At 43.2% G+C, this 221,649-nt stretch overlaps 2 protein-coding genes and 2 long non-coding RNA genes across 13 annotated transcripts; 2 read left to right on the top strand and 2 right to left on the bottom strand.

Moving 5' to 3' along the window:
• The first annotated feature begins 20,949 nt into the window (after positions 1–20,949).
• PAK3 (p21 (RAC1) activated kinase 3) lies at positions 20,950–101,962 on the top strand. Of its 8 annotated transcripts, XM_081897420.1 has the most exons (20): positions 20,950–21,023; positions 21,136–21,210; positions 26,051–26,108; positions 28,783–28,914; positions 67,670–67,863; positions 73,734–73,834; positions 78,552–78,596; positions 79,718–79,871; positions 81,741–81,778; positions 83,377–83,511; positions 84,300–84,462; positions 86,746–86,868; positions 87,323–87,386; positions 88,711–88,759; positions 91,390–91,502; positions 92,238–92,355; positions 93,693–93,792; positions 95,766–95,962; positions 96,657–96,794; positions 98,799–101,962. In XM_081897420.1, exons 5-20 carry the CDS (start codon positions 67,692–67,694, stop codon positions 98,886–98,888), a joined length of 1,800 nt encoding a protein of 599 aa, XP_081753546.1. In that variant the 5' UTR covers positions 20,950–21,023; positions 21,136–21,210; positions 26,051–26,108; positions 28,783–28,914; positions 67,670–67,691; the 3' UTR covers positions 98,889–101,962. The 8 variants fall into 8 exon arrangements, with proteins under 8 accessions (XP_081753546.1, XP_081753545.1, XP_081753544.1 ...); XM_081897419.1 differs by lacking the exons at positions 26,051–26,108; positions 28,783–28,914; XM_081897418.1 differs by lacking the exon at positions 28,783–28,914 and having other exon boundaries at positions 20,971–21,210.
• A 3,469-nt stretch (positions 101,963–105,431) lies between these two features.
• LOC309362061 lies at positions 105,432–112,429 on the top strand. The gene is made up of 2 exons (XR_014164755.1): positions 105,432–107,339; positions 107,370–112,429. It is a non-coding gene; the product is annotated as an uncharacterized lncRNA (long non-coding RNA).
• Positions 112,430–119,876: 7,447 nt separating this feature from the next.
• Positions 119,877–172,180, bottom strand: CAPN6 (calpain 6). 3 transcript variants are annotated; one of them, XM_081897346.1, is made up of 12 exons: positions 172,010–172,180; positions 148,788–148,919; positions 147,235–147,443; positions 145,962–146,154; positions 142,011–142,204; positions 140,909–140,986; positions 138,437–138,632; positions 136,986–137,108; positions 136,155–136,357; positions 130,083–130,204; positions 124,765–124,901; positions 119,877–122,300 (listed from the first exon to the last, which is right to left on the bottom strand). In XM_081897346.1, exons 1-12 carry the CDS (start codon positions 172,175–172,177, stop codon positions 122,118–122,120), a joined length of 1,938 nt encoding a protein of 645 aa, XP_081753472.1. In that variant the 5' UTR covers positions 172,178–172,180; the 3' UTR covers positions 119,877–122,117. The 3 variants fall into 3 exon arrangements, with proteins under 3 accessions (XP_081753472.1, XP_081753471.1, XP_081753470.1); XM_081897345.1 differs by lacking the exons at positions 119,877–122,300; positions 124,765–124,901; positions 130,083–130,204; positions 172,010–172,180 and adding an exon at positions 157,853–158,016 and having other exon boundaries at positions 134,380–136,357; XM_081897344.1 differs by lacking the exons at positions 119,877–122,300; positions 124,765–124,901; positions 130,083–130,204 and having other exon boundaries at positions 134,381–136,357.
• Positions 172,181–178,444: 6,264 nt separating this feature from the next.
• LOC309362055 lies at positions 178,445–191,116 on the bottom strand. The gene is made up of 3 exons (XR_014164750.1): positions 190,449–191,116; positions 186,028–186,168; positions 178,445–178,498 (listed from the first exon to the last, which is right to left on the bottom strand). It is a non-coding gene; the product is annotated as an uncharacterized lncRNA (long non-coding RNA).
• Between the last annotated feature and the right edge of the window lie 30,533 nt (positions 191,117–221,649).

The following is a 221,649-nucleotide window of genomic DNA, read 5'->3' as shown; positions in this document are numbered from 1 at the left end:
GAGGGTCTGTGGGAAAGATGTCTTCAGTGGGCCCCTTCTGACTGGTGTCCCCACTACCCATTTATTTGCCTCACCCTTCTGACCCCAATCCACAAAACCTCCCAGAGGGAAAATGTGAGGCATGTGGAAGACGTGGACCCATCTCATTTTTCTTGTCTAGCTGCAGTTTGCAGAGTGACATTGAGATAGGGCTGTCGTATGCCTAGATTTTCCTGGACATTACTGGGATTTCAAAGGCAGAATTGACATCTGGGGGGAATTTCTGAAAGGTAGCACTTTATTCTGGATCTTAGGCAAGTCAATTTTGGTGGTTTCCTTAAAAAAAAAAAAAAAGCTCCACAATTTTGGGATCTTCTGTGATGTCCTGTTTTTTGTTAAACAAATATGGCAACCCTTATTGAGAACCAGTGCAGTTACTGAGTCTTTACTGAGCCTTATCTTTTGTAATAGTAATCTATCTGCTTCCATGTGGTGACTGGTACTAGGAGAAACTTCCACTGTGTGGTATCTCACCATGGTGTAGTGGAAAGGGCTAATAACCCACCCCGAAATACTTTTGCAACCACCATATGACTGCATTTTGGTTAACATATATGGAGAGAGAGAGAGAGAGAGAGAGCGGGAGAGAGCGAGCAACATTGGGAGAGCCTGTTAATGATCTTCTGATTAACATGTCGTTTGAACCTCACTGCAGTGACAAATGTGTCAAAAGGACCAAAATGATCAAGGGGATGGAGCAATTCCCCTGTTAAAAAAAGCTGCATTGTTTGAGAGTCATTGTGATGATTAAATGAGGGGAGAACCACATAAGCCGCCTTGAACCCTTGGCGGTTGGGAAGGTGGCATATAAACGAAACAAACAAATAATGTTCTTATGTGTGCCTGGGCCCTAAAGGTAAAGGGACCCCTGACCATTAGGTCCAGTCATGGACGACTCTGGGGTTGCGGCGCTCTTCTCGCTTTATTGGCCGAGGGAGCTGGCGTACAGCTTCCGGGTCATGTGGCCAGCAGGTCATGTGGCGAACCAGAGCAGCGCACGGAAATGCCGTTTACATTCCCGCTGGAGCGGTACCTATTTATCTACTTGCACTTTAACGTGCTTTCGAACTGCTAGGTGGGCAAAAGCAGGGACCGAGCAACAGGAGCACACCCTGTCGCGGGGATTCGAACTGCCGACCTTCTGATCGGCAAGCCCTAGGATCTGTGATTTAACCCACAGCGCCACCCGCGTCCCGTGCCTGGGCCCTGCTGAGCTGTAAAACACATAGGACCGGTTCACATAATTCCCAAACATGTCTCTGGTATGTATTTGGTGTAAGACCTAATGCCTCTTTTTCAACATGCATGTTCTTTCAATGTACACGGCAGTTCAAGCAAACCCCTTATTTGCACAATTTCTTGTGTTGTTATTTGGCTGAATGCATCTCTCACCATTTCCCTCTTTATCAGAAAAAAATACACATCATTGTTATTGGGTTTATCTGTTTGGGAAATAATAATTAAGGAGTCAATGACTGCTTTTCTTTTTCGATTGTTGGTTTTATGGCACTGGGTAACATTTTGCCTTGTGCTTGTCTTATGACCAGTTGTGTGGGTGAGTGTTTTATGTATGTTCCTTGCTATAACTATAACAAACTGTGAAGGACAAAAAAATTAAAGTATAATGGCTAAAAAGAGAACATCTCTCTCTGTCTCTCTCTTTACTTAATTGCCATGACATTTTACAAAATCCTAAAACTTAAAAATGATGGATAAAAGTCAAGATGCTGAAATAGAGAGCATTCGGAATGCCATGATGCCACTTCCAGTTACTAGCCATTACTTGATGAGAGGTGACCAGGGGAGAAATGCTGAGAAGGATAACAGGAATCTGCCCTTGGATTGAACACAGGACAGATCCAGAATGTTTAGTGCTACCCGAGGGCAGAATTGCATCTGCTGTGTTCAAAAGATCCCTGTGCCAAACTGGGTACTCCAGGGAACAGGAAGGTTCACTGCTAAGTTGCGTGAGTGCTTGGCAAAGACCATCCATGAACTGAAAAGGTAACAGCAAAAAAATAAAGAAATAAAAATGCAAACTAATGAATTACTGTTTCCAAGTGAGCAGTGATAGCAAGTGATACTACAAAAAGACACCTGCCTGCCTGCTGTCATGTTTAAGAGATACAGTAATTATGGAAGTAGGAAGCAAGGGATTAGTTTTGGATTTGGCCATTTTTCTTTTGGGGGATTTTTATCAGGGTGGAGGAAAAGGTTATCCCTCGGAAGGGCAAAAAGAGTGATGCTAAACAAGCAGCCACAAATGCATTGTCAAACGAGAAGAGCAATGTATGTCACCAGAGACAGAGATTTGCATAAAATCTGCAGATGCTAAATATACGCATACATTTGGAAATAATTGGTATAATTTATACAGAAGTGGTATACGTCTCACCAAGACTGAGTTTCCACTCGGTCTGCTGTCCAGATACTAACTTTGTAGAGGCAGTGTCAACTTCTCTCTTTAATTGGGTTGCCTTATTTCAAAAAGTAAAACCTTCCCGACAGAATAGTGATTTTAGCTTTTGGAGCTGTTTCTGCTGCTTTTTTCATCACATTGCCATACATCCGGGTTTTCCCTGACATTTTGCCAATTCAGCAAAATTACCCATCACCATTTTTGCATCTGAAAACCAGGACATGTCAGGAATTTTCCTGACATATGGCAAGCCTACCTTTAAACAGTGACTTCCTTGCACTGTTTTGTACGCAAAAACATTCCAATTTTGTTTTTGTTGTTTCCTTCAATAAGATGGGCTCCAGCAAAATAAATTGATGGAAAAGTGCATTTTGCAGCAACATGCACCAGGAAATATCACTGCAACAATGCCAGGGAGGGGCGCAAGGATACATACTATTGAGAAGTGAAAACAGGAGTCAAGGTTTGTAAATGGCATTAATGAGATTGCCATCCTCAGCCATGCCTGTAACCACTGAGGGAATATAGGGGAGAAATCTGGGTGGTGGGAATCATGTTCCGTTGTAACCTTCTAAAATAGTTGTTGCTAAGGAGGCCATTATGAAATAATGAGATAAAGGTTTATCTCAGTTTGTACATTGTTTCCCTGTAAGAGAGTCCAGGAGTGACTTTGTACTAATGGCATCATCCCATAAATGGGGAGCTTCTGCAAAGGACTGCTTTCTTATCACTATCCTCTGAACTTCCTTGCAGAAAAGGCCCTCAGATGATGGGCCCCGACAGTTTCATATGGGAAGATGGTCCTTTAAAGTATAGGGATTCTAAGCTTTATAAGGTTTCAAAGGTCAACACATTGAATTAGGCCCAGAAGCAAATTGGTAGTCGGGTTGGAACTGGAGTTAAATGTTCATGCCACATTCTTCAGAGACTCTCCCATGTACAATGCATTTCAGTAGTCGAAGCTGGTTACCCAGCATAGACAACTGGAGCCTGGCTATCACCATCTAGATAGGGTTGTAGCTTAGCCATCAGCCCAAGCTGGTAGAAGGCACTCTATGCCACTGAAACCACCTTTGCCACCAATGATAGTGTGAGATACAAGAGTACCCCCATGCTGTGTACCTGTTCCTTCAAGGGGAGTGTAACCCCAACCAAAGTTGGATGTATTCCACTCGCCCAGGCAGCGGAACGACCCACTAACGGTATCTGTCTTATCTGGATTGAGCTTCAGTTTGCTGACTCTTACTGAGTCCATTACCAAGGCCAGGCACTGATCCAGCTTATCCACTGCCACAGTTGACTGAGCTGTAAAGGATAAGTAGAGCTGTGTGTCGTCAGCATATTGATGACAATGCACTTCAAAACTCTTGATGACCCCACTCAGCAGTTTCATGTAGATGTTAAACAACATGGAGATGAAACCAACCCTTGTGGAACTTCACATTGGAGGTTCTATGGAACACAGCAGCATCCCCCAAGCACAACTTCCTGCAGATGACAATCCAAGTTGCAGCGGAAACATCACAAAACAATGCACCCTACTCTCACAGTTTCCCCAGAATAATGCTATGATCAATGGTATCAAAAGCTGCCAAAGATTAAGAAGACTCAATGAGCACACACTTTCTTGTCCTTTTCCTGACATTGGACACCATACAGAGTGACCAAGGTGGTTTCAGTGCCAAAATCTGGCCTGAACCATGACTGAAACTGATCTATAAAATCAGTCTCATCTAAGAGTGCTTGAAGTTGGTCAGTAACCACCCACTTAAGAACCTTATAGGCTGGCCTTGCCTGTAATGCACATATTGATTTTCAGAACTGGAACAGGCCCTACCATTAGATGCAATGAGGCAAGTGCCTCAGGTGGCAGATGCTTGGGGTGGGGGGAGGCAACATTCTCCTGGACTCGCCTGCTACTCTCTGGTGCTGTAGAAGAAGCTATCCCATTGCCAGTGTTGAAGTAACATCCAACTACCAGTCTAATCAGCATCTGTATATGGAATGGGGGAAGATGTTCTAACTTGTTCTTTGCCTCAGGCAGCAAAATGTTTTGGGCCAGCCCTGCTTCCTTTGTACCAATCAAGTGAAGCTATAGTTGGATCAGGAGAGGGATGGGAATAGATATCCAAATGTGAAGGTATAGCCATGTGGATGGAAAACATCTGCATGCAGATGCCATACATCCCATAGCATTAGTTTTATACTGTGGTGTACATTCAGATCTTGCACCCAAATGCACATCCACAGACACCTTCTGCCACAAGTCATGGTACATAACAAGGTGCAACTAGAGCGTAATCAGGGTGCATGTCTTGCCAGGCAGTGCTAATAGGCAATGAACTGGCAAGGGCCAATGGCTTAGTTGTCAGGCAACTGGGATGTGTAAAGTGGGGAAACAGTCATCAGCATGCATGAAAACATATGGAAGGCTGAGCTTTTTCTTGGAGATTTCAGTGCCCCCCCCCAACAAAAGAGAAAGTTTCACAGTGAAAATAAAAACTACCATAGAACAGCTACAAGCAGCATCAAGGGGAATAGCCACGTCACACTGCAGAATTAGCAGAATAGAGCCAAAGTAAACATTTTACCTCCAGCAAATGTGGGACAATCCCTAGCAGCCCTTCACAGGTGACCAGCTGCATGGTTTTGTGAGATGTCTGTTTCCCAGAGGTCTTAATGCCTAGAGTTGCTCCTCCGTTTTCAACATTTAGCTTCCATAAGCGTTTAGCTTCCATCTCCATCCACATACCATGTGGCTTGCTTGATCCATCAGGTCAGGAGGTTTTGCTTTGTAGGCAGCAGATTTGTAATTAGTCATTTCTACCTGTGTGGGGAGGGCAATATCCTGGTTCTTCACCCCTCTGCATAGAGGGGGCACCAGGGGTAATTTAGGAATGACTCTGCAGATCAGGGGTGAGGAATGGAATCCAGGACCTCTTCCACTCCTGTGGCCAACTCTGACTGCTGTGTGGAGCCTCTATGCAATGTCATAGTGATGTCAGGTGATCTGTTTTCCTTTGAAATCAAACTGCTGCAGTCAAAGGTAGCAAGCTTTGCATGCACTGTCATTCAGCTGCTTGTGCCCTTCCACATGCTGCCATGATCACTGGTGCTTGTGAATTGCAGGGCTTTATGATCAGCTGATTGTCCACGCTTGCAAAGTCCTGAGCTTCCTCAGCTCTACTAAGGAGTTCCCAATGGATAGTTATCAGCACTGCCAATGAGCCTTGTTTGCAAAGGAAAATGTTTAAGTTCCTGGTTGTTCCTTTGGAGCCACATCCTCAGGGCCAGCCCTACTATGACACAAAGGGAGGCAGCTGCTTCAGGTGGCAAATTCTGTTGCTAGAGAGGTGTGCCATGTGGTCTGCCCTGCAGCCCCTAAGCTAGCTTGCTGCTCTAGCATAGCAGGTGCATGCTCTTCCCACAGGATATAGCTGCTAATATTCCAATTACTTGATGACCAGGGTATATTTGTTTATCAGCAAAATGACAGCTATGTGCTGCTGCCTCTGTTCCCCCCACTCCCACCCCCTTCACGCCCAAACAGAATTTGGTGGTTAATTCTGTGTATACACCATATATAAAAAGCTTGCCCAAATCCTGGGAACTGTAGTTTACCACTCACTGAACTATAACCCCCAGCACCCTTAATAGGCCACAGTTCCCTTTTTGGGGGGGTGGGTGCTTTAAATGCATGGTGTAACAGCCTAAGTTTGCTTCACTGTGTTTGGCTGCAGGCAGAAGGCCAGTGAGATGCAGCAGGAGGGCTACTCTGCCTATGCCTGACTAATCCCTTGAACAAAAGAAATATTATATTTCTTAGAATCATAGGGTTGTAGAGCTGGAAGGGACCACAAGGGTCATCTAGTCCAACCCCCTGCAATCCAGGAATCTTTCACCCAACATGGGACTTGAACCCACAACATTGAGAATAAGAGTCTCATGCTCTAGTGACTGAGCTATCTCATTTCCTTACCTAATATTTTGTGCTAGATTCAAGCAGAAGCTTCTTTTGCCAGGACCTAGTTATGCTGCAGGTAGGCATGAATAATATCTAATCTTCAAGACAGTCACTAAGCAATATTTTGAAAGGATCTGTTGATACACGGCTTCCAGGGAATGTGAGCTGAAGAAACTGGCACTGAGATGCTGCTTGAAACGGCCGTGGCATTATAAATCAGGAATGTCCAGCTGGGATTTTATGGAACTTTATGACCTCATTCATTACCCATGTTAAATGAACAAAAAACAAAAACAAAACAGGATCCTTGCTCCTTAAGGATTCATCTGCAAGGGAATTAAAATCATGGAAGATTTGGCCTCTAGAGTCCTAATTAAGGGGGCATGAAACTTTCATATTTTGCTTAGGAAGAACAAAGTGGAACAGAGTTTATAGTCATGGTGGGGTCAATTTAAAGAATGACAGCTTGTTTTTAAGAATAGTTTTTTTTAAAAAAATAATAATAATCAGTGACTAATGGTGCCAACCCCCCCCCATGTGGCAGTGTTCCAAACTTGCCCCTGTTCTCTCACACCCCATCCACAAAGCTTTTTATGTTTTGAGTTGCATGCTTTGAGTTGCATGCTCAAAGGGATGCAACTCATTTTTGGAACGAACAGCCTTCTGCTCACCCATCCTGAGTCCATCACTACCTTCCCCATGCAGTGAGGCAGGGGACATCTTTTTAGCCCAAAGGCCCCAGGCCCTCTTGGGCAACCTTCCAGAGGTACAAGTGGTTGGCAGGGCCAGATGCAAAAGTAATGAAAGCAATGGATGTGACCATTTACATTTGTGTCTTGGGTTACATTCCAGCTGCTCAAAGTCAGAGCTTTGTGCACAAAACCATACGTCTTTCCAGTCTTCTTCCAGAGGCATTTTCACAGTTCAAGGACATGTTCCAGCCAGGCAAAAGCACTGAAGGAGGGGGTGGCCTGGCAGAGCCAAAAGGCTGCTCTGGAAAAAACAAGCAAAAAGTGCCCCATCAGCTGTGTGACTGGCTCTTCAAATATTTAAGTATCATGTCACCACTTAACTGTCTCTTCACCAGGTTACCCAACTCTTTCAATACTCTCCAAAAGGTCTCCAGGCCATTCTGCTGTGTTTCTAATGTGCCCACAATATCTATGTTCTTATATAATAAGTCACACACACTGCATATTCGCCGTTTTGGCCAGGAGGCTTTGAGCACTGGCATATAAACATGCTTATGCGTTGTTTTCCTAATGCTTCTGCCACCTGTGTTTTGTCCACTGGCTCCTTGGCCAAGCACCATACCTTGTGATCAATTATTTAAAAAGTATGAGGTAGTGTTGGGTTTTATCAATGGCCTGATCAGTTGTTATAATTATTTTCATAGATTTTGCTACATGCAACATTTGAAAACCTAACAGGGGTTAGGAATCTTTTTCAGCCTGAGGGTCTCATTCCGTCTTGGGCAGTAATGGGCAGGACCAAAGGCAAAAGTGGGCATAACAACGAACGTATTTTCCCCCCTTTTGTACTGTAGACTAGTTTCTACACACACACACCCCTCTCTCTGTCATACCCTCCAACATTGCTCTGATGAAAATAGGGATGTCCAATTCAATACTACGACTACTACGACTACTACTACTAATACCTCGCCCATCTGACTGGGTTCCCCAGCCACTCTGGGTGGCTTCCAACATATATAAAACATAATAAAACATCAAGCATTAAAAACCTCCCCATACAGGGCTGCCTTCAGAAGTCTTCTTAAAGTTGTATAGTTACTTATCTCCTTGGCTTGGGGGTTGCATATCTCCATATCCTCCATCATTTATCCAATGAAAATAGGGGCGTTATAAGGAAAAACAGGACTTTCAAGGGTCAAAGCAGAAACTGGGACTGTCCCTGGAAAATAAGGACACTTGGAGGATCTGCAGCCAGGCAAGCAAGATGCATCTTCAGAGTTCAAGGACACATTCCAGCCAGGCAAAATCAATCAAGGTAGGTTCAAAACAGGGCCAGCAGGAGTGGGTGAGGCCTAGGGAGGTAGTTTGAGGAGACTCCCAAGGGCCAGATAGAGAACTTGGAGGGTGCATTTGTCCCAAATGCACTGAGGTTCCCCACCTTTTGCACTGCAATAACAGAGCAGCTCCTTTCCAAGGCAAGTGTTTCCAGTTTTGCAGGAGAGTGATGCTGGCATGGAGAGGCAGTTATGCCATATGGCATGGAATCTGAGGGCTTCTAATGTTCCCAGGAGGCATGGGGAAAGGACCATGTTGGAACAAACCACTACCACATACACTGAAGATGAAAAGGGGCCCTTTGGCAAACCCATTGACTTGATATTGTGGATTAGTTTTTGGGAGCACCCATTTCCAAAACATGTTATGATGCCGCAGGCTGTGTGCACAGAACCGCGTAGCCTGAACATGAGAAGAGTCCTGCTGGATCAGACCAATAGCCCATCTAGTCCAGGAACCTCTTCTCAAGTTGTCTCCCAGATGCCTTTGCGAAACTTGCAAGAGCACTCTCCCCTTCTGTAGTCTCCTGCAACTGGTATTTAGAAGCTGGGCTGCCTCTATGTACTGGAGCCTAGGGAGTTGCAGGTGCAGGGAAACCAAACGGGTAATATGCATCAGGTGACTTGAAACATAGTGGGTGAGAAACAATTTCACAGCTTCTTAACTTGCTTTTGTGTAAAATGTCCCAGTCAACAGAGGTCTATCAGCTCCCTGAGGCAGGGATCTCTGCGCTTTTTTCGATTGTGTCACTCTGTTAACCAGAGGGTACATTTAGTGCCATAGCATAAATCATAAACTCATAAATACAAGGGCTCAGTTACTGTCTGGGGTGTACGTTGTGCTTGAGGCACTGACGGGCAAGGTTAGTCAGTGAGCTGGCAGCCTTAAAGCATTTCCCTTCCAGCTGGGAGTCTGGCTGCAAGGTGCTTGGCAGTTGATACCTGTCAAAGCAGTCCAATCATTTTTATCCCTTTGCAATGAAAACATACTTTGTACAGCTTGGGAAAGCCTCTGAGAATCTTCAGGGGACCATGAGTTTGCAGGAACGGGGCAAGCTCTGGAAGGCATCAATATTGCTGTGTGACACAATTAAAGATGTGAACAAAATGTACAAGCAAACCTCTCCAGCAAAGGGACTGGGTGGCCAGCACTTCAGAATATTACATCAAGTTGAGAAATCACTTAGCAGCTTCTTCTCCCAAAGCTACCAATGGAGGAGGAAACATGGGGGTAGGGGATTCTGGCAGTCCGTTCCATTTTCCAAGGAAGCTGCTTATCCTTTCCCCAAGATTTAGGATGTAGCTTTTTCTTGGGACTGATTTGAACTCAACTTGACATGTGATTTTTATTCCTTTTAACACAGAGAGTCCCATGGGCGTAGCCAGAATTTATTTTAGTGGGGCAGGCTTTATGGGGGGTGGGGGCAGAACCAAGTTATCTGTGATGCAGTTGGTCAGTTAATTAAGTACTCTTATTTATTTACTTGACTTAGGGAGGGGGACCTGCACCTCCCTGGGTACACCCATGGAGAATTTTGTAGAGCTCCTTGTTTTCCACTGCTGGAGCCTGTTACTCAAGCAAGTTCAAATATTTACTGCTGCCTTTGACACTCCAGTAAATAGGACCATAGAGAGAGGAACAGTGGTCACTGAATGGTTAAAACAATCTATTACAGTATTTCATATCAATACCTTTTATAATATATATGTCAACACAAAAATGTGTAAAGCTGGACCCTACCTATTTATAAATTAGTTCAATGTCACAATATGGTCTCTTTGTCCTTTTTTGCTACTCTGAATCAGTGTTGTTCAACTTTGGGTGCTCAGATATTGTTGGACTACAACTACCCTCATCCCTAGCTATCTTCTAAGGCAATGACTAAGGATGATGGAAGTTGTAGTATAACTATATATGGGGGGACAAGGTTGAAGAAACCTGTCCTAGAACATGCCGATGGTTGATCATATGGTAATCAGCCTGCTCCGGCAACTAGAAAACTAGCTAGATCCTGTAGGTTTGATTTGTCAGCGAAAATGACTAATGCATCCTTTCCTACGCAGTCTCTTTTGTTCCCTACTCACTGCTTTACACTTCTGTCTAGAGCAACTATGTATATAAGGAGTTCCAACACTGTGATCTGTGGACCACCAGTGGTCGGTGAGCTTAATTCTGGTGGTCCACAACATGTGACATTAAATATTCATATTGATTTTTAATTGAATATTTATTGCTTATTTCATTTATTTCATTTCATTGTATTACAATTTGAATTCTAGGTATGCAAATTGCAAAACAAGAGCATATATATATATATATATATATGCAGGTTTTGGTGTCCTCGGGTGTCTTCCCGTGTAAAAGTTGGGGTGTCTAGGCGACGTTTCGACGAGGTCTCACTCGTCATCTTCACGAGACCTCGTCGAAACGTCGCCTAGACACCCCAACTTTTACACGGGAAGACACCCGAGGACACCAAAACCTGCATTCCTGTACCCGTGAAAATCTACGAAAGCATATATATATATATATATATATATATATATATATATATATATATAATAAAATAAATAAAAGAAGCAATTTAAATGCAATTTAAAACCATACAGCACAGCATCTAGCACAGTGCATTACAATTCCTACAACAGACAGAAAAATCATTAAGTGGCCCACCAAGCCCATTGGCAATTTTCAAGTGGTCCATGTGGAACCACTGGACTAGGTGGTTCTTGTTCACTGGTGCAGGTAGGGAATTTTAGTCCCTGGGTTTAATGGTCTCATGCTTCCGTTTTATATGGTCATTTTGTGAAGCTCAAAAGTGACACCTGCCTTTTTCTCTCCCACTCTGCCATTCCATGCTTTCCAGCTGCTTGCATATTCCTGATAATTTAGAGCAACTGGCAGAGGGGCTGCTCTGCAGTTCTGCATGATCTACCTAAGCCAGTGATGCTCAGTTAAATTGTCAGTAGGACCAAATCAAACTTACCACCATTTGCCACATCTATCTGAAGTCCTTCTTGGCTGCTAGAACCCTGCTGCCATTTTGTATGGTATTTTGAGCAAGCATAGGCTCAGGGGCTGGAGTTCCTCAGGTTGAGAACCATAGCCAGAAGAAAGGAATGGCTTCCCATCACTCTTCATCTCTCACTAGCTTTCTGATGTTGGCCTCCATGTAAAACTAGTTTTAAATAGCAGCAGTCTGCCCTCTGACAAGTGAATATGAATAGAGTGTCTTTGAACACATACAGAGAGTCTTCAAATTGCCCCTGCCTATCTGGGATTTGAGATAAGGGCTTCTGGGTTAGGGATGTTGCTGAAAGAGCAGACATGAATACTGGCATTGCTTATGCATCGTGGGTTCAGTGATGGGAGGGGAAGATCTGTAAGGTTGTGGGAGGGGAAGATCTGTAAGGTTGTGTGGGTTCAAGCAGAGAAGAGGTACTGTAGCATGCAGGTCAGAGAAGATTTGGATACCCGAATGCCCTTCTGGATTACACTCTCACCTTTAATTCAGATGAAGGACTTTCTTACAATGGGAGCCATCTGCCTATCAACCATTCACAGGGAGAACCTACACCTGCCAGTAACCCACTCAAATGTCGCAACTTGGCAAAGAGAGCCATTTGGATGTTGTTAGCAAAGTGAGATGAGGTTACAGTAACCAAGACAGATGTGATTCTCTGGGTGACCCCCTTGGCCTAAAGCTGCCCATTCATTAGCCAGATTAGAGTGGCAAATTGGCAGAAACAGAGATACTGCTCCACTCCAAGCTTAGCTGAGGTCCTGCCAACCCAGCTTTGGCATAATAAGAACTCAAGGAGAGCCCAGCTCAGGCAGGCTAAGGGATGGGGAAATCTTTTTTAGACTGAGAGCCTTCTGAGCAACCTTCCAGGGGCCAACTTGTGGTACATGCTTGGTTGCAGATCTCTGTGTGTGAGATGTCCATTATTGTCCCTTCTGTTTGCAAATGTGCCCATGGACCCAGAATGATGGCAGCCCTTCTTCTGTTTTTTTTTTAAATGTTGCATTTGTTTTATTTTATTTATGTTTGCTAAAGAAGCAAAGTCCCGAGGACTAGCTTTTTGAAAAGAGGCGACAACCTCATCTCTTCCTGTCTCAAATGAAAATTGAACTACGGTATGTCCGCCTTCCACAACTGTGCTGGGGCTGGGTGGGTGGGGAAAACACCTACAGTAACTTATTATTGGTTAGTGATAAAGTATTAAATTAGTTAACTGGCATTCAGGAGACACTTAAAGTATAATAGCAGTATATTCAGATGTCCATTAAACACAGTCTGAATGGGCTGGTGCTTACCGTAATTGAAATGTGTTAATATTCATATTTACATGTCATTACTTTGAAATAGGGACGCGGGTGGCACTGTGGGTTAAACCACAGAGCCTAGGGCTTGCCGATCAGAAGGTCGGCGGTTCAAATCCCCGCGACTGGTGAGCTCCCGTTGCTCGGTCCCTGCTCCTGCCAACCTATCAGTTCAAAAGCATGCCAGTGCAAGTAGATAAATAGGTACCGCTCTGGTGGGAAGGTAAACGGCATCTCCGTGTGCTGCTCTGGTTCGCCAGAAGTGGCTTAGTCATGCAGGCCCCATGACCCGGAAGCTGTACGCCGGCTCCCTCGGCCAATAAAGCGAGATGAGCACCACAACCCCAGAGTCGGTCACAACTGGACCTAACAGTCAGGGGTCCCTTTACCTTTTTCCTTTTACTTTGAAATATAGTTGAGCTGCCAAAACAAGGGCCAGATGACCATAGTCTGAAATGGGGAGGGGCAGGCAAGCATGTATGGCAAATTGCAATGCTATGCTCACTTAAATTCACCTGGCATTGAATTTAATGGGACCTCCTTCTGAGTAAACATATATGGGATTGCCGGGGGGTTCAGGCACAAGTCTTTCCCAGTCCTAACTGAAAACCCCCAGGGATAAAACATGCAATGCCTGTTTCTGCATGCAATGCCTATGCTGCCCTTCAACCAATGAGCCACAGCCCTTCCCCATATTGCTCTAGAATATATATCCTGTTCTGGTCCTGTGGAGAAACCTCTGGGGTTTGGTAGAGGAAGGCAAGTTCCTACTGGGCAACCTGCTCCAGCAACATAGGATCATAAGAAGACCCGTACTGGATCAGGCCAAAGGCCCATCTTGTCCAACATCCATTTCTCACAGTGGCCAGTCAGTGCAAGCGGGACCTGAGTGCAACAGCACTCTTCCCACTCATTAGTCTCAGCAACTGGTATTCAGAATTATACTTCATCAAGCAGTGGAGGCAGAAAATAACATACACCTGGGACCACACTAAAGCCATTTATACACTGACATCCAGAATCTCTGTGGTCCTAGCATTCTATTGTATCTGCAGGGCCAGAGATTCATGTGTGGAGCCCATTGACCTGGGTAGTGTGAGGTTCTTGGAGGCAGGTATGCTGCCCCTGTGTTTGGGGATAAGCTCAGCGGTCTCTGGCATCCCAGTCCTCTAGATGTCCGACATACTGGACTCACTAGTTCAGTAGTTTCTGTTGGCACCACAAGCCCCATAGTCTCCGAGTCTGTGTCCAGGTCACTACTAAGCACCAGGGTTATGACAATATGTTGTCAGTTCAAAATATTATTCTGAGTTGGGGGCGGGGGCTAATCAGTATGATGCCTGAGTCCCTTCTAATTTTTGGAGTTTTAAATCCAGCAAGGGTTACCGTAAAATCTAAAGGAGGATTCCATTGTTGAATTAGCCAGGCAAGGGGCTTAGTTGCCACCTAAGTATGGTTGTTAGTATAATAAAGGAGGTTGCTCTGTGCCAGAGAGCAAATACCTCACCAGGCTTGTAGTGAGAAAGACAAAAGCAAGAGGGAGTGAAGTTGTGTGAGAACTGAGCTAAAAGCAGGCAGAGGCCTGAGAGTGAGAGACATGCTTGATTTCTGCTGGAATCCTCTGCTGTGACTTTGGGGAAAGCAATACCATCTGGGGAGTTAACGCTGTGAGCCCCTCCATCTTATGTGTGCAAATACAGTGGACGCTCGGGTTGCGAACATGATCCGTGTGGGATGCATGTTCGCAACCCGCAGCGTCTGCAACCGCAGCGACACGTCTGTGCATGCGTAGGTTGCGATTAGGTGCTTCTGTGTATGCACAAAGCATGATTTAGTGCTTCTGTGCATGCGCGGCCACAGAAACCCAGAAGTAACCCATTCCAGTACTTCCGGGTTTTGGCAGTCCGCAACCCCAAAAAAAAACGCAACCTGAAGCGTCTGCAACCCAAGGTATGACTGTAAACCATATGTCTCAAAGACATCACATTGTCCTTCATTCCAAGGAAACTGAACCTTGGGCTAGCACCTGGAACCTCTGGAATTTCACGCCACTTAGACATTGGGGTGACACGTAACAGTATTTCTCAGCAGCTGCAGGATGCACGCAGCATCAAGCCTTAGAGTTCATCTGCATGCACTGAAGTGCATATGCATTAGAGTGCAGTTGCGTCCACGCCATTCCAGAGCTCATGGAGAAGGAGGTGGACCGGGAAGAACAACAAATCAAGCAACTCCAAATACCAAAATTTTAGCAAGGTTCCTCACCCTATGCAGAAATAGGGCCAGTAGTTTTCCAGGGCCAGGGTGATTTTCCAGGAACATTAAATATGATAAGTAGGGACATAAAAAACATATGTTTCTATTAACTAATTAATCGTGTACTATTCATTTTGGTCCTGCTTTCTGACAATTTCCTTAATGTGTCTTATATTTTCCTTTTTCTTTTTAAAAAAGTCCAAGGTCTAATCAGCATAACTGAAAAATACACAACCCAGTCCTGCTAACTACATTCAAACAACAAATGGTTACGAGAACTGGAAAACCCCATCAAAGCCTTTAGAGGTTTTTCTTTTCCCTCACCATCATTCCCTGCTTTCACCAATCTCTGGTCTGAGACAAATACCACTGAAGAGGTTGGTTTTTACTAACCATAAAAAATTATTTTATTTTATTTTATTACCGGTGGTGGTAGTGATGGTGGCAGGGGAGGACCATACACAGGTAGCTTGGATCAGTACTGAGGAATCCCTGTCTTGTGCTTGGAATTTCCAAAAGAGTCAGAGGATCTCCCTCAGATGAGCATCCCTAATACACACGCAAAGCTGTCAGGCTGCCCAACACGGGTTTCCATAGTTATCTGTTGTTAGGTGTTTCCTGATCTACCCAGCACTAAGCAGAGGCTGCGTGCATCGTCCGCGAGCAAGCAAGCAAGCAAGCGTTTCCTATTCAGACAATACGAATGATCTCTTCTGATGAAAGATCTCGTCCATTTGGGGGGAAATTGAGAGGGGATGACAGCGGCTTCGTTATTTGGTTACCAGGAGGAGCTGCTGACACTCCCCAGGTTGTCAGGACAACCAGCCCTGATCCAAACCTGCTCTGAAAGGTCTGAACCTCCGGCAGCTAACCAGCCCTTAGCTCTCAGCAGATGCTCGAGCCATGCTGGCCAATCAGAGTGTGGCTGGGAAACCATGACATCATAGTCGAAGTGGTCCAAAAACTTTAATTTTGAGTTTCCCTTGCGCTTCTTGCTCTCTTTTTGCTGCTCTCCCTCTTGAAACGTCCCAGCCGTGACAAATAGCAAGGGCAAAAATAGCCTTGTGGTGTTGCTGTTGTGAGCGAATTAAATAGCTGATGGGCCAGAATTGCGTGGAAGTAAAGTGTACTGTCTCGGATTTAAGTGGGGTGGTGGTGGTGAGAGAAAAAGTGGGGAGGCGTTTTGTGTAAAGAAATTCAGATGTTGCTAAAACCAGATCATTGCAACAGGAGCTTATGAAGTTGCCTTACAGCAGGGTAGACCACTGTTCCATCTCTAGCTCAGTACAAACTGGTCTAACAGGGAAATATAGCTCTCCAGAGTCTTAGGTGGAAGTCTTACCCATCAGTTGTGATCTGAAGGGGTTCTAGAATTTAACACGCAACCTTCTGTGTGCAAAGCATATATTCTACTACTGAGCAATGGTACCTTCACTACGCAGTTTATGCACCACATGTTTTTAAAAACCAATGAATAAAATATTGCAATAATATTTAAAAGGCAAGATGCAATTCCATAACATTATGTTAGTAGAATTCGTATTCTGTTATTCCACTGTGTTTTTAAAATAAGATTTTCTATATTTGATCTTTTTTTGATATTTTGAACTTTTTCCATATTATGAGCATTATATTTAACTAGTCTATTGACCCCAGCACTGTCGGTCCTGATGGCAACAAATCTCCTCGGGTGTCAGGGAGAGAACTGCTTACTTAGTTATCTATTTGGATGATCTTTTTAAAACCCTTATCTTCAACCACCTCCCCCTCCCACCCCCACCCTAAAAAAATTAAAGGCTCACAGAGCAGGTTGCAAAGTTCAGTAATGAAATAGGTCCTGCCCTCAGGCTCACAATCTATTTATTTTTTACAGTTTATTACAATAATATCCCACCTTTGGGGTGTATGGGATGCTAGGGGAGGAGTAGCACTTCTGGTGGGGGGCATGACATGCTCCTGTCCACCTTTGGTCTCCACCGTGTACCCAGCTCACACCTGTGTCTCCTAGTATTGGTCTCTACAGCCACAGCAGCCACTGTAACTTCCAACAGTTTAACCTCACCTCCAAAGGCACACTCCTCCATTGTCCCCTGAGACAGATGAATGCCAACCAATGCTATTATATTTTCTCTTGTATTAATTGGTTCACAGCTTTGGGGGTCTTGGCCAAAAGGTGGTATAGAAATAAACAGATTATGATGATGAAAAATGCTGCTGAGATCCTTTGCCTCAGGTTTACTATCTTGGGTACTCTGCCCTTGACTTCTGATCTCTCTCTCTCTCTCTCTCTCTCTCTCTCTCTCTCTCTCTCTCTCTCTGTGTGTGTGTGTGTGTGTGTCAGAGGCACCATTTGCAGTTCTGCCTCAGGCAGCAAAATGTCTTGAGCCAGCCCTGCAAAAAGAACAGTGGAGAGAAAAATGCTGACTCAAGAGGAAAGTGTTTCAAACAACTGACTGCTGTAGAAAGCATGGGGCACAGAGAGGGTGTATCTCCCCTCACTCCCACACCCTTTTTGTTGTGAAGAATTAAATAATAAGTAAATCCTTATCTCCTGTTTTAAACATGAACAGGCCAGGCCAATCTAGTACCCTCCAGATGTCTCAGACTCCCAGCTCCCATCAGCCCTAGACAGCATGGCTGTGGTTCCATAAACTCCACCTTCATATGGTTCTGCTGACTGGGACTGATGTGAATTGAAATCCAAAGTACTGATAAAAGAGCAAAGTTTCTAATCCTCATTGTTGCAGGGCAAACTTTCAATGCACAGTGCAACTTTCATCTATCTCTTTGAAATTATCTTCTTAGTTATTTTGAGAATGGCAAGCACTTTCCCTGATGTTCACATTTTGATGAAAGCTGATGTTCACACAATGACAGAGAACAACTTACTGGTGTTCTTGAAAGGGCTTGTTTGGCTGTTGGGCTCTGAGTGATGCCTTCCCCCTGAATTCTCACCATCTCTCCATCTGACTGCTTTCTGTTTCTCTCACAAGACTCATTCTCATTGTGAGCTAGTCTGCTCATAACAGCATTCACACCCAGCATTTGCACCCAGACCCAATATCTTGCCATTGGCTTGGCTGCTCTGATGTCATAATCTTTAACCCAGCTGATATCACAAAGTCCCACTTCCTTCTTGGGGCTCACAGCTAACTGCTCAGGGGGTAATGGGGAGACTGTTTATCAGAGAATGTTGCTATTCATGAGCAGCCTGTGTAAAATTAAACAACAGAAGGGATCTCTTAATGCCATGAGCTGTCAAACGATGCCTTCTGGGAACTAATGAACAGCTATTTTGGAATATTTTGATTGACAGGCAGATTCCTCCTTAGGCTTCCAGTTTTCCACCTCCAACATCTCATTTCTTTTTTGTGTACTCCTGCATGTGGTTGACTCTAGATCAAGCTGTGATGGCTGACTATTTCCCCAACTCAAACTTTGAATCCTCCTCTAAGTGAAACTGGGCAACCAAAATTTAAAAACCTTTCATTTACTTCTTATTAGATTTACATCCTCCAAGCGGCTCAAGGTAGTTTCTCTCCCTCCCCACCATATCCACATGAAAATGCTGTGAAGTAGGTTAAGCTGAGAGGCAGTGACTGGCCCAAGGTCACCTAGTGAGGGTTATGGCTTAGTGGGGATTTGAACCCTAGTGTCCCAGGTTCCAGTCCATCATTCTAACCACTATACCACTCTCTTTTGTCCACTAGGCTGGTAGTTAGGTTTAATGTGAGATGCTGAGGAGCTCTTTCCACCAAAGCCAGTGAGGGATTGCCTCACCATGCAGGAGACCCAAACACAGGGCTACCCCAAGACACGTTAGCACCTGCGTGAACTGGTGTCTCTTTCCCACAAAGGATGGAAGGGGTGAGTGAAGATCTGACATCAGGAACAAGAATAAAGCTCTCTGTTGGGATCTGCTGCCCCTGTTGAACCTGCCACCCAAGGCAGTTGCCTCAACTTGCCTCATGGGCTGTCTGGCCCTGCCCAGACAGAAAGTTGGATAGGAACCAGAGCACCTCATACAATGTTGTCATTCCATACTCGGCTACAGTGAGCTACAGTCAGCCATGAAATCTCCATGGAGGAGCTGTAGTATGTACAGTCATACCTCGAGTTGAATGTTCTTCAGGTTGAGTGCATTCGAGTTGCGCTCCATGGCAAGCTGGAAGTAACGGAGCATGTTACTTCCGGGTTTTGCCGCTCGCACATTCGCAGATGCTCAAAACGACATCATGCGCGGAAGCAGCAAAATGCGACCTGCGCCCACGCCCACGCGCCGTCGTGTCTTATGTTCCGTTCAGGATGTGAACGGGGCTCCAGAACGGATCCCGTTTTCATCCCGAGGTACCACTGTACATTGTTGTGGAAGTGCCCAATTCTTTCCCCTGTAGAGCATCTGTATGTGATTTAATCTATTTCCAGTGATAATCCCAAGGAAACACACTTGGAAATCTCAGAGCACCATTTCTTGCAGTGACATCAGAATGATCATATTTTATTGGACGGGGGACAGGACTCAAAGCCAACAAACAGTACAATGCTTAGTTGGATTTCTTTTGTGCTTTCTGCCAGATCATGCAATTAATGAAAAATGAATATGATGACAAGATTTTGGATGTTCTAAAGTAAAAGTGTGTAATTTTTCTTAGTATGGGAGAAACCATCCTTTTTGGCTGGGATGGGTCCTCAACTTGGCTGAAGGTAATAGTGTAGCTACCTGTAACTTCATCACATGTAAACATGTTACCCCTGACACATTGCTCATAGACATAGCATACAAATCAGGAAACTATGCATGTGAGGGCCTTGTTAGTGATGGTAACTTGGTTGCAGGAATCCCTCCCTTTGGCATTTGCCTTCCTTTCTTTACCTTCTGGTGGATGCTAACCCAGCTTTACCATTCAGCCAAGTGAGGTGGCTTCCTCAAGCAGCACATGAGATTAACACATGTAATTTGTCTCTTTAACGACCCCAATATGTCAGCCTTTAACTGTTTCTTAGAGTTATCTATTCTCTTGCTTTGAGCAAAGCTAGGCAGCCAAGAAATACTGGCTCCTTCCCCCCTAATAATAATAATAAAAAGCAACCAGCAGTTTTGCTATCTTACCATAGTTTTTTAAAAGTTAGCTTTTAAGAAACCCATTTGTGTTGTCAGGGTTGCAAGCCAAGAACATGTGTGAGCAGCAGTCCTGAAGTGCAATTAATTTGTGTGTGTGTGTAAAAAAAAATTATCAAAAAAATCTGCTCCTCTATTTCAGTCTATTTCTATTAGGGCTTCTTTGGAAATCTTTGGATTAAGAATATTTTGTTGTTATCTGCTTTCCAACAGGCCTTTAAGCCTTTTTTTTTTAAAAAAATAATAATAATAATAATCAAGTTCTCATACACAAAGATGCTAGGCTAGTTTTTAAATGAGTGCTGTTCTTTATTTTGAACCATGCCATATTATTAACTTTGGTTTGTGAGACATGCCTGGCTAGACTAGAGTGTGTTTAATGTTGCCACTTGTTTAAATTGTGTGTTTTAAAATTATTTTATGACCCTGAGTGTGAGTTGCTCTAAGAGGGCAGTTTTTGTTGTTGTTGTTGCTGCTGCTAGTCTGGATCCTGAAATAATCAGGACCCACCTGATAATAATAATAATATAATACCCTTTCCATTCATATAGTCATAAGGAATGTGCTTGGGTAAGCACAACTTTTTAAAAGTTTGCCTAGGCTTTAATCTAAAGCCAGCAGAGGGGAAAGGTCAAAGGCCACTGGCGCGGGGGCTGGATTCAAGTTTCTGAATGAGGCCGCCCGCCTCAGATTCCCACAGCTGCTTGTCTCTGAAACATAAGATTTGTCTTCCCCTGCCCTGCCAGTGCTATTAGTAGTATTATTATCTGCTCCCTCTCAGCCAATCAGGGCGGCAGGAGCCTGGTGACGACATGTGCTAGGGAACAGCACTGAGGCAGTGAAGCATCCAAGCTACTAATGTTAGGATTGGAGGTCAGAAGCTGCTCTATGGGGAGAAAGGGAAGCCTTTTAATGGACTAAGCCAGGAGTGTGCCTTCCTTTCCCTCCTCACCCACTCCCCATTCTTTCTTTTTTTCCTGCAAAGGGTATTGCTTTCGATGACAATACCAGACCCTAAGAGGCCGACAGTCTGGATACAGCATGACAGGGCAGACTGCAGGTAATGCTTCCCCCAACCTCATTTCCCCCTTTGCTGCTGTTACACTGGGAACAGGGCTGGCCTGTGGACCTTACGTTTGCAATTGACACCTGAGCCACGCATTCTTCTGCTTTTGCAATCAAGGAGCTTCTCTGTCTCCGCTGCAGGAGAAAGAGGATCCCAGAAAATGCATGCTTTGTTTTTCGTTTTATAGTGGTGCGTAAACCTTGCTTCGGTGGAGGGGTCTTGTTCCTTGTCTTCAAAGCATCTTGCATCTCCCTGCCCCCTTCCTCTCTGATTTGTAAATGTTTTTTTAAAAAAAATATATATAACAGCAGTGTCAGAAAATCTGGAGACTGACATCTTATAGCAGTTTAACTCTTGAGGGGATGGAGCTAAAATGGGAAGGGGGGCTTGCATTTTGCAAATGCAGAAATCTGTTCTTGCTGCTGACTGAAGTGTCAACACGGATGTCAGCGGCAGGAGCTGCCTTGATGGGCTTCCCATCGAAAGGGAACAATACAGGCTCTGGTTGTTATTCAGATGCACGAGAGAGACGTGGCCTTATTGTAGTACCGTCTGTGTGTGTGTGTGTGTTTTCCTGGTCAATGCATTCAAGCCATTTCTGTATTTTCTTTTGTTTTGAAAGGGGGCTTTGGGGGCTAATACAATGTAAGGATGTTCTCCCATAAGGCATTAGTCTGTGATCTTGAAATGCTGGTGTTTCTTTTGCTAGGCTTCCTCCCTTTGTCCCAGACCTGTATGTATGGCTACGTTATCCAAGTAAGGAACTGTCACCATGCACTATCCTACTCCCTACTGCTCTCTTTGCTCCTTCTGTTTCATGGCAGGTTTTAGGATCTGTTTGTATTTGGGCACCAGAATGGAAGACGATGAGTGCATCTTTGTTAAGCAGCAATAAGAAAATGATGGTGAAAATGATTTTAAAAAGCAGAGGTGCAAAAATGGGATTGTCTCTAGTATTGTTAAGCATGTGTGACTCAGTGGGCCTCAGCAGCTGAATGCTGATCTTGTTATCCATTTAAAATGGCCCCTATCTCCCCTCTCTCTACTTAAAAAAAAAAGGGTTCATGGTCAAGAGGTTTATTTTCAGTGTCTCTAACTGGGATGGGACTCTTTGGGCACTGGCATTTTGTCTTCATGTATGGTTTTCAACACCTTTCATGTGCCTGGGGATGCCTCTTCCTTTTGTCAAGATGTGTATCACTTCTTTTTTTTAATACTGAGGAAATAATTTTGGGGTTTGGTATGTTTTACACTGCATTTCTTGTTGATCATATTTTTTGGGGTTTGGAGCTTGTCAAAATTCTGCACCCCTAGGCAGGGCTGCCAAGGTCGAGTGAGGTTTCGGTTCAGCAGGTCAAAGACCAGACATAGATCTGATTGTTTGAATCTTTCACTGGGGTGGGGAAGTGGGGGGGGGGATGCGGGGATGGTGTCAACATGGCTGGCTGTTACAGTGGTGGCAGCAGGGGGGGGGTAGGCAGAGGGAGAAACTCTGAGGGGTGGGTGAAGCAGCTATCTGCTGTAGGGGAAGATAATAGAAAATGCTGGGCCCTGGTGGGGAATGAAATCAAGTGGTCCCCCATGACTCCTCCTTGATTCATAAATTAACATTCTGCAGTTTATTTCTAGATTTTCCAGAGGCACAGCTGGTGGGAGAGGGGAGGGGAGGGCTGGGAGAAAGGAGAGGGATCATGGGTGGCAGATTGATGCTAAGGAGGAAGATGGGTTTGCTATGCCAGTGAGGAAGATGGGCAGGGGGAGGCAGGAGAGCTGCCTGAGTGGGAAATGGGAAGCTTGAGAGAGGAGGGAAAAGAGGAAGGAAGTCAGTTGGTGATGTTCATAGAGGAAGGAACAAGGTGGAAGGGTGGTGTGCAGTGAGAGGTTGAGTGAAATAGCGGTATAAGAAAGCATCCTGGTGCATCAGGCCAAAGGTGCCCCATCTTGCTCAGTATCCTGTTCCTACAATGACCAATCAGATGGCTATGTGAAGCCTATAAGCAGGGCCTAAGCACAACAGTTCTTTCTCCAGTTGTGATTCACAGGCACTAGTATGAAGGCACAGCATAACTATCAGGGCTAGTAGCCACTGACAGCTGTCTCCTCCATGAATTTCCCAATCCTCCTTTAAGGCCACCCATGTTGGCGGCCACTATTACATTTACCATAGTTTAACCATGTAGTGCAATGAGGCACTGAAAGAAAAACAAAGGAAAGAGCAGTGTGTTGGAACCTGGGGAAGGTTGATCTGTGTATACATAAGGTTCTGAAGGAGCTCCGCAGAAGTGGAGAGGACCGTAGTAGACCTTCTATAGCTACGGAGCTCAGCATGTACGTTGCAAGGTGTGAATCGTTGATTGTCAGGTCTGGTTCTAGTTCTAGCTTGGTTGCAAGGTAGGCTGTCCGTTCTAAGAGCACACCAACTTTGCTGGGGCTGGCAATTTTATTTATTAAATTTCTGTTCTGCCCTTCATTGGAAGACCACAGGGTGGTTTACAACATAAAAACACAAAAATGCATGTCGTAATAACAAACAAAAATAATGACCCCGACACACACTGCTATTATTATTATTATTATTTATGAAAGGATATGAAAGGCAGGAACTATGTAATTGCAAGAACTCTGCAATTCGGATTGTCTACTTCGGCCATTGCAGACCTCAGGTAGTCCAACCATTTGCTGCCATCTCTAGAAAGTGAATATTTGGATAGTTTGAGGCCTGTGAATGGAATATGACTGACAAATGCCCAATAACAAGGATGGACAGTTCCTCTTAAGTTTGGGTGGACAGTTCCCTTTGCATAGTTGCAGCAATAATGGTGGGGTATCATCAGACAGTGCCTGTTTCAGGTGACTGACAAATTCTGTTGCACCTTCTTTGGGTGAATTTCTTCATAACGGAGGCTACAGGGAAACCTTTTCTCTTGGTATTAAGCCATCCCAGCTCTGCATTAATTACTAACTTTAGAATCAAGCTGCATCAGAAAGAAGGCATGTCCATTATTTCAATGGGTCTCTAAGTAGGAATAGTATTGGACACAACCCAGAGTTGCCACATCACTTGCAGCTTAAAGCAGAACAGCAGTAATTGAGTGCTGCTATTTATCCATGTCTGAAGTTACAATTTGCTGTTGGGTTTTTGGTTTTCAGTGGTAGTGGTATTTTATATATATTTTAAAGGGACCACCTGCTTCAACATGAACCTGCTGATCCACACCATACATTCAAAGCATATTTATACCACTTTAACAGTCATGGCGACCCCCAAGAATCCTGGGATCTCCAGCTTCCTCCTCACAGAGCCTCAGTTCCTATAAGTCTTTGGGTAAAACCGTGTGCTTTACAAATTCTTGCTTTGTGGTCCCAATCCAGCTGAAGAAAGGCAGGTGGTGACCAGAGACAGGGCACTTTCTGGTTTGACCTCGCATCTCTGGAGTTCTTTTCCTAGAGAAGTTCATGGTCTGGTGAAGTTTCTGTTTTGCCGGGGCTTTTAAATGTTGCTTTTGTTTTTATGCTATGTATTTTTTGCTGCTAGAGATCCTTAAAGATATTGTTCATTCCACAATTAAGTGAACTTAATTGATTTGCGCTTCCTGGGCTACTGCTTAAGTCCAGAACTTAAATATGCATATTAGTCTACAGTTGTATGAACGTTTGCTCTTCACACATTAATTACTTACTGAGTAATTAATTACTGAGTTGGCTATTTTGCTTTCCAAAAAAACAAAAAAAAGGATATCAGTCAAAACTACATACCAGAATCTGCTCTGTTAGGAGAAATTTGCACTGAAGTGATGCTGAATTTTCATGAGGTCTTAAAGAAAAACACTCCACTAACTGATATAGAAATGTAAAGAACTGAACAAGGGCCACATTCACACCATCCATTAAAAAAGCTATATTACCACAAAGAATCCTGGGAACTATAGTTTTTGTTAAGAGTGCTAAGAGTTCTTAAGAAACCTCTTTTCCACCCCTAGAGCTACAATTTCCAGAGTTCCCCATGAAGAAGAATTACCGTATTTTTTGCTCTATAAGACTCACTTTTTCCCTCCTAAAAAGTAAGGGGAAATGTGTGTGCGTCTTATGGAGTGAATGCAGGCTGCACAGCTATCACAGAAGCCAGAACAGCAAGAGGAATTGCTGCTTTCACTGCGCAGCGATCCCTCTTGCTGTTCTGGCTTCTGAGATTCAGAATATTTTTTCCTTGTTTTCCTCCTCCAAAAACTAGGTGCGTCTTGTGGTCTGGTGCGTCTTATGGAGCGAAAAATACGGTAATTGTGAAATCAGTCTGAGAAGGAAACCACTGGGAAGAAAACAGGGGTCTTATAACAACTCTCAGCACCCTTAGCAAATTACAGCTTCCAGCTCCTCTTTGGGAGGAAGCCATGAGTATTTAAAGTGGCATCATAGTGCTTTAAGAGTGTCAATGTGGCCAACACTGGAAGAATGAGAAACAGGGAAACTGAGGCTGGGTACACAATCCCATTTACTCTGGCTCCAGTGCACTCCCACAACTGGTGTTGGAAGCCCAAAATGCATAGCATTAGTCACAATCCTTGGAAGCCAATTCCTAGATGCTGAGATCCCTTTGCTCCTCCCCCAATGAAATATTTGAGGGGGACAAGCCCTCAAATGATGCCGATGTGCCCTGTCATGTGATTGATTATGCAGGGCGGGGCTTACCTGCCCCCTCCCATACTCACTGTCACAATCCATCTGTATTCTGTAGCTTCATGAGAAATACTGCCGTTTCATGCGCTTTCCCTCAAACCAGCTTCCATCCAGTTTGAAAATGTAATCACTCATTAAGCTGAGGTTTGTATATGCACAGGTGATGGCTTCACTGAATAACAGCTGTGTGAGGACTGCAGGCACGGGAAACAAATCAGGTGAATAATGTGTCCGGCAACATAAAGTGTGACTTGAAACATAGCAGGAGGTAACAACCACCTTAATGTGTTCATGCCTTGAAAGAGACATGTTTGCCCATCCTTACTGCTTAGCCATTTACCTGCCTGGTTCTGTTTACTGTATCCAGTCCCCCTGGGTCTGAAGCTCTGGCTCAGAGCCTTGTCTGCAACTGACTTTACTTCGGTTGCTCCAACCTCCTTTGCTACTTCCAACAGAAACAGATTCCAATGCTCACCCTCAGTCTATCGGGGCAAGTGATGAGGGGATGGAGATTTTCCCAGCGCTTTATTTCTCTGAAGAAAATTTTCCTTTTCATAAGTTCATTACTTGCAATGAATATACCATGCACCGTTCTTTAGGTTGTCAACCTGCATTTGTGTGTCAACAGTTTTCAGTGCCTCTGTTCCCTCCCGCCCTTAAATGTAATTACAGTCGTGCCTTGGTTCTCAAACGTAATCCGTTTCAGAAGCCCGTTCAACTTCCACAACGTTCTGAAACCAAGGCGCAGCTTCTGATTGGCTGCAGGAAGCTTCTGCAGCCAATCGGAAGCCATGGAAGCCGCGTCATATGTTTGGCCTCCAAAAATAGTTTGGCAAACCGGAACACTCTCTTCTGGGTTTGTGGCGTTCAGGAGCCAAAACATTTGAGAACTAAGCTGTTTGAAAACCAAGGCACAACTATAATGTTAAGTGACGTACATGGCATTGCCATTGCATTTTTTGCAATAACGTTTTCTACACAATACAACATTTTAACCACATTAAATGTGCTTTAATTTTTCTCTCAAATATTTCTGGTGAAAATTAACGCAGGCTGCTTTTTCTTAAAGCTTTGTTTAGTACAGTCTCCCCCAACCAGGTGCTCTCCAGATACTTTGGACTACAATTCCCACTAGCTGGCTGGGTCTGATGAGAGTTGTAGTCCAACACATGGGCTTTGGCAAATATAGGTTTATTGGGGTGGTGTTGTTTTTAATAAGTAAGATAAATATGCTAAAATAGATCACTCTAGGGGTTAGAACATTTTCTGATGCAAATCACCCAGTGCAATTTTTTCTGATAGGAAGGTTTTTAAAGGAGTTTTTCCAATTCAATTCCCCCCCCCCCCCAGAAAATCTGCATCACTGGTCAATGCAGTACTTCTTTCTTGATCCTGCTGAGGCTCTCGTCATCTTCTGTTTCCCTGCTTGGCTGCAACAAAGGAATCCTGGGAGCTCTTTGTGAAAGCTAGGAATCTCAAGCAAGTGAAGTATTATAGTCAAATGGGATTCAGTGTGCACAGCATTGCTTGTCCTGGTTGGCTGCAGAGAATATCCAGGGACAATCTTAGAAGAGGAATTTTGTGTCACCTCCTTGATCCTTCTAACTGCAGATGGCCAAGATTGAACTGGGAATAGAAGCATATACCATACCACTGAGCCAAGGACCCTCTCCAACACCTGGGCTGGGAGAACTTTGGATTTCAGCAGTGTGGGTGGCGCTGTGGTCTAAATCACTGAGCCTAGGGCTTGCCGATTGGAAGGTCGGCAGTTTGAATCCTCATGATGGGGTTCAGTCCCAGTCCTGCTAACCTAGCAGTTTGAAAGCACATCAAAGTGCAAGTAGATAAATAGGTACCACTCTGGCGGGAAGGTAAACGGCGTTTCCGTGCGCTGCTCTGGTTCGCCAGAAGCGGCTTACACGACCCAGAAGCTGTCTGCGGACAAAACGCCGGCTCCCTCGGCCAGTAAAGTGAGATGAGTGCCGCAACCCCAGAGTCGTCCGCGACTGGACTTAATGGTCAGGGGTCCCTTTATCCTTAAAAAGTCCATAACCATCATAGGCTTTCCCTGGTGCCTGTGCCTGGAGGGATACATTACCCCTTGAGGGCTTTTATGACATCAGCAGAACCTAACAATATTTTTCATGCATAATTCAACTGACCGCCCATGCCCAAGAGGTTTAGGGGCTAGCAAATGAGGCTGCCTTATACCATCTAGCCTAGTGTTGTCTATAATGGCTGGCAGCAGTTCACCAGGTTCTGAAGCAGAGGTCTTCTGCATTGCCTGCTATCAGTTTTTTAACTGGTGATGGCAGAGATCTTCTGCATGCAAAACACATGATCTACCAATGATCCATGGGTGTAGCCATGGGGCAGGAGGCATCTGCCCCCCAATCAAGTAAATAAATAAAAATACTTAACTAACAGCAGAAGTAACCAGAATATTTGAAATTGAAATGCTTGGTGAGGTCACCTGGATAATGTTGTGTCACATTCTAGCAATGCAACTGGCAACCCAACTGAGCAATACCTTACCTCAAGGCTCTGCTCATCTCTCTTGCTCAGCCATGCACCACTTGTGCCATAGAGTAGACTTTCAGTAGTACCTTGTGGAGAGTAAAGACTTGGCTAAGGCCAGTGATGACAGGGGAGTCTCTCAATGGCCTATTCTTACCGAGTGTGCACAGAAAAACTGCATTGGGGGAAAAGGAAAAATTTGAGATGGATGTGCTAAAACAATTTCCAGCAAATCCATAAACATTTTATTTAATTTAGATTTCTTTTTTAAAAAAATAAGATGAAAAAGGCATGTTCCTTGTAGTTTTGCAAAATATACTTATTAACTGCATGAAAGGTACTCCTTAGTGTTAACTTTTTCATTTAACTTCCTAGTTTTCAAATGACTGAAGATTTTGACAGATTTTTCTGAGTACTTGGGGTCAAAAGAGAGTAATTTAAAACAGCAGTTGTTGAGACACTTCATTCAGAATCTGCTAGACAGAGCCAGACAGCGGATGATGACAGGTGGGTGTCCTGCCCCCCCCCAACATAAATCCTGGTTACGCCCATGCACTGAGCTGTGCCTCTTCCCTTGGAGATGCTACTCTCTTGTTCTACTTGCATGAGAGTCAGCTGTCTGGCGTGTGTGGTGCCTCAAAGCTCCCTCATTGTGACCATTGAAGTACAGGGGAGACGTGAACAGATTGGACTTCCTTGGCTGCAGCTTTTCCTAGTCACAAATACCTTTGTTGTGTCTGGGTTCTGACATTGATGCTGCCCCCAGCCCAGATCCTGCACTGTTGTTTTTTCTCTCTCTCCCCATTTCTATTTCCCGCTGTGCTCTGCAGTGATCTTCCTTATTTGCCATCTGTTTTCTTGCCGCAGCAAAAGGCACCCTGATGTGTATACTCACTGGTCAGGCTTCCAGGAATTTCATAGAAATGAAACACTGGGGTTCTATTCTGGGTGTCATATTATGTTTGCATGTCTGACACTTGATCTCTGAAGCCTATTGAATTTTGGTGTACCTTTGGCGTTCATAAATGTTGTGAGAAGGTGGGGAAAGTAGAATCGGGTCAGCTTTAAAAAGGGATCAGGTGCCTTCAGCCAACTATTAAAGCAGAGCCTATTCACATCTGTAGTCTCAGTTCGCATTTTGCATGGTCCCCTGTCACAGACACACATGCAGCTGGCAAGGGTGTTGGCTGTGTTTCCGCACTTTTAATGGGCATGTGAACATCAGGAACAGCGAGAACAAATCTGATGCCACTCTCCCCTTTCACGTCTTTGAGTGCATGTGTGAAAATGGCTAATGTATTTATTGTTATTTATTATTGCATTTATATCCCACCATTTTCCTCCATGGAGCTCAAGCTGGTGTACATGGTTCTTCCCTCTTCCTCATTTAACCACAACCCTGTGAGGTAGGTTGGCCTGAGAGATGGTGACTGGCCCAAGGTCACCCAGTGAGCTTCATTCATGGTTGAGTGGGGATTCGAACCCTGGTTTCTTGGATCCTGGTCTGACACTCTAGCCAGTGGAATGAAGTTGAGGAATGGAAACCTGAAGGTCTCACTTGTGTTATTACTATTGCTTTTGTCTGAGCCTGTCCTCTACTTCTTCTCCTCCTTTTTGTGCCTGTCTTCCTTATCCAACTTCTTCTACTCAATGAGTAGGCATGGGAAATGCACAGAATTGCAGGTGGCAAGGAAATTATGCAGGGCATAGAATCACAAGTACAGGTGTTAGAATCAGCTCTGTTGTTGTCTTTTTAAAAAATGAATAGCCTGGGCAGCTTGGGTTTATAAACAGTGCATGATTCATACCTCTTTTGACCAAAACATCAAATTAGCATGACTTGTTGAGAGAGGAGGTTTTCCCACTTCCATTTCTTCCCATGCCTCTGGTTGATTCTCCCCTGCATGCCAGCCTTTTTGAATTCTAGATTAAGTAGATGAGTTTCAAGAATTAATTATGGGAATGAAGTTTGCACCATTTGCTGCAGCTTTCACTTCCTTCTGTTCATTCACATCTCCTCACCTTCACATTAATGATGTCCACATATGCATTTATGAAACTATGGTCTGGTTTGCACATAGCACTAAGCCAAACCATAGTTTAATGGGAAGGAGCAAGTGTGCAGATATCCAGAGTGAATATTGTGGCTACTCTGCTCGTCCTTTGGTCCTGCTTCTCTCATGCTGCCATTGGTTTGGCTAACACAACACGGGAATGCAAGCTCATATTTTGTCTCCCCCAAACAAACCCCAAGCAGCAAACCAATATTAAATCTTGGTTATTGCAACTCATGGTTTATTCGGAGCAAGACATATCAGGAAATAGGGTTTGGATTAAGTCAAATAAATAAGACAAATTATGGCTTAGTTCTGGGCAGCATGGCAGTATCAGATTCAGGGAGGAGTGATTTGTATGTACTCCGGTTTGTTCTCCCTAAGCCATAGTTTGGCTTAGTGTTCAACGTAAACTGGGCCAGCGAAAAAAAGCAATCACAAAGTTTCATTGGTGCACATATGCACTGCTGCACATGTGACAAAACACATGAAAGAATCTTGGTCCAACCACATGTACAACATCATACTTGGGGTTTGTGTGTGTGTGTGCTCTGCCAATGCATCTGTGTGCATTGGTGATGGAGAGGTGGTAAATGTCTTGACTGAATGGAAAGCTGTGCCAAACTGTGCATGCAGAGTGTTTTGTACAAAATTTGGATTTATTTTTATTTTTAAAGGAACAATGAACAATTCTGGATATGTCAATCTCAGTTTAGAAACAGGACTGGGTAATTTGGAAGTCTAGTCTCCAGGGAGGCCTTCAGGTGAGAATTTTGGAAACATTACTGATGGCTGCCTTTTCTACCCCACTTGTAATTTGTACAATTGTCAGAACTGGATGGCTGTTCTGTTCTGTGCTAGATTGGTGGATATTTCTCAGCTACAAAGGTATTTCAATTTGCCCCCAAGCAAGGATTGGGGGGGAGGCATGTGACATGCCCACCACTAGTTTTGCAGATTTGTTTGGAATTTTCCACAGCTACCCTTAAGTGAAAACAAAGACATCAGTGCCAATCACAAATATCCTATGTAACATATAGTTTGGCCTTTATTTATACAGTTATCAGATCAGTTTAGATTTATTTCTTACAACCACCGGTTGTTACAATACGAAGCAAGGAAGATGAGCATTTAATAACAAATGAGATGAGAAATAACATTAACTTAATTAAGCATAAATCAATAAAAAAACAATTAAAAGACTGGCAGTCAACCCAGCAAATGAAATAATAATAAGTCCAGCCTAACTGTACCAGCTTCCTGTTTTGTTTTTATTAACTATGACAAATCAAATAAAAATGATGGAAACAGCCAGGATTCTCCAGTTGTCTTTTATATTTGTCTTAATAAATATATAAAAACAAGCTTGTGCCTTAGCTAGTGCCATTAGGAAGGCAACAACTCTTCTCTTTAGCTTGATATCCTTTTCATTTTATCCTTTCACACACAGATAGGGCTGGCCCTGCCATTAGGCACAGTAGAAGAGATGCTTTATATGGAATATTTTTAGGGGTGGGGAGTAGACAGAGCAGGGTCCTACATGGCTTCCGCAGAACTCCCTAAGCTGATCTGCTGCCCCCAAGCGTAGTGGAGGATGCTCTCCCATTGCCAACACTGAGGTAAGATCGAGCTGCCAGTGTGTTAGCTTTTGTTTGCAGAATGCAGAGGGACGCCACCTTATCTTTTGCCTCAGGTAGCAAAGTATCTTGGACCCATCCCACACACAAAGAACATGGTACCATTGATGGTTTTCCTCTAATACCTTCTGTTAACAATTAAGCAGATAGTGGGGAAGATCCCAACTTTGTCTAATCAACAGCAGAGCTTTATGGCGTCTGTGCTAATCTGCCTACAAGAAGTGTAGAAGACATTAATGGAAACCTCACAATAATGATTTCATTAAGCAAGCAAAACTTTTTGATTTTAAGTAAGCAAACCTGTGGACGTGGGTGTGCCTTCACCCAGTCATCCCCCTGCCTGCCCCTTATTACTTACATCCAGTCTAGAGAGTGGCCCTGCCTGTCACCTTCCGCCTCCTTAGCTCAGTGTGTCTCTTTTAGAACTCAGCAGGGAGGAAGATGGGGACAAAACTTAAATTAAATGGCTGTGCCTGACATTTGCTCTGACTCCACCTACTGTTAGTTTCTCTGCCTCTTGCCCTATAAGCCACAATTGGCAATAGCCAGCAGTGGCTTGAGGGATATCTTTCTAGATATTCTTATATCAACTAAAGGGTCCTGTTTTAAACTTCAAATAATGCACCAAGGTGTATCATTTTGGCTCTTAGAATTTTGTTCTGGATACAGTGTAAGGTGATTAGAACTTTGGAAGTCTCAGGTCCCTGCAGGTATTTGGAGCTGAAGGGAGGGCCTGTTTTCTCCCAGCAGGGAGCCAACATGATGCTTTTGAGATGTTGTAGGTCTTCATCTCCCACCATCCTATCCCTGACCATTCCTGTCTGTGGAATGCTCTCCCCAGGGAGACAAGCATGGTGCCTTCTTTTATATGTCTTTAAGTGCCAACAAAGTCTTGTCTCAGGCTTTTGGCCCATAATTTGAAGTGTGGCACTGTAGGATCTGTTAGTCCTGCCTTTTACTTGCACAACTATGTTTTTCAGGGGGTGTTTGGTGGTTTTTTTTTACTTGGTTGTTATTCATTGCTTTTTAGCCTAAGTTCTTTTGGGATGCTCAGGGCAAAAAAATGGACTAATCAATGTAATTAATCTTTCAGAGGTTATAAGAAACAAAGATCATTATGCCCTAGATAAAACAAAATGACTGCCTTGGTTTCTTCCATCTGTCTGTCTGGTCGTTTTAACTGTATCTAGTTTTGAAATTGTTTTGTGGGTCTTTGGACCACAATAAAGTTTTGATTTGATGTAATTAATAATATTAGTAATAGGCCATGATGGACCACCAACTGCTACCTTCTGTAGATGTTTCTCCACCATCTGAAGAACTATAAAGAAGGTCCAGCAAAAAACTTTATACTAGTGATGGGGAACCTCCAACTCATGGGCCTCATTAGGCTCACATGGCCTCCTCATTTTACTCGCAAGGCCATTTTGCCCAAGCCCCCCTACCTTAAAACTGACATCATATATATTGTCAGGTGTGGGGCAGGTAAAAATGCAGCTCCCATGGGGTTTGCTTTTGCAATCACTATCATGGTTGTTGGGGCATGCAAAGTGCCTCTGCTTGTGTGGTTTGATTTCAAACCACGTGAGCAAAATTAAATATGACACCATTGTGCCATCAGTTGATTGGCAGGTAGGTGGTTGGCTGGATCTGGCAGCCCACTCCTACCTTAGAAACTCAGAGTAACTTGACTGGTTTACTGTAGGTCACATGCTTGGATATTTAGTCTTGGGACTGGCTTGCTTGCATATTAAAGGTAAAGGTAAAGGTACCCCTGCCCGTACGGGCCAGTCTTGACAGACTCTGGGGTTGTGCGCCCATCTCACTCAAGAGGCCGGGGGCCAGCGCTGTCCAAAGACACTTCCAGGTCACGTGGCCAGCGTGGCATCGCTGCTCTGGCGAGCCAGAGCCGCACACGGAAACACCGTTTACCTTCCCGCTGGTAAGCGGTCCCTATTTATCTACTTGCACCCGAGGGTGCTTTCGAACTGCTAGGTTGGCAGGTGCTGGGACCGAGCAACGGGAGCGCACCCCGCCGCGGGGATTCGAACCGCCGACCTTTCGATCGGCAAGCCCTAGGTGCTGAGGCTTTTACCCACAGCGCCACCCGCGTCCCGCTTGCATATTACGTGTTGCTTAATGACTGTCAACAGCAATGATGGGTCAGTGCATCCCCTAAATTCAGAGGCAGTACACTTGTGATCATCTTATGCTAGGGCCAAGCAATGGGAAGTGGCTGTCTCCATTTTGCTGTGATGTGACTACCACAAAAACAGCTAGGTAGTGCCACTTCTGGGAATAGTGTGCTGGAGTAGATGGTCCCTTGGTTTGATTCAGTGCAGTCAGTTGTTATGTTGGCAATGGTTTCAGACAACTTCTTGCGTCAGAAACAAGCTATTTACAAGCTAAGTAAATAAACCAACAGCAACAATTGTGCATGCTTTCGCACACATACACCCAGCATAGATCAGATTGTTCCCAAATTGTACTCCTGATAGCCCAGAGAGAAAGCCAACAGAACTATGGGCCTCACCGATAATCAGCGTAATGAATTGTGGCCACATCTATAAGATTTAACCAGTATGTTAGCCTGAGGCATACCTAATGCCTGTTCATTAAAGGATCAGATGAGCATGCAGGCAGCATTCCAGTTGTTAAAATATTCATGTGCCAGTAGGTGTGTCTGTTCCTAAGACAGGCAAACCTGAACGTAATGCATGACAGTCATATAGTTCTTGACTGGTCAACTTTAAACCAATTTTCTACCCCCTTGGTTACCTGCTTTTCTTACTGTTCACAGCAGTTCCCCTGCGAATTACCCCAGTACTCACAGGTTGCTGTTTTTCTTCAAGTAGAGCTGTTGCATAACTGGACTGTGAGTTTGCTTGCTGCGGGCCACTGGTCCTGCCTCACTGATATGCCTATGGAAGAGTCTATCATTGCCCCGATAAGCTGCTTCTTACCCAGATGTATAGCCAGCATCTTAGCACACTGTAGAACAGGGGTGAGGAACCTGTGTGCCTCCTGATGTTGTTGTATTCCAATTCCTGTCCACCTGTGTCAATACCGCCATTAGTTAGAAATGGTGCAACTTGTAATTCAGCAACACCGGGAGGCAGGAGTAGTGCAAAACAGGAAGTGCTGCTTTGCCCTGCCGCTTTGCACCTACCTGCTCCTGCTTGCTCTGCTGCCGCCACGTGCTCTGCTGCATCTGCCACTGACGGAGAAGCAATACCAACAATAGCCCCAATTTTGGGCTTGCCCAAAATTTGCACTGAGTGTGGTGTCGCTTCTGTGCCAATGGTGGAGGTGGCAGGGCAGGCAGGGCACCCATAGGCGTACCTGATGGGGAACTTCTGCCACCTGAAGCAGGGATCTCACCCTGCCTAATAGCTGAGCTGGCTCTGTCTGGAGGAACACGAGTTCTATTTTATTTCAGTAAACATGTTCCTCAACTTAGTGGCGTCCCCTTATTTTGGACTACACCTTCCACCATCCCCAGTCAACATGGCCTATATTCAGGAATGATGCATGTTATAGCGCAGCAGCATCTGGAGGGCCAGAGGTTCCCCAAGATCCTGCCCACACCCCGTGCATTCAATGTTCACTCACTTAAAATGGCTGCTGGGTTCTTCCCTTCCCCTCTTTGTGCACCAAACTTTCTTCTGATTCCTGGACCAGATAATTCATCTCTCTCTCCTCCACCTCAAATTAGTTACATCTGTACAGCACTCCCCAGCTTCCACTTAGGGAAGTGGAAGTTTTCACATGCCGTCACTGGAGACACCAGTTTTCCATCAACAATGAAAGCTAAATGCTGCACACAGCAGTGGGAGAGCCGAAAAGCATAGAGACACTTGTCTAATTTACAAACTTGTAGCACCAAACAAAAGAGCGATCAATGATTGAATACAGTCCACCATTTATTAATAGAGAGATCACAAGCTGGAATTCACCGTAAACAAAATCAAACATTGCTGATAATGTGCATAGATTTATTCTGTGCTGTTTCAAAGGATTAAAATGTGGATGTTAACAGCAATGTTTGATTTTCTTATTAATGACTTCTGTGATATCTCTGTTAATAAGTCATTGACTGTGTTCAATAATTGATTTAACCAGTAGATGGACACCAGCAATTTGAGAAGGTCTGGGAGCTGACACACATTGCTTTCCCCATGGCTACTGCACACACACTAGTCCACTCTCAGATAGAAATGCTGAAGTACTCTTCCATGAAAGCTGCTCTGACTTTCATCTTCATTCAGAAATAATGTGGTCAGGCTGCCCCTCCTGACCACTAGCCCACTTCCTGATCTGCTGTCACTCTTCCTAGTGATCAGGTGCTCCAGAGGGCTGTTACAAGGACATCTGTTCCAGGGATGGGGAACTTGTGACCATCCAAACGTCGTTGGACCCCAGTGGTCAGGGATGGTGGTTAGACCACTGCAATGCATTGTATGTGGGGCAGCCTTTGAAGACCATTCAGTAACTACAGCTAGTGCTGAACACAGCAGCTCACTCATCAACTCGGAGAAGAAGGCATGAATATATAGCATGGGTCCCCATCTGACTGAGCTGTCGGCTAGCTTGTCTCTGAGGCCGATTCAAAATGCCAGTTTTGCTCTTAAGCATTGTATAGTTTGCGACCCCTATAGGTAATGGATTGCCTTTCCCCGTATTAAATTGTCTGCTCCATAAGATTGTCATACATGCCTCCTCTAAGGAAGGTTAGAGCCGGGGTCAGCAAACTTTTTCAGCTGTGGGCCGGTCCACTGTCCCTCAGACCATGTGGTGAGCCAGACTGGTTTTTTGGGGGGGGGGATGAACAAATTCCTATGCCCCACAAATAACCCAGAGGTGCATTTTAAATAAAAGCACCAATGTTCTACTCAGGTAAAAACATTCTGAATCCCGGACAGCCCGTGGGCCGTATTGAGAAGGTGATTGGGCCACATCTGGCCCCCGGACCTTAGGTTGCCTACCCCTGGGTTAGAGAGTGGTGTCCACCATTTATGCAGGAGCTCCACATCTATGGAATGCTATGCTGCACTTAGCATCCAATTTGTCTTTATTTCAGTGCCAGGCAATACATTTTTGTTTTCCCATGTATTCCCACGGGCTGACTGGGTGTTTTTACCTTGATTATGTTTTTAATATGGTTGTGTATTTATTTTTACTAGTCTCACTGTATTTCCTTCTTGAAATTGCTTTAGGACTTTCTGTTGTGAGAGGCAATTCATAAATTTAATAAACTTAACCAAGTAACTAAATCTAGTCTAGCAACATCTGGAGTGCTGCAAGTTCCCCATCCCTGATTGGCTGGGACTTGGACACCAGTGTCACCTGGAATGGCAAGTAATGGGCTTGATAAAGGCTATGAACTACTTGATATGGGGAATGTCCTGGGTATGGATAGCTGTGAATATCTTTATTTTCAAACTTGATGCCAAAACCAGGCCAAAACCTTTGGTGCTCTGGGCTCAGTAGCGAAGTGAATTCAGCTTGCACAGTATTCTCTGCATGCCTTTGTGGGAACTCTTCAGTTCCTTTTAAAAAGTACTGCCGAGATTACAGGTGTGACTAGACAGGGACGAAGCCAGTGCGTGGAGCTGTTGCTGCCAGCACAGAAGGGCAGGGGACATATAGGCAGGCATGACACACAGCCACACTTTCACATGATCAGCCAAGCAGTCAATCACATACTCAACAGGTGGGTGTGGGGTGGGCAGGTTCATCCAGTTAGGAAAGCACACACAGCCTCCTGGTCCAGACATTTTGCTTAGGTTAGTGCCGTCACTGGCCTTTGCTCCTCCCAAGTCTGTGCTTCCCCTCCACCAAACAGAACCTCACAAGTTCAAGTGGGTCTCCTGGGACATTGCATTTGTGTGCACAAAAGATAAATTTACCTTATTTAAGTATATTTCATAATTTAACAACCAGTGGATATCCCATAGGCATTTCGTTGCCCAATGCGAGAACAGGATTCTTGAGTAGATGGGCCATTAGCCTGTTCCAGAAGGCTCTTCTTATGTTCTTATATTTAAGTCTGGGTGGATAAGAACAGCTGTGGAACAGTAAGTGCTCTACTCATTAGGCTACTTCTACCCAGAAGTTGCTTTACAAAACTTCACTGGCTGCTAATGCCCAATCAGCAACAGTTGTTGGGTTCACATTTTTCACCACCACCACCAGAAGTATTGGGTTTCTGAACTTGCTTTAATATGCTAGCTAGGGAGAAGCAGGTGCTGTCATGAAACCATTCTGCCTGGCCAGCTGCCCTTACTAAACCTCTGTAACATGAAAATCTGGCTTGCTGTCTGTCATATTTGTGTGTGTGTGTGTGTGTGTGTGAGAGAGAGAGAGAGAGAGAGAGAGAGAGAGAGAGAGAGAGAGAGAGAGAGAGAGAGAGATTTGGACAGGACCAACCTTGTTACAGTACAGGTTGGGTTCTTGATTTGTATCAGTGGCAGTTCTGCAATTGATCAAAGGTTTCACAAATAGATCTATCCTAGATCAAGGCTTTGATGACAGGTTACGGGTGCAATCCTGTTTGCTATGGATGGATAAATCTGTCAGCTTTAGTTTCTTTTAATTCTTCACATTTTCCCAGTCCTCTGATAACTTCATAACATTTTTGGAAGTTGAATCTTGATTCAGTACTGGTGACTGGGTAGTATCTTCCATCGCAGCTGAGGCAACAGATCAGATTGGGGGGACCCAGAGAGGGACCATGTGGCAACCAAGGGCAATGGCTCAGGTAGGGAAGGGCTCTTGCAATTGTTGCCCCTGAGCATCTGCTCCTTGAGCTGATTGTCTCACCTTACCTAACAGTAGGGCTTTCCCTATCCCTGCCTTGATTCCTTGTCTAATAGAACATTCTGAATCGGGGGGGGGGGGGTCAGAGCTAGCCCACCCATGAGGCAATGTGAAGGTGGCCACCTCAGGCAGCAAGATCCACAGGGGCAGCAGACCCCAATGCAGAACTTTACCCACCTACTCCACCGCCTGTTCCTAATGTGTGGTGGATCCTCTTATCCCTTCTTCCCCGGTGGGGAGGGGGTGTCATTTTGTGGTTTGTCTCAGGTGCCAAAATGTCTTGGGCTGTCCCTGGGGAAAACAAATGTACAAATGAGTAATGCTAGCAAGGAGGCACAGTACATCCTTGAAGATATGCAGCAAAGGAGACTTGGTTACGGTGACCTGATCAGGTGTTCAAGCTGTCTGTTGCTATGGTAATGAGGCTGAACTAGAGTGAGAAAGAGACAGCAATTTTCTCAGTTTGGAACCACGTCTCTTTTCTGCTCATACTTGAGAGCTTGGAGAGCATTATGTCCCAGACATGGTAACACACCCACCAAAAAAGAAAAAGAAAAAAGATAATGGTGTGGAAAGAGAATGCTGATTTTCTAAGCGTTCATCTCCCCACCCCCACCCTATTAGCATTTATTTGCTGGAACAATAGAGGACTGTATGATGTGAAGATATACTGCATTTACTAAAATGTAACGCACACCTTTTTTGGCCAAATTACGTTGCGAAAATTAGGGTGTGCATTAGATTTGATGGCGCATTTACATTTGCCAGCAAATACTTTTTTTGGTTCCGAGGTTTTGAGGTGTGCATTAGATTTGATGGCGCATTAGATTCACGTAAATACAGTATTTTACAGTGCAATCTTATGGAGGATAGGGCTTTCAATGCCTAAAAGCAACAATGGCTGTGTTTCACCTCCACTGTCAGAGACAAAGGTGTTGTTGTTGGCATCCATCTGTTCTCTGGAGACAATGAAGGAGTACGCCTTTGGGGGGTGAGGTCAAGCTATTGGAAGGTTGCAGCACCTGCTGTGAGACCGATGCTGGAGAGACATGTTTTGTTGCAGCTGGGGCAGATGAAGGCGTCCAGTTGTGCTGCTGCAGATGCACAGGGCATTTCTTTTGCCTGTGCTCCTCCCAGTGGTCATTCCTCTGGTCACTGCCATGGATGCACAGCTCAGCTGCCCATCTCCAGGCAATGCAGTCTGACAAGGTTGATGTTTACACTGCTAGCCTTTAGGTCACATTTGCAGACAGCAATTCAGACATTCAGCATGTGAGTATCAGTTGCTTGAAACCTCAGATGGGGAGAGTGTTATTGCACTCAAAATCTGCTTGAAGGCTTGCCATCAGGGCACCTGGTTGGACACTGGAAGAAAAGGGTGCAAGACTAGATGGGCCACTGGGCTGATCCAGCAGCCAGACTCTTCTTATGACTGCTAAATGGAAGCTCCATACTCAGAAGAAGTCTGACACTGAATAGGGATGGACAGATTGGTCTGTTTCTGGTCCTGCCAATTTCACATGCATTCTTAAATTCATTACCATCCCATTTCCAAATTAATCTGATATTTCAATTTTATTCTAAAGCTGCATTGGTGTGGTGGTTGTTTGCGCTAATTAATCCAATCTAATTAATGCACTAGATCCAGACAAAAGGAGTCAGGCTTATTCTTATTTAAATCAGCATGAAAAGCCTGTAATCACTAGTTTTGATTTCAATGGGACCTAAGCATGAATAGATTGGCCTGGATATAACCAAATAAAGCACTGTGCCCAGGTACCTAAAAGCAATGGGTTGTTTTTTCTTCTTATTAAAAAACACACACCTTATTTAAACATAATTTAGCCATCTCTTTCTGACAGAATTCAGGAAACAACTTAGTCAAATAACAAGTTTTAATCACCAGAATTAGGCAGGCAGTTCTCAGTTATTAACATGCAGGGTGAAGAAAGCCTCCTACAGGCAGTCAGTATTGGACAAATACTGTTGTATTATTTGCCCTGAACAAGGTCTGATGATGTTTAGCAAAGAATGGTTTATTGCAGCTGAGGTTTTCACCTCATTTCAAAATAGAAGAGCCATGCCAAACTTAACAGCTGTATTGGGACACTGCAATAAACTGTGGCTTATGGGAGAATCTTCCCCAACATGGTGCCCCCCAGGTATTGCTGGATGCGACTCCCATCATGCCTGACTATTGGCCATGCTGGCTGTGGCTGATGGGAGCTGCAGTCCAAATTATCTTGAGGAACCATGTTGGGGAAGGCTAGTTTATAATGATGGGAATGATCCTAGCCTTCTCTTAGCACTGCATGTTTTACTCTCCGCTCTCCTCTTCCACCCCTGCTGCTGGAAGGCGATCAGAAGCTTTTATTTGCCATTTCAATTAGAGTTTAGTGCTATCTCCAAACCCATGGTTTGAAGTTGGATTGCTTCAAACAAACCAATATTTAACACTGGCCACAATTTTTCAGGTTTAGGTGGGATAGAAATCTGTGCTTGGTCAAAGACCCATGTGAAAACTTTTTTTTAATAACAATTTTTATTAAATTTTCTAAATTACATTTCAAAATATTCATTTCAACAACCTTGAATCAATGACTTCCCGTCTTCTCCTTCTGTGGTTCATTTTGCATACCATATATCCCTACATATTTCCCCTGAACTAAACCATTCAGTAATCCTTTGACATGTCAATCAAAACTTATTTACACTGTTGAATTTATCTTAATGCTACCAACGTTTTTAAATAAACACAATTTTCACTTATATATTCAGTAAACATTTCCCAGTCTTCTTTAAACGTGCATTCTTCTTGTTCTCTTATTCTGTAAGTTAAGTCTGCAAGCTCCACATATTCCATCAGTTTAAATTGCCATTCCTCTTTGGTTGGGACCTTGCTCGTTTTCATTTTTGGGCTAACAAAACATGGGCTGCGGTAGTAGCATACGTAAATAGTTGGGTTTTCTTACACCTGGGAAGAAGTTTCCTTTGAATTATCCCCAACAAGAAGGACTCTGGGGTTTTTTTGGAAATGTACTTTCAAACATTTTTTTCCAATTCATTATATATCATATCCCAATACTCTTTTACCCTTTTACAAGTCCACCACATATTATAAAACCTCTTTACATCTCTAGCACTTTGGATGTGAAAACTTTCAAATTCTTCCTTGATTCCACAGAAAATACATAGTAGTTGGTCATGAAGTCCATACATGCGCTGTACTCATTCTCCAGTAACTTCTCCTGCATTGTACTGTATGTGAAAGCAAGATCTCTTAGGATATCCTCCTTTAAAATAAAACCAATCTCTTTATTTATTTTACTACATTTTTATTGTATCCTTTCCCCCAAGGAGCTCAGGGTGGCATATGCTGTTGTCCTCCTTCTACCCCTCTTATCCTCCCAGCAAGCTTTTGAGGTTGGTTTTAGAGACATCTGTCCTACTTTTCTAAAAATGAACAAATAAACAAAATAAGCATTAAGCAGCTCGTAGCAAGGAATTTCAAACAAACAGAAATACAAAGTGAATGAGGAACACTCACATTCCGCTTAAAATTGCACGTTACAAAAACAATAGGGACTAAAGCACCCACCGTCCAAAAGAACCAGGTAAGGGGTAGGGGAGCAAAGATCTATCTCACAGAAAGGCAAGAATGCATCAAATCAATCAGGCTCATGGCCGTTCCAGAAGAACCAAGTATTTATGCCTCTCTGAGAGGTGAGGGTGACATTTTGTAAGATTGGTGCCATAGCCAAAAATACTTTGCTGCAAGTGGATATCCTTTGAATTTCACATGGTGGAGGCATATGGAGAAAGGTTTCATAGATTGAATGGAATGCACAAGAGGGTCGTACAAAGGAAAGGAGCCTATCTCCCCCGCCCCATCTCCTTGTACCTTCTTCTGACCTGTACAAGCTGTTCCACCAGGGCTCCAGCTGCAAAGAATGAGAAATGAATGTTTCAGAAATAAATGGATTTTCAACCAGAACGCTTCCATCTGTATTACCTTTTAATGTTGTGTAACTAAAAGAAATGGGATTGTTGGTTTTCTTTTAATTTATTTTTAGAAAAAGTAAAGAAGGCACAGTCACAGTGGAAAATTGAAATTTTAGAGTCAAGATGCCCTTAAAAACGCAGGAACAAATCATATAATAAGAAATGCTACATATAAAGTATGGGGGGAAATACAAAAGATGTTTGGAACAGAAAACCCCAAGATGGAACTTTCCACTAGAAGCAATCGCAAAAACAACAAAATCAAAGAGAACTGGATAACATATAACACAATATTAAGGGAGGAGGAGGGTCAACTAATATTGATGTTATGAGAAAATATAAGATCACTTTTCTAGTTGGCTAGATTACTTCCAGGTGAATTAAGTGTTCAGACAGGATAAGCAGACAGGTTTTGAAAAGGAGCCTTCAAGATTTGAAAGAGAACTAAAGGTAAAGGTAAAGGTACCCCTGCCCGTACGGGCCAGTCTTGCCAGACTCTGGGGTTGTGCGCCCATCTCACTTAAGAGGCCAGGGGCCAGCGCTGTCCGGAGACACTTCCGGGTCACGTGGCCAGCGTGACATCGCTGCTCTGGCGAGCCAGAGCCGCACACGGAAACGCCGTTTACCTTCCCGCTGGTAAGCGGTCCCTATTTATCTACTTGCACCCGGAGGTGCTTTTGAACTGCTAGGTTGGCAGGCGCTGGGACCAAGCAGCGGGAGCGCACCCCGCCGCAGGGATTCGAACCACCGACCTTTCGATCGATCGGCAAGTCCTAGGCGCTGAGGCTTTAACCCACAGCGCCACCTGCGTCCCTTGAAAGAGAACTACTGAATAGTAAAACCAAGGTAATTGCAAAAATGTATAGACTTCTTTTAGACTATGAAGTAATGGATGAGGAGGTTAAGGCTTCACTGATAAAGTGGGCCCAAGATATGGGCCATCCAATTATGTTAAAAAATTGGGAAAACTTATGGAATGTAAATTTTAAATTTACAGCCAGCTATAATGTAAGAGAGAACATGATGAAAATGGCTCATAGGTGGAACCTCACTCCTTCCAGATTATCAAGAATGTATAAAAATCTGGCGAATGCTTGTTGGAGATGTGGAGGAAATAATGGTGACATGATCCACATGTGGTGGACGTGTGAAAAGATTAAGAATTTTTTTGGGGGGGGAATATACGATGAATTAAAAAAGATGATGGGGGTAACTTTTACTAAAAAACCAGAGGCATTTCTATTAAGTATTTTAGATAAAGAGATCCCAAAAAATCTAAGAGAGGTATTCTTGTGTGCAACCACAGTGGCTCGAATACTTGTGGCCAAGGGATGGAAAGATAACGAGGCTCCAAAAATTGAGACGGCTCAATTGACTAGCAATTGACTAGCAAACTCGGAGGAAACTCAAAGCAAAAATTTGTGGAAAAATGGGATGGTTATAGAAGATATGTTCAAAAATGCAATAATAGTTTTGATTCCATGCTAGCATTCGAGTGATAAAGGAACTAAAAGAAGGTGGACAACAATTAAGGATGTGTTATGTTTTCAGAATGTATTGGAAAATTTATATAGAAAGGTTTATTGTATTGTGTACATTCGATTGTAAGATAAAATTTATGCAAAGGGACTTGCCAGGAAGTCAAAGTTGAAGAAAAGATTTTGTAAGATAAAAGGGGAAAAAATATTTACTTTCATTATTATCATTTGTGTGTGTGTGTGTGTGTCTGTACATATGTGTGTTTTTGTATGGAATGTTTGAGAGAAAATAAGACGGTAAATAACAAATAACAAACTAAATATTGATGTATGTAATTTTTATTTCTCAATTATATTTAGTGGTAGTATGGTTGTATTGTTTTTTGTAACATAAAATCATTCAATAAAATTTTTTTTAAAAAAAATAAAAATGCAAAACCATTCTTAGGTTACCCTGGTGCTACTTATGGGTATAGGGAGAGAAAGAGTAGCATTAGAAATTATGGTAACCCGTGGTACCTTTCTGCATGCCCTTAGGAAAGACCTAACTATTCTGAGTTGCATTGCTGTTGGAATCATGCAGATTGCAGTGGTCTTTTCTCCACCACTCCTGCATAGGGCTACCAGGTCACACAATCAATACCTCCATAAATGCCAACCAAATTGGCTGCTCATTGGTGCTGCCCTGAAGGCTATCATGCTGAGGTCACCAGATCTATGAGTTGGCCCATTTTGAATAAGTGCAAGATGCTGTTGGCTTGATCATATGAGAATGACCCACCAAAAATCTTAGACCCATTGGGATGAACTGAAACTGTGCAAGGGTATGGTTGCTCATCTCACTGGGGCTTGCACAAGTGCATTAAGCTTAGGCATATATTTGCATATGTGTTGCCTCCTGTGAAAACAAAGAACAAAAGAGGACATGGATTTGCATAAAATGTTCACATGCTAATTTGCATGTACAGATTCAAATCTAGAAAGAATTGCTTTAATTTAAAAAGAAATACAATGCATCTCACCATACTGGGAAAGATTGGGACCACCTGTGTGCCAATCAAGTCTCTTTTCCAGGTGCTAACTGTGGATAGGCAACTTAAGAATTTAAGAGCTTAAAGCTCCATGGTACAACATCTGCTTTGCTGAAGGGCTCAGGTTCAGTCCCGGGCATCTCCCGGTAGGGCTGGGAATGTCCTTTTCTGAAATCCTAGAGAACCACTGACAGTCAGTGTAAGACAATTTGATTGATTGATTGATTGATTGATTGATTGAATGAATGAATGCAAGACAGTACCGAACTTGATGAACCAAAGGTCTGCTTCAGCATGAGGCAGCGTCCTTTGTTCTTAAGTATCCTGACCAACCAAATAACAGCCTATGGAAAGCCCCCGCTGTTCTCCTTTCTTAGGGTTCTTTTATCTTTAAACTGGACTTGGATCAGATATCTCTCCAGATAGAGGACTCCTTCCAATAGAGGATGGTCCCCAAACAGCCCTTCAAATGGAGGACTCACCTCCTTAAAGTAAGATGCATGGCCAACTTGATCATGTTGTCAGTTTGGCCTGTGTCTAATTCTACCACTCTTAAGGGCACCCTATATCTGCTACCCAAGGGTGCTTTGTGGTAGGGCTGAAGGCAATGGAAGCATCTTGATCTTTAATGGTGATGTACCCAGATCTAGTGGCGGAGCTTCATGCTCCGGCACTGGGGGGCGGAGAGCAGACGGGGGCGGGGCCCTGCCCCGGGATGTGCGCCAGCCCCACCCCCACCTGCTCCCCACCCCCCGGTGCCGGAGCATGAAGCTCCGCTACTGGATCTGGGTATGTCACCATTAAATATCAAGAAGCTTCCATTGCCTTTAGCGCAGGCGAGGGGGCAGGCGCAATGGCACCCCACCGGGATCGCACTGCCGTGGGCAGTGCACTCCCCCCCACACCTCTTTCTTCCAGTGCCCAGATCATAGCCTGGGGCCTTGAAGCTTGAACTGCCATGGGCCCCCTTTGCAACCAGGAATGAGGTCTGGGTGACCACTGCTATCTTCTGCAAGTGGGTTGTTCCACAACAGATCATCACACCTTTACAACATCTGTTCTACCGACTCTCCTAGTTTGGGATTGTTGAAATATACACAAGAAAAAAATAACCAATTTCAGTTGTGTGACTCAAATTGGGTCAACTCTGAAAAAATTAAGCAATGTGGATGAAAGCTGCTTCTGGGGCCCCTTCAGGATTAGGGCCCCTGAAACTTAAGCTTTATTAGTTTCATAGTAGATCAGCCCCTGGCCTGACCTCATGTTTTGGTATGGAAATATTCCAAAGCTTCAACTCATTAGGTTTTGTAGTTTTGTTGTGCTTGGAAAGAGGCTGTGTGCAGCCTAATATTGGATGAAACCTGTTTCTTTCTGCAGTTTGCTTGACAAGTGTTTTACATCTGTCCTCCAGCATAACTAAATGTACACTATTTCAACCTGTTCTGCAAAAACCAATAATGTTTCTACAACTCTAACTGCCATAGAAGAAATCTTCTTCTGTCTTCCCTTCCTTGACAAGGTTATTTTTATCTTGATGCAGTCATCCTCTACTTCATTTTTGTTCTTTTTGTCTCCCTTCATCCTGAATTTTGATCAATGCTTTATGAGCCAGGCTAGGACTGTGTGTGTGTATTTTGCATGTTGTTGTTTTTTAAAGATCATGCATCTCCTGCAGGGGATTTGAAGGGCAAGAGACATACTCAGGGGTCGTGTTGCTAAAGTCTTTGCAAAGAGAGATTCATGGGATCCTGGAGATGAAATTACATCTTTGCAAGACTCTGTCAGGTTAAACCTTTGTTGGAAGCACACAGGTAGCAGATTATCCATTCACTGAATTGCAAAGGCTCTCACTTGAATAGTATGGTAAAAATGGGGCTGAAAAAGAAGGCAAGGCCAATGCATAGTCAATAGGCCATTTACAATGGTACGGTCCTGAAATTTTGTTTCATCTCTAATGGTAACCTCCACAGGGTTAGGAGACCACATTTTCAAATGTTTTGCAAATGCTGTCTCGTAAAGCAAATAGGATTTATGTCTCCTAACCTGCATCTTTTATTTTTCTGCAAGGACCTACCATATTTTTCCATGTACAGTGGTACCTCGGGTTAAGTACTTAATTCGTTCCGGAGGTCTGTTCTTAACCTGAAACTGTTCTTAACCTGAGGTACCACTCTAGCTAATGGGGCCTCCTGCTGCTGCCACGCTGCCGCTGCACAATTTCTGTTCCCATCCTGAAGCAAAGTTCTTAACCCGAGGTAATATTTCTGGGTTAGCGGAGTCTGTAACCTGAAGTGTATGTAACCTGAAGCGTATGTAACCTGAGGTACCACTGTATAAGACGCCCCCATGTATAAGACAACCCCTATTTTTTAAACCCAAAATTAAGGAATTAAGTTGTTTAGCTTTTTGGAGGGTGGAGGAGGTCACTTCCACCAATTGCTCACCTGCCTGCCCACCACTGCCGATCACTTGCCACAGCCACTGTCGATTGCACACCTTGCTGCAGCCGCCAGTTGTCTGCCTGTACACCGCCATCAACAGCCCACCCACCCACTTGCCACAGCTGCCAATCGCCTGCCCGCTTCTTCACAGCCGCCAGTCACCTGCCCAATTGCTGCAGCCACAGCCAATCGCCTTGCTGCAGCCACCAATCAACCGCCCAGTCACCACTGCAAATCTCCTGCTTGCTGCTGCCATTAATCACACGTCCCCCCTCTGCATTCACTTTCCGGGTATAAAATGGCACCCAATTTTTGCCTAATTTTTTTAGCAAAAAGCATCGCCTTATACACGGAAAAATGTGGTATTTCTTTCTATACCCCTTCTCATGTAACATCATGGCATCTCATTCAGAGCTGATATAAGCGACACTAGTTGAAGAGGTTTGGGTCACAGTGAAACCCAAAGCAATTGCTTCTAAACTACATCAAGAAAATGCAACTGATGTAATTTCATAGCCTCTGGCCAAAGCCCCTTTCCAGCTATTAGGCTGGATGGAGGTAATAGGAAACTACCTTGCTTTCCTTTGTGTTGGCAAAATAATGTGTTGATCGACCAGATGGCTTTGTGCACCAGTGGTCAGGTGGCAATTTTGTTTGCCTGCAACTGGGTTCGTGCAGGAAAGGTTCAGTCAAAGCACAATGTTGTTGCACGCTGCCGCAATCTCTGAGTGGTGGGAGATTCCATGGGTTCCCGGTGCTTATCCAGGGTTCGTGTTTCCTTTTGGGAATGAGGCACAGCAGAGACTTGTGGTGTGGCCTACGATGGAGGGGTTCACAGCATCAACACCCCAAAAGGGTCTTGCTTCTCCCATAGACACAGCCTTGGATTCAAGCAAAAATGAGCCATGGCCCACTCTTTGCTTTTCCAACCTGCAGCTTTTTCCTCTAGGTCAGTAGTTCCCAATTAGCTAACTGCCAAGGACCCATTATTTTTCAAAAGCCAAGCCACGGACCTCCTACTTTTGAAAATTTGGATAACTCTGTGGTAGTTACCTCTGCAAAGCAGTTTTAGGTATATTGAAAAACAGACCAAGACGGAGCTAGTTTTCAACATCATGATACAGTGATACTTCTGGTTAAGAACTTAATTTGTTCCGGAGGTCTCTTCTTAACCTGAAACTGTTCTTAACCTCAGGTACCACTTTAGCTTATGGGGCCTCCCGCCACCGCGTGATTTCTGTTCTCACCCTGAAGCAAAGTTCTTAACCCGAGGTATTATTTCTGGGTTAGCGGAGTCTGTAACCTGAAGCGTCTGTAACCTGAAGCATCTGTAGCCCGAGGTACCACTGTAAATCAGTAGCTAGACATAACGATATTCCGATATATCATGATATCTGAAATTGGAGATCAGGCATAGGGATGAGGGAAGCAGCAGTCATGGAGATTGGATGCGGGGGGGGGGGGAGGAGGAAGCGGAGTGACCTCCATCAAAAGGTTTGAGTGGCAGGGGATGGGGGTGGAGGGTGCTGCCATCATTAAGCCGCCATCATTGGGGCAGCCAGTGGTGGCAGCCAGCAAATATGCACGTCCACTGTGGCTGCAGCTTTCCTGAGAAAAGCTGCTCCTCCTCAGTGCCAGGGGAGGGTAGTGCCACGGTGCCTTGAAGGGAGGGCGATCAGTTGCCCTGTTGTCTGTCAGCGTGAGGGGGAGGCAGTGCCTTGCAATTAGCTGCCCTGTTTTCCATCACCATGAGGGAAGGCTGCAGCATTATCGGCTGCCCTGGTCTCCCTCAGCATGAGCGAAGGCAGATCAGATCAGCAGTGCTATTGGCTGAGATCATCGTGCCATATCGGCAAGTGCCTTGAAATTGGCTGCTGTGCTCTCCCTCGCAACAGGAGCGATATATTGCTGCATATTGGCGAGTCAAAATTGTTACTGTGGTGTCATTTCAAAACCGATTTTGAAAAATCACACAGCGCTAAAAAAAGACAATAAAATTTGTGATATTGCCATGCAAAAATGACAAAAAATTAGTTGGGCGGGAGGCAAGGGATGGGGCCACGGACCCCCTGGGTGAGTTCCACAGACCCCCAGGGGTCCCTGGACCCTTAAATGGGAACCACCGTTCTAAGCCATATCGCAGCAAACTCTCCAACTTCAACTTTGTCATTCTAAGAGCTGGAGGAGGGAGGAGGGGCCCCACCCATTTGCATGCCCAGGCGGAGACCCCCGCCCGCCGTGCGACAGTTGAAAGCAATGAATCACACATGACAGCTTGTTATGAGATTTAAAACGGCCACAACTTTATTAACAGTTTCAGATGTAGGAAACCTTGGCTTAGGCCTTGGGCGTGTATCCCTCTCAACCACCCAGCCGGGGGAATGAGGCACAGCAGGGTTAATCGGATCAGAGGGGGCACAATAAAACACATGTTTACACAGCCCCCCCTCCGTGCAACTTAGGAAGTTAACTGACAACCTTTCAGCGTATGGCTAGTGATTCCCTTCATGCAACCCCCTTTAACGGGGAACCCTGAAATTGTCGTCACAGAAGGGGTGAGTCATCACATCACACCCCCTATAAGAATGAAAGAATGGGTGCAATCCACCCATTAATTTGATAATGAATGTCTGCATATAAATAATCTATCGTCTATCTATCTATCATCTATCTATCATCTATCTATCTATCTATCTATCATCTATCATCTATATCTATCATCTATCTATCTATCTATCTATCATCTATCTATCTATCTATCATCATCATCATCATCATATTTATTTATTTATTTATTTATTTATTACATTTATATACCATCTGTTTCTCCGAGGAGCACAAGGTGGTATATGTTGTTCTCCCCCTCTTTGTTTTATACTCACAATGTTCCTGTGAGGTAGGTTAGGCTGAGAGAGGCAGTGACTGGCCCATGGTCACCCAGTGAGCCTCATGAGTGGGTGGGGATTCAAACCGTGGCCTCCCGGCTCACAGCCCAGCACTCTAATCACACTGGCTCTCTATCTATAATATCAACTATAGCCAAGAAATTGAGAGGACTGCTCAGGCTCTATTATGCCTCATGTGGATCCATAATTGGCCTCTACAGTCACTTATGGACTCATTGTTAAGACTGTGTTTATGGAAGACAATCTTACTTGGCTACGAGTGATCGCCAAAGAAGAAGAATATGCCTCCTTCACACACACACACACACACACACTTTTTCTCCTCTTCTTGGAGTTGACTCTGCTCCACATTGTTAGGAAGCCATGCCGAATAGGGTCTATCAATCACTGCACTGTCAAAGAATTCCCAGTTATGTATTTTGCAAAAAATGACAAAACTGAGTAGCAATGCACTGCCGCCACTCCACATGGACACTTAATTATTAATACTTGGACATTAATAATTGTATTTCTTTCCCCCTAGAAAGTGCCTCACTTTCTCCTATAAAACAAAACAATTTATTGACAGACAACGTATAGCACAACAGAGTGTTTAAGTTTCAGTGTAGGTGTGGCAGCCTGGCAGCCAGAGGCGATGCAGTGCAACCGATTAAATGGGTTTTATTATTTTGATATCAGAATGTTTGAGCTGAAATAAAATATTGCTAAAGAACTCTCCGCCCCATGCACTGGGGACTGAGCTCATACTTGCTCGAGCTACTGAGTTCTAAGCGTTAACAAATCTATTTTCTAGACATTTTGAGGGCTGGGAGGCAGACGGCTGGCCTAGATTTCCCCAAACACATTATGCCAGGGAGAACAGGCACAGGAATAGGAGTGTAACTTATAGCCAGCTACAGACTTTCCAAAAGGATGGAAGGTGAGCCCACTGGAAGCTATTAGATATTAGAATCCCTTCTAAAGTGTCAATTTCAGTTCTCTTAGGTTTGTCATTCTCCCCTTCCTAAATTCAGTTCTACATGTTTCCAGCACAATCTGTAACAACAACAACAACAACAACATCAACAACCCTAATGAAAAATTGTCAGCATTTTAGTGTGAATTTATGCTCATTATTGAGGGGGGGGGGTGAGTCTGGACTAAGATACATGTTTTTTTGCCAACAAGCCTCCCTAGTTCAATGTGGTTTTTGTGTTACTCCCACTAATACAGGTACATGTCACCTTTTTAAAAAAACACACACATTGTGGCAGACACACCCATTGAAGATTGGGACCGGGTTATGTGACCAATAGTCTGGGTATGTTAATAGATAAACTTCCCTTGCATCCAGGGGAGGTCTATAATTAGACAGCAGCAAGGTATTATATTTCTGTGAAGGCTGCCCAGTGTCCACTCACTCCCCACCCAGAGGTTCAAAGTACAAGGGAGCAATTGTAGGACAAATCTGTATGTGTATTTAATAGCATCCTATGGGGGTTTAATGCTTAATGGTTTCACACATGAGGCACAAAACTTAGGTCAAAGCACAAACTCTTTACAGAGAAACTTTTTAAACGGCACTCTTCATCCAAGTAGACTTTCCCCACCTGTAATGGTTTGGAAGCTCCTGCCAGTGCAGAATGCTGCAGACACATTGCTGATGGGAGCTTCTTATTGAGAACATGCAACACCAGAGTTTAAAAAGCTGCACTGGCTACCCACCTGCTGCCAAGCTAGGTTCAAAGTTACTGTATTGATTTACAAAGGCCTGAACAACTTGCGTCTGAATCCTTATATACCAGCTCAATCACTGTAATCATCTGCAAGAGCGACTTTGGTCATTCACTGAGTTGGTGAGGCTCGTTTGATAACAATGAGAAGCCAAGTCCTCAGTGCCATTGGCCCAGTCCTGTGGAATACTCTGCCAACAGAGATTCAGCAGGCACCTTCTGTGCAAACTTTTGAATGCCTGCTGAAAACTTTTCTATTCCATCAGGCCTATGCAGGCAATAAAAATGCATCCCCCACAATGGTCTGTTAAAGTTTGTTTTTAATTTCTTTTTTGTGTTTTCCTTGTTTTTAACATCTTATTATTTTATTGTTTGCTTTTATGTTTTGTATTGCTGTGATATATATTTATGATACAGAGAGACATAAGCATTAAGTAAGTAAGTAAGTAAAATATCTGTGTTCTTAATCATCAACCCTGCCAAGCTAACCCAACTCAGATGGTCAAAACCTTGTCTGTCCACAGGCAATCCCTACCTCTAACTGAGACTCAATTCACTATCTGTCCCCACTGACAGATATTCCCTTTCTGAGTCTACTCAGATAGCCAGAGGCCCCAGCTGCCCACCCAGAGAGAAAGTCCCTATCAAACCTTTAAACTGCATCTCATCTTAATTCCACTCTTTCCTTTCTGATTGGCTGCTGGACTCAACAGCTCTCACTTGGTGCTGGGTCACCAGGAGGCAGACCCACAGCGTGTGTGTCATGCAGATTGCCCTGGTGCATGCATTTATGTACATATAACTTGGCTGGAGAACCACATCACAAAATTCAGGGCATGGGAATTTTGCATATTCTTTCAAAAAGTGTGAATCTAGTAAGTGTTGTTTGGGCCAAAGAATGAAGATGAGTTATGTTTATAAAATTATGTATGGCTTTGAGAAAGTAGGTAGAGAAAGGTTTTTCTCCCTCTCTCATAAAGAAATAACTCTTGGGCATCCAATAAGGTGAATGTTGGAAGATTCAGGACAGAAAAAAAGGAGTTCTTCATGCAGCACGTAGTTAAAATGTGGAACTTGCTCCCACAGAAAGCAGTGATAGAAACCAACCTGGATGACTTTAAAAGAGGGTTATGCAAATTCATGGAAGAGAGGGCTGTCAGTGGCTTACCCTCTTGATCTTCATAAAGCATCATGTAAGAACTTAAGAAATGTCTTGCTGAATAAGGTCAGTGGTGCACCCAGTCCAGCATTCTGTTCTCACAGTGGCTGAACGCTTGCCTATCGGAAACCTGCAAGCAGGATTTGAGCCCTAAAGCACTTTCCCCTCATGTGGTTTCCTGAAACTGATATTAGGAAGGATTGCTGCATCTAACTGTGAAGGCAGAGCAAAGCCACCATGGCTATTAGCCACCATTATCCCTCTGCTCCATGAATTTGTCTAATCTTCTTTTAAATTCTTCTAGGTTGGTGGTCATCCTGTGGGAGCGAGTTCCATAGTTCTGCATGCCCCCCCCCACACCTTAACTGCCAGTGCAGTTGGCTTTGGTATGTAGAATGGAGGAGAGGTTGCCATCTTGCCCTTTGCCTCAGGGGATAAACTGTACAGTGGTACCTCAGGTTAAGTACTTAATTCGTTCCAGAGGTCCATACTTAACCTGAAACTGTTCTTAACCTGAAGCACCACTTTAGCTAATGGGGCCTCCTGCTGCTGCTGCGCCGCCGGAGCACGATTTCTATTCTCATCCTGAAGCAAAGTTCTTAACCTGAGGTACTATTTCTGGGTTAGTGGAGTCTGTAACCTGAAGCGTATGTAACCCGAGGTACCACTGTAATGGGTTGGCCTTGGATAGTGGACTTGTTTTATGCAACATTTATATTCTGAGAGCATTATGTGAAAATTAAGAAGAAACTGCTGCAGCGTTTTTGTTTTATTATTCACTATATTTATACGACAGTGTAGTTCTCCGGTTGACTCGCAAGCCTAGAACGACAGAGTGCAGTTCAAATAACAATCTCATAACTTAACAATATTCTAAAGAACAGCTTGCAGCCTAAAGATTTCAGCAGAGACAATAAAGCCAGATGACTAAAAACATATATCACAGCAATTCAAACAGTGAAACCATAGGTTTGTTAAAGGATCAGGAGAATGATAGTGTTGCGAGTTGGGGAGAGTAGGCATGATGCCTCAGCCTCTTATAACCATCTATGGAGTCCTTGATCCAGCAAGGGCTAAAACCTCATGTAGAATCCAGTTGTTCAGAAAGCCAGCCCAGCTTCTTGGTGATGCCTCGGCCTCTTATAATGGGCCTAAGCTTGGTTGTTAGTATAAGAAAGGGAGTGGGAGGCCCCATTAGCTAAAGCGGTACCTCAGATTAAGAACAGTTTCAGGTTAAGAACGGACCTCCAGAACGAATTAAGTTCTTAACCCGAGGTACCACTGTACTTTCTTCTGGCAGGCCGGGGTAAATAAACTACATACAAAACTGAACTTTTTTTGGAGGAGCCACCCAGAAGATAAGAAGATGCAGCAAGGTCCAAACAATTGCCATATCCTGATGTACTTACAAACCATGAATTTGTGGTATTCTGAGTCAATTTGACCCATGAGACGCTGTAATTATTTGATGATTGCATGTTTTGTTATGTGGTGGCTCTTATGTGTCTGGACTGCACAGTGCATGTAATGCTCTGAACATTTATGTCCATGATTAAATGTCCTGTGGCTCACTTGAGGGTGACCTGTGCTTTTCAGACAAATAAACATAACCCAAATGGAGCCACTGCACATCACTTGCACACACAGAAGCAAACTTGATGAGCAACTTTTATTGTCCAAAGTAAAGCGATAGTTCCAAAGCTCTGTGCCTGAGTGCAATGCAAGATTAATTCAAAGAGAACCTAGTATATTTCAAGCATTTAAAGGCAAACTTACTCAATTCACAGTTTCTGAAACAACATGTAAGCAGAAAAAACAACCACCCTTTCACACTTCTCACAAATTCTCAGCGTAGTTCTCCAGCTAAGTAATGTGTTCAATAATGCACACACTGGGGCAAAGTGGGCATAAAAATGCATATAACCGTGAACATATTAGGGGGGAAATACTTTTTTAAATGGGCATACAAAGATGTGTGAGGGAAACCAAAATGGGACTGTTTACTAATTCCAAATAACCTGCTGATAGCAATTCATGTAAAAGTAAAGAAAGACTTAGGAAGCTTTTTGCAAACACAATAGCTTTTAAATTAGTGGAGGACCAAGTACCTGTTTTCATCTGAGGAATGTAAGCAGCTTTAAGCCTATTCACGTTACTTTGACCTGTTATGTGATTTGTTTGCCGGGAAGTTAGATGATGTTGCATCAAAGCAAGTGTTAGCCCAAATCTTCTATCACTTTTTCCCGTCACTGTTCTTTTCCCCCCTTATTTTAAAAAAGGCTGATCCTTTTGGGAAGCTGGTTTGCTCTGCAAGAACTCATGGGTAAAGGTAAAGGGACCCCTGACCATTAGGTCCAGTTGTGACCGACTCTGGGGTTGCGGTTTATTGGCTGAGGGAGCCGGCGTACAGCTTCCGGTCATGTAGCTAGCATGACGAAGCTGCTTCTGGCGAACCAGAGCAGCACACGGAAACGCTGTTTACCTTCCCGCCGGAGTGGCACCTATTTATCTACTTGCACTTTGACATGCTTTCGAACAGCTAGGTTGACAGGAGCAGGGACCGAGCAACAGGAGCTCACCCCGTTGCGGGAATTCAAACTGCCGACCTTCTGATCGGCAAGCCCTAGGCTTAACCCACAGCACCATCTGTGTCGCTGCAATAACTCATAAGCTACCATAATTGCTCAACTCAGATTTGTCAGTACAGTGGTACATTGGGTTAAGAACTCAATTCTTTCTGGAGGTCCATTCTTAACCTGAAACTGTTCTTAATCTGAAGCACCACTTTAGCTAATGGGCTTCGCGCCGCCGGAGCACAATTTCTGTTCTCATCCTGAAGCAAAGTTCTTAACCCGAGGTACTATTTATGGGTTAGCGGAGTCTGTAACCTGAAGCGTCTGTAACCCGAGGTACCACTGTATGTGATTGAATCCCACATGGAAACAGTGACAGTCTGGAAGCACTCCTACACACATGTAAGACCCATACTGCTAATGTCATGGGTGGCAACTAACACCACCTTCTAGTGAACATGTATATGGCATGAACGTTTTCAGGGAATAGGTTTTCTGCACCTACAGCCATTTGCACAAAGGATTTCTCCCTGCAGACATTTATGCTCTACACAGAGTCTAGTTGGCACATGAGACATCAGCAGTTTGGCTACTTGATGCAGCCTTTCTTCCTGCTCAGGCAATCACTCTATACACGGGTATAGCTTCTTAATTGGATTTGAATGTATATTTGTTGCACACACACTGGGGATCAATGGGCAGTGTAGTTCCCTGACACACTTAAAGTCTTTAATTCGTTCAGACATGATCATCCATATTATATTACATTTTGTTGTTATTATTTCATCATTTTAAACAAAAAAGATGTCTCAAACCAAGTTGCACATTCATAAAGCACAAGTAGTTTAACAATAATGAAAGAACAAGAATATATACTGTATATATAGAAATAACAAAATACCTAGAAGTGCCTAAAGTGTTACATGTGCAACTCCAAAGGCTGACAATATAAAGAACATCAAAACATCCCACTTGTGTAAACTTTACAGAGAGAAATATCCAAAGCAAAAGACTTTGATTCATCTGAGTTGCATAAGCTGCCATCGCAGAATGAGGTTCTTCGTAAACTAGGACTACAAATCCCAACATGCAGAGGAGCATTGTGGTAATTGTGCAGTTGTCTGTCTTTCTGCTGGTAGCATTTAAAGCATCACAGGGCAGAAAGAATTAAAGGACTCTTTTCTTACAAACATAAAGTCTAACTTTAGTTTACTGCTGAATCAGAACAAATGGTGTTCCACAGAAAACTCAATTGGCATTTGTTACAATTTGGCGATAATCAGTAGGTTCCTCCAAGGTAAATAAAGATCCTCTTGGACCCATAACTCGAAATCAGAGGGCAAGCAGAAGAAAACATGGGGCAAGTGGAAGTGTGGATGAACCCAAAGAGGGAACCAGTGATAAGCCTTGTCAAGTTATTGACAAGCCTATGTATGTGGAGCTAACCTCCCTCCATCTTCTCTCTCTCTCTCTCTCTCTCTCTCTCTCTCTCTCTCTCTCTCTCTCTCTCTCTCTCTCTTGCCTGCCCTATTGTGAATTGCAGATTGTAATCTCCTTGGGGACAGGGACCTTTCTTTTTGTCATTACTTGGTCAACCTTTATTTATTTGGTTTATTTGGTCTGAAGCACTTTCATCCCACTCTTAGCCAAAAGATGGTCTTACAAATGTCAAGTAAGTTTATTGATGGGTCTTTGTAACTAGCAAGTGGGACCTTCAACAAAACGTTGCAGCATGAAGTGCTCTCGTTTTCAGGGTGCCAGTCTGCCAGCCAGCTATGCTGTCTTCCTGGGTGTCTCTTGCCACCAATAGCCAATTCTGTGGCCACTGAGCATGCTCAGTCTGCATTAAGCTGTTTTTCTCTCCCCACACATGTTTAGGATTCTTTCCCAGGGAGTATTTTTGTATTTTTGCAAGTCTTTGGGTACCCTTTGTCCCGTTCGCATCTCAATCTTTTGTGTGGGTAGCGCTGTTTTGACTGTCTAAGGACTGGAACACAGATAACTACATTCACTGTCTGTATAGATGATTAACAATTATTTCTTCTTCTAGTTTATTTCCTTTGGCATGAAAATGGTATGCAGGCAGAAGCACAACAGTTTGCCTGCTAGCATGTGTTACTGCAATAAGGGGCAATAGCCCCAGATTCTTAACAAGCCAACAGATTTAATTGTTAATATTGACGTCAAAACTGTTGAAATCAAGGAAACTCGAGGTTGTGCTGACTTTCTTAATTTACCACAACAAAGCAGGCTTGCCTTTTTAGTTTGGCAACTCCTGCTTCTCAGCCTCTAACAGCATCCTGAGACACAGATATGGAGCACCTGGAACTCTTCTTGGTGAAAGATTGAAAATGGTGGTACAAACAGATTTCTGCATGCTAGCTTGATGTTCTAAAGCACAGGAGAGGGGCCACTGTAAAAATGAGTAATTGCATAAAATAAATAGAGCTGCCTGAAGACTTGGGAAAGGTCCCTTGTAGCTGCTGATGTGTTGCATCTCTGCCTTAAATACAGTATTCTTTGAAACCCAAAACAAGTTTTTTTTTTTTAAAAGCAATAGGTGGGGAAAGCAGAATCATCTAGCTATGCACCTCCACTGCATCTGCATACTGGTTCCTGGGGGTTGCAGGTGAGGAGAGTGCTGTAGTACTCAGGTTCTGCTTGTGGGTTTCCCACAGGCATCTGGTTGGCCATTGTGAGAACAGGATGGGCCTTTGTCCTGATCCAGCAGGCCTCTACTTACCATATTTTTTGCTCCATAAGACGCACCCAACCATAAGACGCACCTAGTTTTAGAGGAGGAGAACAAGAAAAAAAATATTCTCTCCCTCTCTGCTCAGCGCCTCTCCAGCAAAGCGGGAGGAGAAATGAAAGGGGCTCCGTTTCTCCTCCTGCTTCGCTGAAGGGGCGCTGCGCAGAGAGCAAAAGCTGTGCAGCGCCTCTCCAGCGAAGCGAAGCCAGGAGAGCAAGAGGGATCGGTGCGCACCGATCCCTCTTGCTGTCCTAGCTTCAGCGAAAGCAGCGCAGCCTGCATTTGCTCCATAAGATGCACACACATTTCCCCTTACTTTTTAGGAGGGGAAAAGTGCATCTTATAGAGCGAAAAATACGGTACATTCTTAAGACTTAACACAGAGAGACAGGAGCCAAACTGATAACATAAGAAGGCTCTTGCTAGGTCAGAGCAATTGTTCAGGGTCATTTCTCAAGGAGAAAGAAGTCGGGGGGGGGGAGTGAATTGGTGGAAAGACTTTTCTTAGGAAAGCAGGGATAATGCAGTAAATGTGAGTGAAGTTTGAAGTATTGAATGGCATAGAGTGGTATATTCTGTGGGAGATTCTTCCACTCCTTTCTACACTGGAGCAATTCCTACCAAAGTCCGACTGATCCAGTATTCTTATTCCAACAGAAACCCTTCGAGATATACATGGAGAACAACTTTCCCTTTCACCAGTATTCATAATATGCTGTCTCTTACCATGGAAGCTCTCTTACGTGATCACAGCTTATTTGCCCCCAACTTTCTTGGTCCTTTTCTCCCTTCACCTCTGCAAAATTTGTAAGAAGTTTCTAACACAATATTTCACATGTCTGTTCAGAAGTAAGCCCCTCTGAATTCTACGAAACTAACTGCTAGGTAAGTGGGTACAGGATTGAAGCCTAAATGTTAAGCATTTTAGATTGTCTTGTTTTGGTTTCAAAGGAAGAATGGCACTTTGTATTGGTTCTGACACGGAGCTTGAAGCATCTTTGCAAAATAAAATAAGAGCGCTCCTTTCAAGACCTTGGGAAACAATGACATCATAGGCAAATTGGGCCAGAAACCATTAATAGAGGTCTTTGTAGACTAAAATCCCCTGGGAGGGCTAGTTTAGCAAACTGACTTTGTTTACAAATGGAAACAGTAACCCATACAGTTGACTTGCTCGCTCACTGGGAGCTACTGAAATGTTCCATAGGCAATCAGTCAGATAGTTTATTGCATTGATGAAAGGTCGTCCCCATTTCCTCAAGTGGCAAAGATTTCTATAAAGACTAAAGTGATTTTAAAAGGACCAAAATTATATATAATCATATCCAAAAGAAGAAGAGCTATATATCCCTTTTCATCTAAGACTTCCAGTAACTTTAGCAAATTGAACTGTTCTGTATGGGTTCATCCATACTTTTGCTTGTGCCATGCCTAGGAAGCACAGGTCTGGCAGGGTTTCCACTTGACCCGCACATTCTCAGCATGGGTCCGAGTGGTTTCCCCCTTGCCCCACCATATTTTTCGCTCTATAAGACACACTTTTCCCCCCTCCCAAAATTAAGGGGAAATGTGTGTGCGTCCCATGGAGCAAATGCAGGCTCCTTGGCTTCAGCGAAAGCAATGCGAAGCCTCTGAAACGCAGTGGGAGCGCTCCCGCCGCGCTCTGGAGGTTTCGCGTTGCTTTCGCTGAAGCCTGGAGAGCGAGAGGGGTCAGTGCGCACCGACCCCTCTCGCTCTCTAAGCTTCAGGGATAGCCGCCTGAAGCCTCCAGAGCGCAGCGGGAGTGCCCGCTGCGCTCCGGAGGCTTTGTGTTGCTTTCGCTGAAGCCAAGACACTCCTGATTTCAGCAAAAGGAACCCGAGGCCTCCTGAGCACAGTGGGAACTTCTGCTGCGCTCCGGAGGCTTCAGGCGGCTATCCCTGAAGCCTGGCAAGCAAGGGGGGTCGGTGCACACCGATCCCTCTTGCTCTCCTGGCTTTGCTTTGCTGGAGAGGTGTTGCTCAGGTTTCCCTCTCTGCGCAGTGCCCCTTCAGTGAAGCGGGAGGAGAAATGGAAGGGGCTCCGTTTCTCCTGCCACTTCGCTGAAGGGGCGCTGCACAGAGAGGGAGACAATTTTTTCCCCTTGTTCTCCCCCTCTAAAACAAGGTGCGTCCTATGGTCAGGTGCGTCCTATAGAGCGAAAAATACGGTACATATATGCATTTCATCAGGATATCTTAGATTAATTTCTCTTTCTAAATTTCTGGGCTTCTTCAAAACTGGTATTTCAATCAGGATATTTAGGGTGAATATATCTCACTTTTTAAAGTGGGCAGCGTATCAGACAATGTGCCAGATCCTTTGCCTCATGTTGTCTACAAATGCTGAGTTGCTCACTATGTGGCCCACGGGATCTCTTTTCTTTTCACAGCATGTAAAAAGCACATTGTGAGGGTTTGATGATCTCTTAATACCAATGATCTCAGAGGGTGAATGCTCTCTTTGGCGGATTGAAATGGTTTTATAGGTGGTCTAAAGATACAAGGACACTAATGAGATTACCCTGGCCATTACCACATAGCTCAGCTAATGTTCTTTGGGGAAAGTATGAATATTTTTGTGGGTCACAAAGCTATATATTGTATGCCAGGTCTGAAGACATCTCATTTGAAAACTGCAATTGTTACAAGGCTATTATAATGGGGGGGGGGTGTTAGGGGAGGGGTAGTACCTCTGCTGGGGGAAATGTCATGCTCTTCCTGGGGTAGTTTGTTCACCTTTGGTCCCCAGCTTGCACTCAGCTCTCATCTGTGGCTCCTAGAAGCTGTTGGCATGTGACAGCAGCTATATCCAGGAACAGCTTTGACTGGCCAGCTAAACCTATCAAACCCTTGGTTAGATGTTTTGGACTACAACTTCCACCAGTCCCAACCAGCATGACCAGCGGTCAGGTATTTTGAGACCTGTAGACCAGAAATATCTGGAGTCACCATGTTGGGAAAGGCTAGAATATGCACCATATTATACATGGTTTGCACACTGAAAATGCATTGCAAAATCTGGAGATGTGCAAAAGCCAGCTGTTCTGTTCCTATTTGTGAGATGTGGAGCACCAGGCTTATTTTTTATTTATTTTATTTCATAAAATTTATACATTGCTTGATTTAAAAATAAACCTCAAAGCTGTTTACAAAAAAAGATAATTTTATTTCTGATAAGTTAATTGTTTTATCAACAATAATTTGAGATTATCAGAAAGTTAAAATAACAATAAACTGAAAACAAATTAAACCTTGCATTGACTTTCTAAATATTGGTGTGGAATGGATTTTAAAAAACTCTTCCTCTTCACTACTCTTAGCCCCTTCCAGAAATGGCACCACTACCTCATAAAACAAAGAGAAACCAAAGATGTTCTGTGAAGAGAAACTTGTAGGTGGATGCAGCAGAGAAATCTTAGACAGGATTGCTGTCTTCCTCTATTGAATGTTGGCATCAAGCGGTTGACTATGTATTCTTAGTGAGCCACTGAGTTTATTGATCTGTTAATTGCTCTGGTTCAGGAGTAGGGACCCTCAGAACCAGGTGCCAAATGTGTCCCTTAAGACCTCTCCATCTGGTCCTTGACATTCCTCGCCCCCAAAGCCAGGCCACCCCCACCAGCCTTTCTCCTCACCCTCCATGAGTAATTTTACCTGGCAGCACTGTATACTTGATCTGTAATAATGCTTCTTGTTTCACCTGGATGGAGAGGTGCATGTAGAAACATCTGAATTTTCCATGGCTGGTATGTGGCCTACTGTATAATGGTAAGACTTGCATCTGTTGCTCTACTTACTTTTGCCCCTGACCATGCCAACCATTGGCATGCGGCCCCAGAGGCCTTGACCGCAAGGGAATGTGGCCCTTGTTGAGAAAGCCTCCCTCCCTCTCCTGGTAGGCCATTAGATTTTATTTACTAAACTTTTGAGAGTGGGAGAGAAGTTATTATAAGGTAGGAGTGAGGAAACTTTGGCCCTTTAGGCTGTTGAACTACAACTCCCATCAGGCTGAGCAAGGATTGCTAATGGCTGGGGCTGGTGGGAACTGCAGTTCAGCAACGTAGGGAGGGGTCAAAAGTTTCCCACACCTCTTCCAAGGGTTAATATGACCTGCAAGCTTGGGGTGGGTTATGGTGGAGAGAATTTTCACATCAGTGAAGATTGTTTCTGCCTGAATGTGGTGTGTGGTTTGCTTTTTGGGGATCACAGGGTTATGCAATTATCTCTTTGCTTGCTTGTTCGTTGCACTTATATCTCCCCTTTCCTCCAAGGAGCACAAGGTGTACATGGTTCTCTTCCTCCCCATTTTATCCTCAACAACCTAGTTAGGCTGACCCAGTGAGCCTGATGGCCAAGTGAATCATTTCTATTCATAAAAATATTTATATCCCTCCATAGCATAAAAAATATCAAAGTGGTTTACAACAATATCTATGTACAATAAAAACAAGCAATTTAAAATAAAATAAAACCAGAGATCATCAACTAATTATCACAGAAATATGTTTCATTTAATTGCCTGCATAAGCACAGAAAAGTTTTAACCAGGCATTTAAAGGGTAAAACAAGAAGGCACTGGCTGAAATCTCTATTATTGGATAATTATCTCCAGAATGTCTAATTACTGAAACCTTTGGCATAATTAAAATCATACTGAGATCTGTGTTTAATGTGACTGCATAAGGGCAAAACTAGTTCTGGATGTGACTCTCCAAATCTCTCAACCTGGGCCTTCTGACTCTTCCCTGGGTGCACCCCGTCACTGGCACTGCTACACATGCAAAATCCTTACATGCTGCTGGTACATGTGATTGTCCAAATTGACCACCAAATATATTGGAGAAATATTTAACCCACTCAGAGGCAGGAATTGAGGCTTGCTGTGATGATATCACTTCATTCAAGCCCTGGGCCACCAGTTCCCAGAATTTGTCTTCTCTCTGTTCCATTACTGCTAGTCCCAATTCCTGCCACTTGATTTTCATATATATGGCTTGTATATTCAGTATATTTCTTGTTTCTGGACAGATTCTTATATTCTAACCTACATTTGGTGAAACTTTCCATGGATTCCTCTGCTGGATTTTTCTGAGAATCCCTAATTAGTCTTAGTCAGAACGTTCTTAACCACTTTGCATTGACCATCAAACCAGCCAAGGTGTGTTGATTGTGTGTAGTTATTAATTATAGAAGTTATCAAATAGAAGTTCTGTGAAAATAAAACAGCAACAAGATTTGGAGGTTTGTTCAAAAAAGGTTGACACATGCTCCTCAGATTATTACTATATAGTATCGCATGAATATTGCTGCTCAATCTGTGAGACCATTTGTCACACCATTTCTTTCTTTGTTGACTATTGCTGATTCGATTTTAGGTATGCATTCTATTAGAGGACCTAGGGTCACTGATATTGGAAAGCGGTTGCTTTCTATTCGTTCTGACACTTCAAAAGTGTTCACAAAAGTAAATAATGGAGACACTAGAATGTGATCAATATCACTTCAACCATATTTCATAGAATCATATAATTGTAGATTTAGAAAGAACCACTAGGGTTGGTTAATCCAAGCCCCAGCAAAGCAGGAATCTTTCCCCCCAACATGGGCTTGAACCCACAATCTTGAGATTAAGAACCTCATGCTCTATTGACTGAGCTATCCCTATTTGTTTCAATTAAGTATACAGTGGTACCTCTGGTTACGTACTTAATTTGTTCCGGGGGTCCGTTCTTAACCTGAAACTGTTCTTAACCTGAAGCACCACTTTAGCTAATGGGGCTTCTCATCCTGAAGCAAAGTTCTTAACCCGAGGTACTATTTCTGAGTTAGGGGAGTCTGTAACCTGAAGCGTATGTAACCTGAAGTGTATGTAACCCAAGGTACCACTGTACTGACTCTTAGAAATGGCTTCAGGACTCCCGTGAAGGATGTATAAAACATGTTGGAATACAAATTCCAACAATTTCAGGCTCTGTGCATTATATTTCTTGCCCAAAGTAAAAATGAAAGGTTAGAAATATATATTCAAAGTCAAAGCCTAAAGGTAGCAAGAGACCCTACGCAATTCCTCCGATTTGGGCATTAAAATCCCCACACAGTGTAAATGCTGGGGGGAATTTAGGATCGATCTGTTCCAGTAGGAATGTTAAATATTAACAAATCATGGTGGTCAGTGACAGATTATTAGTAGGGGGGAAGTAGGTGTTTCTACAGAAGAGTAAGGTTCTTACTTCAGTTTTGTTTTGATGTGGCAAAATATATTTTGAATCCCAAAACGTGCTCTCCAAACTCTCCCTGTCGATTCAAGTGACATAAACGAAGTCAAGCCCCCACTTCTTCAGCCGTTTTAAGATTTCTGAACAGCTGGCTGGCTGAAAGGTGGCAGCAAGGTGTTTGTGACAAAACTTGAGACCAAGTCTCTTCCAGGCATATTGTTATAGCAAGGATACCAGAGTCTGTTACTGATTAGCAGAAAATAATATAGGGTAGTATGTAGATAATATTTGGAGTATTGTAGGGAAGAAAATACAAGCTAAGCTTCTGTTCCAGGCCAAGGCCTCACCTGTGATGGAGGACGTTACCGTGACAAAAGGTGTTGATGACCTATCCCAGATAAATCACAGGGCCTGCGCTAAAGAGTTGCCATGTTTACTGTGGGTTTAGGATTGAAAAAAGCGGAAGGGGCAGGCTGTGCTCACAAGAAAAGTGTTCCTTTTAAAACTAGGCTTGGAATAGCAGATGGATGGGGAGGAGTTGTTTGGAGCAGGGGTTTCTGGGAAGAAGAAAGGGCTGCAGCTGTCAGAGCTGACTGGGAAGCAGGGACAAAGGGGTGGTGGTGCTTTAGGGTGGCTTTGTCTGCAGTGCTGGGCTGCTGTGAGGAAGAAGCTTGAGTTCACAGTGCTGTGAGGTCTGCACCCGTTTCATCTAAACTGAAGAGTAAATAATTTCTTAAAAGGCACTACCGCCTCTGTCATGTTGGGGTTCTCAGTGGAAACACGGCCCTGAGTGAGCACCTGTAACCCCTTGGGACCTCATGTGCTGCTCAGCAGAGATTGCAGGTGGAGCTCAGCCTTAGTTGAAACCCTCCCAACCTTTTGTGAGGAAAAATTCCGGGCACACCCCACCCCCTCCCTGCCACTGACCCCTTCCTTGCCCACCTTCTCACCCACTCCTCCCCTCCCCTCTCTTACCTTTGCTGTCTTCAGCCTCCTTATCTATCTTATTATTCCCAACCTGACAGGTTCCAGGAAAGAATGTTTCTAGATGTTTTCTAGTCAGTTGTGATATATTAAAAGGAGAGCTAAAGGTATCATAGTTTGCTTTTCTATACAGTGGTACCTCAGGTTAAGTACTTAATTCCTTCCGGAGGTCCGTTCTTAACCTGAAACTGTTCTTAACCTAATGGGGTTACCACTTTAACTAATGGGGCCTCCTGCTGCGCCGCCGGAGCACGATTTCTGTTCTCATCCTGAAGCAAAGTTCTTAATCTGAAGCACTATTTCTGGATTAGCAGAGTCTGTAACCTGAAGCGTATGTAACCTGAAGTGTATGTAACCTGAGGTGCCACTATAGTTGCCCCTAGGTCTGGGTGTACTCAAAACACTCTCTTGGAAGTTTCGTACAGAGACAGTGAAAGTCAAAGCACAGAAGACCATAGGGGCATTGATAAAGTTCTGTTACAACAAGGGAGGACAGCTGATTGGAACCTGCCCTAAAGGTAGAAAAGTGCTTGCTCAAATGCTCTATGGTTTTGAAATCTCAGTCTCTGATTAAAGTTTTGGAAACTGTGCAGAATAATTTTGTTCAGAAGCTTATGCTCTCTACCATCAGGAATATCAGCAGCTCTTCTTCATACAGAATCTGAGTGGCTAACAATTAAGGCAAGAGCAGACTGCACTTAGTTAAAGTATATTTTAACAGTTGCTGCTATGCATATTGAGCGTTGTGCTGTGCGGTGCTATATGGAATTTGGTGATAACCAACTCTGGAAAACAGTGTGTTGAGATGTTTTAGACTATTTATATAGAGATCCCAGAGATCGCTTTCTGAAATCTGTTCACACAAGCAAGCAGGTAAACCCTGGCAGAAACAGTGCAGTTTCTTTTGAGTTTCAATACAGTAATAACTTTGTCACATTCAGAGTGGCCTTCTGTGCACTGGCTGAAAAAAGAAGAAAGAAGGAGGGAAAGGGAAAAGAAAAAGAATCAGGAAAAAGAAGTTAGCTAAAATATCTATAAATTGCTGTGATGATTCGGAAGTTTAATTTGCAACCATACATCCAAAGTATGAGCCAACATCCATGTATGATCCATGTTTTTGTGGTAATATTGCTCTGGGTTCCTCATGACCTTTGGCAAGAATAATAAGCTCATATTGAATTGAACTGAGTGCTTCGCTTTGGCTGGAATGTGTCCTTGAAAGCTGATAATGATTCTTGTTTCCCTACTTGAGCCGCCAGAAGAAGAGAAAGCGCTTGCAGTTACTGCCTCATCTGCAGAGTTCTGCTGCTCAGAACGGTTGCAGTTGGGTTTGTCAGTGGTGTGGCGTCGGGTACCTGGCGTAGGATTAAAATCAGATTCCTCCAGGCTTCTTCCAACTTTTTTGTTTTTCCTGGCCCTACTCTGGGACTTATCCTTCTTGCTCTCACCACCAGAACCTCTTTCTTCCTGTCTTACCAGGAGGTTGTGAGGGCTGCTGAAGATGTCAAATAGTCTGGATGCTGAAGAGAAACCTCCAGCTCCTCCACTGAGAATGAACAGCAACAACCGCGATTCTTCAGCAGTGAACCACGGCTCCAAACCTCTCCCCATGGCTCCAGAAGAGAAGAACAAGAAAGCTCGGCTCCGTTCCATCTTTCCAGGAGGGGACAAAAGTAATGTATCAGCAATGCAAAGGGCTTCCAGCCCTCTCCTATTCTGTTGGTTTCATGTCTGCCTTTTTTGATTGTTCAGCTACATTGCTTCTTAATAAAAAGGGCAATTAAAATTGCCAGAGACTTATGGGTCTCTAATGCCATTGTTTGGAAAGAGGTGCTGTTTAATTTTTGCTGGAATTGTTTGGTGCATGCAAATTTAGAGTTAGAAGAAGGGGTCTGGGTTTCTTGGAACTGAGCACATAGGGAGCTGATGGCTCATAGTAACTATCTTTGCAGTGAAATCCTTCTTGCCATCAGAAAATAGGGTGTTGGCTATGGTGGGATATAGGAAAGCCCAGGCTAGATCACAGAATTGTAGATTTGGAAGAAACCAAGGGGTTACCTAGCTCAACCCGCTGCAATGCAAGGCGAGGGTTTTCTCAGTTGTTGTATTCAGCTATTGGAATCTGCTCTTCTCCGAAGTGCAACAGGCACAAACCTTAATTGTGTTTTGATGCCAGTCTTAATACCTATCTTTTTCATCAAGCATTTGTTGATTGATAGCTTTTAGTAATATCTTGGCTATGCTTTTCCTCCATGGTTTGTTGTATTGTACTGATGTTTTGAGTTACTGTTGTTTTAATTAATTTATTGGTTTAATTATTATTTATACCCACCTTTCCTCCATGGAGCTCAAGGAGGCCCTCATGGCTTCTCCCCTACCTTCTTCACCCCCACAACAACCCTGTGGGACAGGCGTGTTGGTTTTTTTATGCTTGTAATGTTTGCTCTTTAGGGGAAGTGCCTCTACTGCAGCGGTTCTCAACCTGTGGGTCCCCAGATGTTGTTGGACTACAACTCCCATCATCCCTGGACTCTAGCCTTGCTAGCTAGGGTTGATGGGAGTTGTAGTTCAACAACATCTGGGACCCACAGGTTGAGAAAGGCTGCTCTACAGGGTTTCCTATTGTCTGGAATCTTTTTAGCTGGAAATTCTGGCATTTGAACATGGAACCTTCTGTATGCAAAGTATATGTTTTTCTACTGAGTCTTTCTTCATGAGTTTGGCTCCCTCTACAGTCTCTCCTCATAAGTTTGGCTCCCTCTCCATAGTTTGATGAAGGAAGGACACTTGCAGGATGAGGCCTCTATTCCCTTCACAGGCCTACAGTTCTTAGATTTCCTGAGGAAGCTGGGTTGATTGTTAAACCATTTTGGGAATTGTAGCTCTGTAAGTGGTCTTCTAATGGCCTTCAGCAGTTTAACAAACTACAGTTCTCAGGATTCTTTGGGGAAGCAATGGCTGTTGAATGTGGGGTGATACTGCTTTAAAGTGTAGTACAGAGGGAGCCTCAATTGAGAAGAGGTGTGTGCTGGTTTCCCTTACTGAAGCATGAGCACTTAATTGATATTTAAAGGGAAGCAGTGACCAGTTCCCTTTCCTAGTATGCCCCGCGGACGACCTTAAGGTCCACAAATGACAACATTTTGGAGGTCCCAGGTTGCAAAGTGGTTAGATTGGTCTCAACAAGGGCCAGGGCCTTTTAAGTACTGGCCCAGACTTGGTAGAGTGCTCTGTCACAAGAGACTAGTGCCCTGCAGGACTTGACATCTTTCCGCAGGGCCTGCAAGACAGGGCTGTTCTGCCTGGCCTTTGGTTTGGACTCAGTCTGACCCTTATGTTTCCCTCCCCTAATGGTCTTGATTTATCAGCTACTTTTAAAATGAGACTGCATTTTAAATTGCATTTTAACCTGTATTTTAAATTGCCCCCCCCCATTATGTTTTTACTGTGATTTTATTGGTGTTAGTCGCACTGAGCCCGGGGAGGGCGGGGTATAAATAAAATTTATTATTGTTATTATTATTATTATATTTTGTAACAACATTTCACCACCCATTTATATAGATTTGACTGTTCTTTTAAACTTTACTCGATGACCCTTTAAACCTACCGTATTTTTCACTCCATAAGACGCACTTTTTCCCTCCTAAAAAGTAAGGGGAAATGTGTGTGCGTCTTATGGAGCAAATGCAGGCGGGAGGCTCTGTTCAGCACTCCCTTTAAAGAGCCGCGTGGAGTGTGTGTGTGGCTTTTGGGGGCTTTTCCCCAAGGAGGGAGAAGGGCAGCCCGTCACTGATGGGCTGCCCTTCTCCCTCCTCAGGAAAAACCCCCAAGAGCCGCACACACGCTCCACGCAGCTCTTTAAAGGGAGCATGGCTCTTGGGGGTTTTTCTGGGAGTGGGGGAAGGGACTGACAGGCTGCCCTCTGTCCTTTCCCCCAGCTCCCAGAAAAGCCAGCAAGAGCCACACGCTCTTTAAAGATCCAAGCCTAGTGTGTGTGCAGCTCTTGGGGGCTTTTCCCCGAGGAGGGAGAAGGGACTGATGGGCTGCCCTTCTCCCTCTTTAAAGGAAGCGCTGAGCACAGCCTCCCACCTGCGTACGCATCTGGGATGCATACAGGCTCTGCTCAGCGCTCCCTTTAAAGAGCCGCGTGGAGCGTGTGTGCGGCTCTTGGGGGCTTTTCCGCGAGGTGGGAGAAGGGACTGATGAGCTGCCCACTGTCCCTTCCCACACCTCCCAGAAAAGCCAGCAAGAGCCGCTGCCTGGCTCTGCTCAGCGCTCCCTTGTAAGGGCTCCCTTTTGTCCCTCATCTCTCTTCCTCTGCTGGCTTCAGCAAGAGCTGCACAGCTTGCTCTGATGGCTTCTCAGCGAAGCGGGAGGAGGGACGGAAGGGTTTAAAGCAAAAAAAGTGAGAGCCGCTTATATGCTCTGCACAGAATATTTTTTTTCTTGCTTTCCCCCTCTAAAAACTAGGTGCGTCTTATGGTTAGGTGTGTCTTATGGAGCGAAAAATACGGTACTTTCTGCCACAATGGTGAGAGTGTAATGAGAGGCCAAGACCGTTTTCTTATCTGCTGTTCAGAGTGATGCAAACTGAAAAGATAGGACAACTTGTTGCAGGCCATCTCTTAGCTGAAAATTAAAGTGTGAACACATTATAGATCTTAAAAAGGGCTTGGGATACTGGAGAGAAGCGTGGGGTCTGGAAGGAGTTGCTCTCGCATGCTGAGATGGTATATTGTTGCTGGCTTTAACAACTGCTGCAGGAAAACCATTTATCAATTAATATAAGTGTGAAGGTTGGAATCCTGGGCAGAAATTGTAGCCAGATAATTGTTTAGTAAGGGTTTAGCAATTAAATTAATAAGGATGAATGTAACATTTGGGATTAGTTCATGCACAGTGTTTTTGATTACATGTGAGCATTCCAGATTGCTCCTGGAGGCATTTGTATCTGCCGTACACGGATTCAAACCGTCAGGCCATTTATTCTTGGATATTGTCTGTTCTGACTGGCAGCAACACGCCAGGAACTTAGGTGGGTGGTATCACCCTCCCAGGTGAGAAGAGGGGTGACCTGGATGTCTCTGTGTATAAATGACTATCATACTTTGAAAAGCTGGTATCCTTGGATAAAACTCAGTTTTGTTGAGTAAATTCAACTAAGTAGTTTTCATTGGATTTTGAATAAATGTGCAATTAATTGTTACTGTTTTGAATGTTACTGGGTTATTATCTTCTTTAATGGGTTGTGCAAACTGCTATTATGAATATTGCTTTTTATAAGGTAGGGCTGGGGTCACTGGGGATGAGTTTATGGAATCAAAGTGAGGGGCTGAAAAGGTTTGGGAACTACTGTCCTTCATGAAGCATAACTAAGTCTGGATCCAGCCCTGAGGAAGCTGCCTTAAACAGAGTCCACTTAGCTCGGTCTTGTTGACAATGGCTATTGGTTGCAGCTCTTCAGATTTTCACAGGAATCTATTCCAACCCTACCTGGAGTTGTTAGGGATTGAATCTGGTACCTTTTGCACATGAATCCTTGGGTTCTGCCACTGAGTTGTTTCCCATCGTCCAGCAGTTTTTTAATGAACATCACAACTGTTAAGGAGAAAGAGCTGTAGCTCAGCTGTAGAGCTGCTTTATAGGATAAAGATCAATCCTTGGTATTTCCAGGTAAGGCTGGGAAGGATTGCTGTCTGAAATGTTGGAGAGTAGCTGCCATTCAGCATTAGCAGCCCAGGATTAGGTGGACCAATGGTCTGATTCTGTACAGGCAACTCCCCATTTACATACATTCATACGCACATCACTCCGAACCTGGCAGTGACCCAAAAATGTCACAAAAAGGGGTGGAATGGGGTGGGGGTAGGGAGGAACAGGGTGTTTACAGGCTTTCTCAATGATGTTTCAAATATATGTGATTTCACTAAAATGCACAGTGCCTTCAAAGGTAACCACTGCATAAATTGGGAGTTGTCTGCATAAGGCATGAGTGGTATCCAACTAAGTTCTACTTAGAATAGACCCATTGAAATTAATGGACCTGTTAGCCATGTTGGTTAATTTCATGGTTCTCTTCTGAGCAAGACTATCATTGGATACATTTCCATGCCTTTGTGTTTACTTTCTTTCTACCTGAAGGAATTAGATGCTGCAAGGCTGCCTAGGGAGGGCTTTTGAGGAGTGGGTACATCTCTACTTCTTTAAAGGTGGTGGGTGTATAAAGGGATATTAACCACTCTCTGCATCACCCTGATTGCACGAGGGCTTTGTCTGAAGTCCTTAACAATTGTGCCTCAGTGAAGTCTACATTTCATTCACTCTTTTATGCAACAAAAAGGCTGCAAAGGAATTAAAGAGATGTCTATCAATACAAGCTTTAGTCAACTGCTCAACTAAGCTATTGGTTAAATTTGCTTATTGGCAAAACCAATATTTCTTTGTATCATATTGCCTAACAACTTGATCCACTAAATGCAGAGATGGCGAACCTATGCACACCCCCACACACCAATGTTGTTGGACTCCAGTTCCCATCAGCCACTGTGAAACAGGAAGGTGGTGGAAGGTGAAGTTCAATGACACCTGGAAGGTCATGGGTTTCTAGTCCTGAACTGATGCACAGGACTATTTCCAGTTTGTCATGGATTGGCTGGACACAGAGGGAGGCACCAGGGGGGAAGCCGACAGGGAAACCCCCAAGGATAGAAAGCTCAGAGCCCAGAGGTTGGTGGTGGGATGATGATGATGATGAAGGGTCAGAGGGAGAAGTTTGAGAGGTGTTGGAAGTTGAAGAGGTAACAGGGTTTAGAGAGCAGGAAGAGCCTGTGGCAGAGAGAAGTCCAGAATCAGAAGCAAAGGTGGAAGCAGGAGCAGAGGGAGGCCAAGAGCCAGGGATGAGTTAGGCTGGTGAAGAAGCCAGGGTGTCTCCCCCTTCTTGTCTCCCAGGACCAGAGGAGGTATGAAGCAGGAAGATCAGAGAGAGGTGCACAGGTGCTTTGGAAGGACCTGGGGGAGGAGATTTAGGCAGCTGTGGAAAAGGTGGGGACCTTCAGCCTCCACAACTGCCTCATAGGGGCAAGTTTTACCAAGAAGAATTGCTGTGCTCATTAGACCTGGCACTCTTGAGCTGACCTTGTTTCTTCTAATAAAGAGTTAACTTTGCTTACTTCGTGTGATATATTCCTGATAATCGTCCCTGACAACCCCATGGAGGCTGTTCATACCTTTTGGGTTTAAATGATACATTATCAAGTAATGCACGTGCCCTTAGCTTACAGGAGCAGTGTTCTGTAAAGTTGCATTTTTGTGGACATTTACCAAAGCAAGCCCCCTAGGACTTAATTATGAACAAACATGAATAGGATTGCACTGTTATGGTGCTGTTTCATTATCCAGCCTGGATTTTGCAGTCAAGGGTCCTTCTGGATTAAATTCTATCCTCCTACTTTCCATATCTTGCTTTGAATAAGCCTGACTGTAAAATGCATAAAAAATAATTATGCAGGAAAATAAGTGCTTGTTAACATTTTACTTCTAGCCAATAAGAAGAAGGAGAAAGAACGTCCTGAAATCTCTCTCCCTTCAGACTTCGAGCACACGATCCATGTGGGGTTTGATGCAGTCACTGGGGAATTCACAGTAAGTCATCTTTTTGTCCTCTGTTTGCTTCATTGCAAACTTCCTTGGCTAAATTGGCTTTCTTTGCAGCCATTTGTTCTGTGCAGACCTCACTTGCGTACATAGTGAACATGTGTACGGGAGGTGGTGGAATCACACCTGCCAATCTTGCAAGGGTTGCTGATCACACTCACAGAGCTCACACACATCTTACTTTGGATGCAAATGAGCTCTAGTGATGGGAAACCTACAACCCTCCAAATGTTGCTGGGCTTCAACTCCCATGATCCATGACCATTGGTTATGCTTTGTTGGGCCTGTTGAGAATTGGGAGCCCCAGCAGCATCCAGAGGGCCACAGGTTCCCCACCCCTGCTCTATGTTGACATTATGCTAGATGCAGACAGAAATTGGGGGGCTGCCAAGCAGGACCCCCCTTCCCCTCCTGTGCACACTTGCTGTACACGCAAGTAATGTCTGCTTAGGCTATCCCCTTGCCCACACAGGAGGAAGGTAGCTAGATTTCCTTGCGTGACACTTGTGTACTTTTGAGTATTCTACTGGAAACAATTGTTGCTTAATTCTCCCCACTCCATGGGTTGCTTGTTATAGACTGCAAACTATGGAAACTCTGGGGAAAGAGCTGAAGATGCTCTATGGATATATTATGTAGGATAGTTTTATTTATTTAGAAGATTTATAAACCAGTTGATCAAGGAGCTCTCCAAGTGGGCTATAAATGCAGTTGTGCAAATAAAACACAGCTAAAACCCAGAAACCAATTTTCACAACACATATAGGTAACTAAGTTATATAACTGGGTTGGCTTGTAGAAACAAAGCTTTTCAGCAGGTGTACCTAATGAGGGCACCAGCCCAATGTCAATGGGCAAGGAGTTCCATAGCACTTTAGGAATAAATAACTACTCTTTTAAACACAGACCTGTGATCTCAACAGACAGCCTCTAGGTTTTATCCAACTCTCTTATGAGCTGGTGTAGAAACCACATATTTCATGCAGACTAGCACCCTGGTTAACATTTTGCCACCTAACTGTGGCATATGACATAGATTGCCAATTTAAAAATGCTGGCCAAACATGGTGCAGGTAGAGAAGAGTTTGTGGCATTTCTGGACATGAGCAGAAAGGCCTATAGACCTCTGTATGGCACTGAGCCAGGCTTACACCTATGCTTGTCCCTTTTATGCAGCACTGCGGCATGTTCTCCCGGTAATTGCCTTCCAGGTGTTCTGATAAACAAGATGTGAGCTTAAAAACTCATGGAGCTAGAAGAGGATTTGGTGCCATCACAATCCTCTCCTTAAAATGGCTCTCCAGAGTAGGATTATTTCCCCTTTCCCCACGTGCTTCCCTTACCTCTTAAGTATGCCTTCCCTTGCTGTCCGCTAATCAATCATTCTTCCCCACAGAAGGAAAGAATTCTGCTAACACTCAAAATAGCATTGTGGGATTGTTTAAATCATGGGCTGGGATAGTGGGCTGCAGTTGTACCCATTGATTCTCTGGCTTTTCTCCCTTCGCCTTAAGCACTTGAGAAGGACATGGGAGCCCAGAGATAGCTGGGATGGAGCTTCACTTCATTCTTGCACATTTCTTGAACATCCCAAGAAAGATACTTGATAAGGATTTAATGACGAGTGCTTGAGGAATTTGATTTCTGTGAATTCCGATGTGAGCTGACTTCATCCTCATCAAAAGGATTGATGTGTAGATTACAACTACTTATCCTTCTGGTTTTGAACTTTTCCAAAATCTGTGACATAGTTTTTCCATCAGAAAGCAAACCAACAAGCAAAACAAAACACGTTACAAACGTGAATTTTAGCATAAAATTTGTTCAGAGATACATACATTGATGCAAAATACATATTTTGTAATAATATACATTTTATGTTCAATATTTGTGTCTTTTAAAAAAAAAATCACAGATTAATGAATAAGCAGGGCGGAGATGGGTTATGAATAAACATGTGTGAAATTGATATGGAACAGAAATAGATTGATCCAGCCATCCCTAGATTTAATGCCTGATCTTTGTAGATGACCAACCCCCTCCTCCCATATAATAAATCCCCCCCATATAATTAATCTATCTTTCAAGAGATTTTAATAAACCACACTTCAGATGTGTTTCAAGAGTCACTGGATTTGGGAAATACCCATTTTATCCATGTTAAAATCAATCAATTTTAGTGATTGAAAATATTCTTTGTGAGTAGGTATTCTAGAAACATGAAGAGTTGCAATGCTTTCTTCAGCTACTTATCCTCATAACTGAGTGATTATTCTCTTCCTTCAGGCATTTATTTTCTTTCTCACTTGACTAGGAGAAATGAAACTATTAGTTTCTGATGCCCTAAAGCAACCTTCCCTAACTTGAGATGTTTTGGACCACAGCTCCCATCAGCCCCCGCCAATATGGCTGTGCTGGGTTGGGCCTGATGGGAGATGTAGTCTAAAACCTTGGAAGGCACCAGGTTGGGTAAGGCTGCACTAAGGGATATAGATCTCAGACCCTAACATATAAATCGTAAGTATGATATTGGGGAACGCATTTCCTTGTGGCTTGATTCCATGGTGTTATGGTTAACATTTAGATGAAGAAATCAAGTAGGGTAGATGGATCACATGGAAAGGAACAGAGTCAGCATTGCCAGCCCCCAGGGTGGTCTTCTACTTTTATGGATTGTTCCCATGTGCTTTTCCATCCCATGATTCTTCAGTCATTGTCCAGAGTGACAATGTGGGATCCAGCAACAAGAGTAGCTTTCATGATACAGCATTAATGCATTAAATTGTGTCTGTTTTAGTTCCCTGCTCTTTCTTGTAAGATTCCCTGAAATTAAGATTTATTTTAACAGAGAGAGAGAGAGAGAGAGAGGAAGAGGTTGAGGTTTTTGATACAAAATTGTTTATTGAGGGTAATAGCCCTCAGGAGTCATAGTTGCTGCACCTGACTGTTAACACCAAGTTATGGTGATCATCAAGCTAGTTCATCTTGGTGATCAGTTTGCACAGCAAGGGAACATAAGTATCCTTGGAATCACATGGGAATTTCTGTTTCCTGAAGAACCAGATCTTCTTAGCTCCATAACCACAGCTGGTTCAGTTAATTAGCTATGGGTCTGTGACATCTTGAGCTTTTCCTTATTTCCTTTATATGTTGGTAAGTATATTGTGACAAGGGTTCTGCCACATCACCAAGCCTCTTAACAAAAGTATTTCTACAGTGTTCACATTTTTTTCTCTATCTCTCAAAAGTTTGGAAGTGTCAGGGGATTGTTCAAAACCTGCACAAATGTTCCTTCTTCATTTTAGAGGATTGCAGTAGCTGCCGTGCCTGATCTGTTGGTTATGTGCCATGCGAAATGTGCAGCGTGCACAGTTTTACTCCAACACTTAATGCCAGCCAGTGTTCTGGATGGATTCCCTGTTACTCATTGCTGCATCCAAAATCACAGCTGGGGATACCTGCTGCATGGGCTTTGAAGTCTGGCTTTCAGTCATTAGCATCCAATGACATGATGCTGATTGTCACAAATGCATGTCCGAATTCCCATTTTGTTTCGCTTGGGGCCACCACAAGTAGCAGAAATTGGGACACAAAGCACTAAATTCAATGACTGAAAATGATTAGGCAAAAGAAGCATGCTTCTGAGGCCTATAGGTAGTTTGGTGGAAAAGTTGGTGCACTAATAAGGTGGGGAAATTTTGTTTTCCACTATTTTTGAATGAGAATTCTGCAAAGCATGCCTTTTAATGAGACAGATCTGCATTCCCCATCTAGAAGGAAAACTGGCTGCAACTCAAACTCATAAAAGGTTCCCATTTCAAAACAAAAGGAAATGATGGATTTAGGTTGTATAAAGTCAAGTGGCATGTATATATATATAAGTGGCATATATGTATGTTGCCAAGAGTTTTCTCTCTGGCATTATGTTTGGCATAATTTGGTTTGACCCTGTTTGCAAACTCCAAAAACAAAACAAAAAACAAAAATCCAGAATTGGTTGATTTTTCCATTTGCAGCATTTGCGTCCGTTCGTACCCTGGCTATTTTTTGAAAAACAGTTTTTAATAATTCCTAAAGTCAGATGAGTCCTAAACAACTTTAGGCTGAAATTCTAACCCTGCTTGCCTGGGAGTAAGCCCCACTGAATTCAGTAAGGCTTATTTCTGAGTAGACATGGTTAGGATTGCACTGTCAATGGGATGTAAACCCCACTGGACTTGCTGACCCTTACTTTTAAACAAGCTTGCATGGGATTGCATTGTAAATGTTACATGGAGACCTTTCAGAATTACCAAGGTGGGTTTAAGCATGAAAGAATTCTTAGAAGAAGGCTCTTTGTACCCACCACAACTGTTTTAATACTGAATATTTGATCCAGTCACTTGGCAGTATGATTTTTCCAGTGAGCAAGCAAACATGCCACAACCTGGTTAAAATGGGGAATTGCTGCTTCCAAACTTTGGACTTAATTGTGATTTATTTCCTCCTCCCCTTCTGTTTTTCATAGTCTGTCTTCCTGTAGCCTGTCAATGACTACTACTTGGTTTGCTACTTCCCTCGTTTTAGACTGGGTTACCCTCACACACACAACCTTGACCTTCCCTGCCCCATTCCGACCCATTGGATTTCACCTCTTTCCCACCGTCTGAGTTGTCCCACATTCTGTTTTAACTTTCTTTTCTTTCTTTATTTACGTCCATTGCAGCCAGATCTCTATGGCTCACAGATGTGCACAGGGAAGTTTCCAGAGGTGCGTCACAGGCCCAAAAGAAGCTTGCATCCAAGTGCTTCTTTGAGATGTCATAGCACTGCAGCGGCAGGTTCCGTGTGTGTGCAGTAGATTTCGTTGCTTGGCTTATTCCAACTTTTTCATCGTTAACCCCAAACTCCAAAGGCCCATGTCACATCTCATTTTTGCAGAGAACCTCGTAGGAGGAAGGGGGGGAAACCCCAGTTTTGTTAGAATGTTAGCTGTAAGCTGGGGTGGCAAAATGAAGGGATGCTTTGATGCACTTCAAGTGAGTTACTGCTTCAATGTTAATTGTGCTGCTAAGGGGTGGGGGAGACGGTCGCTCCTTGAATTTAGGAAATTATACTGGATGTTCCAAGACAACTTTCTCAGAAATCAAAATACCTCAATACAAACTTATAAGATTTTGTACTTTGGTGGATGCAGCCACTGCTTCTAATTCCTGCAGTATTATTATTATTTATAATAATAATAATAATTAATAACATTACACAATAGAGGGAAGGAGTGGGGAAAGAGGGTGCATTTTAAGTCCCAGCTACCTTATATAACTTCGCACCACCATTTTGATTCCAAATTGCAGCTCCTCCTTTGAAGTAGGGAAAATGTCCTTGAGTGGGCAGTTAAGGCGTCAGGAGGCAGCTTTGGTCTCGGTAGCGTCTGCTTTTATCGTCTGAGTAGAAAGCATTTATCTTGTTATGCATGAGCTATCCAGTGTAAATTTCCTAAAACACCCGGTGTTGTCCTCCAGTGTAGAGTAGTGTTTCGTTTTCTGTCCTGAAGCGCCAGGGAAATGAGATAAGCTTTGCCGCCATTGGTCCATGGATCAGCAAGAGTTGAATTAACGATGAGCTTCATGCACCTTTTTTTCCTGTCACAGTCATAACTTTTTGGTTTTTTTTTAAGTTGGATCCAGGTTTTAGCTCTTTGTTTTAATAGAGGATGAGAGAATGATTGCACCTGCTGTAAAGTGTCTAGCTTTTTAAACTCTTGGGCATCAATCAAAGGCTCCAAATGTAATATTACAGGTAGCGTGGGATTCTTGGTAAGGAACTGTGCTGGCAGAATATAAACGCTGATGAAAGCCCTGAATCGTCATCCTTTCCACTTGCTCTTCACAGGGGATTCCGGAGCAGTGGGCTAGGCTGCTGCAGACCTCCAATATAACAAAACTGGAACAGAAGAAGAACCCTCAAGCTGTTCTGGATGTCCTCAAATTCTATGATTCCAAAGAGACAGTAAACAACCAGAAATATATGAGCTTTACATCCGGAGGTAAGGAGCCAATGATGGCGGAGAAGACACCATCAGAACATAAAAAATAAAAAGTTTAAAAATAAAAAAAGACTAGATAAGGGAAGAATGACCCACAGGCCTTATATGGATATAAATCTCAGCTATGCTATTTTTCTTGTGTGAGACTCAGGCTCATGTGCTTCCTCCTTCCCATTCCTCTTGGACTTACCATTCAGTTTCCCATTAACCTCATTAGTGTTGTGCCTGAATTGTAAACCATGGTTAAACTTCAGTATGGTTTATTAAAACAAGCTAGCTTCATAAACTACAGTTTGTTTTCGGTTTGTTTCAGTAAACCATAGTTAGTTAAGACAAACCACAGTTTGTCTTAAGTTCAAAGACTATGCTAAATTATGTTCCCAGTTCTCTAGATGAGGTTCTAGATGGCATAGAATCTTCTAAGCACACCAGTCCAAATTCACTTAGAAGGTCTCTTCAGATCAGTTTGGGAAGGTTGGTATGGCACACACAGGAAAAGGACATAGGAGGGGGATAGTGTGTATGCCCTCGTGGTAGGTGAAGAGTGCCTCAGGGAAAGCATGGAAAGAGGGAGCACAATGAAACTGTACTTGAGATGACCATTGGTGATGGGGGGGGGGACTCAGAGACACACAACAGGACGAAACAGGAGAGAAATGGGGAGAAGAGCTGGAGGGGGGGGGAGCAAAGTGGGCTGCAAAAAGGGAGCAAGGTGTTAACAGCTTAGAGGGGCAGTGAACCAAGAGGGAAGACAGTGTAGAAAGACAGTACAGCACAGCACAGTACAGCACATGGCTCCACCTGGTTGCCTTGAAGGACTTTGGCCCAGGGAGCTGAGTGCGCCACTAGAGAAGTCTTAATACAGTTTTGAAGCCTAACTCCAAGACAGAACCCTAGGGTGTATCCCAGGGGTCACCAGTGTAGCACTTGTGGGTGCAGTGGTGCCTTTGAGGTCTTCTTTCGCTGCCCACAAAGCCTCTGAGCACACATACTGCCCCCTTGGTCCTGAGAAGGTGATAATGGTTGCATTTTTCTCCTCCAGAAAGTACATAGAGCTGAAGCAGGAAGTTGGCAACATGACACTCTTTTGCACTTCCTTTTCCAGCTCTCTGTGCTTTTGAAGGCTAGAATTTATTCTACAGGCAATTGCTTTCCCCCAGATCCTTTGGAAAAGTGAAGCCTGTGTTCTGCCTGCTTTTTCATGATCTGGGAGAGGGAAGTGACATGGGATGGTGATGTCCTTGAGTCTCAAAATATTGATGACTCCTGCTGTACACCCTTCTTCTTACTTCCTTTTGGAAGAACCCCGCTGAGGCTCACTGCTATGCCTAACCTCTAAGAACACTTAATAATAATTTTATTTGGGGGGATATAATTATATTGAGGCTTTTTCATAATACAACACAATAAAAAGCAAACTAATCTAAATGAAAATAAAAACAGAAAGAGAAAGAGAAAATGCGAAGCCCTCCCTCAAACATAGATCTTAACCCTTGCTCCACACAGAAAGGGGTGGGCCCACCCAGCTCTCACCTGAGAGCTTCCCTTTCTTCTCCCAGCCTTCCACCCTGGGAAATCTTCCCTTCCTAGCCTTTCACACAGGATCTTTCACCAACCATCTGTCACCTTCATGTGTATCCCCTCATTGACCCAGAGTAGACAACAGAAGAGATCTCAACAGGCTTTTGATTTCCTTTTCCTTTTTAAAACTAAACAGCAGCATGGGAGGTTGTGATTGGAAGCAAATGAGTAGTATAGGGGAGGGTTTGACCCTGTCCAACATTGCCACACATGTGTCATCTCCTAACTGCCCTGTAGCCATTTAGGCTCAATGAAGCTATTGAGAACTTTTGTTGTTGCACGTTTCAGATAAAAGTGCCCATGGATATATCGCAGCCCATCCTTCGGTGAGTATAAGAACCTGCTGTTGAATGTGAACTAATTCCATTTGGGGGGGGGAATAGTGTCTCTGCTGAGATTTTTGGCTTGATGTGATTTGCAGCTAGCTCTGAATACCAGTTTCTGGGAATCAAAAATATTAGGGGAGTGCCGTTGTGCTCATGTCCTGCTTACAGGTTTTCCATAGAGGCCTCTGGCTGGCCACTGCAAGAACAGGATGTTGGAATAGATGGTCCCCATTTGGACTAATCCAGCAGTCAGGATTTTCTTATGTCTTTTTGCTTATAGGAATGCTTGAAATAGCAGTGTGTATTTAATGAAAATTGAATCACAGCAAAACCCCCAAAAGTACAATTAAAGCAATCCCTATCAATACTGAGTTCTCAGTATGAATGTCTTATTTTCCATTCTGAATAGTTGAAGTAGAACTTTCCTTTCCTCTTCTTATTCTTTTTAATGCTGAGATACGTAATATTATGGACTCAATTACACAACAGAGGCCATGCAATGGGCAGTCGAGAAATAGTATGGAATTGCTGGTAGAAGAGTAGAGACCCTTTTCGGATTATCTGAGAAAACAGTATAGCCGAATGAAATCATAGGCAGGGCTTGAAATATAAGCAAAGGAATGAGAATGATAAAGGAATGCAATGTACAATATATCTTTTAGGAAAAAAGTATTGCATTTAAAGCAGTAAATAAAAGATTTAAACAGAAACATCATGGAAGTAAGGATGGGAAGTCAAGATGCTAAGGAATATTGTATTGAAACTGAATTAAATTTCTTAAATTGTATGAAAATCAATAAAAGACAATTTAAAAAGAGAAAAATAGTGTTCATTGCATGGTCTCTATGAGAACAAGTGGCTGGCCAAAATGACTTCCCTGTAATGAATTCTACAAGCATCTTATGAAATGAGAATTCCGTTTTCCCTTTGCATTGTTTTGCTTTTTTAAAATAAGTATGCCATCTTTGACTGTAAAGGGAAAATGACAGTGATGATGCCATAAAGAGCTCAAACTTCTTGAGCAGGCCTGTTTTTGCAGATGTGGCTCTACCAGGAGAATTTTAAAGCTCTGTCAGAATGCTCTAAATGAGATCATGAGCAGGCAGAAGGGGCTTCCCAGGTGGCGTGGAGTCACTGGGTAGCTTCCCGGCAGGTGAGTTGTTGTTGCTTACCAAGAGGGAGAGAGGTGAGGTGGTGGTGAAGTTGGTGTGGTACAAAGACACCAATGGAGCCAATACAGCACTCCACCCTGGTACGTAATAACAACCCACTTGGGAAACTAAGCGTTGCACTTCTTCCCCACCCAGCAAGCCACTTCTGCTCATGGGACAAATACATTCCAAAAAAGTCAGATCACTGCAAACTCCCTTTTGGGATAGCCATGTTTTTCCCTGCTCCACACCTAATGTCATGTGTGATTTCAGGTATAGGGCAGGTAGGCCTCACAGGCCAAGTGGGTTACCTGGTGGACCTAATTAGGCCTGCGGACCACAGACCCCCTGCGGCCCTTGTCCTACAGCCAGACCTCCTCATGTTCTGATAGTAATCCCGTAAACAGCTGAAGCCTCATTTTATGAATACATCTTTTGCACATACAGAGCACAAAGACTGCATCAGAACCTCCACTGGCTCCCCCAGTTTCCGAAGAGGAGGATGAGGAAGATGATGATGATGATGATGATGACAATGAGCCACCACCTGTTATTGCCCCACGACCAGAGCATACAAAATCAGTGAGCTGCTAACAGTTTTAGTTTGAATTGTTGTCTGTATGGTAGGACCAGGTCTGCGTATTTGCCCTTGTTCAGCAGGAATACATAGGGTTGGGGATGGCGAAGGGGCACAGAATCTGGTGGTGATGCAGAATGCGAGCTTTTGGGAATCTCTGCTTTCCATGAATGTCTAGCCCTTATGGCTGCAGAGACACACAAAGTGCGGTCTGGTGAAATTTTGTTAGCCGGGTAGCCCGAAACGGCTTTTTTTAAACAATCCCCAGAGAAGTCTCTCTGTGCAAATTTCCAGGTTTAACCCCTCTTGGCACAAAAATTAGATTGCCTCTGTGCTAGCTTTTTATCTGGTTTTGCTCAGAGCACACACTGCCTATGGCAAAGCCAGTAGCTATTACGAGCCATGGAGGAAAATTCATTTTGAAGGAACAACTTTGAGTTTAGTACCCCGTCTTAGGATTTTCATTTGTAGGAAACTATGGCAGTCAGGTAGCTCTGCTCTGAGATTTATCACTTAATCCCAAGCTTTTCTGCATTGTGTGAAAAGGCATAGCAGAGCTCTTGGTTCAGGGTGTAATGTGTAAATTGAACAGTGTAATGGAAGTCTTGAAATCCATTATCTGCCTGTCAGGAGCTTAAATTAAACCTTTAGAGAGAAAGCAATATAATATTTGTGAAAGCACAGGAGACAATTAAAGTGTTTCCTTGTATGTAGCTCATTGGCAATTCATTGTTGTTCAATTTCCCCAAGTTCACAATGGAATTAAGGTATTTCCCGCCATTGTTTCTTTCAGATTTACACACGTTCTGTCATTGAACCTGTTGCGGCTCCAGCCCCAGTGAAGGAACCTACAACCCCTCAGCCTGAGAATTCCAACTCAAACACCTTGTATAGAAATACAGATCGGCAGCGGAAAAAATCCAAGATGACTGATGAGGAGATCCTAGAGAAATTAAGTGAGTGTTTCGCCCTTGCTTGCACACTATTGATACTTGACCACAAATTTATCAAGGAGAAATCTATCAATGGATACCTAGTCATAATAACCAAGTGGACCCACCATGCAGTCTACCTCAAAGTACCAGCTAGTGGGAGGACATATATCTAGAGAGAGGACTATTGATATCCTGACCTCCTTGCTATTCTCCCAAAGATATCTAGATGGCTGCTGTCTAAGACAGGATGCTTGATTGGGTGGTTTTTGGGTCAAATCAAGCACAGCTGTTCTGTTCTTCTCATCCACCAGACTAGATAATCTGAATGAGTCTCCATTTGATTCCAAATGCTAATGGCCACTCTCATTGAAGCCAAGAGTTGCAAGCAAGCTATTTTTACATGAGATCTCTCATGAGACGACAACTCTTATGGATGATCATTATTAATGAGGCACAGCAACAATTGCCTGCCTGCCCCACATCTCCAAGCCTTTCCTTCCTTGATTGATTTTTGGTTGTTTCATGATTATCTGCTTTTTTTCTCTCCTCCTTAAGAATGTAATGTATGCCTGATTAAGGTGTCTGAGTAGTTGCCTTCCAGCCAACTTTGAGCTGCAGATTGAAAATCCAATGGAATTTCAAACAGTCTTCTGAAACATGATGTATTGCATTTGTCTGTACGTCTGAGAGCTAATTAGGAAAATAATTAAGAATTAATTAACAAAGCTTTATGTTTGGAACCCAGGTGGTGCATCCCACCCCCCTAATTTTCTTCCTTCTTTAATATCTTTGGGATTGACCTCCATCCACCTTCAGAAAGATGCCACACAGCTTTGTTTGATCTCTAAATGAGATTGACTCTTCTTTATTTCTTAGGAAAAAATAAATAGATACCAGTAGCACATACAGTGGTACCTCGAGTTACAAACGCCTCAGGTTACAAACGCTTCAGGTTACAAACTCCGCTAACCTGGAAGAGTTACCTCGAGTTGAGAACTTTGCTCCAGGATGAGAACGGAAATTGTTTGCCGGCAGCGCAACGGCAGCAAGAGGCCCCACTAGCGAAAGAGCGTCTCTAGTTAAGAACAGTTTCAGGTTAAGAATGGACCTCTGGAACGAATTAAGTTTGTAACTACAGGTACCACTGTATAAGGCTTTATTCCACCTTGCCATGCAGCATATTGTACCAATACCCTCTGGCTCTCCAAAGGGGATCTGAGCATTGAAGCAGTGGACTCCTGGAGGCAGAAGCTCAAGAGGCCTCTGCTTACCCACAACTCCTGGGAACACAGGAATCTGCCTTATGCGAAGTAAAACTATTATCCCGTCTAGCTCAGTATTGCTTACACTAACTGGCAGCAGCTTGGGCAGGAGTATTTTCTAGCCCTACCTGGAGATGCTGCCAAGGGTTAAACCTGGGACCTCATGGGTGCAAAGCAGCTGCTCTGCCACTGAGCTATGGTCCTTGTTGGGAAAAAGATAGGGTACTAGAAGCTGTCTTGCCCTTTGGGCTGTTGCACAGAACCAGAAGAGGACAGGTGTGTGCAAAGTCTATTCACTACTGACTATTCACATTAGTTGGGATGGGTGATATCAATAATAGCATGAAAGGATGGGTGGAATGGGGAAGTAGCGCTACCCAACTTTGTTACCCCCACCTGTATGAAGCTTTAGAGCTTACCAGTTATAATTATTAGCTGCCTGGCCTTTCCCCCTTGTGAATGCAGCAGAATATTCTGCCTGTTACATGCCCAGCTCTAGTAACGAATCACAGAGTATTTGGGTTTTGCATATTCTCTGTATCAGAGTATTGCATATTCTCTGTGGGAGTTTGGATCTCAGCATCTTTCTTCTCCCTTCACACTGAATTTTCCTTCAGCATGGCCTGTCATGTTGTAACTCCCATGGTTCCTTAAGTTGCCACCTGCTGTCCTTCCCTGTCTACTGCAATATTCAGGCAGCTTTTTATTTCTACTTTTGAAAGCACCTAAATATCATGGCCAAGGTCGTTTTCAGTGTTATGACATATGTCTTCTCCTGTCAATGGCTCATTTTTAAGTGGTTTTGAAAGCAATGCTTGGTACATTTTTGCATCTATCCATTTTCTCCCCTTGCAGTTTTAGAATGCAAAGAAGATGCAGTGCTATTAGGTCTAGCAAAGATTATTTGTATTTCGAATCACCTCCATTATAGAAAGCTGACCCCTGTCTCCTGCTTTGGGAGGGGGAATATATGCACCTTTTGTCTGTCTTGCTAGAAATCATATGTTCTCACATTTTTGCTCTTATTTTGTTCTTCTCACAGAATTTCATAGAAGTGTAGAGTTGGAAGGGACCCCGAGGGTCAACTTGTCCAGCCCCCAGAAGCGCAATTTGCATGAAGACACCAAACCCAAGTTGATTCATCTGATTCAACAGTTGAAAACGGGTTCAGAATCTCTCATTATCTTCCTGATCTGAAGGGTTTCCCTTTTCCAATTCCGTTGCTTGGAGATTACCTAACTTCTTTTCTCCTTGTACACAGATAGGCTCCTCTCCCCCCTTGAAATTAAAGTGGTCATAGATAATCTTCTTTCAGATTCTGCTAACTCCTTTTGAAAAATACTTCTATACTACACTTTCTCAATCTGGTGCCCTCTGAACTTTTTAAACATACAACTCTGACCAGCCCCAGTCAGTTAAAAATATAGGGAACTTTAGGCCCTCCTATGGAAATGTCTGGTGAATTCTGCCCACCCACCCCAGTCTCTCCCACAGGACTGAACACAACCTCAGTTGAAAATATAAGCTCACTTCACATAATATTATCCTTTTCTTTTTCTTCGCTCTCACTTAAAAGGTATTATCTTCCAGTGATGATGACCTTCCTTTGTTTTTTTCAGGAAGCATTGTAAGTGTTGGAGACCCGAAAAAGAAATATACAAGGTTTGAAAAAATTGGCCAGGGGTAAGTATTGCCAAGGGACAGGGGCTCAGTTTTGATTATAGTATTTCTGCCCATTTATTCATGTATGTTTGGTTATTCAAGTTATCACTGGCATATTTTCCATAAGGCAGGGACTACAATTTGGTTGCCTCGTCTTCACATCTGGCGCTACCAATGTGAGCAACCATCAGTAATTCCCTGATTCAGATCTCACCTCAACATCTTTGAGTATTCCACAGTATGGGAAAGATAAAATATTGCTGTTGTGTGCATCATGACAAATATATTTTATTGCAGAATAAAATTTTATTTATATGTGTTATTTTATCACACAGAAACTGGACTTGTTTGCAAATAACACTAACCCAAGGTTTGTTTAAGCCAAGGCTTGTTCAACAAACCACAGGTTAATACAAGTTAGCCCCCAGACAATCAAAGAAGGATTGGCTTCTTTCTTCCAAAGTAGGTCCCCTGCCCCCAGCCGTTCATTAAGTTTGGTGAGCATTTATAGTTTGAGCATTTGTGATGGGGTACAAGCAAACCATGGTTAAGGAAGGGTGCCATTTTTTAATGTAATTCCATGCTATAGTTGAAAGAAATCAAGGTTCATAAGTCAACATCAAACCATAGTTTCAGATTGTGGTTTGTTGACAGTAAACAACCCATATTGGGCCTCTGGGCAGGGTTCACATGTAATGCTAACTCATGGTTTGACAAACCATAGTTTAATAAATCAGCATTTAGCATTGTGTGAGAACCAAACTGTAGTTTCATATTCAATCTCAAAATACTTCTGACACCTGCCATACCTATTTCTGTAGCCTGAAGAATGACATCTGGATATAAGCAGGTAGAAGGTTATCTAAATAAAATGCTCAAATCAAAATCCTCTGCACTTGAACTTTGGTTCTGCACTGACAACCATGAGTAAACAGGTTTTTTAAAAAAATGTAAACAAATTGGATTAAACTTCCCTATTAGTCACAGAAAACACATTAGCATTAACACTGAAATGATGAATGGCATATCCAATGGAAACATTGCATTAAACCGAGGGATCCAGGCTGTGGGAGAAAAAAGTGAAATGCTCTTAAAATAATTTTGCTTGCTAATTAATATCCACAGTTCCAAACAACATTCTGGCATTGTAGAAAGACTGTTCAGTGCATGTCAGTGTTAAACATCTAATAACTCACCAGCTACTTAATTGACAGAATCTTTTCTAAAACTGGGCAACACACTTTGTAGCAGTGACCAGCAGGCATAAGTATGTGCTCATTTTTATTCATGTTCTTCCTGTTTGGCACCTCCACATATCTTGACGACACATTCTATTTTCTTGTAGAGCTTCAGGTACAGTTTATACAGCGATAGACGTTGCCACAGGGCAGGAGGTATGTGCAATGTTGGTGTCTGTTTCTTCTCTGCTTTTAAAATTCTGCCCAGTTTTCTCATACCACTTGTAATACACTTGTACACACTTTTGGGTTATTGCCTGCCTCTGATGCAGAACTGCATCACTTGTAAGTAAGAATGGGGGAGAAATTGGGTTCAGATCACAAACTTACCTAATTCACACTTTCTGAAACAGTATATGAACTGAAGTGTAGGCACCCTTTGAAATATTCACAGTCTGAATTTTGTAATGCTGAGCAATGTGAACTACAGGCAAGCAATGTGTACAAAAATGCATATATTAGTGGAAAATAACGTACATAAATGTGTTGTGTTAGGAAAAACTGCTTCCCAAAACCTGTGTATGGGGGGAAATGCAGCGGAGGTGGTATGGCTCTGAATACCACTTTTTGGGATCATGAGTATGGAGACCACAGCTGTTCTTGGGTCCTACCTGCAGGCATCCCATAGGCACCTGGTTGGCATCTGGTTAGCAACTGTGAAAACACGATGCTGGATGAGTTGGGCCTTTATCCTGATCCAGCTGGGACTTATCACCTGTTCTTAAGCTTGATGGATCTTAGTACTGATTATGGTGGCTGTGGCAGAAGACATAATGGATCTGGCAACCTCTGTGATGGCACACAGTCTGTTGGTTGTGACTATATGTATTTGCAGCAGTCGATGTGACTTGCCCTCAGTGCTCATTTGCTGTAGAAGCAGGTGCTAAAATCCAGCTGCTAAGCCTGTCATAGTTAATACAATACCCTCCTATCTTTTTAGGTGCTGGGTGGTTTCATAATGGAGATTCTATACATATTAGTTCCAGTGATGCTAATTATTCTTAACACTTGGACAGACTCTTTGATTTCCAAAGTTTGCTATAAATATTAATTAAAGAAGGATCGCGGTTAAATATCTGAGATTTGTATTTAGGTAACACGGAGGTTAGTTGACCTCAAGAGTTAAAGCTAAGGGAGGGGGAATCAAACTGAAGGTCAAAGGCCTAACCTTAAGCTATGCAATTATGAGTTGCTTGTGTCACGCTCGGTACCATTCTGCATGTCGACCGAAGTGTGACCCATACAAAGCACTGAATAGGGAGGCCTCTGAACTTCTTTGAGTTTGACTAATGTTGAGCTGTCAGCTTAATGTTTGCACCTTTTTTTCACAATTATGGTGAAGCCCAGTAGAAAGATCGGGGTTTTCAAGCTTGGAAAGAAAGAGAGGTTAAGGGGCAATCAAGATTCATTAAACTCATGCAAGTTTGGCTGTTGATATCAGCAAGATATACATTGCATTGACAATTATCAGTGCTGGAACACTAGATAAAGTTGAGCAAGATACCTCCAGATATATAGTGGACTCTCAATTGCCAGTGATTTCAAAAAGAGATGGAACCCCCAGGAGTGCAGCTGAGACACTGTTTTACCCAGCATTTCATGGATAGCATTGGGTGTGTTTGCTTTTTAAAAATTCCCTTTTTGACCCTATTGATTGTGACCACAATCAAATATTCACACCATACAGCAGAAAATTCTTCTCCACCTCCTGTACATTTTATCCATTGGGCTTTTATCCAAGGGCTTCATCCCTCCTATGGAAAGAGTCTTCCTCCCAGGGCAGGTCTCCTTCTGTCAGAGCAACCCATTTACTGTGCATACTGGTTTCTGAAGCAAAGTGTGTTAGCACTCAACATAGCTGTTTCCTACGAATGTTGTTGTCATCATAGAACTGATGCAACTTAGATATATTCAACAACATTTACTGTGCACTATTTATAATGAATTCTTGGTAGTGGGAAGCTTAAGTTTTAGATCCAGATAAGTTCACAGCTGAGGCGTGTGTGAATCCCTCCTCGTACTCACAGATTATCTCCATGCAAACTGTCCCCATACTTTTCTCCTCAGCTGAGCTTTAATACCAGCTTGGCTAAGAGAAAAAAAAACTTGGCACAGAATGTACAGGGAGGTCAGTGGTGGGCGCAGAGTGCGCTTGGCTCCCCTCACTCACATAACCTAAATATAGAGCACACACACACACACACACACACACACACCGTCCTCTGGGTTGTGACTTGAGGCAGGCCTAGAATTAAACCAGGTGTGGGAAAGCTTTGCCCATCCAGATGTTGCTGAACTACAACTCCTGTCAGCTCCAGCAAGCTTAGCCAATGGCCAGGGAGGGTGGGAGCTGCATTTTGGCAACATCTGGAGGGCCACAGGTTCCCCACAACTTCTTTAAACCAATAAGTCTGAGAGATGGTAATAGTGACCCATGAAATCCCTGATTTGATTCTCACCTTTACCATGAGCTTCCTAAGTAACTTTAGATTCCCCCACCATTTGCAGCAAGGCCAGCTAACCTTACAGGGTTGTTGCAAGAACTGCAACTAAATTATGCATGTCAGGCACTTTGGAGACCAGGAAGTGCTATGCAAATGCTAAGTATTATAGTTATTACCTAATTTGCCCTCTTAATTAACTTGGTGCTGTTCTCAGCGGTTACCTATCTAGTTGCCTCCAGTCTATTGCACTTATTTTGTGCATGGTTTTTTTATTGTTTGTTTTCTGAAGGGGAGGGTTCACTTAAAAAACAGAAATTAAGTTTCATGAAAATGTCATTTCAGGTGGCTATAAAGCAAATGAATCTCCAGCAGCAACCCAAAAAGGAATTAATAATCAATGAGATCCTGGTCATGAGGGAAAATAAGAATTCCAACATAGTTAACTACTTAGATAGGTAAGTACCTTCAAGTGACCGTCTGATAATGGTTGCCAGGAAGCTTTGGATAAAAATGTGATCAGTGGTGGAGGCTGCACTACTAGGGCAAGTGGGCCATTGACCCATCAAGTTCGGTCTGTCCTCAGCCAGCCCCAACCTATTGCTTTGCTTACAACCAGTCTAGGAGGTCACACTGGCTCTGCCTGTCATTGGCTCTTGGTCTACCTACTGTTTGTGCTCCCTGTCCTCTTCCCTATCGGTTCCAATGAGCACCAGCCCCCACTGGTTTTGAAGGTTTGCTGTAAGACACCTTGGGCACAGTTCCTTGTGGAAAGACAGCAAATGAGTAAATCAATCACTGGTGACCAAAGTATACTTGCTAGCTTCTTGGGTGTAACTGTTCATTTGTGGGAGCTGTTAGGCCACAAGTACCTCATTAGAAGCAGGTGCCAGCCTGAGCCTTTGCTGAACAGCTGCAAAGTGGAGAGGGAAGGCAGATTTCCAGGTGCTATTCTGCTGCAGTTTGGCCAGTATGCATCCAGAACCCCAGGGGAGAGGTGGGGACCATAAGAAAAATAAGTTAATAGCATGGGGAGGGTGAAGCATTCCCTCCTGTCTGGTACCCATCAATGCCTTCTGTTTCTTTGGTTTATTGGTGTAATGTTGTTTGTGGAGCACAGCATTCAGACCACATTGAACTGATATTTTTTTCCATATTCATCTACTAATGACTTCTTGAATTTGATGTCTCAGTTACCTTGTTGGTGATGAACTTTGGGTGGTAATGGAGTACTTGGCTGGTGGCTCTTTGACTGACGTTGTTACAGAAACCTGCATGGATGAAGGGCAGATAGCTGCTGTCTGTAGAGAGGTAAGTAATTTCATTCTGTGACAGCATGGTGGTCTTCAACCAACAGTTATGCTTATACAATCGCCTGTTTTGGATGCACATATCTTGGCTCATGAAGCTGAAATATATACTATCCAGTGCTTTTTGTGTGTGACAAAGTGTCACCAGTATGGAGTACCATTGCCTCTGGTTTTTTTGCTGCCCATCACAACCATTTTGTGCTTGGACCTATGGCACTTTTATCAAGATTTGAGTACCGACACTTCATTTATTTGTTTGTTACCAAAACAAAAAGCACTGGGGCTATCCTTATGCCTATGTGCATTGTCCCTCCCCTCTTCCATTCCCAAGGCACTGTGGTTAATTCCAGAAATCTTTAGCCATATCTTTCCATTACATCTGAGCCAGGAAACCATGGTTACAAGGTTTGGAACAAGTGAGAACTTTACATTTCCTTCAAACCACGGTTTAATGTCCTTGACTTGCTCTGAACCTTCTTAACCCTACTGTTGTGTGCAACCTTTGCTCTTCTCAGATTAAGCCTATTAAAACGAGTGGCTATAAGTTATTCATGTTCATGGTCCTACTCTTGAGCTGAGCAAATGTTGGACCAACAACCCTTTGTTTCCAGGTTTGACTATAGCTTAACTGAAGTCTTCTTACTGCAGCATACCAAGAGGAGAGAGGCAGTGGAGCGTGAAGGCACAAATACCAGGCATTTCCCAATCTTTTAAACTGAGATATTTACATACAAACCAGGCTGTTGCCACCTTTTGGCATGAGTATATCTGCTAGATAATGGTAGGAGGAGCTAGCCAGTTATACCCAAAGTAGCATTGCTCTAGGGTACTGTGGGGAGTTTAAAACCATGGTTTGTAATTTCCTGATGACCGAGGTGGAACAGAGCAGATGCCACTGCCAAAGTATATGCCCACAGTTGTTGGATACTTCCTGTGGGAAGGGAGAACGATTTGGCCATTGAAGAGTGGATCTCTATTCAGCGAAGGAAGTGGTGGCAGTGCTGGGAAGTGGGCTAAATGTACCAAGGTATGGTCTGAAGCTTCAAGAGGCCACCTGCTTGCTGAAGCTAAGCAGGTATGGGTCTTGACACCTGGGTGGGTGACCACCTGGAAGCCACATATATGCTACCTTGGAATGAAATAATGTGTGAGTGCCCGTGTAGCAAGTTGCTCTTTTCGTAGCATACTCTGTCATCTTACCATTCCTATAGAAATGAAAACAAAAAATGATTCGGCAATATACTTCACCTCCTCCATTTCCTAATAAGTCAGACCATAATCCTTGACTTGCACCATGCTCTTTTAAAAGTATCTTATTTATTATTTTCTAAATATCAGTGCCTGCAAGCTCTGGATTTCTTGCATTCAAACCAAGTGATCCATAGAGACATCAAGAGTGACAACATTCTTCTTGGGATGGATGGATCTGTCAAACTCAGTAGGTATTCTCTGTAAGGCTTTTGCCACTGTAGTTATTGTGGTGTGGTATTGTGGTGTGTTATCAGGGTAAAGTGGTGGTATATATCTCTCCCCTCCAATAAAAAAATAGTGCAAAAACAGGTGAGAAATGGTGCCAGTTTTGGTATCAAAGGGAGTTTCAGTTATGCTTAACTCCCCCTCTCTACATAATTATCCATGTATAACCACTTAGGTAGGTGATCATGTACTCAGTGACATGCACATTCCATCCTATGTATTTTTTGAAAATTAAAAAAGCAGCTAGAATTGCATGTACGTTTTAAGCACCTAGGATATGCAGTTCAGAATGCTTAATGTTGCATTTTCTCTTAAAATGTGCACTTTCGCATGCAGTTCCCAATAAAGTACACCACATCACAAAAATTTGGAGAGCATGTGAACCCATTGATAGCTACATTTTTGATACACAAGGCTGGGAACTGACAAATTAGGTTGCTTTGCTTTAAATGCACGTCTGATGGTTTTCTCCTCCATCCCTAACTGTCAGCACAGATATTTGACTGGCGCTTCTCTCATTGTGTTAGGGAGAAACTTCTCTCAAACATTCTAAGAGTCAGGGAGTTCTTCCTACCCCACTTATGTTGAGAAATATGTGTACGTGTGTGTATGTGTATGTGTATGGTGCTCCCAGTAACACTTTTTGCCTCTCAGTTTTTTTCTTCCTTTTCATAATTTTCAAATAATCTGTATTCTATGCTGCTGCTCTCTGAATCCTTATGAATTTGGATTTTGGTTTTTCTTTTTTGTTTTTGGCTCCCCCAAAATGGCCGCAGGCGGAAAAGCACTTAAGACTTATCTCAGTACATAACAGGGCAGAATCCTATTCAGAGTAGACCCACTGAAATTAATGTGCATGACTAAGTTAGGTTCATTCATTTCAATGACTCTACTTCAAGTAGGACTAAAACCCTATGTGTCTTGGATATGCTTAAGAATACAAGAAGATGGATCAGATTGTGGGGAAAAGGATGCTGGAGAAGAGGCTCCAAAGTGATATTTCCCATGTTGTGATGGTGACACTTTGCTAATTTGTACCCAGGTTATAATGCAATCTCCTGTAGTCACCCGAGATTGTAGTATCAGCAGTGGTACACAGCTATTACTTACCCATTTACTTTCCTAGTTTTATGTGGAGATGCATGCTGCATGATGAAGCATTTTTAAGGTCCCATCCATTTGAGTGGGGGAAATGCTTACCACTGCTTACCTATTCCATTGATATCAGTTTGAGTTCCATGTGTGAAAATGGGGGCACAGCTCAGTGGCAAAGCACATGCAAAAGGTCTCAGGTTCACTCCTCAGCTTCTCCAGGAAGGACTGGAGCAACTCCAGATCTCCTCCAACCACTACTGTGGGCCAATTTGAAAGGTGGGTGGGGCTGCCAAGTGGTCAATCACAGTGCTTTCAAACGGTGTAAGGTAAGCAAAGGAAGAAGGGTTTGCAGCAACCGCTGATCATAGAATCATAGAATTGTTGGGGGGGACTCTGGGGATCATTGAGCCCAACTCCCTGCAATGCAGGGATATGCAGCTGTCTCGTACGGCAATCGAACCTGCAACTTTGGCATTGTCAACACCATGCTCTAACCAACTGAGCTATCTAGGGGGACATGGTCCAAGGAGGAAGCCTGCCAAGCCTCATTTGACTTATGAGCTGGAGATTCTCATCTGCTGGTTTCGCTTGTTGAAATGGCACCTTGCTATCCTTGCTTGATTTTTGCTGCGTTTCTCCTTTATCCTTCTTTTTCCAGTATGGATGTTGTCTTTGTTTGACAATTATCATATCGTTTTCCTCTCTGTTCTCCAGTCTGTCAGTGTTCTTCAGCCTCTCTTCCTCTTTATGCCAACTTCCCCACTTGCTCTTTCGTCTGCTTCTTCTGCTGGTTTCATACCGTTTCTGTAAACCATCGTCTTTGCTTTTCCTTTGCTGCAGCTGACTTCGGCTTCTGTGCTCAGATCACTCCCGAGCAGAGTAAACGGAGCACAATGGTGGGAACCCCCTACTGGATGGCTCCTGAAGTGGTGACAAGAAAGGCATATGGGCCCAAAGTGGACATCTGGTCTTTAGGGATCATGGCCATAGAAATGGTGGAAGGAGAACCTCCATATCTCAATGAAAATCCTCTCAGGGTAAGATCAAAACTCCAGTATGCTTTTTGTTTTTTTAAAAAACCATCCTAAATTGTAGACTGCATTGGGACTCACATTAGCGTCACAGGCTGATTGCACACTGGAGGCATCCAAGGTCCCAGGTGGATGGCAACAAAGACAGGGAGCTATCTCAGTTGTATCGCCTCAATTGTAGATTGTTCTCAGGGAGGTTGGCAGCCTAATTCCATTCCATTTCTGGTTTTGGAAAGTTATTCTTTGGTTCCTTCAATTCCATTTTGCATGGTGGTTTTTTATTGTTGTTGAAATAATGCACAAAACCTCTGCACTTGAACTACAAAATTTCAATGCACTTTTTACATAAAATACACATTTCCCTATGCATTCGTCCACAAATACACATTTTTAAATTCCGTTTTATGTAAAATGCTAATTTGTGTGTGTGTGCATGTGCATTTTTTGTGTACTGAGACTGCATTCCAAAATCTGTAGAACTGTGTAATCATGCTTACACAGTAGCGCTCAGATCCACATTCAAGAATGGAAAGTTTTCTATTGCCCATATCTTTTTATTCATTGCATTTTCTTTTTGCAAAAGAAAAATGTTTCAAGTTTATTGAAAGATGGGATAAAAATCCTCAAATAAATACCTAAAGGAAGGAACAAGAAAAGCAGCCTCAAATAAATCAATGCAACTTACCGTTTTACCCTTTAGGCCTTGTATTTGATAGCTACAAATGGGACTCCAGAACTCCAGAATCCCGAGAGACTCTCTGCTGTTTTCCGAGACTTTCTGAACCGCTGCCTGGAGATGGATGTTGACAGGCGAGGGTCTGCGAAAGAGCTCTTGCAGGTAATGTGTTATGGGATGGAGAGAGCATTAAAGGGCACATTCTGTTTTCTTTTCTGTCCCCTACAGAAATGTCAAAATAGTTGGATTGTATGTGGGTTCCCACATCAGCTCTGTATTCACTGTGAAGGTGTTGTGCTGACTTGGAGGTACAGGGCCTTCCTGCATGATTTCTGCTCCTCCCACATGCCACACCCACGTTTCATGCATTATGAGAGCAGTGTGGAGATACTACCAAAATTATGGGATTTGTTCCTGCAAGATGTAGTGTGACAGTCACCAACTTGGATGGCTTTAAAGAAGGATTCAGTAAATTCAAGGGACATCAGGCTATCCATGGCTACCAACCACAATGGCTATGTTTTACCTCCACTGTCAGAGCCAGTATGCCTCAGTCTGAATACCAGTTGCCGGGAACCACAAGTGGAGAGAGTGCTGCTGCACTCAGGTTTTACTACTGGGCTTTGCATTGGCATCTGCCTGGTCACCATGAGAGCAGGATGTTAAACTAAATGGGCCTTTGGCCTGATCCAGCTCTTATGTTCTTAAGCAGTTGCCATGCCCTTGGGGAGGGGAGTGTAAGGTTTTAGGTTCTAGATGACACTGAGTGCTGGTTCACACATATCGTTTGGTTATTCTACACTCGTTTACTGGATCCTAGTTTGCAGGAGCCCCTTGCTCTCCATATCCTGTTGCTCCCCTATATTTGACAGGGTGAAAGAGCATAAAATACAGTTTTATCAGTGGCAATCACCCACACTATCTGGGCATAAACATCTGGGTGTTATGTGTATTCACCCTATTCAGAAATTACACTCATGCATGAACATCTAGTGGCTTTGGAAGTGGTTGTGGTTGGCATCTGTCTGTCTTGAGAGACAGTGGAGTGTGCCTCCAGGGGTGAATTCAAACCAGATAGTGACCTCTCCAGGACGCAAGCCTGGACAGTGTATATGGAGTTCCTGGGTTGCCCAAATAACAAGACCCCTTCTCGGTGTATTAGCTGGGCAGAGTGGCAAAATACTGTCATCTCTCCATTACAGATGTGGAAGTATATTAGCTTCAATATCTTAAACATGGTAGCTGGTTCTGTTGCATGCACTGGGTGATATGAAAGCTCTGCTTACGGTGTTAGATTTCTAGTGCCTCACTCACACATGCATTGAAGTGCCAGTTATCGCTTGTGTAGATGATGCCTGGTAGGATGGATTTTTTCCAGACAAGTGCAGACCACTGAAGTCCACAAGTGGTTGCAGGATAAAGTGCAACAGGAAGTATCACTTACATGAAAAACGAACACAGTGCCATCAGGATTCTAGCCAAAACTGACCAACTCAGAAACAAAAGGGAAGGGCTGTATCTCAATGATTAGAGCACCTGCATTGCATGCAGAAGGTCCCTGATTCAATCCCGGACATCTCCTGGTGGAGACTGCCTGCCTAAAACCCTGGAGAGCTGCTGCCAGGCAGAATAGACAATACTGAGCTTGATGGACCAATGCTCTGACCCAGGAACACAGGAAGTTGGTTTATACTAAGTGCCAGTATTCTGGGTGTGGATAATGTTTTAATTTTTTTTAATATGTGTGTGTGTGTATAATGAAATGGTTTTATATATGCTTTTATTGCCTATGCTTTTTACTGCTAAATCGCTTTGAGATATTTCATAGGAAGCAATACATAAACAGAAAGAAATAATTAAGTTTGCAGAAAAAAAAGAAAAACTTTTAGAAAAAACCCAAAGGGGACCACCCCCAACCACAACAACCATTCCAAACAGCCCAGTGGGGACTGAGCATGCTCAGTAATGATGGAATGTGGTGACTGTTGGAAAAGAAAATAGCATGGCAGAGGAGCAGAATGTCCTGCTTTCAGGGATTTGCTGACTAGAAACCTGAACAGGAGCACTCCTCCTAGGAGAGAGGATGCACTGCAACATTTTGCTTGTCTAGCCAGCCATCTGTCTGTCCGCCTGTCAGATAAATAACAGTTTTCTTCTTCCTTTCAGCACCCGTTTTTAAAACTGGCCAAACCGCTCTCCAGCCTGACTCCCTTGATCATCGCAGCCAAGGAGGCCATAAAGAACAGCAGTCGCTAGAGCGCTGAGCCGCGTGTGCCCAATTCCTCTATGGCAGGACTGGACAAATACTAAGTAGAGCCTCAGACTCTTCTGCCGGAGGATGGGCAGGCAGAAACCGACACTCTCACAGTCCACAGGGGCAGGGAGGGAGGCAGCAGCCTTCTGCCCCTTCCCCTGGAAAAGAAACCTATCACGTATCTTTTTCCCACTCTACAATTCCCCAATTTATTTCTGAATGGGAGCCTGATTGAGAGGGGCAGGACTGGAAGCCTCTGTGCTCTTTTGGCCGTTTCCAGAGCACCGATGGCACAGCCCAACCAGCACTCAACCAGGCAGAAGTGATAGGCCCAAACATCCTGCCCTCCCCGTTTTTGATTTTTGTTTTTTGTTTTTGTGGGGCAAGGGGGGCTGAATTTGTGGCCTCTTTCACCCTGGTTGTTGGGAGAGACCCAAACTGTTTGCAAACCACTGGTCTGTTTGCTTGTCATGAGATGAGGAGGATCATGAAGGAGCTTGCTTTATTTAACCAAAAGAAAAAGAAAGAATCATAGAACCATAGAAATATAAGGGGCCCTGAGGGTCAAGAAAGAAAGAAAGAAAAATTAATACTAAATCAAGAAGCAGGTCAGTCTCAGCATCCTCTCTGAGAGTTTATGCTTCGAAATACAGAATACAGATAGCGATTGCATTCCTGGACAGCCTGGTGAGGGTGTCATGAATATTGGTGCTTTTGTGTTGGTGAGTTTTCCCTTCCCAAAGCAAAACAGACAAATAGAATCATATAAACCACATTTATGTAACACTGCTGTTGTGAGTATGTGGCAGTGGGACCATTCCTGCCTGGTGTCCATTCGCTTCTCCATAATGCTGAGCAGCTCCTCTCCGAAGGACTGAAACAGAAGGCCACCTTTCTGCTTCTTATTCCATAGCTGCTCCATAGATTGGTGGAACTGGACTCGCTGTCCCCAGTTTAAGATAACACCCCAGTGCTAACCACACACACAAATTGGGAGAAATTCCCTTTGATTTCAGGACAGCAACAAGGCAGGCCATCACCTCCATCCATGATGGTGCTGCCTTGAAGGACAGAATCTCATACAATGTTAGTGTAATTGAATCTAGGAGGAAGATGGGGAATCTGTGGGCCTCCAGATGTTGTCGGACTACAACTTCCACCATCCATGACCAGCAGTCATGTTCATCACAATGGACATGAGGCTGCTGATAGCAAGTGTGGTGTAGTGGATAAGAGCGGAAGACTCGTAATCTGGTGAACCAGGTTCAATTCCCCGCTCCTCCACATGCAGCTGCTGGGTGACCTTGGGCCAGTCACACTTCTTTGAAGTCTCTCAGCCCCACTCACCTCACAGAGTGTTTGTTGTGGGGGAGGAAGGGAAAGGAGAATGTTAGCCGCTTTGAGACTCCTTCAGGTAGTGATAAAGCGGGATATCAAATCCAAACTCTTTTCCCTCTTCTCTTCTTTTGATGGGAGTGGGAGCTCAACTGCAGGTTCTCTGTCTCTAGTCTAAGGGAAATCCATGATGCTGTTAATGGAATTTGTCATTTCCCCTAGAAAACTGAAAGCCACCAGACTGCATATCTACCAATCCCATTGAATAGGCTTTGGAAAGGGGCTAATAATAATGAAGAATTCCACAAGACTGTTGTGTCTACTGTAAGGTTCGGCCTTCTTGAACATTACTGCCCATGCAGAATGGGAAATGTGACTGAAAATAAGTAGTTAAGAGAACAGGAACTGCAGCAGTATACAGCTTGGTGGGAAGATTTCTTTCTTCTCTCTTCCCACAAGCCTGTCGTGATCTGTGACCTGAATTGCAGAAGATTGAATCTTGAACATCTAGACTCCCTGCAGTCTAGCTTTGACTGTGAATATTTGTTAAATCAGCATATTAGCTTTTGTTTAAACAATTAGTTTTTCTGTTTCCTCCAACCTGAGTTGGGCAGATCTAGTTATCTTTTCTCAAAAAGAAAGAAAGAAAGAAAGAAAGGTTCGTTTGGAATCCTTATTTCTAGAGTTGCCAGATATTTTACTGCCTTTCCTCCCCACCCCTGCATTTCTGAGAGCAGCTCAATCTGCTGAAATTAGCAATGGATAATCATACTTGTCTCTGTGCTCTGAGAAGCTTCACCTCCTGATTCCTGTGCATCAAGCTGCTCTTAAAAGTACAGGAATTGCCCAGGCTGTGGATAGTCTTACTTGTTGCCAGAAGTGACTTGCTGGGAGGGGGGAGTGTGAAGCTGCTTTTCTAGCCTACTGGCAAGTGGGTCACTGTTGTTTTCCAGGAGAGGGAAGAGTGAGGCGGTGGAGAAGTCAGCATGGTTCAAGCACATTGGTGGAGCCAATGCTGACCTCCCCACCATCTCTCCCTCCTAGTGAGCAACAGTGACCCACCTGCTGGGAAGTTAGCAAGAGTGGCTGTGCAGCGAGCTACTTCCACTTGTTCCTTATTTTAAGAACAGTGCTGTGGGCAGTGCTAAGCCTGCTGTTGCTGGGAGTGTGTACAGACGGGAGATTGCTTGCAGTCCAGGGAAGAAGATAAAAGGAGGAGGAAGAGGGCAATAGGTTTAAATTTTTGATGCTTATGCTTTTCAGAGGCTGGGACAGTCATCATCTCTTGGAAGTGCCCCATTTGACATGCTGTATCCATCTTTGGGTGCATTTCATCCCATCTCAGCCATTCTCCATTCTAGTTCAGTGCCGCTCTCTGTGTTGTAACTGTTCTTAATGTTGCCCATTGGTGGCAGCAACAGTGGCTGCCACCTTCTGTCTTTGTTTCATGGGGACTGTGCTGAAGAAGTGCTGCATTTTTTATGATAACTCTCTTTCTGCTGATGCTAAGATGTTGCTCTATTGGGGATCGGGGTCCCTCTGGAAAACAATGTGGCAACTTTCTAGATTTTAATTTTATTTTAAATCTGCCTAGATATCTAGATATATTTTTTATTTTACTTGACTGTAGAAAGATGCATTGCTGCTTAAGGACACTCTGTAATTTGGGAAATGGGCCAAAGTGTCAATCACCCACTATTTTACTAATCTATCCAATAAAAACTGTTTTGCCAGCAAATTAGCACTGAGGTCTGATAACCTCATGAGCTCCGGTCTTTGTCAGGCTCCATCCCTCATCTTCAAGATTCCTCCCTGGTGGTGACATTACTCTCTAGATCAGGCTCTGCCAAACTGGTATCCTCCAGAACGTTAAAGGTTCGATATTCTCTGGCCTCCAGCACTAGGGCTGTTGCGATAGCTTAAGGGCAAGAATAATGGTTGCACAATATGAAACGAGCACAACATTTGTGCTAGTCGAAGCTTCTTGTGCAAAAGGTGGGATCAGGGCTACAGGAATATGTTGTGCAATCAGCCACAAGAACCATACTGGCTTCCTGCACCATCTCTATCACAACAGCCATTCCACTAGGGCAACCAGTGCACCACCAAGGGACTTTAACACAGCACTACATTGAATTCCCACCTGTGACTTCATCTCCTACCCACCCTAGCCTGTATAGTTCTGTTGGCTGAGGGATAGCGTGGATGGTAGTAGGAAGTATCAGGTTGATGAAGATTGGTCTAGATTATTCCCTGGTTCCTACCCACAACCTTCCAGAACCTTCCTTTGCCCCTGACCTGCCAGGTTCAACTGGGTCCATTGCCAGAGCCTCCAACAAAAGGGCAGCGTTACTTTTGAAATACCAAATCCATTGTTGATCCAGGAAGGGAAAGTTCAGTTCCCACAATCTGTAACCTATAGAGGACATTATAGTGGTCTGTAACTACTATAGAGGTCACACCACTGTGAGGGTTTAGAAGATACCATGCATTGTGGATGAAAAGGTGTGTGTGTGTGTGTGTGTGTGTGTGTGTGTGTGTATGCATCCACAAGCAAACTCTCCATGCTCATATTTGTGTACCAACATCTAAATCCTCCTAATATGAAATATTTTGATACCACTGGATTTAGAGCAGGAGTGGGGGGAGGGACTGGATCCTTATCTCCCCCACACCCCATGGGCCAAGTCTGACAGGTGGGTGGGGTCAACCCCTGCCAATCATCTGACATCACAACACCAGGCGGCTTGTTTTTCCATAGTGCTGTGCTGATCAGTTGTTTGACAATGCCTGTAAATCCCCTTTGAGCCCTGCCACCTCTTAAGCTAGCCCATACCTGACAAATAAGATATCTGGTGTAGGGCAGGTGAGCATCACCTGGACAAAACAGGGAGACTTTCTTGGCCTAATTTGGCCTGCAGGCCTTAGTACCAGGTTCCTGCCTTTCTCTTCTTTGCAGCTGGCCATGTGCTACGGCACCTGCAGACAAAGTGGGCCGGCTGCATCATGCAGCTGATGCTGGAAGTGCACAGTGCAGAACTGTGTGCTTACCATGCAATCTTTTCTGTGTCCATTAAGTGACACTATCCCATTGCCCCTCCACTATCCCATTGCCCCAAGCACACTATCCCATTGCCCCTCCTGAATAAAAATTCACCTCCCAGCCTCTGAACATGGAATGAGTGGTGGTGGTTGCCATCTGGTCTTCTTCATGCAGCAAAATGTCATGGGCCAGTGTTTAAGAAGCTAATATTGGGTCACACTTAGTGTTGAGTCACACTCAGTGTTAAGAAGAAAAGGAGAGTTCCTGCTGGATCAAGCCAGTGGTCCATCTCATCCAGTGTCCTGTTCCCACAATGGCCAACCAGGTGCCTGTGGGATACCTATAAGCACAGAAGCACTCCTCCTTTGGTTTCCAGGGAAGCATTACAGCTTCCAACCTTCGAGGCATAACATAGCCATCACATTGGGGCACACTGAATATTGATAGATTCAGTACAAGCAAAGAGGATGTACTTGACACAGCTCACACTTAAAACTACAGAATGTGCTTATTATATAATAACAAATTTAAGGGGTCTTAGTTAAATTCACACTAGAAATGAGTACAAGCCATGATGGCTGTGACCCAGTTTCACTGTTGCGGGAGGGCAGTGTACCAGTTGCTAAGAATCATAGGTGGGGAGAATACTGGAACACTTGGGTCCTGCTCGTGGGCTTCCCATAGACATATGGCTGGCCCCAGTGAGAATGGGGTCTGATACAGTAGGCCTCTTTTTATGTTCTCATGTGGTGACCTGGCCACCTAGAGTTCCCACAAAGGCCTACAAGCAATGATAGATCAATTCCCCCAACCTCCGGGTTTGATTTGGAATGGGGTCATTGCAAATAAATTAGGCCCTATTTGACTTGGGCCTATATTAAGTTCCATTTCAATATAAGGTCTCATTGTGTCCCATGTTAGCCATAGATCCTTGCAGGTAGGGCACTCCCGTGAGCTTTTGCAGTAACATTGCAACAAACCATTGAAAAAATAGTTCCCATTGATCTTGATTACTCCTACTAGGATGTCAGAATCCACACAAAATGTAGATCCCATAAATTTTTCCATCTGAGACAATGCCAAGGCAATACTGAGGGTTGTTGTCCTCAATATTTCCGCCACTTTGTAAGTTTGGAAGGGGAAGGGAAGTGCCGAAATTACATCAGGAAGGAATGGCACTAGGCCAAACCTTTCATTAAAAGGTAAAGGTAAAGGGACTCCTGAATGTTAGGTCCAGTCGCGGACTCTGGGGTTGCAGCGCTCATCTCGCTTTATTGGCCGAGGGAGCCGGCGTACAGCTTCCGGGTCATGTGGCCAGCATGACTAAGCTGCTTCTGGCGAACCAGAGCAGCACACGGAAACACCATTTACCTTTCCGCTGGAGTGGTACCTATTTATCTAGTTGCACTTTGACGTGCTTTCGAACTGCTAGGTTGGCAGGAGCAGGGACCGAGCAACGGGAGCTCACACCGTCGCGGGGATTTGAACCGCCGACCTTCTGATTGGCAAGACCTAGGCTCTGTGGTTTAACCCACAGCACCACCTGTGTCCCTTAAACCTATCATTAGGCCAAGCCTAAATGTCCAAATGTGTCTGGCTTAGCTCATAGTGGGCTCAGGCTTTCCAAACCAGGAGATTTGGAAGATGGCAGCTCATTTAAAATTGACATCAGTTGCATGTTCAGTGACATGGCACAGTTCAGGCTTCCTTAACATCCAGTAATTCAAGCTTCAGGAGTAATATGACATACACACCCCTTTTTCCAAAGTGCATTTCACCCCTTCTTATCCATATTGAAAAGAAAATGCTTTGCATACATTTGCATATGTTTCATTTTCCCGTCCATTTATTTTACATTCTCCTTCATGCACCTAAATGTGGATGATAACAAAACTGTCCAATCAAACAATATTACCTGCACATGCAAAATAGCATTAGCACAGACTTTGCAGATGTAGGTCTGTTTCAATTCATAGGCCTAAAATTTCATTTTACTTTTTAAGAGATATTCATTTGGCTACCCCAACTGTCCAGATCAAGCTCTCTTCTTTCCCTAATCCAGCAGGCTGCATTCAGAACAGGCATGGCTACAAGTATGTAGTCCCATTTTAAAAAACAAAAGAAAAATACACTGGGATCCAGCTGTTCCTGGGGGGGAAAAGGCACAAGTTCATTCATTGACTCCTCATCATGCATTCCGTGATCCTAGCACTCCACAGCACTCCAAACCCTGCATTGGGTTGGCCCTAAGTGATACATCACAATTCTTGTTAGCATCTATTTTAAAAAATTAAGTCCTGTGGACACAAGCCACAGGGAAGGGTCATGGATGAGTAGTAGAGCATCTGCTATACCCACAGAAGGTCCCAGGTTCAATCCTTGACATTTCCCATGTTGAGCTGGGGAAGACTATTGCTTGAAGCCCTGGAGAGCTGCTTCCAGTCATTGCTGAGGTAGCTGGACCAATGGCCTGACTCTGCATAAGGCAGTTTCTTGTGTACCTGTGAAATGTACTTCTGAAAGCCCCGCATAAGCAAATGTGATCTGTTCAATATCCCTTTTGCAAAGGAAGTTGCCTAGGAGACCTTTAGGGTGGATTGTGCCCTTAGACTTTAGCCCCTCCTCATAGGGAACCGTGGTCTGACCTCCACATAAATTCCCTTTGTCACAGCATGCGGCACTGAACCTTTGAGTGATTTATTCATTTACATAAGGTGGCTGTGGTGTCTTCATTTTTTTTGCTATCAATTTTCTACCATTTTCTAATGGCGACAACATAGCCGTGTGCAGGTGACACACGTAGACTCTGGACTTCAAAAATTATGATTATTATCTGATTAATTTAAAATATTTTCAGGTCACTTTTTCTGGACTGATGTCCATCCAAAACTGCTTAACGTCAAAACAAAAGGTGAAAAGCAGTGCATAGTATAAAACAGTACACAGCTTTAAAACTTTGAATGCTACAAATCAACACTTAAACCATAAAGAATTGGGGCGGGGGAAAGTAATCAAATCAGACCATCACCCAGCTGACAAACATCAGGCCTGGAAGACCTGCTGAAACAGATAAGACTCCATAGCCTTTAAAAAAACAAAAAACCACTCACAGCATAGAGGTTTGGTCTCAGTCCAGTGGGAGGGTGTTCCACAGATGTGGGAATGATAGAGAAGGACTTCTCCCTTGTCACCTTAAAGTACCATCCTCTCCCATCCCACCTCACCCCCATCGTTCAGATGATAGCATGTATTACTCAAAATATGGTAGGCCAGCACCACTGTGTTTGGGGCCCTCTAGTTCATTGGGACCACGAGATATCCTTCTTGTATGGCATTAATTCCAGAGGATCAGCAGGTGTGAATAAAAACCAGGGATGGTATTCAGCTAAGTTTCACATGACTCAATTAATTTCAGTGGGTTTATTCTAAGTAAACTTTGGGTAACTATCACCTCAGGTCAGTCTCTTAGCCACCATCTCTCAGGGTGATTAAAGCATACCTTAGAGGAAGCTCATTCTATATGGGCAAAGCTGTCCTCACTTGTAAATCCTGAGGAAATTTCAATCCTAACTTGATAACACAGAGCCTGTGAAAACTCTGTCATGATGGCTGGACTACACAAACAGCAAGTTTGTGGACTGTGCAGCTATAGTTTGCTGATGGTGGTCTGCATCATGACTGAATATTCTCCCCTATAGTAAGGACTCTCTGCATCAGGGGTAATCGGGCACTCTAGCTCCGTGGTAGGGCATCTGCTTTGCATGCAGGTTCAATCCTCACCATCTCTAGGTAGGACCAGGAATGTTCCCTGCCTGAAACATTGGTGAGCCACTGCCAGTCGTAGAATGGACCAATAACCTGATTCAGTATAAGGCAATAAAACTGCTATAACATTTGCAAAGCTAAGCAGGATCCAGTATGGTTTCAAATTGGATGGGGGACTTGTGCATTCAGATTCTTTCATGACAGGGGGTTGGACCAGCTCTACAGTTCCATGGTTCTGATGCAGCTTCTGAAGCCTAGACTTTTACCTGAACTTGCTAGTTGTGATTCTGTCTGAGTGTGTTTTGTGTGTGTGAAAAGAGACAGACAGACAGACAGACAGACAGACAGACAGACAGACAGAGGAGTTCAAATTTCCCAAATGGCATAGTCAAGGAGCAGTTACACCACTTCAGCTGCTCTTTTGTGTAGGCCAAGCATGTAAGAAGCCATTCTGGAATGAGACACCACTACTCATTAGCTCTTATTACCTCAAACCATTACCCAACAACAAACACTTATGTGGCACTCAGACATAGCTAATATTGTACAATTGCTAATTAGCATCTCCCCCGTGATGATACAATATGGGGATGGGGAAATGGCACATTATCTATCCTTGACCTCAAGGGGTCCCGGTACAGGAAAATGCTAGCAGTATAATCAGGGAAACTCTGACAAACATAGAACAGATTGTTTAAGGCAAAAGGAGGGAAGTCTCTTTGTGACTTATTGAGTCGCCTACGTATGTCTGAGCAAAAGCCTGAGGGACCTCAACAGGCTCAAAGGAGTGGGTGGTAATGTCAGACTGTGGTTGTCTTATCATCCTGTTTGTGTTGGTCTGTTCTTGTAAATATGTACGTGTTTATTTTCCACCTTTGGCTACCGGTTGGCTGCTTCTCATTGTATACAGGTGATCTCAAGTGTTTGTTTGTCCTGTCTATAAAACTGGGTTTCTCCAAGACAAGTGCTTGAGCCTCTGCCCTAGTCATTTTCTTCTGTTTCCCTTCGGAGTACAACACATTCCAAATTCTGAAGAGATCAAATGATAGTTCTTATCCTTCCTTCTTGAATCTAGCCTACATTCTGCTGTGTGTGTGGTTGGGGGGCGGAGTGCGTTGTTCACAGAAAGACTGTTTTTTGCAACAACAACAACAACAAAAATCTGATGAATAACTTCTAAAGCCATTGAACTATTTTTGTTATTTGCTGGGTATTCTCAATAAATTTGCACAGTTGCCCCAATGCAGCAAGGGAGATTTGCAGAGGGTAGAAAGCTACTGGACTGCATTCCCAGCCAATGTAGCTGCACGTTTCCAGCTGTGTTGAGATCTTCATCTGGGTCCCATATAACTAGCTAAATGCAACTGGGGATCCATCCCCAATGTGGCTGGGGATCCACACACCGGTCTGGGCCACTACTTATTGTATGGAACTAGTATTTGTGCTCAACTAGTGCTGGAATCAGTTGAGGGCAAGTTGCTTACTAAAAGGAGCAGAACTCCTCTCTTGCAGTACCACATTCTTAGGAGATTGGATCAGGGATATTCATATTCCATTCAAGAGGTGTGAGAAAAGATTGTGCTTGACAGCCAATGTATGCTTAATAAGAATCCAACCTGGTATTTTGCTCAAGTTTCCAATCTCCAGCTTGACATTTTCAGAGGTCTTGAAGCCAAAATCTTCTTATTGCTCCTGATGAATGACATGAAGGACCACCTTTAATTTATTAAGAACTGGGCTGTGGTGTTGATGTAAGAGAGGGGGGCGGGTACATTTCAATCTGGAAGTTGAATCTCTAGCCACAAAGGATTTGGGAAGAGCTAGTCAGAGAAAGCAAAACCAGGCTGGCTGGGCAATAATGGTCTGGCCTGGTGCAGTGCAACTTTCTATACTCCTTAAATCCAATTAAACTTAATCATTGTCTGTGACATTTCCTACTGTTCAGCAATCCTTTGCATGGTGGAGAATCTGACATCAAAGAAAACATGGACTGCATAAAACTCATTGGTACCCAGTCACTGTGATTTCACAGAAAATTACTCTTGCAACTTCTAGAGGACTGTTTTCTTTGCACTTGCCTTTTTGTAAAGGGGGAAATATCCTACACTACTGGATGACTAAATTTGCTTGTTGGTGGTGTCTCTTTGTGCTAGATGCAACTGCCTCTGCTTCTTCAGCAATGTCCACATTTAGAGCTTCTGATGTTCTGTGTTAAGTCTTATTCAAGGCCTACCTGGCCAAGCGCAATAAGGCAATGGAAATCAGCAGAGAAAGAGAATGGACTTTCAAGCATTGTAAACTGGCTTTTTTCAAAGCAGATAAATTAAAGGGGAACATTCCACCCACAGCCATGCTCAAGGCAGCTCTTTGCCTCTTATGGGTTTTTAATTTCCCAAGATTTGTGAGCATGAACATTGAAGGATGCCGCAAAGGGCAATGGTCTGCATCCAGCTCTCTCTGTCCACTGGTGCAAGGGATCTTGTTCTGGCAGATGGATGAGTTTTAATGTTGCACAACACAGCAGCTGCGAAAACTCGTTGGCCAACAGATTGTGCAATCCATAGTGCCACGAAGTTATCAGCAACTTTCTTATGCATTCTGCTGTGCAACAATGCTCCACAGACTCAAAACATTTCGCCGGCAGAACAAGTATACCGCTTAGTGACTTTAGCTCAGCACAACACTGTATGCCACCCAATGTCTTCAACTTCTTGTTTGTTTTTGCATTTGGGGAAAGAATAAATTATTTTAAGTTAATTCAAATCATCTAGGTAATATGATGTCAGGGTCTTTTGTTAGCAAGGTATGTGAGTGAGGAGACGCTCCTCTTACGTTCCCTGAGTAGCTCTCAGGTCTTCATCACCTTAAGGAAACAGCCAGTGGACCAGTTTCAAAGATGGTTGTGTGAAGAACAAACTCTTCACCTTTATTGCCTTTCCTAAGCTGATTTGCTTCTGCCCTTTGGCCTCTCTTCTTTCCTCCCCCAGTCCTCAGTGGCTGCTAACATCAAGTTTTAACACAATGGTCAAGCTTACTCTTTTCTTTCTCTTTGGACTGTCTGCTTTAAAAGTTGCACCTTTGAGCTGTGGCTTGGTATCACTGCCATCTTTCAAGTGCACAAGAATTCTGCGGTAGACCATCATTTGTAGTTTCTGAGAATCCCTGAGCTGAGATCTCTCCAAAGCAAATGATCCTGGCATTGTATAGAAAGCCGGAGGAGAATTATACTGGCCTGATCTTTTAAAATGAAAACATGACTTATATGACAGAATACAGTATTTGCTGCTTGGTTTGCCTGAATTTATTATAGTTAGAGGCAAACCATTGGTGCTGTGATTGAGCAAGCTTAGCAGTGATTTTACCAGGTGGCAGCATAAAGCATGGAAGTGACTGTTAGGAAGGCCTAATTCTTCAAAGTCGTGCTACATTCCAAGATACAGTAGTTGAATACCAAGCAAATGGGCCAAAGCAGAATATTGTAGGTCATGTTGACACCATACATTTAAAGCACACATAAAGCACATGGCTTCACCCAAAGAATCCTGGGAACTGTAGTTTACCCCTCACAGAGCTACAGTCCCAATTACCCTTAACAAGTGCAGATCCCAGGATTCTTTGGGGGGTAAGTCATGCTTTAAATGTATGGTGTAGATGTGACCATAGTTTATATATGGGACATTTGCTTGAGGAGTTCAGGGTCAAGTTTAATTGTCTATGCTACATGTTTAAGCCAAGTTTAATATTTGCATCTTAATTCAACAAAGAACGCTGGGAAAATCTGAGGGAGTCTGGAACTTCTCTCAAATGAATAATTTTCAATGTCCACACCAAATGTGAATTCCAAGCATCCATGGGGGAAGCAATGGCAGTTATGTATTGGTGTAAGACTGGTTTATGCTTGTGGTATAGATATATTTTAGGTCTCAGGGGCAGGGCTGGCCACCTCTTTCTTGCACACACTGTTTGAGGCCAAAACAGGAATCTGAGTCATCACTTCTACCAACACTGTGAAAATCAATGGTGGCTTTGACCATTAAGTGATGAAAAGTGAAATCAAAAGGACACATTTGTGGAATAATAAGGGTTGATTTTATCTGTAGAGAATGGAATGGATACTTTGGTGAAATGAGACTAGAAATGATGGCAAACAGTGACCACCATATATGTTGCAAATCCCATATCTGGGAGCTGGAGTAGATTACTATTCTGATGGTAGGTAAGCAACTAAAATATCTGATAGTGGCTTCAGGGGCAAGAAAGAGGATTATTTCAGAAGGGGAAATACTTCACAGGTCACTTGGGGTTCAAGACTCTGTAATTTGTGTGAGGTACCATTCAAGCACATTTGTGCTGTTGTGTGTGTGTGTGTGTGTGTGTGTGTGTGAGAGAGAGAGAGAGAGAGAGAGAGAGAGAGAGAGAGAGAGAGAGAATGAGAGAGCAGGCATGATTATTATGTGCCTATATTCTAAAATGGTGACTCCATGACTTTACAGTGCTGTTTCACATATCTGGGCTGTTTTTCCTGAGATAAAGCCCCATGGATGTAGAGGGGAAAATACGTAGGAAACTATAACTTGTGATGTGCAACAGGCACACTTGGCTATAAGTACATGTCTGGAAGCAAAACGACAGCCTGCAGATGGTCAGGAAACACACTTTCCCAATGTGCAAGGATTATTTCTGTGTGAGAAACCCATAATGTGTGAAGCACCTCTTCAGTCAGGCTCTAAGAGGGTAAATGAAAATGCTTTTGTGATGGTTCCCTTAGCTACTGTTTTTAGAATTTTACAGGGCGGCCATAATATGGGTAAAAGAAGTGGGGGGGGGGTCAGGGGATGGGGATTGTAGATTTCATTAAAGCCTCCCTCCCCCCCAAAATCAAGCACTTATGATTGTTTGTTTATCACCTAGACAAAGCATGCTAGAAATATGATGGTTCCGATCTAATAGAATATGAGTGGTAAGTCCAGGGCTAGGTATGTATAGCCTTAAAAAACAAACAAACAGCAGGGCTGAAATCCCACCAATCAGTGTTTGGTGTGGAATGGGGGATGAGCTATTGAATCCAGTGACAGCACATTTGATTGGTGGGACTTCAAAGTAACACAACATAACCTTGTCCGTTGGCTCAGGCTGAGGAGTTGTGCCTGTAGCACCAACCTGCTAAGTTCCTCCAACCATGGTGAAGTACCAGGTTGGAAGTCTGTTTCTGTATGTGAAAAATTCCTAGCTAGATCAGACTGATCTGTACTGTTGAGGTTGCAAAAAAGAAAAGAAAAGAAAATCTGTGCTGGGCAAATTGAGGTTAAAAAGAAAATTGCAAGCTTGACAGGATTGATCTTTTGTGTGTGTGTGTGCCACAAGTGTTGCCTATGGGGTTTATTTTCAGGGTTTCCAAAAGGGGAAAAAATTGAACAGAAAATAACCTACATTTCCACTGTTTAACATTTTGCTGTACATTCTTTTATTTTATTTTAAACATATTATTTCTTTAAAGGAAAAAAGAAAAATTGTGTAGTGAAATTCTTCTGTAACTTTGGATTAAGAGATACTTTTTTAAAAGAAAAGAATAAAGCATTCTTTCCTTTGTAAATGTGCTGATGGCATGGATTCAGCTTTCTGACATCAGCATCCATTTTTTAATAAAATGAAAATAAAGATTTCCCCCCTCGTTTCCAATATTTTAAGTTATTTTCAATTGTGGTTGAAGCAATAGAACATTGAAATTATGGATTGTGCATGACAGTGTCTTGAGTGTAAAAAATAAAATAAAAATAAAAATTGCAGTTTGAAACTTGGACCTAAAGTATTGCAAATAAAAAATTTAAATACCAATGGACTGTGTCCCCTCCGTATATGAGTCTGCTGCTGCATGTTAGAGAGGGGCGGGGAAGAGGGAGAATCAAGACTGGTTCCAGGTTTGAAGGTGCCACTGTGGCATATCGTTCAACATTTCATAAATGAACACACAGGTAAAGGGAGTGTATATTAGTCAGGGAGATGGACTAGAACTGTAGAGACCTGAGTTTGGACCCATCTTCGGCCATAAATTCATTGCATGACCTGGATCAATCTCTCTCAGCCTAACTAGCTCATAAGAGTGGCATTTTCACAGTTCAAAAGCACACTTTTACTAGCCAAAAGCACTTGAGTTAAGCATGAAGCAGCGCTGGTGAGAGGTGTGGCCTGAGAGGAGAGGGTGTGGCCTGGGAAAGAGTCCTGAAGATTTGCTAAAGGTAAAGGGACCCCTGACAGTTAAGTCCAGTCGCGAACGACTCTGGGGTTGTGGCGCTCATCTCGTTTTACAGGCCAAGGGAGCTGGCGTTTGTCCGCTCCGCAGACAGTTTTTCCAGGTCATGTGGCCAGCATGACTAAGCTGCTTCTGACTAAACCAGAGCAGCACACGGAAACACCATTTACCTTCCCGCCAGAGCAGTACCTATTAATCTACTTGCACTCTTTGGCGTGCTTTCAAACTGCTAGGTTGGCAGGAGCTGGGACCGAGCAACGGGAGCTCACCCCATCGACAGGGTCAAATGTCATGCATGGGCCTGAGATGTCCCCCCCCCTTCTTTAATGTAACATGTACAGTGGCCTGTATCAGGTTCACAAAGATTTCCAGCAAAGTGAATTGGTACCAAGTGGAACAGCTCAAACACTCTCATTTAATTGGTCTATAAGCATCCTGATTACTGTCTGAGATTCTTGTGGTGTAGTGGAGAGCCACTGTGGTGTAGCAGTTAGGGTTCTGAATTAGGACCTGAAAGACCAGAGTTCAAATCCCCACTTGGTCATGAAGTTCACTGGGTGACCTTGGGCCAGACACCATCTCAGCCTAACCTACCCCACAGGGTTGTTGTGAGGATAAACTGGAGAGGGGAACAGCCATGTGTGCTACATTGAGATCCTTGGAGGAAAGGTGAGTTATAAAAGCCAATGAAAAGATGTTGCAGATGCTGCCAAATTTTGGTAGACAATGGGAGTAGCTAGCTGTACACATATTTACGCTATTTTAGCTATAAAGGTATTCAGCATGTTCCTATTTTCCATATTTTTGCGAGGGGGAGCAGGAGTTCCATAACTCAGTGGCAGAACACATGCATTGCAGGTAAATGTTTACATGCTCGATCTCCATCATCTCTGCCAGGGCTGGAAAAATCATAGCCATGTCTGAAATCATAGCCCAGATAACTCTGGACTACAATTCCCATTAGCCCCATCCAACAGGGCCAATAGTTAAAGAGGATGGAAGTTGTAGTCCAACAACATATGAACTCCAGGTTCATAGAATCCTAGAACTGTAGAGTTGGAAGGGACCCTGCCTATTCCAACCCCCTGCAATACAGAATTTTCAGCTAAAGCATCCATGACTGTTGTCCATTCAAGCTCTGCTTAAACATCTCCAATGAAGGTGGTGGAGTCTCCTTCTTTGGAGGTCTTTAAGCAGAGGCTTGACAACCATATGTCAGGAGTGCTCTGATGGTGTTTCCTGCTTGGCAGGGGGTTGGACTCGATGGCCCTTGTGGTCTCTTCCAACTCTATGATTCTATGAAGGAGTGTCCAGCACCTTCTGAAGGAGTCCGTTCCCCTGTTGAACAGCTTTTCCCGTCAAAATGTTCTTCCTGGCTGGTGGAGTTAATACTGAACTAGATGGACCTGTGGTCTGAGTTGGTGCCATGTGTCTTCCTATCCTACTCCTATGACTACTAGAACAGTATGTGTGTAAGAAAATGGTGCATGACTAGCCAGTCATGGTGCCAGTAATGCCTAAAACACACCCCTGACACCCTAACCTATACATTTATGATTTCTTTTTGTTGCTCTTCGTTGGTTTTGATGCTTCATGGGAGAGAAACTGCTATGGCAGAGAAACAGGAAATCAAACCTGACTCCTAATGTGGTGCGGGCAGTGGTAGAGGAAGGGGGCAGGGGAGCAGTCACCCTGGGTGCCATCTCTGAGGGGGTGACAAGAAGGTACCCTGCGGGAGGCTTGCCCCACCGCCCCCGGGTGCAGCAGCGCAAGCCACTGCCATCATGCCGCCACAGCCACATGTGGAGAATCCCTCTGCCGTCGCAAGCAGAAGATCCCACCACTGTCCGCACGGCACTCGAGTGGCGCTGTCGGAAAAGAGCCTGGCGGCGTATGTACAGCGCTGCTATGTACAGGGCACACACCGCTGGTCAGTTTGCCCTGCCCCCAACACCCCACACTGGGTGTCGCTTAGCCTTCCTTTGCCCCTGGGTGTGGGGGCTAATGTGTTTGGAAGTGGGATGCTCAGTCTCAAAGATCCCTCTTGAACCATAAAGGCCTGAACGATATTCTCCAAGTCCTTCACCCTCAGCCCAGTGAGAATAAAAGAAAGTTTTAGCATCTTCTTTGGAGCTTCTTAGATCTACATATCACAAGGGATCTCAGTATTACAGTGCCGAGTGCTTCCAGATGACTGGTTTATTGAGCATTCATCCTGACTCATTTGCAGGAGACTAGATCCTGTAGTGGCAAGAGGTGCTTTTGCATGCTTCCCAATGCAGTATTGCAAAAGTCCTATCTTTTTTGTTGGGAAAGGTTTTTGTTGTTGTTGTTGCACAGTGCTTCCCAATCAAGTGAGCGCAATTATTAGTTTACCATTATGTGACTGAATCCCATTCGAAAATAAAAGCAGCCTGGACGTGGCCTTAAATACAGTTGTTCAGGCAGCTGGGTGGACAGTGAACTATAGAACAGGATTGCCATAGTGTGGTCACATCTGGTCACTGCACCCGTGCATTCCTTAATGGGATGTACCGGTAGTTCCCACCTAGCCAAGGAGGGGGAAATCAAGCCTTGGATGATTTCTGACAGTGGTGGCTGCTGCCCACAAGATCTGCTGCAGCTGCAATGTCAAGGAGCATGGCAAAAGAACAGTCACAAGGGTGTGGCCATGTTGTTCTGATTTTCTCCCTGTAAAGCACGAGCATTGCAATTTTAAAAATAGTTGGCACTTAATTAAACTGAAAAGCGTATTAACTTTGGTTTGCAAGTGGTCTCTGCTTCTCGGCTGGGAGAAAAGTTACATTCTTTCCCACCTGTTCTGGTTCTCTCCACATGCTCCTCCTTTGCAACCAAGCAGGGAGCACGGAAACATTGCCGTTTTGTCAATGCATGTAGCCTACAGGATTGCAGCCTGATCTTAAAGCTGCCATGCAGAACTGCTAGCAAGAGACTCCTTATACGAGAAAAGGTTATTTTCCCCCACCCAGCTTATTAATTTCCACATTTCTTTTCCAGGATATGGAATAAGGTGGATGGGTATTCAATGGACTAGACAGGAGTCAGCAAACTTTTTCAGCAGGGGACCAGTCCACTGTCCCTCAGACCTTGTGGGGGCGGGACTATATTTTGAAAAAAAAAATGAATGAATTCCTATGCCCTACAAATAGCCCAGAGATGCATTTTAAATAAAAGCACACATTCTACTCATGTAAAAACATGCTGATTCCTGGACCGTCCGCGGGCCGGATTGAGAAGGCGATTGGGTCACATCCGGCCCATGGGCCTTAGGTTGCCTACCCATGGACTAGGACCTGGGAAACCAGGGTTAAAATCAACCATGACACTCGCTGGGTCACCCTGAGCCAGTCACACTCTCTCAGCCTAACCTACCTCACAGGGTTATCAAGAGGATAATATGGGGGGAAAGGAGACCCACAAATGCCACCTTGAGCTTCTTGGAGGAAAGGTGAATTGGATAAAAATATAATACTGATAAATAAGGAATAGTAGTAATAATAAACAGTCTCTCTCCAGTCTGTTTGCTTCTGATTTTGAATTGGGGGGGGGGTGGAATCATGAAGAAATGCCTAACCTAAAAATCAAAGAAAAAAGAACATGGATTAAAATCGAGGAATTCAAGCCTACAAATAATAGGACATGCAGGTCATAAGCAAAGAATTATGGGAACTATGCTTTGTTAAGAGTCTCTCAACAACTATCAGCACCTTTAACAAACTACAGTTCCCAGGATTCTTTGGGGGAAGCCGTGTCTCTTAAAGTGGTATAAGAGTGCTTCAAATGCATAGTGTGAGCGAGTCTTCTTTCTTTTTTCCCCCCTACAAAAAATGAATGGGATTCTGAAATGGAAAAGAAGAAGCCTTGCACACCTTTACATGTGCATCCTGCAAATCCCCAGAACTTAAGCAGCCCACCCCATAGCTGCGCTGACCTGCTGTGATGGGGGAACTCTGCCATCCATGCAGACTTTGCAGGGTCAGGAGGCCCCTTAGGATCAAAGTTGTTAGGAATGCAAAGAGCAGCTTCAGCTCAGCACTTGCAAACCACCAGTGAGCAGCCAGCAGCAGAGGCACCAGGAGGTCAGCTGCAAGTCAATTCAGATTAACACTTACAAGCCAATCAGGACAAAAATAGAGTTAATCTACTGGTTTGAGCCTCCAAACAGGGTGAATCAGAGGTGATTTGGCTCTCAGTGCACGTTGAGGAATATGAAGAGAATTAATGCAAATATTTAAATCTGTGCCCTCACTTTATTGGATTTTACTTTCATTGTCAAGTCGAGGGGGTGTGTGCTTCCAGAGGTGGCGAGTGCTCAATAAAGTAAAGTAAAATCCCAAATCACCACCGGCTTGTTAGGCCCCAGTTTGAAAAAATGCAAAAATCAAGACCCGCTTAGCCAAATGCAGACTACCAGCTATATGTCAGGTGCCAAGCCAAGAAGATTTGACCTTTTGAATCATCACAGGTCAAGTTCAAAAAAGGGGTTCTGTCTAAACTGGAGAAAAATAGGATGCTGGAGTAGATGGGGAACTGTTAAGATTCAGCAGGGGTTTTCTTCTATTCTTAAGGATCCTTGTCTTGCGTCACATATACAACTATATGCTCAAAGGCCCTCCCTCACTGCAGATATTGGTGATGTGTGTATAGATAGCAAGGGAGGGGTGTGCAATAATAGGGTGGGGCTAATTAGCATGGTCCTGCTCCACACTCCAACACTGTTCAAAGAATTCCCAAAGAGGGCAAGCATCACCTCTCACATCCTGTGAAGGCCACCTTTGCTGTGAAGCCATAAGTAGTCTCAGGAGTGCCAGCTTGGCCCTGCGACTGTGGGTGTCTAGGGTTGTGGGTGCCATGCAGCGTGCATGACCCTGGTGCCAAATTTTGTGGGTGCCCAGCCCCTTCATGGGACATTTTGTGGGTGCTCGGGCACCCAGGGCCCCAGACAGCCAGCAACTATGAGGAGCCTCCATGATACACACTTTTTAAAAAGACTTTTTGCAGTTATGAAAATGATGAGGATATGCACCAAAAAGCGTGTGATAAACCAGTGGTTGACGAGAAGGTGTATAATTCCCCTGCAAGCAAATCAGAGCAAATGCCCAATAAACAGAGGGCATATTATAAATTCTGCACAATTTGTGCAAAACAAATCAGGACGACTGCTCTGGAGAAGCTGTTATCCTTAAGCTGTTTAGTCCTCATCCACAAATGAGACTAAGGAACATGCACTTGCTATTAGTCATCTATCGTTACCATTGCCACTACCCACCCATTCGTGTCTCTGCTGTTGTTGAGATTTATACTGCAAGTCCTTTAGGGTCAGGGGGTTCCCTTTTCCCCTAGCTTGTGCATACCCACGTTGGAGGAAAACAAATACGTTTCCTTCTCTTGAGTTTGTAGTTAATGTTATGTGTTACTGTAAACCACACGAGGGCACTGTTTGTCTAGCAATCTGGCCGCACTTGTTCGTAAGCCTCTTTGTCTACGTTAACTCCACCCCTATAAGCTGAGCCATTTTGTTTATCATTCATCCCTAGCTTGTTGAGACAATATGTCTTCTGTTTCTCACTCTCCTCACTATTCATCCTGTAGTTTCTTCATGAATAAAGCATTTGAACTCCAAGAACTGCAAGTGATTATTCCAAACTACGGTAATTCCATCAAGCTGCAAGGTCTGCTAACAATCGATGTCAGGAAATCTCTGAATTGCCTGGTTTGGAATACAAATTTGGCATGTTCATAGAGTACACCCGTATCCTGATTGTGCAATTTCAATTCGTTCTCCATCTCAAATGTTCATCTGAACCAGAGAAGTGGGAGGCAACATCTCTGCTATAGGAGAGAGGTAGGGAAAATGGGAAGGAGGAAGAGACCTCCCCTGACCCCACCCTGGTTTTAGGGGAGATCTCGTGATATGTCTCTGGAAACTGGTGCTGCTGGTAGCAGTGCTTCTCTGCTATTAGTGGAGGTGGCAGGGTGAGATGGGAGGGGGGTGGGGACGGCCCAACCATGAGACAAGGTGAAGCCTCGTGGACGGCAGAATCCCCAGGTTCAGCAGATCCTGATGTAGATCTTTATTTGGGCATTGGGCCGGCCCTGGAGGCTTCCACACTCGTGGGCTGGGCCTGGGTCAAAGGCACCTTTGCCTGGAAATGTGCTGATCTTATGGTGCTCTTCTAGAATGGGGCAACACTTTTTTCTAAGGAGGTTTGGTGGCTTGGATTAGGGGTGGGGCTGGAAATGGGAATTCCCAGCTCCAACAAGTGGAAGGGAGCGAGGAAGTAACCTGAAATAAAATGGAGTGATCTTCTGCAAGTGGAACTTCTGCCAAGAAGATTCCTCTAGCTGATTATCCCCCTGCCCATCTGCATAACCCCCACTTTGAAGGGTCAGGTGGGAGGAGGGGAAGAGAGAGTTGTACAAACTATTTTTTACTCATGCAACCATTGGACACAACTCAATAATAAAAGCATACATTTTATTCAGATGTTGCCACTGATAACAGATAATCGTTGGACTTGACAATCTTTGGACTTTATGACAATAAAAACATACAGAAGGTTAACAGTAATATGATATTGCCACCAGGAACTGTGGTTTGCAACTTTTTGATATGATGATTAGTTTTATTATATATAATGTTATGTTTCTTTACAGCCAGTTACGTGTGTGTTGTGGTACTCTGAACATGATTTACGTAACAAGACAATTGTGGTGTGTGTTGACCTAGTCATTTGCCATGGCTGTTTCTATTGATATAATTTATGTAATTAATGATGTAATTAATGATGTAATTTATGTAATTGATGATATTAATGATGTTACATATTAATAGTTTGATTATTGCAATATAAACAGTGGAGACAGCAATGACTATTTAGCAAGTGGAATCTATTTATGATTAATTTACACTGGATAAATCTTAAAAAAGCGAAGAAATACTAATGAAGATGGAAAAAACTTAATGTACTAGATCTCTACTAGTTGGATATTATTGTGATTATGTTCCTTTAAGAATGATAGATTCTAATTGCCTGTACCTATTGATTATTACTTAGAATATCTTTGATTGACCCTACTTATTTCTTCTATAGATATCCTGTGTTGTCTGAATTACTGCAAAGAAGGTATCCTTTCTTGTAACACATAGGTGTTTAGGTAATTAATGGTGTTGCAATCTCGTAAGATTAATTTATATTTTTATGATCAATATTAGGGAGTGGAGACCGCAATGACCATTTGCCAGATGGGATCCATTGATGATTAAGCCTCATTGAAAAAGTTTGATAAAGTTGTAATAGTTTATAAATGAAGATGTGGAATACTTAACTTTTTGGATTTGTATCGGTTGGGTATCATTGCAATTAGGTCTCTTTAAGAATATTTAATTCTAATTGCCTGCACCTTCCCTGTTGCAGGGATTGCTCCTATATAGTTTAGCTTCAATGATCATTCATACGGAGCATCTCTGACTGGCAACTTCTGCGTTCCTGTGGACTATTTCGTCTGAAAAAATCTACTGAAAAATCTCCTGGAAACCTTGTCGCTGAAGAAGCCCAATCAATGGGTGAAACAAGGGTGTATCCTGAGAACTGGTCTATCATCAGCTGCCTTATTGTTACTAAGTGGTTCTGTTTGTTACACTTTTAAGACATAGGACTATGCAGAAGGAAGATATCAGTATGAAATGGCATTGCCAACAAGAACTGTACATTGTAATTGTTGGACTTGACAATCTTTGGACTTGACAATCTTTGGACTTTACGACAATAAAAACATACAGAAGGTTAACAGTAATATGATATGTTATTGCCACCAGAAACTGTGCTTTGCAATTTTTTGATATGACGATTACAGTTTTATTATATATAATGTTATGTTTCTTAACAGCCGGTTATGTGTGTGTTATGGTATTCTGAACTGATAACAGATAGGCATCAAAAACAAAAGCAACAGTGCAAAAAAGGCTCAGTACAATAAACAGCTATCCTATCCATATTCCTTTCATTTTTCTGTCCAAAGAGCTGTCATACAATTCAGCTGGCTCAGATAGAAGGCAGGCATACCTTCCCAATGTGGACAGATGCAAGCCTTTAAACTACATTCCCCACAGCTGAGTATTAGGAATGGCAAAGCTTGTGTTTCGCATCCCAGAACTCTGATTTTTCCATGCTGAGATTTGTCATTGCTTGTGTCAAATTTAGCAAATACTTCGGCATTTACTTAATGCAACTAAAAGGAAACTACTCTTACTATTAGAAGCAATATTCAACCGTGCTGTTTAGGAAGGACCATAGCTCAGTGGTGGAGCATCTGCTCTGCATGCAGAAGGCCCCAAGTCCAATCCCCAGCATCTGGAAGAAGCTCACTGTCTGAAACCCCAGAGAGCTGCTGCTAGTCAGTGTCGACCATATTGAGCTATACTTGGTATAAGGCAGCTCCCAAAGTTCTGATGAAATGCTATTTTCTAGCAGAACAGCTAAAATGCATGGCAAGGCTATAATGGTTTCATGTAAATTGCACTAGTGAAGCCAGTGCCTGGAAGCAGCTGCTATCTGTGATAGAAAATATGTTTGGAGATATATACTGTGTGTGTGTGTATGTGTGGTGAAAGAGAAAGACAAATGATATATTTGGCTGCACATTTGCTCTCTGCTTCTTTCTCTTTTGTTGGCCATTTGTTGTTGCCCAAGTAGGACCCAGACACAACACCCCAAGCATTTTAAAGCATTTCACACCAAGATGCAAATCAGTGGCTCTTGCTCCATCCCCATTGCGGATGCTCACTGGAAACTCTTGCCTGTCAGCCCTTAGAATTCAGAACTCCACGAGGTCATCGCTAGTAACAACCTTGATGGTGATGTGACCTGGCATGTCATAATCTTCGCGACTCCCTCTGTCCTGGAGCTGGAACTTCTGAAGACTTCTGGGGTAATTGGGTGATACTGAGATCCGCACTTGTCCCATGAACTTGTCGCAAAGGAGCCCGCTGTGCCAAACCTACAGAGATAGGAAGGAAATGAGAAATAATTGCTGCTAGATGGGCTGGCATTCTCCTCCCCATGCACCCCTCCACCTTCCCGCGATTGGAAAGGGTCAAAAGGTCATCTGTACAAGTCCTCAATTGGAAGAGCTCTCCTCTTTCAACCTCGCCTTGACCTCTGTGGGTTTTGTGTATCACTGTTGCACAGATGGGAAAGATGCGTCCCCAACACAGCTATGTGCTGCTGCTACTGTTTAGAGGTTCCCTCCCGCAGCAAAGCGGTCTTCCCTCTTATACGACAACCGCAGAGGATGCAATTAACAAAGACATACAGACGTGTGTGGTGCATTTTCACACCCCTGTTCTCCGTTCCACGCTAGCACCATTGCTGCTACTGGCAGACTGTTACTGACAGATTTGCCCAAGTAAAAATGCAGGTTTAGTATATCTAACCACATGCATCCTTTGTTATCCTGATTTCCTCTCACTTACCTTCTCTTCATATATACACATACAGAGTATACAAGGCCCCATCTGCACTGGAGTTCCACTGGCTTTTTAAAATGCATGTGTTTCATACAGCCATTCCTATCACATGTAAATCTACTTCAGTCATACCTTGGTTTTCAAACAGCTTTGTTCTCAAACATTTTGGCTCCCGAACGCCGCAAACCCAGAAGTGACTGTTCCAGTTTGCGAACTATTTTTGGAAGCCGAACGTCCGACAGGGCTTCCGTGGTTTCTGATTGGGTGCAGGAAGCTCCAGCAGCCAATCAGAAGCTGTAGAAGCTCTGTTGGACGTTCGGCTTCCAAAAATAGTTCGCAAAAGTACGACTGTAGTATCTTTGCTGTGTTGTTTTAGTGGGATTGCTTTACTGCATATTTTAATTATGGATGTTTATAGCTTAAGTTATATACTATATATGTATGTGTTATATTAATATTTTGTTATATATATTCTAATAATTGCCTTTTATACTTGTAATCAGTTTAGAAGGCTGTTTTGCCATTGAGTGGTCTAAAAATGAATAAATAACAACCAGAATTTACCCATCACAATATACCTGCTTTTTTAAAATGTACTACGGTGGCCACTTGTAATTTGAAGAAAAAGCAGTTAGGGATTCCCAGTCCAGATTAGAGCCACACTCCAGTTTCCTATTGAAAAATCGCCCCGAGCTGTTACTAAATGCCTCTGGTAGTGTTTATGGCAAGCTTTACAGCAGAAAACCATTTGGACGGAGGGCATTCTAGAATGAAGTTTTGCGACTGCTTTTTCATCCCCCCCCCCAACTGAAAAATTGGTCTGTTTAAGCACACTTTTACAAAAGTATATTTATTGTAATATACAGCAGGCTGTGAATGTAACAAGTAAGTAAATCAACTCTGTTGACCTTCTGTAGGACTGAGGATACCCATAAAACACACTTGGGCTGTGTACACACTATGCTTTTAAAGCACATTCAGAGAATTCTGGGCACTGTGGTTCACCTCTCACAGAGTTACAGTTCTCAGCAACCCTTAATAAACTACACTACTCAGAGGGCGATTGCTTCAAATGTGCTTTAAGTTATAGTGCGTACACAGCCTGAGTGATATTGAACCAGTTTTAATTTAGCCTTTGAAATATACTCAGAGTTGAGTAGTAATTTCATGCTCTTTATTTCATCTCATAGGAACAGTGATTGAATTTCCCCCCAAACTCAGGCTTTATATACATTATTTACACAATGATTGGTTGATTATGTTTCCCTCCTGGAGCCTTATTGGGCTGCTGCTGCAGGCCAATCAGTTGTTGCATTCTAGGATTCTACCGGCCTAATAGGTTGATAAACTTCCTCCTAGGGTCTGATTGGGCTGCTCCCGCAGGCCAATCAGGTTGTTGTATTCTAGGCTCCTACCTGCCTATTGTTCTAAGATTCAAGCTTAGTACATAACAGTCTTGCTTAAACTGTTGACACGAGAAAAACAATGGTAGGGGAAAGAGTACCCCTTGGAGGAAGATAGCTTAAAAGAACATAACACGTCAAAATCAATAAAATTAAATGAAAAATCCCTATTAAATGCATGCACAATGTCCCACACATCCAAGGCTATGGTCACATGCCTCAAGATTTGGTATGAAGGCTCATACAATCATCACCTTGCTGAAACTAAACAGGTCTAGGTCAGGTTAGTGTCTGGGTGGGAGGCTGTTTGGGAATCACCTCTAATGATGTATTATTGTGCTTTCCATGATCCATTAAACTGGAACCTGTATTGTTGGAGTTCTGTTTTTATTATATTGTTTTAGGTTGATTTGTACTATTGTACACTGTTCAGAAATGCTTAAACTTTTAAGCAGTTTAGAAATACTTTAAAATAAAATAACTAATGTCTGCTACCCTGCTGTGGGTTCCATAGAAATTTAAGAAAACAAAAGGAGAAGGAAAGAAACTAGTAGAAAGCAGGTACAAGTAGGAATGTAATAATTTCTCTTACCTGGACAACAATCGGGCTCGCAATGTTCCTCTGGTAGAAAATGGCTTGTGTATTGAAAATAGCACTGAGGGTGCTCTTCTGCACAGGAGAACGAACTTTCTGATTCTCACACTTGATGACAATGTAGGGATTTGCTCCTGGGAAAAGACAGTGTTGTTCCACTTTCATCATCACCATCATTCATTTAATGCAATATAGACACTTTGCCACTACACAAATTCAGCCATATACCAAAGAAACATAGGGACTAGCCACCTAAACATTTTTGCTAGCACAATGGAACTTTCCCACCCTCTTCTTTCCCTGTGCACCACCCTGCAACTCCTAAATCTGTTTCAGATTCACTTTCCTTCCATCATGACACTCAAGGTAGCATACTTTCCCAGCCAAGAATGGACTTAGTTTCAGCAACGTGGCTGCATCACATGGCCTCAGACAATGCCCTGAGATGCACGGTACAAGAAGATGCAACTGGTGAAAAAACAGGCCAGCTGGACAGCTCACTGGGGTGGGTATATCATTATTAATATCATTATATATTTATTTATATATCCCACTGTTTTCCCCTGACAGGACTTAAGGCAGCTTTCATATAAAAATGAGAGCGGCTAAAAGCATTGGGGGGGGGGCAATAATTTAAAAGTAATTAAACATTTATAGAAGTAAAACTAATATACACATATAAAGTCTATTAAAACCATGCAAATAAGAACAGCATGGCACCAGCCCTTTCATTAAAAGCAGCCAATTCCCAAAATCCTGTTGGAAGAAGAAAGTCTTCACTTGCTGGCACAAGGACAACATTGAGGGAGCCAGTTTAACTTCTCTAGGAAAAGAGCTGCAAAGTCTGGGAGCAGCCAGTACTGAGGCCCTCTCCGATGTCCCCATCACTGGGCTATTTTTTAAGGAAAAGCAGCAAAAACTACACGGCCAACGTCGCTTGTCATATGTCCAGATTTCCCCGGACCTTTCCCTTCCAATTTTCACCCAGACACTCCTTCCGCCTACAATATTCTGATTATGTCAAAACTAGGGCAGGTTGAAATGAGGGAATACGGTATTTCAGATGGTTTGGACTGAAGCAATGTCAGGCTTTACAGGAATATCACAACCATATTACTCCACTGCTGAAATAACTGCATGGGTTGCCAATTAGCTACTAGACTAAGTTCAAGGTGCTGGAATACAAAGCCTTATACAACTTGAGAACAGGACACCAAAAAGTCACCCTATTCCATACATTGTCAAATGATCATCTCACTTTGTCAACTGATCATCTCAAGGGTACCCAGTAGATACCATCTTATCACAATATTGGAATTAGGTCTTTAATGTGGTGACACTCACACTCCTGCTAAATATTTGACAGGCGCTTGTTGAAGACTTTCCTCTTTCAACAAGACTTGTAGGTGGAATTTGTTGTCTATCTGTATTGGACTGGATTTTGATTGAATACACATAATTGTTTTTGCTGTTTTTAATTGTATTGTATTTATTTTTTTTGTTTTTAAGTTATTTTTATATGTGCAATTATTTTAACTGGTGTGTGTGTGTTTTACATATGCATAAATCGCTCTGAGGTGCCTCATGGGGAGCAATTCATGAATGATATGAATAAATAACAAGGTGCTCAACAGAAATTATAGGAAGCTTACAATTCCTAAGCTTCAGGAACAGATGAAAGGAGCCTCATACACCATTAAAAAGCAGAGGTTCATTTTGTTAAGTCAGGAGCCATGCAACCTTCAGCCCACGAGAAGGCAGTTATTGCAGATGCATAAACTAACCTTGGACAATGTCTTTGAATGCTACCACCACAACAGGGCTTTTCAATGACAGCCAGACATAAGCATCTCCTTGTCTTGATCATTTTCCTCTTGAACAAACACTTTGAACAGGCCTCGCACAAGAAGAGGGGAAAATAAAACCATGACCGAGTTGGCCACTGGAGTGTCTTGTCTTATTGCTCAGTACTGATTAGATTAGAGGATGTTATGGCTCATTGGGTCTGAAGTGGATTTCTTTTAAATTTTACAACCTGGAAGCAGCAAGGAATAGGTAGAACTCTTGTTAAGGGGGATTTATAAGTGCTCTGGCCAAACACTGCTGTCCTTTGACATTTAAAATGCTGCGTGAAATCACACTCTTTCTGAGCACATGGACTTGATGGAAATGAGCTTCTGGTGGCATCATGTGGAAAAAGGAGAAGGGTTGGCCTTTTCAGCAAAACTTGTTTGGGTTCCTGGTGTGTGTGTGTGTGTGTGTGTGTGTGAGAGAGAGAGAGAGAGAGAGAGAGAGAGAGAGAGAGAGAATATGCAGGGCCTCAAACTCACACCTGCCTATCATTAAGAGCCAGTGTGGTGCAGCAGTTTAAGTGTTGGACTAGGACCTGGGAGAGACCAGGGTTCAAATCCCCACTCAGCTATGACACACATTGGGTGACCTGGGGGCCTGGAGTTGTGGCATGTTAGACTAAGAGGCAAAATCACCCAGTGAGCTTCATGCCTGAGAGGGGATTTGAACCCTGATCACCCAAGTCTTAGCCTGATGCTCTAACCACTCACACCACGCTGCCTCTCATGTCATGGCTCTCAACCTGCCCATATATTAAGATCAACAACAGAAACCCTCGTTGTTTGTAGGCCAGCAGGGGAGATGGTCTTTTCTGTGGTGGCCCTGTGGATGTCAAACTCCTGAGAAGGCTCTAGCACTCCAATGTTTTCACATACAGGTACACAGAGGACTAGCTGCACAGCTAATCCAGAAAGGGAGAAATCACAGTAGTCAGAAAAAATGGTGGTGAAATACCAGCAGCAGTGAGGGAGGAGGAACAGTCGTGCTGAAAAAAGTGGATATTCACACAATGGAGAGAAATTTCTCTCACGGTTGAGTTTCTTGGACCTGAAAGTCAACACTGGCAAATTATTCAGAATATCCCTGCTAGGCACTGAATGCCATTTTGCTGTTCACTGACTACAAGTACTAGATGTAAATCTAAGTAATAGGCTTTTAAATATCCCTGTGCTCCACGTGGCTTGGTGCTTGCAAATCCCATACCCAGCACTTGGCAGCCAGAGGTGTTTGTTTTATTGATCTGTCAGCACCATAGTAGGAGCTGAGAAATAATCAGTCCTCTCAATCCGTCCGCCTCTGTCACACACACACACACACCCTTCGGGAAATGTGAAAAGAAAAATGTTTCATGTGTGTGTTGGGGGCAGGGGAGGAAGGCTCTAAAAATAATGATTTAGCAGCCTGAGCTGAGAAAATTCCACTGCTTTTTAAGAGGCTCTTCTGCTTTTCTCTTTTTATATCGACCCCTTTGTTTCTCTGTTCTGCTAGGGCTTAGGCAAACACATGAAGCCATTGCAAAGGTTGCAAAATTTATCAAATGCCAAAAAATTAACAAGTGTCTAAATCTGGTACTGCCGTTGAGCTTGAGGCCGCAGGCCAGATGACCTTCCTCCTGCCACTTCCGATTGGCCTTGCTTCGATATATACATGCATACATAACATCTGGATGCTATGCTGAATGCCATTTATGCTTAAACTCTTTCAGAGCATTTGCAGAACACTGACTACTGGTATTTGTCAAGGAAAACTGCCAAGGAGTCTCTGGCTATTGAAATTGTTCCAAGGCTGTCAAAGAAGGTTGGCATAAGAAGTTGAAAGGCATTAGGAGCAACAGCAGCTGAATTACATGATGTAGATTTCCTCTCTGTTCCTTTTGAACAAACTATGTTATCAGTTGGTGGATTTTAAGAAATTCGAAATAAGGTGATGTAAGTCATATGGCCAAATATTGATTACTCTCATTTATCATTCATTCAGTATGAAATTACATAAAATGTTACTAGAGATGTGTCTGTGTGAGAATTTCCAAAACTCAACAAAAGCTATTTTGAATATGCATTCTTCACATATTATCCCACCTCTATGGCTTTTGACGTTTAAATTAGGCTAGCGAGCAACCCAAGCAACAAATGGCTGAAAAAGAAACCTGCATAGGTTCCAGTGCTTCTCTAGTGTCAAATGTCCAAAGACAAAGTACAGTTAACAAATAGGCAGCAGAGGGCGCTGCTTGACTTTCAAGTGAGTATCTCCCTTTCATGTATGCTAAGTTTAAAAGGAGCCTGAGAAATTAATCAAGACTGGGTTCAGACACACGGCTTGTCCACACTTCCGCTTGTCTCGTGCTTTTAGTTTGTCCCATGCTTTCTAGGCATGTGTTACTATTATTATTTGCAGTCAGCTGTTGCCTCTTCAATGCTCTATTCAGCACAGACTGCCCTCTGCCACCCCGATCTACCCAAACAGCTAACATGAAAGGAGAAGAAGTGCGTGTTAGTCTCTGGACAATTCCAATGCACATGATCATCTCATTTCATGAAAACCACGGGGGAGTGAACCCAGGAAGTGGCTAGAATAAATTGCAAAAGGCCCCATTGAGTGCTTATCCATTCTACCACTTACTCCTGGGAAAACCTGTGTTTTAAGTTCTGACCTGGGGCGCCAATTTGAATGAAATATTGGGGGGGGGGGCAGGTAAGCCGTGCCCTGCATTATCAATCACAAGATGTGGCACACACACACACACACACACACACACACATTTGAATGGCAATGGCCATCAGCTTTGGAAGGGCCAAGCCCCCTCAAATATTTTATTGGCTCCTATGATCAGAACAAATGGGTTTTCTGGAGGAAAGTGGCAGGACAAAGGCAAAAACACTCAGACATATGCATTCTAGGCATGGGACAAGTGGCAGCGTGGGCGAGCTCAGAATCACCTTGAAACAAACCTTCCATTGCCCAGAGCTAAGTATGGACCATAGATGGACAGGGCTTTTCTTCAGATGGAAGTCACCAGAACTCAATTCCTGCACCTCCATTATAAGAGGACAAGGGAGGCGTTCATGGTGAGTTCCAGCACCTATTTTTCTAGAGAGATAGCACTGTGAATGAGTGTGTGCCTTACAAAGCGAAATCCCAGTCCACCTGAAACTGCAATTTTAGGTCAGGTTTAGATATCTAAAGTTCAGACTGCAACATCTGACTTTTAGCTTCATTCCAGGATTTTTAATATGTTTCATCTCTGTGTTATTCACTAAGTCGACAGGAATGATTTCCCTAAGAACATGCTGTACAGCTCTCTTAAATCTTAGTTCCCTTTCTTAATCTTAAGCTCACCTGCTAGTTTTATCTGACAGCACAGTGTTTCCGTAGATTAAGAGAAATTGAATTTTAATGTTCAGGTCATCTGAATAATTTACTAACTCAGTACAAGAACCACAAAGACTTTAACCCTTTGCACTTACCGATATATGGGTCCTGACATCTGAGACGTGACACAGAGTGGACTTTGACTTGGGACACCCTCGCAACGAAGCCACGTAGGATGTCCAGGCAGGCGCCCCTGGGTCGATGCAGTGTAAGCTCCCTGGAACACCAAGACAAAATGTATCAGGTAGGAATGACTGGTGGATTAATACCAGATTCTATATGGAATATTGAACTTTTGCCTCCCTTACTTTGATGCCACCAGATACTTTGATGCTTATGGACAAATAATACAGTGTTGTGGGTGATTAATTTCAAAGTATTACAAGTGGGGAGAAAAGTTCTTCATTGGGGATGACACCTTAGAATAATATTTGAGCATGGTTTTTTGCTCCAAGGTGTTAGGATGACTTTTTGTTGGGACAATATTTAAAATACATTTGCAAACATTGTAGGTTTGGCGTTTTGTTTCCTTGAGAAGGAAATGGGGCAAGATCAGCGGTAGGCATTTCTGGTATTGCATGCCACAAAATAATACAGGTGTGCTGTGGAGTCTTGCCCACCCCTGTCAATCTGATGTTTAGCTCTGCCCTCCCAAAAATATTTTTCTTGATTTTGCAGTAATACATGTCAAGTGAGCACATTAAAATTTGTAGAATGAGAAAATGAGGACATCCGTCCTCCTTGCCTCCTCTTGCCAGAAGCCAGGTAAGTATTAGCCTTTTTTATATTCTATTATATGATCTTCAGTCATGTTTGTTTACTGTCTCTGTCATTCCTTCAAGAGGGTTCTTGCATATCATATCATCGTAGTTTCCATGAACCAAAGGAGACAGGACACACATGGGCATAGTTCTAACCAAGTCAGGAAGTCCAGATCTGTACTGATGCAACCAATATGGTGTTCTCCATTCATGTGCAATAATAGCCACCAACCGGGCAGAGAAAGTGTCTGGTTTCCAACCTACCCTGTACTGCTGCTTTATGAGTGATTTTTCCCTGCAAGTGCTAACCACCTATAATAATAATAATAATAACTTTTATTTATACCCCACCCTCCCCAGCCAAGGCCAGGCTCAGGGCGGCTAACAAGCAATAATAAAAACAAGTTGAATGAATACAACTTAAAAACAAGATTAAAATACAAGATTAAAATATTGAAACATTAAAATATTAAAATGCAGCCTCATCACAGGAGGAGAAAGGAAAAAGGAAAAAGAAAGAGGGGGAGGGAATTAAATTGGCTCCAAGCCAAAGGCCAGGCGGAACAACTCTGTCTTACAGGCCCCGCGGAAAGAAATCAGATCCTGCAGGGCCCTGGTCTCATGAGGCAGAGCGTTCCACCAGGCTGGAGCCAGAGTTGAAAAGGCCCTGGCTCTGGTTGAAGCCAATCTAACTTCCTTAGGGCCTGGGACCACTAGGGTGTTGCTATTTATGGACCTTGAGGGTCTCCGTGGGGCATACCAGGAGAGGCAGTCCCGTAGGTACGAGGGTCCTAGGCCGTGAAGGGCTTTAAAGGTCAAAAGCAGCACCTTAAATCTGACCCTGTACTCCACCGGGAGCCAGTGCAGCTGGAAAAGCACTGGGTGAATATGCTCCCATGGCAGAGACCCCGTGAGGAGCCTCCCTGCAGCATTCTGCACCCGCTGGAGTTTCTGGGACAGCTTCAAGGGCAGCTCTGTGTAGAGCGAGTAGTCAAGCCTGGAGGTGGTTGTCGCATGGATCACTGTGGCCAGGTTGGGGCAGGAAAGGTAAGGGTGCTACCCACCTTATTTTTATGACTGCAAGCCATTTTACATTGTTTCATTATTCGACTCTAAAGCTGTAAACTATCTGGGGGCCTTCGAAGGGTAATAAATAAATAATAATAATACTGTAATAGTAATAATCTCCATTCCTATAATTTGAATCCTACCCTCTGTAGCAACAGAATACAGTGGTACCTCAGGTTACATACGCTTCAGGTTACATACGCTTCAGGTTACAGACTCTGCTAACCCAGAAATAGTGCTTCAGGTTAAGAACTTTGCTTCAGGATGAGAACAGAAATCGTGCTCTGGTGGTGCGGCGGCAGCAGGAGGCCCCATTAGCTAAAGTGGTGCTTCAGGTTAAGAACAGTTTCAGGTTAAGTACGGACCCCCAGAACGAATTAAGTACTTAACCTGAGGTACCACTGTACAAGCTTCCTCCATCTTCTATGCCACAGCCCTTCTGATATTTGAAGATGGCTATCATAACAACTCTCTGGGCTCATCCTAACTATGACTTGTCTAACCACTTTCCACAGGGGAAACCTGGTCTTTACCATTGAATCAGAGCAAACATCAATGAGGTTTTCTGTGATTTGACGTTTGCTGTGATTTAGTTCTAAAGAACAGGTTTTCCTGAGAAAGTGGCAGGGCGAACAGAAAAAAAATCTGACTCATGCTTTCTTACGCATGGGAGAAACAAAAGTGTGGATGAGCCTCATTCTTCTCCAGGGTAAGCATTTCCAACTCCCAAGTCTTGATTTCCAGGTGCTTGGTCATCTTTGACACTCTCCTCTGAACATGTTTGTCGAAATTCTTCTTAAGTTGTCATGCCCAGAACTGGACACAGGACTCCAGGTGTGGTCTGACCAAGGCAGAATAGAACTCTACTACTCCTTTCCTTGATCAGGACACTATATTAGTGTTGATGCAGTCTAGAATAGCATTAACTAATTTTTTGCTGCTGTATCATACTGCTCACCTATCTGAAGCTACTAAGACCCCCCAAATCCTTTTCATGTGCTCTGTCAAGCCAGGTGCCCCCCTCCCATCCTGTTTTCTGCATCCTAGTACTCCTGCCTATGTGTAGAACCTTGAATTTGTACCTACTGAAATGGGACTTTAAAAAATGGTTTTGGCCCAGTCCTTCAATATGTTAAAGCCACCCTGAATCCTGATCCCTCAATTCCTTCAAATTATTTGTAAAGATGTTGGACACCAGGCCCCACAGCACCCCACTTGCCACTCCTCCACCCCAAGATGAACCATAGGTCCCAGCTGTCCTGATTGTGCAGAGCACCTAAATACGAGCAGCTGCTCATGTGCAGGTGTTATTTTTAGCCCCAAGAGGATTTTTAGTCCTCTTAGCCAGGCACCCCACAAGTTAAGGGCCTTGAGGACCCTGAAGCTGGTGCAGATGATCCCCTTGAGGGGACATCCAAGTTGACGCCTGCTGAAGAGTCTCTCGAGCTGTCAGAGGAGGAGGCAGAGCCACCCACATCCTCAAGAATGTTGGTGTCAGAAAGCTCCAAGTCTAGCCTGAAGAGCAATGGCATAACATGTGTCTACAACCCCAGAGCCATCACGCTAGTCATGAGTGAGCGATCACTGGAGCTCTTTCACTAACAGCAGCAGTGATTAGGACGTGGTCTAAAAAGACAGCGTATATAAGGCCACCCTCTTGAGCCCCCCACTTGCTGGAAATAACATGGGGCTCTGGCTCCCAATTCCCAGGTCCCCACCTTGCTGAATTTCCTGCAATATTCACTGTGTGCCTCATATTTGGACCTAGACTATTTTCTGTGATTGAGATCAGCTTGTTTGGACTGTGCTGCTCCTGCGAGCCTGCCTTCAGTGCTTTGATGAGAGAGACTCATGCCTCCTGGGTCTGGGATGCTAAGCTCCTGAGGGCACCCCTGGAGCATGACCAGAGCTGAGCATACAAAAACATGTGCCTATTACAGGGAATTGCAGTCAATACAGAAATAGACCATACACTATGCTACAACAGCAGCAAGAATACTCATCGCAAAGTATTGGAAGACACAAGACCTACCCACCTTGGAAGAATGGCAGATGAAGGTGATAGACTATATGGGACTGGCAGAAATGACTGGCAGAATCCGAGACCAGGGGAGAGAGACAGCGGAAGAAGATTGGAAGAAATTTAAGGACTATCTTAAGAAACATTGCAAAATTAATGAATGTTAGAATGACGTTGGTTTAGAAATTATGTGGTTTCCAGCTGTAATGGGTAAGTAAAAAGAAAAGAAAAGTCAAAAATTAAATGAAAATTAAGGGAAAGGATTTGCTGAATTAATTAATTAGAAATTGGAATACAGAAAGGGGAGGTATGAGGAAGTCGGGGAAGTAAGTTATAAGAAAACAAGGGATTGAAATTATACTTGTTTTTACTTTTGTCTGTTAGAATTATTGTTTGTATTATTGTTTGTTTTGTTTTTATATAATTTTTGAAACTTTAATAAAAATCTTTTTTTTAAAAAAAACAGAAATAGACCATACACGAGTAAGGAACAAACACATTTCTTCTATGAGATATAACAAAGAAATGCTTCTCCCTTTTGTGGTCCCATGACAAAAAGATAGTAAGACCCAATTTAAACTCTGCTGTAGGAAATAGCAAACACCCCATGCCTCATTAAAAATGTGTGCTCAGCTACTAAGCATGGTTCATTAGCATGTCAGCATAGCACGCTACAGATTCTGCAACATTTCTTCTTTTCTTCTGTTATTGAATTTTTAATGCAACATTCTGATTGCAAGAACAACCTGGATGTGTGCAACACTGCATAGGTATCTTCCTCTTGAGCACTCTGCATTTAAGCCAGTCCTAATTCTTTAGAAGCTGGGAACACAAAGACCATGTGATATGAGTGTTCAGAATATCTTCTAGGCACAGCCCATTAGAATCAAATGGGACCTCACTGAGGACACACCACTGTTCTGATATGGGGAAAGGAGGCATTCTCCAGCTTGATAAGAAGTATATCAAATCTGTCGTGTTCCACTGTTCGACCTAATTTGTATCTGTACACCAGGAAAGCCACTGAAAATATAAATGCACCACAAGGAAGAACACTTTATTCTAATTGACACTTATATAAAGGAAAAAGAATGATAAACAATAAATGATAGTATCAAACACCAGTAGAAAGGCAATCTTGCATCCTTTTGTGAGTGGGTGTAGAACTATTTGCTACTGTGTGGAATCTGGAGGTGAACAGAATGCATCTCCACCCCCAAGGCAGCTTCACATTGAAGAATGCTCCTTGGGAAATATTGCAATCGAGAGAAATGAGAGTGGTTGTAAACTGGCACGGGGCAAATGCACAAAGGTCGCATGCAATGTGATCACTGAAACCACAGTGAATGTCATCCTCACAAGAAATGGGTGCACCCCTTTTCGCTGCCATCATGTCAGTCCTTTTGTGAATGGGTGTAGAACTATCTCCTACTGTGTGGAGTCTGGAGGTGAACAGAATGCATCTCCACCCCCAAGGCAGCTTCACATCGAAGAATGCCCCTTGGGAAATATTGTAATCGAGAGAAATGAGAGCAGTTGTAAACTGGCATGGGGCAAATGCACAAAGGTCGCATGCAATATGATCCCTGAAACCACAGTGAATGTCATCCTCACAAGAAGTGGGTGCACCCCTTTTTGCAATCATCATGTCAGTGCTTTTGTGAATGGGTGTAGAACTATCTCCTACTGTGTGGAGTCTGGAGGTGAACAGAATGCATCTCCACCCCCAAGGCAGCTTCACATCAAATACTGCCTCTTGAGAAATATTGCAATTGAGAGAAATGAGAATGGTTGTAAACTGGCACGGGGCAAATGCACAAAGGTTGCATGCAATGTGATCACTGAAACCACAATGAATGTCATCACCACAAGAAGTGGGGGCAGCCCTTTTTGCTGCCATCATGTCAGTCCTTTTGTGAATGGGTGTAGAACTATCTCCTACTGTGTGGAGTCTGGAGGTGAACAGAATGCATCTCCATCCCCAAGGCAGCTTCACATCGAAGAATGCCCCTTGGGAAATATTGCAATCGAGAGAAATGAGAATGGTTGTAAACTGGCACGGGGCAAATGCACAAAGGTCGCATGCAATGTGATCACTGAAACCACAGTGAATGTCATCCTCACAAGAAATGGGTGCACCCCTTTTTGCAGTCATCATGTCAGTGCTCCCCACCGAAGTGTGTTGTACATCTGTCTCACTCATCATCACTCTTTGAATCTTTTGCTTCCTTGGTCTAAGGCAGATGAGCATGTTATTCATGCAAGACGGGGAGAAATGGGAAGGGAAAATTGCCGTCATCTTCAAGTAGTCGTAGTACCTGAGCTCCGATGGCACATCTGTGAACAGCCTCAGAATGAATTCAGCTTCTGTATCAGGTCTGAAGGTGGTTGGGATCAGGACATACCGGCCTTCCTTGAGGCACAACTTCGAAAATACCATGCGATTGTCAATGTACATGGAAGTTGCCATTTTCTCTTGCACTGTCACTTTATGCATTCGATACTCTCTGTTGGCCTCAACCTAGGGTTTGAAAGCAGATTGAGTTGCATAGCATAGAGCATTCTAACACAACATGAGAGTGAAGTAGATCCTATGCTGTGACTTCAAACAGGCATAAAGATAAAGATAGAGCAGGGGTGGAGAGCAGAGGTGTTTTTTGTGTGTTTTCACTTGCTCTGTCAATTTGAAATGAAGAACAGAGTGTCTCAAAGTGCACTAAGGATTTCGTTTTTGGTATCAGAACTGAACTGAGCTCACGGCCACGTTGTACAAAAGCCTGCTACATGGAAAAGGTCACCCTGCGAGTAGGAAACCTGTGCCACTCTACTATAAATCACTCATAGATGTACCAGTAGATCCTGACCTACCTTCTGCCTATGTCTACCTATACCTATGCTTTTGCTGGGAGTGATGCAGCAATGCTTTGCAATAAGCTAGCTGAACCAGCATGTGTGCAAATATGTGTGTGGCACTGATTCCTTCTGTTTTAGTAACTACTTACTGGTAAAGTAGATTACCTCCCTTCAGGCCTTCCTGCTTCTTCTCTAGTAGCAGGTTGTATGTGTTTGGCCTGACCCAGCAGGCTCTTCTTATGTTCTTATGCTCTTACCAAACTCCAACAGCTTTGGCATGCAGCATGGACACCTACCTTGAAGATTTCAAAGCCAATAACCAAGTTGTCCCCTTTCCCTTCTCTTTTGTAAACGCGCTTGTCCTTCTGCTGCAGGCAGATCATCACTTTGTCCTGCGGCTTCTTGACATCAAAGACATACTTAAAGAGAAGGAAGAGGAGCACAGGGTGAGGGGAGGGCTGTGGCTCAGTAGCTGAGCAGCTGCTGCTGTAAACAATGCCTGTAGCTGAGTTGTTAACAATGGATTATCACAGGATTGGGATGCTGCCCGTTCCAAAGTCCTATGCACGGCAGTCAGTCCACAAACAAATGAACGTTATGGGAATTATCATGCTCACAAGACCTGTCATATCCTCCTGGGTTAAATCCAGAGCTCCTTTTTAGTCCTGTACACTTTCCCCCTTAAACTGCATTGGGTTGGGAATAGAATTGTGCCCCTATGCCCTGCCCTTCAGCTTCACATCTTCAAGGGGCAAACACCAGTGATCTGTGCCCTCAGTTTTTGCAGGATATAGGCTTCATGTAGAGAGCAGACTTGACCTTCACAAATAACATTCCGAATGCCTCTAATATAGAACAGATCAGATCAGAATAGAATAGAATAGAATAGAATGATGAAGATCTTGGAAGATGATGATGATATAGAAATGGAACAAACTAGATTTATGGGTAATCACAGGATAAAGCTATCTAAATCAGAATTAGACTAGTACAGAGGTTTTCAACCTTTCTGAGTCCATGGCTCCCTTGACCAACTACATTCTTTCTGCGGCACCCCTGTGGGGAGCAGGAGCCCAGTCATTTCACCTCTTGCCTGCAGAGCTGGCAGCCTCTCACCCTTTTTCAAACACCCTCCTCCCTTGGGGAGTGTTCCCCCAGCATCCTCTCCTCTCCTTGGGAGTCCTCCGGGCAGCCACTGCTTCCACCCCTGGTCTCTGAGCTGCCCCTCCTGCCCCAAAGAGAGGTACCTCCTCATGCTGCCTCACAGGAGCCTAAGCAGAGGATGCCCCCAGCCTTAGTGGACCAATGGAAACTGGCCAAAGGTGAACATGAGGTCAGCACCTTAACTTGGGAGGCAGCAGTAGCAGCAGCAAGGCAGCTGCAAACAAACAGATGTGCGAGCCTTTGGGAGACAGAGACACAAGAGGGCATTAGAGGAGAGAGGGAAAGAAAGAAGGACAGAGGCCAGTGTTACCTGCGGCACCCCAGACCATCATTCAAGGCCCCCCAGCGTGCCACAGCACACTTGTTGAAAACCACTGGACTAGTACTTCCACCCAGTATTGGCAAACTGGCTGTGATGCAAAAACATAAAGCAGTTTTGGGAGCAGTATCTTCTTCCTGCCCCTAAATCTGAAGCTGAAAGGCATGGCAAGAAAACTGTTGGCTCAGCTTTGCTTTGCTGCATAATTATTTCCATATAAGTTTAACACTGGTGAGGGGGAAGCAAGTATAACTGTGCTCTAACCTGTGGGTTTTGGAAGAAGGTCGCTGCGTTATTTAAGCAGCCCCCAGCGCGGTTTAACATTGGGTCTCGATTCTTTTTCCACTCTCCACGAATCATTTTCTTTTCCCAGGTCTTATGTATACTAAAAAAGGACGTGTTCACAATCCGGCAGACATCAACATCGGTGAAGTTTTTGCACCAGTCTTCAAACGACATCCTAACACACAGAGTAGAAGAAAAAAAATACAGTTGAATTTCCTGTGGACAGATAACACATGTGTTTTGGGGCACTGTGCTCTTGCACAAGTCACATGACTTGCATGGGAGTGCAGCCCAGAAGATGAACATCCTAGTTTTTCACTGGAACATTCTGGAGGGTATGGTGGCACCATTCACAAAACTACAACACAAAACTACAACAGAAATATCCATGTTTTCAAAAGTAGGGGCTCCATGGCTTAGCTTTTGAAAAACAGAGGGTCCACAGTACTTAGCTAACTGGGAGCCACTGGCCTAGAGAGTCGCAGGATTGTGGCATAGGACATGGGCAAGGAAAGGATTTGAAATGCACAACACAGACACACACACACACACACTGTGGTGCACTTCAAATCCCTACCCTGCATCACTCCGTGGCTTTCCAGAAAAAGAAAAGAAACAAGTAAGAAAAATGTGGGATGTTCAATGCTCGGGACATCTCATTTAGTCAATATATTTAAAAACAGAACAATTATTATTTAGGTAATTTAGCAGATGTGAAATACAACAGAAACAACCAGCCCCGCAAACTCACCTGCTACACAAGCATGTATCTAATTGGTAGAAACAGCACTTTCCCTTCTGCTGCTATCTCTCTGACTTAAGCCTGCACTAAAAGGTGGGGCATAGCTACAGACACAGGCATGGGGAATACCGCACTAGTTTTACAGGTTACAATAATGCTTGCACTTCTGTCCCATTTTTCTGATGCTCCTTTCACCTGTGGTGTTATGGAACTGTGGTTTTTGGACTGATATACCAGCATGTCATGCTAACTTTCATTCATCCCAGTGGGCGTGGTGTGGCACAACAAAGAATGACAACTGTACCTTGCTACACCCCCACCCTTTCTGCACATGCATCCTTCTGTTTCCCCATGATTCCTTCTGGATAACAGCAGGGAAAAACTGTATGCTGGTATGATGCCACTGCAAACTTTGTCACTTCCCTCCTGCGATTTTGAGGGCTAAGGAGGCTGCAATTTTGCAGGAATTAAATGACACAGAAATGAGCATAAAACATGCACTATTCTTCCATTAGTTTTCTGCAAGTAGCGTTTACATTGTATAAATGTGGGAAATTAGCAGCCAGATCTAACAACACCTATTATTGCAAGTTAGCAAGAGATGGAGTTAAGACCACAGAGCTGAACTGCTGATAGGCAGAGACTCAGACCATAGAAATATAATTTGGTAGAGAGGGCTCTGTGCAATGTCATTTTCTCCTCTCTTGAGCGGGCATAATTGAGGAAGTATTTACTGTTTCTTCTCTCTCTTTCTCTTTGACCAGTAATGGGAGCAGACATATATCTAACTATTCCATTCTCAGGCACATGCCTGAGGCTGCTTATACTGTAAATATAAGTATTTTGTCTGCATTTACTTTACTGCTGTTGAGAATGAAGACTAAGACTAAGAGAAAGTAAATCATATTTTAAACTGACTTCTCAGTCTGTTGTCTTATTTTCTGTTAAGTGGAGTAAGAAATGGGGAGCCAGCTTACTTTGCAGCTGGGCTTAATTAAAAGAAGGCACAGCCTAATCCTATATGCTCTCCATTTTTCTGCTAAGGATAGGACTTTAAACTCTGTGCAGTATATGTTCAACCCACAAATGTGGGTTTCTGGAGGAGTAAATTGCAATTAATATATCCTCTCTTACATTAAAAAAAACCATCTAAGCTCAACCATAAGCCACTTCCCATAAACAGGGAAGTGTTGGGGAAGTGGAATAAACTGCCAAGTAAATGCAGCCATAGAGACAGAAGTTGTTTGCTAGAGCGACTGAATGGCAGAAAGGTGCTTGGTTGGGCTAGACAGCAGAATACTTCAGGGGTGAGAGGAGGGGAAAAGAGGGATATCTTCAAGGAGTGGGTTGGATAGCAGAGATGGAGGGTAGAGAGATGGGCAGAAGTCAGGACTAGCATCAAAGTTTGGCATGGCTGAGTATACACCAAGGGCTCTCAACCATTCAGAGGACCTCCTAAAAGAGCCACCAGGATCCACTGCATTGAGTAAGCGGACTCACTGATGAGCAGTATCTTGCCAAGGCCCTCCAAAACCTGGAGCTGAAGCTGGATGAAATGGGAAAGTGGTGGTGCTGGAGGCTGGAGCAGTGCCTCCACCCTAATTTCCCTCTTCCTGCCTATGAAATGTTATGGGCCTTTCAGTTGTCTTGACATATAAATGGCAGGAAACGAGCAGTGCTGCCTTAATGAGACCACTTCCATTACTCACCAGAACTCTCCGTCGTTTTCAATAGTGAGTTTTAATTTCTTCCGTTCTGCTTGGCTCACCTTTTTCCACTCCTCTGATCTGAAGGGGAGGAAAAATGTTAAATCAAATAGCTCTTTCATTTGTATAAACATATATTTAAAGGGAAGAGCCATAAGGTGAGTGGTAGAGTATCTGCTTAGCATGAAGATAGACCTAAGTTTAGTCCCCAGCATCTCCAGGCAGGGCTTATCAGGTTCATTGTCTGTCAGATTCATTGGTCTATTTTCAGGGGCTGCATGTAAAATTGTTTCTTAAAAAATGAGGTAGAATGACATAGTGGTTAAAGTGCCTGAATAGGACCTGGAAGACCAAGTCCCCCCCGGCCATAAAACTCACTGGGTGTGAAGATAAAATAGGGAGGGGGAGAATCATGTATGAATGAGTGAATGAATGAATTTTGGGTTGACTTCCCTGGAAAAAACCCTCTTTACTGCTGAATCAAAGCAAACATCAATCCATAGGCAATCTGACTGATGTTTGCTCTGATTCAGCAGTAAAGAGTAGGTTTCCCAGGAGAAAAGTGGCAAGATGAGAGGAAGTGTGGAAGAGCCCACTTGTGCCTGTGTTTGCATGTGTATACATCATTTTGGGCACAAGTGGGGGATCCCATCATGGTCTTCCCTATAAAACAAGAAACCTACAAAACTAGCATATCAGGGAGAAGACTATTTTACAACCATTTTCCTGGGTGCCCTAGTTTTCTATCTCCAGGCTAATGATGATTCTGCAGAAGCAGAAGGAAATAATTTGTAAGGAACACAGACTGAAAATACATATATTTGCCCAAATTATTTCCTTCTGCTTCTGCATTAACATGAGTTAGAAAACAAGACAAAACCCACTGGTCCCACTAGCTAGGGATGATGGGAGTTGTAATCCAAAAACAGCTGGAGACCCAAGTTTGGGAATCCCCGCTCTAAATGGAGCCAGCCACCACCATGTTGCCTCTGTCTTCATGTATCCCTTGGAAATGTTTCCACACTTGAGAGTGTTTCTTTTAGCGTCTGCACCTGTCTCAAAAAGTGACAAGCATATCCTAAATATCAAAGCATGCTTTGCTTACGAATCGCTCCATGGACCGTTCCATTCGCTCTTTCCCCAGGGGTTTCTCAACCTGATCATGAAGAGTTTCTTCGTCTTTTGCCATGGCACGCGCTTCTCTTCCAGGGGCATCTTCAGGATTTCTGTCACCGAGTAGGCATGGCCTTTGACCAAACCCATTTCAGTCTGTCCCTCAAATTCATCAGAGGACAAAGGCTGCGGCGTAAGAAAAACATGAATTAATGCAGGGATTTCAAAAGTCTTTGAGGAACACAGAATCTAGTATTTCCTTCTTCTTAAGTAATCCTCTGGGTCCCTTCATCAGTTTTGCCCCCCTGACCCCAGTATTGTTCTGACTTTAACACAAAGTCCTATGATCCTCGAAAGCAAGGGTGGTGAACCTCTGACTCACGGGCCAATTTGGCTCCCAATGCCCACCTGCCCCAAATCTGACTTTATATGTGGCATCAGGGCTGGGGCAGGTAGAGACATAGCTGGCTCAGCTGCTCAACCAAGCTCCCCATAAGGAACTTTATCACACAGCCCATCGCTACAGAAAACTAGCTGGAGGTCACTGCTGATCAGCACTGACTTCGAGCCTGCTGGGCCAGCAGTGCTTCAAAGCATCGTGCAGGACTCTCACCCCTTCCCAAAACATACCTGCTTTTTTTGGGGGGGGGGGGAAACGTGCTCTGACATGTTGTGTATTGCCTCTCTAGCACAGTATAACTTTGGATAGTTTGGAACTGTTGTCTTAGCATCTCAGTTCATTGAGATTCATTGCCAGGATTTGCACACCCCAGCTTTGGAGAGCATTAATTGTCTACTGAATTTTCTAGTCCTTATTGACCACACACCTCTGCTTCTAGGCTTCTTTCCTCTTACTTACTTGTCCATGTTCCAGACTGTCTGTTCCTATACACACTGCTGCCACCAATAATAACAGCAACTAAAGCAAAACATTCTAAAGCTGGGGGTTGGGTGAGTGAGTGAGTGAGTGAGTGAATAATAATAAAAACACAAATCAGTGAACGGTTTTCTAAAAGTCACGATCAGTGTTAACTAATGCCAAATCCACCATGTCTGACCATAACTGCAGCTCACAGAGAATCACTTCATAAGTTATACTGAGATCCACTGGCATTTCCCATGGGCTTCTCACCAGTCCTAACAATTATTCACTTGTATTCTTCACAAACAACACAGCATGCGTTTCCATGACAGCATAAGGAGTTATAGCACTATTCCTTCTTGTTAAAGCTGCAAAGACTGAAAAAGATTTCCATTAATCTTGGTAGTGACTTTCCAACCTGAATGGTAACCCGCTTCCTTTCCAAAATTTTATTTTATTACGAAAAGCAATTCTTAGTACACCAATGCTTTCTGTATCCAAACACAGGATCTTTCGGTCGCCTGATAAAACCAAAACATGTAGCATCATCTTTCTATTTTGAGTTATAAAGTTACACATTAATTAAAAACTCTCTGTGTAGAAACATGCAATAGCGTTTGCAAACACATCCACCTTTGCTAGAAGCTAAGTTGTGAGGGAAGCTCATTTAAGCTTGATGTTGAATTGATATTGCTCTTGTCCCCATGGAGCAATTTTCAGAGGCACAACTGGTGCAATTGAAGAAAACCGTCCATCACACAACCAATCAGCTCCTGTTCGTATGCTTCTTGATATTCACATCGGCAATTGTCGGCAATTTTTGCTTTTTTTCCAAAACCAGAGTCAAACTTAGGAATGTTGATGGACTTTCACATGGAGAATCTTACACAGCTTTTAATTTTCCATGCCATGTGTATTTTTACCGCAGGTCAAGAGAAAACCATAGCCTTGAGTGTCTGAAACCAGTTGGCTAGATAAATGAAGAGCACCATATGCTTTTCTTAGCCACATCCGCTATTTACTCTTAATGCAAACCAAATGGAATGTCTTCATACAAGATAAGAAGAGACAAAGAAAGACCTCGAGCTCAGTGCCTGCTCTGCACATGGAGGGTCCTGGGTTGCATTTGTAACATCTCAATGGGGAGTGGGAGAATGTCCACTGTCCGAAACCGCAAGACAGCTGCTGCCAGTCTATGCAGAAAACACTGGGCTAGTTGGAACAATGGCCTCCTTCCTGTGTTCCAGTGAGCTGCTATGAGCAATGTATTTTGTTCAGTCTATCAAAAGACTGGGGTGCTGCTTGTTACAGAGTCCTGGGTAAGATAGCCATTCTACAAATGAACATCATGTTCACATAAGCCCCTAGGTTAAATCCATTCCAGGGCTTCTTTTAGCCCTATATGGGTTTCCCTACTCTTCTGCATGCAGCTGCTAGTCTGTGTAGACCAAATTGAGTTTGATGGCCAATGTCTGACTGAGGCTGCATTTGCATGGCAGTTTATTTCATTGGAGCTGGAATATAGAGCGTGCTTAGTGCTTGTTTTCATATTTGCTTCCAGGGAAAAAACCTGTCTGCAAATATTAGAAAGAGTGCTAAACATGTGCTATATTCCACTATAGTTCCATGCAAGGGAGGCATGCAAGGTTGCTTCTACCCAGAAATTTGTCATCTTGATGCCAACAGAATGAAAGCATTATTGGGTCTAATAGGTATATAGGAAGCTCCCTTCCAAGGAGTCAGACTATTGGGCCATCTAGCTCTCTGCTCTCTGCACTGACTGTCAATGGTTCTCCAGTACGTAGGGCAGGGTTTGCTCCAATTCTACATGGAGATGCTAAGGATTGAACCTGGGACCTTCTGAATGCAAAGCATATGCTCTACCACTGAGCTATGGCCCTTCCCCTTATATCATGCACTGTAAAACACATATGTGTGTATAAACATATCTCTTCACTGAATGTACACAAGTAAGTGGCCTATGAATGGTATAATAAAGGCAGTTTCGTAAAACTAAGACACCAAGAAACGCCATGTGATTCTTTGCCATTTTCCAGGGTTTTTTCTGTTGTATAATACCATTTTATAGGTTTTTATGTTGTATTTTAAACTATTAAGCAGTTTAGAACTGCCTGTAGGTTAAGTACGCAAGCAAATAATCACCAATGAGTGGTGATTACAAATTCCAGGAGAGTAGTTCTCCTGCATTTTATTTATTTGCATGCAAGTAAGTAAGCAAGCAAATAAGAAAAATGCAACACAACTGCTCTCCTGGAATTTGTAATCAGCACCAAATGACAATTTGTCTGCTGTAAATGAGTGTTTGGAGAATTGATTGTGACTATGAGAAATAAGCAACCAAACAAACTGGGAAGGCAGTAAAAGCTTGGACTGGAAGCTGGAAAACTCTGCTTTATTCATCTATGTCTGATCCAGGAATTATTCATCCCTCGCCCTATTCCAAAGGGGGTGGAACCTCACATTTCTGTGAAGAGTCAAGAGCATGGCAAGGGACAGATTAGATTGCAGATTTGGTTTTCACAGCGTCTATCCCCAGGGAGCTCTTTCCACACAGATTTGTCTTCCGACAATCCAGTGTGCCTTCAAGGGAACTACAGGCGAACTCTCACTCCATGCACAGCTCCAGACATCTCTTACGCTTTGTCATTCTCCCATCGAAAATGTCAGTATGGAGTGTACATGCACATATACACACACAACTCAGGCTCCTGTGACTGCACTGCAGGGAAAGTGAAAATCAGCTCTTTTTAGCTCAGTCTTCCTACTGCAGACCCCCCTATCACTCTTAGATAATTTGTTAGTTAGTGGGTTGGAGTACTGCTTCATTTATTGTTTACTAATGTTGTTTCTTATTATTGTTATGGGGTGGGGACTGGTTTTTTCCTTATTTTTTGTTCCCCCCACCATGCTGTATGGAATTTTTATGCATCATTTGAATCCTCCTCCACATTTGAATGGTATTTATATTTTCAGTATAGGCCTCTAGGAGACTTTCTGGGTGACAAGCAACTATTATTATAATTATTTTAAATGCTCCTTCTCTTAGTAATATAAAATTACCATGATGTAACAGCTGATTAATCCTTCTCTTCTTTGCACCTTCAGCAAGTCTTCAAAGAGTTTCGCCCGCTCGATGATATCATGGCTGTAGTGGCCATCAATCATGTCAATGGATTCTGCAACTGCTCCTGTGAAGTCAACGATGGCCTCTGCGGTGTTTCCACCATCCAGGGCTTCATAAGACCCGGCCATCCTAGTGGTAACACAATGTATATTGAGGACACACCCAGCTATATGAAGAAGGTTTCGCTGCTCCCAATGGGCTGCCTCCCTCCTCCTCCCCTCTAGAGGCATCGTGCTTACCTAGGTTTCATTTCCTTTGTTAGGAGATCACTAGACTCTTGTTGGTATTTTGTAATATTTGGGTTTATTTAAAAATGCACGGGTTGGGCAAAGGTGGAGCAGGCAGAGCTTAAATACTCCAACCTATGGGGAAATCCACTACCCCACATCATATCTCCAGAGAAAGGCAGCCAGAACTCCAAAATGATGTAAGTTGGTCAAGCTAAAACTCAATTCTCTGCCTTGCCATCTCGCTAGCTAGTCTTAGCCCCCTACAAAAACTGCTGTTTCCTATCATTTGTTTACCCAGAGACCTAGATCTCACCATCCTTAGCTCAGAGTGGGAGAATGAAAGGCATACACCCTTTAGTTCTGTCCTCTTAGCCATTTCCTGCAACTATCCACTCTCCTGCAGATAAGCCCCATTAAATTTGAACTAGAATGAGTATTGTGCTGTCAAGGGAGAGCTATGCATTACCTACAGGTATAGACAGGGCTTCTTTTCATCCAGAACTTGCCAGAACTCAGGTCTGGCGCCTCTCAAGTGGGCACTATTGTCATTATAAGAGAACAAGGGTTCATAGTGAGTTCTGGCACCTCATTTTCTAGAAAAATAGCACTGGGTATGGATACCTTGCCAACTTTATCTGGACTGTTGAGGGAGTCCATTATAGTACTTCTGTCTCCATGAAATTTCTCGTAGGAAACCCTCCCAATCTGACCATGCTACATGTGTATTTTATGCACTGCAGGGAAAGTGAAAATCAGCACCTTTTAATTTAGTCTTTCTACTGCAGACCCCCTATCACTCTTAGATAATTTGTGTATTCTATGTAAGGCATGAGGTAGGAAGGGGCCCCAAGATCATCATGGGCAATTTGTTAAAACCACTTGGTTTTGGTAAGATTGTAACATTTTGTAACAACATTACAAGGCAGTTTTCATTTTGCTGAAAGAAGAGAAATTGTGCCAAGTCAAAGCAATCACGTACTTTGCGTAGGCCTTCTCCAGAAGGGCGCTCCAGAATTCATTGCGGTCGTTAGAATGGCAATAGATCAGCTCATTGTCTACAGTTGGCAAACGGTCATCTATGACCACATCAATCCATTCTCCAAAACGCCAGAAGCAGAAGTGAAATATCCCCACATTTAGATCTGGATTATCTGAAACCCAGTCCTGTTCCTCAACATGTGGAACCACCTAAAGTGTCCAAAGAAACAGAGAATTACTCCAAGCATTGAGGCAGGAAACATTTCTCGATTAACTGATAAAATGGATCCATTAAAAAAATAATCAGACCCCAAAAAACATGGATTTGTAATTGGGGAGGGGGAGACTTCCATTACAAGGAAACAATTTAAATTCCTTCTTAGTTAAGATCATTCTTATAGCCCCAGAAGAAAGGCTACTAGCTTTTCCTTACCAATCTCCTGGAAATCACCCAGAGATTTTTCCAGCAGACCCTGATCTTCCTGCTCATCACTCTTTCCCTAACTGTAACTAAGCCCATGTATGTGAAACCTGAAATAACCACCATAGATATGCTCTCGCCTCCACTCTGTGCCCCCTGCCAGATTTCTAAAACTGGAGCTCTGCACCTTCAACAGGGGCAGAATGTATAAGAACAGACATGCCAATGGTTTGCAGTAAGTCATGCTAGTTTTTGTGGGTTAAACAAGGCAAGATGCTGGAGATCCTTGCATCTATATTTCAATTAGTTTCAAAAGAGGATACAGTGGTACCTCGAGTTACAAACGCCTCAGGTTACAAACTCTGCTAACCTGGAAGAGTTACCTCAAGTTGAGAACTTTGCCCCAGGATGAGAACAGAAATTGTGTGCCAGTGGTGCAATAGCAGTAAAAGGCCCTATTAGCAAAAGCACTGCCTCTAGTTAAGAACAGTTTCAGGTTAAAAACGGACCTCCGGAATGAATTTGTTTGTAACTAGAGGTACCACTGTACAAGGTAGAAGGGATTGATTTGGGACTGTAGAGCTGAGAGAAGAGGTTAAGCCTTTCCTCCCACACCTTCTTCCTGATACGAATCACCTCTCCTCCGATCCTATTTGCCCTGTTAGGGAAATGGATGGTTTTACAAAATTATTCATTCAGAGTAAATTGGTCAGCCAAAGGATGAATAACTTTTTTTCAGATCAAGGGCTGCTTTGCATTCTTGGTGACCTTCCAGGGGCCACAATCATAGTTCCATCCAATCAAAAACACTCAATCGGTGGATGAAGCCAAGTCTGTAAGGACTGTAGGCTTGGGGAGAGTTCTGAAGGGAAGAAGGCTGCATTTGACCCTGGAGGGCTGCATTTGACCCTGCCTCCCCATCCAGATGTGCTCATTAAAAAATCACTCATGGAAAGAAACACCAGTTGTTTCTCTTCCAAGATCAAAAGGACTTGGGATCCTAAACCACATATGATTTATCGTTATTACTGTCTAAAAGCAAAAGTATTCCCAGAGTAGCTGGCTTTAGCGTCCTTGACACCCATCGCTTTAGAGCCCTGGGAATGCTTGTCTGTTGCTCAGTAGCACAGTACCTTTTGCCAGAGGTTGTGCCGAAGGGCCAGGCAAGAACAGGCTGCCACAAACCAGCAGTTTCCCAGCTTCCCTTGGTGCAAGTCGTGGGAACTGATTCCATTGACAACCAAGTGAGGATCTTCAGAGAGCTCCTTTAAAGGCAAAACACACATAAGCAAATTGGTCTCAGAGTATTATAAATCAGGCAAATGGCTCCCAGGTTTCAAACGTTTGACCTGCTTGAAATTTTGCTGAAATGTTTGGGGTCATCCAAATTTCCGCTGTGCCCTGTAATTTCTGGGCATGATTCTCAGAGGTTTTTCTTCTGCCCTGCCGCTTTCCCCAGGAAAACCCGCTATTTATTGCTGAATCAAAACAAACATCAATTGGGTTTTCTTCAGATTGGCATTTGTTCTGATTCAGCAGTAGACAGCGGGTTTTCCCAGGGAAAGAGACAGGGCAAAAGAAAAAGCTCTCGGGCCTGTGCCTAGAAATCAAGGGACACGCAAAGTATGGATGAGCCTGTTGGAAGATTCTAGAAGAAACCTGGAAAATGGTCTTGAACAAGTTGCTAGTGTAAATGAGCATGTGAATGATTCAGCAGTAGGTCTCCGGCCGAATGGCTAAAAGAGAAAAATATTATCTTGTTTTATTTGTTATTGACCAGTGTAAAGTTCTGTAAATCATAAAGACTGAGAAACAGAACCAAATGGTGTCTATTCCTGTAATGGGAATTCCACGAAGAGATAGCTGGAATTCTGCTGCTGCTGCTGCTGTAAAGAAAAACTTTTTTTGTAAAAGAAACTCTGCTTCAGAAAGAAATGAAAACCCAAGAGTAGATGCTCACACACAACAGAGCCCTTAGTTAAAAAGGAAGAAAGCTCTCGTCAAAGGTGGTGCAGAACTATAGAATGAATTAAGTGGCCCATTTTTGTTTCCACCCACCAGTAGGAAACAAGAGCCACCATGGACAGGAACTTCCATGGTGGCAACACCTGGAATTCAGGCAATGGGAGAAGATACAGGTTAACACGCTCATGGATCTCATGCATGGAGTGGCCTCCCCATTCACTTCAGTGGGGGAGAAAATTCCTGGTGTGCAATGCATTGAAGTGAACATGGAAATCGTTTGTGCAGGAGCAGTGTGAGCACTGGAGAATAGGGATGCACACGATGTTTTCAAAAAACAATCTCAAAAACAATCTTTTAAAAAACATTTAGCAGCAGACTTTATGAGCACACAATTTTGTGCAAGAATTTTTGCACACTGTAGAGGAGTGGCACTGAGCAGGGGAACCCCTGTAGTGCCCCATAAATTTAGAAAGGGGGGAGGGGGGTTCAAAAGCTCAGAGAAATTCAAAGTTTTAGGAGCCTGTTGCTTTATGAAACACTGGGGAACATGGGAACGCAAAACGAGGCAACTGCCTCAACAGAATCAAAACCCAATCTTATACACGTCTACTCAGAAGTACATTTCAATGTGTTCAGTGGTGTTTGCATCCGAAACCAAAATCCTGCTGTGAGGCAAAGGCAGGGCTGTGAGGTGGCTCAAAGGGCAGGAGTCATTCCTGTATGCCCTGGGGCAAATTATTTCCATTTGCAGATTACAATTTTTCAGCGGGAATCGTAAAGATTGATAGCAGAACCCTGTAGATATTCATAGCTGTGGAACATGCCATACTAGAATAACGACCTGAGTGTTGTCACAGACCAACGTGAACACAGATATTAAGGTTGTGTATACATTACCATTTAATCTGGCTCCAGTGCATTCCTACCACTGGTGTTTGAAGCTATGAACACATGATGTTGACCACAACCCACATCAATCTTGCAGTTTCTTGAGAAATGCTGCTGTTTGGTGAGCGCCCCCCCAAAAAAAACCTACCTTCCATCAGATTTTCCGCCAAACCATCTCCCACTGCTTTGCATTTCAGCTGAGGTGTGTACCTATGAGACAACCATTGTGCATGCACAGATGATAGCACATGTGCAGATGAGAGTGGGGAGGGGGGAGACACCAAACAGGTAATATGGATCAGGCAAAGACCCCCCCCCCCCCATGGTGTGAACAGCAGTTTGCAAATGTGGCTTGAAACATAATGAGTGAAATGGCCCTGCTGCGTTTTAAGTCGCTAATGTGTTCAAAGCTTTAGGAGTTTAGATACCAAAACATCAACATCCTTTTAATCACTGCGTAGGATGAAAATATCCCAACTCTACACTGGAAATAGTTCAGAATTCCGAAACTTATCTCTGGCATTGATGCTTTCCAGCTTCCTTTTATAACTTTTAATAGTGAGTGCATTTCAAGAGGAGTGTTGTTGGGTTCATCCTGCTTGTGGCCTTAGTTTTGGAATCCAAAACAATAATCATTCAAGTACACTCACATTTGACCAACCGAAAAAGAGACTATATATCATACTTGCATCCCTTTGCCAGAATTACAATGCAAAGTCATGGTGAGAATACAGCTTGTCTGGGTTCTCTCATCGCTTTGAGCCTCTGAGTCCCAGAGGTCAACAATGCAGACAGCCTTCCATGTGGATGTGGTTAAGGCTGATTCCAAAACAAATATGAGGATGACACAGAACTTCTTTTGCTGTTTCTTTCCCCTTCCCATTACAGTTGCATAAGTTTGAATAAACTTACAAGCTAGGAGCAGCCTAAGAATAAATGTTGCTCAACGTATTTACAAGCTTAAAGTGATTTGATTCTATCACACATTCACAGAGAAGACTACAATGGGCAATGGGAGAATTCATGGGAGGGGGTGTCTTTATTCAAGTTATTGGGAAGTCTTTGACCTGAATTTTAAGCTATTTTCTCAGGGTAAGGAGACAAAACTGCTTGATTTGAAAGCTTTTGTTTCCAGCTCTGTTTCTCCAGTATATTGAGCTACACCCTCCTGAGCCTCCAAGCATAGTCAGGGTTTACCCTCTCAGTCATTGGCTCCACCTCACACATCTAAATCTCAAGACGACCTGGCAACCGTAGTTTTTATTATACAGTTTGTAACCGCAATTCTAAGCAGGCTTACTTTAGAGTAAGCCCAAAACATGTGCAGAAGTGCACTGCCTGAGTAGCAGAGGTAGAAATTAGAGAGGTCTGGAACCTCATTTATGATGAGCTGAAAAAGATCTTTAATTTAACATTCTCAAAGAATTCTGGGAAGTTGTGTCTGTTAAGCACGCTGAAAGATGTTAGGAGAGCTCTATTCGCCTCACAGAGCTTAGGAAGAAGCATTCCACTTTGGGAATTGTAGCTCTGTGAGGGGAACAGGGAGTCTCCTAACAGCCCTCAGCACCTCTTACCAAACTACAGTTCCCCAGAATTCTTGAGGAGGCATCCATGACTGTTTAAATGGATATAATGCTCATTTAAATGCATAGTGCTGATGGGGTCGTACTGAACTGGATTACCTCCAATGGTCTTTCTGTGCCGTCGCAACTCTCCCTGAAATCAGAACTATAATTCACTTGGCTGACACTCATTAAAAAAAGGAAAGATGTGCGTTCTTTCAGAAACAATAAATGATGCTACTGCCTCTCCCCGCTCCCCCCCTCACACCGGAAGTATTTATGGACAATTCCACATAAATTTATCAGCCATAAAGGATCTCGTAAATAGCAAAGCACCCTGCATTTTCTCGATGAGAGAGAAGCCTTCCATAGAACCCTAAGGGATGCTACCACCTCCCCACTTACAAATGGGCAAATAAAAGTTAGTACCAGCTATGGAAATAAATCTGATCATTTTAGTGCATCTGGAATGAGCCTGCAGGCAGGCAGAGAGAGAGCGTGCATAACTACATAATGCAGTATTTAAATAAAAGGTATCATTTTATTAGAAGCTTTAAACAAGACAACTGGATTTCCTCTGTATTATCTCTCTACTCTTAGGGCTCTGTGACAGATGTATGTGTTGTTTCAACACTGAACAACCCAGCCTTGGGAGGAATATGGCTTTTGACATCCTGCTTTTTTTGACAAGGATTAACCAGTTTCTTCCTTCTAAGAAGAGGAGGTAGAGGGCAGCAGATATCAAATTAGATGGTTTCAGGCTGCATGGGGACCAAGCGTGTGGCTTCAATCACTGAACAGATGAAGACTTCCCCCATAAGCCAAACCTGTGAGGAAGAACATAGGCTGCTGCCTTAAACTGAGTCAGACCACTGGCTCATCTGGTCTACACTGACCGGCAGCTTCACTCCAGAGCTTCAAACTCAGGTCTCTCCCAGTCCTACATGGAGATCCTGGGGTTTGAAACTGGGGTATTCTGCACGGAAAATGGATACTCTACCCCTGAACTATGGCCCTTCCTAAAATATTTTAGAGTCTTTTCTTTGAGGGCCAACATCACTGAATATATGGTGGCTAGCAACTAAAGAAAGGACCTTGGTGGCGATACCCTGGCTGTAGAATGCTCTGACCAGTAACGCCTGTTTTGATATAATTTTGGCACCAAGCAAAAGCTTTCGTTTGCTTGTTAATCTAATTTATTTTATGGCTGCCAATTCCTTTTACATTGCTTTGTATTTACCGTATTTTTCGCTCTATATGACACACTTTCCCCCCTCCAAAAATTAAGGGGAAATGTGTGTGCATCTTATGGAGCGAATGCAGACTCCTTGGCTTCAGCGATAGCAACGCGAAGCCTCCGAAGCGCAGAGGGAGCGCTCCCTCCACGCTCCGGAGGCTTCGTGTTGCTTTCGCTGAAGCCTGGAGAGTGAGAGTGGTTGGTGCGCACCAACCCCTCTCGCTCTCCTGGCTTCGCTTCGCTGGAGAGAGGGAAAGCTGTGCAGCGCCCCTTCAGTGAAGCTGGAGGAGAAATGGAAGGGGCTCCACTTCTGTCACTTCTCTGAAGGGGCGCTGAGCAGAGAGGGGGAGATTTATTTTTTTCTTGTTCTCCCCCTCTAAAACAAGGTGCGTCCTGTGGTCTGGTGCGTCCTATAGAGCAAAAAATACAATATTTTATTTCTGCTCACTGCTTTTAAAAAAACTATCAGCAGAGGTAGATGTGTCAGTTTCTTGCAGCACAAACAACCCAGGAGGGTCTTGTATCTAGCTAGACATGCAAAGAGCCTGGCCTGGCATGAGGCAGCTTTGTGAGTCTACAAAATGTGGTAAGAATTTATCCACACTTACCTGTTGCTCCGCTTTTTCCAGACACAGGTCTGTGCTTAAATGCTCAAACCTCCAAGCAGGTTTTTTTGTTTTTTGCCCCAGAGCTTTCCCCATGAAAACCTGCTTTTAAGCACTCAATTGGAGCAAATGTTAATTGAGGTTTTCCTCAGATTGCTGTTTGCTTTTATTGAGCATTGAATTTTTGCTGTGAAAATTCCACTTCTCTGAATTTTGCAATGCACTTCCCCATCCAAGTACAGTGGTACCTTGGGTTACATACGCTTCAGGTTACATACGCTTCAGGTTACATACGCTTCAGGTTACACACTCTGCTGACCCAGAAATAGTGCTTCAGGTAAGAACTTTGCTTCAGGATAAGAACAGAAATTGGGCTCTGGCGGCGCGGCGGCAGCAGGAGGCCCCATTAGCTAAAGTGGTGCTTCAGGTTAAGAACAGTTTAAGGTTAAGCACGGATCTCCGTAACGAATTAAGTACTTAACCTGAGGTACCACTGAGGTACCACTGTAATGTGTACAAAGGTATATGCATGGGGTGAAAACACATGTACAGTGGTACCTTGGGATGCGAATGGGATCCATTCCGGAGCCCCATTCGCATCCCGAACAGAACGCAAGACGCGACGGCGTGTCTGCGCATGCAGTGCTACTGTGCATGCGCGTGATGTCATTTAGAGCGTCTGCGCATGTGTGAGCGGCGAAACCCAGAAGTAATGCGTTCCATTACTTCTGGGTTGCCGCGAAGCGCAACTCAAACGCGCTCAACCTGAAGCGCATTCAACTCTAGGTATGACTGTATCAGTGAAATTTAACATACAAAAACATTAAGAAATATTAAGAAAACTGCTTTGCAAAAATATGTAAATTGGGCAAAATTGCATAAAACGTGTTGGTACCATCTGTCTCAAGAGACAATGGAGTGCACCTTGGTGGGGTGAAGTCAAACTACTGCATTAGCAGCACCAAAGTGACTTCTCCTGGGTGCAAGCCTGAGTAGTGTGTTGGAGGTCCGGGGCTGTCCAGACAACAATACCCCACTCTGAGCCTTACTGGCACCAGCTTGGCTGCAGGAGTTGCTGAAAGGAGGCATACAAGGTGCCATCTAAGCACCTTAGGAACTCCACTCCGGAATTGTGTAGGGTTTACTCCTTGGCATTTTCTTCTCCGAAAGATAGCATGCAAGGCAGAAGAGGTTTAGGATCAGTTTTCCTTCTCCTAGATGGGCTACCTTCCCTGGTTGATGAGCCCCATCTGCCCCTCCCTTCCCTCTACAGCATATGCAGAATGAATGAATCTTTATTTGCATCAGCCATTGGCCATAGTAACATAACAACAATATGATAAACAAAATAAAAAATAAAAAGTCAATTACATAATTATATAAAGTGGTACCTTGGGTTACAGACGCTTCAGGTTACAGACGCTTCAGGTTACAGACTCTGCTAACCCAGAAATAGTACCTCGGGTTAAGAACTTTGCTTCAGGATGAGAACAGAAATTGTGCTCCGGTGGCGCAGCAGCAGCAGGAGGCCCCATTAGCTAAAGTGGTGGCTCAGGTTAAGAACAGTTTCAGGTTAAGAACGGACCTCCAAAATGAATTAAGTACATAACCACAGGTACCACTGTATAAATAAATCCATGCACATAGAAAACTAGCTAGGGTAGAATGCTTTGCCTGACACCCAGCTTTCAGTATATTTTAAAAATATATTTACTTTTTGGTACAGTCGTACCCTGGTTGTCAAACACCCTGGAACTCGGACTGCCTTCTTGACCATTTGACCCACTATTGGCCTCGTCTGCTCAATCTGCCAGACCCTGTCTTTGTATGCAGGGGCTAGTCACTGAGGGTTTGAGACCCATCAGCTACCAGCCAGTCAAAGCTGTTTCCCGGGGTGTGGCTGCTGTCACATACTGGCAGCTTCTCGGAGCCACAGGTGAGAGCTGAATGCAGGGTGGGGGCCAAAGGTGTACAAACTACCCCAGAAGGAGCAATATGTGTCCCCCACCAGGGGTACTACCTCTCCCCCAACACCCTATACACCTCTAATTGTATAAAGAAATGTGTAAAGTTCAAACTAAAGAAATGTGGAAAGTTGAGATTGGGGAAAAAAATGAGAAACTCTGAGAAACTGCAATGGATTATTTGCCCTGAGCTACAATCCTTTTCTAAATTCAGAGAAGTCTGCTCTTAAGCTCTCTCACGGAGCATTTAAAGTTTAGGCGGGCAAAGACGCAAGGGGTTGCTAGCCAACACGAGAGCTGACAGCAATATCAAAAGCTATAACTGGTGTGTATTTTGCAAGCTTCACAACTGATGAGAACAAATTTAAGAGATCCCAGAGACTTGCTACAGTCATAAAAATGTAGTACATTTTGTCATAAACCACACATTGTTTAATTTATGGTATTCAAAGCAACATTTTACTTTATAATGCCTTAGATCCAAGAACATCTGGGAAACTTTTGCTCGTTCCCGAGGACCTTCCTATGGCTGTCCTATACCTAATCTTTTTCAGAGGCTCATAGCAGAGCGGTTTGAAGTTTTTCATCGCCTCGTGGTGGCAGCCTATGCCCAGGGATCGCATTCACGCAACCACAATCAAATTATCAGCACATCGGAAGAGTTTGCTTAGCCCCAAGACATGAAGCTAGTTGTGAATGGAACAGCTGGAGAATCTTGGAACTTGTAACCCAGAATGAATTGCAACAGTCGAAACCATCAGAGATCAGAAAAGAGGGAGTTCCACAACTTTTGGGCTTATTCTTATTGTGAAGGGAAAATCCCCCCAATATTTAGTGATGATATAATTTATCTGCTGGGATAAAACACAGGTGGTTTTGCTTACAAATGATCTAACTAACGGTAGCTCAGCTATTTCTTCTATGTAAATATGTAAAAATGAAAGAGCTGTGTGCTGCCAGAAAAAACCCCCTATTAATTCTGGCCTATGTTTAACGGGTAATAAATAAGGTGCACACTCATAACATTGTTTTGTTATATTGTCATCTGGTTTGAAGTTCAGTCAGTTTATTCTGTATTGCCAAACTGAGAGATGTCTGGAAGAATGGTCTTCAGTAGGCTGAAGCCACAAAAATAAGCTTTCTGAAATGATGATTAATGGGATGCTACACAAGCGGTTCAGCCTCATATCTCCCTGCCTCCCCCCACCCTGGCCTTTTCCTGGGCGATGCTATTATGATCCTTGAGTTGCTTATTTCTTTATAGTGAAATGCAAACCCTAATGAAGCCAGAACCGCCTTTGGCTTTAATGGGGTCAAGATGTCATTCTCTATCGATTCCATAGCATCAGCAAGTCAGATATTGCAGTATTACATGTGAGGACAATAATTTGTGGTAGAGGGTAGACTGGAGGAAAGGTGGGAGACTTGTCAATATATTCAGCTGCCTGTGCCCCTTCAGGGCTCACCTCCATTGAGTCTCAGACAGAGAGGACACTCACTGCTTTTACACCCACAAACTTTGAAACACACACATAGAGATCAACACATGCATTTTGGTGCAGTGACTAGAGTGCTGGGATAGGAGACCAGGATTCAAATCCCCACTAAGCCATAAAACTCACACGGTAGCCTCGGGCCCATCACTGTCTCTTAGTCCGCTCTACCTTCCGGGAATGTTGTGAAGATAGAATGGAGAGTAGGAGTACCATGTATACCACCTTGACTCCTTGGATGAAAGGTGTGATTATAGAAAGAAGAAGGAAGAGAAGAGGAGGAGGAGGCAAACACATATATGCAAGCATGTGTATTTATGAAAGCTCATCCATTTCTGAGTCACACCCACAAAAGTATTTGCTGTACAGACTGCCGTACTTTGAAACCGAGTGTTCCTGTGCCTGTTCAGACACACCCTTGGGTATGCTCTCATGTTAATAACTACATGCATATATACATTCACACAAAACACAAGTAATTTACCTTCTTGGTTGTGGTGCTGAAAGTGACAGCGATATATGCAACACTCAGCTGCATGATGAGGATTAGAGGTCGTCGTAAGCATGCCGATTTCATTAACTGCCCCATGGCAAGAGTTTAGGCACGGGAACGAATTGTGTGTCCGTGTCCGTGCTCTTGGCTGGATCTGACTCTCACTCTTCTCTTCTCTTCTCTTCACTAGGTAAGCTATAAGAGAAGGCTTTAAGAGGGATCCTGCAACTGCAAACTCCTCCCATAGTCAAGGACTTCCAACGCCAGCGAGCCTGGCACCTGCAGACTGGGGCCAATCACAGAATTCGCTAGCGAGATAAAATCTCTTCCTTGCTTAGAAAATGACACACATTGCATCCTTGGCATTTCCAGGAGGGCTTAAATGTTCCTGTGCTTGAAAGCCTTGGCAGCTATTTCCAAGCAATGCTAAGAACACTGACCCTGAAAGTGACATGACCCAACATAATATTGTTTCATATTCACTTTTACCCATCATGCTACTCTCCAGTTTCTAACTCCTGCCAATCTATGCATCCCCATCATGTCTGATTTCTTTTTGTTTTAAGCAAAAGTCTGTATAAACTAACCAACTGGAGAACATTTCTCTCCTGCAGAGCATGCTCAGTCCAAACTGACAGCATCTATGGCAAAACATATTACTTGTGTACAGTGCACAAGACCACCTTCTGCAGCAATTAAAATTTACTTAGCTTCAACCTCTTTCCATTGCAGAAGCAGCAATTATTTATCTTATACCGCTTTCACCCTCTTAAGCTAACCACTTTTATCTATCTAGGAGAGTCCCGGTCTCTCTTTTTTTCCCCTAGTACCTGTTCTTTTTAAAACTGTAAGAAGTATTATGGCCCTTGAAAGACTAACCAATTTATTATGCCCTAAGCTTTCAGGCACTACAGTTCAGTTTTTCAGATGCGTAAAAGTGTTGTCCTGAGTTGCAGGCCCGAGGTTGCATGGGGATTGTAAAAAGAGAGCTCCCAAGGAAATGAAAAGAAGAAAAGTGAAGTGATAATTTCGTACCTAACAATGGTAATTCACAAAACAATTTCTGATGTCAGAGATATCCTGGCATTGACATTGGCACACTAGATTTGGTATTTTTAAGAACAATATTGTGCCTACGACAGAATCCTGCAGCACCCTATTTGTCACTTTTTCCCAGAATGATAAGGAACAATTTGTGAACGCTCTTTGAATTTGGTCAGTCAACTAGCTACAAATCCAATTAACAGTAACTTTGTCCAGCCCACATTTTACCAGGTTCACAAGAATATCACTGGCGGGTTGTCAAAAACCTTACTGAAATCAAGATGTCCACAGCATTTCCCTGATCCTCCAAGCTTGTAACTTCATCAAAAAGACATGTGGTTTGTCTGGCATGACTTGTTCTTGAGAAACACATACTGTGTCTTAGTAATCACAGGATACTTTTCTAATTGCTCACAGAGCAACTGTTTCATTATCTGTTCTAGGGCCTTCCCTGGTATCAACATCAAGCTCACTGGTTGGTAGTTTCCTGGGTCTTCTTTCCCCACTTTTTTTTTAAAGATCGGGACAACATTTGCCTGCTTCCGGTCTGCAGGAACCTCACCTGTTGACAAGTGTCAAGTGACAAGTGACAAGTGTCATGTCTCATCTCACACTTTCTGCTGCATCTACCCATCACTTTCTTTCACAAAAGTTCTATCTTTTGGGGAAATATTTTTTGTGCAAAAGCTCAAAATTCACAAGTATGTGACTGAAGCCTACTAAAAAAGCAACCTTCTGGAGACACACAAAGTTTCTAAATAGGGAAAAATTGAAATAGTTGATCCTTAAAACAACATTCCTTCAGTTTCACTTGCCAAAAGGCATCTCTGAAAATATTGACAGTAAAAGAGTTGTTTCCCCCCTCTTAATTAGCATTTTCAGCATGGCCAGTAGAGTCACAGCTCATTAGGCAGAACTCTGCATAAGCGTTAATATCACTACGCAAATTTACTCTATGTAGCAGCACAAGTCTGCAGGGGTAGCCTGCTGATGAATATGAACTCTTCTGCATTTTTGCAAACACTTGCAAATGTCAATGTTTTTAATGTGGGGTGGGGAATGAATGAACAAATTTAATGGTCAGAAACAAGCTAAAATATACTTGACTGGAAGGTTGATAGCATAGTGAAGCTTCATGTTATCAAGGCCTGAGCTCCAACAGGAAGAACGATATGCTAGCAGTCTCTTGCTGCTTTCTACCTAGCACAACCAGTCTCTAAGCAAAATAATGAATGAAAAAAAATCTAATGTTAGAAATGGCAATAATAAGAAGCCAGTGAGAATATCTCAGTCTCTCAGGACATTTTACTGCTGACCTGAATGTTCTACATGAACAATCTATGGAACCCAACCTTCTGCTGAATACCACTCTACGGTAAATACATTCCAGAGGGTGAAAGCAATGTGAAACTGCAGCATTAAAATTTATTTATTTTTAATTTAAATTTTTATTAACATCACATAAAAAATGCCAAAGAAAACCCCCATGATTATCAAAATTGCAGAACTGTAGTACTGTACAGAGGTTATATTTTTCAAATAAATAGAAACAAGATAATATAGAAAAATAAAAGCATCATGGAAGCCAAATAAAAGCATCATGAAAGCCAAATTTTGCAGTTTGGTTGCGTGAAGACAGTTTTGTATATCTAAAATTGACACTTAGAAATAAAATCCCACCAAACGGTGCAGAAATGGTTCCAAGTCTTCCTCAGCTATGCAATTGTGAGCTATTTTCAATGCAATAGGCAGATAATCTTCCTAAATTAGAATTTATCACAGCGTGTTTTTTTATTGCAGTTTTGAACTGATAGCTTTTACCAGCCATGATGTCTTTTAGAGGAAAGATAGGATAAAAAAACTAAATAGATAAAGAAACAAACAAACAACAGAATGAATCTAGGGTTGGTGTGTTATCATGAAAAGATGATTTGAGCATATTACATCGATCCTGACCTGACTGCACTGCCTACCAATTAGTTTCCAGGCCCAATTCAAAGTGCTGGTTTTGACCTATAAAGCCTTAAATGGCTCAGGACCCAATACCTCAAGGACCACTTCTACCTATTTGAACCAACCTAGACCCGGCAATCATAAGATGATTCAGAAGGTTGAAACATGAGAATGGGCCTTTTCTGTGTTAGCTCCCTGCTTGTAGAATGCCCTCCCCAGGGAGGCTCACCTGGTGCCTTCATTATACATCTTTAGGTGCCAGGCAAAAACATTCCTCTTCCCCCAGGCATTTGTCTAGTTAAACAATACATGGCCTTCTAAATTGTGTGTGCGTCTACGGAGTGGGTGATACTGTTTTTGTTTGTAAGTGTTATGATTTTTTGTGTTTTTATATTGTACACTTCCCTGTAATCTTCGGATGAAGGGCAGTATAGAAACTTAACACAGTGGTACCTCGGGTTACATACGCTTCATGTTACATACACTTCAGGTTACAGACTCCGCTAACCCAGAAATAGTGCTTCAGGAAGAGAACAGAAATCGTGCTCCGGCGGCGCGGCAGCAGCAGGAGGCCCCATTAGCTAAAGTGGTGCTTCAGGTTAAGAACAGTTTTAGGTTAAGGACGGACCTCCGGAACGAATTAAGTTCTTAACCCGAGGTACCACTGTAAAGAATAATATTAAAAATGTCTTACTGCTGCTGTGAATGGTGCCTGCTTTACATTTAGCCATCTGCTTTTCTGCTGCTCTTTCCTGTTATGGGATAATTAATGTAACTTTAGCCTTTTGTGAGCTGCTCCCGGAATCTGTTGAAAGGCAGGTCATAAACCAAATTAGTCAATAATCCAGTATATTAGGATTAGGCTTAGGTTTACCTCAAACAGACCATGATAGAAACAAGAGCCCTCTTCAAGTGTTACTGTCTGAAGAGGCAACATAGGCAGAAAAGGGTTATGTGGTCGTACAAATTCCCTGGACCCCTTGCGTGATATCCATGGAGGCTCCTCACATGGTCGACAGCTGCCTGAGGGAAGAACAGCGCAGCAGACAGGAGTGGCTCTCCGTTTGTGGAATGCTCTTCCCAGGAAGGTTCAGCTGGCACCTTCATTATGCACCTTTACACACCAGGCAAAAACATTCCTCTTCAACCAGGCCTTTGGCTAATTGGCACATGATGCCCTTTTAAATGTGTTGTGGAAGGGGGGATTATTGGGTTGTCTTGTTTTTATCATGTATTTTAGGTTTTTTATACTGTAATTTTAAGTTGTGAACTGCCCTGAGATCTACAGGTATAGGCAGTCCTGTTTTCCTAGAAAAAGAGGTGCTGGAACTTACCATGAGTGCCTCCTTTGTTCTCTTAGAATGGCAATTATTATTATTCACAAAATAAAATAATACAATAATAAATAAATAACAAAATAATAATAATATTTTTCATGACTGAGTGCTTAGATAGGGTGCAGGACCTCCTGAGGTTGGGCAAAATGTTGGGCAAGGCCTTAATTTTTTTGTGAGATAGGCAGGTTTTGCCTATTGCTTAAAAACAAAAAACAGAAAGAGGGAGAGGAGGAAAAGATGTTGTTCAACATTTCAACATGATTGGTGGCCTAATTTAAAAATAAATAGCAATTATTCTCTATTGGAGATAAGGGCTGAAAGCACCCTGGACTCAGATCTTGGCAGGGGTTGGTGGCTACAGCAGAAATGATTAAGTAAGATGCCAAAAAGAATTAAGTAAGCAAAGGAAAATGTGTGTTTTTGTTTGGCTATTTGGGTGGGACCCCGTGTACATGTCATGGAACTGGCTACTCAAGCTCTATCTAGCCACTGGATTTGATTCAAGAGGAATAGACTCAGACAAAGAATGCAAAGTCCAAGACAAAACAAAGCAAATATATTCTTTAGAGTAAAAACAGCTTCCAACTTCTAATAATATCTTTCTATACATATAAAGGGACGCGGGTGGTGCGGTTGTCTAAACTACTGAGCCTAGGGCTTGCTGAATGGAAAGTTGGCAGTTCGAATCCCCGCGATGGGGTGAGCTCCCGTTGCTCGGTCCCTGCTCCTGCCAACCTAGCAGTTTGAAAGCACATCAAAGTGTAAGTAGATAAATAGGTACCATTCCAGCGGGAAGGTAAACGGCATTTCCGTGTGCTGCTCTGGTTTTGCCAGAAGCGGCTTAGTCATGCTGGACACATGACCCGGAAAAACTGTCTGCAGCCAGTAAAGCGAGATGAGCGCCACAACCCCATAGTCATTCGTGACTGGACTCAACTGTCAGGGGTCCTTTACCTTTTTATACATATAAATGTGTAAGGCTTTCATCACACAGTCTCCATGGGAGGCTCTGTAGTAGTAAATCATAATCCTGGATTCGCATGAAGTCAGGGTTGGGCAGGGATGCAAAACAGAAGGCAGGCTGTACAATTTCACTGGCTATAGCATGGGAGCTAAAAGGACAGAAGACAGAGAGTGGAAAGCTGTGGGAGTGGTCTGAATAGATTGGGAAGTGTTATTGTTGCTGCTGCTTTTGTTTTAACAAAGAGAAATAGCAAATATGAGTACAACACAGAAGACAACACTAACACAACAGAGCCTGCCCCAACGTCCTTCTTTCTGTACTGAAACTTAGTCACTTCCGGGTTTGCCGTGTGTGTAACCTGAAGGATACACAACCAGAGGTGTGCGTATCCAAAGGTACCACTGTACTTTAAACTGCTATTTCTCTGTCAGTACTTCTCTGCCGCTGACCACAGCTGAGCTTGAATAGAAGGATGTGAATGAAGCCAGAAGAGCAGGAACATACCTTGCATTCGCAGGAGCCTTAAATTTAGAGATCAGTGACCTTTTCAACTCTGAGGGCCACATTCCCATCTGGGCAACCTTCTAAGGGCCAAATGCCAGCAGTGGGTGAGGCCGGAGGCAAAACTGGGCAAAGCAACAAATGTGAATTTTACCTTTATACAGCATGTGCTCACACAGCTCTCTAGCCTTTATCTAGGCAGGCAAGAGCCATGATCAGGACCAGTGAGGTGTACAGCCTGGAGAGGGGAATGTTCTGGGGAATGTTCTGAGGACTAGGCTTGAAGGTTCCTCCCCCTTGCTTTAGTCATTTTATTTATTTCCCACAAAATGCAGATTCTTTTTTTGTGGCATACAATTTTGTACATACAAAATACAATTTTGGCATACACTTTTTGTACATACAAAATACAATTTTGGCATACAATTTGGACATACAAAATACAATTTTGGCATACAATTTTGTACTCTTTGCTTTAAATGATCTTGAGACTACTAAGGTTAAAGTTGTGTTTGGTAGGAGGTAAGGCTGTGACTGCTTTGTTACACCCCTATATATATATATGTGTGTGTGTGTGTGTGTGTGTGTGTGTGTGTGTACACACACACACACACCCCCACACAGCTGGCAATTTGACTACATTACAGCTGCATATTTGTGGCCTGCTGCTGCCACTGAAGATGCAGTTGCTATGGCAACGCATCTTAACAGCTTCCTTTTGTATGCCATATGCATCTCTGCAATATAAGCCAACCTTCCTGGTTTATTTTTAAGCCACCACATGCGTTTAACACCTTCCTGTCTAGGGATAGCCTATCCAAGTCTAAGAGCAACCTGGAATATCTGTTTTAGCATAGCAGCAATATAGAGCTAAGGATCAATGAAGATGGATGGTTATGGGGAAGAAGAAAACAAGATTGTTGTATGATGACAGAGAAGGACTCTTCCATGTCTGATTGTACCATTAAGAGTCTTTTTATAGGATTTTATAGAAATGTGTCACTTGGTCTGTTAGAGGCTAATAATCTCACACACTACTAATTTTCTAATAATAATTTATTACTATTTATTTGAGTGCTGGCATTTGAGAACAAACATTATCTCTGAAGATATGGGAGAAGTTTTAGAGCAGAACAGGGTTATTTTATATACAGTGGTTTTCGGTTTAAGAACAGTCCAGTTTAAGAATGATGTGGTTTACAAACTACGCAAAACCGGAAATAGTGTCTTGGTTTGAGAACTTTACCTCAGTCTAAGAACGGCACTAGCGGCAGGAGGATTCATTAGGGAAAGCACGCCTCGGTTTAAGAACAGTTTTGGTTTAAGAATGGACTTCTGGAATGGATGAAGTTCATAAACCGAGGTACCACTGTATTAGCAATTGATTTAAGTCGCTGCAACTTGATGCCAACTGAGGTATGTGTGTCTATTTTGGGTTTTTTTAAATAATAATGATGATGATGATGATGAAAATAATAATAATAATAATAATAATAATAATAATAATAATAATAATAATTTATTACTTATACCCGCCCATCTGGCCAGGCCTCCCCAGCTGCTCTGGGCAGCTTCCCACAGGATTTTTAAAAATGCAGTAAAAGATCAAACATTAAAAACTTCCCTAAACATGATTTTAAAGATATGAATGGCAGAAGGTTTTAGATAGATCTCTTCCGTTCATAAAACTATTTAGCAACTCAATAACTGAGAGCCAGTTCTACTCCAGCACTTGAAAGGCATTTCAAATTGGAACATACCCATGTTCAAAAAGATGTTTCCAGAATTCAGAGGCTGGAACAACATGACAATATTTGATTCATAATTTGCAAAATGCTGTTTCCATTCTCCCAGATTGCAGGTTCACATTAACAAAATAATAATAATAATAATAATAATCTAGCAAGTATCTCCCAGTGTTGAAAGGAAACTGGCCTGAGATCCAGATTAATAAGATTCATGAACTCTCTCCAATGCCTCAACAGAGGCTTGCCCTTCATTTACAAACAGGTACTCTGTTCAAGTTCCCTGCCACATGAACACTTTGCTTCTTCATTCTAAAACATGTTCACTTCCTTGAGTAGTGAGAAGACTTGGTCAAACCCTACAGAATTTAGCTTCCTCTGTGTGAGAGAGCACTGGAATATAGTTTATGTATACAGTGATACATAAATCACTGTATACATCCCACCCCACCCTAATCTCTGAGCCCAGGGGTTCCAGGCTTCCTTGGAACGAGGGGCAAAAAAACTGTGGTGCCTTTAGGGCATATGGTTTATATATGCATATATACAACCTGAGCCCAACAGCATTAACACCCTAACAGATCTTGCTTCCCCATTAGGTTGCCAGGGGAGCCTCAAACATGTCTCTGACTCTCTAGCTTCTGCCCACTCTTCTCACTCAGTTCACAGACAATGCTTTCTGCCTATTGTCCTTCTAAGTACCAGCCAGGTGAGGGGGTTGGAAGATCCACCCATTAGCCAGAAGGGCACCATTACTTGGTTGTAGCTCTGGCAACGCAACTCATCCTTTTGGGATGCCGATAAGAACGCTTAAGTGGCCAGCTACAGGTTATCTCACAAAGGAACTTGTCTGATTAGTTCAACAATAGAATCCTCCATTAGACTTTAATACAGGACCCCAAGAACTGGAAGGGACTCAGATTGACCCCCCAAACCTGAAACAATACACAGCCTAGGACCCTCGTACCTACGGGACCGCCTCTCCTGGTATGCCCCAGGGAGGACCTTAAGGTCCATAAATACCAACACCCTAGAGGTCCCGGGCCCTAAGGAAGTCAGATTAGTCTCAACCAGAGCCAGGGCCTTTTCAACACTGGCTCCAGCCTGGTGAAACACTCATCTCGTGACACCAGGGCCCTGCGGAATCTGATTTCTTTCCGCAGGGCTGCAGAGTTGTTCTGCCTGGCCTTTGGCTTAGAATCAGTTTGATTCCCTCCCCCTCTTTCTTTTTTCCTTTCTCCTCCTGTGATGAGGCTGCATTTTAATGTTTTAATGTTGTATTTTAATCTTGTTTTTTAAGTTGTATTTCAAACAACTTGTTTTATTATTGGTTGTTAGCCGCCCTGAGCCCTGCCTTGGCTGGGGGGGGGGCAGGGTATAAATAAATGTAATAATAATAATAATAATAATAATAATAATAATAATATGCAAGCAGTGGGAGCAAACAACCTCCAACAGTAGACAGCAGAACTGGAGGTTCTGCAAGATTCCCACCCTTTGAAAAGCAACAGGATGAGTCCCTAAGGCCCCCTACTCCAAGCTGCTTCTACTCCAGGCAAACTCACAGCTCAAAACCTTGCCATTCTCTGTCTGAATTTCTCTGCCTCCCAATTCAAACTTGCATGTTCTCATTCAGCCCACATTCAGGAGGAGTAGAACACAAAGCAGAACAACAGCATGGAAAACAAAGGAGTGGAAATCTTGGGTAGAGGAACTGCTTGCCCTGATTTCCTAGCTCCTATTCTCAAGATAGCTTTAACAATCATACTGTTTTGACCGAACGCCATAACAAAACTAAATGAGAATATAAACAACCCAGCACGCAACTAAAATCCTAACACAGTAAGATCTAAACAAAATACAGCTGATGATGATTATATCAAGAGAGATCCTTTTGCATTTTAATAAAATGAAATGAAAGACATCCTTTGAGCAACCCTCCATTTAAAGATTTGTCTCTGGTGGCACTGTGGGTTAAACCACAGAGCCTAGGACTTGCCGATCGGAAGGTCGGCAGTTCGAATCCCCGCGACGGGGTGAGCTCCTGTTGCTCGGTCCCTGCTCCTGCCAACCTAGCAGTTTGAAAGCACGTCAAAGTGCAAGTAGATAAAGCGGGAAGATAAAGGGCATTTCCGTGCGCTGCTCTGGTTCGCCAGAAGCAGCTTAGTAATGCTGGCCACATGACCCGGAAGCTGTACACCGGCTCCCTTGGCCAATAAAGCAAGATGAGCGTCGCAACCCCAGAGTCGGTCACGACTGGACCTAATGGTCAGGAGTCCCTTTACCTTTACCTTAATGTATGTGTTTGTGCATAGGGGGAAGTGGGGCAGACTGATGCAGAAAAATTCAATCTCATGTTTTATGTACCAAAATGAGTCAAATAATTAAAAAATTTACTTTATGCATGTCAGAACTAATAAATATAATAATAGCAATCAAAAGAAGTTAGACGATAATGAGAATATAATGACTTGAGTAATAAAAAAAAAGGGTTTTGTACCATTCTGCCCCACCTACAGGGCACTTTGATAAAGTGGATGGGGGACTTTGATACAAAACGTAAATTGTATGAGAATGGTAATTATTTAGAAAAAAATAATGAAAAAAACAATTTTATATTGTGAGAGATCATAATCAGCCTTACAATTTGTTACTTAAAATCTAAATTACGTATCAAAACTAACAATGTTTCACACATATAGACTTTATGGCAGGTTTTCTTAACACAACATCAAAACTTATATTAATCTTTCCTCAAGGACCTATCCATATTTTTAAAAAACTTTGGAAAAACTTTAGAAAGCATAAGAACTCATGTTAGGTAGTCAAAAAATAGTAATTTAAACAAAATGCTTATAAAAAAACAAGATAATTACTTAACGTTTAGCTTCTATTGCACATTATATCCACTGAAGTCAAAAGAAAAAGTATAAAGAGATGATGTTTGAGATGCGCCCTTTGAGAAATTTGGTTTTGGCAACTGCAAAACAACATCCTTGAAATCAATGCTTGCCTTATCTTCTACAATGGGGAAGACAAACATACAAGATCCTGTTTCCCCCCGGAGATATGACACTTGATTATCAGATATTTAGAAATAACTTTGGCCATGTAGTAAACAACAGTGTTTTTTTCTTTTCAAATTTCACGAGCAGGAAATCAGTTTAGAGATTCCATGTAAACTTGTATATTGGGGAACTATTGTACACTAGCGAGTCACTTTTATACGTATCAATGTGCCCCGTGTCTTAGTGTATCAAAGTGCCCCAACAGACATTTTCATAAAACCAAAACTTATTAATAAAACCACTGAACCTATTTACACTTACATGCAATCCTGATTACTGAGTGGGATAACTTATCTTTGGTATTTTAAAATCTTCACAAAACAACATAAAACAGCATTGGAACACTTTTACATTTCACGTAATTTTTCAGTTGGCCACATTAAAAACACACCTACCCTCGTCAAATGCCAACAGGGAACTGGCAGGCGGCGTGGTCGCAACTGTCGTACTCACACATGTATAGACACATTTTAGTGATGTCACGACACAAATAACGTTTCTCGATATTGAAATATTGTTGGTGTACCATTGTGTCCTTTGCATTAATGTGTCCCGCCTCCCCCTAGTTTGTTTTCACGGCTGAAATGAGTTTGTACAAAGATATGAGTTACGTTTGTTTCCTTGCCGTTTTTGGCTTTGGCCCTGTCCACCCCTGGGCATGCAGCCCCAAGAAGCTTCCCTTGAGGCAATGTGACTTTTGAGCTAAGGAAGTTGCCACAGCTCTGAGGCAGACCAATAATGAATCTGAGGCATAGCTGTCAACTTTTCCCTTTTCTTGTGAGGAATCCTATTCGGATTCCCTTTTTTAAAAGGAAAACGTTGACAGCTATGATCTGAGGAGGGAATTGAGAGGAAGGCAACCGATGCTGAATTCTCATGGCTACCATCTTCAGTTCTATCCTGGGAGAAAGGGAGGGGGAACAGAACCATAGTAAATGAATACATGCCGACGGTTTCAATAACATCCATCCTGCGCAGTCAAAGACATTTGCTAAATAAGTGCAAAAATGTTCCCCTTATCAGAAACATTAGGACGCTGCTCTTTGTTTTCAGCATCTGCTAAAGAAAAAGTTGTTTAAGCAAGTTATGTAAATTTCACATGCAATATTATTTTAGAACGTGCTTTTTTTTAAAGTGCTGGTTTTATTTATATGCATTTTTAAAGTGACCTTGTATTTAACATCTGATCGTACCAGTAATTATAGTATATGTTATGTAAACCATTTACAAGTAAATAACATGTTAAGTAGCATGTTAATTCTATTAAATAAATATAAATAAATAAATGTCAAACTAGAGCTGAGCCAAAATTACAACAGCGGCAGAATGGAAATAGTACGGAGTGTGACAAATACAGATCGGAATTGAAATCAATGTCATTTTACATCCAAGTTTAAATACATTTTTGGTCTGTGATAAAAGATAGTCGTGCAATCCCTGATATTGTCTTGACTTAACAAACCGGATTGGCTTAACAAACCATCAGCAACATCGCTACAGCTTGGACTCGAAATTCGCTGCCTGGTTTGTGGTTTGAAGTTTCAAAAAGGAATATCTGAAAATAGTTTTTAATTTAAATTCTGAAACACTGCCCAATTTTAGCCTGTGTGTGAAATTATATTTCTCCTACATCAAAATATACTGGGATCAGTCCATGATCTATGCTAGTTGTTCCCCAACTTTTTCGGGCCACTGTCCCACTTGGTTCTATAAACTCATCCTAAGCAGCCGCTACCCTTTAAAAAGCATAATTCAGAACAGCGGTTTGCACAACCCATGAAGGACACAATAAAATTCAAAACAGTAATTGCACATGTATTCAAAAGATAAATGTATGCAAAAATAAATATATGTTCTGATCTAATCTTGTAGCTAAAAAAAAAAAAGAATATACGGGAAAATAATATTGCATGAAAAATATTTTTAGGCATTCTTGCTACCGAAAATACAAGGGTGAAGGAATTTCATACTATAAATTGTTTATATATAGATACTTCCAAAATATGCAAAAACCTTCAACTACCACAGATGTACAGTAACTAATTTATAAGACAATAATATTACCAATAATTGGCTATCTTGTGGCTTGTTACAACTCAGAATCATAAATACAAACGAATGTGACTAAAGAAACCAAATTTGAAAGCGACAAGAGCAATAGAACTTTAAATATAAAACAAGTAAGGTGTTTCGCTTTAGGCTCTTGCCTAGTCAATTCTAAATAAGAAATCAGTGCACTCAGAAAAGCCCACCTACAGCACCTCCACAACTTAATGCTTAATGGGGCAGTGGAGGGGTGGCTCAGAGGCTTTGTAGATACCAGGGGTAGACATCAAAGGCACCATTGCATGTATAGGCACCATGCTGATGAGCCTTGTCTTTGGATTATAGCACAATTGCCCTTCTAGGGTGACGGTAGCAATAGTAATAATAAATTATTCAGTTAAAACAAACATACCCTCTAAAAATTGAGCGGCAGTAATTAATACAAGGGCAATGAATAAAAGCATTTAATAAAAAGCTTCAGCATTTAAAAGTGGACAGAAATAAAAAATATCTAAAGCTTTTTTCCTTAAACATTGTCAAGATTAGGGCTACATCATTTGTTTCCTGGAGGAGAAAGTTGTGCAATCACAAGGGGCACAATTTTCACACATGATGTATCTCAATCATTTAAGATGATTTATTGAATCGTACTGATTTGCTGAATCCTGATATAATTTCCCCATGAATAACTCCCCGCTCTCAAACAAAAACAACCCCACACACTACTAAAGCAACATTGGCCATGTGGGTCAATGATGCCAACTTTAAAAATGAAGATGAAACATTTTTATTATTTGTTTCAGCTGAGGGATGTTGAGTAGATAGTCTTATACAGGCACCCCCGAGGCTAGTGTCTCAGGTCAGGTCCTGGTGGAGAACAATAAAAGGCCCTCTGCACATGGTCAAAATCAGCCCTCCTTTACCAGCACTTAACATATCCCTGCAGTGACTCCAATCATGAAAAACTGTTCCTGACTCAAATCTGGCTTGAATTAATCCATACTCTCTCCCACCTCTTGGGAAAGAAGAACAAACATATATTGGCCCTGTGCAGATCTAATATATCTCATCCTATTAAGCCACAATATGCCCAAGCCTTGTCCACACAGTCTCTCTCTTTCCTCCTCCTGTCACAGCATGCCACAGTTGAAGACCTCATGGGTTAATTAATCATGGTTTCCTGCTTCATTAGAACTGGGAAACTGAGGTTACTGGGATTGGGGAAACTTATATCTGAATGCAATTTCACCCAATGTGATCCTGGTAACCATAGATCCTGGTTCAGACATAACAGGGGACAACTGTTGGTTAACCCAGGAAATCCACGGCACACCAAGAGGGAGCAAGGAAGAGGTGGTAAACAAGGCTTGGGCACAGCTTGTCTCAATAAACTGAGATACATTATGCCAAAGTCAGGCTATTAATAGGTGGGAATTCAGCCAAACAATAGAGATAATCAGACTCAAGTAGGATGGATACTTCACAAATACCTGTGGGCGTTTCCATTCCACTCTCCCCTGTGGAGGAGTGTTGTAGAAGAGAGATGCATCGCAAGCTGGAAATTCAGGGTCTTCAAAGAGCTTGCCTTCTTCAAGGCATTGCCGCTTGAGTTCGAAGTAATTTTGGTCCTTGAGGGGTTTTGCCGTTGTAGAACGCATGGCGATCTGTCCAAAGCCAGATGAAGACAAATTGTTTTGTAAAAACTGTTTAACCAACATATCAGTCTAAGACATGAGCAGCAAGAAGCAAATCCAGGGCAAGGCCGATAATCTTTACAAATGATGGATTGCAAATTAAAAGAAGGGTACGCGTACGGCAGAATTGATGGTCTGAAGAGTAATAAAGAGCTATGTGCCTAAATACTTGTGGCATTCTCTCACTTTCGTGAAGGATGCCAGTGGCGGCTGGTCCATTGGGGCAAATGTTGAGGTGCTGCCCACCAACTTCATTCTGCTCTGAGCCAGTATAGTCTACTCTGATTTGATTCTTCGCAAATATCATCTGAGGTCTCTCCCCATCATTTTCTACCTTGTCCCTTTAAACAGAGATTCTAGTGATATGAACACTGCTTCTCTGGAGAAGAATTCAGCATAACCGCTGGCTCTTTGTGAATAATGCAGTACTTTTTTTGGATCATGCAACTGGGTGCCCATGGGCCTTTCTAATGGGATTGACACCCTCCCAGAAAAGCAGCTGGCCCTGAACCTTATTACTGCATCATTCACATGCAACCCACAACTTTTTAGCGTGAAATGATTTCCGTGCCACGATTACCTTGTTCAATGTATAATTAATGTTAATATTAGGCAGGCATCTTCATTGCACTGTTTTCTGTCTGCCTAATTTGTTGTTGTTGTTTAGGCCAGCTGAATCATAGAATCATAGAATTGTATAGTTGAAAGGGACCTTGAAGATCTTCTAGTCCAACCTCCTGCAATGCAGGAATATACAATTATCCCATAGGGGGCTCAAACCCACAACACTGGAATTATCAGCACCATGCTTTAACCAACTGAGCTGTCCAACTAAGCCAGGCATATGATTTTATTGTTTATATTTGTTTGTAAAACAGTTGATTTTAAGTATTTTTTTTAATAGTGTTGTCTGCTGCTTTTAAAGTTTTTTGGTTTTTTGGTTATTTTTAACAAAGGTATTAAACTCATGTAAGCTATTTTGCTAAACGAAATTTAAAACAAAAATCATCCTTTGGAACACATTACAAGAACAGAAAGCAGAAGGGCCAGGCATGCCGAAAGTCCCTAGTTTGATCCCCGGCAGCTTCAGTTAGGGTTGGGCAATACTCCTGCCTGAAACCCTGGAGAGCTGTTGCCAGTCAGTGTAAACAATATTGTGCTAGATGGAGCAATGGTCTGACTCAGTATGAGGCAGCTTGCCTCACTGAAGATCTCACTTCATGAATCTTACGATAGCCACAAAGTTTACACTATAACAAATAGATTAATTTAAGGTTCCACAAGATTCTTTTTGTCCTCTCTCACACATAGAAGCACTGCAAATTTGAGGTGGGGGTATAAAGACTGGGCGTGGACCAAAAATACATTGTCCTCTTGGGTAGGATGGAGATCGTTAGTTTGTGATACAACTCATTGGCATATTCTGATTTAAAAAAACCCCCCAAACACTGCAGTGGTTAAACTGCAAATGTGTTTTATGAACATGTCCCAGCCTAAATCAGCTCAAGGGAAATATTCTCTCCATATGTCTGCAAACTGCTGTGCCGTAATTCACACAGGTAGGATTTTAATGGTCATCACCCCGCACCCCGTTTTCAGTACTCAGTACACAACACTGACTAGGACTCTCCTGAGGATTTCCGACAACGTCATGGTTCAGTGCATATTATAAAAATGTGATCTAACAAGCTAAGGCTGCAGGGAAAAATAAGGTGTGACTTTGTGGGGTGGCGGTTGCGGGGGAGGGAATAGAGGATGTAATTCTATATGAGTTAATCACCACCACAGCTATCACAATGGGAGAGGGGCTATTCCTTCGATAATTAGAGTAGAAACGTAATCAACGGAAGCATCTGCTGCCCACAAACATTTATCGCAAGGTTATAACCTTGTACTAATCTTCTGTACTGTGTAAAAATATCTACCTTGTTTATCTTATTCCACCTCCGCAGAACCTTTGCAAGACAATGCGTTAATGAAACACAGCTTTACAGATATCTGCTGCACGGATCTGAAGGCCTCATTTAGAGTGGCCCATCAGCCAGTTCATTCATACGCGTAACAGCATATAGGAGCACATTACTGTCCTGAGCTGTGTAATGTCACCCAGTGGAGGGATTGGCACAACATTTGGGGCTTTTTAAACTTGGAGGGTGGAGGAGCTGAGTAAGGGGGAAAGATAGATGCTTATAAAATTATGCATCCTATAGTACAGCAGGAATGGAGAAGCTGCAGCCCTCAAAATATTGCTGGAATAGAGCTTCCATCTTTCTGTGCTATTGGTCATGCTGGCTGTGGTTGATGTGAGTTGTAGTTCCACAACATTTGGAAGGAACCCACTCCCCCCCCCCATTCCTAGTGCAGAGACAGCGGGTGCAGAGAAGTTTCTCCGCACCTCTCTCACACAGAACCAGGGTTGGGGACCTAATTGTTAACGAACATATTGGTCAACATAATGCTCTCACACACACTCAAACACACACATTACGAAATGTTGGTTGTTCAGTTGAGAGTGCTGCAATGATATTATCCTATTTATTATATATTGTGATCGTCATACGGTTTTCCCCCTGTGCACTGCTTTGAGTCCAAATGGTATTTGGAGTAAATGTGGTATATAAATAAACTCAACTTGACTAATGCCATCAAAAACATATAATCTGCTGGTTTTTAATTTCGGTCTTCAGTTTAATGGAAGATACATTTAAAAAAAACTCTACAGGCTGCTTTTTAATCTAAGTACAGCTACGGCTTGATGAAATCAGTCAGTAACGCTGTTTGTTTTTAATTGCTGTGTATCTGTGATTTAAGGACTTTATTTTTTGTAGCTCCCTGAAGGAGGATTTTAAACCAAGATTGGCTGGAACACGCTGAGTTGCCATAAAATGAAATCCACTCCCCCCCCCCCCCAGCCTTTTGGCAAGCACTCTAGGTTTGGGGCAGATTCAGGACAGATAAAAGGATGTACTTTACACAATGTGTAGTTAAAGCGATGAAATTTGCTACCGCAAGATGTGATGAAGCTGGCTACCTATTTAGAGTTTTAAAATAAATTAAGGCAAATTCATGGAAGACAGAATGATCAGTTGCAACTATGGTTATTACGCTACCTCTGCGATTAGAGGCACTATGCCTCTTCATAGCAGTCAATGGGGAAAAACAGTAGGAGACAGGGCTATTGCATTCAAGTGCTGCTGGTGGGTTTCTATAGGCTACGGGCAGGCTGTTGTAGGAAACTGGCTGGTCCTTTCCCCCCATTCACACACACACATGCGAGTGGCCCCAGCTAGTCCAGCTCTACAGCAACTGCCCCATTCATCTATATATGATCCTATGTATTTAACAGGAAAATCAGCATTTTATTTTTAGTTATGTGATTTATTTTTAGTTATGCAGTAAGTAACCCTGTTAAATGGCACACAATGGATGATGGAAGTGGTTTGTTTTTGCGTGATGCCTTCAGAACTCTCCATCCAGCTGTTTACAACCCTGAGAACTCTTCCATCCACAAAATTGGCTCCAGGGGGTTGCAGCTAGCTCTGTGCACAGTGTATGAACCACAAGGAACTATGATTTCTAAGGTTGCCAACTTTTCGACTTGTTCACATAGCTCAGCCTTTAATAGCAGCTTAGTATGCAGGAATTAGCAGGTGATAGTATTTAAATCCATGCGATGAAAGATAATCATGGGCTAATCCTTGCATACTGAGCACTTTTCTGAATGGCAAAGTTATAGTGGCCAGTTGAAAAATTGGCAACCCTTGTATCTTCTGAATGACTCAGACTTGCTTTGGAATCAAGAGCATACCTGACGCCTTGGCATGACTTAATTTTGAATTGTGTGAAAACATGCAGAGTTAATCCCCATGAATAGAATTGGTTGACTGAATCAAACTATGGTTCAGCAGTTGCCTGGGGAAGCTACTTTCCCCCATTCAGTTTTGCAAAATGCCTGGCCCATCAAGCTGCATGGACCTCTCACCAGGAACGTAGGAGGAGAGCCAATTTCCTGATATTGTCACCTGCTTGGGACTCGCAAAACAAAGTAAATAAGCTCCAACTATTTCAATTTACCCAGTGGCGTAGCGTGGGTTGTCAGCACCCGGGGCAAGGCAAGTAATTTGCACCCCCTAACCCGTGGATTTGTGCCCCCTAACCCTAACCCCCAGATGTTGCGCCTGGTGCGGCCGGCCCCCCCTGCACCCCCCACGCTACGCCACTGAATTTACCAGGGGAAGCCTCTCAAAATACAGAGAGGTCAAAAAGTGTCTTGCTGTGTAGGTCACTGTTGCTTACTGGGAGGCAGATAGGGAGGGCAGAGGTGGTGGTGTGTTCCATTAAGTGTAAATGCATCTGTTGGGATTGCCTGATCGGTGTAGTGCATATGTGCTGGTGAAACCAATCTCCCCACGATTTTGCCTGTTTCCTGCCCGGTAAGCAAGGGTGTCCTACCTGCCATGAACCTCATGTAGAAATTCTGTTCACTTTGTTTGGTTGTCCCAGGTAGGCAGCAAAATCAGGAAATACAACATTCAGGTGATTTTATACTCTCTTACAGCCCCCCCCCCACCATTTAGATGGTAAATGTGCATTACTTCACTTACTGCAGAATGTGATGAGCCAGCTCTGCTATATCTATGAGCTCTTCTGCTCATTCTGCCGAGCGGGGCTTGGACATTTGCCCCAGAGTCCTGCCCTGACAGTGCCACTGCCCAAATTGATGTGTCCCTAAATTGTCTTTTGGAGAGAGGCAGGAAAGGGACCTTTAAAAAATGCCGGTTCTGCAAGTTTCAGCTTTCGTGTGGCCGGACCTAAAAGGGATCGGCATCTTCAAACTTTGCTCAGAAACGAAGTTTTCAGCAGGCGTGCCTTGTATGTCAAGCTATATCTGCTGAAACCCTAATTTTTACACTGGTGACACATGTAAAGAAACCCTATTCTGTTTAGCATCTGGCCACCCTGTTTAGCACTGCCCACCCTTGGTCAGCACTGCCATCCGGTTAGGACTTTGGGGGGGACATCCGTAACCCCGCTCAGCAACAAGACCAGAAGGCTGCCCAAACGGAACTGGCTCAACAATATTTTGCCCTTAAGTGAATTAATGCACAGTACCATCTAAACAGAGGGGTGACATAAGAAACATTAAGGCTCCTAGTTCAACTTAACTGAGAGTAAGCCCCCACTGAATTCAATAGGGCTTACTTCTGAATAGACCTTGTTAGCTCTGCACTACAAGCCCAGAATTTAGAATGGTCTAAATTGTACCTATGTGGATATATTGACTCTGCATAGGCATACACTGAAAATGGTCATGGAATCATAGAATTGTAAAAGATGGAAGGGACCCTGAGGATCTCACCCTCAGCAATATCTGAATATGCAGCTGTTCCATATGGGAATCAAACCTGCAACCTTCGCATAATCAGCACCATGCATGCTCTAATCAACTGAGCTATCCAGTAATCCAGTTTAGTTTGCATTTTAATTAGAAATTGCCTAATTTTCCAACCCATATGTGAAATGAAACCCATCAGTTCTTCAAAATTTGCACTTCTCTAAATGTTGCGGCACAGTTCTTCAACCACACAATATGCACGGAAAGGTATATATTAGGTGTTCTTAACAGCTCAATTGGCTAGAGTGTGGTGCTGATAACACCAAGGTAGCAGGTTGGTCCCTGTATGTGACAGCTGCATTTTTCTGCCTTGCAAGGGGGTTGGACTAGATGATCCTCAGGGTCCCTTTCATCTCTACAATTCTATGATTCCATGACCATTTTCAGTATGCCTATGCAGAGTCAATATACCCACATAGGTACAATTAGACCATTCTAAACTCTGGGCTTGTAGTGCAGACCTAACAAGATCCATTCAGAAGTAAGCCCTATTGAATTCAGTGATTGAATAACTCTAAAAAAAGTAAGGGCTTCCCCCGCCAGCCCCAACAAGCTCCTGAGCAGCTCTGGGGTAGCTCGCGAAGCCTCTGCAGGACAGTGGGATGACTACCCCAGAAGCCAGAACAGCTAGAGAAAGTGCTGCACAGCGCTCCCTTTAAATAATTTTTTTTTCTTGAATTCCCCCTCTAAAAACTAGGTGCGCCCTATGGCCAGGTGCACCTTATGAAGCGAAAAATACGGTATATTAGCGAAAACAACATACAAAAGGCATTCTATTAGAGAAAATTGCTTGCAAAAAATGTGTATATTAATCAAAACTACATACCTGAATGTGTTTTATCAGGAGAAATTTGGCTGGATTGCTGATCCGATTCCTGTTAAATTTCTTTCTAAAAATAAAACATAAAAATTGTCAATAGTTGCAAAGATGTATAGGTATTAAAGAAATATTTGTGGGAAAAGGAGCTGAGAGAACCAAACTGACAGAAGTGTCTATCGCTGGTCATAGATGGATAGACAGATCAATCTATTTCTGCTTTGTGTCCCTTTCACCTGTGTCCACTCACATAGGAGTCCATTCTGTCCTGTTTCTGTATCTGTATTAAAAATGCACTCCTAACGATCTCTATTCATATGTAAGTCTCACTAAATTCAACTGGGCTTACTCCCAGACACGTTGGGGGCTATGACTGCAGCCTAATCTGTGATGGTCATGATCAGTGCTTTTTTATATAAAAAAAGTTTAGGGGTACAGTACTCTCATTTTCCTACTCATATTGAAAGACTGCCCCTCAATGAGGCCGAACTTAGATTCACAGAATGTTTAGGGGTATGCGTACCCGTGTCTCCCCAGAAAAAAAGCACTGGTGATGATGATTAAAAGCAGCATGAAAACTAACTTTTAAATGCATATGCTGAATTCCTGAAGCACCCCAAGTGCAATAGGGCAGGGAAGGGAGTCAGAACATGACCCCGAGTGTGAAAGCAGGTATGGAAGTTTGCTTCCAAACTATCATTTCTATGTTAGAAGCACAGAAGTGTCTCAAGTTTTATCTGTGAAATGCTTCAAGGTATGGAGACGGGAAGTTCTACAAGCCCGCCATGAATTCCAATGAATCTGAACCTTATCTCGACCTTTCCTGGGCAAATGTGCAGATCGGAATGCAATTATTTTTGAATTTTGTCCTCCTCCAACTTTTGCAAAGTAGTTTTCAGCTACAAAAAAAACCCCAATGATAATACTGCTATTCACTTTAAAGTACATATTTTAGGGTAAAGTGTATTTAGAACTGTACACACCGCAACAAAATATGCATTTATGTTTTCTGATAAAATATTCATTTAGCTATGAATTTTATGTTGAATATATTTTTTTTAATGTATGGTTTCATGCAGAAATGAGATGGAACTTTTGAATGAATACATGCAAAATTAACCTGGATGAAAACAGATTGATCCCTCTCTTTCTATTAAACGCTCAGTTTCATCCTTAACTGGGCACCTGCCTTTCAACATTTTGCAGACAGAAATAGGGACATGCTTGTAGCACTCATTCCAAAGATTACAGCTCCAATGCTCATTCCAAGGATTACACTGCCACTGTTACACTGGATTGTGGCTCCACTCTGTCTACCCTGTTTTCTGCCAATTTTAAACCATGGGGAATGTTTGTTGTTTTGATTACCAATATATGCAAGGGGAAATCCTATTGCCCTGCAATAGATTACCAATGGCTCAAAACATGTATTTGCAACTGCAGTCTATGAAACAGCAGGCAATGCACTGCACAGTGTCTCTTAAATTACTGAGTTGCCACTGCTACAGAACTAATAAATCAGCTGCAACACTGAGGCTTCATTCACTTGTTCATCATATAGCCTGACATGTGGCATACATAACCTGTCAGAAGTGCCTTTCTGCATTCTGCTTGGGGCACACAGGACAGTCCCGATGGAAAAGAATCAATAGATACACAAATCTGACATTAGTCAGAAAACGGTAGGACAATATTTTGAATAATTCAGTCTATCAGGACACTCTAAGGATCATCCTTGAACCAAGGAATTTCAAAGGGAGCCACAAATGTGATACTGCTGGATTACAAGTAAATCAAGAAATTCAGCTCAAGTGAGTTGAGTCAGAAAGCAGACAATAGTTTCCAATTGCATTTTAGATGTTAACTAGTCTCTGCATTACCTGGCTGATTGTTTCATCACACACCACTGCTGTTGTAAAGGGCCACTGTGCTTATTCTGGCTCAAACTGAATTGCCGCTATCTGTACCTTTTGCATTTCATTTCCCTCTAAGCTCAAGGTTTGCCACCTGTCCCCTCTGCGGTGCATATATTTACAAAAACACTTTGTGCATCCAATGCAAATTCATGCCATAATAAATTTGTTGGCCTTTGAGGTTAGTCTTAAGGTTCATGCACATGCCTTGACACCAGAGGTGGCGGACTCCACTTTCCACTATGATAAACAACTTCAGGAGAGAGAGATGACCCTGAAGAACAACAGCTCCCTATTGTTCACACTAAGCACGTGAAAAATGCCCTCTTCACTGGCACGTGCTTTATAAGCACAGGTACAGAAAAACAGCAACAGCTGGTGCATAAGAAAAATACAGCACACAGTGACCCTCAGATCTTGATCATAGATATTTTTACAAGGGCACAAGCAAAGAATACTTCTCTATTCGTTAACATGTGCAGCTGGCAATGAGTGTGAGCTTTCCAAAACATTGCTCAGTCTTCGCTTGTTGTGCATGTTTGTTTCTATTTCTGCCTGCTAAATCAAACAGATTTTGTGCAAACTTATCCTCCGGAAAAATGTACATGTGACTCTGTTTTGGAAGTCATTCTTGCATTGGGCCTAAATCTTGCACACTAAAATCCAGTCATTTGCCCCACTGACAAAACAAAATCCTTTTGTATTCCTGTACTCAGCTCAGTGACTACTGCATACTCTTTAACAGTAACAGGAAGATATTGACAAATGAATCCTGTAAATATTGTCATTGCAGTTAAACTAGTCACTTACCTGGATTAAACCAAGTGTGCACCACGAGTTCCTGAGCTGACAGGCAAACGCACACAGAAACTCCGAATTTTCTACTGCAAACAGAACTCCCGGCTTCTTAACCTGAAAACTTTTTGGACTGTACCAAGATCTAATGAGTCGAGGGGGAGGTTCATAGTAACTTTTGTCTACTTTTCCCTCCTTCTCTCTTGTGGGAAAATAAAACACAGCTGGAAAGGAGTTTTCTTTGGTTCATTCCTGGGACACATATGTTAAAGAGTATTACCGTTAACTTCCGGTTTTTTAACAAACAAGGACATATTAGGAAGGAGGATACCAGGCAGTTTGTGGAGGAATTCCTTTGCAATAAACTGGACAGGCGTTGGCATGCTTGTTATTATAGAAGGAGAATAAAAAAATGAGTGGGCTTGTTTGTGAAGTTGTCTTGCGATCTCCACATGGGTAAAAATGCACAAGACACTTTCCCTGCTTATTTTTATGCTGTTTCTCTTTGGCAGCAAAAGTCAACAGATTTTGAGCTGGTAAGAGATAAACTGAGAATGTCAGCTTTGTCACCAAGCAGCCAGTTAAGGCTGGTCCATTAGAGAGACTGGAGCACCAGCCCACCACCTCAGACAGCCCCCACCTGCATGCCTTTTTCCTAATATTCAGTCTGGTGTATGGCACTGGTTCTTGGCTTCCTTCTCTTCCTCACTTTGATTTGCGTTTTTAGAACTTAGCCGGGAGAAGGATGAGGACAAAATCAGTGGACCCTTACAGTCATTAGCTCTTGCTCCACCAGCTGCTGGCCTCCCTGCCTTCCACCTTGACTGTCCCAGTGGGCAGAGGCTGCCGCTGTAGCCAGTGGTGCAGTGGAAAGGGCCACAGGTCTACAGTTTTGTTCCAAGCAGAAGCAAAGATGCCATCTGTCAGAGAACCAGGTTAACTGATGGGCCTTCCTTACTCTGGTGAGCTAATGAGGTGATAATGAGGCTTTCAAGGAGACAAATTGAAATTGCAGAGTTTTGAGAAATTAAAGAGTAAAGTACGAGATTGGCTTCATTATTATCAGATAATGGAGGTTTATAAATTGGATAAAAAAATCGGATTCCAGGTGGAAAAATCGAAATTAGAAACAGAATTGTTAGAACCCAAAACAAAGAATTTGTCAAGAATGTATAACTTGCTGTTGAAATGGAACACTCAGGATGAAACTGTTAAATCTGCTATGATAAAATGGGCACAAGATGTTGGACATAATATCATGTTCGCAGACTGGGAACAGTTGTGGACCACCGGTTTCAAATTCACGGCATGTAATGCCCTAAGAGAGAATATTATGAAAATGATTTATAGGTGGTACATGACCCCAGTCAAGCTTGCAAAAATTTACCATTTGCCCGACAACAAATGTTGGAAATGTAAAAAGACTGAAGGTACATTCTTTCACCTTTGGTGGACGTGCCCAAGGATTAAGGCCTTCTGGGAAATGATTTATAATGAATTGAAAAAGATGCTTAAGTACACTTTCTTGAAAAAACCAGAGGCCTTTCTCCTAGGCATGGTTGGCCAATTGGTACTAAAGAAGGATAGAACTTTCTTTATGTATGCGACAACAGCAGCAAGAATTCTCATCGCAAAATACTGGAAGACACAAGATTTACCCACTCTGGAGGAATGGCAGATGAAGATGATCGATTCTGGCAGAAATGACCGGCAGAATCCGAGACCAGGGAAAAGAGTCGGCGGAAGAAGATTGGAGGAAATTTAAAGATTACTTACAGAAATATTGTAAAATTAATGAATGTTAGAATGATGTTGGATGGAAATTAAATGGGACATAAGGTAATGTAAATAAGAAATGGGAATTATATTTGTTTTGTTTTGTTTTAAATGTGTATTTTGTTTGTTGTTTTTTCTTTTTGTATTAAATTGGAAAACCGTAATAAATATCTATTTTTTAAAAAAAGATAATGAGGCTTTCAAGTTTCTTTGTGACAGATTGTCATTAGAGGACGTCAGAGCATGAGGGAAACAATCAAGCAGAGGCTAGATACTTCTTTCCTTCTCTTTTATGGGGTTCCAACTTCATGCTGATCATTTAAATGTAATGCATTTGCAAGATTGCTTGCATTTCTAATTAAAAACTTCATGCAAACTATTATTATTATTATTATTATTATTATTACTATAGTTATATCCCAACTTTCCTTCAAGGAGCTCAAAGTGGTGTAGATAGTTCTCCTTCTCCCCACTTTATGCTCACAAGAACCCTGTGAGGGGTTAGGATTAATGGCAGTGATTGGCCCAAGGTCACCCAGCAAGCTTCATGGGTTAGTGGGGATTTGAACCTTGGTCACCCAAGGCCTAGTACAACACTCTAACCACCACTGTCTCCTCAGAAGGGGTGGCTGTTTGCTATGATCAGCCAGTTAGTGCAAGCCTTAGTGGCAGTGTAGTGGTTAGAGTGTCAGACCAAGTCCTGGGAGACCTGTGTTCAATTTCCCTCACAGCCACATAAAAGCTCACCTGGGTGACGTTGGGCAAGTCTCTCAGTGTAAGCCCAACCTGCCTCACAGGTGATAAAATGCTGTGAGGATAAAATGGTGTGGGGGCAAAGAACCATGTGTATCACCTTGAGCTCCATGGAGGAAAAAAGGGTAAAGGGGACCCCTGACCATTAGGTCCAGTTGTGGCCAACTCTGGGGTTGCGACACTCATCTCGCTTTATTGGCCAAGGGAGCCGGCGTACAGCTTCCAGGTCATATGGCCAGCATGACTAAGCCGCTTCTGGCGAACCACAGCAGCGCACAGAAACGCCGTTTACCTTCCCACTGGAGTGGTACCTGTTTATCTATTTGCACTTTGACGTGCTTTCGAACTTCTAGGTTGGCAGGAGCAGGGACCGAGCAACGGGAGCTCACCCCGTCACGGGGATTCGAACTGCCGACCTTCTGATCAGCAAGTCCTAGGCTCTGTGGTTTAACCCACAGTGCCACCCGCATCCTGTAATGGAGGAAAGGTGGGAGAGAAATTCAATAAATAAACAAACAGTGCAGGAAGTAATCCCCTTTGGAGATCTTAGTGGGGGGAGAGAATACCTGGCCCACCAAGTGGATCCAGTTGCCCACTCTTGTTTGGAAAAAAAAAAGCTTTGGGTTGCTCATCTGTGCTGGTGGTATGGCTACAACTTTCAAAACTGGGGCAGAAAGGGTCAAATCTTTAATAAGGATTTGCTGTGACTTTCCCGTTTTGTATTACCTCTGCCTTCATTCTTAGAAAATTACATTTCGCCTTTCTTGAATTTCAAAGTGCTGGTTCCCTGACTTTCAGCATAATCAGATCAGAGATGGTTCCATTGTTCTCACAAGTTCATTTTGGGGTTGCTTATTTGATGCTTCAAATCCCATTGATCCTGGTGGAACATGAGCAAGCATTCTGGGATCAAGCTTTGCACCCTGCTTCCTGCTCCCCTCCATCAGTGGAACATGCAAACTATTGTTTATTTTATTTCTGGGTGCCAACGGCAAGCCCCCAACTTTTGCAAACACACAGCAAACACTATTAGTTAACCTCTTTTCAGCAACGGCTGTGTTCGGCATAAATTATTAATAAAAATTGCCCTGTGCAAATTGCTTAATAAAACATGAGTTCGTTTCCAGTAGGGATTCTCCCCAAGGCAACATGTTTATTTTATTTTTTCTAATCTAAGCAGTTTTGTTCAGAGAAGGGACCCAAGGGAGGAAGAGTTTGGATCCACACCACAATCTGGAAAAGGGTTTGCTACCTGCTTACATGGCAAGATGGCTCAAGTCAAGAATACTGCATCAACATGGGGGAGCCAAAATCCTGCCAAAACATCTGCTACAATTTTAGCTATATCAAAACAGGACATTTCTTAGATAGAACCATCTAAATGGAACATTTTTTAGATAGCACCATCTAAACGGAACATTTCTTAGATAGAACATTTTTGTTTTTGTTTTCCTTTTATCTGACAGATAGTAGCTTAAGCACAGCTGCATGTAAACATTAGTGTTGTGCAGAGCATTTGTCCTGTCCAGTGGTACCTTGGTTCTCAAACGCCTTGGTTCTCAAATGCCTTGGCTCCCAAATGCCGAAAACCCAGAAGTGTTCTGGTTTTTGAATATTTTTTGGAAGCCAAACATCTGATGCAGTTTTTGGCTATGGTTTCTGGGACACCTGTACCAATCAGAAGCTGTGCCTTGGTTTTCGAACATTTCAGAAGTCAAACAGAATGGATTACGTTTGGCACTTTTGTTTTTGCTATTTATTTTGCGTTTTTGTTTTTGAGGCTTTTTCGGTTAATTTGTTTTTCTGACTGTGTGGAACCCAGTTCAGCTACTGATTGATTGATTGTGTGACTGCAGAAATGGATAAAAGCCCCCCCCCCCCGCATCCAAACAATGACTATCATCAGTAAACGTAAGGGGAAAAAATTATTTTAATTTTTATCATCTACAATACTGTCTTATTTATTTTATAGTACAGGACATTGATTATTGCTTTCATTTTATGGATCAATGGTCTCCTTGGATAGTAAAATACATGTTAAATTGCTGTTTTAGGGGTTGTTTTTAAAAGTCTGGAACGGATTAATCCATTTTGCATTACTTCCTATGGGAAAGCGTGCCTTGGTTTTGGAAAGGACTTCCAGAAAGAATGAAGTTTGAGAACCAAGGTACCACTGTATTATTTATTTATTTCTATCATCCTCCATCAATTAATGAGAAAATAAATTGGATTCCATAATTATCAAAGGACAGGGAAAACCTTTGGTGAATACTTGGTGGAGCAGAGGAGAGTGCCCTTGCTTAATTTTGAGGTGGATGAAGGGTACCTGTGAGTGCCCTTTCTTAGGTTCTTCAAATCACCTTACCTGTGGTTCACACTCTGCATCCTTCCTAGATGTCCACACTTCAGTCAAAGCCCAGGGGAAGACATCATGAGCTTTTTTCAGATCAGGAACCACGAGCAGCCGGGGTGGGGGGGGCTGCAGAGCACTGGAGAAATGTTCACACTGGAAAGAAAAAAGCACACGCCATCCTTGGCCACCTTGCCATCAGTGCTCAAAGCCCCACACCCATGCAATCTTTGAATCATAGAACTGTACAACTGGAAGGGACCCCGGGGGTCATCTAGTCCAACCCCCCACAATGAAGGAATCTCAACTATAGCATCCATAAATTCTAAACAGATTTGCAAGTGCTCTGGGAATGAGGCAGGGTGGGGTGGGGTGGGGGGGAGACAGACTCTTTTGTAGAGGAAACCTTGTAAGAAACAGGAGGCCAGATTTTGGCAAAATAATACTACTAGCACTAGCATCAATGCCAATTCTTGTTAGGTATTCAGAAAGAGATTGGGAAGGGAACAAAAGGTTCATCTAATCCATGGATAGGCAAACTAATGCATCTCTGGGTTATTTGTGGGGCATAGGAATTCATTCATCACCGCCATCAGGCTCAGCTTCAGAAACTTGGTCCAGCTGCTCAAGCTGGGTGGTGTAGTCTTACCTGACCGAGTCCTGGTAACTGTAGGACTCTGGGACAGTGCTTGGAGAGAACTATTTTGAATTAACAAAGTCCGCATAATTGGTTAAAGAGGTTTTTTTTTTTTTTACACCACCTGAAAGCAATTCCCATAGTTGCTGGGTGAATGGAACATAAATTAAATTTCTTTTGAGGTAGAACTTGAAGGATTTCCACTTTTACCTCGACTACAAAGCGGTCTATGTAGGGATGGTCTTGGCTCTGCTTCAGAAGCTGCAGCTGGAGCGGAATGCGGGGCCAGATTGTTGGTGGGAGCTTCTGGTCAAGAGCATGAGATTCTGTTCTTGAAACAGCTGCGCTAGCCGCCCATCCGCTACCAAGCCAAGTTCAAGGCTCTTTTGATAATTTGCAAAGCTCTGGAAAACTTAGGTCCAAAATCACTCAGGAAATGTCTGAATCCTGATAATCCCAGATTGATCACCAGGATCATCTGCAGTAGCATCCTTGGTCATTCCCTGAGTCGGTGAGGCTCATTTGACAGCAATATGAAACTGAGCCTTTATAATAATATAGTCGTACCTTGGTTCTCGAACGGCTTACAGTTGTACCTCTGGTTGCAAACTTAACTTCATTCCGGAGGTCTGATCTTAACCTGAGGTGCTAGTTCAGCTACTGGGGCCTCCTGCTGCTGCTGTACCGCCGGCACACGATTTCTGTTCTCATCCTGAAGTAAAGTTCTTAACCCGAGGTACTACTTTCAGGTTAGCGGAGTCTGTAACCCGAAGTGTTTGTAACCCAAGGTACCACTGTAGTTGTCAAACAAATTGGCTCCTGAATGCCGCAAACCCGGAAGTAAGTGTTCTGGTTTACGAACGTTTTTTGGAAGCCAAATGTCCAACGTGGATTCCACTCGATGAGTGCAGGAAGCTCCTGCAGCCAATCAGAAGCTGCCCCTTTGTTTTGAAATGGTTTCGGGAGTCAAACGGGTTCTCGGAATGGATTAAGTTTGAGAACAAAAATACCACTGTAATAATAATAATTTATTATTTATACCCCACCCATCTGGCTGGGTTTCCACAGCCACTCTTTAGTGTCATTAGCCCAGTCCTGTGGAACACTTTGCCACTAGAGATCCCACAGGAGCCTTCTGTGCCAGCTTTTAAATCCCTGCTGAAAACTATTCTATTCCTCCAGGCCTACGCAGGCAATAAAGAACACATTATTCCAAAATGGTTAACTGATGCCTGTTTCTTATTTTTTATACTTTTTTATTATATGGTTTTATGTTTTATTGCTGTAAACCACTTTGATATATTTTTTATGACACAGCAGTATACACATATTTTTATAAATAAATAAAAATTTCACATGTGCTTTTTTACTAGTTATACTCTGTGGGTCTTTAAGCTTAAAGATCAGAATTGTTGGGGGAAATGAATTAAGCAATTCACCTTCAACAGCCTCTGCTTTTAGATGTATACCGTATTTTTCGCCCCATAGGACGCACCGCCCCATAAGACGCACCTAGGTTTTTTTGGGGGGGGGAAATGAAGGGGGAAAAATTATTTCCCCCCCAGGCGCGGGGCTGGCGCGGGGGAAGCCCGAGCTTCCCCCGACCCCAGCCCCCAGAACAGGCTGCTGCCTGCAAGCCTTGCGAGCCCGGCGGGACCTCCCGCCCGGCGCGCAAGGCTTGCGGACACCTTCCCGAAGCACGGGGCGTCCTCCGGAGAGCACCCCATGCTTCGGGATGCAGGCTGCCGTCCGCAAGCGGGTGCGGGAGGCTTGCAGATAGCTTCCTGAAGCCTGGAGAACGAGAGGGGTTGGTGCGCACCGACCCCTCTTGCTCTCCAGGCTTCAGCAAAAGCCTGCATTCGCCCCATAGGATGCACACACATTTCCCCTTCATTTTTGAAGGGGGAAAAGTGCGTCCTATAGGGCGAAAAATACGGTACTTAGTGTTCTTAAACATCCTCTATGCTTCAGCACAACAGCCTGTAATATTTGGAATGTGGGGTGGGGCGTTTGGATGAAATTGAATTGAGAACTGAAAGTGAACCAGACTGGCCTATCTGGTGAAAAGATGAATTTAAAGAGCAATTGGTTCCCTTTTTTGGACATGTGGAGCTTGAACAAGAATAAATCCCTTTAAAAAAAATGAATTTTGTTCTTGAAGGGCCTCAGGTGCCGTCTGCCAGAGAACGAGGTTAATTGATGGGCCTTCCTTACTCTGGTGAGCAAATGAGGTGATAATGAGGCTTTCAAGTTGTGTGAGCTCCATTTGTGTGTGACCTCCATGAGAGTTCCACAAGATCATGCATAACCCCAGCGGTAGCAGGCAGGGCACAACCCCGCGGGCTTCTACTGCCCAAGGTTGTTGCCTCAGTCCGCCACAAAGGCCCTGGGCAAGGGCTTAGAAGTGCTGCAGCCCCAGATCTTAGGGTGCCTAGTGTGGAGTTTCAGATGCTGGAACTGGAAAGCTGCACTGCACAGGCCTGGGGCTTCTGTCAGTGGTGATGTCGAGCTGCGCATCCCCTCACCTGCTGCCTCTCCTCAGCTCGGGCCTGAGTCTGGCTTCGACACTAGTTGCAGCTTGCAGGGGTCTGTCTTGAATTGCCACAACAGAGGCTTTGCATCATTAAAATTATTGTTTATCTATTTACAGTGGTACCTCAGGTTACATACGCTTCAGGTTACAGACTCCGCTAACCCAGAAATAGTGCTTCGGGTTAAGAACTTTGCTTCAAGATGAGAACAGAAATTGTGCTCCGGTGGCGCGGCAGCAGCAGAAGGCCCCATTAGCTAAAGTGGTGCTTCAGGTTAAGAACAGTTTCAGGTTAAGAATGGACCTCTGGAATGAATTAAGTACTTAACCCAAGGTACCACTGTATAGCCCACCTTTTTCTTCAAGTATATCAGGGTGGAGTACATAGGTCTCCCCAGGCCCATGCAAAGGGGTGGGCAGCTGGATACACTTGCCCCAAGACTCAGACGGCTAAGCTGGCTGGGGAGGGGGGGCCCAGCAGGGGGCAGCTGCTTTTTTGATCAGGTTTGTAACTTTAACTAACAAGACTCCTGCCCCAGGCCTCAGGCAAGATCTGCACGGGCCTGGTTCTCTCCCTCTGAATGGAAAATCTCACATCTGTTTAAAAGTGCTAAGCCAGTCTTGGAATGAGCCCAAAATTCATTCATTTATTCATTCATTCTTACATGTACCTTGGGTCACATACGCTTCAGGTTACATACGCTTCAGGTTACAGACTCCGCTAACCCAGAAATAGTACCTCGGGTTAAGAACTTTGCTTCAGGATGAGAACAGAAATCACGCGGCGGCGGCGCGGCAGCAGCAGGAGGCCCCATTAGCTAAAGTGGTGCTTCAGGTTAAGAACAGTTTCAGGTTAAGAACGGACCTCCAGAACGAATTAAGTACTTAAGTTAGGGTACCACTGTATACACCACCTTTCCTCCAACGAGCTCATGGTATCGGTTCTTATTTTATCTTCACAAGCCTGGCCCCCAAGGTCCCCCAGTGAGCTTCATAGCCCAGTGGGGATTGGAACTTTGGTCTCCCAGGTCCAGTGCTATAACCACTACACCACATGTTGATTTATACGGCTGGGAATTCTGGGACCTGTAGTCATTCCTCTTGCTTCGAATAATAAACAAACTATTATTATTATTATTATTATTATTATTATTATTATTATTATTATTATTTTCCAACACTCTTGCAAGCCTGTTGGCTTCTCGTGCATACTCTTCCTTTGTGATTTCCCCCTTCTTTCGTTTCTTACCGTGCCTTTCTACAGCTCACCTGTAAGCTCCTTAGGCAGCCACGCTGGTTGCTTTCAGTTCCTCTTTTCTTTCGTGTTGGAATTGTTGCTTGAATGCTGATGGTTCCTTATTTTTAAAGCGAACTTGGCTTGGGCAGCTCTCAGATAGAGAATAGCCCTCTGTAGACACACAGCCACCATAATAAGAGGGCATGGCTATTACCACCATGGTCTACCTGAGAAATTCTCTGAGGTATTTCGCAGCCCCCTGCCCGGAGACAGAACGCTAAGCCAGGTGCGTGATATTACTGACCCAGAAGGGAAATTTTCTTAGGTCATAACAACAGAGTTCACAATTCTACGGCATCGCAGTGAAATGTTTTTGCGAAACCTGCCCTGGACCTCCGCCATTTAGTTGCTCTACAAGTGGAAGAGCTGTATTTGCATTAGAAGTTGTTGGAAACCGAAGTTGCTCACTAGGTGGCAGCATTGCTCAACACTGACCTAATCTCCCTCTTAACCTTGCTGCTTTGTAAGGTATTGAATTTTTCAGGCAAATCACTGCAGCTGGCAACAAATAGGATCCTTCCGTTGGGCAGGTTCCCTGCTCTGTCCCCCTCACAATTCTTCCATTAAGCATGTGCAAAGGACACAGATTAGAAAAGTAATGTGGGGCAGGGATTAGAAATGTAAGAAGGCATTTTTGTTCCCTTCCCCCTGTCTTTGTTGAATGCAGCAATGCTTCCATTCCACTGTGGTTCGCCATTCACCAAAACCTATGTTGTCCATCTTGCTGTCCTCTGTGGCTGAATTATGTAATTTACGTAAATTACATTGTAATTATGTTGTCATTATGGGCTAGATGAGCCTTTGGCCCAATCCAGAAGGATCTTCATATATTCTTTATGCATCCCATATGATGACAATCCCCGGTTCGCCCGGGGTTCCATCATGGAGGGGGGCGACAAATTATCAAGGAACTATTACAGTGGTACCTCGGGTTACATACACTTCAGGTTACATACGCTTCAGGTTACAGACTCCGCTAACCCAGAAATAGTACCTCAGGTTAAGAACTTTGCTTCAGGATGAGAACAGAAATTGGGCGGTGGTGGTGTGGCGGCAGTGGGAGGCCCCATTAGCTAAAGTGGTGCTTCAGGTTAAGAACAGTTTCAGATTAAGAACGGATCTTCGGAACGATTTAAGTTCTTAACCTGAGGTACCACTGTACTACCCAACTAGGGTGGTTCATAAAAAACTTTTTTTAAAAAAAAATGCCTGCTCCAAAGGTCTTATCTTACTACACTAGGGATTATATAGCTATATATGAAATTGCATGCATATCAGTTAATATCTTGACCCTCCTCCATGAAAATAGCTGTTTGACCTTGGCCGTTTCCCTATGTCGTGAAGGTTGAAATTTCAATTCAGTGGAGCTGGGTCAAGATATTAACTAAATTAATTAATTATTAATGAATGAATTAAAGGTAAGACCTTTGGAGCAGGCATTTTTTTTAAAAAAAGTTTTTTATGAACCACTCTACCGCCCTACTCTCCACTGGGCTTCCCAGGTCCTAGAAAGTCAGCCTATGTGAATAAAATGAGGCTAGGCCGAGTAGATTTGGCCTTGCCTTGCCTTGCCTTCGCCCTGGCCCCTGCCCACAGCTGATTGGCCAGCTGGGTTGGGGGCGGGGTGAAGGCAAGGCAAGGCCAAATCTACTTGGCCTAGTCTCATTTTCTTCACATAGGCCGACTTTCTGGGCTGTTGGGAAGCCCGCCGAGGCAGCTGCCTGCCCTGCGCACACCCCTCGGCCCCAATCCCCCTCCGCAAAGCCTCTGCCGCCCCCAAAAATGGAGCGCGTGAGACAATGGCAACGGTGCCACCCCGTTTTGCCTGTGCATGGTGCCGGGAGGAGCAGCTCAGTGCCGCCCTGGGCATTTGGCAGGTCAGCCTCCCCTTTTCCCCAGACTCCCCTGTGTGAAGGTAGAACCACCCAAAAGCAGCTGTGTAATTAAAAGAAGATGAGGGGAAAAATCAGCAAAGCAATTATGTGGGTAGTTGACCAATTCCTTTAAATAGGGTCTATTAATGAAGTTTACACTTTTGACAACCAGTCTGATGCTTTTGCAGGAAAATATTCCTAGACACAAGACTTTTATTCTTTATTTTTTAAAGCCCTTTCAGTCTCCCATCTCGAGGCTAAGTACAGTAAACTGTACATTCCCACCAAGGCCAACACTCTCCCCAAGGCCGGATTATTTACTTCTGTGTGCTTGTGTATCTGTGTCTCCCTTGTATCTATTAAGGACTATTCTCTTGCCTTTCCTTTGATATCTATGCTACTGATTACTTCTACCGTTTTAATATTAGAGAAAGTGTTTAATTTAAAAAGGATCTGTACTCTAGAATAAGAGTGGTAACAATACATTGAAGACAAGTAAATATTTGGGGAGGGTGGTCCCAGAGCCCTAGTGCCACTATCCCAAAGAGGATAAAATGGGAGGACTTTGGTACAGTGGTGCCCCGCAAGACGAATGCCTCGCAAGACGAAAAACCCGCAAGACGAAAGGGTTTTTCGGTTTTTGCGACGCTTCGCTAGACGATTTTTCCTATGGGCTTGCATCGCAAGACGAAAGCCCATAGGGAAATCTCGGGGACCTCTTTTAAATGCTGGCGGTGGGGAGCAAAGCCTTTCCCCCCCTCCGGACTTCATTTTTTTTTTTTAATATAATTTTTATTAGGTTTGTAATATTCAAAATTCAAATTGCAAATACATGTTTCCATAAATCTAATGGACTCCCCCCATCTTCCGATCACTGCGTTCTCTGTAAATCCAAAACCTCAGCAATTTGTTGACTTATTTTAAACATAATAATATATCTTCCATTTTATCGTGATATCTGGTCTCTAAACATTTCAATCCAAATCCATTAATTTTTAGTTTCAACACAATAAAATTATTTCATTACACCACTTCTGTCTTGTTGTGCCTTATTTACCAATTCAAAAATTTACCGATACTGAAGCTGTACTTTCCTAGAAAGGAGCATTTTTTAACATTCATACAACTTATAATGCTTTTTCAAATAGTCCTTAAATTTTTCCCAAACTTCCTCCGTTTCTTCTTCTCCCGAGTCTCGAATTCTGCCAGTCATTTCAGCCAGTTCCATATAGTCCATCAGCTGCGTCTGCCATTCTTCCAATGTGGGTAGATTTTGTGTCTTCCAGTGCTTTGCCATCAAGATCCTTGCTGCTGTAGTAGCATACATGAAGAAAGTTCTATCTTTCTTGGCCACCCTCTGGTCTACCATGCCCAGGAGGAAGGCCTCCGGTTTCTTGGGTACGGTAAATCTAAGCACCTTTTTTAGTTCATTATGTATCATCTCCCAGAAGGCCTTCACCTTCAGGCAGGTCCACCAGAGGTGTAAAAATGTCCCTTCCTCTTCTTTACATTTCCAACATTTATTATCAGACAGATGATATATCTTTGCAAGCTTGACTGGGGTCATGTACCACCGGTATGTCATTTTCATAATATTTTCCTTCAAGGCACTACATGCCGTGAATTTCATTCCGGTGTTCCATAACCTTTCCCAGTCTTCAAACATAATGTTATGCCCCAAGTCCTGCGCCCACTTTATCATGGAGGATTTAACAATCTCATCCTGTGTATTCCATTTAAGCAGCAAGTTGTACATTCTCGAAATTAGCTTAGATTTTGGCTCAAGCAACTCTGTCTCTAGTTTCGATTTTTCCTCCTGGAAACCCACTTTTTTGTCCGCTTTAAAAACTTCCTGAATTTGAGCATAATGCAACCAATCTCGCACCTTGTTTTTTAACTTTTCCATACTCTGCAACCTCCATTTATCTCCAATTTTTTCAATTATTTCCCAATATTTAGGCCAGTGGGCCTCCATATTGAGTCTTTTACGTGCTTTGGCCTCCATCGGTGAGAGCCACCTCGGAGTTTTACTCTCCAGTAAGTCTTTATATTTTGACCAGACCATAAAAATTGCCCTTCTGACAATATGGTTTTTGAACAATTTATGAACTTTAACCTTGTCATACCACAAATATGCATGCCACCCAAAAGCATTATCAAATCCCTCCAGGTCGAGGACATCGGTGTTCTCCAACAAAATCCAATCCTTCAACCAGCAGAGGGCTGCAGATTCATAATATAACTTCAAGTCCGGCAGGGCAAAACCCCCTCTTTCTTTCGCATCTGTTAGTATTTTAAACTTTATTCGGGGCTTTTTGCCCTGCCAGACAAATTTAGATATATCCCTCTGCCATTTTCCAAAACAATCCACCTTGTCCACGATCTGGAGGGCCTGAAACAAAAATAGCATTTTCGGCAATACATTCATCTTTATAGCAGCTATTCTGCCCAACAAGGAAAGTTTCAGTCTTGACCATGTTTCCAAGTCTCTTTTGATCTCTGACCAACATTTCTCATAATTGTCCTTAAACAAGTTCAAATTTTTGGAGGTCAGGTACACCCCTAAGTACTTTACTTTTTTAACCACATTTAGTTCTGTTTCTTTTCTGAACTCCTCTATTTCAGTAGTTGTCAAGTTTTTTGCTAAAACTTTAGTTTTTTGTTTATTCAGCTTGAATCCCGCCACCCGACCAAAGTCAGAAATTAATTCTAACGCTCTTTTAGTACTAGAGGCTGGCTCCTGTAATGTTAATACCAAGTCATCTGCAAATGCTTTCAGTTTATATTGTTTCTCTCCGACCACAATTCCCTGTGCCAACCGGTCATTTCTAATCATGTTCAATAGCACCTCCAGGACTGAAATAAACAGCAGAGGAGATAGAGGGCACCCCTGTCGTGTCCCTTTTTCAATTTTGAACTCCTCTGTCACCACGTTGTTTACTATCAGTTTAGCTTTTTGTTCTGAATAAATTGCTTCTATTCCATTTTCAAACCCCCGCCCTGCTCCCATCCTTTCCAAATTTTTCTTCATAAACATCCAAGAAATGTTGTCAAAGGCTTTCTCCGCATCAATAAAGATCAACACCGCTCTTGTATTTGAGTTAGTCTGTAAAAATTCCAAAATGTCAATGATGTTTCTTGTGTTGTCAAATAAATGTCTGCCTGGGAGAAAGCCTGCTTGGTCCTTATGAATCACTTCATTTAATACTTTCTTAAACCTGCTTGCCAAAATGTCTGCAAAGATTTTGTAATCCACATTTAGGAGTGAGATAGGACGGTAGTTTTTAAGTTGAGTTTTTTCAGTTTCGGATTTTGGTATCAACGTGATGAAAGCTTCTTTCCACGTTTCCGGTGCCTTCCTCCCCTCCATAATCTGGTTACAAACTTCCAACAATGGTTGTATCAATGAATCCTTCAATACCTTGTAATATTTGGAAGTAAGTCCATCAGGTCCCGGAGACTTGCCCAGTTGGAGGTTCTGAATGGCGCATTCAATTTCTTGGATTGTAATATTACAGTTCAGGGTTGCTCTCATTTCCTGGGGTATTTTTTGTAATCCATTAGTTGTGACAAATTGGTCCACCTCCGAGCCTTTTTGTGGCCTTTGTGAATAAAGTTCTTTGAAATATCTCTGGAAACACTTTCTAATTTCCTCGGGTTTCTGAACCATTCTCCCTTCAATCTCTAGATTTGTAACTGTATTAAGCTTTTGTCTCTTTTTCAACTGCCAAGCCAACAACTTCCCGCACTTATTAGCAGATTCAAAGGATCTTTGTTTCATTTGTTTAATTTTCCATTCCACCTCTTGATTTATCAGTTTCGAATATTGTGCCTGGAAAAACTTCACTTCTCTCAATACTTCCTTTGATTTAGGCCTGGATCTCAGTTTTTTCTCTCCTTCTCTTATTTTCTCCAAAATCTTCTCCTTCTTTTCATTCCAGAGCCTTTTTTTAATCGTGTTCTGCTGTATTAGAAACCCTCTCATAACTGCTTTACTTGCGTCCCAGATTGTTCTTTTTTCCACATTTGTCTTTAAGTTTATTTCAAAATAATCCTTTAAAACTTTTTGGGCCTTCTTAACAATCTCCTGATCTCTTAACAAAGCGTCGTTCATTCTCCATCTGAAAGATCCGGTTGTATTTAATCTCAATTCCATTCTCAAAGCGTTGTGGTCGGAGCAGGTTTTTGGGCAGATTTCCACTTTTCTGGTCTTAGGTGCCAGCCCTCTAGTTATCCATATTTGGTCGATTCGCGTCCATGTCATGTGGGCCTCAGAAAAGAAAGTTCCTTCTTTCCCTAGGGGGTTCTTGATCCTCCATATGTCAATCAAATCCAAATTGTCAGTCATTTCGAAAAAGGTTTTTGGTAGTCTGCCGTCTTTCGTTATATTAGCACTTTGCGACTTATCCATATTCACTGAGGCGACGCCGTTCATATCTCCCAACATGATAATGTTGTTGTAATCCAAATAGTCCAGCATAGTCTCATGCAGCTTCTTGAAAAATTCCGATTTTCCATCATTTGGGGCGTATATTCCTAGAATTAAAAACTTTTCTCCTTGTGTCTGGATTTCAATTGCCAAAATTCTACCCTGTTCATCTTTGAATACGAATTTTGGTGACAAGTTCTCCTTTGCATATATCACCACTCCTCTTTTCTTAACTTTGTCCGATGAGATAAATTCTTGGCCTAGCCTTTTGTTAATTAACACTTTTCTGTGGAGTCTTGTCACATGTGTTTCTTGCAGGCAAATAATGTCCAATTGTTCTTTTTTCAAAATATGAAATACTTTTCTCCGTTTTTCTGGAGAATTCCCGCCATTTATGTTCCAGCTGAGAAGCTGTAGAGACATCCTGGTCTACTTCTTAGATATCACAGTTGGGTATCTAATTTGTCCTCCGTTCCCGGAGGCTGTGGTGCTGGTCCGCCTCCAGATGGTACGGGTCTTGGTGGTGATCCCGGTGGTGGAGGCCAAGAATCTGCAGCTCTCTTTTGGAGGTCCTCCTCGTTGTCGTGTAGGAACTTCTGGTGGTCCTCTGGTGTTTTAATTCTTACCTTCTTTCCTTTATAGGTGAATGATAGACCTTGAGGAAATTCCCACCTGTAAGGGATTGCGTTGTACCTTAACAATTTGGCCAAGTCTGTATATGAGGCTCTAAGGTCCAACAGATATTTAGGAATGTCTCTATAAATTTCTGCCCTTTTGCCTTCAACTTCCAGAGATTTTTTAAAATGTTGGCCTAGTATCTTGTCTCTTTCCTCTCTTGTTCTCAAACAAACCAAACAATCTCTGGACTTGTCTTTCTTAACCGATCTTCCCAATCTGAAGGCCGTCACAATTTTGAAGTCTTTATCTTCCTCAACCCCCCAAAATTTAGAAAACAACTGCGTCAAAAATTCCTCTAGGTTGCCCTGCTCCAGCTCTGGGACGGCCCTCAGCCTAAGATTACATTCCTTACTTTTCAGTTCCACCATTGACAGGTAGGCTTGCTGTTCTCCTACCTGTCTTTTCAGAGGTCTTACTTCCCCTTTGATCTCCTCCACCTTTTTGCACGCTTGCTCAGCTTTTTGATTGGCTTCCGCAGCTAATTTGTAGTTCTCCGCCGTAGCTCCTTGCAGTTTCTCAATAGCCTGAGTATGCTGGGAAACCTGATCTGTTAACTTACTGATAGTAGATGTAGCTCTGTCAATTTTAGATGACTGATCGTCCACCTTCTTATTCAAAAGTGCCAGTTGTTCCAAAATTTGTTTCAAGACTGGATCAGTTCCTCCAGTTGCCATATCTTCTGTTGCAAGCGTTTCAACTTCTTCCTCCTGCGCCGTCAGCACAGTTGGTACCGAGGATCTGCGTTGATGAGTCAACGTTGTTTGAACAAGCTGCCCAGCTCTCTTATCTTTTTTCTTTTCTTTAGCTTCCTCAGCTAAAGCTTCCTTAGCTTTAGATGCTCTTGTTTTCCCTGAGCCACTCATTCCCCAGCTGCCTCTGTTCAAGGTCAAATAGTCTTTCAATCCATGAGAAAGGCAAGTCCAGAATGTAAACAATTAAACCACAAAAAATCCCAATAAGGTACAGTTCCCAGACCTCAATGCCTCCGCAAATCCACTAGGGGGGGTTTTCATAAGAAAGAAAGTTTCTTTTCCACCATCAAAGTTCCTATTTCAACTTTTATAGTCCCCAAGTTCAAGAAGGAGGCTTTCAGATAGTTCTGTTTCAAAATAGTGCCACAAGGTAACGGAAAGGTTCCAATATCAGTATTAAAGCGATAGTGTATCCATCAATGCAACAATTTGTACTTAAGAAAAAATTTCAGCAGCCTGACAGTACTCCTTTGCAACACTGGCAGTCCGATAGCTCGGTTATCCCCTTCAATTCCACGTCACTTCACAATAGGGGGAAGATTCCTTAGCGCAATGAACCAACAGATTTAATCCTTCAATCTTTTTAATTTCTAGAAGAACACAGTCTGTTAATGCCCCTTCATACTAATTTCAAAGTCTCTTTTGAGCGCTTCAGCCCACATCGGGCTCTTTGCTTTGCTCTGATTAGCAGGACCGGAAGGCGGACTTCCTGTTACTCGCCTCCCGTTTTCAGCCGAATTAAACGAATTTAAATCAATCTTTAGTCAATCTTTAGTACCCCTTACTCACGGGTAAGTTGCAGCCAATTCCGATGATTTTCAAGAAGAAAGGTCGACGCTCATCAGCAACAGCAGCGCGGCTTCACTTCCGCGAAATGAGCGATGAACTCACAGCGCCGCTCCCCCGTTCACGTTCCGGAGCCTCTTACGAGGTCCCTTCCTCGTTTCTGGGGGGGCTTCTGGCACCCGCCGAGTCCCACGGCCGCAGGCTCGCTCTGCCTACGGTTTATCTTAATGGGTCTCCGCTTTGCCGCAGCGGACGACCCTTTTTCGCGGAGCCCCTCTTCACACAGTAAAGAGGACCGCCATTGCCGTTTTGCGCCGCCTCCGGAAGTGCCCCCCCTCCGGACTTCAGAAGAGGTCCAGGAGGGCCGGCGGGGGCGAAAGGCTTTGCTCCCCACCGCCAGCATTTTAAAAGCGGTCCGGGATAGCAGGGAAGCACTTCCCGCTATCCCGGACGGCTTTTGAAGGCAGGCGGGGGGGAGCAAAGACTTTTGCCCCCCGCCAGCCTTCAGAAGAGGTCCAGGACCTCTTCTGAAGGCTGGCGGGGGGGCAAAAGTCTTTGCTCCCCCCTGCCTGCCTTTCCGAGAGAGCGGAAAAGGCAGCGCTGCCTTCCCGCTCTCCCGGAAAGGCAGGCAGGGGGGAGCAAAGACTTTTGTCCCCCGCCCACCTTCGGAAGAGGTCCAGGACCTCTTCCGAAGGCGGGCGGGGGGCAAAAGTCTTTGTCCCCCTGCCTGCCTTCCCGGGGGCTTTTAAATCGCCCCGGGACAGCGGAGAATTCCTCCGCTGTCCCGGGGCGATTTTAAAATGCTGGCGGGCGGCAGCGAAGGCTTCGCTGCCGCCCACCAGCATTTTAAGATCGCCCCGGGACAGCGGAAAAGTCTCCGCTGTCCCGGGAAGGCAGGCGGGGGGTGGGTGGGAAGCAAAGACTTTCGCCCCCCGCCAGCCTTCAGAAGAGGTCGGGGGACAGACTGTCCCCGGACCTGGTCTGAAGGCGGTTTCCATAGGAACGCATTAATTGATTTTTAATGCATTCCTATGGGAAACCGTGCTTCGCAAGACGAAAAACTCGCAAGACGAAAAGACTTGCGGAACGAATTAATTTCGTCTTGCGAGGCACCACTGTACTCTTTTGTCCTCCCCTCCTCCAATGTATTTCTCTCTCTCTGAGCTGGCTCCCTGCCTGTTAACGTTACATGTGAGGAAACGTAATGTCTTCAAGCTGTTCCTGCGCGTGCCTGACAAATCTGCCCCATTGTCAAAATTTATCTTTTCCCCCACCTCCAGTCTCCATTGTTGTGTGTCATGGCTGAGGGGAAAAACAGAAGACGGATGGCCATCGGTCAGAGATGGTCTAGTTGAGATTCCTGCATTGCCCCAGGGGCTTGGCTAGATGACCCTCAGGGGTCCCTTCCAACTCTACAATTCTCTGGTGCAGGCTTGTGCAGAGTTTTAGGTACAAGTTGGATGCAAGGGGTGCATAGGATTGCTGCCCATCTTATGCAGCGTCAGCTCAGGAATAAATCCCACTGATCATGATGAGACTAGATTGCTGCTGTGCAGTCCTCTTTTTTAAATAAATGTTTTCCTTTTCAGATAATACAGAGCATGGTGAAATCACAATAAATAAAACATCCCCTTCAGTAGTTTCAAGCACTACTATAGGTTCCACATAATATCTGTACTGCATTGTTTACTGTGACAGCACCTGCACTTTGGAACTCCCTGCCTATTGCAACAAAGCACGTGCCTTTGCTAAACTCTTTTTGGGCACCTGCTAAAAGCATTCTTCTTCAGGCAAGCGTACCTAGATGCTTAGGAAGTTGAAGTAATTTTAATCTTAATATTTTAGCTTTTGTATGTTTAAAAGCAGGATTGTTAATTTCTTACTGCTGTGGCGGTTTTTTGTTTTGGTAAACCACTTTGCAGGTTTTTTTAAAATAAATTTTATTAAATAAATAAACAATAAATCTAAATAAAATAACACAAGCCAAAACACAAGCCATCTTGTAGATTTAAGTATCTGTCCACAGTCGCCTAGTTGTTATCAGAGGCCCAGAATCCGCATTCCTTTGTAAGAAAATACGAAATAACGTAAAACCATTTTTGCAGGCAATTTTTTTAAAAAAAATCAATGTGTGTGGGGGGTGACAAGAAATTTCCCGCACCAAGTACCTTCCTACGCCTCTGCATGAACCCCCTACTTTTCAAAATGTTGATAGCTCTATAATAGTTTTTGTTATGTAAATAGGGCTACGGACACCTTGGGTGGGTTACGCGAAGCCTCTGAGATTCCCAGACAAACAATTGGGAACCACTGCTGTAAGGTTTTAACTGGCTGCAGGGTTTGTAAGGCTTCGGATGGTTTTAAGTTGGTTTATTACGCTGTTTTGATTAGGCTGTTTATTATAGCTGGTTTTATTATCTTTATGTTTGCAGTGTATAAGATACACATGTTATTGTGTGTACTTAGTTTCTTACTGCTCCATATTTTAATAGTACATGGAGGCTGCTTTTGGAGGTAGCTACCGTAAAATACAATCTACACATCTTTGGAAATTAGAAGGGGGAGGGAGAAAAGGAGGACCTTCCAGCAGCTATGGTCCTTGTAGCCAAGTAGTCATAGAAATAAATTGGAAATGAGAGAAATCAGTTGACATCTTGCAATCGGATAAAGTCATGGGGGGCATAACATCATTGACAGTATGCACATATTATAAATATATATAGAAGAAAGTGCAACAAACAAATTTATTGGAAAAACGAAGTCTATTTGTCTTTGAATTTTACATTCCAACAATGAACAGTGTTCAACTGTACATATTATTTTCACTCATGTAAACTGACATTCTGCTTAAAATATCATAGTATCCGGAGATATCTACACTCTTTAAACCATGATTACATTTTGTATATGGATACATTATGATATTTTGATAGTTATATAAATGTTGCCTATATAAATGAAACATTTCTTTTGCAATTTTTTTCTTAATAGAGGGGAGAAAGGAAGAGGAGATTATAATATTAGGTTTGGCCATTGACCATACAGCAATATCAATAATGGCAGCCTCCCTTCCTCTGAACTCTTTCCCTTCATCTTATTCCAAGGGAATCTGTTCAACTACCATTTGTAGATGAAAACATCCTGTAACCGTCAAAAAAAGAAGTAGGATATCTTTGGAACACCCCCCACCCCAACTGTGATGCCATCGCCAAAGAATATTCTAACTCAGGGTCAACAGAAAGATACTGGAATTAGTGGGGTTTTAATGACTGTGTTCTCATCTGAAAGGCAGGGGGATGAATATTTTCTCCAGCAATTTCCTCTTGCAGTCGTGCTTTGAGGAAGCACCCTCCAGTCATAAATTCTGAGCAGTGCAGGACCTTCTGTCTCCGTTATGAAAAGCTAATATAATTGATGAGATCTGGCTGGATTATGCACTTCTGTGACAGGCAATCTGCATTTATTTTCTCACTTGTTATGACATTAGTGGCATTCTCGGGAGTCAGGAGTTCACATCTGGCTCGCATTTATTATGGGGTTCACCTTGAGTATTTTGCCATATAAGGGCTTTTATTTTTTTGGTCGGGTTTCACAATTGAGGCAGCAGGCTGTAGAATGCATGCCCACCAGAGGGTGGACTGTGTCTTAGGATTTGTTAAACACACTGCATATTCATTCAAAACATTGATTTTTCAAGCTATGTCCTGTGGAAGCCTTGGGTTATTTTGGAATCCAGCATGGATTGTCCATAAGAAAATTAGTGCTGTGGCAAAAAAATAAAAATCCTGTGTTGTTCCTCCTCACCCAGGCACTTTCTATCAATTAATGACAAAGAAATCGCATATAACATTTACCTAAGGGGAAATAGAATCTCGTTTCTTTTGTTGTTGCTACACTTTCCATACTGTTATAAACACAACTAGAATATAATAAATAACAACAATAGCAGCTAGTCTGTCATTAATGGGAAAAGGCGTATCACCAGCTTAAGGGCTGGAACCACTACTTAGAACCAGTTTATAGTTCATATTAAAGACTCTAATCTAATAGGTCTCTCCAGATGTTTCCATGGGTCTAGGGAGGTTGTCTCAATTCAATAGCGCATCTCATATGGAAGGTAAATGGATGCCGAGTGTTGTAGAAGTATAAAGGACTCATCTTGCCTCTGGTCTGGCAAGTCAGTTTCTCAGCCAGAGCAACAGACCACACCTGAGCATACCACGAGTCTACTCACAGGCCTGTTGCAGGATGCTATATTATCATTATCATCATCATCATCATCATCATCATATTATTATTATTATTATTATTATTGGGTTTTATAAACAGGAATCATAGGAATAATAAGTGATACAAATAAAGAAGACCAAGTCTTCTAATGTCATTTGTATATCACAAATTTGGAGTAATATCTACAACATATGGTTCTTTATTAGTGGTCAATCTACAAATTCTTGGTTCAGAGTGGTTTAAATAAAAGCAATAACAAAGGGGAAACAGGGTAGAGTTAATAGACCACATTCAACATCACATAAATGCGTAATCAAGAGCCTTTGTGGTTGTACTTAGAATTTTTGTTGTTGTTGTTTAGTCATTTAGTCGTATCCGACTCTTCGTGACCCCATGGACCAGAGCACACCAGGCACTTCTGTCTTCCACTGCCTCCCGCAGTTTGGTCAGACTCATGTTGGTACCTTTGAGAACACTGTCCAACCATCTCGTCCTCTGTCGTCCCCTTCTCCTTGTGCCCTCCATCTTTCCCAACATCAGGGTCTTTTCCAGGGAGTCTTCTCTTCTCATGAGGTGGCCAAAGTATTGGAGCCTCAGCTTCAGGATCTGTCCTTCCAGTGAGCACTCAGGGCTGATTTCCTTCAGAATGGATAGGTTTGATCTTGCAGTCCGTGGGACTCTCAAGAGTCTCCTCCAGCACCATAATTCAAAAGCATCAATTCTTTGGCAATCAGCCTTCTTTATGGTGTACTTAGAATAAGTATGAGTAATAGTAGTTTTTCCTCTTATGTTACCAATGAGACTATACTGATGAGCGTGGGAGGGGTGGTTCAAAGTGAAGATAGTAATTTAAATTTAAATTTAGATCAACCAGATTGAGCCAAATGCTGTTGCAGGGATTGTTCATTTTCTGGAATACTGGCATATATGTGAAATTAAGACACACCAAGGTAAAGACATCTTTCTTGAACTATGTGTCAGCCATTGCCTGTTTGTCAATCTCTCAACGAGAGCTGCTTCCCAAACTGTTTTGTACCAATTGTCAATCGTTGTGCCAGAAAGGGCTTTCCAGTGTCTGGTTATGTTGTGTCATGTCTCTTGTAATAAGGCCTTATTAATTATTTATTATGTAAATCCAGGTAGTGGAGACTGTTGAGTCTTTAAGAAATATGGTTTATTTTTTACATATTTATACCAGAAGCTTTGAGTGGAGGGAGTACATAGTTGACAGCATTCAACATCTCAAGAGGGGCTGTTCCCCACAGCAGTGAAGCATCAGATTCCAAGACACATCCATGTCTTTGACCCAGCCTGCCCACCCAGATTGTTCTGACCTTCAGCCCCCTCATGACATTCTACCTGTTTCCTGCTTCTCCTTCCCAACAAACCCCTTGCCAAACAACTCATCCCTTTCTTTCCGCTGTTCCAAAACTAGCTTTAAAAGGTGACAACTTTCCTGTGTGACACCATGCCCAAATTGCTCGGGCAACTTTCCCCTCAGTTACCTGTAGGCTCTTTTGTCTTTTGGCTTAGTGGCAGGGCCATCATTTCCCTCTGCCCCTCTGTTTGGAAGAAAACCTCTTGGCCTCTCATCTCTGCTTAAACCCCAGCATCCAAGAATCTGGAGAGGAAATCTGGCACCCAAGGATCTAGGATCCATCCCCCCCTCCAACCCATAACAGTATATATCTGGCTTCCACCTTCAGAACTACAAACCACAGAATCCTGGAATTGTGACAGTCCTAACTGGGAGTGAGTGGAGAGGAAACAAATGGTTTATTTGATTTGGACCATTTCTGTTCAACAAGCAACAGCTGGAGTGGAGCAGAAGTTAAAAATAGCAATTGAGCACTTTCCAGAGAGAGAGGGAGGGAAGTTCATTTCAATCCTTTGATACCAGTCTGCATGTACAGCTATTAGAGTTTTAGGAAATCATTTTCCAGTGTATATTCACATACCTCAATTTGTTTAAGCTTTCATTTGCGCTTTCATCTGGCATTTCTGTGGTTTTGCTCGCTGCTGATACAGTAATATTTACATATATTGTAGCACATGATAGGCATGCATATCTCAGCCATCAAAATATATTTATAGGTAAAATACTTTTCCTAAGTGTTTTACTTTTCACTGTTAATGAAGTTTCATAGGAGTAGCTTTGTCAGTTTATTACAGAAAAAACAACAGAGTATTGTAACGCCGTAAAGACAAAGTAAGTGAACTCTTTTGGCCGCCCACCTAGCAATCATAGAACCATAGAATTGTATGATTGGAAGTGACCTTGAGGATCATCTAGTTCAACCTCTTGCAATGCAGGAATCTCAACTAAAATATCCATGACAGATGACCATCCAACCTCTGCTTAAAAACTTCCAAGGAAGGAGAGTGCACCACCTTTCAGGGGAGTCCATTTTAATGTCACTCACACAGCTCTGACCATCAGAAAGTTCTTCCTGATGTTTAGCCTGAGTCTCCTTTCTTGTAATTTGAAGCCATTGGTTTGGGTTCTACTCTCCAGAACAAGAGAAAGCAAGCTTGCTCCACCTTCCATGTGACAGCCCTTGAGATATATGAAGATGGCTATCATATCTTCTCTCCTCTTATCCAAGCTAAACATACCCAACTCCTCATTAGGCTTGGTTTACAGACCCTTGATAATCTTGGTTGCCCTCCTCTGCACACGTTCCAGCTTGTCAATATTCTTCTTAAATTGTGGTATCCACAACAGTATTCCCAGTGTGGTCTGACTGAGGCAAAATAGAGTGGTACTATTACTTTCCTTGATCAGGACTTCTGTTGATGCATCACAGAGTAGCGTTGCCTTTTTTGCTGCTGTATCACACTATTGGCTCATGTTAAGCTTGTGGTCTACTACTGGCAAGCCAGGTGTCACCCATCTTACCTTTGTGCTGCTAGTTCTTCCTGACCAAGTGCAGAACCTGACATTTGTATGTAAAATGTATAAAAACCTAATTCTAACCCTAGGAAGCTGCAGAAACTGGTGAGGAAGATTTAAACAATTGAAAAGTGTCTTCAGGTGACATCACATAATTGTTGGATCGACAAGGGTTTGATAGAAATGGGCGCCTGGGATGTATGGAAGAGTCTGGGAGGCCAAATTTGACCCACCAGCTGAAACTTTACTCACAGTTGGTGCAGGGAATGATGAGCCAATAGAAGGCGGCTTTCTAATTCAGTTGCTTCAAAAAAGAGGTGCTGGTTGCTCGTGATATCTCCCCATTGAAATCAAAGGTTCCCCATCAATTGTCAAATTCACAGCGAAACATACAGTGAGGGCTGATTTTCATAATAGGCTCGTTGCTCTTTATTATTCTTAAAATAACCTATTTCATTTTCATGGTGTAGTGAAGAGCCTGCTGAGCCCACCCCCTACTCAGAATAAATGCAGATGAAATGTTAATGAAGAGAATCTAATGGTGTAGGGGGCTCTTTTGTTCCAACCCTATTCATGTCAAGAACCTTCATTCATTTTAGAAAATTGGCTAAGCATTGTGGGGCAGAGGGTCAGGGGAGGCAAAGGAAGAGCTGCCTGTGTTTGAAATTTCCTCTCCAACTCTGGTTCCCATCTTGCCTCCACACTCTTATTGTTATCATCACTATGCAAATGCAAGAGAATGCTTTATTGGCAAGTTCCACCCGGGGATTGCATTTTCAAAAGAGTCACTGATTTTTAAGGTCATCTTTCACAACAAAGCATTAGAACACTGTATACTCTGCCCTCTGTTTTTTCTAGGCGGACCAGATGATATATGGTGTTTGGGTGCCAATATATGCCAACAACTGATGTGTTGCAGGACTGTCTCCATTATGCATTAATGGGATGGGGATAATTGCTGCCCAGAGAGCTGAGTAAGCTGCCTTTCGGGTACGGTGACCACAAAGGGGATGGGGAGAGAGAAAGGAAAGAAGATGGACAAAAGGCTGCTTTTGACCATGAAATATTAGCCAACAGAATCAGAGTCTTCCATGGACTGATGGTTATGTTTCCAACAACTAATGATGAGATGCAAAACGGACCTCATGTTGAATCTTTGGTGATGGCCCTTATTCAAATGTAGCAAAAAAAGGGGGGGTTGAAATAGGTGCATAGGAACATATGAAACTGCCTTACACTGAATCAGACCATTGGCCCATTTAATTCAGTATTGTCTACACTGGCAGGGGTCCTGCCTGCCAACCCTACCTGGAGATGCTGAGGATTGAACTTGGAACCTTCTGCATACAAAGCAGATACTCTGCCAGTGAGCAAAGGCCCTTCTCCAATGATTGCTGAAAAGAAAGCAAGAAGAAAGAGCAACATTCAACCACTGGATCTCCAGAGCAATGGAACTGAACTGGTCTCTTAATCCATACGTGGGCCAAATTAATGCTGAAGGGTTGCTGTAATCCAAAAATGGAATAATGGAGCAAGCTGTCATATACTGAGTCAGAGCATTGTCTGTTTTGCTCTGTATTGTCAACAATGACAGGCAGTGGTTCTCCAGGATTTCAGGCAGGAAACCTTCCCAACCATGAAGCTCATTGGGTTTACTTGGGTCAGTACGTCAGTGACAGAGTACATGAGCTGCTGTGCAGAAAGTCCTGAGTTCAGTCACCAGCATTTCCAGTTAAAAGGATCCCATGTGAAGCCCTCTCTCTGCCTGACAGCCTGGAGAGGTGCTGCTAGTCAGATTAGGCAATCCTGGGCTAGGTGGTGTAAGGAAGGCAGATATGCTAATCCTTCCAAGCCTGCTGATCCCTCCCTCTTGGATCTGGATGGGTCAACATGCATAAAGAATATTGCTATATTCTGCCATTTTCTGTGCCCAGATTAATTTCAGCCTATCAGGAACTGATACTGTGGGCAAGTTTAGAATGGCTGCAGATATTTTAAGGGGCAAATCCAGAGTTCTCACACCTTAGATTGAGGGGAGAGATAACTGTTTAACTACATGCTTACTACATGCTTTGTATGCAAATAACCATCATCATCATCCCGGGTTCCATATCCCTGGCATCTGCAGGTAGAATGAGCAGGTAGGAAGTAGGAATGGCCAGACTCGGAGAGCTAGTGACAGAATAGACCAGGGTACAGGACTTGGCTGGTGGACTGGATCCTGACCTCCTACTACCATTGGTAGGCCTGTCCTCCATGAATTTGTCTAATCTTCTTTTAAAGTCATCCAATTTGATGGCCACCACTGCCTCTTGGGGGAGCAAGTTCCATAGTTTGGCTGTGTGCTGTGTGAAGTACGTTCTTTTATCTGTCCTAAATCTTTGCATCACCAGCTTCTGTTTAAGCTAATAATGAAAACGAATAGCTGCATTTGCAACAAGCCCTGGCGAGCACAGCAAGCCAACTTGAGCAGGTATTGGCTGCACTGTGGGGTTCCCCATCAGCTGTTCATTGTTTACAGGAATCCCACTGGGATCAACTGCATTACAGAGTTTATAATGTACAAACCAACTCTACCTGCCACACACCTGCTGCCACATGGGTGATGGGGGAAAAGGAGGGTGTGGCTTAGGGAGCCAAACGGCAACCTATGCTGGGTCTGATTATGTGACGCAAAGGCAAACTTGGCCCTCCAGATGTTTTGGGACTACAACTCTCATCATCCCTAGCAAACAGGACCAGTGGTCAGGGATGATGGGAGTTGTAGTCCCAAAACATCTAGAGGGCCGAGTTTGCCTATACCTGGATTACGCCCATGGGCTCAAGGTTTCCTCACCCCCTGGAGTAGACATTACTCTGCCAGTCAGAGCAAGCTACACTGGGAAATACTTGGAGCTAGGAATAAGCAATTTCCTGTGTTGCAGTCCCTCAGCCTAGCCTACCATACAACTTTGTGGTAAGGATGAAATGTACACTACCTTGAGTTCCTTGGAGGAAAGACAAAAAGAGTGTGTGTGTAACACATACGTGTGTGAATCTTCATTGACTGAGGTTTTCTCAGTCTTAAAAACAACAAAATGCAACAGGAAAGATAGTAATCCACAGGCCTGGCTTTGCTTAGGTATTGAAACCAAATTTTATTTTGGAAAATGACATCACACGCACCTTGCAAATGTACACTTAGATGAGAAAAAATGCATAACAAATACTGAGAGCAAAAGCTACAGAGTGAACAGGTCCCTCCGCTGCATGGTATCCAACCACAGAAACAATCCAAGAGAGGTGAGGAATGGGTTAGGTGGAGTATAACAAGCAATAAAAACAGTTCACAACACTTCACAGGGGTGGGGTTCTAATGAAATGAAAAGTGGCTTTGTAACATCAAACCTCCTAAGAAAGACTCCTACAGGGGAGGAGGCATAAGACGCATGGATCCAGGGTACATCCGTTTGGGTTTGTCTTCTGTGCAAGTCCCATAAAAGCCACTAGTTAGTGGGCAGAACCACAGGTTCTAAGTCTTTGCTTGTTATGTTCTTTATCGGCACAGGAACCATGTTAACTAGACACATGAAATAATAAGCCCTCTTTGATCACAGAAAACTGTTGAGGAGGGAACAACTTTATAACTCATAGTGTTCGTAAATTGCACTGTTACATTGGATTCTCCCTACTCCAGAATTGGTGTATGAAGATCTGCTAGATTATTTACATTATTATTATTATTTATTATTATTATTATTATTTTAAAAAATAACCTCACCAAGACAACAATCCTGAATTGCACTGGGTATAATGCTCTGATGCCATGGAGAGATAAAATCATAGCAGGCTGCTCTTGGGAGGGGTTAACGGTACAATACAGAAAGGCAGCTGACTGAACAGCGTCTGTATGTTACAAACGTTCAAAATCAGTGATGGTTTAGGTTTTGCTCTGTCATTTTCTCCATGCCCTTATCTTTAACTTAAAACCACGAGAGACTGAGGGAAAGCAAGGGAAAGTGATTTAAAACCATGAGATGTCAGTACCATGCATTTACTCTCAAAAGCTTGTTCGATAGCAAGCTAAAATGTCTACAACTACCACCACTAATTGACATCTGCCAACTAATTATCCTAGTTCTACCTCTACCCATGGAGCTGGAGCTTTTTTTATATAATAAAAAAGGAATCCCCTCCCCCCAAAACGTCCATCAATAAAATTGTTTTCTGTACAAGTTGAATGGCACATTTTTAAAAAATGGACAGAATGCTAAGCAACCCACCACAAATGTAGAATGCAGAATCCGTTCAAAACATGCACTGTAAGAAAGGAAAGAAGAATCATTGGTTTAAAGCTGCAATATATTACAAGAAGATGTGGGTGAGGTGACTTGGTGTGGAACCTAAAATGATAATTTGCCATGTGGAAAACTTTTCCAAATCCCCAAGTGGTATGTCAAGCGTGAGAGTAAATTTACTTGACTGAGACCAAGGCGCTTAAAAAAGTTGAAGAATAGAATTGCCTCCTGCTGGGGTCCTTATTGAACTCCAGAAGAGTTCATTTCCATGAAGAGTGGTCCAATGGCCACAGGAACAAGGAGGTTGTTGCCCATAAGCCCAAAGGTTTATGTGGTTTCCCGGTGGTGAACTGCCTGAGCACAGGGGGTACGGATCATGCCGCTGCATTCATGCAAAACCACTCCTGGAAGCTACTTCCTTCATGTGGCTACAAGAGTGGGTGACTTTGCATGGGGAATGTAGCCACTGTCACTCAGGTGATATTCCACTCATAATAGAACAAACATGCACAGCATCAGGCTGCAAGCTTCGTAAATGGATGGAAGGTGTGACATTAAAGCAAGTGGAGTCCTATCTGGTCTTAAGTGATAAAAGATATTCACAATTGCTGTCAATGGAAAACTTTAGCCAACTGGCAAATGCTTGACCACCTCCATGCTCAATGCTGGCTTCAGGTTTGGGGAGCTCCTCAAGAAAAATGGTTTCAATGCACACCTCTTACTAAGTGGGCCCATTTCCTCCTTGGCTGTTTCCTTATTACCCATCAGCTCACCTTTCTCCTCTGGACACAATCCACACAATCAGCAACATAGAGTAAGAGAATGTAAGGTAGGCAGAGCCTGAAGCTCCATTTCATTACCCCAGAATGGAGGTAAATGGACAATGATGGCGAGGAGGAGGAACAGCAGGGTCAAAGAGCCCCTTGCTGAGGTGTGGACCTTCACAAATGCCTGATGAAGCCAACCCCTGACACCAGCCCTGTGCCTAAAAAATGGTTGGTGTCTTTACACACAAGCTCTCTTGATCATAAAATGTATTGAAGGTTCCCCCTTTATTGTGCAAAAATTGATGTGATCTACATTTAGGTCAAGCGTGGGGACTTTTTCTTCAGCCTGAGGGCTGTATTCTGGAGTAGCATGCCAGTAGTGGACAGAACTAGAGACAGATGTGGATGGGACAACACATCTTCTCTCACACACGCAGACACACACAACTCCGCATCCTCCATCCCAGCAAGTGGCACTATTGCAGTTCACAGGTACATTCCAGCTAGGTGAAGACACTGAAGTAGAGAGCAGAACAGGGCTGGTGAGGAGATGTGGTCTGGGGAGAACAGTGTGGCCTGCGGTTCCCCATCCCAAATTGAGGTCATTTAACTTTCCTATTTTCTCAGGTTGCCTATCTACTAAAATGAGTGGTTTTCATTGGGATAGTGTTTTGACAAACCGGATTTGTGAGGCTTGAGGAAACTGATTTCATGACACGGTCTCAACATGTGTTGCTTTCTTTCTATGTTGCAGTTCCACGTGGATGTTCCTCAGAGGTGATGGGGGGGGGGGAGGCAGATCTTTGTTGGACCGAAAGGAAAAAAGGAAAATGCAACCCAGTTTCCAGCTACATATAAACCATGAAAATTCTTCCTCAAATATATCGTATTACTCTGCATAGGCTTATGAAAACCTATTACACCTGCTAAAGAGAGACAAAAAAAACCCCACCCTTAATTTAATTTAATTCATCCTTTTTACAAACACTCATTTATTAAATATGTCATTTAAACGAAACAAAAATTGCCTGACCCTGTAAAATACAACAGCTTGCACAAAGGAGATGACCTTCAAGGTTCTGTACAGGGAGTTAAAAGTATGCCAGCTAAACTTTAAACCCCACCTTGATTTATTAACCCTTAAAAATTCCCATGCTCTTTTATTCTAACCCCACCCAACACAAGAACAACTATAGAAGAAAATACATTATGACCTCTTGGTTATATTATATTGCAGCTTTTAATTTTTTCATGAATGAGAAGAATCATACGAAATCAGCTCAAAAGCTCAAGCCATCAGGATTTGTTTTAGCTGACTACTTCCCTGGACACAGTCCACTTCTCAAAAGAGCTATAGATCAGATTCCAGAAAGCCGTATGTGTCCCATGCAGATAGTACTGTGAGATTGCTACTACAGCTATTTCTGTCAATGTGCAGCATGCTTATGGTTAAGAACACTGGTGGTGAGCAGCACCAATGAATCCATATTGGACCTCCCCCCTCCCCCCCTGTGCTTCTCAAAACTCTAATCAGTAAGGCCATGGTTCTCAAAGGGTGTGGCAGGAGAGGATGGCAAGTACGGCAGGAAGATTCAAGGACAATCAATACTATATTTTGGGAATGATGCATGTTCTTATGTAGCTGCATTGTTTTATACTGTCTGGATATCCCATGATTATATTATAGTGTTCTATGTTACTAATCAAGCACTGGTGGGAGTCTTTTCTTTTTGTTTTCCAATGTATTTCTTGTCAATCCGGTGTAGCATGAGCAAATTTTTATTCTGAAAGTGTGGCCCAGAGGAAAGTAGAAATGAAAACCACTACTGTAAGGCAGACTGTCGGTATCTGGCGGAAAGAATTCAGTTGCATGCCATATATTTAGGTGTGCACTTAATTTTTTTATAGCACTGTATTTTTTCGCCTTGGATTTTATTGTTGTATCTTTTTGCAAACCACTTTGATTTTCATTTTATTTTTTTACAATCAAGTGGTATATAAATTTTATGAAATAAATAAAATGGCTTGTTCTGTTGCAAATCCACTTTAAAATAAAAAAAGTTTTTTTGCAGTTAGGAAAGTGATAGGGAAATCACTAGAAAGCAAGACTAATGATATAAGCACCCAGCAAGCAAATCAGGATGAATGCTCATTATGGTATAACTCTTCCCTACAAACAAATCAGAACACATGCTCAGTAAAGACTGGGCATTCTAATCTCCTTGTAAGTTTTGTGCAAGCAAATCATGTTGAATTCTCAATAAAGAGGTCATCTGGAGGAGCCATACTATAACAGGATGCCTACACAAGGAGAGGGAGAAGTGGGGAGTTGACCTGGCTACCAGAAGTTCTCCAGGTGGGGCAGAGCTGCTATGCTGTCTTCTCAGCAGTGGGTTTCTGTTGCTTACTGGTAGGGGATGAAGTGGTGGGAAGGTTGACACAATGCAAACCCACCGGTGGAGCCAATCTGGTGCTCCCACTTGCATGTCAGCACTCCATCAAAGCCCCCACCACCTTGGCCATCCTGCTTTCAGTAATCAGCAGTGAACCACCTCCTGGGAAGGAAGCATTGTGGTTCTACTCCATCCGGTGAGCTGCTTCTCCTTGCTATCTTCCAGATCTTACCATCATTTTGCAGACTTGGGGAACCATTAATCTTGAAAACTTTTTTTCATAAGAGCTCACTCTTATCTATCATCTATAGATTATATCAAGCTACATTCTACTCAGAATAGACCCACTGAAATGAATGATCCTAAATTATCTATGCCAGTGCGTCTACCCTGAGCAGGATTGGCATTGCATAAAGCTCAGTCCACCTTCTAAGCTGACAACATAAGCTGTAATATCAATAGCTGGGATGATCTGCAGTTTAAATGAGAAATTGTCTAACAAGTTATTTCTGCTTTAGAATATGACCTGCTTTGTAGTTACTTGTGAATATGAATGGGGGAGAAAAATGGTTCACATTTTAATGCAGACCTACCTAATTTGCCCTCTCCTCACCCCACAAAAGGTGAATTGTACAGTCAGGCCAAACAGGGTCTGAGACAGGTTCCAAGTTTGGCAGCAGGAGGGAAATGAAAACTAGCTCTGCTGGATAAGACTACAGTTTCACCCACTCTAGCATCTTGTTTCCTACACTACCCAATCATATGCCTTTTAGAAGCCAATTAGCTGGGCATGAAGGCTACAGCCCTCTCTCACTGTTGTCTCTGAGTAGCTGGCATTCAGTTGCATACTGCCTCTGAACCATAGGGGTTCCATATACCCCTCATGGCTAATAGCCACCAGCAGTCCTATTCTTCTGATGATTTTGTCTAGTCCTCTTTTAAAGCCGTCTAAACTGCTGGCTGTCACCATGGGTAATGACTGTGAATTCCATAAATGAATTGGGTATCTTGTGAAGAGATGTTACACTTGTCCTGAACCAGGAGCACCAATTTTGTTAACTCAGTCATCTGAGCTTCTTGTTTCTGCACAGAGGATTCTTGGGTGGACTCACTGCTCTTTTTGAAAGCATCTTTGTTTTGCCCCTAACCAACTCAAATGGTCAAAATAAAGACCATGAGAAGGTTTGGCACTGCCAATCTGATAAAGAGTTGACAACACTTTTTCTCTTTTAAAACATTTCAGTGATGCAGTTTTTGCTGTATACAAGTTGTGTGGCAGCTGTGGGCTCTTTTTGTGTGATACCCCAGCTGGTTTGACAGGATGTGGAAGCATCCAGGTTGAGGGCACATGAGGGAAATGCTCTTATGGATGTCACCATGCATGCAAAGCCACTGCAGAAAATGCAAGATCTGGAGGCTTTATAGCTATATCCTGTTAGGGAGAATATGGTGGAGAGAACAGCTCAGATGGATGTGAAGAGAACAAGTAAACCCCAAGAAAGGATTTTGCTAAGGAGGAGGAAAGAGATATAGATTGCAGGAAGGGAATGAAAGAAGGAGGTTCTCTTACCTCATCAAGGACTGAGGAACTGGTATGGAAAGAAAGGGGGGAAAGAGGGAAGATTTAGGGTTTTAAGCTGCAGTGGCAAGCCAAGAGAAGATGCTAGAGCTTGGGGAAACTCTACAGATACATAGAAAGAGATCCTGAAATGAAACGTGGCAGCCAAACTTGCTGAGCAAGAGTCTCACTGGAAGATAAGAAACCATCCAGAGTTCTAAATCCTAGGTGTTAATGCCACCCTCTTGTTGAATTTTCCTTTTGAAAGATGGCTGAACGTTAGACATCTGCAGCTGGTGTGTGCGTGTATGTTAAAACAGAAAGCAAAATGTGACAGCTGCATGGTGAGCAAAACTTCTCTGGGTGTGTTTTTTAACAAAAAACTTTTAAGTATAGAGCTCCACTTTCTTACATATGCCCTTTCAGCATATATACAGTTGTTAGGCGCTCAAATAGCTTTAGGGCAGATGGTCACCTCACACTTCTAGCTGCACTCTCACGGAAACGTGCCAAGTCTTAACAGATTTAACTTTAAATATTTACAACCGATTTTGGGTCACTGTAAAATAAAAGCAGAGATGAATGTCCTAAGAGCCAAACTTTATGGGATGGGAGCATTCCATGTTGAGGTTGTGGGATCTGGATCAGGGTTGTGATGGGGCAGGAGTGGGGAAAGAATCCATTTCACCAACGCCATGGCCTAAATATGAATCTCCCAAACAAAGGAAAATCCCTTCCCCTCTGCAGTTAATGGCAGCATTAGGGGAAATGATTTAAGTTGGTGAATCAGCATGGGGGGCTATGTCTGTCTGTCTGTTTGTATATAGAGACACTCCAGATGTCCTTTTCATTGTGCATTTATGACGATTTGTGCTCATGATGGTATTGGGGCAAAGATACCCAGTCCTGCTTCCAATACTGTTTGTGCCTGCAAAAGCTTTGGGTGAACATTGCTATTTTGTTTCCAATCAGTGCATGTCCTGTAACTTCCTGCTGAAATCCTTCCTGCTGAAATCCTTTTTATACCACAAATGTTGCAGGGTGTGTATGTGTTCCATTTTTGTTATAGCATCCTTCCAATGGCAATAACGTTGGGGAAGCATCACAAAACAACTTACAAAGTAGAATGATGTGTGAATGGCCCAGCATAAATCCATCACTAATGCACTATTATTGCACCTGATCTGTTGCATAATACACCTGCAAAACAACCACTAGTCTTAAGCATTTCAGTATCTATTATTTCAATTTCTAGCCCATCCTTCAGAGAGTTAATAGAATTGTAGAGCTGGGAGGGACGGGAAGGCCATCTTGTCCAACCCTTGCAATGCAGGAATCTCATCCATGATAGCTGGCCATCCAGCCTCTGCTTAAAAACCTCCATGGAAGGAGAGCCCACCACCTTCCAAGGGAGTCAATTCTACTGTTCTGTTTCTAGCACACACTTCAGTCAGTTTTGTTCCCAGGGTGTGTTAAACATACAAGGCATAATTATCAGTAGCATAGCAGACTTAGACTGTCCCTTATCCCCAATCCTGTAGATTCCAATCCCAAGGTTTCATCTAGTCCAGGCATGGCCAAACTTGTCCTTCCAGCTGTTTTGGAACTAGAATTCCCATCATCCCTGACCACTGGTCCTGTTAGCTAGGGATGATAGGAGTTGTGGTCCCAAAACAGCTGGAAGGACAAGTTTGGCCATGCCTGATAGTCCAACCCCCTGCAATGAATCAGTTAAAGAATCGCTGACAGATGTCTGAGACTATGTCTGAGAATATAAATGGACTTGATTTTGGATTACAGCATTCTTTGATTGATTCCAGTTAATCCCTGGTTCAAAGGCACACCTCCTCCAAGGGAAATTTAGCAGTGACTTTTTGCAGCAGAATCAGTGCAGTAGCCTTGTCGTACAGAATTCTGTGTGGAAAATGTAAACAAATTTTAAAAGAGTGAGGAGATGGCAGACTGTTGTTTGAACCCTCTATATTTGGCCAAAAGCCCTGCTATATTAGGTCAAAGGCCCATCTGGTCCAGCCACCTGTTCTCACAGAAGACAACCAGATGTTCCACTGGGAAGCCACAACACAACAGAGCACAACAGCACCCTCTCCACTCTTGATCCTCAGAAACTGGCAATCAGAGACATTGCCTCCGACACTGGTTATAGGGCTTGCCTTACCATTAGGCAGAGTAAGGCAATTGCCTCATTCAAGAGATGGTGCACCTTGGATCCCCCTGGCAATTACTGTTGTGGGCCACAGGTCTCTTGGGCACCTCTTAAACCAACCTGCTGCCCTCAGGTGTGGTGGAGAGTAATATCACATTGTTGTCAGTATTTCAGTAAGATTCATCTGCCAGTTCAGTCAGCTTCTGCACTGAATGGGATGTTGGGGGTGGTACTTCCTTGTCCTTTGCCTCAGGCCAGCCTTGTGTTTCGCAATGGTTTATAATTAATTTTACATAAGAACCTGATACTGGGGGAATAGGGAGCCGATGAACAACCCCAGCAACTACCTAGAACTATTTCACCCTTTATGTACACAGGCAGCTCCACTTACTGGGCAAAAATGGGAAACCACTAAGAACAGAAGAACAGAAGTCCTGTACCTGGATCAGGTCAGTGACCCATCTAGTCCAGCATTCTGTTCTCACAGTGGCCAACCAGATGCCTGTGGAGAATCTGAAAGCAGGACGTGAGCACAAGAGCACACTCCCCTCCTGTGGTTTCCAACAACAACGATTCAGAGGCATGCTGCCAGTGACAGTGATTAGATCAGAGGTTTCTGAGCTGTGTTACAGGAACTTCTGGAGGTCCTTTAGAACTTAGTCACAGTTGTTCAGTGAGAAAATAAGTAATAGCAGCCAGGCATTTCCTAGAGCTTGCCATCTGTTCCCAATCTTCTGGCATTTTCTCTAACTGCAGAAGAATGTTGTGTGTGCTCTAGGGAGCCCATGGCTCAGCTTGGGGTAGTCTCAACAACATGCCCAATGGTGGTGCCTGCAGGTGCCTGCGCAAGCCACTCAATAATGCTAGACGGCCATTATAATGTCACTTGTGGCCCTAATGTAGCATCAGTCAGAGGTATTGTGGGAAATGAAACATTCAATTCAAAGTAAAACAGGCCTTTAGGACTCCCAATGCTCAGCATTTATCAGAGCACCACTGCTGCCCAGCATAAAACCATCAAACAAGCCTACTACAGGAGCACTGGCAGTCCATCAGCAAACACTTTGCCAAACATGAAGCTAGCCCCAGTTCCAAGGTTTACTTTCAGTTCACATGGGATGATAGTGAGGCCCCACAGACCTGTCCAGTTGTTGTTTTTTGTGTGTACAATATTTGCACCCTAGAACACGCACAGCATCCTCTGAAATGTAGAGGTTCCTCAAGAGATTAGCCAATGTAGAAATGGTTTTCCACAGAGATATGGAAAACCACCCTCCTAGACAGTCACTGCTGGGTTAGTGTTAGTGTTGAGACCACCCACCTCATGTGCTTGCATCAATGAATCAGGTATAAGAGAAGTGCCCTGTAATCCTTCTTTCTTTCTTTTCAAATAACCTTTCCAAGAGTTAAGAGCTGAACACACCTAGCATTGTACACACTGCTATTCTGCATGCATTTTTTATTTTTATTTTTGTATAAAGACTCATGCAACATCAACTATACAGGCAGTTTTACATCCGACATGGTCACTGATTTCTACCTACAGTTCAAGAACGTTTACCTGAAGAATTGCTTCTAAAACCTGGGAGTCTGGCCCTTTACCCTGTTTCACTTTTGCAGGTCTGAATGGCTTTTCTTTTCCTTGTGGGAAAAAAAGATCTACCTTCTCTTTCCACTAGGCTGCTGTATATTTGCTTGCTGATGCAATGCGTGGCAACACAAACTATTACAAAAGTCTCATCTTGCCAGGCCCTTATTCAGAAGAGCGATGTGCATTATTGGAGCACATCAGGCAAGGGAGTCCATATTGGTCCAGGCTCTCAGATATGCCACTATTAAGTGCAATCAAAGAAAAATGCCTATATCTGTATTACTTGTTTAAATAAGCACATTGTTGTTGTTGGTAAATGGGAAACATACTCCATGTAAACAATGTTCTACTTAAGAATATAAGAAAAGCCCTGCTGGATTGGACCAAAAGCCCAACATTCTGTCTACCAACAGGGGCCAGCATCTGGAAAGTTTACAAACAGGGGATGAAGTCAACAGCTTTTCCCAACTGTTTGCCTCCAGCATTTGACATTCAGAGGTTTATTGCCTCTGGGGTTACATGTAGCTATTGTGGCCAATAGCATTAGCCATCTAGCTTTGTCTCCTGTGGACATGATGAAGAGGGGAGAACAGAGTATAACATTCAAAAGACTACAGTATTCCTGCCAATCATAGGCTCAGTTTTTGGGCCTTGCACAAAACCAGCAATCAAATGGACTGTACCCAATTGTGTGTAGGATCTGTTTTGGGGGGTAGGGGACAGGAAGAGGAGAGGTGGTGTGTGTTCTGTATTGCGGATCATTTTCTTCCTGCTTATTGAAATAGTGAAGATTGGATTGTACATTATTACAAAGACCTTTAGTTCCTGGATGGAGAAATATTTGCATTATTCTCCACATTACTAAGGAACAGTGCTATGGTGGAGTACTGCTTCCCTATCATAACAGAAACAATTCCTCAGTTCCACATTCATCCAGTGCATGCCCCCGGTCACACTCTGAGGGACAATTGGGAGCAACCTATCAAGACTGAGAGGAGAGAGAACAGGAGATCAAACATCACAAGCAAAACACATCTCCAAGTAGACTGGAGTGTGGGCTTAAGCAGTTCACAATCTATGCTACGCTCATGCCCAGGATTCAGAGCCTCATATGGTACACAGTGCCCCTCTGTGAGGAGTGAGGTCAGTGAGCATACAGAGTTTGCTGCTTCTGGTGCTGACAACTGTGGGTATGAACTGGCTGTGTGTCAGGGCCACTTGGCAGCTTTAGCAAGCAACAGTGCCTTCTAAGTTAACCCCAAGAAGCCATCACTGGAATTGACCAAATAAACCTGACAATCTTTCCAAAGTCTTCCTCAATACTAGTCCCTAGGAGGTCATAGACAGTACTTTCCCACCAGATGATCCAAAAATATTTAACGGCATCAACGAAAGGACTCACTGGCCAACCCTCCCAATCCCTCCCCATGAGGTAGAGAAAGTATTACTGTCCTTATTTGACAGATACGGTAAATTGAGGCACAGAGAAATTAAGAGACCTGCTCCAATTCATACACCAGATCTGCCAGATATCAAACACACACTGAATTTTTTTTTCCTGTAGGCCTTCCCTATGCTTTGTCCTCAAAGCTAGCCTTCTCCACAGTGATCTGACCATTGAACTTACATGAATGCTGAATCTTCTGAACCAAAGTTTAGATAGCTTTGGCCAAACAATGGCATAGAGGTAAGGAAACCTAAGTTTTAACTGCTTAGTTCAACAAAGGGTAGATCCTCACTTGCCCTTGTGATGCAGGGTCTCTACTAAAACTGCAGCCATTGGGTAGTCTGAAACCTTCTATTTTAAAAATAATTAAAACAAAACTGCAAGCTTGGCTTATCCACATTGCCACATGAATCACAAAGATGCCAGTGGTAAGGAATACAAAAGATAACCACCAAATACCAACTTTGGGCCAAGCATTGTCTTCCTCTAATAGCCAAAAGTTGTTGTAGAGTTAAGTACCCCAGTGTGAAGTATTATTTATTATTAGAAATTTCCATATGCCTTTCGACTTTATGCAAATTGCCCAAGGTGGCTCACAAAATGAAATTGCAAAATGAAAACATAACCTTATCAAAAGTACAATTGCTGCAATACATTCTAAACTCACAACGGTTTGCAAATGAATCTAAAGGAGAGTGGGGAAAGCAATCCCCAAGGTTGGTTATATGGGTATTGCTCTGATAACATTTTGCAAGATTATGGAGAGCTTATTCCTACAAATAAGGAATAATGCAATGCACAGTATTATCTGGTATGTGTATCCAAACCCAGTAAATAAAATGGCCAGGTCTGTATAAAACTGTGAACTTTGCATCAATGATTATTTTTTAAAAATTGAATGGATTCCTTTTCTTCCCATTTCACTATAATGCACTGCTTCAAGATAAAAGTTTATAATACCGTATCATGAACATCCTAACAGTTCTACAGTCTGAGCATCTGGCCATAGTTAGAATTATTGAAATACAGAAAATTAAAAACATAACCTTAAGCATGTTACAAACACTCTCAAAATATTAACCATTTTGAATTAATTGCGATATCCCTCCCCCACCCCATGCAGACCCCTCCCATTTTATGAACCTCTGATGTCAGTTTGGCAGTGACTTCAAAACACTTACTGTGTTGAACTTTTTTTTTTGTATATTTTAAAATTTTGTTTCTTTTTTAAAGCAAAAGAAAGTCACCAGTTTTCTTTTTTTAAAAAAAAGGATATTGAAGAACTGACTCTAAGACACAGCTAACATTATTTGTTTTCCTCTATAAAAGTTGTA

The sequence above is a fragment of the Podarcis melisellensis genome, assembly GCF_964234715.1.
Source record: "Podarcis melisellensis genome assembly, chromosome: Z".
In the NCBI taxonomy this organism is placed as follows: domain Eukaryota; kingdom Metazoa; phylum Chordata; class Lepidosauria; order Squamata; family Lacertidae; genus Podarcis; species Podarcis melisellensis.
This window is presented reverse-complemented; position numbering and strand designations above follow the sequence as displayed.

Coding starts and splice junctions, on each gene's coding strand:
- PAK3 (XM_081897419.1), top strand. CDS start 67,692: ATGTCAAATAGTCTGGATGCTGAAGAGAAACCTCCAGCTCCTCCACTG. Junction 67,864..73,733: donor CTTTCCAGGAGGGGACAAAA/GTAATGTATCAG, acceptor TTTTACTTCTAG/CCAATAAGAAGAAGGAGAAA. Junction 88,760..91,389: donor ACGTTGCCACAGGGCAGGAG/GTATGTGCAATG, acceptor ATGTCATTTCAG/GTGGCTATAAAGCAAATGAA.
- CAPN6 (XM_081897344.1), bottom strand. CDS start 172,177: ATGCGTTCTACAACGGCAAAACCCCTCAAGGACCAAAATTACTTCGAA. Junction 138,633..140,908: donor GAAAACGACGGAGAGTTCTG/GTGAGTAATGGA, acceptor TCTGTGTGTTAG/GATGTCGTTTGAAGACTGGT. Junction 137,109..138,436: donor CCTTCTTCCAAAACCCACAG/GTTAGAGCACAG, acceptor CTTCTCTTTAAG/TATGTCTTTGATGTCAAGAA.